At 40.4% G+C, this 222,726-nt stretch overlaps 23 protein-coding genes and 1 long non-coding RNA gene across 46 annotated transcripts; 14 read left to right on the top strand and 10 right to left on the bottom strand.

The window, feature by feature from the left end:
- The first annotated feature begins 11,629 nt into the window (after positions 1-11,629).
- On the top strand, positions 11,630-16,194 carry LOC115737687 (putative SWI/SNF-related matrix-associated actin-dependent regulator of chromatin subfamily A member 3-like 1). Of its 2 annotated transcripts, XM_030669961.2 has the most exons (4): positions 11,630-12,559; positions 12,590-13,266; positions 13,888-14,179; positions 15,172-16,194. In XM_030669961.2, the coding sequence occupies exons 1-4, from the start codon at positions 11,686-11,688 to the stop codon at positions 15,975-15,977; spliced, it is 2,649 nt and encodes an 882-aa protein (XP_030525821.1). In that variant the 5' UTR covers positions 11,630-11,685; the 3' UTR covers positions 15,978-16,194. The 2 variants fall into 2 exon arrangements, with proteins under 2 accessions (XP_030525821.1, XP_030525820.1); XM_030669960.2 differs by having other exon boundaries at positions 11,630-13,266.
- Positions 16,195-16,831: 637 nt separating this feature from the next.
- LOC115737689 (glutathione transferase GST 23-like) lies at positions 16,832-17,989 on the bottom strand. Its single transcript, XM_030669963.2, has 2 exons — positions 17,469-17,989; positions 16,832-17,351 (listed from the first exon to the last, which is right to left on the bottom strand). The coding sequence occupies exons 1-2, from the start codon at positions 17,826-17,828 to the stop codon at positions 16,983-16,985; spliced, it is 729 nt and encodes a 242-aa protein (XP_030525823.1). The 5' UTR covers positions 17,829-17,989; the 3' UTR covers positions 16,832-16,982.
- A 4,019-nt stretch (positions 17,990-22,008) lies between these two features.
- Positions 22,009-23,169, bottom strand: LOC125312521 (glutathione transferase GST 23-like). Its single transcript, XM_048282191.1, has 2 exons — positions 22,735-23,169; positions 22,009-22,580 (listed from the first exon to the last, which is right to left on the bottom strand). The coding sequence occupies exons 1-2, from the start codon at positions 23,053-23,055 to the stop codon at positions 22,212-22,214; spliced, it is 690 nt and encodes a 229-aa protein (XP_048138148.1). The 5' UTR covers positions 23,056-23,169; the 3' UTR covers positions 22,009-22,211.
- A 1,780-nt stretch (positions 23,170-24,949) lies between these two features.
- On the bottom strand, positions 24,950-25,995 carry LOC115737690 (glutathione transferase GST 23-like). The gene is made up of 2 exons (XM_030669967.2): positions 25,554-25,995; positions 24,950-25,396 (listed from the first exon to the last, which is right to left on the bottom strand). The coding sequence occupies exons 1-2, from the start codon at positions 25,872-25,874 to the stop codon at positions 25,028-25,030; spliced, it is 690 nt and encodes a 229-aa protein (XP_030525827.1). The 5' UTR covers positions 25,875-25,995; the 3' UTR covers positions 24,950-25,027.
- Positions 25,996-31,752: 5,757 nt separating this feature from the next.
- Positions 31,753-143,703, top strand: LOC115737776 (probable mediator of RNA polymerase II transcription subunit 26b). Of its 3 annotated transcripts, none has more exons than XM_048281704.1 (8): positions 31,753-31,811; positions 31,911-32,333; positions 32,531-32,599; positions 32,688-32,773; positions 32,891-32,943; positions 142,810-143,093; positions 143,171-143,261; positions 143,349-143,703. In XM_048281704.1, the coding sequence occupies exons 2-8, from the start codon at positions 31,968-31,970 to the stop codon at positions 143,543-143,545; spliced, it is 1,146 nt and encodes a 381-aa protein (XP_048137661.1). In that variant the 5' UTR covers positions 31,753-31,811; positions 31,911-31,967; the 3' UTR covers positions 143,546-143,703. The 3 variants fall into 3 exon arrangements, with proteins under 3 accessions (XP_048137661.1, XP_048137662.1, XP_048137663.1); XM_048281705.1 differs by lacking the exons at positions 31,753-31,811; positions 31,911-32,333; positions 32,531-32,599; positions 32,688-32,773; positions 32,891-32,943 and adding exons at positions 141,479-141,548; positions 141,659-142,077; positions 142,278-142,346; positions 142,436-142,521; positions 142,663-142,715; XM_048281706.1 differs by lacking the exons at positions 31,753-31,811; positions 31,911-32,333; positions 32,531-32,599; positions 32,688-32,773; positions 32,891-32,943 and adding exons at positions 141,621-142,077; positions 142,278-142,346; positions 142,436-142,521; positions 142,663-142,715 and having other exon boundaries at positions 143,174-143,261.
- Positions 34,115-37,645, bottom strand: LOC115737677 (tubulin beta-1 chain). Its single transcript, XM_030669943.2, has 4 exons — positions 37,483-37,645; positions 36,329-36,727; positions 35,503-35,772; positions 34,115-35,044 (listed from the first exon to the last, which is right to left on the bottom strand). Exons 2-4 carry the CDS (start codon positions 36,720-36,722, stop codon positions 34,362-34,364), a joined length of 1,347 nt encoding a protein of 448 aa, XP_030525803.1. The 5' UTR covers positions 36,723-36,727; positions 37,483-37,645; the 3' UTR covers positions 34,115-34,361.
- Positions 50,937-62,012, top strand: LOC115737675 (stomatal closure-related actin-binding protein 3-like). Of its 2 annotated transcripts, none has more exons than XM_048281702.1 (13): positions 50,937-51,070; positions 52,253-52,552; positions 52,843-52,971; positions 53,925-54,017; positions 54,304-54,444; positions 55,272-55,340; positions 55,926-56,009; positions 58,937-59,117; positions 60,372-60,488; positions 60,691-60,743; positions 60,920-61,054; positions 61,344-61,490; positions 61,676-62,012. In XM_048281702.1, the coding sequence occupies exons 2-13, from the start codon at positions 52,271-52,273 to the stop codon at positions 61,706-61,708; spliced, it is 1,464 nt and encodes a 487-aa protein (XP_048137659.1). In that variant the 5' UTR covers positions 50,937-51,070; positions 52,253-52,270; the 3' UTR covers positions 61,709-62,012. The 2 variants fall into 2 exon arrangements, with proteins under 2 accessions (XP_048137659.1, XP_030525799.1); XM_030669939.2 differs by having other exon boundaries at positions 60,685-60,743.
- On the top strand, positions 69,186-69,853 carry LOC115737680. Its single transcript, XM_030669948.1, has 3 exons — positions 69,186-69,302; positions 69,390-69,581; positions 69,668-69,853. Exons 1-3 carry the CDS (start codon positions 69,197-69,199, stop codon positions 69,805-69,807), a joined length of 438 nt encoding a protein of 145 aa, XP_030525808.1. The 5' UTR covers positions 69,186-69,196; the 3' UTR covers positions 69,808-69,853.
- On the top strand, positions 71,875-74,620 carry LOC115737676 (G2/mitotic-specific cyclin S13-7-like). Of its 3 annotated transcripts, none has more exons than XM_030669942.2 (8): positions 71,875-72,059; positions 72,571-72,725; positions 72,828-72,885; positions 72,959-73,228; positions 73,320-73,445; positions 73,551-73,958; positions 74,065-74,243; positions 74,363-74,620. In XM_030669942.2, the coding sequence occupies exons 1-8, from the start codon at positions 72,024-72,026 to the stop codon at positions 74,541-74,543; spliced, it is 1,413 nt and encodes a 470-aa protein (XP_030525802.1). In that variant the 5' UTR covers positions 71,875-72,023; the 3' UTR covers positions 74,544-74,620. The 3 variants fall into 3 exon arrangements, with proteins under 3 accessions (XP_030525802.1, XP_048137660.1, XP_030525801.1); XM_048281703.1 differs by having other exon boundaries at positions 72,825-72,885; XM_030669941.2 differs by having other exon boundaries at positions 71,875-72,060; positions 72,575-72,725; positions 72,825-72,885.
- LOC115737671 (calmodulin-interacting protein 111) lies at positions 76,795-86,648 on the top strand. 5 transcript variants are annotated; one of them, XM_030669930.2, is made up of 11 exons: positions 76,795-77,280; positions 78,301-78,459; positions 79,543-80,414; positions 80,782-80,986; positions 81,332-81,539; positions 82,800-83,290; positions 84,219-84,645; positions 84,896-84,976; positions 85,108-85,298; positions 85,384-85,531; positions 86,535-86,648. In XM_030669930.2, exons 1-10 carry the CDS (start codon positions 76,819-76,821, stop codon positions 85,516-85,518), a joined length of 3,231 nt encoding a protein of 1,076 aa, XP_030525790.1. In that variant the 5' UTR covers positions 76,795-76,818; the 3' UTR covers positions 85,519-85,531; positions 86,535-86,648. The 5 variants fall into 5 exon arrangements, with proteins under 5 accessions (XP_030525790.1, XP_048137655.1, XP_030525794.1 ...); XM_048281698.1 differs by lacking the exon at positions 86,535-86,648 and having other exon boundaries at positions 79,543-79,795; positions 79,910-80,414; positions 85,384-85,948; XM_030669934.2 differs by lacking the exon at positions 86,535-86,648 and having other exon boundaries at positions 76,795-77,212; positions 85,384-85,948.
- LOC115737678 (transcription factor MYBC1-like) lies at positions 95,076-97,334 on the top strand. 2 transcript variants are annotated; one of them, XM_030669945.2, is made up of 2 exons: positions 95,076-95,321; positions 95,494-97,334. In XM_030669945.2, the coding sequence occupies exon 2, from the start codon at positions 95,579-95,581 to the stop codon at positions 96,482-96,484; it is 906 nt and encodes a 301-aa protein (XP_030525805.1). In that variant the 5' UTR covers positions 95,076-95,321; positions 95,494-95,578; the 3' UTR covers positions 96,485-97,334. The 2 variants fall into 2 exon arrangements, with proteins under 2 accessions (XP_030525805.1, XP_030525804.1); XM_030669944.2 differs by having other exon boundaries at positions 95,488-97,334.
- Positions 98,789-101,193, bottom strand: LOC115737679 (psbP domain-containing protein 6, chloroplastic). 2 transcript variants are annotated; one of them, XM_030669946.1, is made up of 4 exons: positions 100,763-101,193; positions 99,967-100,283; positions 99,088-99,283; positions 98,789-99,057 (listed from the first exon to the last, which is right to left on the bottom strand). In XM_030669946.1, exons 1-3 carry the CDS (start codon positions 101,082-101,084, stop codon positions 99,113-99,115), a joined length of 810 nt encoding a protein of 269 aa, XP_030525806.1. In that variant the 5' UTR covers positions 101,085-101,193; the 3' UTR covers positions 98,789-99,057; positions 99,088-99,112. The 2 variants fall into 2 exon arrangements, with proteins under 2 accessions (XP_030525806.1, XP_030525807.1); XM_030669947.1 differs by having other exon boundaries at positions 98,789-99,068; positions 99,099-99,283.
- Positions 101,911-105,591, top strand: LOC115737674 (70 kDa peptidyl-prolyl isomerase-like). 2 transcript variants are annotated; one of them, XM_048281700.1, is made up of 12 exons: positions 101,911-102,158; positions 102,248-102,334; positions 102,764-103,024; positions 103,298-103,375; positions 103,478-103,576; positions 103,684-103,878; positions 103,975-104,061; positions 104,151-104,311; positions 104,394-104,516; positions 104,603-104,749; positions 105,015-105,142; positions 105,280-105,591. In XM_048281700.1, exons 1-12 carry the CDS (start codon positions 102,005-102,007, stop codon positions 105,377-105,379), a joined length of 1,620 nt encoding a protein of 539 aa, XP_048137657.1. In that variant the 5' UTR covers positions 101,911-102,004; the 3' UTR covers positions 105,380-105,591. The 2 variants fall into 2 exon arrangements, with proteins under 2 accessions (XP_048137657.1, XP_048137658.1); XM_048281701.1 differs by lacking the exon at positions 101,911-102,158 and having other exon boundaries at positions 102,275-102,334; positions 102,470-103,024; positions 103,298-103,378.
- LOC115737673 (protein kinase and PP2C-like domain-containing protein) lies at positions 106,944-113,268 on the top strand. The gene is made up of 12 exons (XM_030669937.2): positions 106,944-107,246; positions 107,366-107,483; positions 107,669-107,835; positions 108,518-108,585; positions 108,735-108,958; positions 110,434-110,485; positions 110,569-111,100; positions 111,785-111,854; positions 111,942-112,161; positions 112,249-112,353; positions 112,594-112,689; positions 112,828-113,268. Exons 1-12 carry the CDS (start codon positions 107,132-107,134, stop codon positions 113,020-113,022), a joined length of 1,962 nt encoding a protein of 653 aa, XP_030525797.1. The 5' UTR covers positions 106,944-107,131; the 3' UTR covers positions 113,023-113,268.
- A 222-nt stretch (positions 143,704-143,925) lies between the features above and the next one.
- LOC115737839 (Werner Syndrome-like exonuclease) lies at positions 143,926-146,296 on the bottom strand. 4 transcript variants are annotated; one of them, XM_048281707.1, is made up of 3 exons: positions 145,567-146,296; positions 145,196-145,361; positions 145,056-145,159 (listed from the first exon to the last, which is right to left on the bottom strand). In XM_048281707.1, the coding sequence occupies exons 1-3, from the start codon at positions 146,211-146,213 to the stop codon at positions 145,133-145,135; spliced, it is 840 nt and encodes a 279-aa protein (XP_048137664.1). In that variant the 5' UTR covers positions 146,214-146,296; the 3' UTR covers positions 145,056-145,132. The 4 variants fall into 4 exon arrangements, with proteins under 4 accessions (XP_048137665.1, XP_048137664.1, XP_030526059.1 ...); XM_048281708.1 differs by lacking the exons at positions 145,056-145,159; positions 145,196-145,361 and adding an exon at positions 143,926-143,983 and having other exon boundaries at positions 145,567-146,294; XM_030670199.2 differs by having other exon boundaries at positions 145,056-145,361.
- A 1,146-nt stretch (positions 146,297-147,442) lies between these two features.
- On the bottom strand, positions 147,443-151,339 carry LOC115737826 (phosphatidylinositol 4-kinase gamma 8-like). 3 transcript variants are annotated; one of them, XM_030670178.2, is made up of 4 exons: positions 150,869-151,339; positions 150,324-150,580; positions 150,060-150,172; positions 147,443-149,488 (listed from the first exon to the last, which is right to left on the bottom strand). In XM_030670178.2, the coding sequence occupies exon 4, from the start codon at positions 149,394-149,396 to the stop codon at positions 147,726-147,728; it is 1,671 nt and encodes a 556-aa protein (XP_030526038.1). In that variant the 5' UTR covers positions 149,397-149,488; positions 150,060-150,172; positions 150,324-150,580; positions 150,869-151,339; the 3' UTR covers positions 147,443-147,725. The 3 variants fall into 3 exon arrangements, with proteins under 3 accessions (XP_030526038.1, XP_048137656.1, XP_030526037.1); XM_048281699.1 differs by having other exon boundaries at positions 150,266-150,367; XM_030670177.2 differs by having other exon boundaries at positions 150,324-150,367.
- A 1,098-nt stretch (positions 151,340-152,437) lies between these two features.
- On the bottom strand, positions 152,438-162,418 carry LOC115737716 (4-alpha-glucanotransferase DPE2). 3 transcript variants are annotated; one of them, XM_030670007.2, is made up of 22 exons: positions 161,528-162,418; positions 160,551-160,668; positions 160,398-160,459; positions 160,185-160,312; positions 159,942-160,068; positions 159,661-159,857; positions 158,929-159,007; positions 158,762-158,800; positions 157,511-157,630; positions 157,274-157,375; positions 157,065-157,148; positions 156,693-156,935; positions 156,454-156,579; positions 156,260-156,334; positions 156,047-156,118; positions 154,829-154,945; positions 154,606-154,703; positions 153,985-154,144; positions 153,817-153,915; positions 153,317-153,514; positions 153,040-153,133; positions 152,438-152,880 (listed from the first exon to the last, which is right to left on the bottom strand). In XM_030670007.2, the coding sequence occupies exons 1-22, from the start codon at positions 161,879-161,881 to the stop codon at positions 152,654-152,656; spliced, it is 2,919 nt and encodes a 972-aa protein (XP_030525867.1). In that variant the 5' UTR covers positions 161,882-162,418; the 3' UTR covers positions 152,438-152,653. The 3 variants fall into 3 exon arrangements, with proteins under 3 accessions (XP_030525867.1, XP_030525868.1, XP_030525866.1); XM_030670008.2 differs by having other exon boundaries at positions 160,398-160,453; XM_030670006.2 differs by having other exon boundaries at positions 153,817-154,144; positions 160,398-160,453.
- Positions 155,524-156,093, top strand: LOC125315819. Its single transcript, XR_007199100.1, has 2 exons — positions 155,524-155,655; positions 155,984-156,093. It is a non-coding gene; the product is annotated as an uncharacterized LOC125315819 (long non-coding RNA).
- Positions 162,419-164,145: 1,727 nt separating the features above from the next.
- On the bottom strand, positions 164,146-169,295 carry LOC115737752 (E3 ubiquitin-protein ligase arkadia). The gene is made up of 5 exons (XM_030670076.2): positions 168,489-169,295; positions 166,549-166,661; positions 166,102-166,473; positions 164,977-165,745; positions 164,146-164,640 (listed from the first exon to the last, which is right to left on the bottom strand). Exons 1-5 carry the CDS (start codon positions 168,724-168,726, stop codon positions 164,570-164,572), a joined length of 1,563 nt encoding a protein of 520 aa, XP_030525936.1. The 5' UTR covers positions 168,727-169,295; the 3' UTR covers positions 164,146-164,569.
- A 7,552-nt stretch (positions 169,296-176,847) lies between these two features.
- On the top strand, positions 176,848-187,935 carry LOC115737622 (transcription elongation factor SPT6 homolog). Its single transcript, XM_030669821.2, has 17 exons — positions 176,848-177,005; positions 177,173-177,268; positions 178,321-178,456; positions 178,715-178,796; positions 178,889-179,042; positions 179,126-179,258; positions 179,337-179,583; positions 179,674-179,862; positions 179,938-180,060; positions 180,170-180,562; positions 180,651-180,758; positions 180,870-181,649; positions 182,236-182,377; positions 182,451-183,625; positions 184,625-184,834; positions 186,104-186,629; positions 187,307-187,935. Exons 1-16 carry the CDS (start codon positions 176,975-176,977, stop codon positions 186,620-186,622), a joined length of 4,518 nt encoding a protein of 1,505 aa, XP_030525681.1. The 5' UTR covers positions 176,848-176,974; the 3' UTR covers positions 186,623-186,629; positions 187,307-187,935.
- LOC125316040 lies at positions 187,316-187,935 on the top strand. The gene is made up of 2 exons (XM_048282882.1): positions 187,316-187,570; positions 187,661-187,935. The coding sequence occupies exons 1-2, from the start codon at positions 187,316-187,318 to the stop codon at positions 187,880-187,882; spliced, it is 477 nt and encodes a 158-aa protein (XP_048138839.1). The 3' UTR covers positions 187,883-187,935.
- Positions 187,936-188,601: 666 nt separating this feature from the next.
- LOC115737623 (probable E3 ubiquitin-protein ligase RHC1A) lies at positions 188,602-193,908 on the bottom strand. 3 transcript variants are annotated; one of them, XM_048282880.1, is made up of 3 exons: positions 193,751-193,843; positions 192,389-192,451; positions 188,602-189,794 (listed from the first exon to the last, which is right to left on the bottom strand). In XM_048282880.1, exon 3 carries the CDS (start codon positions 189,772-189,774, stop codon positions 188,851-188,853), a length of 924 nt encoding a protein of 307 aa, XP_048138837.1. In that variant the 5' UTR covers positions 189,775-189,794; positions 192,389-192,451; positions 193,751-193,843; the 3' UTR covers positions 188,602-188,850. The 3 variants fall into 3 exon arrangements, with proteins under 3 accessions (XP_048138837.1, XP_030525683.1, XP_048138838.1); XM_030669823.2 differs by lacking the exon at positions 192,389-192,451 and having other exon boundaries at positions 193,751-193,908; XM_048282881.1 differs by lacking the exon at positions 192,389-192,451 and having other exon boundaries at positions 188,602-189,786; positions 193,751-193,883.
- A 5,674-nt stretch (positions 193,909-199,582) lies between these two features.
- LOC115737796 (mitochondrial import inner membrane translocase subunit Tim9) lies at positions 199,583-202,154 on the top strand. The gene is made up of 2 exons (XM_030670150.2): positions 199,583-199,893; positions 201,782-202,154. The coding sequence occupies exons 1-2, from the start codon at positions 199,799-199,801 to the stop codon at positions 201,966-201,968; spliced, it is 282 nt and encodes a 93-aa protein (XP_030526010.1). The 5' UTR covers positions 199,583-199,798; the 3' UTR covers positions 201,969-202,154.
- A 14,175-nt stretch (positions 202,155-216,329) lies between these two features.
- LOC115737695 (calmodulin-binding protein 25-like) lies at positions 216,330-217,422 on the top strand. Its single transcript, XM_030669979.2, has one exon. The coding sequence runs from the start codon at positions 216,567-216,569 to the stop codon at positions 217,335-217,337; it is 771 nt and encodes a 256-aa protein (XP_030525839.1). The 5' UTR covers positions 216,330-216,566; the 3' UTR covers positions 217,338-217,422.
- The last annotated feature ends 5,304 nt before the right edge of the window (positions 217,423-222,726 follow it).

The following is a 222,726-nucleotide window of genomic DNA, read 5'->3' as shown; positions in this document are numbered from 1 at the left end:
TTCCTCACACCTAGAGCATTGAATAATTTTTTTTTTTTGGGTAAAGTAAAAGACTAGTGATTAAAATAAAGTTCATCAGTGCAATAATGCAAGTCAACGCAAACATTTGGGATTCGTGCCTCACAATTGTCATCTAATCCCCTATGCCCACCCACTGGGATTGTCTAATCTTCTATGGCCATCCACTAAGAGATCGCTAAAAGAGAGCTCAAATTCAAATGACGGTATTCTGTCTAAATAGTAAATACATGTAATAAATAAGAGAATACTAAATATTCGAGCAAGTGACACAAGGTACTTATTCGATCGAATAGAATTATTTTGTTTTATGCATACTAATGATGAAAATAAAAAAAGAATACTTGCCTAAAATATATGGTCCTTTTTCGGGGAAAGGTCAATATTTTTTTTTCTTTTTCACGTCAATTCTCCGACGCGGAACTTAACACAATTCACACATATATCCTAACGGGTAGGTGGTGAAGTGACCCAACATGATTCTAAATATCCCTTGCAATGTTTGTTGACGTTCGGATATAACGTGGATTCAAATAAATATTATCCACAATTCCAAATACATTTTTGTTTTGCATGATTAAAATTAAGAATAAACCTTGAAAATAACTCAAACCCTCTTTACCATGACTTTGAGGACGCCCTCGGGGACACCGTCTGTCTCCTTCCGGAAAGCAGTAGAGCAGTTGACAAAATCGCAAGTCTAAGAAAACTAGGCTCTTTAAAAGAATGTAGCTAATGAAGATGACTTAGTAGTTGTACTAGTTTAACCTACTTAAGTTATGTACTGCCTTCATATGTTTCCATCCTCCCCTGTCATCAGTAATTTTGGTTCTGCATGGGCTTTTTTGTTTCTTGTTTTTTGGTAATACAATGCGGCCAAAGCATGAACATATAGGAGCTCAACAAAACCTAGGAAAGCAAACTAACTAGCAACAGACACAGTTCTAGGAATCCATTCTCCTTTTTCCATGAGACAAAATAAGCTTCCCAACAACATCATCAGGAGTGCCTGTAAGTACTTACAAGACTTCCTTTATGTGGCTTCCCAATTTCAGCAAGTGCATTAGCGCATCTGTCGGCCTCCCAGGAATATCTGCGTGATTCGAAACTGCTGCAGCTGTCCCAAAAATTGCGTGCAAACATCGAAAACTTGTTTTTGTAAAGGATTTTCCACAATCAGGTTCAAAAAGCTTATGCAAGATGTGCATCTTCAATCTTGTTATATTTTGACTTTCAAATTAGTGATAAGGTTATTTTGGACCATGCACTTTGTTTTAGGATTTTTTAGAGGGGCTATAAAAAGAATATGTTGCATATTATATTTCGATGCTTGCTTTTGCTTCTATCCTAGCTTCTATCCTAAAGCCTTTTACTTCTGCCCCGAAACCCTTTGTCTTTCACTTTCTTCTTGTCAGATCTTTAGATCTTTGATTATATGCTTGTACTCATTATTGAAGATAATGAAATCCCTCTCTCTCCCCATGGTTTTTCCCGTTTTGGGTTTTTCACGGATATCGCGTCTAGTGTTTTTATTTTACTTTCATCCTCGCTATTTCGCACTTGAATTTGTGCATCTCTTAGCTTTTTTCGCAACAAATTGGTATCAGAGAGAAGGAATTTCGATCTTTTGTTCGAGATGGCGTCTATCAAATTCGAAGTGGCACCCTTCGATGGCCAAAACAATTTCAGGCTGTGGAGGATCAAGATGAAGGTTTTGTTGCGTCGGGAAGGTTCGGTTAGAGCCTTGGATGGGAATTATCCCAACGAAAAGACTACAACAGACATCGAGGAGATGGAGGAGAATGTGCATAGCACCATCCAATTGTCGTTGTCCGACAAGGTGCTTCGTGAAATTGCTGATGAAGAAACGGCTTCGGGATTATGGCAAAAGCTTGAGAGAAATCTCTTACGACGAGATTATTCTTGAAGCAATGTCTTTGTACGTTAAAGATGCAAGAAGGTGCTCCTATCCAAGAACATCTAGATGAATTTAATAAAATCGTTATGGATACGAAAAGGCTAGATTTGAAGTTAGATGATGAAGATCAAGCCCTAGTTTTATTATGCTCACTACCGAGCTCATATGAGAATTTTGTGAATTCTATTTTTTATGGAAGAGAATCAATAACTCTTGAGGATATGAAGACCTCATTGAATTCCGCGGAGATGCGTACAAAGTTAAATGCAAATAGTAGTGCAGATAAAGCCGATGGCTTAGTTGTTAGGAGAATGTCGAATCATCGGGATAGACGCAGTAATAGTAAAGGGCGTTCGAAGTTTAGGTCGGGCCAGGACAAGAAAAAAGTTGAGTGTTACTATTGTCACAAGTTCGGACACTATAAAAAGGAGTGTCCTTTGCTCAAGGCTAAAGAGAAAAAGTCAATGGAGAGTTCCGATTCGCTTGGTCCGGTGAAGGATAATGAGTCCGCTAATGCAGATAATGTTCTTACTGTTTTGTCTTCGGATTATCGTGTAGACGATGAATGAATTTTGGATTCGGCTTGTTCATATTATATGTGCCCAAATAGATATTGGTCCCATACATATGAGAAAGTAACTGGTGGTTCAGTTTTGATGGGTAACAATGCGGTTTGCGGGATTGTAGGTATTGGTACGGTGTGGATCAAATGTTAAGACAATATAGTAAGAACTTTGACAGATGTTAGGCACATCCCGCATTTGAAGAAGAACCTTATTTCTTTGAGCAGTTTGGATTCCACTAGATGCATGTATACCGGTGGAGGTGGAGTTTTGAAAATTTCAAAGGGCTCCTTGATTGTGATGAGAGGTAACAAGAAGAACGGTTTTTACATTCCTCGTGGAAGTATCGTTGTTAGTTCTTTAAATATATCATCCTCTTCAGATTCCGACAAATCAAGGTTGTGGCATATGCGGTTGGGCCACATTAACAAAAGAGGAATGACAATCTTAAGTAAGCGTGGTTTACTCATGGGGGAGCTTACGGTCTCAATTGACTTTTATGAGCATTATGTTTGCGGAAAACATTGCAGAGTTAGTTTCAATACTGGGATGCACTCGACGAAGGGCACAGTTGACTACATTCACTCCAATTTGTGGGGACCCGCACAAGTTACATCTAAAGGTGGTGGAGTTTATCTTCCGATATTTATTGAAAACTTTTCTAGGAAAGTTTGGGTTTATTTCTTGAAACGTAAAAGTGACGTTTTTGATACGTTCAAGAAGTGGAAGACGTTAATTGAAAATCAAACCGGCAAGAAGATAAAGCGTTTCGTAACAAACAATGGTCTTGAGTTTTGTGGAGGTGATTTTAACAAGTATCGTGAAGATTCGGGGATTGTTCGCCATCAAACAATCGAGAATACATCTCAACAAAATGGGGTGGCGAAGCGCATGAACCGAACACTTTTAGAGAGAGAACTAGATGTATGCTTTCTAATGTTGGACTTGATAAAGATTTACGGGCTGAAGCCGTGAACACGGCATGTTATTTGATAAATCGTTCTCCTTCCACCGCAATTGAATGTAAAACTCCAAATGAGGTATGGTCCGGTAAACCTTCCGATTATTCTGTCATGAAAGTATTTGGATGTCCCGCTTATTATCATGTAAAAGATGGTAAGCTTGAACCTAGAGCCAAGAAAGGTATTTTCATTGGTTATGCATATGGTGTTAAGGGATATAGATTGTGATGTGCTGACCCTCAATCACCAAAGTTTATAATCAATAGGGATGTTACTTTTGATGAAAATTCTATGCTTGATCAAAGAAAAGTTGTTGAGTCTGCAGATATTCAAGAAGAGAATATAGCGAAAGAGGTGGAGTTTAGTGTATAGCATCCACGGAGAACCTCTAAAGTGTTCCTATTCAGTAAGAAAGTGACGGTGAGCAACAAGACTCATATTCGATTAAAGAAGAAGTAGAAGAAGTTGAACAACCTCGGACTTTGGCTGCAGGGAGAGTTAAAAGGCAAATTAAGCCTCTTCGTAGGTATGGTTTCGCTGATTTAGTAGCATATGCTCTTACAGTTTCTAAAGAGCTTTGTATTGAAGAACCTTCTACATTCCATGAAGCTACTATTTGTTCTAAATCCGAGAAGTGGCTTTTTACGATGAATGAAAAGATGAAGTCTCTTCATAAGAACCAAACTTGGGATCTTGTGAAATTACCTAAGGGCAAAAGAGCTGTTGGATGCAAGTGGATCTTTAAAAGAAAGGAGGGAATTTCAGGGGTTGAAGATGAAAGATTCAAAGTACGTTTGGTAGCGAAGGGATTTAGTCAAAAGGAGGGGATAGACTTCAATGAAGTGTTCTTTCTAGTTGTGAAACATAGTTCCATTCATGTGTTGCTCGCATTGGTGGCCCTTTATGATCTAGAACTTGAGCAAGTTGATGTCAAGATCGCTTTTACGTATGGCGAGCTTGAGGAAACAATCTATATGTATCAACCTAAGGGATTCATTGTTAAGGGTAAGGAAGATCACATTTGCAAGTTGAAACGCTCCTTGTATGGTCTCCAGCAATCTCCACGACAATAGTACTAGAGGTTTGATAGCTTTATGTTATGTCATGGCTACTCATGAAGTACGCATGATAGTTGTGCGTACTATAAGAGATTGCGTGATGATTCTTTTGTTTATTTGCTATTGTATGTAGATGACATGCTTATTGCAGCGAAGGACATGTCGGAAATACAGTTGTTAAAGAAGCTACTTTGCGAGGAATTTGAGATGAAGGATCTTAGAGCTGCCAAGAAAATTCTAGGTATAGAGATTCTCAGAGGTAGATAGGTTGGGAAGTTATACCCTTCGTAGAAGGGATACATTGAGAAAGTGCTTGAACGTTTCGGCATGAAGAATGCTAAACCGGTAAGTACTCTTTTAGCATCGTACTTTAGACTTTCTACTTCTTTATCACCTAAAACCATAGAAGAGGAAGATGAGATGTCTCGAGTTTCATATTCTAGTGCTGTGGGTAATCTTATGTATGCTATGGTATGCACTCATCCAAATATTTCCCGGGCAGTTAGTGTTGTGAGCAGATATATAGCAAATCCAGGTAAAGCTTACCGGCAAGCAGTGAAGTGGATTCTTTGGTAAATCTAGGGTACCTCGGATATTGTTTGGTCTTTGATGGAGGTTGTGATATATGGCATTCAGTTGTTGGCTTCATTGATTCTCACTTTGCAGGTGATCTCGATAAAAAGGAGATCTTTGACAGGTTTTTTATTTATGCTTGGTGGTTCTGTAGTTAGTTGGAGAGCAGCTTTGCGGAACACGGTTGCTGTCTCTACCACCGAAGCAGAGTACACGGCAGCAACGGAAGCAACAAAAGAAGCTCCTTGGTTGAAGCGTTTGGTTACGTAACTTGGAGTGATGCAGGAGGAAGCCTTCGTTATCTTTTGCAATAACCAAAGTACGATCCAGTTGACCAAGAACGCAATATATCACGAGAGAACGAAACATATCGACATTCGTTATCACTTTGTACGTGATGAGGTTGCTAAGAGTACAATAACAGTAAAGAAAGTACCTACAGCATATAATCCAGCGGATATGTTAACCAAATCAATTCTTTTGACCAAGTTCAAGCATTGTTTGGACTTGGTTGGCGTTTTTTGTTTTCGGTACCAAAATGACACACAAGACCAATTTTCTGATGGCTGTGATTAATCTCAGATCAGGCCTCCTCCTCCTCCAGCACATCCGTAGGCTTCATCCACCACAACATCGGTGATTTACTTCCACCAGTCAACCGACAGCGGAAGCCACCTGAAATGCATTGTAGTATTGTGTTTCTACTTAATTCTACTACCATTGACAGTAAGAAATTAGCCGCTTTTGACAGATGTATCATTACAGGTTTCATTGATGATCTATCTTTGCCAAAAGCATGATTTTTTCTCTTGCAATTCATAGAGACCACGGTCCCATTGGGAATAGAATATGCCATAGGATAGCAGGATTTTCACACAATTGCTTTGATCAGACATCTGATTTAATCCAATCTTTGATAGGCAGCTCAAATGAGCAAGATATGCCTCTAGGACACCAAGCTCATTCTAGAATCTTTTAGCAACCACACAATTTCTCATAATATGCCTCTTGGACACCAAGTTCCGACAAACCTAATGTTCTTGATTTTCCCTGCAGCAAATAGGAACACCAATAACAAGTTTCTTCAGGTAATCAGTAACATCAAAGGCAATTCTTGTAAAATACCTAGCCCCTACTCAACCCTTGACTCATAACTCCTCCTCTTCCCTGGCAAGAGGACCTTCAATAAGGCTGCGAAGCACATCAAGACCACTCCAATTCGGATACCACAGACTGATATTAGACTCAGAGTCACTTAAAAATATGATGCCTTCTTGGAAAACTAGATCCCCCACAGCCAATGCTTTCCTACAACATATGAGATTTTGATGACACCGAACAATACGCACCCATATAAGGCGACCAACCCTGATGGACTGCTTGCAAGATTTTTTGTGAGAAGCTGGGAGATCGTAGGAGACCTATTATAAGCATGGTTCAAAGTTTCTACAGTACTAAGTGAGTTCCTGTCGAGAGAAATGAATCGAGCCAATTTCACCATTGTCCCAAAGCTCTGCTTGTACTGAAGAATGAACACCAATCTCCGTCGTTATGGAATAAGATCGCCTGCGGGCGCCATTCCTGGATTGCCTTTAGCAGCTACAATTCATGCTAAGTCTAAACCATCTCACTAGGCGGGCAAGGTTCCCAAAAGAGTGATGCAGTAGCATCAACAAAATCAACTTTGTGAAAATCATTAAAAGATGGCATGATATCTCTCGCCGGACTACTCAGAAAAGTAAAGCCATCTTGAAAGAAGCTCTTATTAGTTATTACGCTCCTGCAATAGCAGCCATACAGTGCCTTTTTCAGCAAAATATATTTCTTTTGCAAATTAACTATGAAAAGAAATTATACTGTAGTGAGATAAAATTACAATTTTGAGGGAATATTGAAGTCATTGGAATCCATACTGCAAAACCAAACAAAAGAATCTTCGTGCCATTCCGTTCGCACGATTTTTCCTTCCTTCAATCGAACAGAGTGATCGTAATTCTCACTCCATTCCACTTCATTTCATTCGTTTCCCATTCCATTCCTCTTATTGTGTTCCGTTCCGCTGGAAATGGTCGGCGACAAAAGTCACCGAAGGTTCTTGTATTCGGCTTTTAGAATGATTCGGGTTTTGTGGCGATTCGCTAAAATATGAACTAAACAAATAATGGAAATAAAGAACGATAGACGGGAATAAAGAACTGATAGAATAAATTGCAGGAAAAACTTACAAGTGTTATTGATTGCAGATCATTTACAAAGCCTTTTCTCCAATTGTTGCCACTTACAGAGAATAATCGTTAGTAGTGGTTACTTTCTAGGATGTTAGTCTATACATGAATTCTTGGATGTACTTTAGCAACCTTTCCTCTCATCCATCGAGAGGTCGGCTCGCTCATTAGCGACGACCTACTCTTTAGACACTGATGTTCTCCAACCGCAGTGGGCTTTCAAGTTAACATCGTCCTCGGGGCCTTTCTGCTTGTCACAGCCCGAGTTAATATTGCGTGTCAGTGTATGCCCCTTTTAAATGAATTAAGATTATGAATTCTTTTAAAGAGAGAAAACACCACCAAACGAGTTCTGATCCTTCTGGTTTATTTTCTTTCGGGCTCGGTAACTAAGACTTTATACAGATCCTTGTGTTTATCCTGATGTAGGCCGTCTGCGTTCCACGAACCCAATCAGCGCTAGGATCAATGCAAGGAAGGTTCTAGCCAACCGGAGTGAAAAGGACTGGTTCTAACCTCCTCGCACCGTCGGCCAACCAAACCCGGTCACCGTTAGAACACCTCCCCCCTGGTCGAGCTATCCGAGGATTCGATTCGAGTCAAAACCTTTTTGAACGATCAACCAAGACCCCTCACAAGATCAATCCATAAAAAAAGTACCATAAATTGTAATTAGATTTTGAAAAAAGTAATTTTTTTAGGTATAGTAAAGCATTCTATGTCTAAATTTGTCTTGTGTCCAGCCACCTGCTAGAAAGGAAAGGCGCGTGATATAAAAATATTTACGAGATTCCTCATCTAATGCCATCTTTATCACCACCGATTCCACCATATATATGGACAAACCAACACTGCAACTTTCTTATACATTGATTTTCATGGGACACTTGTAGACAGGACCACAGGCCGGTTTGAACCCGGACCCGGCCCATCGATCGGGATCGGCGGTTCCGAACCAGAACCGGCCCCCCCTTATGGCCGTTGCAATTATGAAAACTCCCCCCCCCACACTTTTTTTTTTTTTGCTTCTAAAATTTCTATAAATACCATTCCCTCTCCTTTCATTTTTTCTCACAATTTCTCTCAAATTTTCTCAATTCTCTCAAATTCTCTCAATCAGCTAAATCCCGGCTCAATTCTGTCAATTTTCTAAATCGCCTTTCCACTCAATTTTCTGAAAAAAAAAAAAATGGCAAGTGGAAGTGGAGCTTGTGACAGGGGAGAGAGCCCGATGCCGATGGGGATGGGGGAATCCGATTATCCTTAACCTCATGATCAATATGATCCTCGTGAGTTTACATGTTGGGTAGACAATGATGATAATATCAACTATGTTCCCAACGTCAAGCACGTCACAACGCAAGAAAGTCTTTATCCTCCTACCAGTGTCAAAGAAACGTCGACAGCAAAGGAGCCGAAACGGCAAGCCCGGGAGAGTACTTCCAACTTATGGCAACACTTTGACAAGGTACATGTAAGCGGAGACAAGTACAAGATAAATTGTAAATATTATACGAAATCATACAATTTTAATAAATGAGACGACTATGGAACATGCCGTCAGCATATGACGCAAAAACAGTCAACGCAAGTGGGGATCGACACCAGGCAACAACAAATTTCCGAGTACGCCAATTTTAACATTTCTCCTTTATTTCGTTATAGTGATGAACTTTATAAAGAAACATTAGCTCAATATGTTGCCATTTAACATTTATCTTTTACTACTGGTGAAAATTTTGGTTTGAATTTTTTTATCAACACTGCATGTACTCCGCAAGCAAAACCTGTTCCGAGAACTACTCTTAAACGCGAACTTTTTAGGGTGTATAAAAAATAAAAAAAGGCTTTGCAAAACTTTTTTACGGATTTCAATGGACGTGTGCATATAGGTAGCGATATTTAGAGTGATCCTGGCAAATTCATTCTTATATGGGTATCACATGTCATTGGATAGGTGACGATTGGAATATTCAAAAAAGAATACTTGCATTTCGAGTGTTTGATGAAAGGCATACCGCCAATAATATTTATAGAATAATTAGGCAAGTTTTAGAAGAATATAATTTGATTAATAAAGTTTTTCGGTTGGTTTTGATAATGCCGCGTCAAATGCCGCTTCCATTCCCGATTTAGAAAATATTTATAAACCCTCTTTTGGCAGATAATTTTTTCACATTAGATATGCTTGCCATGTTTTAAATTTATGTGTATAAGATGGTTTACGAACTCTTGAGGCTTTTCTCACCCCAATAAAGAGAGCAATTAAATTTTTATGGAGTCGTCCCCAAGTTATGAAAGAATGGGGCAGATTTTGTAAATCACATGGACAAAAATCAAAAATATTTCCAAAGGATATTCCGACTCGTTGAAATTCTACCTACGAGTTGCTTTATCAATCTTTTGCTTATAAAGATTTATTATATACGTTTATTTCAAACAATGTTTCCGAAATTACTTTACTCCCTCAAGATTGGGTTGTTTGCAAAAAAAAAAAATTAGATTTTTTGAAAGTTTTTAATGATGCAACTTATACTTTATCTTGTGTTTATTATCCTACTACGCATTTATTTTTAATAAAGTGTGTTAATATTGCTGATATTTTTTGTGAATATGAGCAAGATGTTCAATTAGCTCCGATTATTATAGCAATGAAAGCAAAATTGCTGCAATATTATGCCCACATTCCTCTTATTTATTTGGCTGCTATTGTTTTCGATCCACGTACCAAATTTGATGATTTGTATGATTATTCGAATGATTATTATTATGATTGTTTATATTTGAATGAAACAATAGATATTAAAACTATACAAATAGAGGTTAAAAACGCTACAGTAGCATTATATAATGAATTTTGTAGTAGATATGGTTTAGATGATAGTGGATCTTCTCAATCTAGTGGCTCACAAAGGGAGAAGAGTGGTAGACTTAGTAGAGGGTACAATTTGCTAATTAATAGACAAAAAGACAAAAAGGGAGCAACAAGTAATATTTCCGAATTAGAAAATTATTTAACCATTGCTTTTGAGTTCCGTGATTCCGAACACAAGTCTGATTTCAAAATTCTGGAGTGATGGAAGACTCATTCAACTCAATTCCCGATCCTCACTCTCATCATAAGACGGATGTTAGCAATCCCTTCTTCAACAATTGCGATTGAACAAGCATTTATCATTGGAGGATTAATTTTGGATGACCACCGTTCAAGATTAAATCCGGATCCGGTGGAGGCTCAAGCTTGTGTCCATGATTTGACAAAGGCTAAATTTCTACAACAATAGCTGGATCGAGACGACGAATTCTTCAATGATGATAGTGGAGATATCACCGCCATGAGTACCACAACGGGTAGTGACGATTGACGATGAGGTAAGTTGAGGTTATTAAAGGTAAAAAAACTACATGGGCTTTGATTCTTCTATCCCCAAAAAGATATGTAAGTGTTTAATGATAATTCATTAAGTTCAAGCCCATTTCATTTCCCTTGTTTTCCCCCCATATTTGATTACAATGTACAATTTGACTATAATTTATAATTGATAATTTTTTATTTTTTAATTTCATAATTTATTATTTAAAATTAAATTTTAAATTCGAAACCCAAACCGATTGTTCCGAACCGGAACTGCCCCTTCAAGGGCCGATTGCAATTCCATTGTGGCCACGAACCGGAGTTGCCGGCTCACGAACCGAAATCGTCGGTTCACGGCCCATGGCCATGCCTAGATACTTGCCCAAACCCACCGTTTTGAAATTTTATTTATCTGTGGAAAGATGTCAATATTTACTTGCAAATGAAATGCCACTTCATTATAGCTCAAAACCCAATGTTCTACGGAGCAAGTCCATACGGTTTCACTTCAAACCATAATAAAGGCCTAACAATACCATTTTGGCTCATGAAAACGAGAAATCTCTCGATAATTAAGTTGTTATTTGTATTTGAAAATCTTGCAAAGAGTTAGCCTAATTATATAATGTTCGGTACAAATGATATATCTGAAATGTTTCATCGTATGTCGTGATCATTAAAAATGATTGATTCGATAACAACAGGGTTATCGCTTCCGCAAGATTGCGAGTTTAATTTATGTTGTGAGCGAATTTTTGAACAATCCGTGTTAGATGATCTAGCCATGACATGCATAGTCTTTCTACCTGTTAATATTTTAATAGCGCTGTAGTGACGGGCTCTCGGGCTAATCTCTCTCTCGAGGGTCGACCCGCCCGTTCGTTTGCATTCAAACAACATCTCAGACCGGAGTGACGGGTGCACACCATCAACCGACACACTCTTTCTCTCTCTGAAACCTTTAATTTCAAAACAGAGAAACCTTCGAGGCGCCTCTCTTTCTCTCTCTAGCCATGGAGGACCTCGTCGGCAACGCCCTCCAGGCCCTTTACTGGCAATTCTGTGAACCGGACGACGAACCCATCGCTTCGCAAGTCTCCCAGTCTTCTTCTTCTTCCTCTCAAGCGTCCACCTCCGACACTTACCTCCTTGGCTTCATCATCGCCAACATAGTCGGACTCCGCCACTATTCCGGCACCATCAGCGGCCGCGAGATGGTGGGCCTCGTCCGCGAACCTCTGAATCCCTACGACGAGAACGCCATCCGGGTCCTCAACACCAGGACCATCCAGGTCGGCCACATCGAGCGCGACGTCGCCGCCGTCCTTGCTCCTTTGATTGACTCCAATTTGATCTCTGTGGAGGGCATTGTGCCCAACACTCGCAGCGGCGGGAGCAAGTTCAGAATCGCCTGCCAAGTTCACATCTTTGCGAGGGTCGAGGCCTTCGACCTCGTGAAGTCGGCTATTTCGCGAGGAGGGTTGGTGCTCATTTCGGACGCGGGTGCTTCTTTTGCCTTGTCGGAGGCGGTCGTGGTGAAGGAGAAGAAGGGTGGGAAGGAGGTGAGGAGTGTGGATGAGATTTTTAAGCTGGTCGACAAGAATGTCGGGAAGAATGCGATGATGGAAGCGCTGGAGCCACCGAGGGAGGTGATAAAGTCTGCGCTCTTCGATCATCAGAAGAAGGGGTTGGGTTGGTTGGTTCATCGGGAGAATTCCGGGGATTTGCCGCCGTTTTGGGAGCTGAGAGATGGTCAGTACGTGAACGTGTTGACGAACTATCACACAGATAAGCGGCCGGAGCCTCTGCGAGGCGGTATTTTTGCAGATGATATGGGGTTGGGTAAGACTCTTACTTTGCTTTCTTTGATTGCTTTTGACAAATTTGGTAGTTCTATACTATCTGGATTTCGGTATGGTAGTCTTGGTGTAAACAGTGGTAGTGAACAATGTGGGGATGACGAGGTTAGATCTGATTCGGCTAACAGAAAGGGTAAGAGGGGTAGGACGAGTAAAGGGGTTTCTCAGTCTCAAAAGAAGCGTAAAACTCGAAACACTGGTTCGACTAGCAATTGGAAGGCAACGTCTTGGAGTGTAGATGATGAGATGTCTGATGCGCCAAGTACCAAATCGACATTAGTTGTGTGCCCTCCATCTGTGTTTTCCACTTGGATTACACAGCTAAGTGAGCATACTATACCTGGGAAGATGAAAGTGTATATGTATTATGGAGACAGGACGAGAGATGCCGAGGAGCTTAGGAAATATGATATTGTGCTGACGACATATACCATATTGGCTACTGAGGGACCTTGGGAAGAATCTCCTGTGAAAAAGATAGAGTGGTGGAGAGTCATTTTGGATGAGGCTCATCTGATTAAGAATGTGAATGCCCAACAGAGCCAAGCGGTCACTAACTTGAAGGCTAAGAGGAGGTGGGTGGTAACTGGCACACCTATTCAGAATGGTTCGTTTGACTTGTTCTCGTTGATGGCATTTTTGCGGTTTGAGCCTTTTTCTATAAAGAGTTACTGGCAAAGCTTGATCCAGCGTCCTCTCAGCCAAGGGAATCAGACAGGCCTTTCACGTCTCCAGGTAATTTTTTGGTGTCGTTGTTTTCCTAACAATTTATGCATTGAAGAGAAAGGTATATATGTCCAGTTTTGAAGATTAATATTGCAGGATGTCCATTTATGAGGTTATGTTAAAATGGAATTTTCTAGGCATATTATTCGATTCAATAACATGTCATCTGTGCCTCTTAGTTTTTGTCTTATCTTACTTAAGAAATCTTAAAATGCTGCTTGAGATTATTAATACATGATACACTGCAGTTAATCAAATGTGAGGGACAGAGAGAAGTGTATAGTTTCTCCTTCTTCCATGTGATTCATTGACTAGTATGAGCATTATACACTTTGACTTATAAAATCAGGATAAATGTCTTTGATGATGAAATTGCCTCGTAAGTTCATATACAGCTTTTATGCTTATGTGCCTAATAGTTGTGACTGTTAATTTCATTGACTAGTATGAGCATTATAACAATCGCTTTGACTTATAAAATCAGGATAAATGTCTTTGATGATGAAATCGCCATGTAAGTTCATATACAGCTTTTATTCTCATGTGCCTAATAGTTGTGACTGTTAATTTCTGTTCTTGTGTGAGACATGCCCTGAACGTGGTATTATAATGTACTTTGCTTCATTTCAGGTTCTGATGGCCACCATTTCTCTACGAAGGACAAAGGACAAGGGTTTGATTGGATTACCCCAAAAAACAATAGAGACTTGTTATGTCGAACTTTCTCGTGAAGAACGTGAATTGTATGACCAGATGGAAAGAGAGGCCAAGAGTGCTGTCCAGGAATGTATCAATGCTGGTAGTTTGATGCGAAATTACACTACTGTGCTTGGTATAATCCTAAGACTTAGACAGATATGCATTAGCATGGCTTTGTGCCCTCCAGATCTGAAGTCGCTTCTCCCATCTAACAATATTGAAGGTATTTCCGAGTCCTAACAGCCTGACATTGTGTGTCACTTTATACTCGATATATTATTCCACCGTCGAGAGGACAAGTTTGTGAAAATTGTTTGAGGTAGTTTTGGTGGTTGAGTTAGTATCGTGCAATTGTTGTCACAGCTGTTTTTTGTGGTTTTACGTCTGTAAACATTTGTCATGCAGAACTAGGTTTCAGTTGTTTAAGCATTTCTGGTTCTTGACTTTCCCCTAGTTTCCCACTTGGCCAAAATTGGGAAGAAAGAAAGAGTTGCTGTCATAATGGTTCCTCTAGTTCACTTAACAATCTGTTCATGGATCAGCATGTGTATTTGGACGTTCTCTTGATTTACGCTCGAAGGAAATTTTGCCTATTTTGGGACATTGATTAGGGCAAGGTCTTTTTTCATTAGTAATCAAATTTGGAGTAAGACTCTCTATCGAGGATGGGAGTTGGACATGTTTTACTCTTCTGAACAGTGTGTATAGCTTGCTTGTGAAGAAGTCAGCCTGGATCTAAAACTCTGGTCGGCTCAAATATGAAGTCAGTTTACTTAAACAGTATTAATGTGGATATTTGATACGTGCCAGTCAACCCACGGCAGCATCGCATGATAAAACTAATTCTGCAATCTGCCTGCCACTGAGCTATCTAAAATTGCCTTGGGAGTTATGATTAGGATCTGAAGAAGTGTGTTGTTACATTGAGTTTGAAGAACACACTTTTAAGACTTTATAGTAACTTAAATTTTGGTTAATGATTGATATCCTTAAATTTGTACTTTGGGCTCATTATGCAATTGAATTTTCTATTTTTAAGTTACCAGGCCTAGATAGTGTCATATATTGAGATTGCATTTCTATTATTAGCCCTTGGGAGACCAACTACGGTTGTGGAGGTCCTTTGTGCTTTTCTTAGATGTGCAATGTACAAAAGATTACTGCAATGTCAAATGTGGCGGATATATCTAATAACCCAGATCGCTAATGTGGCAGATGTATCTAATAACCCAGAGTTGCTGACGAAGTTGGTTGCAGTGCTACAAGATGGTGAAGATTTTGATTGCCCAATATGCATTTCTCCATCTACTGATCTCATAATTACTTGCTGTGCTCACATCTATTGCCGAGCCTGCATTCTCAAGACTCTACAGAACTCAAAAAGGAACTGTCCCCTTTGTCGCGGTCCTTTGACCGAGTCTGATTTGTTCTCTGCTCCATCGGAATCATCTGAAAGTGGCAAAGTGGAAAATTGTTCGGAATCTGTTTCTTCTGCCAAAGTTACTACTCTTTTGAAACTCCTCCTAGCAGCGAAGGACCGAAATTCGACTTCAAAATCAGTTGTGTATTCTCAATTTAGAAGAATGCTATTACTTTTGGAAGAGCCGCTTAGAGCAGCCGGTTTCAAGATCTTGCGCTTAGACGGTTCGATGAATGCAAAAAAGAGGGCACAAGTGATCGAAGAGTTTGGAGCACAGGAGGAAAGTACAACCACCGTGTTGCTCGCCAGCCTCAAGGCTTCTGGGGCCGGTATAAATCTGACGGCTGCATCAACGGTTTATCTGCTAGAACCGTGGTGGAACCCTGCGATCGAGGAGCAGGCCATGGATCGAGTTCATAGGATCGGGCAAAAGGAGGATGTGAAGATCGTGAGATTGATAGCACGTAACAGTATTGAAGAGAGGATATTGGAGTTGCAGGAGAGGAAGAAGAAATTGGCAAGGGAAGCTTTTGGGAGGAGGGCTTCGAAAGATCGGAAGGAGATTGGGTTGGACGATCTCCGCACGCTCATGTCCTTGTGAATGGTGGAGAAGTAGTTGTGCATAGTTTTTCTCACAAGAAAATTTTTGTTTGCCTACTTTTGGCTGTTTTCAATATTGATCGGGCGAATTTCAGACAGAATGCTGTAACCGGCTTCGACTGTTCTGAAAATTTTTGTCTAAAACCTAGACCCGACATATGTACTTAAGCACAGTTTGCCATAAACATGAATTGCTTTCTACAACCGAGGTTCTTTTCTCTCCTGACCCCTCACTTTCTTTTCTTTCTATATTATATGTCAACCAATCTGATGTTGTGATCAATCAACTATTGCAATGTCCGAGTGTGTAATACAGGGCAGAATTGGACCATAATGGAATTTCTTCTTTGGGGGACTAACGGCCCTTATCATTCCGGGGCGCCCAGATGTGACTGCTCTTGTTGAAAATGTTGCCACCAAGTCCATGGATTTGCTGGGATCTTGGGTCATGGACCTCATCAAGCAGGTAACAGCCATTCAATCTTCGTTATTTAGATTGCAGTTTCAGTTTCATCATCACATCGGCAATCTGTAACTCATAGCAGATTCAATGACACCACATGAGAACTGATTCAATCGTTTTCTTTGTTCGAGTACTAATTCAACCTTCGAGTCACACCTGCACTTTTGATACTGATACATCTGCACAGAAAGAACTTACCAATCTCACAAAAACCAAGTCGAAGCCATGGCTTCAACATTAAGACTGTCGGAAGCAGGGGAAGATACTGAATCACGTTCCCGAGGTAATGCTTCTTGCTTGATTAACTACTGATCCAGAGTTAGATGTCATTGCTTAGAGGTCTGTACACCTTTTAATTAAACCGTTCAACCACTGGAAGCTTACACAAGGAATGGTGATCCCAGGAATAATATCGAAATCACTTATAATCTCCCAAGAGAAAGCTGATTATAAGTATGTTATTGCGCCGTATCACATGGTTATAAGTATAAGAGAGGAAAACAGGGCAGAACAAAAAGAGCAACACATTGGTCAGGGCGTATTTTATGGCTTGTTCGGTGTCGAGGAACGCAGGTAGCTCAGGAGAACAGTCGAATAGTTAACCAGCATGTCTCTAGGTGGATAGCATTCCTTAATCAGCGGAATATCGATGAAGTTTTGTGCCCATTCATGAAGGGATGGGAACCTCTCAGGATCGAGTATCTTAATGCCTCCAGTTTCTTCCATGACGCCGAGCCAATGCGGGATCCAACCGGCCACGAGATCCAAATAGCCTATCTTGTCTCCCGCGAAGAACTTCTTCCCCTCAATCTGCTTCTCCAGATAAGTGAAAGACTCTAATGCGGTCTCCACTGCTTTCTCCTTTTCCAGGGCATCATCGGCACAGCAGGCTCCCCAAGTGCCGAAGACACACTGTTCTCAGAACAAGCAAGCTTGTCATCAAGAAGAATTATTCGACTCGATGGGAAATTAATTCTGCTGTAGCCACAACCCACAAACATGCATGATACAAAAAGAGTCAGAAGAGACCTTGTCATCAGCAAACTGAGCCCAGAAACGAGCTTGAGCTCTCTCGCAAGGGTCTTGAGGCAACAACGGATAAAGATCGCCTCCCTTCCACTTCTCATCAATGTACTCCAGAATCACTTTCGACTCTGCGATCACGATCCCATCGTCCAAGAGCACCGGGACCTTCTTGTGTGCCGGGTTCGACTTCAAAAGCAATTCGCTCTTCCCCTTGCTCCAGTCTTCGAAAGTGAGCTCGTACTCGAGGCCCTTCAGCTTTAGAGCCCACTCAATCCTCGTGCAGAACAAGCTAGTCGCGGAGACTATGATCTTTAACTTAGCCATGTTCGTGTTTTCGTTGTTCGGAGCAGTGTAATCGAGCATGAGAGATCTCAAGTATATAAATAAACATGAGAAGTGTTCTTGAAAACGATCCCCACGCTAGTCTACTGCTGCCAAGGTTGAATCTTGGAGCAGAAGAAAGGTGCGGCCATTGACGAGGAACAGTGAAAGGCAAGGCCAAGAAGGAGAAACGAAATAGATTTGGTCGTTTAGCGTACACCATTAGAGTTCGTCGTCCAACATAAATTCATCTTGAAACAAGAACAAAGCTCAGTATACAGGTCTAAACTTAGTATCAACCACCATAAAACTAGCACAGAATGAACCGTCGGTCCATGGATCGATTTCGAATTTAATCTCACTAACCATAGGAGCAGAAAAGACTTATACGCGTGCATACATGTATTTTATGGCTACATTCATATGAAATTTTTAGAGCTAGTTCTGCAAATTGAATAGTTTTGTTTGGTAAATACTTCTGCAGTATTTCGACCCCCAAAAAAAAAATTACTTCTTCTGTAAATCATATCACATTCGAAGATTTTGTTTTCTCTCCGGTTCCCTTTCGAGTGTACTGATCAGGGGCGGCATCCATTCTGAAACCCAAGAACGGAATGACCATGGCCCAAGTTGGGAAGGACGCTCATGGAAAGACGAGTATACCCCTATCGAACCCCATAATTTGCGGCATTGACACTGACTCATGTTGTATCGAAGTTAGATAAATTAAAGGACAAAGAAAACCATAAAACGACCCGGAGGACGTCGCTCTACTCTCTCTGCTCACGCTTCGACACTCGCACTCTCTCGACGCCATGCATTTCAAACAAACGCACCCTAAAATCCATATTCGAAAGCGACTTCGGCCTCACTAGCCCCACCATCCCAACCTTCCTTCGTCTGTGTCCACCGGCCCAACTATATAGCACCGACACGACACGGGATACGCAAGATAACATCACACGAATTGCCGACACGTGATTTTACAAAAAAAAAAATATAGAAAATTTCGATACGTTGGGACACGTTGTATAATAAATATAAACTTTTATTTATACATGATAAATTTTATCATGTATATATAAAAATACCTACGATAAGTTTCTTTTTCTTCCGTTGGAGATTTACGATTATATTTTTTTGGGCTGACTAAATATATAACTTAAGTGTGTGTGTGTATATAATATATTTTTCAAATTTTTTTTAATTTGCTTCCTTCGTTTTCCTTTACTTTGGGTTTTTTTTTTTTTTTTTGCTGCGGTAGAGTCGCTCCAGCCACTGGGCGAGGCGTCGCGGCCCTCGGCAACAATTTGCAACCAAAATGTCCATCTTCTTCTTCCCTTTTTAGTACGCGGACGAATGAATTAATCATCTATATGTATTGTTATTGCTTAAGCATGATGATCTACGCGTGGTTAGAGACTTTTTCCACAAAATGTCGCGGGCCTTGTTATTATGAGTATTTTTTTCGTGGAAATGATGATTTGAGAGCTCGACTGCGTGATGAGATAATACTGGATGGTGTGTTGATGTATATTTCAAAGAAAGCCGCTAGTCCGATAGTTTGAGGATACTGTCATTATTTCCGACCCCAAGATATTTCAATTAATGAGTGCTTTATACAAAACACACGATGATGGTACGTGAATTTTTTGTCGGAAATAACCGACAGTCTTGTTAGACTATCATGGAAGCATTCTCCTATTTCAAACTAATGGTGGAGTGACCTACGACTTCGTGCTTTTTTATTAAACTCGTAGTTACAACTTCATAACATCTGTGATTTTATTATGAACCTAAAAAGAAATAGAGAACGACTACTTTTCTAAGGCAGCACCGTGTAAATTCTTCTGTCAATACTAATTTCCTTCTACTCCTTCTCCACAGACAAAAGGCGGCGGACAATGCAGGTATTGGATCCGTGCAATCTCCCAAAGATGACAGCAAGTCTTACGCTTCCGCGAGCAACAGCTGCAAAAGCTCGTCGGCGGAGGGGGAGTTCGTGGAGCCGGGTTTCATGCGTTTGAAGGCAATTAAGACCACCGCGAGTTAACCGTTAGAGTCGTATTCTAGGAGGCGATGTTGATGTATTCTTTGCCGGAAATTGTATCCGGCAACCTGTAATCAAAACCTCAATTTCTGAGATATGATGTGCTAGTTTGTCTTTACCTCCTATAACAAATTGCTTCTGTGGCCATAAGAAATGGATCACTGACGAATTAGATGTGCTTTGTGTCTCTAGAATTCAGCTCGTTACATTCGGTTATAACATGGGAGACTACCACTTTCTCTGGATGGAGTTAAATTTGTTTGGCCTGTCAGTTAAAAATGGTTTTATCAATGGAGGAGATAGGTAGCAAGCAACTGAAATTAACAAAAGAAAAAGAGCGTCTTCCTGAGCTGATTGCCCAAATACAAAGTCATCAAGCGTGAAGATCTGCCCATGGCCATAGGGACCAGTTCGAGCGCTATCCAGGGTGCCCGGCTCAAGATCCATCGGCACAGCTCGAGGAACAAATCTACCATAAGTTGTGTCATTGCAGTAGACATCGACGTGCTCAAGCTGCAGATCAGATGTCCCAATTTACCGATCAGTCGGATCCCACATTTGTCACGGATGACTTCCCAAAATTTGGATCCAATCTCTGGTTACCACATTGTCCACCTTGAACATGAAGGATCTCTCTCATCTTTCCTGGTATTCACTACAGACTAGAATCGGTATCAACGGCGTAGGATTATGACCAAATTTAACTACATATTGTTTCTTATACCTAACTTTATGGAACGCGATTTAGACGATAGCCACGGAAAGTCATCAGCTAGCAAGGTAGATCATGACTGTCTGGGCATTAGATCAAGTAACTCTCTTTCCCTGATGAAGAAAACGAAAGACAGCCATATGACCAACCCCATCTTGAAAGCAAGCCAGTTTACTCATGAAACAAAACAACCAAACTTCTTGCATCTCGCCCTGTCTAACAAATGAAAATGGACGCAAAATATGAAAGATTTTAGTATGACAAACATGAATCTGTGATTGAAACAGTTTCTGCAGCCAGATCGGGCTGTCCAAACGGATGCAGATCGAGAACTCATGGCTAGTCAACGAATCTACAACTCGTGCAAACATGAGCCGCAACTTTCACAGGGTACGGGCAAAAAATGAAGTGTTAATATCACGAAAAACCCCAAACTGGTACATATGTGATAAATTTACCTCATTTGATGCAACAATCTAGTTCAAGTCTGCGTGTGCGACCTTTCCCGCATCCAAAATATGTTTCCCTCGTTTGTCGACTTCAGAATTGTTCTATTTTTCTTTTTTTCTTTTTTTGGGTGAAGTAGGCATCTTAGGCACAAGTCAGTTTCTGAAAGGAAGGGATGGGCTACAATCTCTCTTTCCAGAATAGTTCGTCCGTCTAACCTGAGAACCATTACTTCACGAAACCCGCTTGCCTTTTCCCTTTCCTGGTTCTGTGAGGGGAACAATAAGTGAAGATGACTGGACGACTTTGCCGGTGTATTTCGCGTCTCCTGAAGAAGTAAGAGGATCTTCTGAAGAGAAGAGTGGTTGCTTTTGCACAGAGAAAATTGTGGAGCTGCCTATAAACAATCCTGCAAGAGCCAAAGAGTTTAAACTTCTCATTGGAGAGCCGTTAGTAAGGGACTCCAGAAGGCGCAATTCAGGAGCGAGATATGAGATGATCTTTGTTTCTCGCATACTCGAAAGCGGGAAGAGTCATCCATTTTCGATTCTGTGAAAGGCTGCATCATGTTTGTGTTGCTCCAGTGGACTTCTAGTTATGGAATCTGACAAGCAGATTGATTTAAGCAGGTGAACTTTGACATGATCAAAACCCTCAATTCAAGTGCTTTGTACGGTGCAAGTTTAACAAGCATCTGGGTTTGAACTTTGGAGCTGCATATTCTGTTTCATCACATCGACAATCTGCAACTCACAGTGGATTCAATGACACCACGCGGGAACTCATTCAATCTTTTTCTTCTTTTTTTTCGTTAGAGAACTAATTCGAACTACGCATCGCACCTTCACTTTTGATTGCAATACATCTGAAAAAAAAAAAAAAAATGATGTTACCGATGTCACAAAAACCAAGTCGAAACCATGGCTTCAACGTTAAGACTGTCAGAAGCAGGGTGAGGTAGTGAATCTCGCCTTACCTTTAATGATCCAGAGTTAGATGCCATTGCCTAGAGATCTATACACCTTTTAATTAACCCATTCAACCACTGGAAGCTTACACAAGGAACGGTGATTCCAGGAATAATATCGAATTCACTTATATTCTCCCAAGAGAAAGCTGATTACAGGGATGTTATTGCGCCATATGAGAAGGTTACAAGTACAAAAGAGGAGAACAGGGCAGAAAAACAAGAGCAGCACATTGCTTGGGTTGCATTTTATAGCTTGCTCGGTGCTGAGGAACGCAGGCGGCTCAGGAGAGCAGTCCAATAGTTAACCAGCATATCTCTAGGTGGAAGGCATTCCTTAATCGGCGGAATTTCGGCAAAGTTTTGTGCCCATTCATGAAGGGATGGGAACCTCTCGGCATCAAGTATCTTCAGGCCTCCTGCTTCTTCCAAGACGCCAAGCCAATGCGAGATCCAACCGGCCACGAGATCCAAATAGCCTATCTTGTCTCCCGCGAAGAACTTCTTCCCTTTGATCTGCTTCTCCAGAAATGTGAAAGACTCCAATGCAGCCTCCACTGCTTTCTCCTTTTCCTGCGCATCTTCGGCACGACAGGCTCCCCAAGTGCCGATGAAACACTGTTCTCAGAACAGGCAAGCATGTCATAAAAAAGAATCATTTGCCTCGACGGGAAATCAATTCTGCTGTAGCCACAAACATGGCATGATATAAAAGTCTTGTTTCTGAAAGACGAAAATCTGAAACACTTGCCAAAGAGTGAAAAAGGGTCACCTTGTCATCAGCAAACTGAGCCCAGAAACGAGCTTGAGCTCTCTCATAAGGGTCCTGAGGCAGCAACGGATAAAGATCACCTCCCTTCCACTTCTCATCAATGTACTCCAGAATCACTTTCGACTCCGCGATCACGACCCCATCGTCCAGAAGCACCGGCACCTTCTTGTGCGCCGGGTTCGACCTCAAAAGCAGTTCGCTCTTCCCCTTGCTCCAGTCTTCAAAAGTGAGCTCGTACTCGAGGCCCTTCAGCTTTAGAGCCCACTCGATCCTTGTGCAGAAGAAGCTCGTCGGAGAGACGATGATCTTCAACTTAGCCATGTTCGCGTTTCGTTGTTTCGAGCAGTGTACGCGAAACACGAGACTTGTTCTCTATAATGACCCCTATGTCTTAGTCTAGCTCTGCCAATTTGGAATCTTGGAACAGATGAATGGCGCCAATGGCGCCGCCATTGACGAGGAACAGTGAAAGGCAAGGCCAAGAAGGAGAAACGCAATAGATTTGATTGTTTAATGAACACCATTAGACTTCATCGTTCCACAACAAGAAAGCTCGCGCATTTCTGCTGAACTATGCGGAGATCCACACTTCATTGCTTAATACATGTATTGAATTCATGTCTCGAGTTTGAACTCGAGATGAAAAGTCTAAATTGAAAAAATAAATAAATATTTGTGAAAAGTCTAAGTTGTGTGATTGCAGTAGACATTGACATGCTCAAGCTGCAGATCAGATGTCCCAATTTACTGTTCAGTCGGATCCCACGTTTGTCACGGCTGACTTCCCAAAATTTGGATCCAATCTGGTTACCACATTGTCCATCTTGAACATGAAGGATCTCTCTCATCTTTCCTGGTATTCACCACAGACTAGAATCGGTATCAACGGCATAGGATTATGACCAAATTCAACTACATATTGTTTCTTATACCTAAATTTATGGAACACAATTTAGACGATAGCCACAAAAAGTCATCAGCTAGCAAGGTAGATCATGACTGTCTGGGCATTAGATCAAGTAACTCTCTTTCCCTGATGAAGAAAACGAAAGACAGCCATATGACCAACTCCATCTTGAAAACAAGCCAGTTTACTCATGAAACAAAACAACCTCCCTTCTTGCATCTCGCCTTGTCTAACAAATGAAAATGGACGCAAAATATGAAAGATTTTAGTATGACAACCATGAATCTGTGATTGAAACAGTTTCTGCAGCCAGATCGGATTGTCCAAACGGATGCAGATCGAGAAGTCGTGACTAGTCAACGGATCTACAACTCGAACACACATGAGCCGCAACTTCCACGGAGTATAGGCAAAAAACAAAGGGTTAATAACACAAAAAAACCCCAAACTAATACACATGTGATAAATTTACCGCATATGACACAAGAATCTAGTTCAAGTCTGCGTGTGCAACTTTTCCTGCATCCAAAATACGTTTCCCTCGTTTGTCGACTTCAGAATAGTCCTATTTTTTCTTCTTCTTTTTTTGTGAAGTAGGCATCTTAGGCTCAAGTCAGTTTTTGAAAGGAAGTGATGGGCTACAATCTTTCTTTCCAGAATAGTTCGTCCGTCTAACGTAAGAACCATTACTTCAAGAAATCCCCTGGCCTTAGCCCTTTCCTGGTTCTGTAAGGGGAACAATAAGTGAAGAAGCCTGGACGACTTTGCCAGTGTATTTCGCATCTCCTGAAGAAGTAGGAGGATCTTCAGAAGAGAAGAATGGTTGCTTTTGCACAGAGAAAATTGTGGAGCTGCCTATATACACCACAGAAGGAAATCCTGCAAGAGCCAAAGAGTTAAAACTTCTCATTGGAGAGCCGTTAGTCAGGGACTCCTGAAGGAGCAATTCGAGAGCGAGATATTAGATGATCTTTGTTACTCGCCGACTTGAAAGCAGGAAGAGTCATCCATTTTCGATTCTGTGAAAGGCCGCATCATGTTTGTGTTGCTCCAGTGGACTGCTAGTTATGGAATCTTACAAGCAGATTGATTTAAGCAGGTGAACTTTGACATGATCAAAACCCTCAATTCTGTTTCATCACATCGACAGTCTGCAACTCATAGTAGATGCCATTGCCCAGAGGTCTATACACGTTTTAATTAACCCATTCAACCACTGGAAGCTTACAAACGGAACGATGATTCCAGGAATAATATCGAATTCACTTATATTCTCCCAAGAGAAAGCTGATTACAGGGATATTATTGCGCCATATGAGAAGGTTACAAGTACAGAATAGGAGAACAGGGCAGAAAACAAGAGCAACACATTGCCCTCGTTGCATTTTATGGCTTGCTCGGTGCTGAGGAACGCAGGTCGCTCAGGCGAGCAGTCAAATGGTTAACCAGCCTATCTCTAGGTGGAAGGCATTCCTTAATCAGCGGAATTTCGACAAAGTTTTGTGCCCATTCGTGAAGGGATGGGAACCTCTCGGCATCGAGTATCTTCAGGCCTCCGACTTCTTCCATGACGCCGAGCCAATGCGGGATCCAACCAGCCACGAGATCCAAATAGCCTATCTTGTCTCCGGCGAAGAACTTCTTCCCTTCGATCTGCTTCTCGAGATATGCGAAAGACTCCAATGCAGCCTCCACTGCTTTCTCCTTTTCCTGCGCATCTTGGGCGCCACAGGCTCCCCAAGTGCCGAAGGCACACTGTTCTCAGAACAAGCAAGCATGTCATCAAGAAGAATCATTTGACTCGACGGGGAAATCAATTCTGCTGTGGCCACAAACATGGCATGATATAAAAGTCCAAGTGTTTCTGAAAGATGAAAATCTGAAACACTTGCCAGAGAGCGAAAAGAGTCACCTTGTCATCAGCAAACTCAGCCCAGAAACGAGCTTGAGCTCTCTCGTACGGGTCCTGAGGCAGCAACGGATAAAGATCACCTCCCTTCCACTTCTCGTCGATGTACTCCAGAATCACTTTCGACTCCGCGATCACGACCCCATCGTCCAGAAGCACCGGCACCTTCTTGTGCGCCGGGTTCGACCTCAAAAGCAGTTCGCTCTTCCCCTTTCTCCAGTCTTCGAAAGTGAGCTCGTACTCGAGGCCCTTCAGCTTTAGAGCCCACTCGACCCTTGTGCAGAAGAAGCTCGTCGGAGAGACTATGATCTTCAACTTAGCCATGTTCGTGTTTCGTTGTTTCGAGCAGTGTAAGCGAAACACGAGACTTGTTCTCTATAATGACCCCTATGCTTCAGTCTAGCGCCGCCAAGTTGGAATCTTGGAACAGATGAATGGCGCCAATGGCGCCGCCATTGACGAGGAACAGTGAAAGGCCAAGAAGGAGAAACGCAATAGATTTGGTTGTTTAATGTACACCATTAGACTTATCGTTTCACAATAACGAAGCTCGCGCATTTCTGCTGAACTATGCATAGATCCACACTTCATTGCTTAATACATGTGTTGAATTCATATCTCGAGTTTGAGCCGGAGATGAAAAATCTAAATTGCAAAAATAAATAAATATTTATGAACGGTATCCGTGGAAATTATATTTCCTGATAGACAAGAAGCCAAACTAAATATTTGGATTTTAAGTTGTTTGTTTGATTCGTCCAGATTTTGTAGATTGCGGAAATCTATTTCCGGGTAGTTGTCAGCTTTATAAAAAAAAAAAAAGGAAAGAAGATAAAACAAAAAGAAGGAAGCTTGGATTTCACTGACGGGTGGACGAATTACATCGAGATGCGTGCTGGACGTGGACTCCTATTCATGATGGCGTTGATCAAGATGAGGGAGTCTTGAAGCGCGGTTCGAGCGCTTGCTCCTTGTTTTTTTTTTTTTTTTGAAATTACTTCAATAATTCAAGTATTGAAACAGATTAAATTTTATCGTGGGATTTGCGTTAAATTCTTTCATGAGATTGAAAAATTATTTCTTAAGGAATTGGAAGCTAAATATTGTGCATGTTATTGAATGTAATTGGGACTGCAAAATATTGAGAGTGTTTAAATAATTCGAGTGTTGTTTTGTAATGTCAATTAATCGCTTAATTTATAGTGGAATTCGTTTGCGATCAACAAGGTCTATTTGATGCGACCTTTTTTTAATTTAAAGATGAGAGAAGGCGCTTCGATTGCTAATCGTACCAATGAATTAAATGTGATCGTTAGTTAATTGAGTTTAGTTGATATCAACTTTGAAGATAAGGTATGTGTAGCAATTATACCTGGCAATAATTCAGATAATGTTGATTTTGTCTTGTCCGTCACTGAGAATTCGTTATTTGGCGGATGGATTATGGATTCTAGTTGTTCTTTTTATGATACATCAAACAGGAACTGGTTTACTACTTATCAGTGCACGAATAATACTAAAGTACATTTGGGAAACAACACTCAATGCAATGTTTTAGGTGTTAGCAATGTTAAAATCAGAATGCATGATAATATTGTAAAGACATTGACTGGAGTGATGCATATTCCAAAGTTAAACAAAAAAATGTTTCCTTGAGTGCTTTGGATTTAGCTGGGTGTCGATATTCATCAGAATGTAAAATTCTGAAAATAGTATGAGGTACTTTGGTGATAATGAAAGGAATAAAGCATAATGGCATGTATGAGCTCCAAGGTGAGAAGTGACGAAATTCCCCGCGAAGACTTCATATGCATCTATTTGAGGGTCTGAACTATGGCATATGCATTTGGGACACATTAACGAGAGAAACTTGAAGGTTCTAAGTGAAAGAAATTTATTGTGTGGTTATATTGCTAACAAACCGAATGCATGCATGTGCTGTGATTTAGATCAACGGCGAAAAATACGGTTTGGTGCAACCTGCCGAGAAACCACAGAAATTGCATAATTAATTTACTTTGATGTTCACGAGTTGTCACGGTTTCCTTCAAGGAAGAGTACGAGATTTATACTAACAGTTGTAGATGACTACTCGAGAAGGACTCGGGCATTTGTCTTGAGACACAAATTTGATGACGTTGTTAGAATCAAGCGGTTGAGAGCTTTGATCGAAAAGGAGACTAGCAAAATGATCAAGCATGTGTACATTGACAAAAGCATGGAGTTTTGCTCGGAACTGTTAAATGAATTATACATAAATGAAGACATTGTGAGACATCGCACTAGTGCCAATGAACCAAAACATGTTGCAAAGCCGATGAGCAGAACATTACTAGATACGAGACATAAAATACTCTCTATACTAATATGGTTAGGAGATTTCCAGTGGATGCGCTTAGTACAACGAGCTACCTAATGAATAGATCTCATTAGATATCGAACTCTTGAAAAAGTGTGGTCACATAACGTTGCTAATTATTATGTTATTAGAATATTTGGTTGCCCATATTATTCGATTTAGTGAAAGTAAGTTCGATGGGAGGGCAAGAAAGTGCATATTCCTAGTTCATACGCAAGGTGAGCGGGGTTATCGATTGTGGTACCCGAAATTAAATTCACAAGTTATCGGTAGAGAAGTTACATTTAACGAGTCTCTAATACTTCTGGCTAATAGTGATTATAACAGTGCTCACACGGATCCGAATGGTGTTCAGCTTAAGGTGGAGTTACAACCAGAAACTCCCGAGGTAACGGGTACTAGCAAAATAATCGACATAGATAGTGCTTGTGATGAGGTGAGGCATGCAAAGCCAACAGTTGTTGTAAATGCTTATATTGATAAGGCAAGTATTCGGTCTCCTGACAGATATGGATGCAACAGTGATTTTGTTTTTTCCGTGGTCGAGAAGGTTATATCGAAAAGTTCTTATGGAGCAGTTAAAGGTGTATGTACAGTTGGTGTTCGGATGATAACAAAATTTAAGCGCGGCTTGGACTTGAAAGACGTCTGCGGCAATTGAGTCTATTGGGGCTGTGGGTAGACATGGCCAAATGGAACCGGCCCGTTGACTGGCTCGAATCTGGAACCGGCCCTCAAGTGCCGGTTTCGGTTCCGATCCGTTTTTTTATAAAAAAAAAAAAAAGGGATGGGGAGAAAGAACTGTTGGGCCCGGGAACCGGCTGTTCCACCTTTTCTGGGAACCGGCGGTTCGAACGAATCGGCCACGTCTAGCTGTGGGAGAGTAGTAACGAAGTTCGTATTTTTAGCGAAGCGATTGTGATTAAAATCGAAATTACGAAAATAAACAAATATTTGTGGACGATATCCGTGGTAATTATATTTCCTTTTCGACAAGAAACCAAACTAAATATTTGGATTTTAAGTTGCCTGTTTGGTTAGTCCAGATTTTGTCGATTACCGAAATCTAATTCCATGTAGTTGTCAGCTTAATAAAAAAAAATAAAAAGGAAAGAAAATAAGACAAAAAGAAGGAAGCTTGGAACGGTTGGACAAATTACATTAAGATGCGTGCTGGACGTGGACTCCTCTTCATGGTAGCGAATGATTTATGTGTGTGTGTGAGCGCGCCCATGTGAAGGGATGGAAATCAACAAAGAGGGAGTCTTGAAGCGTCGTTCGAGTCGTTGTCCCTTTTGTTTTTTTTTTTTCATGGAATTACATCAATAATTCAAATATTGAAGCAGGCCAAATCTTATAGTAAGATTTGCGTTTAATTCATTCGTGAGATTGAGAGATTATTTTGTAAGGAATTGAATGCTAAACACCGTATGCTTTATTGAATGCAATTGAGACTAGGGAATACCGAGAGTATTTGAATAACTCAAGTGTGATTTTGTAATCTCCGTTGATCGCTTGATCTATAGTAAAAAATCCGTTGCTGCTCTCTCCGTGAACGTAGATCTTCACGATCGAACCACGAACATCGGGTATCCGATTTATTTTCTTGTTCTGTCTATTTTATTGTTCGATCACTTGTTCCGCCCAACAACAGATTTATAAACCTGCTTGGGTAGCTTTTTTTTTTACTTGGCATCAACCACCATAAATTTGGACACAGAATGAAGCGTCGGTCCATGGATCGAGTCGAATTCGAGTCGCATATAAATCTCCTCAACATGGAGCACCTAGTGACCAGAGGGGAGGGAAGGTCCTCGTCAGCCCCGCATGTTGGGTAAATTTCCGGTGAAATACGAGTGTATACATGCATTCGCTACATTTGAGTTTTTAGTGCTACTTCTGCAAATTGAATAACCTAGTTTAGTAAATCATATCACATTCGAAGATCCTTTTTGTTCTCTCCTTGACTCCCTTTCTAATGTATTTATCAGAGTCGGCATCCATTTTGAAAATCCCAATCTGGAATGACGAGGCCCATGTTGAAAAGGATGCTTATTCACCATGTACGAGGATCCTCGCTAAGCATCCATGACTAAATGGTTAAAGCGCTCTACCACCGAGCTAATACCCCGTCGTGCAGGCCTCCCACCGGGGCTCACTATGTCAAAAGCGAGAGAAACCCCCTTCTCATCAATGTGCTCCGGACGTATACGAAGGACTGGAAAGACGAGTATATCCCTATCGAACGCCACGATCTGCGACATTGACATTGGCTCATGTTGAATCAAAGTTATATTCCAGTTCTAAGACAGCAGCATGTAGATTCTTGTCTCGAGGCGAACTTCCTTTTTTTTTTTTTTATCATATTTCTTAGAAAGAAGTAGCATTTATTATTAAATCTTTAATTCAGCTATCTATCCTAAAAGAAGTTACCATGGATTGACAAGTCAATCCGTGTAGTAGGGCACTACATTGACTATAGTCAAACATTTAATGAACTAATATTCCAGTTCTAAAGTATTTTATTGGACTTGTGAATAGACATAGCATTCAAGTTGCAACATATAACTTCGAGTGTCTTATAAATTACAATGCAAGAAAAATCTCCAATCATTCATTTTTGCAATTTTACACATTGTCATTTCATTTCTTTTCTTTTTCTTTTTTTTAATATTCAGTCATTCATTTCCACTGCTCGGAAGCAAATTCGGAGAACGCCTTGGTTTTACTAAATCAATCTTTATAGCTTACGACAAAGATATCTCAGCTTTTCAACCACATAATAGTTTATTAAATTGGGATACGAAATGTCAATTGGAACCTTAAATTGATAAATCGTGAATTTAGATCAATCGAATAAGTAAAATCTAATATGAATAATTTAGTATGATTCAGAGCTTGCAGTAAATATATCTTAGTTTTCAACACATGTTACGGATGCTATGTGTAAGTAAATATTTTCACTCGCGGCTTTTTAAACCAAGAGATTACGTCGGAAGATAAATATATATATAATGCAGTAATACTCATGATAAAGTACGACAAAAGGCGCATCATTTAATGCTAGGCGCATCGAATGCGAGCATCGAATGCAAGATATTCACGAGTAAATTGGTTGGATTTTCTTTTGTAATCAGTCATTTATAAACTCGCTTAATATTAGATACATGGTTTAGATCAGAATCAGATGTGAAAAATAGATCAAAAGAATCAACCAAACAAAATAATTTCATTAAAGAGGGGAGATATATAATAGACTACATTTGTACTTGGGGCTCCTTACGTTTGTCTTTGGTCGCGTCTTTCGTAGGATGTTGTTCTGGAGAAATATAAATCAAGAACTCGTGGTGATTTTTACGAAATGAAATTCAAACCCTTGGATTGAAGTCAATTCTCAGTAAGCGTGTCTTCTCCTTGAAAGGCAGAAAGCTAGAGGACAACAGATTCTACTTCTGGTTTTAACAAATAAGTTTTGGACGAATTATACAAAATAAGAAGCATAATTTTCGCGATTTATTCTAACCGTGGATTAAAGCAAATTAGTTCTAATCCCATTCCGAAATTTAACGATTTGAATCAGATCAAAGTAGATGTTCAGAAAATTTGATGAAAGTTAGTTACTTGACAAACCAGGAGAACGGTACCAAAATGACAAAAAGTAAATTTTCAAATTTCAGATTCTAGCAACTCTTCATGGAATTCAAATTTTACAAACTCATCGAAAATATGAACGACCCGGATTATAATCTTTGAAATCCAACGGTGGAGATGGCTTCGCCGCCTTTTGATCTTAGATAGGAAAGTCATTCATTAAATTCTCTCGTCTTGGCACGGAGACGAGTCTTACGGACGCTCAAACGCTGCTCTGTTCCAACATTGCAGAGCTGAGGATCTCTCTCAAGGTTAGTAACGATTTCATTACTGATTCCCTCGTTGTTGTTCCGATGTTACGTTACGATCGATTCGGTTGATTAAAAAAGAAAAAAAGGATTATCTTGCAGTTCGTCGGCCGTTGCTTGCGCGCCAAGCAATTAATTTTCTCTTCCGCTGTTTCCACAATGGGGGAGTCGATCGATGTCTGGAGAGAATTCTTCAGAACCACCGCAGACACCGACGTCTTCGAGTTCATTGACAAGGCAATCGCCATCGCCGCGCTTGATCGCCCCAAAGATTTTCTGCTGCGAAGAGATCGTATCGCGAAGCGGCTGTTCTCGGGCGAGACCGCTGGGGCCAGAGGAGATTGCGCACCCGCGAGTAAAGAAAGCAAGGCGAATGGCAACGAGGGTAATGTCGCGCATGATGTGCTGAACGTCAAGGACAGTCAGGGAGAAGCTGAGACATTCAGCGATGATATGGAAGAAACCTCTCAAGTTGTTGGGGAAGTTTTAAGGATCAAGCGGGTTTTGGACAATAGCCGACATGAGGTCTGTGACCCTAACTCTGAATTTGGTCCATCGCTGGCGAGTTTCTGTTTCTTTACCGGTTGATGTTGACGTAATTTTTTTTTTTCGGAGCTAACTATGTCTACAGACCCTTAAAATTGACGTTTCGAGTCTTATCCATTCTTTAGATCTTCTGTAGAGCACGCTATCTAACTTGGCTCTGTTTCTTGGTACGGCAGTCTGATCCCGCGCTGCATGAATCACTGAGAAGACTCGAGTCGATGAGCATCACTGTGGATATATTGCAGGTTTGATTGAAGTTCCATATGGAGTGATACGTTCTTTCTACAACAATTGTTCGTATCTTAGTCATTTAATTTGTATGATTTCTCGCAGAAAACTAAAATCGGAGTAAGCGTCAACAGTCTCCGAAGGAACTGCGTATCGAAGAAGAATGCTCAGCTTGCCCACCACATTACTATGTATGGAGTGGTCCATTTTATTTTATTCTTTTTGCATAGGATAAGATTGTTTCATTGAATTTATTTGTCTAATTGGGTCCTACAAGAGCACGAATGTACGATTCTTTTCTTTTGCAGGGGATGGAAGGCTATGGTTGAAGAGATAGGCCGCGGCAAAGAGGACGTTGCTGGTATTAATTTACTGCACGAACATTCTTGTTCTTTAGCTGGAGGCCCCCACATGCTGAGTTTTCTTTACTTGTTGGTGCTTGTAATCTTTCTGTAGATCCTCGCAGCGTTAAAGAAAGAAAAACATCTTTCATCGGAGAACCGCAGCAGGAGAAAAACGACTTCAACAAGGCCGGTTCACATGCTAAAAGGAACCGGGGACTGATTGTAAACCAGCACAAGGGCATTGTGGAGCCCCATGTGTCCTCAAACGCTAACTCGAGGACAACCCCAGCTAGCGAGGTCGAGTCGCGGAAGTTTGAGAAGGAGAGAATGCTTCGGTCGCAAAACTCAAGCGGATCAGTCACAGGGTGCAGACGGCCGCTTGCCAATCAACAGGACGACGTAAGTAGGAAAAGCCAATTTAATTCGCGAGTATCCTTCCAGTTGAAAGAACTGACTTGTTCATTTGGTTCAATCAGAAGATCAAGGGCTGGAACGAAGTTGAGGGCGACGTGAAGTTTCAAGCCGCCAAGAGGAAGTTGCAAGGACTTGACCAAAAGGCCAAAACGGGTTAGTTATTTGATTTCGCAGCTGTTTCGGGGACCTAATTTAATATTCAGCGGCGCATAATTCTATTATTCCTATCTCGACAGACAAGAGGCGGCGTACGGTGCAGGTATTGAATCCGCGCGATCTCCCAAAGGAGGAGGCAAGTCATAAGACTCCGGGCGCCACAACCGCAAAAGCTGCCCGGTCGAGGGCGATTGCGCGGAGCCACAACTGCAAAAGCTTGCTTGAACGTTTGAGATCAAGCGAGAGTCGCATCGTTCATAGTCGTCCTCTTAGCTGAAGTACGATACAACACAGCTGGGTGTTGATCATTAAGCTCGTACTCTAGGAGGTGATGTTGGATGATTTCTTAGCCGGATATTGTATTTTTGCAACCCGTCATCAATCAAGACCTTAATTTTTGAGCCATTCATCCTCGGATTCACTTACCTCAAACCATGTAAGTATAAAATTCTTAGATACACTTTCCCATGGAACAGTTTGAGCGTCTCAGACCCTCCTCCTACTTAGTTAGAAGTCGTTTGGCTTAAAAAACGGAAGAAAAGAAACTAAAATGCGTGGAAAGTGGTTTTATGACCGAAGGAGATCTAGGTGACAAGAACAGAAAATAAGAGAAAGATATCACGAAGAACGTTTTAGAGTCACATAAAACGTTGTTGTCTGTAGCACAAGACAAAAGGACAACACATCTGGAACCAACAATGAGGTAAAAAGACATTGCCAACACCACCCTAACTCGTACCTTCCAAAACGATATTAGCAAGTACTTTCCACTACCTGTCCGATCATCATTCCCTGATACCCCTGCAGACATGTAATAACGCAATAACGAACACTCATGCATCCATTACACTTCCGCTGCTAATTCTCACATGTCATCCGGTATTTCCTCCTCCTCCTCATCTTCATAATCACCATCTTCGTCGGCAGTCGCATCTTGATATTGCTGATACTCCGACACAAGATCGTTCATGTTGCTCTCCGCCTCGGTGAATTCCATTTCATCCATTCCTTCGCCGGTGTACCAGTGCAAGAAAGCCTTTCTCCTGAACATGGCAGTGAACTGCTCGCTCACCCTCCTAAACATTTCCTGGATGGAAGTCGAATTCCCGATAAATGTGGAAGCCATGGAAAGCCCCCTAGGAGGAATGTCGCACACGCTTGATTTCACATTGTTCGGAATCCACTCCACAAAGTAGGAAGAGTTCTTGTTCTGCACATTTATCATTTGCTCATCGACCTCCTTGGTACTCATCTTGCCCCTGAACATGGCCGATGCAGTAAGGTAGCGACCATGCCTTGGGTCAGCAGCGCACATCATGTTCTTGGAATCCCACATCTGTTGTGTGAGTTCTGGCACTGTCAATGCGCGATACTGCTGGGAACCGCGAGAGGTCAGAGGGGCAAAACCAACCATAAAGAAGTGCAGGCGAGGGAAGGGGATCAGGTTAACAGCAAGTTTCCTCAGGTCAGAGTTCAGTTGACCAGGGAAACGGAGGCAACAGGTAACTCCACTCATGGTTGCAGAGATCAGGTGGTTCAGATCGCCAACTACAAATGCGTCAAAAAAAAGCAAGCCAAGATTTCAGGCAATCATCAATAGTCAAAATGCAATACACGAAAGGAAGGACAACAAAAGCATCAGACAGTAGTCTAAAGTATAAGTACCCAATAATACAACGCTATTGCATGGCCCAACAAGATGGAAATAAAGTACGTACTTATTAAACTATTCTTATTTCATTAGTTTAAATTGAACAGACCAGGCTAAAGAACTAGCGATATGCTTATTGAATTGTAAGAAGGCTATAATTCAATAAGATAATAGAAAACAGTAAAACACTAGATTCTAGACAATCTGCAATGGTCCCAGCATGTCTGAATCTCTATTGTTTGGGCCACTTTTCTCTGTCAAATGCACCTCAGCATGCCCGATGTAAAACGATTATATCAAATAAAGTTGACCACGAAGAAACTACAGCTAAGGCCATGAATTCTTGTCTACTTACAGCTAGGGGTTGTCAGCTTGAGTGTCCGGAAACATATATCATACAAAGCTTCGTTGTCCAGAACCATGCATTCATCTGCATTCTCGACAAGTTGATGGACAGAAAGGGTGGCATTGTAAGGCTCGACCACTGTATCAGAAACCTTAGGAGAAGGGAACACGGAGAATGTCAGCATCATCCTATCAGGGTATTCCTCCCTGATTTTTGAGATGAGCAAAGTGCCCATTCCAGAGCCAGTTCCTCCACCAAGTGAATGGCATACTTGGAAACCTGTATAAATAGCACCCAAGGTTATGGCATCTTCATCCAGTAGATAAAATATACTTTTGAAGTTATTCCTATAACTTGAAGTACCCTATCTGCATCCTCAAGCACCAACAAAAAAAAGGAAATCAAAACATTAATTAGAGCGTGAAATTAATCACCCATAGCTCATAAACTGGTCATATTTTCCCCAAGAAACAAGGTGCATGCAAATGTAGGATGAAGTGATCCACAAGGAGTAGCGACAGACCACCCACCTGGGTGGCGCAGCTGGCTTGCGCACTCTTCCTCTCGCAAAAGGTCGAGTGTTCAAATCCCAGTGGCGTCGCAGGGTGACTTACCCGGTGGCACGTGTGTGGTGGCTAGCACATGTTGCCCCCGGGGTTTACCCCCTGGCTGCCGGCCGTGCGGGGGTTCCCCGGGTCATCAAAAAAAAAAAAAAAAAGAGTAGCGACAGTATCTCTTAAATGTTTATTGGATACAGATGTAAGTTTATCAACTTATAATTACTGAAGTCTACCTACCAGAACAAATGATTAAGTACAACACAATAAATCTTTACCTTGAAGACAATCGCAGTTCTCAGCCTCCTTTCTCACAACATCAAGAACTGAATCAATAAGCTCAGCACCTTCAGTATAGTGCCCCTTCGCCCAGTTATTCCCAGCACCAGATTGCCCAAACACAAAGTTATCAGGCCTAAAGATCTGTCCATAGGGACCAGTTCGAACGCTATCCATGGTGCCCGGTTCAAGATCCATCAGCACAGCTCGAGGAACAAATCTACCGCAAGATGCCTCATTGTAGTAGACATTGACACGCTCAAGCTGCAGATCAGATGTCCCCGTGTACCGTCCAGTCGGATCTATCCCATGTTCGTCACAGACGACTTCCCAAAATTTGGATCCAATCTGGTTCCCACATTGTCCGCCTTGAACATGAAGGATCTCTCTCATCTTTCCTGTATTCATTACGATAAAATCAGTATCGACGGCATAGGATAACGACCAAATCCAAGTTCTATTGTTTATAATGCGTAAATCAATAGAATGCTATTTAGACAATAGCCACGTAAGTCATACGATTTACCCAAGCACAACAGACCATAGATATGACAAACAGAGCAACTGAGCTAGCAAGGTAGATCATGAGTGTCCAGGCATTAGATTCTTTGATCCGGGAAAATAAATACCAGCTTACGCCTGAAACAAGACAACCTCAAATCTCCAGTTGCGTCACTAATTCTCGAAGATATTAGACAAGAAAATGGACGCCAAAATATAAAGCGGCATAAGAAACACGAATCTGTGATTTAAGCAGTTTCTGTAGCCAGATCGTATTGTCTAATCAAATGCAGACCCAAAAAATCACAACTAGTCAACGGATCTACAACTCAAGAGAACATATGAGCCGCAACTTACACTGATCATGTGCAAAAACGAAATATCAAGCGAAGCTCTGGCTGATTGCTCGGGAAAAAGATCGCAATCCGCAACGGTTCCAACCAGCCGAGACACACACACCGTGTCAACATGGATTTCGCAGCAGAAGCACACAGATCGAAATCATTTCCAGGGACAGCATTTGAATCAAGCATACTAACACCACCTCATCAATGGCGACCGATTAACTACCAGATCTACTCAATTCTCTAAAAATGTGAGAGAAAACGAAGCACGATGAAGCATCGTTCAAAGAGTCCACGACGAAACTCACCAGAAATGCAGGCGAAATCCGGAGGATCGGAAGGATTTGGAGACGGAGAGCAAGCGACCGATGGAGTGAGGAAGATAGCTGAAGCGAGACTGAGAGTGGAATTGTGAAGGTAAGAAGCTGCGACTGAGGATTCTTATATATGCGACCGAAGAGGGAAGCGCAGCGTCAAGTGTTGTACCGTTCGCTCGATCCGACGGCCAGCATCGTCTCCCTCCTCCTTGATGATGAGGGCCGCCCCGGATGCCGTCCGATGGAGACCGCGGACGGCTTGGATGCGTTTTTACTGTTTTTCGAAAACAAATGCTCGACGAAATTTAATGTAGTCCGACGAGTGGGCCCTCCTCCGAGGTTGTCACTACGGGCTTTGGATGTCCCGGATCCACTCGATTACTTGCTCCATATACGCATCCGTACATCATCCAATAACCCCTGTTCTTGGGGAATCTCATGTGATCGGACGGCTACGGTGCATTGGATTTGCATGCACTCAATTACATTTTAGTGGCGACTCCTAGGCGTAAGGGGCGATCATCTTCGAAAAGTTTTATCGAGTGCTCGGAAATCATATCTTTCGGCACATCTTGGCCATTTAATATATGAGATACCACGAATGACACATCAAAATGACTTATCCTCCAAATCATGCTGGGAGCAATGCGGTGAGTCCATCAATGGCGACCTCATAAGCCATTAAAGCGATGCGGGTCTCGAGAAAGTTATGATTCCTAAATATATCTTAAATATGAAAGCTAAATGGAGTCTAATTGAGTTGATGCGATACGTCGGTTCAATAGAGATGGTTAGACCGTCAACTAAGAAAAATCGGGTGTAAACCGGCCCGAGGGCCTTGATTGCCCTTTGATTGCATTTCTCCGCAGAGATTTAAGATTACATAGAATTAATTGGAAGGTTGAGAAAATAATTACATTACGTTTCAGTAAATATAAAATTTTTCGGAGTGATTATTTGTGTTTGAGATACTCGTTCGTTTTCAAAGCAGGGACGACCACATGATCCCTTGAAAGTTCGATCCATCGGTCACAATAAATCGTAATTTCGTACATTTTATCTTAGTTTTTATATTTAAGCGCCCTGCGACATAAAAACTATTTTTTTTTTCCTTGAAGTACCCAAAAAAAGTGGATATTTTCTCGGGCAGCACTCGGGAGTGAAAAGGGTGGTCCGAGAATGCGCAGCAGCCCACATGAGCAGGACGAAATTGACAGGTGACCTGCCAAGTTGTGCCACCCAAGATGTCGGACTCCATCCTCTTAACCATGGTTAGGATTTAACCGGACACCCAGTTAATAGGGAGCACCCAATCATAGATGGAATCCGTGCTTGCTTGGTTTAGGGTGTAAGCATCCTTTGACTGCTGATCTTTATTAAATTTGGGGGAACTAACTTCAATCACAAGATCAACTGTGCTTGATCTGATTATTATCTCCAAAATATATTTTTAATCGGAGGATGTGGGACGACAGGTGTCATTAAGGGGGAACCCTAGAGAGAGTATCCGTAATATATTGAGTTGCAATTATACTTGCTTTGTCAATGTGTTTAATTCAGTATGCCGCAACGGATGACCCGTCACTTCTCATTAGAAATATTAAAATAGGTTGCTTATGATGCGTTTTGAAATTTATGGAGCACAGTTGATGATGTCCATTTATTTTTATTGTTGATGCCCATAAGAATAATTCTATATGATGTCCCGCAAATAATTGCGATTGATCTAACTTCTTTTCATGATGAGATACCTTATTTTGGGTAGGTGAACTTTAAACCCCTGATGGACTAGGTAAGACGCGAGCATGGGCCCAACCCCAAATGGGTGACGATAAAGAATTGTTTACACTTGATGATGCGATGAATTAAATTTGTGCCACACGCGTAAATAGTAAGTATATTCAGCTTTAACCCCTAAGTCAACCCATGATTGATCATCTAGCATAGAAGCACATTGAAGACTTAAATGTTGGAGTGGCACGGTCTTGATCTTCACACTTCTAGTGATTTATGGAGTCGATTCTACGGATCAAATTAAGGGTGTCTTTGTTTGAGTGAAGAAATTCTCTGTGAATTAGTTTTCTAAACTTTCACGCATTCGTTTTACCGAAAAATGATAAGTCAATGGAAAATCATTTACGGTCAAGGAAAATATCCACACTTAAAAATTAGAAAAAAAAAGAACTCCCTAATATGGAAAGGGACAAACATTTTCTTTCAAAATTATTTTTATGGAAAGTACTTTCCTTTATAAAACAAAATTTCCTCTGAACAAACACATCATGAAGTTCTAATGTTTCGCAGAAATGAATGAACCGGAGTATATTTTTTTAAAATGATTAGTTAATGGAAATAATTAGTTAATGAAATAATTACTTAATGGAAAACATTTTCACCATCTACAATAACATATGCCTAAACATTTTCGTGGATTATAAGAATTTTTTTCGTCCATTCATTTTTTTTAGGCAATAGAAGTCATCGTTTTTAGAAAAATTTATTTGGATTTCATTCATTTTTCTGAAAAGCAAGAGATTTTTCGATTCAATGCGAGACAATCCATTCTCATCTTGACAGGGAATTCATTTCAAACCCTAGTTTTGCTTTCCGCCCCCCAAGCGCATTGCACAACCTCGGCCCCTTTTTACCAGAAACTCAATTGGACCCTAATGAGATTGGGCTTGAAAAGAGCCTGTGCTTCCGTTCATGTCAATGTCAATCCATCTTTCCATGCTCTAATTCCCCAAATCTTATGGGCCATAACAGCTCTAATTACTACTAATTTTGCCCAAAGGAAGGGGGGAACAGAAAAAGCTATCCTTCATGAACTGAATTTAGACTTCCTCCACTTTCCACTGGTCTCTCCTAGGTCTCTGATCTCGTGCTTCTCTTTCGCTCTTTTCCTATGAGCCGAAGCCCGTGAAGGCACGTAAGTGCGAACCCACGAAACACTTCGTCGATCCGATAGGACCCGATAAGATCAAGCTCGACCGTTTACATTCGGGCGTCACATGTAGAGTTGGCAAAATGGGTTTAGAACCCGTATTTGAGACCTATTTCATAGTGGTGGATCATCAATGGATCAACTAAGAAAACAATAAAAAAATAATTAGCTATATATAATATACAAATTTATAAGAAATATTTTTTTAAATTGAATTTTAATATTAAAATATTTTAACAATATAAACAGGATCGGGTATGGGCTGGGTTGGATTGGTTATGTGTTACCAGATTAGTATATAACGAAAATGGGTCAAAAAGATTTAAATGGGTCAATATAGGTCGGACTATATTCAACCTGATCCAAATCCGATCCCACTCACCTGTTTGACACCTCCGGTCATATGGGAGATTAGCCTAAACTCCATTAGCTCCTCAAGCTTTGTCGTGCGTCACGGGAAGGAATGTTCCACGTACAATTTGGACCTCATGTGCATCCACAGAGCACTGAACGTGGAGCCCTCCAACTTTGGACTCTGCCTAAATATATCTACATCTTATTATATGCCATCTAGATTCCAAACCGCAGCACGCCTTCGGTTGATCGATGCCAAACGAGCAGTCGTTTTCAGCCGCTCGTGAATCCATCCTCGTGCATGCACGTTCTGCCCCCCTTAATTGACTTCCACCCTTCTCTTTCACAACCCGGGGCGGTACTTCGCGGTCGGCCTTCGCGTCAAAATGCGAAAGTCGGGTCGGTAGACCACCATATCGAGACCGAGAGATCACGCTCTCCTATGGCACGGACCGACAAGATCCGGAACATGGCTCGGGGCTTCGTCGAGCTCCCCGACAGCGTCGTCTAGCGGCGAGTATCGAACCCGAGACCTCATATGCGCTTAGAAGCATGTGGGGGTGGCGGCTTCGGGCCATAAGAGGAGGAAGGGGCCAGACAAAGATTGCACGAATCCGGAGCAGCACAATGCGGACGAATCGGAGAGATGGGTCCTACCCATGTGAAGGTGTTGAGGATTTGCAATCAAAGCGTGTAATTATGGCTTCGTTTTTTTTTTTTTACCATAATCAAAGGAGAGAGGATCGGGAGGCTTCTCTGCCAAGTAGGAAGAATGGACGCATCAATCCACTGACTTCTTCGATCCCGTTTTGGATTTATCATTAGTTAATTGCCTTCGTAAAGAAGACGGAACGCCGGACAACCCGGGTTGAATTCGGGGGGCCCGGCGTTGGACCCGGTTCGTTTGGTGCTTGGAAGGGAAGCCTTTGCCTTCGTCATTCGGTGAGTTATAGGCGTGCTGGTTTGTGTTGGTTGAGCGATGGCATGTCGTGGCAGTTTGCTTTCTTTTTGTTTATGGTGGAAGGCATCGCGAAGGGCATTTGAAACTTTAAGCCTAAAAAATTTTCATTGCCTAAACATTTCGAGCCAAGTAAAGAAGATTTTTGAAAAAAAAAAATTTCTTAATTGCTCATTTTTCACATAACAAACAGAGCTTGGTAAGTAGAAGTTTTGCGATTTTCGCAGTTTAGCTCTTTGATCTTTTGAAATAGAGCCCCCAAACTTTTAATGTACTATGCCGTATTTGGGGGTGAATAGCTCCAGGGGTCAGTCAAAGTTTCACATAAACTTATCCATCGGAATTGGTTCTTCAATTTTTGGAACCCGGACCTACCTTGCATACCCTAAAATTCGGAACCTACCATGTCACAGATTTCACGGTTGGTTCCAAGCTAAGTTCTAGGATCTTCCCAGTTGCCATCTGTACTCATAGTTGAATGACTACAGTGAATCATTACTTTTAATGACTACTATTTGCTTTACGATCACCCGATCACAACCCATTTTTAAACCCACGAAAGATAGGAAATATTAACAGAGGAAAATTCTCGGTTATGGATATTGCCGAAAGTGGAAACTTAAATTAGTTGTTTCAAATTACATACATGATCGGACGCCGTGGAATACTACAGGATAGCGCGATGACATAAAAAACGAAAAAATACAAAGATTTATTCCAAGTTCCAGTACATTAGAACCGCTTCCTCGATTTTTAATACTCTAGAACTTGGAACCGCACCGGTTCTAACCTATTTAATTCCTGATTCTACTATGAAGCCATACTCACCTCTATGCCTTATGGTTTGTACCCGAACAAGTTATTGAGATTATGTAGTGCCGGTGAGAGTTAATCATTACGATCATACAAAATTGAAACTCATGGGCTTAAAACCCTTGATTTTTTTAATAATAACTTTAGTTTTCTGCTCAAGCATTTGAATAATTTAGAATAGACCTGATCAATGTGTTGGCAGGTTGGACCCTAGTACATGGCCCAAAAAAAGAAAATCCTTTTCTAGACCTACCGTCGGTAAATAAACAATCTTTATCTACAAAATCGATTGATTCACGGCAAGCTTGGCCGGTAAGACGTGACCTAAGAAGAGAATTTGCTTGCCTATGCGTGCCCCTTTTATCGGGCAGATTATCGGACTCGTTGATCACCTCTAGCCGGGATAGCGGTTTACGCTTCGAAATTCTTTTGTTATGACTCAAACTCGTCGAGTTCTGTCGTTATCGTCGGATGTGTAGTTCGGAGGATTTGCCGGTATCAAGACTCATAAATTATTGGGTCAAATTCACGTATACTCAAAGAATTTACAGATTAATTAAGTACTCTTAAAGACTACGGAATGGAACGAGGTACAATGTCTGCTTTCAAATTACATTAGGAAACCCAACAATAATTTAGGCTTCTAAAAGAAGAGAAAAGAGACAGAAAAATAAGAGAGAGGCTTCAGAGAAAAATTGCTAATCCTCGCAATTAACGTACCACGTGCATATAACACGTGTGTTAATCTAGTCGATAAGATATTTAGAACACACGACGTCGTCAAACATCGTATATCAGGAGGTGCATCAACCTTAAAAGACATAATTTAATAGAACGTACTTGGAGAAATGTTAGAAAGTTTGGTTGGACTGCCCATGACCACACCAGACACTCAAAACCCTCGATACATAGGGATTAAAACAGCCATATACTGATAAAATCAGTTTATTTCGAGAAAAATAAATCCATGTCCGAAATCGAATATACAACATGACCCGTTTTAAATATTTCATTTACAGAAAATCCCTTTTCACGAAAAACGTTTTTCTTAGATCGATTTGTTTTTCCAATCGTCGATGTACATAAAAAGTCGGAAAACAATTCCTCGAAAAGCAGTTCCCTTTCAAATAAACAGCCTCGAAAAAGTACGGAGATAACGGTATCAATATATGGAGCGTCATAACAAATCCATGTCCGAAATCGAATATACAGCATGACCCGTTTTAAATATTGGATTTACAGTCGGCCGCATCACTTAATTTATCGGTTCCGTGTGTCGATACGACTCACAATTTTTTAATGTACAAAAAGCGTGGGTGGCTTAGATAAGATAAACTCCCATAAGATTCCAAGGCGAGGGCGGGGACCACCTCATCGGCCTCATAATCACCGGGCACTATTGAATGGTGATGATTGCTGATTAAGGACGGGGGGGACAATTGAGTTGCTTCCGGTGCTTTACCTAACCGGTGCTCCCCCTACCCCGCAATTAATTTAAAGGCTTTTTTATCTTAAAGTTCGAAGCACCTCCCGAACCTTCTTCCGTCGCTCGTTACTTTCGCCGTGTAAATCATCCGAAAGTCCAACATGCCGCTCCGCCACCCCCAACGGGACGCGCCGTCAGCTCCGCCGCCGACCACGGGCGCTTCACGCGCCGGCTAGAAGTGGTGGAAAGAAAACTTTGCATCTGCTAGACTAAACGAGTATTTTAAGCAAATACTTCAAAAATTTAGATTTTATTATACGTATCGCTTTGGATTAAGCTTGCTTGTGAAGAACTCTTTTGACATGGATGGTGTGCAATATAATAGTCGAAAATGTCGATGGCGAACTCGATCTTCTTAGTAAGATATGGTACCTTTTTTTGAAGTGGCCGCAGCTTCCGATTATAACATTTCGATTTTACCGATAACTTTACGAGTTGCGACTTTTGATTTTGGAAACTGTTAGATGAAATGTGATGGGTTTTACTGTTTAAGCACTCTACCCACTCTTCCTCGCGCATCGCCGGACTTTGGCCTAAAAACCGAAGCGTGGAAAATATATTGTTCGGGAGGCGATAGCTAATAAGAGGTCGGGTTTGATAACATCCGAAAGATCAAATTGTCGGACGAACGCGTAACGCGATATTTGAATATTCTAACACGCCACTATGTGTGTGATGAAAAGGTCCTTTGCATTACAAAACTGTCAATCCAGATGTGCATTTGATTTGATTTTATTTGATACCATTCCACACATTCGGCTAAAAAATATCCAGCATTCCAGCATATAAAACTAGAAGAGTCTGCTCGGATTTGGCTTAGGGATTGCTTCTTTGCCTGGTTCTGGAAATCAAACAGCTTCTTGTACCAAACCGAAAACAAGTTGTTGAATAGCCTCCAATCGAGGGAAGCTAGCTCGTGCAAAGTCGCATCAATTGCAGTTCATCCTGCCCATATGAGGAGTCGCCTTCGCACCAAACAACGTACTTGTTCAAGTGGTACTACGTTAATTGCGAAAGATACGTTGGTTTTGCAACCACTTTTGCGGACACGTGAAGTATAGGAGATCCATTACCCAACTGCTTTGGTCTTGTTAATTATTGGCCAAGCATCCACGTCTTTAAGAAAGTGCCTATATCCACCGCTCGAAATCTCATGCACAGATATTGTCCTACGTTGCTTGACAGCAGTTCTTATATGTACCAAGACTTTCTAACACGATATCGAAACGAGTGCTATTACTTTCCTATATGTGCGCCCATTTCTCACTAGTCAAATTCCATGTTATGTAGTCCTAATCCTGCTTACAAGTGAGAGGAGGTGTTTAAATATTGTTCCACATCGCTCGACAACGAGTCCTCTATGATTTGATACTCGACTTTTTGTCATGATATCAAAGCTTGCGTTCTCCCTTCCATGTATATGCGCCTAGCCCCATCAGTCAAATTCCACAAGCGTGGTTTTAATCTGACTTTGACGTTGGATGAATTGTTCAAAAATTATCTAACATCGCTTGACAACGAACATCGCTTGACAACGAAACCTATATGCTTTGATGCTAGATTTTTCAACATGGTATCGGAGCCGGTGTTATTCCTTTCGCGTATGTGCATCCACTGCCCATGAGTCAAACTCCACGTGCTACCATCACTGTCCGACATGCACTTGAGACGGGATATTTTAATATTGACATAAATCGCTTGATAATGGGTTTTATATGCTCTCTTTTTCTATATGGTCTACTTACCCTTATAATCTTAAATTTTTAAATTTGACTTTCTATCATCTCCTAACGACAATCAATCGTTACAAGAGTCCTCCCTGTTAAGAAGCTTATGAAAGCCTCTCCAAACCCATGAATTGGCCACGTCCAGACTTTTTGTCCCATGCAAGAGGCTCGTACTTGACGGGGTTTAAACAGCTGTCCTCCAGTTTCTACAGGAAACTCCTTGACGCACCAACCAACTATACCAACTAAAATTGCCATATAAGATCACAGATTCACCTTTTAAAAGTGAAAATTTGGATTGATAGCAACAAAAATTGAATATAAAGCTTTGAAGTATTTTAAAAACATGTCACATCAGGGTTTTTCGATCGATCCAATTTGACGGATAACGGAAGTACCTTTTTCCTTTTGGTTTGAGGATAACTGCAACTTCTAGACGAATTTTAAGATTCGATTGCGGTGTTAAAGTTTCTTTGAAGACTGAATTGTACTTTTACCCCAAGTTTTGGAGTTTTGAGTGTCTTAAAACCGAAAATCTAACTATGCAACTCGAATGGTCTCTTGATTCTCGAACGTCGGTTGATCCCATTGGGTGCCTAAATAAGCATGGTACATATTGTTTCTCCTCTTTGGGCCAGTCGATTGTATCCTACTCGCCAGGTCAAAACAAGGGAAATCATCTGGATTTTTTTATTTGCGTTTGTTAAGGAGAAAGCCATCATGTTCCTTCAATTGGAAAAGACACTTACAACTTCCATATTATATTAAGAGAGTTGGAAAAGGTCTTCTTCGTGAACACTATAACAACCATAATGCTGAATGGTACTTAATTGAAGTGCTACCTACTGGAAGACAAGGGCAAAAAAAAAATCCTGCCATCTTCCTTTAATTGGAAAAGACAGCTATAGTTTCAATATCATCTGGAGGCAGTTGGAATCAACACTAAGATAGTGACATTAGTAAATGGTAGTTAATCGATATTACGATCAACTCAATGTTTATTAAAATTAGGGGGCCAAACCGAATCACCTACGTGTGAGTCGGTTAGGATCAACTTGATGTTTATTAAAAACCGACTTGCTTGATTTCGAGCGGAGCTGGAACTCAAGATATCGTGTATTCCGTTGAGTCGAGTTTAGCTCGCCAATATTCAACTCGAGAGGTTCACGAGCTTGATCGAGATTTTTATCGCTTTATGAGAAGATATTGAATAACTATATTTACGTCAATGTTTATAGTTTCATTATAATGCGATTGTAATCAGGACGAGTTGAGTCAAGTTCGAATGTCTTGATAATCTAATAGAAATGACTTGGAGCATTATTTTCGATGTGTTCTAGAGCTAGAGCTGAGTTTTCAGAATTGTCTATATTAGTCAGAGCTTAAGCTTAGCCCTATATCACCTCTATATAGATAAAATTTAAAGAAATCGCAAAATGTCAAAAGGACAAAAATGGAATTTATTAAAGAAAAACGAACTTTACTGAGGAATAATTTCAAAAGAGCTTATTTTCATGAAGGACTTAAAGTCTGGCCGCCTAGGATCAGAGCACCATCGCTAGGGTCCGAGTCCAAACGCTATGATCCAATCATGTTTTGAAAAATAATTTCTAATCTTTAAAAGAAGGAGATATTTCCTTGAATTTTAGCATATATTTTTCGTTGATTATGACATGATTTTCCGTTAAGTCATCTGTCTAAAAAAATTCAAATTCTAGAAAATGAGAAAGTATTTTTCCACCGTAAAAGTTCTCTCGAAAATGGGTCAATGTCCAAAAAAACTCCAACTTTAGCATTTGTCTCAATTATATCCAAAACTTCGTTTGTCTAAAAAAAAAAACCCTTAACTTTTACTTTTACCTCAATTCTATCACCAATTAGCCTTCCGTCCATAATTACCATTAGTTAATTATATGTGACATCTTCATGTCGTTAATGAATTACATCTCAGCAAATTTGATATGAAAAAATCCACCAACTTCTTTTCTATTGTCTGCTTTCCTACGCATTGCCGGGAGATATAGATGCGGCGCGTTTCGAATTCTCTCCCGCACTTAACAGTCCAAAGAAAGGATAAATGCGGAGGTCTGATTATTTAGATGAACAATCTCAAATCTCGTCGTCCATGAAACTTGTTGTTTCCTAATTTTGACGATTCATAGGTAAGTTCGGCGAGAAAATCTACGTCATGCAGGATTAAGGAACATTTATTATGGATGAAAGGCTAATGATGGCAGAATTGGGACAAAAGGATTTGTTATGAGACAAAAAGAAATTTTGAATATAATTGAGACAGATGGTAAAGTTAGGAATTATTTCAATATTAGGCAGATAAAATTGGGAAAAAAGAGTAAAAGTTTAGAATTTTTTATGAAATAAAAAAAATTAATATAGACTTTTTTTTTTTTTTTGGTATTAGGCCTCTCGAAAAGCCACCCTATACTTCTTGTATATTGATGCTTCGTGCATGCATAATGGAAAATAAAAAGAAAAAAAGGGAACGAAACTATCCTTTTCCCCCCTCTCTTGTACGTCCGGAGGTCCCTTTCACCTCCCCATGAACTCTCTTTAAATAGAATTGAAAACGACAGGACAAGGGCGATTTTTATAATTGCTATTCCAATGCTTCCACCACATTGCAATAAGTTGACCAACCCAATTATTCATTTGAACTACATATTATTATTATTGTCATTATCCTAAGTGTTTTGCTTAATAGTCACCGCCGATCTCGCTCTCTTGCTTTTTGACGGATTTGATCTCAATTTGAAATGGGCAGGATTGTACACTGAACATTTCTGTTCGGGAATGAAATCTCGTGGAAACCGTGAAAAATGAAAAAAAAAAAATCGCATAGAAGATGCAAAACATATATTGAATTCTTTTCAATTCAAACAATATTTGATCAAGGCATGTGCACACATAAAAAAGAACCCTATCCATCTACTTCAATGTATTGGGACCTCAACCACGGGGAGATTATAAAATCAAAATATTTAATACAAGCTGCCAACTAGAACTCAACTTTTTTTCCTTTTATGTCTTTCTTGGGGGTGCCGAAATTGAATATATTTAATGGAAAAGTAGGCTTTCCCAAAAAAAAAAAACAAAGAAGGAATTAATAAAAATGATAGTTCCATGACCCCATAACACAACAAACCCTAAATCCCATATAATAACTTCTTTTTTTCCATATTTTATCACGTGCGTGTCAATTTGGACTCGTCCCCCACGTTTGATAGATAGGTTAGGTAATGTAATCTATTTCTATGGAAATAAAAATTCGAGAAAATGCCATAAGGAAATTTCAAACATATGCTTGCCATGACGTTAATATCTCGAATTTTTTTTTTCGTGTCACCACAACCCCAAACATTATATTAGCGTGTCACAAAAATGCCATCTATATACCACAAAAAAATCCTAGGTCAATACACAAACTTTTGTTTTCAAGTTACGAGTATCCCATCTTTGTATCCGTACGATAAAAATTCAAGATATCTTTACTTTTACAAGGATGAAAATGTGAGGGCTTGGCAACAAAAGGAAGTTCGGAGTACTAAATAGTAAATATTACGGTTTGCGTAGCTAAGGCTTTTGGGCAGCATAAAAAAAGTTTGGATTAATGGTTATAATGGGCATAGTATAGCGTTTTTTATGGTATTAACTCTAAAAATTATAATTAGACCAAAAAAAAAACTCTAAAAATTATAAAGATTGTAATTCAGGTTATGGAATTGATGGACACTTGGACAAATGTACTTATTAAAATACGATGTCATCGCCGTAATTTGTGACGCAATCAAGGTTGTTCCCATAATAACCACCATGGGAATAGTCACTAACGAACTGACCGGCGGGACAGTTCGGTCCCCGTGATGTGCTGTTTCCCCACGCGCCGTCAGCCACGCGCTTTCCCGCAATTTTGCAGAAGAGAGAAAAAGAAAAGAAAGAAGGCGATTTACTATGTGACCGGGACCCACGTGGAGACAAAGCGGTCCGAGCGCGTGGGGTGGGAGGGATCAGGCCTCGCCTTTACATTTTCCACTATTCTTTTTTTACCAGAAATTTCTTTTGCTCTTTTGGGAAAAAAGAAAAAAAAAAGAAAATGATTATGCGTGAGAGGATTTTCTTACAAAACCAACCCCAAAAAAGAAAAAAAAAATCTACGCAAGTAAAAAAAATAATCTTGTAATAATTATGCTCACATAATTTATATGTTATTTATATGCATATTATCTATTCCGACTTACTAATTTGAGTTATCGGACATTCTATCACGATGTTAGAGCCAGGTTCAATTTTCCATGTCATTTCCTACTCTGCTTGTAAGTGAAATGGGCTCCATTTATCGTTTTAGAATGTATCTGTTTTTTTTTTTATAGGACTTTGCTAGCATAACATCTTTTGGATGACTGTGAGAATCGTAGTATGTTGTAAGTCGCAAATTCTTAAAAAAGTGAATCCTGATTTTATCAATTCATTTTCTTGTGATTCAAAACAAACCGTTAATCTTATATTCACCTAAATACTGTTATGCTAGTAAAATTCTACAGTGATCCAAAGACTGTTCTTCATATACGTGTATTGTCTCTCCACTTTATAATATTATTCTCTTTTAGAGTCTCCATTAGGAATTAATTTTTCACGCAAGCACCATCCATCTCACGTTAACTCGGGTTGCCGTTGCCGTGGCCGTGACTTAAGCTTTATTATTATGTCAATATCGTCCTAGCTGTAAAACAAGTCAATTCAGCTTTTCGCAATTTTCTCACTTTTTTTTTATTTCTATTTTTTTTTTTTTTTTTGGCCTGGTTGAGCAGAGGGAGGGGAGGATCATGATGGTGTGTGAAAAGAAAAAGAGGAACCGGAACATCTGTGCTCTGCCCCCCCCCTCTCTCTCTCTCTCTCTCTCTCTCACTCATGTTGTTGCAAGAAGGAGAAGAGAGGCAGACATTGGAAGTCAGAGAGACTGAGCAGAGAAGAGAGATAGAGATAGAGATAGAGAGAGAGAGAGAGTGGCCCTGCTTTTCTTTTTCTCTCTCTTCTTTTGTTTTTTGGGCCATTTTAAAAGGGGAAAAGCTGAAGCAACATTCCTCAGATTCCTCTCTTCGCCATCATCACCGTTTCTCCCTCCCTCCCTCCCTCTCTCTCTCTCTCTCTCTCTCTCTCTCTCCTTCTCCTTTCATATGCTGTCTGAGCTTTTGGGAAGAGACGGGCGGAGTTTTTGCTCGTAGCAGCATTTGCCTGAGGCTCGGCTCGGAGCTTCCGCTCCTTCGTCAGGCATTGCTGCGGTGGTGAGTTTTGCAAGTTCTGTGATTTCGACGTTCTATGTGTAGTAGCCGCATTGCGTTTTCTTCATTTCTAACTATCTGCTTTCCTTTTCTGGCTCATTTGTCGGTGGGGGCTTGTAATCCGAAGCTTTTCTGCTATCAAATTGCTCTCTCTCTCTTTTTTTTTTTTTGGCCCCTCTCGTTTGCAGTTACGTGACATGGTCACATGCTACTGCTTCATTTGCGAATTTTGTCCGTGATTTACGTTTCGCACTGAGAGCTCTTGCTTTCGTATTTCGTTGAACATGGTTGTAAATTACTCTAGTTGGGACGTATCCCTGCTTTATAATTTGTGTGAGAGCTTTTTACTGGTTCGTTTTCTGGCTCTGGAATTGCTTAATGTACAAGAGAGAACTCGACCAGATTGTTTAGGACAGTCTATTCATGGGAAAACAAACCACTTCTTTTGAATTACTTTTGGGAATTTTCTTGGGATGTATCTTCGACGGCGGAGATGATCATGTTCTGTTTTTTTTTTTTTTTTTTTTGGGTCCTTTTTTTAATTTATGAGTATTTTTGTCATTTGGTTCTTCCTCTTCTTTCTAAACAATGCATGCGACTGGGCGCATCAATCTCCGGAAAATCCGGTAGATTTGGAAGCCTATTTGGTGCTTTAATGTTGATATATGTTCATAAATGAGGAGATTCAGCTTTTCGGTGAAAGTTACTATTGTGGGCGGAATTTAGTCTGTTCTCTTCTGGTATTGCCATACTTGAAAAGTGAGATCTTATCTTAAAATTACTGATCTGGTGCTACTGGTTCCTGTTAAATCTGATATTCTAACAGCTAGCCCCAGCTAATTGATACCCATTTCTCCTGTATGAACTCTCTTTCGTTTCTTTTCTTTTTTCATTTTTAATGTCCCCGGCTGCTTCATTCTTTACCTCTCTTCATGGTGATTTCAAGATTCTTTTGTGATCTCGATTCACTGGAGCTTTACACAACCAGCTTGATAATCCTTCAACTGGAGTGTCTAGCATGGCCAGCTTGATTATCCTTGGTTTTGGCAATAGTATCTAGATATTCCTGGATTAGGAACTTCACTCACTATATTCTTTTCCTCAAATTTTTGGTTCTCTGTTCAATCCGATTTTACCCAGTTTTGTTCTCTTGCTCTTTGATCTAAAAATCTTGCTCTCTTTGAGCAGAGAATTGTCTGAAGGATGACGAAAGTGAGCCCTGACCTTGGTAGCATGGGGTCTCAAGAAGTTCTGGCAGTGTCAGCGGATGTTAGCTTTGCTTCTGATTGCTTTCCTAAGTACAAGTTAGGTCCAGATAATCAGGTTTTGGAAGAGCCAAAGGATGATAATAAAGGTCCACCCTTGAAGGAAGTCGTGGAACGAGAAACTGCCCAGTTGTCAGAGCAACATAAGCGCCTCTCAGTTCGTGACCTTGCCAGTAAATTTGATAAAAACTTGGCTGCTGCAGCTAAATTGTCTAATGAGGTATCTAATTCTACCATTTTTCTGAACTTTGTACTCAATACATATAAAAGTTGTCCAAATTCAATCATATTAATCAATGTGATACAGTAAATAGACCTTTGATTAACCATGCCCCAAATTTATCCTAGTAGTCGTATTAGCCATATTCTGTTGGAGTTCACCATGTAAAGAAACTCGAATTGGTTTGTTTTGCTTGGTTTTCTGCGAAGTCTCCTCTTTTTTTTATCCCGTCTTGGAAATTGATCAATTTTTCAGAGAGTTAATGTCAATAAACTTTTGCTGTATATCAGGCGAAACTGAGAGAAGTTGCTTCTTTGGAGGGTCACGTGCTCCTAAAGAAGCTTAGAGATGCATTGGAATCATTAAGGGGCCGGTTAACTGGGCAAAACAAGGAGGATGTAGAGAAAGCCATCTCAATGGTTAGTTCTTATGCCGACTGTCCATGTGTTGCTTGAACTCCCTTATTCCATGACCTGATGGACTAGCTCTGTTCCTGGTTCCTCTGGTTGAGCCAATGCAATTTGGATTGTAATTGTATATGACTGTTCAGTGCACTGAAGGATAGCCATATTTACTTAAGTATGAAAAACCATGGTATTGCAGCAACGTTGACGTAGAGCAAAGGCCATGTTCTTGTCCTTCTTCCTCTCTTTTTTTGTTTTTGTTTTTTCAATTTTTAAATCAGTAAACCTTCATTGAACTGACTCTTTTTGTCGAACAAGTATCAATTACCTGTTCGATTTTTTTTTTCTTTAACCGGATGCTTTAAAAGGGCAGGTATTCATGATACGCCTAAGCAGTCTGGCTTTGGACATTTGGAATCACAACAGAGAACCAGTATTCTATTCTCTGTTCTTTCTTCTGTCTCTACTTTATAACTTGATCTGTTAATGTAATTCATCCCGTACACAAAAAGTAGCTGGACCTCTATTTTGCTGTTAGCTTTATCAGATGAATCTGAACAGGCATGCATGTGACCAGGTTTACCTGCCTTGCAAGTTGAAATACATTGAATCACAAGAATTACCAGTTAGTTTCTGAGGGTCTTTTATGCACTCTGTTCAGTATCATCTCTAGTTCCACATCTCTCCTTTTGCCATGTTCTTTAGGTGAGGAATATTTTTCTTCACTATTGAGTGCTTAGCTGTCTCTTTAGTGAGATTAGCCATTTTTGCTGTCTTGTCACATATGTTGAGCCGGGAATTCATCATCATCATTCTATGACGAAGGAATGCTTCTCATGTGTCTCGACTTCTTCTCTATGAACTAGATACTTTATGTAATGGGTATGAATGTCCTATAATGGCTATCTTCCTGAGAACATATGTTTCAGCATAATTACTGAGTTTTTTGGACTCTGATTGCCTCACAGGTGGAAGCTTTAGCAGTCAAGTTGACTCAAAAAGAAGGAGAGCTAATCCAAGAAAAGTTCGAAGTGAAGAAGCTTGTAAACTTCCTCAAACAGGTAAGCTAATGCTAGAGAAACTCGAGGACAGTCTTATGGCAAAAGATGGTGCCAATGATAGATTGAAGATATATTCTTGAAACACTATCCAAGCTAGCTTTCATTGTAGTGAGATAAATTAGAAACTTAGCCTCGTTCACCATTCTTTTTTGTACTTATATGTGACCGTAGACGTTGTTCCTGGAATTTCAGTATGGTATCTGCACTTGCAAAGTGTCTCAAGTGAAGTTTCTGTAATCTCTTTAGTAGGAATGTCCTTTTTCTCATTTGTGCTCTTCATATGCAGGCTTCTGAAGATGCTAAGAAGCTTGTTAGCCAAGAAAATTCCTTTGCTTGTGCTGAAATTGAGAGTGCTAGAGCAGTTGTACAGCGATTTGGGGAGGCCCTTGAAGAGGAAGAAAGAAACTCCCAAACATCCAAAAAACAGGTACCGAGTTTGATGCTTTATTGTTATTAAGCAATAACAGCCCATCAAGCTTATATTGTTATGACAAAACATAGGTTTATTGGCATATGTAAAAATTTTGCATTATCTGGATCGACTCGTAATAAAAATGGAAATGAGGAGTTTTTCTCACCCTCTTTCAACTTTACTTCCTTCTATTTTACTTCATGGTGGGCAATGGTTTCCCCCACCTGAGTGGCACAGTGGTGGTGAGCCTGAGACAGAAAATAGAGTTAAACTCCCTCATCCTGGAAGCTTTTCGAATTTGCTGTGGCAAACTGACAAAATTTCTCCAACCATCTCCAAACCACATGAACAAACTCTGCATTACTTGATAAATATTCTCTCTCTCTCTCTCTCTCTCTCTCTCTCTCTCCAGTCGTCACATACTATCTTATTGTTAGTTTAAACATGATCTAATCATGTCTTCAAGTTTGGCTATTAGAGGCAAATGACAATAGACCAATTTAGTCAACCTTTATCTATAATTTCTGACCCAAACTTTCTTTTTTCCTTCTATTAACTTCCTGGCTTTAATAACTGCTCCTATAAAGTACATGTCTTGCTTATGGTAATCTCTCTCAGTGAAAGGGCTATATAATACCTGATGAATTGCATTTCTGTTGGACTCTAGCTTACACTTCAAGGGTGCTTGGTGATCCTAATGCATCACTGAAAATTCCCAATTTGCATCTTTGGTGACTCATGGTTTAAAATGCAACAAAAACATGCTCAGCCGTGTTTGTTTATCTGGTGATGTGGTAAAACCTAACACTCATAGTAATGCTTGTGTTCTTTGGTTGTTATAGGACGTGGAAGAATTGCTGCGGGAGGTTCAAGAGGCCAGAAGAATCAAATTGCTGCACCAGCCGAGCAAGGTGCGTTATCATTGTCTCCTACGTTTCCAGTAGCAAACATAATTTCCTTAACGTGCATTATTAGAGTTACTTTGTAGCACATCCTTGGAAATTATTATTGATTATGGAAAAGTGAGGGCAATTCCAAGATTTAATTGTTTTGAAAAGATAATCCATCAAAGAATCTTTTCGTTTGCAAGAGGTTCTGTTGCCTGTCATTATTCGCAGGTAAGTTAACCCAATTACTTATTAGTTCTCACTAAGGGTATACGCATGAATTATCATAAAGAAAGGCCATCCTTACAACCTCAGAATGCGACCTTCTAGTAGCGTGCTTGCCTATGCCATGAATGTTGTTGGCTGATAAATCGGCCCCAAATCAATGGTGCTCCTTTTGCATACGTTTAACTCATCGGAATGAAACCAAACGAGTAAGTAAATTCATCCGTGATGAGTTCAAATGACATAGTACCCTTGATTTGCCTAAATGAGTGAAGTCGCTTCTCTCTACAGCAGACGAATTGAATTACAACTTGCACTTGGCGCATACTGTAGAGTTCTTGTCATAGAGACTTTGCTTCAGGAGGAACATATGCTTTTGTGCAGGTGATGGATATGGAACACGAGCTTCGTGCACTCCGACTTCAGATTCGAGAGAAATCCATATTTTCCTTTAAGCTTCAAAAAGAGGTTCGTCAATTATCAGTACGTTACATAAGGGCAGATGTTTTTCAAATCCAGCATATTAGAAGTGATATGGATTCACTAGTTTTTCGCTTCTGATATTATACTTGTCTTTCTATTGTTATGAAGTAAATTCATGACTAGAGAGCAAAATGAACAGATAAAATAAGTGGTAATAGTCATGCCCCCGGAGAATTGGCTATAAAAGCGATTTTGGTTATTTCGACACATTATCCATGAAAAGCTAATGTTTTTGAAAGCAAAGTTAGGCTACCAGGAAAGGATTAATGATTCATGTAGATGACCCCACACAAGTCTCCGAGTCTCCATGTCGTCAAAATCTTTTTGAAGTTGTGTGTTGACAGGACCAAAATCAACCCTTTGATTCGATGTATGAACACTAGTTGAGAGACCAAAACTATAGTGATGCCTGTGTTTAGTGACTCGGACTGGTTGGAAATTTTTACAAAGCAGAAGTTTTTTAACCTTCTCTTCACTTTGTATTGCAACAGAAGGGCCTGCCCATTGCAGCGGAGAAAATTAAATTTTCTTTGGAATTCTTCTTTTAGCAAAAAGATTATTCTTATCTTTCTTTAATATTGAATGAGTTTGTCGATATTTATCATGATTAAAGATAAAAAAATGCGGCACATTTTACTTAATTTCTTTTTAAGATAAATATGCCTCTCATGCTATGTGATCTTATTAGATTGTGTCAATATAGCACATTACATTTTAGCTTTTCCTCTTACAAAATAAAAATAAACTTTTTCGAGACATTTGATAACTTATGCAAGTATTTCTATAGAAAAATAGCTATTTCTTTCCATATTGTGTTAGATTCGATTAAAAAAGCGATGAACCTATAACTTTATACTCTTACAATAAAAGATGAATGCATACATAACACAAGTCAACTCAAGAAGATGTAGGGATACGTGTACTAAAAGTCCAAAAACTTGTGTGAAAGTACAATTGAGTTCTAAAAATTGTCAAATTGGTGCGATTAAGTCCTTTTGTCAGCACTTAAAATTTGACTAACAGAAAATGCTAACGTGGCATCCTTTATGCAAATCATATTTAAATCAGATTAAAAATCTAAAAAGAAAAGCTAATTTAAAAAAAAAAAAAATCCAAAAAAAGGAAGAGAATGAAAGGCTTGTTGTTGGGGCGCCGCTGCTGCCAGCCATCGCCAGAGGGGCCAGCAACCTCCACCGGCCCCGGGTGAGGGTGATTGGCCCTCGCCAAGCTCGAGGCCTCACCAGCCTAGGTGCCCCCGGCCCTTACCCGGGGTGAGGCCTCGTCGAAGGCGGCCATGGTCGCCAGCCCTAAGTGAGGGCCGACGTCTCCCTTGCTCGAGCCTGGTGAGGGTTGCTCGCTTGTCCCCTTCGGTGATGGGTGGTGGCGGCAGCGGCGGCTCCCCACCTATGAGTCTACTACTGTCTTTTTTGTTTTTTTCAGTTTTTTTTTAATACAAGGTTTTGCTTTTCTCTTAATCTAATTTAAATAAGACTTGAATGACAAATAATAATTAATGCCACGTCGGAGAGTGAAATAAAAATGTCACGTCAGCATTTTCCGTTAGTCAAATTGACATGTTAACGAAAGGATTTGATTGCACAAATTTGATAAGTATTAGGACTTAATTGCACTTTTTGAAAGTTTAAATACTCAATTGCACTTTTGCGACAAGTTTTAGGACTTCTGCATTTATCCCAAATAATTATACTTTTACAGAAAGACATTTATATGATTCAATGAGAAAAACTAAAGTGAACTGATTTGGTGAAGGGAACTAAATTTTATTGGCGAATTCATTCATTGTTTTGCTGATATTTGTTGATTAGCCTAAATTTTTTTCTTTAGTTTGGTACAATCAACTAATTTAATCAGAGAAAATCAATTATAGTAATTTAAAATAATTTCTACAAAAAATACAAGCTTTATCTTCATATTCAGATAAAATGATAAACTAATAAATATACACTTAATTGTTAGCTGTGTTAAGAGAGATAAAAAAATTGACAGGTGGCACACCTCTTCTGTACACACCCCTTAGTGGAATACATATTCATTGGGATAGAGGTTATTGTGGCAACAATATTGAATTATTCTTTTTTCATGATACTAAATTTGATTTGTCATGTAAGAAATGCATTCAAGAAATTTGAAGTTTTTGTCATATTTGGATTCAATTGCAAGATATTTTAAAAAAATTGAAAACCATAAAAGATACATGAGTGAATTGATTTGGAAATGTATAATAAACTAATTACAATCCTACACTCAAAGAAAAGTTGGGAAACAAAGAAAAAAAAAGATTAATATATCTTTGATTAGATTAAGAAAAATAAAGAGGAAACTAAAAATGAGGAAAAAATTGTAGGAAATATTATGTTTGTTGAAACAAAAAGAAAATAAAAAAAAAACAATTTTACAAAGAAATAGTAAAGAAGAAAAGAACGAAATTATAAAAATAAAGAGGTCCAGCTCGAACCTTGAGGCGTATAATCTGCCACTCCCAAATTAGAAAAGTGGTCCAGCTCCAACCAGGCCACCTCACGCTTAACTACTTTTTTTCGCAAGCTATTTATATATAAGCAATCATAGGACCGGACTGTCCAACCACAAAATGACACGTGACACATTAGGGTTGGACACTCGAGAGCTTTCATCTTGATACGCCACTTTAGTGTTCTTAAAGATTTCTTCTGGGTGACTGTTCACATTGTATGAGTTAGGCTCTGGCACAAATTTGCAGCCACTGGCATTGTGGTTTTTGGCACTTGGGTATCTTCCATAGTGGATGCTGTACTCTTGTTGGTGATTTACATGACTAATCCATTAGTATGCATCTTTTTAATTAGTCTAGTCTTTTGCTCTTCCTGTTGATTAGGTGTTCTCTTGAGCTAATCTCAGCCGTTCTCTTACAGCTGACCATGAGCAAGAGAGCTGAAGAGAACAGATCTCGTCTATATATATTAGATGGTTGTGAGGCTCTCGGGTCAACTCTACGGGTCCGTCCTTGTGCAGATAATGCTCCAGCACTTTGCAAGTGTTCCATTCAGTGGTTTCGCACATCTTTTGATGGAAGCCAAAGAGATGCCATTTCAGGTAACCTTTTTAATATATAATTCACTTCAAGTCTTACTACGCATAACCTTTCTCTAGTTCGCTGGCACTCTTGGTTTTGTTCGTGTAATGCTACATGGTTTCCAAGTATAATAATGGCTGGAGGACGGAAGGCTCTGTCCTGCAATCCATGAAGTCTACCATATGCATTCTGATCATGTGTGTTGAGGGTGTGTGGGACCTGATAGATTGTCTCTTTAATATTGTGTGTTTACATTTGCATTATTATTTCCATGCGGATATTTTGTTGACCCTGCAAACGTGATGGAGCAGAAACCGTTCTGTCTAGTGTTGGAATTCATGAATTATTTTCTGATTAACTATGATGTTTTGTAAGGAAATTTTGAATTGCGATGATGTCGAAGTTTGGTCCCTGTATTTGCATGAAGGAATAATTTCAAGTAGAATATCAACGATGTTGTGGTTGATGAACTATTGTGTGTTTATTTAGACATAAAAGCCAGAACCTCCTATGAAAAATTAAAACTTTACAAGATAATCTGTAGCAGTTGCAGTATGCGAAAGGTTCGATCTCTGAGAATTGGATGCCAAGGTTTATCACATCTCTGGTGAAGGAAATTATCCACTTTTATCATTTGATGCTTTTCAAGTCCCCAAAGCCTCGAGTGCAGAGATAGACTGGTGTATAGTTGCAAACTGAAAATAATAACTTCCAGCTGATGATTGCTAAATGCTTGCATCATGTAGATTTATTATTGACAAAAGCAATTAACAAAGAAAGTGTTGCTGTCACAAAGCAAACTGGTTTACAGTAAGGAAAAAGAAGAAACGTGCTTCTTCTATGGATGTTATCGATCAGAAACAAAAATTTCTTCACCGTAGACTTTGCCTTTGCAAGTTCAATGGTCAGTCTCGTTAAGCACACTTCTTCAGGGAGAAAACAATTGAAAGGGGCTGTTTGGCATGTGCGAAAACACAAATTATGCGAGCTTGCCTTCTTGAAAGCTTCTGATAATTGTATATTTCCAATCTGTCCCATCAACGATCTTTGTGAAGATTAATGGGCCTGCACTAGCCGGACACTGAGTTCTCTTACTCACTCATGCATGCTTCATCTATCTGATGATTTTATGCTTTTCTGACCTACAATCAAATTTGATCAAGGCTTCAAAATTCCGCACCTTATCGAGTTTAGCTTCTGCAATGAATTTAGTAACTTGCTCTACCCAGAAAATTAAAAAAACATTAAGTAGTTTCTGCAATTATTCCCCTCAGGTGCCAACTCACCAAGCTATGCTCCTGAACCCTTGGATGTCGGACGAATCTTAGAAGCTGAAATAATATTAAATGGTAACAAAGATTACGTGGCAACCATCGGTCCCATCGATCCTGGTAGGTTTACACTCACCATACTCGAATAAAGTGCTTTATTATGATTTATTCTTCTACAAGCTTTGACATGGTTCTCTACTTCTCATGCTGCTCTATCTTTCTTGGTATTTTTGAAAAGATTGAAAAGCTTAACAGTTAATGCTGTGGCTGGCTGCTCAATAATGATTGTCCTCTGAAGCCGATTGAATTTCTAAAGTTGCAGGATTGGAAAGCCATATAGAGACATTGATGCGGAAATCCAATGCTGATTTTACTGTATGTTATCTCACTCCTTATCCAGAGTGTATGATGATATCAATGTTGGTTCTACTTTTACATATAAGTAAACATTTTTCCATCTCAAGCAGTATGATTGTTGGAAGATACTACTCCCTTTACATTTCCTGTCTTCTTGAGAAGGTGAGTCGGTTAATTTTCACTCTGTCATGCAGGTAACTATTTCTCAGATGAATGGTCAAGATCATCAATCGCATTCATCTCATACGTTTCATGTGGGGAGAACAAGGATAAAGCTTTTCAGGGGATGGATGACAAAGGCCAGAGACATATACTCGACATCAATGCAGGTACATGCATGGATGGGTCAATAGCATGCAATTGAAATCTACAAGAAGAATAATGTTCTGTTTTCTCTAGTTAAGAATTTCCTGGATAGGCATCAATTGGGTGCAATAATAACGAGAATCGAGTTACTCTTTAACAAGAGAGACGATCTATAAGTTCCATGAGGTTTATCCACTGAACCAGCTAAAAACTCCAACTAAGAGTGCAGTAATCTCAATACCTATCTCCATTGTATGTGAAGCAGTTTCAACTCAATATGCATATCTCATTCTTCATCTTTTTCAAATCCAGTTATGTGGAGTCAGAAGCGATAGCAGTGTGGCAGCCAAGGGATTATTTTGGCAACCAAGAGAAAAGTCGTTTGTATTAACCTTCGAATCGGAGTGGGACAGAAACGCAGCTATAATGCTCGCAAGAAAATATGCCCTAGATGGCAATGTATGTACTCTGCCCTGGTTGCACTTGATACATAACTTTCCCTTTTCCATTTCACTGCAAGTATCTTTCCTGCAAAAGCCTCTTCTTTCACTGCTGCTTTAATCACTTAATGCCAGGTTTAACCATATCCAGTCTTCATTTCGAGGTGTTTGTATTTCAACTTAGAATTTCTTCCTGATCAACAGGTTATGCTTGGTGGACCAGATGATCATCTCTGAAGCTCCGCCTCACTGACTGAAATTCTTTTTAAAGTGTGAGTATGATCAGTTTTTTTAAGTAGGTTTAGTAGCGTGCATGGGTCTGATTATCATGGAAAAGACCAAATGTGTTCGCGATTCCCCTTTTTTCTTTTCCTTTTCTATTTCCCTGAGCAACCATGGGTGTTTGCTGCAAAGGGTTGTGCTTCGCTAATCGTCTCGTGTGGTTTTAGGCGTCGTTTTTTCCTCCCGCCTAATCATCTGATGTAACATGGTTTTGGGTGTATAGTGATTGATTTGTATCGGCAAAATGCTTGTTTGAGTTTATATGCGCTTGAAGAAACATTCTTGCTGCGAAACGATAATCCTCCCCCAATCCGTCTGATCTTAAAGCTGAGAGCCGACTATATAATCATATGAATATGATGTATGTGGAGAACCGATGCACTAGTTCTGTCTGGTGAGTTCCTAATCGCTAACGAAGCGATTAGGATTTCTTACTACCTCGCACTATGCTATCTATTACTCATCTCTCTTCTCTTTTTCAACTCAGTATTTCTCCATTTAAGATGTAACTCCTTTACTGGAAAATTATCCAAAATGTCTTAAATTTATTGCACAACAACCAGTTTAGTTTTAAATCTTTCAATGTGTCCACTTAGTTTTAAACCTTTTTACAATTTGTCAATTCAGTTCTAGAGTCTTAAACCTTTTGAGGATTTATCAAATTAGTCATAAATTTTTTAACAATAATTTAGTCATCCGGCACTGTCGATTGAAAATTGCTGATGTTGCTATCTAGTTAGCGTTGATTGTCGTGAAAATATTTTTATTTCTTAATAGTGTTTTTGAATTTTTTGGAATTTTTCTTTTCTTTTGTTCTTTCCTTTTTCTTTTGGCCGGTTGCAGGCCATTAATTGCCAGCGAGCCTTTCTTGGCCAAGGTTGGTGAGGTTGACCTTGCTGACCCTCGCCTCTAGCTAATCGTTTATCGCCGAGGCCTGCAATCGGCTAGAGGAAGAAGGCCAGAGAAAAAAAGAAAGAAAAAAATTCAAAAAGTTTATCATAAAATAAAAAAATGTAAAAAATTCTTCACATCAGCACTCGACCATACTATGTAGGATGGTTGATGCTGACTAGATCGCCACATCAACGATTTCCTACTAAAATCGTTCAAAAAGATTAAATTGACAAATCGTTAAAAAGTTTGTAATTGAATTGGCAAATTATTAAAATGTTTAGAATTAAATTGGCACAATTGAAAGGTTTATGAATAAATTGGTGTAAGATTTTCAGACAATTCCCCCTATATATGTTGAGAAATCTTCTTTTATCTTTACTTCCACAACACTATAGCATAAATTTATTGGTTAAAAGCCAGGGTTAATGTCAACTATATAATGATTATACTATAAATATTGATGACATAGTCTTGTGCCAATTTTTTTTGGGGTCCAAAGGCCCATGAAATTTGACTTAGTGGTATAGGAGGGGCTTATGTGCAAGAATAGAAAAAGGGTTAATACTATGAAAAATCTTAAATTGGTATGCTAGATCAATTTTTTCTTATCACAAGAAACTCCAAATTGGTACACGTACGACAAATTTATCCCAAATTATTTTTTTGACCACTGAAAATCCTAGATTGGTACACTTGTGATAAATTTATCCCAAACTAGTACACTTGTGACAAATTACCCTGTTTTTATTTTTCGTTAAATTTTACTATTAAATTATTGATTTGGATGACATGTGTCAATTGATAGGTATACCAGTTCGGGGTTTTGTCCTTTGGTTGTCACAGATGCATCAATTTGATATTTTTCGTGGTATTAACTCAATTTGATGGAAACTAACAAAAGATAAATTTATCATATGCGCATCAGTTTGAAATTTTTGGAGGTCAAAAAATTTATTTTTGAATGAATTTATCGCAGATGTACTCGTTTGAATTTTTTTGGTCAAAAAGATAGTTTTGGATAAATTTATCACATGTGTACCAGTTTGGGGCTTATTGTAATAAAAAATATGGTTTGAAGTAAATTTGTCATAAGTGTACCAATTTAAAGTTTTTCGTGATATTAACTCTAGAAAAAAAATAGAAGTTTGTTTGGGGCCAAAGAATGCAATAAGGAGAATTCATATGAATGGAAATTCTCTATGCATGTCGATATAAATTAGATTAAAATGCCCTATCGATCTAGTTTGATTTCTATATAAATCCATTTCACTTCATTTCTTTGAGAGATAGGGTTGCTTTGAACAATATGATATTTGTCGCGACCTAAAAATTTAGAAAATTTCCAGGCTAATGGATTATCAGGTTAATTATTAAACTAACCTAACTCGGACTCTCCCAAGTCCATACCAAATCGCAACTTAAGGTTCAATTGATTAACATGCAATATATTTTAATTTTGGAGCCGCCACTAATCATTTATGGTAGGTCGATTAGAAACCTAAATAAAATAGCGGGAGAACTATTTTATTCTTACGAACCAGAGATTAAGAATTCGGGGACTTGATTACGCTAGATTACTCTAACGCCCTTTCGGTACCATTTTATTTCATGAAAAATCATTTGAGAAGGCAACATTAATTGATTTTAACCTAAGTCGCTAACAAAGGTTATCATGAGAATGCGCAATCAATTAATGAACATCCAGAAGTTAATATAATCAAGGGAGCATGCGCCACACAAAATTATTTTTTTATTTTCGATTTTTATATGAATGCATGAAAGACTATACTACATATGATGCAATGTCGTGATGCAAATGCAAGACTAAGTTAAATGACGTGCAAAAGATGACATGCAAATGAAAATTGACGTATGAATTAATTAAAATTTTAAATATGCAATTTTAAACTAATGCAACAAGATATGCTTATAGTTTAATTAAATTGATTACGTGATGTTGGAATCAATTAAATTAACCTAAGCATTCAATTCTACGTGCAATGCAAACTAACATGCAACCTATATGACATGGTGTGAGATGACATAGCAAAGATGAATGACGTGGCATGGATGACGTGGCAAAGATGAATTTTTTTATTTTCGGATGAATTTATTTCCTAAAATAGAACTATGCCAAAACAATTTTTATCTTGTATATTTTAGAGTTTACATTAAACTAAACCCTAATATATTAAAGACAAATTATTTTAAACATGAGATTCTATCTAAACATGCAATTTCTACCCTAAAATGCAATCTAACCTAATTATTTACAAGAAAAAGATTAGTTATGCAATGATCTACATGATGCTATTTTTGAAAAGATATGTAATTTTCAAATATGGAAAGTGAATGAATACAATTTTTAGAATTTTCGAGATTGGATCACGCGACGGATATATTCTAAAAATATGACAATCAAACAATTCAAATCAAATTAGGAAAGTGAATATGCCAATCAATGTCAATCAAGAAAGTGGATACATCAATCAAGTTTTGAAATATTTCGCGGATATTTGAGTCAATCTTTAATTCGTAATCCTACGATTAACGATCTTGCCTAATCGAGTATTCCATCAATAATCTTAAAGATGGACATTCTCGATTATGTGACAAGTTGCGGATTAGGAAAGAAAATTTTCCTAATCAATCTGTATTTTGAAAAAATATCCACCTCGATGCAATATTCAAGATATGCAAGTAAATCACAAAATAAGCAAGTGGATATATTGAAGTTCAAGATAGGAAATTTACCTTGTCTTGCAAAATTTGCACTTTCCACAAATTGCACACCAAGCTTCAAGCGATCGACCGAATGGCTAGGGAAATTCGTATGCACGATTAGGATTAGCAAAGCGAAATCATAGCAGCTATTTAGCATCTTAAACAGCACCGAACAGTGGAGATATTGTGCCAAAAAAAAAAAGTGATAATCGCTCTCAAAGCACTAGCAAAATCTGCACTGAAGCATTAGCAATAACACCCAAAAAACTGCACTATTTTTGAACCTAACAGTGGCTAAATTGAGCACCAAACAGTGATGAAATCAGACTCAAACGACAAAGTATCTAGCACCAATGCACAAGGACTTCAAATGCTAAAATCTAGCTCGAACGGACACCGGACAGTAGCGAAAAAAGGCTTGGACAGCAGTGGAAACCAGTGTGGAAAGCAGCAATTTTGGACCCTGAATAGCAATCAGAAGCACCGAACAGCAGCAAGAGATCTTCGGTTGATAAGTAGAGGCGTTGAATAGCAATAAAAGACCTACGAAACAGCGAGCAAAGATGCCGAACAGCAGCAAAAATCGGCCTCGGGGGGAAACCTTCAACCTTTCTCACCGTTTTCCTCTTCACGCCAATCTCACATGAATTTGATGTACGTGCAGAAAATTTTTTGCTCCACCCTCTTTTGTGAACGTCCATGACATATGTATATATAGGCATGAGATTAGGGTTTCTTGCCCATATCTCTTTCCTATTTTCATTCAAAGGACATATTCTGATATCTCTACGATATTATTGAAACAATTGGCTCATTTATCCTTTAAGATTTGAAATATTATTGCCCCCAAACCAATATTACGAATTTTAATGAATTAATTGCTTCCGTCACCGGTCCTATAAAATGCAAATGTAATGCATGAATGCTAAAATTAATGATAAAAATGATTTAATTATTTTTTTTGTGAGAGCTAAAACTAATCCTCTTTTTTTTTTATACAAGATAAATGATTTAAGAAAAATCAAAATTTAGGTGTCAACAATATTTCACACGAAGTAAATCCTTAACCCTTCCTCTTCTTACTAAGACTTTTATCCCTCGTTTTTTTCCTTTCCATTCAATTTAGAGAATGATATAATAACTAGTTCTAGTTCTCTCTCTCCACAAAGTGCGTGAATACTCCTTTTCTTTCGTATCTACAAATGCCTACTTCTTTCTTCATCGGTAGAAGTTTTTAGATAGGGAAAATTGTCAAAAAAGTCCTAAACCTATTGTACTTTTACCAACTTAGTCCTAAATTTTTAAATTTTACCAATTCAGTCCTAAACTTTTTCACTTTTTTCCAATTGAGTCCTATTAGCCGGAAATTATCTACATGACATGGTCTGCGTTGAGGGGACAATTTGTAATAATATTTTAACATTTTTTTTATTTCTTTCTTTCTTTGTTTTTCTTTTTTTTTTCCCCCTCTGTTTTCATCTAGGCAGCTAGTGAGAGTCGCCGGGGCCTTGTCGGGTGTAAGCGACGGTCGTGATGCCCTCACCGGCCGCAGGACCCTCGCCCAAACATCACGGCTGCAAGCAAGGTCGCGATTGTCGCTCATGGGTGGGGAGGCCTTGCGACCCTTGCCGGTGGTTGGCGAGAGCCCGATGACCCTCGTCGGCCGTTCGGAATAAAAAAAGACAAAGAAATAATGAAAAAGAAGTAAAAAACATAACGTAATTAATAAAATACTAAAATATTATCAATATCATCCACGTCAACACTTGTGCCACGTAAGGCAGTTAGGATCCAATTAATCGATTTCCGGCCAATGTGACTTAATTAGAAAAAAGTGAAAAGGTTTAGGACCGAATTGTTAAAAAGTGAAAGCATTTAGGACTGAATTGACGAAATTAAAAAGGTATAGGGCTGAATTGGCAAAAGTGCAATAGGTTTAGGAATTTTTTTTGGCAATTTCCCTTTTTTAGATAGGGCAAAGCATTAAGATGTTCATAATTAATAAATGTTATTTCTTTGGATAAATATGTATCAAATTTACCGCTCAAAACACACCGATGTGTATTCTTATCTTCAAGTAGTACATACGGGTGCATCTAGACCAGCTTTTTGCCTAACTTTTTATTTACGGTTATTAGATTTCGCGGCTCGAGCAGATTTAGACTCTTTTTAAAAAAAAAAAAAAAACTCAAATCACATAAAATTTGTACAATATATAAGTATCAACAAAAAATTGTTCGATATTTTAAGAGATTTGAATTGTAAAAAAAAAATTGTTTGATTTTTAATGAGATTTGGTATCCTTTTAATTCTGGAGCAAGGGAAAAAAGAAGAAGAACAAACATCTGCTCGCGTTGAAAGCAAACCAGATGAGATCAAGAAAATTGAGCAAGCGTAAGAACGCAGTCATAAATTTCAAAAGTGCACAAAGAAAGACAACCTGGCAGTTTTCCCTCTTAAACAAACGTTTGTATCACGTACAAACATGAGACCGAGACGAGCCCCAGTGACGCCAAGACAACTCTGTTCCGCCATCGCTTGAAGTGAGAACTTCTCAGGTTCGTCTGAATTTTCTCATCGACTCCTCGGTTGCTCCGCTCGTATTTTGCGATTGAGTTTCCAAAACGGGTTGGTCTTGTGGGTTGAGCCAATCCGTTTCCGAAAACCCGAAGGGTTCGTTGCAGCTTCTCGATAGTTTCTTGCGAACCAAGCGCTGTGATTCGAAGTCATTGTTCGCAATGGGGGAATCGCTGGATGATTGGAGAGAATTCTTTAGAACGACCGACACGGATTTATTCGAATTCATCGACACCGCCATCACGCTGGCCGCGCTGGATCGCCCGAGAGATTTTCGGCTAAAAAGAGACCGTATTGTGGAGCAGCTGTTCTCGACCACGACGACTCGGAGCCGGTCCCCACGGTGCGATGATCCGCTCGCGTCGCGCGGTGGTGGAGATGATTCTGTACTCGCGGGTAAAGAAAGCAAAAGGATTAGAGACAACAGTAGGGGCAACGTCGAGCGCCATGGGGTGGACACGAACCCGGAAAGCTACCGTGATTATGGAGGCGCTCGGACATTCAGTGATGAGATTGATGAACAGTCTCAAGTTGTCGGTGAAGTTCTGAGGATCAAGCAAGTTTTGGACAACGGTCAACACGAGGTGAATATCCTAAGTTCCTAACTGTGACTTTCCATTGATCGAATTTCTATGGTTTTGGAGATAAATGTGATGTTTTTTGCTCTGCTCCTTGTCCAAATATAACCGGCTCTTTTTTTTTTTTTGTGGGGTACAGCAGTCTGATTCGGCACTGTATGAATCATTGAGAAAACTCCAGTTGTTGAATATCTCTAAGGATATATTGGAGGTTTGATTCATCCGGACTTTATTTAAGTTCTTGAAAGCCAATGCCAATAGGCTACTTCAATTCATCTAATCTCGCCGAATTCTTGCAGAAAACTAAGATTGGCATAAGTGTCAACAATCTTCGGAGGCGAGGTGGATCGACGCAGATTGCTCGGCTTGCGCACGACATCACTATGTATGGAGTCATATATTTCAGTTCTATCATTCTCATTCATTTCACAGTTGCTAAAAAGATAGGACACATTCACATAATGTGTTTGTGTTGGAGCATCAATCAATCAAACGAGTTTTTCTTAGCAACTACTTATGCCGACTAACAAGCACCTCAAACTTGGTTAGATCCATCCAACTTCATAGAACACTTGGATCTTCGGAAATAAATTGTAGAGATACTTCAACCTGTAATTGCCAGCTTCTTCTATAATCCAAGCAATGACATCTGCCAAGCGTAGAGATTTTCATGAATATTTCGAGTGCAATTACTCATAAATCGGATTGTTTTTCTCAATGCAGGGGATGGAAGGCTTTGGTCGAAGAGATTGGCCACAACACAAAGGATGTTGCTGGTAATTATTGCGTTCCTATTAATATGTTCTTGCAGGTTGCTTGTTCTTAATCTGGGTTCTCATTCTCGTGTGTTTAAAACTTGTCAGATTCTTATGTGGATCTCCGCAAAGTCGGAATCATAGATCGTGCCAGTGGACCGACATCGCCGGTGAAGAACCGGAGTATCCCTCAGCACCAGGCCCCTGTGAAGATCAACAGCTCGGGTGAAGTTGCAGCGGGAAAGAAATTTGGAGCCTGCAAGAGGATATTACGAGAGCATTGTCAACAAGCAGAAACAGGTTAAGTTGCTTTCCCAGGAAGTTCGGTTATTTCTTTAGGCCTAGTACATAGCAAAACAATCACTATGTTCATTCCTTTCGAACAGCCAAGAGGCAGCGAATAGTGCTGGCTTTACCTGCCTTCCCAAAGCAGGCAGCAAGTCATAACGGTCCGGGTCGGCGCGGAAGAATCGAGAAAACTCTGAGCCGGATGGCGAAGTCACGGAGCCGGATCTCATCGCTTTGAAGTTGATCGATTCGTCATTCGCGAAAATCGGTGTTTGTCACCTGTGGACATGTTGCGTAATATTAGCCATGACTGTTTGATAGGACTTTTTTTTGTTCATGAAGCTGGTGCTTAGCTCGTATAGCTCATGATGGATATGCTACAAAAGGGCTTGTAGTGGGTATTTAGTCCTCCCACGTTCAAAGTTTTCTTCAGTGAATAACAACATAAATTTGCTCATCAAAAGATGCTTCGCATTGCAGTCTAAATTGTCGACCCAAAAAAAAAGAAAAATGTAGTCTAAATTGTAACAAAGAAGAGCAGTTCTAATGGGAAGAAAGATGTGCAGCGGAAATAATCCAATCTCGTCGCCTCTTTTATTCACGACGAATGATCTTATACACATGACGATTGTACGATGAATATGGTCATGAATTTGACCCCATGAAGTGGCGGAATCGTGTAGGCGGTCAGACGTGCAACAACGCAAGTGCCAAAAATTTCGTGGTCAGCTCGGTCACTTGGATTTCGGCTCACGTCTTGACCGATTTATCAGATTATTGGGGTATTTCATGGGCTCGAGCTTTTTCCATATAGAGTGGACTTTCTCATGATATATAAAAAAGAAATTATTCATATCAAGTAGCCTCACGAGTTTTCAAAATCTTCAGGTAATCACTTCGATCTTTCCTTCCTTAAATTCCTTGGTCTTAAAATGTTTAGCTATATCAAATATGTTGACAACATTTGAAAAGACAAACAAATCGATGTATCTGCATGCAGCCGCCACTAATTACTATAGATTTCTTTCCCTCTTCCCCTTGCCCTTTGCTTCTCGACATCTACGCCCTCGACTAGGATCATACATCTATGCATTATATATATATAAACACGCGCGCGCGATCTTAAACCTTTCAATTAGGCCAACTTACCTGTAAACATTTGATATCAATTTAATTCATCTGGTCAATTTCAGTCGGAAAATCGCAAACATTGATATTGACGATCCTACGTGACATGACTTGCGCTGTCATTAACACTTTTTCTATGAAATTTTGAAATAATTTTTTTGGATTCTTTTCTTTTTTCCCTATCATTTTATTTTCTTTATCTTTTGGTGGGTGGCTGGCCACAGGCCATCACTACGAGGGTTGGCCTCGCCAAGTCACACTAGGGAGGCACCCCTTGCTAGATCTCGCGAGTCCGACCCTTGCCAAGGTTACAACAACCTCGCCTGGGGAGCCCCGTCTTAGCGAACCGCCCGCTCACTCTCGGGGCCATAACCTCGTGGCCGGTTGTCGGCCACTGGCATAAAGATAAGGGAAAGAAAAAAAAATTATAAATAAATGCTCACATCAACGCCACCTGTATCACGTAGAATGATTGTTTTCCGATCTAAATTGGACACATGTACTGTATTGGTACCAGTGTAAAAAAATGATAAATTAATCCAATTGAAAGATTTATGACTAAATTGGTATAAATGCATGAGGTTTAAGATTTTTTCTGGGTTTTTTTGCCCATTAAGTTGACATATCTTAGCGTACTTAACATACGAATTACACTCGAAATTACGGACAAATGACTCTTAGAGAGAACGATTCACAAATAACTTCACGATATGGTCATAAATGGCCTTAATCTAGTCCTCTTTTCTTTTCTTTTTTGTTTATAATAACCACGAACCGAAGAAAAGCAAGCTTTGATAATCCCCTTTGTCTTCAAAGTCCTTCAATAATACCGTAGTTTGTGATCTATGGGAGGGAACATTTCATCTTCCCTAGTTCGTTTTTCTCGTTCCCCGTCGCCACGTGGAGAGTTCTTAGAGGGGGTTGCACGGACCCTCCCTGACCCCGGCGGTCAATATATTTAACCCCTTTTTTTTCTTTTCCTTTTTTTCTATGTTAGCGAGAACGGTAACTTTGAGCGCGCCCCCTTTTCTTCCAACGGCTATATCCCTGCAGGCCCATCCGCGGCCGTCGGATTAAGAAGTAGATCCAGCGGTCAGAAATTGAAGGGGAAAAGACCGTTGTATGCGAAGCGCCGCTTGGTCAGCTTCATAAAGGAGAGAGGATAGAGTTCTCGTATTCGTTTCTTATTCCACATGATCTCGCTGTGAGAGAGAGAGAGAGAGAGAGAGAGAGAGAGAGAGAGAGAGAGAGAGAGAGAATTCTCGTTCTCGTGTGAAGGGTTTCGCCTCGCCAATCAGATTCGGAGGAGTTTGTTCTTGGATTGAAATGGCTTCGAGACCCATTGTTCCCGTGCAAGCGAGAGGTAATCAGATTTCAGGGGGCTTTTGCCGAATAGCAATTCGATCTCTTTCTGTGACGATTTCTGGGGTGATCTGAATTGAACCCGACCCTGTGCGATTTACAGTTATCTATTGGCTGTCGTGATGCTCTGTTCTTGGTGGTTCTGTTCCATAGTCTTGGAAAGTAGTATCCCTGTGTCCCATCTTCTTAGGAATGATCTTGTGATTGGTCGAAAGTCTCGTGCCTTGTTGAAAATGAATTCTTATTTGAATGAGAGTTTAGCGTCAAACTGGGGTCTGTGTGTGATGGCTAGGCTTCTTTCATACTCACTTACCCAGATCTTGACGAGCGTATAGGTCATAAGAAAATTGGGTCTTTCCCCCTTCAATTCATGTTTGGTTGTTCAGAAAATTCTGAGGAGCCAACTGAATGCCAAAAGAATGTTTGGGCCAATGAAGTCCTTTTTCTTTCGTTGATGTATTTCATCCAATGGATTTTTAATGTGCATTGTGATTCCATGCTTATGTGTTATATAGGCGAGGCAGTGATAGCAGGAGGAGGAGCTAAGCAGCAGAAGAAGAATGGCGCAGCCGAAGGAAGAAACCGGAAAGCCCTCGGCGACATTGGCAATCTTGTTACTCTTCGAGGCATCGAAGGCAAGGTTCAGCCTCATCGCCCTGTTACAAGGTCTCTCTCTCTCTCTCTCTCTCTCTCTCTCTCTCTCTCAAATTGTTAGATCCAGTATGCTCGTGTTCTTATTGGCATTGACGTGATTCTTAATCTCAGAAGCTTCTGCGCACAACTACTGGCAAATGCACAAGCTGCTGCGGCTGCTGAAAACAACAAGGTCACCACTTGAAACCTGAATCTTCTTGTTTCTTCACAGTTTTACATTATGGCTGACCAAGACAATTCTGCAGAAACAAGCAGTAGTTAACGTGAATGGAGCTCCATCCATTCTTGATGGACCTGGAGCGGGCAAAAGGGTGGAGCCAGCGGCGGCGAAAGCTGCTCAAAAGAAAGTCGTTAAGCCCAAACAAAAGGTTGAAGTCATCGATTTAACATCGGATTCAGAAGAAGTGATCGAGGCCAAGAAGAAGCAACATCATGAGCCTACGAAGAAGGAAGGACAGAGATCATCGAGAAGGAATATGCCCACCCTCACTTCGGTCCTCACCGCTCGTAGCAAGGTGTTTGCATATTTACACACTTTTCAGGCTAAAGTGTTCATCAATAAAATAAGTGCAAAAATTTACAGATTAAATTCGATTCTCTACGCAGGCAGCTTGTGGGTTGACCAACAAACCCAAAGAGCAGATCGTGGATATCGACGCGGGCGACGCCAACAATGAGTTGGCTGAGGTGGAGTATATTGAAGACATCTACAGTTTCTACAAGGAGGCTGAGGTACACTTTAGTGTATTAACTATCAAAGAACTTGAAGAATGTCCGACTACCAAGAGTTTCTTTTTGGCTAATGATTTTTGTCCCTACCCCTTTTTGGAATGCCAGAACGAGAGCCTGCCCCGCGACTACATGCCGTCCCAGCCGGAGATAAACGAGAAGATGAGGGCGATCCTGGTGGACTGGCTGATCGAGATCCACAACAAGTTTGAGCTGATGCCCGAGACCCTCTACCTCACCATCAACATTATCGACCGCTTTCTCTCTGTGAAGTCGGTCCCGAGGCGTGAGCTGCAGCTGCTGGGCATGGGTGCTCTCTTCACTGCCTCCAAGTACGAAGAGATATGGGCTCCTGAGGTGAATGATTTCGTGTGCATCGCGGACAGAGCCTACAGCCATGAGCAAGTGCTGGCGATGGAGAAGACGATACTGGGGAAGCTGGAGTGGACGCTCACCGTGCCCACCCACTACGTTTTCCTGGTTCGGTTCATCAAGGCGTCGCTTGGGGATCGCAAAGTCCGTTCCTTTATTCCTTTCTTTTCCATTGCCAATATATCGAAACTTGTATGTCGCCAAAAATGCTTAACATTTTTCCTTGTCTTCGTGGCATTTGGTCGAGCAGTTGGAGAATATGGTGTACTTCCTTGCCGAGCTGGGTGTGATGAACTACGCGACGCTCACGTACTGCCCCTCCATGGTGGCGGCGTCGGCAGTGTACGCGGCGCGGTGCACTCTCGGCCTAACCCCTCTGTGGAACGACACTCTCAAGCTTCACACGGGTTTCACCGAATCCCAGCTCATGTAAGCATTCGGATTAAAAAGGGTACCCCTTAATATAGACAACATTATCCATCCTTTCTCGATAGTAAAAATTAACTGGTGTGCGTTTGTCTTTTTTTCCGTGGCATTTCGACGAACAGGGACTGTGCGAAGCTGTTGGTGGGGTACCATGCGAAAGCCAAAGACAGCAAACTGCAGGTGGTGTTCAAGAAGTACTCGCATTCTCAGAGAGAAGCTGTCGCCGAGATCCCACCGGCCAAAGCTCTACTTTGCGAAGGTGGTGGTCCGTCTTCTTCGTCGTCGTCGTCGTCTTCTTCTTGAAGGAGGAACGAGAAAAGGCAGGGCTCCCGAAGAAAAACGAGTTCAACACAGCTTTTGAGTTTGTTCTCGGCCAGAGCGGAAGAATGAGAGAGAGATATATGAATATGAATCCTCCCCCTTGGTTTTTGCGGTCACAGATTTTGTGACTTTTGTTGATTAGAATCTTTATTTTTATTTTTTATTTTTTTTTAAACTTCTTTGAAGGATTCGTTTAATTCATTGACCGGAAAAACGATGGAGTGACATTGGCTGCTGTATAATTGGGAACCAAAAATATATGGAGTTTTTCATTTCAATAATTGTGCACTATGTTTTAGCAAAATGAAGATATTTTTTTGCTCAATCATAGCGTCTCTTAAATTGGTTCAATTGGTCACTAGCTTTTTTTACTTTTGCAAAAAAAAAAAAAAGAGTTAATCAACAACATTGGGCAAATTGGGCTCAACGTTGGGCATTTTAAATTGTAATATATGTAGCCACCTGCCTTCTCGTGGATATATATTGATTGAAAAAAAATGAAGCAACCCCCATTAAATTCGTGATCGAAATCGCCCTTAAAAATGATTTTTTGATTATCTATATGTATCTGAACGTCTTATAAATTACTTAGGAAGCAACCCCCATTAAATTCGTGATCGAAATCGCCCTTAAAAATGATTTTTTGATTATCTATATGTATCTGAACCTCTTATAAATTACTTAGGAAAATCTGCCATTTTTATAAAAAAAAGTACTTCAAAAATAAAATCCTTCCTCTCTATCTTTTGCTGGTGACAAATGTGATCTTGATTATGAGGATAAAAGTCGAACGGTTCAAAATAGTTTTTTTTTTTTTTGGTCGAAAGAATTCAACGCATAATTATTGGATGATGCAGAATTCGAATCCGAACGAGACCCATTCATTATTCGGATTCTCCTGCCCTATGTAGCACGGACTCGCCTTTGGGCGCATTTTTTGCGTGTCGGACACGTGTAGGTGTCCGACACGCGCCAGACACGTCCGGACACGGCCGGATACGCTCGGACACGCCGTCAACGCGTGTCTGAGCTCCGACTCGCAGTCAACGGAACGGACACGCGAGGGACTCGCGTGTCCTGAGATAAGGTAGGAAAGTTTTGATCTTTTAAGTACAAAAACTGAAGTCAAAATAAGAAACAGGACCTCTTCTTTCTGTCTTTAACCACCTCTCCTCTGTCTCTCTCGCATCGTCTCTCGCTGCTCTCGGCTCTGTCGCTCCCCTCAAGGCCTGGCGGCGAAAATGATGGTGGTGAAAGCAAGATTACAGGAGCAAAGGAGCAAATAACAAGGTCTTACAGAGATTCTCATGTCCAGCATAACGTCGACGAAGATAGCGAGGAAGAGATCGGCGCGAAGTCAGAAATGAAGAAAGAATGTGAGCGAAAGTGGGTTCGATGGACGGCAAGCAGAGAGAAGAGAGAGAGAGAGAGACTGTGGAGGGTCTGTTTGGTTTATGTATATGACGAAATGAAGCAACAGAGGAAAAAAGCAGTGGCCAATGAAGGAGAGAGAGAGAGAGAGAGAGAGAGAGAGTGGAGGAGTCCGCGTTTCACGTCACAAAAAGACGATGGTGAGGGCGACTTTACCTTCGCCTCTGCCATTTCTTCCACCACTGCTCCCGAACTGAGCTCTCTCTCTCTTCTGTGCAGGTGTCAGTGATGTGTTGAATCCACCCTCTCTCTCAACTCCTTTTGATTTCCTTTTACCCTGTCCGCCCGTCAAGATAGTCGCACACAGTTACTTGTGCTGCCATTTCCCACTTTGGTTGCGTTTTTATCTTCCATGAGAATGCCGTAAGCTTGTCGCACACAGTTACTTGTGCCCCTATATTTTCATTGATGAGTCTGATACAAAAGGAGCGGATACAAAGACATTATCAATGAGTTGTTATTATATTTGATGGTGAATGTAATTGAATTTTTCAATTCAAAATGTTGATATTAATAAATAGTGAATCCTTATTTTTAGCGTAAATTTATTCTAGAACTCTTTTTTTATTATTTACTTTTATGTGAATCATAAAATTCATAAATTTTCATGTATACATAAAAAAATATATATATTTAATATACAACGTGTCCCAACATGTCGAAATTCTCTATTTTTTGAAAAATCAGGTGTCGGCGTGTCGTGTCGTATCGTGTCCCGTGTCCCGTGTCGTGTCAGTGCTACATAGCTCCTGCCCCGAACCGGTCCAGCATCCCATAGGTCGGATCCGGTTTGCTTCGTCTTCGCGCCAGTGTCCAAAACCCTCCGATGCCATGCCGAGGGTTTAGTCTCTCTCTCTCTCTCCCTCTCTCCCCATACAGACACAGAGGCACAAACTTCGTTCCTCGATTCTCCCAGAAACTTTGCGAATCCCATTTCGCAACTTTGAAGCCGTTGAAGAAAAGGTCTCGTCTTTGGATTCGTCCCCCAACGATGCCTTCGAGCAAAAAGAAGCACTCGAGGGCTCAGTCGAGGCTCCCGGCCTCGGACCCTTGCGCGTCTCCTCGGACACCGTCTCCGGCCTCTTCTTTCGCAGACTCGGAAGTCGCCGAAGACGATGATATCCCCGCCGCCCTCCAAGCGGCTTCCGCCAGATTCCCGTGCCTGATCGGCAAATCTGCTGTCGTCGGCCGTGTTTCGGACGTGGACGCGGAGGCCAAAGGTTGTAAGATTTGGCTTTCGGAGCCTTCCATGGTTGCTTCGGCCATTGCGCCTGGTTCAATCGTGTCGGTAAATGACCACTGTTGAGTTATTAGTGTCGATTGCCTCGGTAGATTTGATTATGCCATGTACTTGAATTTTGTGGAATGATTAATCAGATATGCGTTTTTGTTCCCATACTCGGCTATTTCAGCATTTCGGTGGAATCATATTCTGCTGAAGCGGATTGTCAGGAATGTTGTTCTTGGTCTTGAAGTCTGCCAGCATAAAACGTCCAACAGTGGAAATTTGCTTATGCCATGTTTCGTAATTTGTCCAATGTCAGATATGAAAATTGTATCCCCATAACCGGCTATTTCGGGATTTATGTGCAATCCTTTTCTGGTGAATAGTGTTAGCTCGGGTCTTGAACTCAACCCACCCCAAAGCATTTAATAGAGAATGAGATGACTACAAAGACTACAGAAGTGGGCTTACTGACTGCTAATGATGTTTGTTGTAGTTTTTTGGGATTCAGAAGTGAAATTTGTCCTCCTGTACATGGAGAACAGCCCTATTTACTTCATGTCAAGCACATTCTGCCCCGATTTTTTCGCAGTTTGAATATGAATGTAGGCAAACAAATTTGTGTCATTTCCGTAAATCGATAAGAAAATGGTTTTGTGGCTAGCACATGGTAATGACGTACACGAAAGGTAATGAGATTTGCTATTTATGTGGAAATAGTCGCGAGGCCTTCAGTTAGCTTATCTTATGATCCCTTTGACTCTGTTTAGGAGAGCGGGGGAGGAAAATAAGAAGGTTAGAAAAAATTTTAAATTCCCTCCAAATTAAGGATGGTTTGGAAAATGTAGGAGGGTTAGCTTATCCATGCTCGCTTCTCACTTTCTCCCCCTCCCTTCAAACTATACAAGCTTCTTCCAAAGCATACGGCTCTCGCGAACAAAGCCTTTATGTGATTTCCTTCCTTGATTGCTCTGCTCCGGTTTATAACATCATGTATGTTTTTCGTTTTTGTTTTTCTCTTTATCAGAGTTTTAGTGTCCCAAAATCTTTTGTTGCTGATGTCTCCATATATTTACATAACAGGTGAGCCTTGCTTCTTCAAGCAGTGAAATTTCACTTGGTATCCCCTTATGCTCATTCTCTGATGAATGTGCTAAACATACTGGGATGAACCCTGTGGATAAAATGACAAATGAAGCTGGGGATTTCTTTGCTCTTGCCACTGTGTTTCCTTCTATTAAGGTTCGAGTGCAACTTATATCACAATATTCTTTATTCTCCTAGAAAATCTTATCTAAGGATTGAAATACGTCTTGATACATAAGGGGAAGGCAGAGGAAAAGTAAGAGGCGATGCATTCATGGTGAAACACTGCAAAACATGTCTAATCTAAGCCCCTTTATAACATCTGTGTAATTTTGGGTCATTGAAAAAGGGCATGAAAGCATTTTTATTAGGCTGAGGAAAGAATTTTCTGCATTAATGGTTGTTCAACCGCTCAAAAGCATGGATAACTTTGACGTGATAAGTATGGGCTTAATTTTCTTTTTTAATTGAGACTACATTTTCTCTCATCTCTGTTTTTTTCTTTTTTTCTGGTGTTTTATTTCGATGACTTCTACCATGATCCAAGAAATAGGAATATTATCTTTATCAATTTGAACTTGATGTGAAATTCATGCCCCATGCTAAAGTCAGGAAAGACGGAAACTGGCAAGCATCTACTGAGATTGAAAGATGTTACCCTTGATGGCAAAACGCACCTTGAATGTGTCAGCAATGCCCTTCTGAAGCCTTTTGGTTACTTACGGCATGTCCTCTCCCACATCTTTTGAAGTCTTCCTTCAACTACAGCGTTCAGCTTGAATCAAGTTGGTCCTCATAAACTCACGTTATCACTATCATCTTGAAACAGTGCAAAAGACTTATGTAGAGTTTTTTAGGAGCATGCCAAATTGACATGTGGAATGGAATTGCCATCAATTAAGCTTGATAAAGAACCTCGTCCTTTTAAATTCCTCTTCATTAGTCCGGTGAATATGGAGAAGATATCCCCGAAATATTGAGTTATTGAATCTTTTGGATTTAAAGAGAACATTTTTTTTGGCACAAAAATTAGCATTTTCACTCATGGAATATGAAATTTGTCTTTCGGTTATTCAGTGGTAGGTCCAGTTATTTTCTTTTATTTATTTTTTTGTTTATTTATTTATTTATTTTTGGTGGCGTAGGAAGATTCAATTCTTAATAGCTGCCTTGTTGTCCATACAGAGGTCGGATATCGGTCAACTACATATTGTTTGACTCCTCCATTATTCCCATCAGGTTCTAAGGAATGGAGTGCGGCTGTCGTTAAATCTTTCGTATACAATGGGGTGTCCCACTTCAGGTAGAGTTCTGTTTGTCTTTCCAGTACAGAGTTGGATCTCTGGTGGTCTGGTCAATGGGATTGACAAATTGCAGCGCAACAGTCTTGGCTCATTCGTAATGCAGACCTGTGAGGAATTGTGCTTGGAGCTGGCTTCTAGAAACGAGTTCACAACAAATAAAAGGGCACTGTCTCTAGTGAAAACTCCTGGTGAGATACCTCTTGATAAAAATGTAGCTTTTGGATCTCCTAGGATGCCGGCATGCCAGTCAAAGATGAGCTCTCCTGCAAATGATCAACTTCGTTCACCATTATCACTATCAAGTTCAGGCAATCAGATGTGTCCAGTGGTTAATTCATATGATATTGTCCAGCTTTTGGAAGATGAAAGCACCAAGAACCTTTTGCAGGCTTGCACCAAATCATGGCTGTGTTCTCGTTTTCTGCTTCAAGGCAACCTGGTGGTTGTCCCGATACTTTCTAAGCTTTGGCTTTTCCAAGTGATTGGTGCTCAACATGCGTCTGATGGAAAGAATCAAACCATTATAGATCAAAATACTGAAGGTTCATCTCCCAACATTTCCCAATCACCAGACTATGCGATTCATGCTTTCACTGTGACAGGCAGAACAAACATACGTCTGTCTTCTCCCATGAACACAACATCAGTAACTCCAGCAGTGACAGGATCACTTGTTGGGAACCTTGAGCATATAGATTGTAAAGCTAACATCAGAGGTGATGACATTAAATTGGGTGGACTATATAAAGAATATACTGCTTTGAAGGATATAATTATTTCCTCTACCTTGAAGGACACTATGTCAAGGTATTGTACTTTTTAACTCCGACACATGGTGGAGCTGCAGCTGTATATCTCTGCTGCAGCCTTTTACCTCTGCAGTTGTCTTTTTGGTCAAGCATTTAGAGAATGCCACTGCTCTTATTTTTCTAAAGTTCAGCGATATAATGAGCAGTATATTATGTTGTTTTAGTTTGTGTAGCAATTGAGCATTATTTGTCAGCTAATGCATATGTGGAAGAGCTCTATTGTTATATCCACCAATCGGTAACATGTATTAGAAAGACCTGAAACATTTTGAACGAAACATATTGTTATGCCGACATATTTGAATTTCGGCTTAATTTAGAGAAGAAATTCTATCTGACTCACCATCGTGTTGTTTTCTTATAAGGTTTGGTCTCCGAACTACGAAAGGAGTGCTTCTTCATGGTCCGCCAGGTACAGGAAAGACATCTTTGGCTCGATTATGTGCCCATGATGCTGGCGTTAATTTATTCTCAGTGAATGGACCTGAAATTGTGAGACAGTATTATGGTGAAAGTGAGCAAGCCTTGCGAGAAGTTTTTGATTCTGCTTCCCATGCTGCCCCTGCTGTGGTGCGTACTATTGGTGTTTGAATTGTAATCAACTGTTGAACTTAATTGAGCATGCCAACTGCTGAAATGATTTTAGCAATCAGCATTTCGTGCATTACATGTGCTTTTAAATATTCCTGATCTTGGTGTAAATATCCTATGGATTTCCTTGTATCTTCAAGGAAGCTTAAAGACAAAGTGAATAAATGCCTTTTTGGAAACAGTGAGGCACTATGTAGCTCTGTTAACTTCTCAACGAAAATCGATCTTCCAATTCTTGATTTTATGATTTGATTACATCAGTTATATTTATATTTTTGGTTTCGATTGAGTTTTGGCTTTCTCTGCAAATGGTGTCTTATACAGGTTTTCATGGATGAGTTGGATGCTATTGCACCTGCTCGAAAAGATGGAGGGGAAGAACTTTCTCATAGAATGGTTGGTACATTGTTGAGTTTAATGGATGGGATTAATAGAACTGATGGACTCCTTGTAATTGCTGCAACAAACAGACCAGAAAGTATTGAGCCTGCCTTAAGGCGTCCTGGTCGGTTTGACAGGGAAATTGAAATAGGTACTACATTCCCGTAACTTAAAGATTCTATTGACTTTTGTTCACCCAAGTATCTGTTTTTATGCATACAACACCAACCTATATATTTAGAACAACTGGAGTGAAATCAACATGTCTTTTGCTTTTCTCTTTGGCTACTCGGGGTTGGGGACTGGGTTATTTGGAGGCACATAGTTTATGATGTGTTGCATAAATCTTGGCTGAAGAAGCCCTGAGCCAGTAAAGTGGGACTGGAAGAGCCACCTACGCTGTTCCCTTATGTTCATTCTCTCAACTATTCCTTAGGTTCAGCAACGTGGAATTGGAACTGAACACGTTTCCATGACCTTTATTTGTTTTGTTGGGGCCATATGACCTTTGTTTTTATATTTTCTATTTTCTGGCTCTGGTTGTCAAGAAGGGGAATGGGAAGTTGTGCTTCAGCTCCAAGTAATTATAAGTTGGTTTTAGAAATCAGCTTAGCTCTGTTGACCTATTTTTGGGATTAATAAACACTTGACCAGACTGAAATCTTGATTGGTCGTACATTACTGCAGATAATAAATAACATAGACCCCTTTTTTAATTGGTCAAAAAGGTTTCGTCAATACAGCATGAGGGCACTAATCTATACGAACAATTATCTACAAGAACAGGGATACTAATGGCTCTAAAATTTCTAGAAGGGTCAAAGAAGTGTGAGCCTAAACCCCAAGTGCAAGGTGAAAAACCAAAAGTCCCTGCTTTAACAAAAAATCTTTGCTTTTCATAAAAAAAATCCTCTTATTTGTTCCCTCCGAATTTTGAACAAAAATTATCAGAGGAATGGTTAAAATAAGTTTTCTCATTCTTTACAAGATTCCATTTAATATTTCTGTAACCATACATGTCGTAACTGTTCTATGATGTGCTGTTAGCTGCATATAATCAGTGAGTTTGGTAACACGATAGATGAAGCTGCAGCATCTTGAAGTAGCAGCAGCAAGTGGAGCAGTTTCCTTGAAAATAGTCATTAGACACTACAGCTCTGAAATATTGATCAAACACATTTTTTAGGTTAAAGCACCCATTTTGAAAGTTGCAGCTGCTGTGCCACAGCTATTTCAAGCACGATCTTATAGAAAGTCTGAGTCCAGTATATTCCCAATTCCCCAAATGACCAGCTTCATCAATAACACCAAGAGAGTCGTACATGAACAATGCAAGAATGGATTATTCACTTAATCAAAAAGTAAATGGATTCCACTAAAACATTTTTTTTTCTGTGATTCCTGCATGCAGGTGTCCCATCTTCCAAGCAAAGATTTGAAATACTATTCACACTTCTCGGTCTAATGGAACATTCACTCTCAGAATCGCAAATTCAACAACTGGCGATGTCCACACATGGTTTTGTGGGTGGTGATCTGGCAGCCCTTTGCAATGAAGCAGCTTTGGTATGCCTCAGGCGCTATAATTGTTTTAAGAAGTCACAGGGAGAGTCTTGTTCCAAATCACACATGGATTTTGAGTTTTGCGCTAATGTCGCAACAGAAGAATCTAGTTCTTTGGGAGATAAAAGAGATGCTCAGCAGGATTATTTACATTCTTTGTCCACATTACATGTTTCCTCAGATATATTACCATCTTCCTTGTCCAAGCAAAAACTAATAGAAAATGAAGATGGGATGCAGTGCTCTGGAGGTTTAGCGAACAGAAATTGTATGCTGACCGTAACATTTGAGGACTTTGAGAAGGCCAGAATGAAAGTGAGGCCTAGTGCCATGAGAGAGGTATGATTGTTGCATCTTTGGCATTGAGTCTTGTTTTGATTGAGAAGCATTTGGTTATGACTCCGGTGTTCTATATGAATAAATCAGTTTGTTGAATGTTATGGTTCGATGTTGTTAATGTGACTGTACCAAGACAGTATGTAGACTGCCTACACGATTTGGATTTTGTTGACTACATTTTGAATGAGCTCGATCCTTTCTTAATTAATTTGAATTTACGGCATGCCAAGCAAAAAAATTAAAAATAAATAAATAAAAATCTGTATTTTACAGTGCTTCATGTCTTTTAGTTCAAACATAGATATGGGAAATCCTAGTTGGGGACTCATCATATCTTCTGTGGATGAATTAATTGGACAAAAAATGTTATGGAGATCTAGGCACTATATGTAGGATTGGTATCAATGGATGCTCCATTGAAGAATAGTTGTCTTTTTTCTCTTGTTGTTTAGCTTCTTTTTTGGCTATCAAGGATCGAAATCCTCACCAGATATGAGTCGAGATAATCTTCGGTATGTGAACCTTAGTGCAGGAGTTGTTTGAAAATAATGGAGCCAATTTAACAAGGGCGTCCTTTTAAGTTTGCATTTGAAATTGCTCCCATTTTTTAACCGATTGGTTTCTTCCATACAATCATATCAAATAGATGATTAACCTTCTACATAAGGTGATTTTTAATTTCATCCAGTGCGGATTGGTACTATGAACTGATAGGGCTAGATTGTTTGTGAGTAATTCAAAGTATTCCATATGAAGACTGCAGGTCTACTGGAACAAGATAATTTCCTTGTATTATGTATATTTTTGTTCAGAATATATGACTTGATTTTGAGAAGTCTGTCGTAAGGCCTTCTTGTTGGTTAATCAGAATAGATAGACACAGGACAACATACTTATCTATGTTCTCCATCTCCATTTTAACCTTCAGGTGATACTCGAGGTACCAAAGGTCAAATGGGAAGATATTGGTGGGCAAAGAGAAGTTAAAACTCAACTAATGGAAGCAGTGGAGTGGCCTCAAAGACATCATGATGCATTAAGCCGCATAGGGACCCGCCCTCCAAGAGGTGTATTATTGTTTGGTCCTCCCGGTTGCAGCAAAACCCTCATGGCTCGTGCAGTTGCCTCAGAAGCTGGGCTCAATTTCATTGCAGTAAAGGGCCCGGAACTCTTCAATAAGTGGGTTGGGGAATCTGAGAAGGCCGTAAGATCTGTCTTTGCAAAAGCAAGGGCTAATGCTCCATCAATCATATTTTTCGACGAGATTGATGGACTTGCAAATATTCGTGGAAAGGAAAGTGATGGTGTTTCAGTTTCGGATAGAGTTATAAGTCAGCTTCTTATTGAACTAGATGGTAAGGAGTTGACTCCCTTCTGTTGACACAATAAGCTATTTTTTCAAAAAAAAAAAAAAATTGGCCTTTCTTATGACAAGATAGATTTGGAGAGACAAATTTACAAATGTTCGTCAATGAGTTTCTTACTGCTGTGGCCCTAATTGCTTCAAATTGGTCTAAGTCTATCACCATTTGAAAAGTTTTTTATTTAGTATTTACTCTGTTCTAGTTTGTCTAGTAATGGCGTAATGTCTTTCTTGGAACATAGGACTGCATCAGAGAGTTGATGTCACTGTTATTGCTGCAACCAATAGGCCAGATAATATTGATCCAGCCCTCTTAAGACCAGGTTCTCTCTCTCTCTCTCTCTCTCTCTCTCTCTCTGTGCAAAGCTCGCTTTCTTGCGTTTAAGTTCCAGGGGTTTATGACCTTATTTGTCACCATCAAAGTTGGATATTAACATATAATGTAATTCAACAGGCCGCTTTGATAGGCTGCTATATGTCGGACCTCCAAATGAAGCAGATAGGCAAGAAATATTCTGCATCCATCTACGTAAAGTCCCATGCGGTTCCAATGTGGACATAAAGGAGTTAGCTTGTCTCACCGAAGGCTGTACGGGGGCTGACATATCACTAATCTGCCGGGAGGCTGCAATTGAAGCTATGGAGGTCTGTAGTTTCTTTGCTTTATATATATTCCAGCTGGGAAGTTATATTGAATGATTTGGTTTACTATGAATTTTGATGCTATTAGGAGGACCTTGACGCTTCAGAAGTAGCAATGAAGCATTTTAGAAATGCAATAAATCAAGTGCATCCATCGGTGGTCGAGTCTTACGAAGAGCTTTCAACTCAATTTCAAAGGCTCGTTTTATCCAGAGATAAATGAGATCCCAATCGAGGTAATTATTTATCAAAGTGGTCTCATATCCGGCAAATGCATCTTATTCTCTGTGTTGGTTTTCTCATCCTTGGGGTCTTCGGCTGAAAATCGATATTTGTACGCATCGAATCGCCTTCATCATGTCCTGAGTTACTGCTGTAAATAGACCTCTGTTCACTGTCTGGAAAATGGGAATCTTGGTTGACCGAAAGGCGATGCTTTCGGATGCTTGATGCTTGTTTCCCACTCTACCGAATGTAAGGTTTTGTTTGATTTTGATTTTCCATTTGCAAACTGACGAGTCTGTTGCAAACGATAGTTCAACCGCCCCCATCATTTCGAATTAGTCGTGTCGATCTCCTTTCTATATAATTGAGATGAAACACTAATTCATAAGTTACATGAAAATTGCTAAAACTGATTTCACTTTCCTGTATGCAACGTGTACGTCCTTGACATCAATAAACTGTAATCATATGAAAAATACAGCGCATGACAGACAGTAATGTAATATACGCAACAGCTTGATATTTATACTACTCATTGTGATCTGCCCTCATTACTTTAAGCAAATGCTTGTAAAGGGTCAACTTTCAGCACACATGCAACGATGTATTTCTTACTTATTTTTTGACATTTAACCGGAAGTCAATTCCTTTTTATTTAAAAACAGGAAGATCCCATTATTTAAGGGACCATCGGCTTCTATTTAATTAGTTATTGAAGCTCGATATTTTCAAGTTGACGCGCGGCTCTATTCGATGCTCAGAGTTACGGAGTGGCATTCTGGTAATCGATGAGTAGGTGCGACTTGTTTATACCTCTCAACGATCGTGATCATAGTCCTAAGCTGGAAATACGATATTATCGGCCCCTGAAAAAGTGGTAATTCTGTATATACCTCTCCGTGTAAATCAATGTGTATTTTCCATAATCCACGGATTATCCATCTCCTCCCTTCATTTGGGAAAAAAAAAATTTATGATGGGACGCTCTGATGTTCTGGCAATCTGTCTGTCCAGAAGTTCTGGAATTAGGTTGTTGGAGAAGACGAGGTTGGATGAAGGTGGGGCCCACGATGCAGAGTTGGAGGACGTGGCTACAAATGTGACCACAGACAAGTGGACGGGAGGGACTGGGTCGGGTCGGGTTTTGATAGGCCGTGTTTTCTTTTTTCAAATTATTGTTTTCCGTTTCGGACATATATTAATCATAATTCCTAAGTTGGTTTTACTCACATTTTACTTTTTGGCAGATGGCTTTTCGTGCTTTTAGTTGCTTATAAAGAAAGAGCTGATTGTCTGGTAGCTTAAAATCGTTTTTCCGAAGATTGTCTAGATAACTTTCTACGTCGTTGTGCTAAGATTGCTTTATTTGTTCTTCCAAAATGATCCTTGTTCAAATCATAGATAGATATACGCAAATTATACTTACGAAATAATTGTACTAATTTGACGACGTCAACTAATGCAGTAAATCACCGAAGTGTAGGTTTTATAGACATTATTTTTAGAAAAGAGAATTATATACACAATCATAAAGTCAACCGATGAGTGGTTTAGTTTTGCTCGACCTTGGAATGTGCTTTTAAGAATTGTTTTTTTCACACGTAAGTTGATAATTGATAATAAAAACGCGATTATCAAGTTACTGCACATTTTTTTTTTTGTTGCCAAGATTGTTTAAATAATTCTTCATATTAAAGGGACTTAGAAAATGATTCTACTAATTTGACAATGTTAAATGACACAATCTCATAAAGGGGACAAATCGAGGCTTTAAATGCACTGAATTAAAAAAGAACATTATAACCATCAGTAGCAATGAAGTTGACGAATGATTTCTACGCATTAAGTCTATATCCATAGCTAAATTTAGAATTTACTTTTAACAGATGTTTTTCACACACTTGAATTGTTTATTGAACGAGTCAATTATCAACTAACTCTGATTGTACATTGTTGTGCTAAGATTGTTTTAAACTATTTTTGGCATTATTTTGCTAAGGTTGCTTTTATCGGTTCTCCCAAATCATTTTGTCAAATAATAAATAGACATATGCAAACAGACATAGAAAATAATCATATTCTGCCAATTTCGCAGTGTTAACTAATGATATCGGGGAAAGAATGTATGTCTTAAATACATCAAATTCACAAATATCATTACGACTATCATTAACAGTCAAGTTAATTGATGATTCTTGCGTATTGAGTTTATTTTAATAGCAACACTTAGAACTTAAATTTCACAATTTTTTCATATTTAAGTTAAGTTGATTATAGAAAGAAGCGATTATTAAATCGAAATGTCTTTTATGCTAAGATTGATTGTTCGCATCATTTTGCTTAGATTTTATATTTGTTCCTCCAATTTAATAATAGTAGAGATATGGACAAACTAATAGCAAATATATACTACACAATGTAAAGTTTAAAGGAATCCATCCACGTACTAAAGAATACGTACTTTAATAACGAAACTTCGTAATTTGAAGGGTTAATACTACGAAAACCCATAAACTAGTACACCTAAAATAGATTTCTTCCAAATTATTTTTTTGATTACAAAAATCTTAAACTGGTACACTTGTGATAAATTTACCTCAAATTATTTTTTTTTACTATGAAAAACCTCAAACTGGTAAACTTGTGACAAATTTACCCTATACTATTTTTTGACCACCAAAAATCCTAAATTTGTACACTTATGACAAATTTACCCCAAACTAAATTTTTTAACCACTAAAAACTCTAAAGTAGTACATATGGGATAAATTTACTCTTTATTGATTTTTGTTAAATGTGGTTAATACTATGAAAAACTCCAAATCGATATGTATATGACAAACAAGGGTAAAACTCCAAATTGGTAGATCCGTCAACCGCCATGTGTCATCCAATTTAATAATTTGAAGGTAAAATTTAGGGCCGATACCACGAAAAATCCCAAACTGGTATACCTGTAACAAATTTAACCCAAACTGGTACACTTGTGACAAGTTCACTCTCCGTTAATTTTTTGCTAAATTTACAATTAAATTGTTAAGTTGGATGATACATGACAGTTGATGAGTGTACCAATTTAAGATTTTTTTCCCCTTTGTTTATCATATATATATATATATATTAATTTAGGATTTTTCGTAGTATTAACTCAATTTAACGAGAATAACGGAGAGTAAATTCGTCACATGTGTACCGGATTGAAATTTTTTACGGTCAGAAATTTTAGTTTTGGGTAAATTTATCACATGTGTACCATTTTGAGATTTTTTGTGGTTAAAAAAAATAGTTTGGAGTAAATTTGTCATATGTATACCAGTTTAAGGTTTTTCGCGGTCAAAAAAATAATTTGAGATAAATGTATTATAAGTATACTAATTTAGGATTTTCCGCGATAATAACCCTAATTTTAATGCGTAAACGGGCCAAGGCATGGCTATTAAACCCCTGCCCCCACCTCCACCTCCACCTCCACCTCCACCCCGCCATTTCTCTCACCTCCCTTTTTGGTGGGTAAAAACCGTCCCATTCAGGTCGGTGCCCCGCGCCCATCCATGGTTGGCTAAAAGACACGGCTTCTACGGATCGAAAATCGGCCCACTCAATCTTTGGAACCACACATCCGATTGGACCAACCGGTCTTGTTTGGTTTCAAGATTATTTGGGAACCGGTTTTTTTTTTTTTTTTTCGATTTCTTATATTCTCTACAAGTGAAAAGACGGGAAAAAAAATGAATTTATTAATTAGGGTTCATTTCAGTGTAAAAAATCAAAAAAATTCAAAAAAATCTCTATCGGTCATTCGTTCCTATCCCACTTCCCGGATTGGAACCGAGAACCGCACCAGTACCTTCGAGAATCACCCAGAGTCAGTCGGTTCGATCTGTTCCGATTTCTGAATGGGAACGGGACGAATGCACACCCCTAGTGGGAAACGAAACATTAAAAAAAAGAAAAAAAAACAAACAGTTGTTATAAACGGCGGCACAAACATAATAATGTGTTCTACTTCTGCATTAGGAAAAGGGGGAGTGGGGTTTTTTCCATCAGGGAATCTGATTTGTCGTCTTGTCAGATCATGGCATGGGCGGATGTGATAATTTATATCTGGATTAAGGCCCCCACGTTAACGTCACTAAACAAGAAAGTAAGGAAAAACAAAACGAGAAGATTAGGAAACCCCCCCATCTTTTCTTTAGGGCTTGGGGAGTCAAATCTCCACTATCCTCCCATGTTTATCTTCACCCAAAATTGTCAAATCAAGAAAGACAAGAAGGTAATATTAGGACAGGTTTGCCTGCTCAAGATATTCTTCCTAGGGCAGGCCGGTTACGGTCCATCATCCACAAAAATTAATTGAAAAAATTAAGAATAGATTAAGAATAATGTTATCCCCCATACCTAACGCCAAGCTCAGCTGATTCCCACAAGCCCATTTGTATAATATAATTTCATGGAATTATTAGAATTTTTCTTTTGCTTTATTTTCTTGGCTGTAATCCCAAAATTTAGTGCAAAATTTTCAATTATATCTTTTTCTTTTATCACTGACTAATTGTATCTCTTAATCTCGATTAGTCGGGTCTCGTTCTTCCTGGCAAGGCAGAAAAGTAAAAATCTGAGCTTTGAGAGTTTGACAGACATCAGTAGCATCAAGTTTTGGGAGGATTTGTTAACTTTGGCCCCCAAGAACCGATTCTCTGAAAAATCAAGAATCATGGGTGATGGTTCGCAATCGGAATAAAGAAGTGGTTCCTGCTTCGATGCTCTTTGTTGTCGGAACCGAGCCGTCGCTCCGGGGCTTACCGCATTTCCAAATTAGTTACGACTCATTGGAAATCGGCTATGACATTCCAGGTTCTTTAATCTCGAACGTCGTATTGTATCGTTAGCCGTTGCTTTCTCTCAATTCGGGTTCCAATTTTCTATATGACAACTTTTTATCTTGCTAGGTAAAGTATTTTGTCAAATTCTCACCTTGTTGATCTGCCCTTCTTATTTCACTTGGAAAGAATACAGCAGGCCAGCTCTCGAAAATGTAGACTTTATGCATCATACTAATGTCGACTATCATGTCCTTTTAATAAAAAAAAATTCAACTTGGTTGCATAAATATGTTAGAACATATTTCATGTCACTCGTATCATGTCATGACTTGAATTCGAATTTTTTTTTAAAGTGAACCCAAATTTTTTTTTTTGTTGTTCCGAGTCCGTGTCCCGATCAAGGCCATTAACAAAACATGAGCATACTAATCATGCGGAAGCAATCGCTTTCGAAATTCTAGATTTAGGTCGATTTAAGGTGCCTGGATATTTTAATCACGAGTCCTTAAATGAGATAAATTAGTACCTCGTATGGAAATCACGCTTGACTTCTCAGAAGCAATCCGCTAGCTTGTACAGAGAAGAAGACCAGAACGACTTCGTTCGAACAGGGTTAAGAAGAAAACTTTTAATCCATGAAAAGGGGATGGCTTACGTTGGAAAAAGAGAGTGAAAAGCTCAAGAGATTTCCAACTTCAGCAGAAAAAAATTTCATATGAGTCAATCATTAGGAAGAAATTCTAGCATTTACCTCTCGAAAGTTGCTAGCCTAACAGCCAAGTCATCAGTAAATTATTTTTGGCCACACGATCTCCTCAATCAATAAGTGTTTTATGCAAAACACACGGTGATGATGTTGACATTGTACGGTTTCTGACAGTGATGTCGAGGAAGCATCTCCCTTTATCTCCGCTTATAAACAATGCATAATCATACTTTGAACTCTATCCACGGTTAGGTCCACCACATTAGATGATTAATTGACTTGGCCTGCAATGATGCGGGCAAGTAAATCTCCAATAATTGATTAGTGGACGCTAATACTCAGCTTTGGATGGAGTGATTCGGAAGGGAAAAGAAGAGATTTAACTGAATACGAGGAAAAGGAAGAGAGATGATTTCAAGGGATCGGGCAACAATGTTGTACGGACGCTAAGGAGGGTAAAGAAAAGCAAAAAAAAAAAAATAAAGGTGCATTTGAACATAAATATATTTTTATTTGACCAAAAAAAACATAAATATATTTTGGGGAAAATTCCACAAAAATTTCAATCATAATCCTTTTTTTTTGTAAGTATCATAATCATTTTTTTTTATTATCAATTGAGTCATAAATCTTTTATATTTATATCAATATGATCCATTCAATAGACGAGCACCGACGTGAATAATTTTCAATAATATTTTTCTATACTTTATTTATTTTTTCGTTTTCTTTTTTCTATTTTTTTTTTTTCGTTTTATCCCCCTTCCCCCTATGACCAACGAGGGTCACAAGGGCTCGCCAGCCACTAAGCAAGCATAGCCTTGCCGGTCGTAGGCGAAGGCGGCCTTGCCTGCAATTGGTAAGGCCATCGTCTCCTTTTCTCCGTGGTCGAGGGCATCGCCACCTTTGATAGCGGTCGATGAGGCTACCCTTGCCTAGATCTAGGCGACGCCGCTCGTCCAAAGGGCCGATGAGCTTTCGGCGATCCTCGCCGGTCATAAGGAAAAAAGACAAAGAAGAAAAGAAAAGAAAAAATAAATAATATTTCGATGTTAGTAAAAATTATCTACGTCGGCACCGGTTGGCCAAATAAACTGAATTGACACAAATAAAAAAGGTTTGAGACTCAATTGGCAAAAAAAGAAATATTTAAGAATGAATTATCACAATTATAATAGATTTAAGACTTTTTGTGGGTAATTTTCCTTTTTTATGTACTTATCAATAGATGTATGATAAGGATATAGTGGCAAAGAGGGATAAATGGTTCAGTAATACACAAATCCCTCCACATTTAGAGAAGGTTGTAAAATGTACAAAAAATTGATTGGACCAGCCCCTCTTAATCTCTCCTAATTCTCTCCGTTTGTTTTTTCTCCAATCCAAGTACCATCGTATTTTCACAACCCTTTTGTTTTCCCTCCCGAGGCCCGGAAAAACATTGTGCAAGAGGTTAAAGGTTTTTTAACATGCTTTGTTTTTGTGATCAAGATGTTCAAACAATCGTTCTTTCTTTTGGCGATTACTTGGTGGGACGTCGGCGATCCTCGAACGTTCTTCACTTTCAATGTCAGCTTAATCAACCCGCCGTTCGTTTCGCACCGCTGCCCATGGAGGCGAAAGGGCCCACGACCTCCATCTAAAGTCGTGGGCCACCGTGGGGTGGCCTTGGTCTAAGGTCGCCCATGCCCTAGTAGCAGCAATGGCGCGATCTCAATCGAGGCCGAGAGAGAGAGAGAGAGAGAGAGAAGGTCTCGTAGTAGGCAGATCTCGGCAAGCGATTGCTCCAAGTCTCGTGGTGGAAGATAGGCAAGCAAGGTAGGAGGTACTAGTGGCTGTGGTGGAAGCCGCGGCCATGCTCCGGTTTGGATGGATAGGTGTGGGGAATTCATGACTTATGGCGGTGAATTTGCCATCCGCAATCTGCCTTATTTACTAAAGGTTATCGGTTCCAGGATAGGTGGTTTCTAGAGGTGGCAAAATGGGTCTAGAACCCATATTCAACCCATATTTGATGGTGGTGGGTCAAAAATGGGTTAGCTTAAGTGCTTAAATGGGTCATAAGTGGGTTATTTAGGAATCTAATTGGCTCTAAATGGGTCATAAATGGGTTAGGTAAAACAACTATCTTAAGAAAGTCATAAATAAAATTTATGATTATTTAAAAAAAAATTCGAACTTTTAATATTTTATTATAATATTTTCTTTTTTTCTTTTTTTCTTTCTCCCGCCTTGGCCGCCACCGGCTTGCGACGACCACCGACGAGCCTAGGGTGAGCTTGACTAGCCAAGATCTAGCGGGCCTCGAGGCTCGGCCGAGGGCCAGCAACGGCCATCGGCGAGCCTAGGGCGAGCTTGGCCGGCCGAGATCTAACAACCCTCGAGGTTCGGCCGAGCGCCGGTGACCTCTAGTCGCCAGCCGAGATCCGATCTAGGTGAGCTCCTACGAGCCTAGGCGAGATATGGCCTCGAGTTGCCAATTGGAATCGAGTGAGCCTCAAGTTCACCGACATTGGGCGAGCTCGAGGCTCGTTGGGATCTAGCCTCGAGTCGCCACCCTAAATCGAGTGAACCTCACCGGGAAGCGGTCGATTGTCGAGCTTCCCGCCGTCACTAAAGCCCTAAATATCGGCCGACGAAGGAGGGAGGTTGCGAGCGAAGTTGCAAATGAAGATTGCAGACGAAGGAGGGAGGAGAAAAAACACAAAAAAGAAAAAGAAGAAAAAGAAAAGATAAAATAAAATAAAAATTAAAAACATTTTTTTGTCACGAAATTAAAAACATTTTATAAAATTACAAATTTTAAAAAATATTTATAATAAAAAAAACTTTCACAAAATTTGCATTGTATGATTTAGTTAAACATCATTTTTTTATCTGGTATGATTTAGTTTAATATAGAATTGTTCAAGAAATACGGGTTGAGTATAGATTGAGTTGGGTATGAGTCATTGAATTTGCATTGGATAAATATGGGTCAAAACGGGTTAAATGGGTTAATATGGGTCGGACCATATCCGACCCAACCCAAACCCAACTCGACCTACCCATTTGACACATTTAGTGGTTTCCATCCTAAAATTGAGAACCCCGCTAAGGACCGGTTCTCGCAAAATGGAAATCATGAATCATCCGCTCATTCCATAGATCCACTCGAGAACCGAACCACCGATCCGGTTCGGTTTCCTAATAAATCGATGGAACCGGTCGCTTCAAATGAAATTCCATTGATTCTTGACTCTGTTCTAACTTTCCTGTGACAATATCGGAAAATTAATACTTTCAAGCCACTGAACCATGCCTTGACTTCGTCTTTATCATTGCAAATCTTATTGCAAAAATGACATAAAGGGGCTCTTTTATATATTCAAAAACAAAGGAATGCATTCATGGAGTAGTCCGCACAGGAGGTAACTTAAATTAAAAAATATATGTATCTAAATTATATAAATAGGTCTGATTCCCACATAAAATCGAGAATTGAATCGATACCTGCCGATTTCAGCAAATTAGAATCGAAAATTGGACCGGTACTCTGCGAGAATGACCCAAAACCAATCGATTGGGTACGGTTTTATCCTGTTCAGGCGCATCCCGATTTTTTTCTCACCCCGAATTTGCCCAGCAAATAAGAGAACAAGGCGAAGGCAAAGCATGCGTGTAGAGGCGAGGGAAGGACCACGTCGCAGCGTGTACATATCTGATACGACATCGTACAGCTCCCTTACATGGCAACCCATCCTCTTTTATTCTAACATAATTCTCAGATGTCCCGCACGCGCCACCAGCGGCCGTGAACTGATGTTTCTCTTTTTTTGTTTCTGCCACCAAGTGAAACTGATGGCTGTGGTTGGATCGGGGCTGATGTTGTAATAAAAAAGATCCTGCAACACTCGCTCTCAAGACAAGGGCATTGCGATGCGACCCCGAAATCCCGGAAAAAACATTAAAATAATCAATACGATGATATATACGAATCGAATCATTGAATGCGTCGAGCTGAAAAGAAAAGGAGAAAACAATAATCCGCGAGGAAATCAGAATCAGGAAAAAACCGGAAAGCAGCATCATCAGCTACAGTTCCCCACTCATCCCTTGGAATAAAAGCTGATCATAAGAATACAAGATCCACCTCGATTCTCTCTCCGCCCTCCTCCTCCTCCTCCTCCTCCTCAGCCGCCGCTGCCACCACAGCCACCGTCTCTCTCTCTTCCTCATCCAATCTTGAGAGAGATAGAGATAAGTGTGGGGGAGACGGGGATTCTTGGAAAAGTACAGTCTTTGTTTGCTCGTTTTCTTGTTAACTCGTGTGTTCCTTTTTCTTGTTTTTCGTTCCTTTTTCCCCTGTTCAGTCTTGTGAGCTTGCCCTTTTTTCTTGTCAACCCAAATTTCCTGTCTTTCTTGTCCAACATCTTCGCTAAATCTTCTCCTTGCGTAGAGTTAGGCAGATTTTCTGGATCAGGAACACGATTTGTGAAGTGGGTGTCTCAAATTTCGTGGAAAAAGGAAGGGAGAGAAACGACCCAAGAATGAGGGAAGACGACTCGAATTGGTTCTCCAAATGGGAAGAAGAGCTGCCACCACCTGAAGAGCTCATGCCCCTCTCTCAAACCCTAATCACTCCCGATCTCGCTCTCGCCTTTGACATCAGAACGCCTCCTCCCCACAACCTCCCCTCCACCACCAGCCCTCAGTGCCACCCACCCACCACCCCGCCAAACCCCTCCAGCCACCTCGCTCCGCCGGGCTCCGCCACCAAGCCCTGCTCCGCCGAGTTCGCCGACTCCAGCGAGCTTGGCCCCGGCTCGGGTGGGGACGAGCCGGCCCGCACCCTCAAGCGGCCGCGCCTTGTCTGGACACCGCAGCTCCACAAGCGGTTCGTCGATGCGGTGGCCCACCTGGGGATCAAGAACGCCGTGCCCAAGACCATCATGCAGTTGATGAGTGTGGATGGGTTGACCCGGGAGAATGTGGCCAGCCACTTGCAAAAGTACCGCCTTTACCTGAAGCGCATGCAGGGATTATCCGTGGGCGGCGGCGGGGGTGGGGGCGGCGGCCTGTCCGCCTCGTCGGATCCTGCCACCGATCATCTGTTTGCGAGCTCGCCTGTGCCGCCACATTTCTTGCATCAGGTCCGACCCAGCTCGGACCATTTCTTGCCGTTTGTGCCGGTCGCTGCGCTGCAACACCACCAGATGGCAGCCGCGGCTGGCCACCCGCAGCTGCAACCGCAGTATCACAGGCAGGTGGGGCATTTCGGGGCGCCGCAGAATGGGCAATTCGAGCATCCTTTCTTGTCGAGGCAACCGCCACCGATTCATAGGATGGGAGCACCGATGCACAATCCAGTTCAGCCTTATGTGGAGGACTTGGAATCTGATAATGCAAACGGTGGCAGGAAAGTTCTCACTCTCTTCCCAACTGGGGATGATTGAACTTGGGGAGTAGTTGCAGTTTTTTCTTTGATTTTGCTGTTTTCTTACTCTTGATGATCCTATCTCTGTGTCTTGTGCAATGTGGTGTCTGTAATTTGTGGGTAACAACTGTTTAGAGTATGGTGTAGGCGTTAGTTGCTCTATGTTGTCCTAGTTGCTTTTAGTAAGTGATGGTGAAAGCTTTGAGTGGAGCAATTGGATATGGACTTCCACTAGAGCTTAAATTGGCTTCGCCGAGAGCTCTCTGTCGCGTAATTGACTGCACACCTACATTGGATGAGTGTGACCGGTGGGTATTGTCGACTCGTGTCGTCCTTCATGTGGGCTCCTACATGTTTTGAGTAAACTGTTGGTACCAGTCTGTATGTTCAATAGATCCTTTTTCTCTTCGAGACGTTGATCATCATGTGATGGTCGCTCTTGGCAAACATCGACCACCAATCCTGAAGTGTTGTGGAAGGTGGAATTCGTCGGTCTATCATAGTTTTCATTAGACTGCAGCTTGGAGATGAGATGAGTTCTTGTGCAAATCAGAGCTTTTCCTCGGAGGAGGTATTCTCGCTGGGGGGCAAACCGCCAGATCTTGAAGCTTGCTGGTGACAACAATAATGCTGGCTATCTCTGATTTCTTGAAATTCGAGGACATTGAGCGGAATCTTTTATGCTTAAGTTTCCTCTACTTAGTCATTGTTTAGAGTTGGAACTCTACTTTCTGTACATTAACTCCAGGGAAGACTTTAAAAGCCCCACTTTGAGGGGAACTGTAACTGTTCAGAGAAGGGATATTATTTATATGGATGCAGAGTGTTGTATGCCCAATCAACTATGGGACTAAATGATTTAGTCTGAATCGGTGTTTATAAGTTTTCTGCAGTCTTGTCTCAGAAAGAGAGGGAGAGAGAGCTGATATCCTGTATGCGGAGTGGCTACAAACAGGTGGTCGTGATCCGAATGACTAGTTCTGTTAGGGAATTCTACTTCTGATTGATAGATGGAACCAATGATGCGAACTACGCGTTCTTATTATGTTCGAAAGATTGTAAGAGCTAGCAATGACACTTCTCCCTGCTGTAATGCTTCTGGTGAGTATTCTTCTCAGGCTACCATCGGAAGGGTTAGTCCAGAAGCTTATGCCTAGCGGTTCGCTTTGCGCTTTCACCTCTGGTTCTGGCGTATTAGCTCCCCTCCCCCAACTTGAATTGCAACTCTGCTGTAACTTATTAGATGCTAAGTCATGTTTGGATTGCTTGTGAATGTACCAGGTAAAGTCAGAGTCCTCCTTTGGCTTCCTCTACTGAGTTTCTGGATATCCTAGTGAAGTTCTTGATCGGCACACCTTATGGCTATGTTGGTAGAAAAACAAGTCCTTGTGTGAATATCCATACGATCTTCTCTATCTAGTTTCTCAATAGCACACCTTGAATTCACCTGAAGAAATCTTGTTCGCTCTTCTTCGATTCTGGGCACGTCTGTCTTTCAGTGGCAAACGTGTTCCGTGGTTTCAGTGTAACCTAGAAGCAATATTCCATTCCATTCGTTTTTGATCTTTCCTTAGAAGGTTCATTTGTATAAAGATCATGTGATTTTGTGTCGTTGTTTCTTGTTTTGTTTCTAGCTTTGATGCCGATAGGGGTGAGATTATAGGGTCCAAGATGGGGTCATTTTGCCAAAGTTCTCGAGCCTTGATGAGGTAAGGTAAGTGGTGATGGAAGTTGGCTCTGGTAAAAATAGACAATGCATGTGCACAAGGCATTCATTTGACTCCCATTTTGCAGCGGTTACTGTAGTTGCAAAGGTGGTCTGTCAAATTTAAAGGTGAACAATCTTGTGTCCCCTAACACTGACTTAGAAGCAATAATTTTCTCAAACCCTTAGTTATCATCCACTTTTTAGATCTTCCTAGGGATCAGCATCGATGATTTGGCACATAAACAAGACTAGATTGATTGTTAAATGGGCCTCTTGAAGATCTCATCCAGGATAAATAATTCCCTTTTCCACTTCAATGGGGTTGGATAAGGAGGGTACTCGGATCTCATCACAGACAGCTCGGATTCAACCGAGCCAATTAATTCAATAAGCATTCAATCAAGTCGTCGTCGCTAGCAATTATTAGTCTCTCAATATTGCTCGCTTATCTTGAGATTTCGCTTTCCAAGGTCAACGCAGACTTTAAAAAAAAAAAATCTTTGCCTCCTCCTTGTCGCTTAAAGCATAAGCCAATTCATCGATGATTATGCACGATGGATCATCAGGCAATTCCATCAAGATTTCATTTCTGACGAAGCAAAAGATCAGCTCACCTGTAAAGATCAGCTCTTCTTTTTATTTTATCACTAAATGCAGTGGAGTTTTTACATTTAGGCATCATGTTCGAAAGTGATTGACATGATATGGGAGATGGGTACAATTTAGATCTACATCAAGAAGCTCCAAAATCTCAACTAGATGATATACGATCAGCAAAAAGAATAATAATTGGCTATAGGCCATGTACGATACAGTATCATCCTGTTTCCGGACTCCTGCTGACAGCATTTATTCTTCTCCTTCGAAAGACAGGTTTTAGCAGCATCCAGCTTCCCTTTTTTTTTTTGGTCCAAATCCAGCTTCCCTTACCTTCGACAACTAAACATGAAAAGAATCCAGCATTGCTCTCAGAGTATTTTCAGATGCTTGCCACTGTTTCTCGTTCGCGCTGGCAACAAATAAAACGACGGTGTTCCCTTTCGCCGTCGCCTTGGCAAGATTGTGCGAGCCCGTCAGGGCATATGGAGTCTCCAGCACGTACTTGTAATACTGCATCCGCCATGTAAATAGCAACCAAGTATCAAATCAACAGGTTAAGTATCAAAGTATGAAGGCCCATATAAAGGTCCATCAAATTTTTGCCCTCCTCAAGACAATCTTCTTTTAGTCTGCATCTGTTCAACCTGAACTTTGAGGAGGGATGAGATAGAATGGTAAGGATGGACCTCTGTCATTTATTATGTTTAACCTGAACGACTGGAGGAAAATGAAATTGAAGTGGAGAAAACACCCAACTTAAGACCCAAAAAGGTAAAAAGAAATAAGAAGGGAAGAAGGAAAGCAAGAAAATTGCCTTAAGCTCTTGAATGTGTCGGCCAGCTAGAACTCCCAGACTCATTTCATGGAAAGCCAATGAATTGATGATTAGCCAAGATCTCATGTGTGAACTTCCATTTATACTCTCTTGAACTTCCTAAGACGCATTTTCATTCAGTGGCTTGTCCAGCTAGCTAAATGCTAAGTTGGACGAAGAGCCTGGATTTCTTAAGCTAACATGTAAGCATATAAAACTAGTATCTATCAGGGAACAGAAAGTTCCCACTGGGGATGCAATTTCCAGAACACGAGTCCAAACATACTTGGGTATACTGGAACTCGTCAACACTGAAAACAGAAGCCTACTCAAAGTGCCTATCGTGCGATGACAGAATGAGCAAATAGAATGTGTATACCGTCTGATCACCGAGCTTTTCAACTGATGCTTCCAAGAGCTCATCCGGATCGTACGTGCTCCCCGTTACAAAAGGGCCTAGAGAGGCGATCAACTTCTCTGGGCTCCCGATCTCCTCGATGGACGCGTTGGGCTTATTCGTGAGGCGTACGAGAGGGGAAGCCACCACCTGAACCTTCCCCTGCTTGTCGTCCTCGAACTTCACCTCTACCCACGGCTCCGCACACTTTGGTTGGCAGTAATTGCCTGACAATATGTTGGCCACTCGCATCTGTTTCCAAGTCGGGGGGAGGATGAATTGGTAGGGTTCAACATTCCCTGCAAATCACTAAATTTCAAGTATCATTTGAATCTGACAACACCAACAGCCATAGAAACCTAGAGTTAAAACCATTACTAGTTTGTCATCGCACGATGAAATCATTTTGAAACAGATTGAGTTGAGGTTCAACGCAGATATAATTAACACTTACACTCCATCATATTGGGAACAAAAGCACTCTGCAATCGACAGTATATCCGATGCACATGATTAGATTCGAAATTGAAAATGACAGATAATGAAAACCGTGTCATTTGCACTTGATTTGAGACCTGAGTAGCCAACAATGTCTACAACGGGGGGGTATTGAGTGCAGAAATGATCGAATTCACCACTCACAACATCAAAACCCCACCACAGGCGATTCAATCTAACACTCCATAATCTTCCCAACACGCAGAGTCAATCATTTGAACGTCGAAAGAGAACATCGAGCAACAGAGGGAACTGAAGACGGGGAAAGACAGCGGATTACCTGCGCGAAGCGCGGGGGTGTCTTTAGGAGAAGCCTTGAAGAGGACGAAGGAAGGATCGGAGGGCGACGGCGGGAGGTACGAGCCGACCTCCACCTCCCTCGCTACCGCCGGCGACGGCAGGCCCAGCGGCGTGCTCCCCAGGAGAGTGGCCAGAGCCGCTCTCTTCAACAGCTCCCTCCTCTCTAGCCGAACACCGCCCTCGACTTCGTGGTGGAATGCGGCTCGGATGGAGGTTGTGCGCGGAGGTTTCGGAGTGGAGAGGAAGGTGAACGGCAATGGAGGCGCACGAGCGGCGATCATCGTTGCAGGCGCCGGCGACATGAGCGAGCGAGCGAGCGAGGGAGACACAGGGGGTGCGCGTTAAAGGAGGAAAGATTTTTGGCCTCCCGCCCTTATCCGTTTGAGACTGGGACGCGACGTGGAGAGGCAGAGGATTGGCTCTCCTAATTACTTTGAATTTCAAATATGCGGCCGGTTCACCGTTTATATTTTTATATATACGTAATAATTTATTATATATATACATATAAATATATGTTTAATATACAACGTGCCTTAATATATCGAAATTTTAACATGTCAATATCGTGTTGTGTCATGTGTCGATGCTACTTAGAATTATACATCAAACACCGTCCTCACGCTCGGAAGTGTGTCCACTTTAGCGTAAAATTCTATTGTGACCTTGATTTTTATGATTCTGAATGGAATCCTCTTTGCCGCGCGAGTGCTCTGCCTATTATAAATGTGACTATTTTTAATCCACTGTGTTATGAGCTACAAAAAAATAAAATAATAATAATAAGAAATTATTGTGAGGTTCATTTCTTCAAGAATTTGTATCTCATGTTGCTCTCACAGTCACCCACTAGCAAAAATTATTAATTTTCACAAAATCAAACTAATTAATTAAGTTTCGACAAAAAAAACAATTAATTAAGTGAGAGTCTGTCGAGTCAAAAATTCAAAACCTCGAATTAAAAAAGAAAAAGAAAAAGCCATTGTTTTGATCCTCAGTCCACACAAAGCCCATCAATAGGCCCAACGAATGGCCCAAAACTGAGCCCAAAGTTGAAGGAGGAAATAACAGAAAAATCTTAACAGAAGGATCGCAGGAAAGGAGGGAAACCGATCACAGGCTTATCTTCTTTCAACCGAAAACTCTCCCTCTAAACTCATCTCTCTCTCTCTCTCTCTCCCCCTCAGACACATACTCAAATACACTCCCACTCTCTTATCTGATGGCAGCTTCTTGCTCGAAAGCTCAAAGTGATGGAGTCGATCGTTCGGGACTCTCGGAGAAGGAAATTCGAATCGGGAAAGGCGGGCTCAGGAAGCAGATTCTCAGGAAGGGAACTTCGTGGCGGACTCCTTGTCCCGGCGACCAAGTACACGGTACTCAGACACGACCGTTCGGTGCTTTCCATGCGTTAAATGAGCGAATCATGGACAGGGTTCTTGTTCACTCGTGTTTGGTAATGCAGTTTGCTACAGCGGACGGATTGAGGGGGGCGCCCGGCTCGATTCGAGCAATGAAAGGAGTGCTGCATTGGAGTTCAAGTTAGGCCAATGTGAGCAGCCAAAAATCCGTACATGTTGCACTCCGTTGTTAAAGCAGACTGCTTGTCCTTCTGGAGCTTGGTTTCGAAGCTTGATCATGAGAACGCAACTGCTTTTTTGTTTCTTCGTGCCCGAAATTGCACTAGACTTTGGGTTTCTCGAGACGAAAGTAGCTGTGTATGAATCCAATATTTGCATAGAGGCTATCTGGAAATTATTAGACAGCTAGAAGCAATGCATTTCGAGCCCCGTCTTTGTGATGGTCTAGCATTGGAATTTCACCCCCATGAAGATTACTTGGACGGAAGATTGGCTGCTAAATTCTTGTACAATCGTGACATGTGTCATATCACTCGCTGCAAATTTTTGTGAGCTTTCTTTTATGATTCCTGAGAGTTTAGGTTGTCTCCTTGCTGATGAGACAGTCTATTGAATTTAAGGTGAGGTGATAAAAGGATGGGACGAAGGTGTCGCCACGATGAAGAGGGGGGAGAGAGCGATCTTCATGATACCTTCGGACTTGGCTTATGGCGAAGCGGGGTCTCCTCCTCTCGTCCCTCCAAACGCCACTCTCATTTTCGACATCGAGATGGTGTCATGGACCAGCGTCAGGGATTTGACGGGAGATGGAGGAGTCCTGAAGAAGATTATCACAGAGGGAGAGGGCTGGGCTACTCCTCGGGACGCTGATGAAGTTTTAGGTAATCATCATTTGGTTGTTGTCCTAAACATTCGGCGAATCGCCCTTGTCTGGAAACAGGAAAACTTGTTCGATGTCTTTTTGACTGCATTGTCACACTCAACCACGAGTTCGAGTACAGAGTTTCATGATTGTGAAGTTGATTTTTCATGCTAGTGAGGTATTAATGACAAATCCTCCAGGACCAGATTCCAGGGGAAAAAAAAACAACTTTCGACATCTTTCTGTATGTCAAGAATTAAAGGGTATTAACAAAAAATTGCTCTTATTGCAGTAAAATACGAGGCGATGCTTGAGGACGGAACTGTCATCTCGAAGTCCAATGGAGATGTGGAGTTTCAAATCGGGCATGGTGGGTTGAACTCAGACTTGCCTCCTTGTATTATATTTAATTCCTTCACATGTCCTGGTAGAGAAGAGAAAGGCCTTCCGAAATTTCCTGGTCATTCTTCAGATTCTAGTTCCGAAAAAGTGCATCTGTGTCCAGCGATGAGCATAGCGGCGAAAACAATGAGAAAGGGTGAGAGAGCGGAGCTAGCTGTGAAGTTTTCTTGTAAGTTGCCGGTATTATTTATTCCCTCCAAGGGTTAACATCTAAGCAGATGTCGCAATTTTCTCAGAGAGACACAAATGAATCTTGATTACCTATGCTTTCTTCAGACGGCTTCAGGTGGAGCAGAAGTGTACCTGAAAGCATGGAACTTGATGCTTCAGCTGATTCCAATTTAGTCATCCAGCTCAAGTTAATTGCGTGGAAAAGTGTGGTTGATGTTACTGGAGATACGCAAGTGCTCAAGAAGATCGTAAGAGCCGGTGAAGGCTTTGACCATCCTGATGAAGGATCAGTTGTCAAAGGTGATTTACTGTAAGCATAGTGGAAGATCTCTTTAAATGTAAACGTGGATCTAGAGTTCTCCTGTCTAGTCTGTGCTAATGAGTTCTTTCTTTCAGTGGCATATACTGGTAAATTTGAAGATGGAAGCATTTTCGAGAAGAAGGGATCGACTGAGGAGCCTTTTGAGTATGTAGCTCTTGAAGGTACTGTGCATTCATTGGCACTCCCAGACAGCGATTTCCAACTTCATTGAACGAGCAGGAGCTGATCACGAGTGTTTATGCCTGCTCAGAACAAGTCAATGAGGGCCTAGACAGGGCAATCCTGAGCATGAGGAAAGGAGAACAAGCCCTTGTGACCGTGAGAACCAACTCAGTTATCGGTCTAGATGATTCGGTGGTCTCGGCAAATTCAGTGTTGAGTTATGAAGTTGAATTGATCGACTTTACCAAGGTCATTTTCCATGTTCTTTGTTAATTGATCTGGTACTGCAGAGAATGTCGCTATGCGTAGAATCAAGTTCTGATCTTTACAGGACAAACCATTTTGGAAGATGAACACTTGCGAAAAGTTAGAAGCATGCGAAAGCACAAAGAATGACGGAAATTGTCTGTTCAAGAAAGGGAAGTTCTGTCGTGCGTTGAAGAAATACGAGAAGGTGACCAATGGAAAATGCCATCACAAAAAATTTTGTGGTTGGGGTGACATATTTCACCACTTCTATTGATTACAATCTGCTTGCAGGCTGAGAAATACATACAGTTTGACCACTGTTTTACTGATGAAGAGAAGAGATCAGCGAATGCCTTGCGTCTTTCATGCTATTTGAACAATGCTGCTTGTAAACTTAGATTGGGGGACTATAGTGGAGCCACAAAATTCTGTACAAAGGTCTCTCTCTCTCTCACGCGCGCGCGCATGCACGATAACTTAGGTTGAACAAACAGAGTCACTGTCTTGTTAGGATGAGTGATGAAGTTTATCCGACACGGGTTTTGACTCTCTCTAACATAATAATCATAGAATGAACATACATTGAATGGAATCTTATTATTATTGTTGTTTATTAACAATCATGAACAATCTGTCAATTTGTTCCTTCCTTACTGAAATCAAGTGCATTAAGTCTCGATAATTCACACTCTCTGTGTGACAGGCCCTGGATCTTGATCCTTGCAATATCAAGGCTCTGTACAGGAGATCACAAGCATACCTGAAAAGTTCCGACTTCGACGAGGCCGAGGGTGATATTAACAAAGCATTAATTCTCCAACCAGATAATAGGTATGCGAATCCTCCATGCGACTCTTCATGATCAGTAAGGCAACTAGATTGGCCTTTTCTATTTTTTCTTCATTCTGTTTTAACAGAAAATCATGTTTTGCTTGATCGAATTCCTCTGTCGGTCGATGAATTTGCAGAGATGTGAAACTTGTGTTCAAGGAGCTAAAAGACAAGCAGAAGGAATACAGGGTATATCAGGCCGAGATATCTCGGACAATGCTCTCGAGGATGGCCTAAAACAGAGCAAAAGCAGTTATGAGCATCGAACTGCATATCTTCCCATTGAAATTGTTCTTCTTTGTACAATGTTGTCTACATCATATGGCCTGTAAAGTGCAATCTAGAGCATCGTGATCACGTGCTTATTGTCTGTCATTGTAGCATGAAAGAGCTGATGGACAATGAACAGATTATATGTTTCTTCCTAGCTGTTTGCTTACTTTCCTGAATCAGTAGCACAGTTCTGTGACTTCATGATGCTGAATCTTTCAGTTTGACAGACAGGCTTCCTCTTCAGAAGTCAAAATGGTTCTTCCCAAGTGAAGCAAAGATGGGGAGAGTCGGATGGTCTGATGTAGCAACAAGAAGCATGTGAATGTTGTTGGATCTTTCAACTCTTTGCCGATTGGCTAGTACAAGATTTAAGGAAACGGGTTTAGCTCTCTCGAGATTTAAAAGCTGTCACATGTCTCAGAAATTAAGGTCTTGATGACTCGTTGCAAGATACAGTCTTCTGCAATGTTTAATTTAGCACCAAGTTTTGTTCAGAAGTGATGAAGAGCCCAGCTACATGCAGCTCTAATCACAATTTTAGAGACATGAATCTCTTATGGATCAAAAGTATAAGTCATCGATATTCGGTCAAAATTGACTAAATAGACTCAATTAGCAAAAAAATTGAAAAGATTTAAGACTCCATTAGTACAATTGAAAGTTTTATGACTATATTAAAAAAGTACAATAAATTTAGGACTTTTTAGATAATTTTCCCAATTATTGCATTCGAGGGATGGACTTAGTTGCACACCATAAAACAGAGGAAGCCCCCTGGGCTTGGCTTCAGGAAGAGCTTTCAATATGCTAGGAAGCACGGACACCCTTTGGATGCCTCTGTGTCTTGTTGAACGCGTGGCAGACACCAACACGTGGTCAACAGATGTCGGGACATCCGACAAGTGGTCGGTACTTCGGATACACCAGCGATACGCAAGTCTAGTATCTAGACAAACCATTCCGACACGCACGAGGTCAATTTTACACGTGTTGAATAAAATTATGGATCAAAATATAATACACAGCCATCTCAAAATTAATATACCCAATTAAACAAAAAAAAAAAAAGCTAATCGTGAATTCCTAACGAAAAAAGAAAAAGAAACTCACGGCTGATATTTTTATATATACATTTATTATATAACGTGTTCCGATGCGTCAGAATTCTCTAGTTTTTGAGAAATGACGTGTAGGCAAGACGTGTCATATCGAGTGTCGGTATTGGTGCTACTTAACCGATACATAAGTTATCTTCACTCGGCCTTTCAAGACGTGCCGGAATAGGCGTTTTGGGCCGCCTCGCTAGAACGGGCCATCACCCCGATCCCAAAACACTTGGATTTACGACGTATTGATTGTGGATAACACGAAAAAGAATAGCATTTTGATCTCAATTTATTTTATTTTATTTTATTTGGGCGTTGAATTATTACCTCGATGAAGTTTTTAATGAAACCCCTTTTTTTTTCTTTGTAATAACGGGACCCATTAACTAACCCAATCGGAGTCGTCGTCGGAGGAGGTCAGGTTTTGGAATCTCTTTCCGGTACAAGGTGGCGAGGAGGTCACCTTGTTTTCGTCGTTTTCTGGCCGCGAAGCTTCTCTCTGCCCCGACACAAAGCTCAAAACGCAAAGCTCGGAACTTGCACTGCCTCCCATTCTCTCCTCCTCCTCCTCCTCCTCCTTCCTTACAGAGAGAGAGAGAGAGAGAGAGAGATGGGTATGGAGATAGTGGAGCCCAACACGTGCATCAGAGGTTGCTGCTCCAGCCAGTCCATCCCTCTCCACCTCCCTCCTTCTGCCTACTCTCTCCTCTCGCCCATCGCTCGAGGTCGCCGTCCCTACCCATTTCCCTGCCCTTTGAAATCATCGACGGAGTTGATGATTTCTGCTTCTTCACCCAACGTTTCGTTATGCGCGAGATGGGCTAATTGTGTTGCGACCCTGCAGGGGCCGAGAGCGTCGTGTACGAGGCGGTCCTGGATGGCAAGAGGGTCGCCGTCAAGAAACCCATCTTGGCAACTTCCGATGACATCGACAAGTTCCACAAGGAGCTCCAACTGCTCTGGTCTCTCCCTCTCTCTCTATGATTGTCAGTGATTTCTTGATTTGTGTGCTTTTCTGTGCTTGTCGAAGAATTTGCTCGGTGATTGAATAAAGAAAAATTGTGGCGTGTGGCAATTACTATGTGGGGCTCCAATTCCCATGCTTATATGGTGCAATGTTGTGTTGGTTTGTAATTTGTTGCTGAAGCAAGCTGGATCATCCCTGCATTGCCACCCTCGTCGCTGCCCATGCGAAGCCGCCCAACTACATGTTCTTCTTCAAATTCTATGAATCCCGGAACCTCGCTGATAAGCTACATGTCGAGGAGTGGGTCCCCGATCTCGATCACGCGCTAATGATTGCCATGCAGCTAGGTATATTTCTTAGGCTAGCATGTTGTGCTTTTCTAAGGTGTTCTTGCTTTTACTCTCAGCTGAATTTGTTAGTTGAGAAATTCAACTTGGTGGGCATATTTGTCACCTGAAGTTTTGTTTTTGCGAAGAAATCAGTTCGCACATATTCATTAGCTCATGTCATGATTTGAACTGATGCTCTTTGTTGATATCTTCAGTATTTCATTTGATAAGTCTTCTCTGGCCTTCTGTGTACTTCAACTAAATACATTAAATTCCATTCTTGCATGGCAATACATATGTTCGAGATAGACTTTTAGCCTGCATCAATTAAAACACCCTGCATTTGCACAGAGATATTGTGCATATGATTATGAACATCCAAAGGTAATCGTGGAAGTCATTTGCCAACGCTCGTAAAAAAAAACGTACTTGGATTTCTCTTACTCAATCAATGATCACGATTTTCTTTCTTCAAATGGGAGACGTAGTTTCCCATCAATGCAAGTAGCTAAGGGAGGGTGTTTCTCATAATTTCTGTATATGCACACTGGAAGTTCTTTTCACCTTTTTGATGTGCTTATCTCAGACTGATCTTCATTAGGATTTTCCCTTTTGTATTTTTGTTCATACTTGTTTAGTTTGTTTTTCCTTTCTTTGACTGATTTTCTCAATACTTCTTGTTCGTTTTTTTTGTTCCCAGCAAAGGCTTTGCAGTATCTTCAGAACCGGGGGATTGTCCATAGGGATGTGAAACCTGCAAATATTCTTGTAATTGTCTCCTTTTAGGATCCTCATTCTAAATTTCCTTCCATTGAATTCATCCCACACAGAAATATCCTTGTTCTTTTTCTCATTTCATTAGTCATCATGTGACGACCTCAAGTAGTTATTATGATGGAGCTATGGCTGTTTTGCAGCTTGACAAAGAGTCCTCTCCACATCTAGCTGATTTTGGTTTGGCAGCATACAGGGAACATCTTAAAGAAGTTTCTATTGAAACCTGGAAGTCTTCTGGCAAGCCAACTGGTGGCTTCCACAAGAAAAATATGGTTGGCACCCTTATCTACATGGCACCTGAAATATTAAGGAAAGAGATACATACTGAAAAATCTGATGTCTACAGTTTTGGAGTATCTATAAAGTAAGTTCTTTTAATATCTCTGTGTTTTTTCGAGGATACGTATAATTTTATGGTTTAGTTCTGCCGGCATTTGGCGTCTTCTGTGGCCCTTTAACTGAATATTTAATCGAAATAGTTTTTAGCATGTAACCTGTTCCATATCCGGCTAGATATATTGTGTGCCTATGATATGGCTTCATAACCCTCTGCTTCTAGTTATTTTTCTGAATCCTGCCTTTGGAAAGTTTTTCTCCCCTTTTATGGAGGATGTAATGCACTGAGCTTTGTTGTAGCCCTATATGACTCGCTAGTGCTATCTCGTGCAAGATTTTGACTTTCTCATCAAGTTTCTAATGATCTATTTCCAATTTGCTAGATGTAACGGGCTGAAGGTTGAAGTAAGTTATCTTGTGTTGCATTTGATTTGAGTACATAGTAAGAGCTTCTGACCAAAAAAAGAAAAACATACATACTTGGAGCTGCCTTGAAAACATAGCGATCGGAACTGTCTCTGCAAACAAATTAATAAAAATCACTTAGTAAGAAGCTATGGGGAAGTGAAAAGTTGATTTTCTCGAGATAATTTTCTTTTAGCTGCTTGTTTTTTTCAATGATCAGTCCTTCTAAGCTTTCACACAGAGGTCGATTTGGGCTTCTTACACGTAGAAACATATTTGATTAAGCACACAGCATATAAGAATTGTTGACTAGTCAGACATGTTCTTTGTAATGCATTAGTCGTTGTTCTTTTATTTGTTAGCATGTCCAATTGGGACATGGAAATTGTCTACAGAAAGATTCCATTCCATAAAGGCCGGCTTATGTAAAATTAAAAAGCTGGGAAGAACATGGAAGCATTGATGCAGTCACACAATAGAATATATGCCAGTAGTGATGCATATAGAGCAACGTCCTTGATCAGAGTGCTGCATCGCTAGAAGAAGATCTATGCTTTTCTTCTCCCTGCCAATGATGACTAACCGTTGTTTCTCATAAACTTAACCTTGATGCATCATTTATGGGTCATATTCTACCTTAAATTCTCTGTTTGATCAAACTTGCGTGTACTCTTTTCACATGTACATTAGTAACAACAACAACGAATGTTGTGTTTAGTTCTGTATCTGTGTTTCAAAGACATTACATAGAACTGTACTACGGACTTTCTATGTTTTGAGATTTGAAAATATCATGTGATTGATCATAATTGAGTACATGATGTAGCCTGTCAACTGTACATGTGCACAGTGAAAGGGTGAAAAGATGGCAATACTCATCACACTATTCACATATAGCCTCATAGTTAGACTGAAAGTCATAGGGTTGAGGCTGGTTAAGCTTAAGACTTTAATCTCTGTTAATCGTTGGTTTTGATTTTGAAATTGGACATATAACCGAGTCCTGAGTTAGTTTTGTCTACTTTTAAGAGCTTATACTGCTGGTTTTTGTAAATTTTCATCTGTCATGAGCATAAAATTGTGATCTTGTCTGTGCAGTGAACTTCTCACTGGTGTTGTCCCTTATACTGATCTCCGTGCAGAAGCACAGGTTGGCCTCTGATTATTGACTCTACGAGTTTGTGGTCCCTCAATTGGTATTTATTCAAGGTTTCATGCTTGTTTTGCTGGCAGGCCCATACAGTACTTGAGATGAACTATACTGAGCAGCAACTTACTGCGGCAGTTGTCTCCGATGGGCTCCGACCAGTTCTTGCTGGTCCGGAGTTGGGGGTGCCGGAGAGTCTGTCGTCATTAATACAGAGGTGTTGGGATGGGAATCCTTCTCATAGGCCTTCTTTTGATGACATAGTGGCGGAGCTTCAGGCGATATTGCAAAGCAGAAAAATGATGAAGAAAGAGCAAATGGTTCATAGTAACAGCACCTCCTTTACTGATGAGACCAGTGTTCGAACTTATCGAGAAATGGTGAACTGGTCCCTTCAGGGAGAACATTTGTCCAAGAGAGCTTCTCTTGCAGCTGATTCTGCTGTAAGGTTTTCGCTTGATTGTTCCAGTGATCCTTCGGGATATTGCCCTACTCTTTCTTCAGGTTCCTTTGCGACATGTGGGAGAAGGGAGACCATGGAGGATATGCATTTCCTTTTACCTAACATTGGGAATCAGAAGGATATACATATCTTTGGCATCTTCGATGGTCATAGAGGTGCTTAAGTGTGGTAAACTTTTTTTCTTTAGGATGGAGACAGCTATACTAAGAGAAACGGAGCCATGCTCCTAGAAACTTTTGAAATTTGAAAAGTAAATGACTTGTAGGTTGATAATATCCTTTGAAGACTTTTCACTTGATTTTTCTGTTAGATCAGGAAAAAAAAACTCAATGGGTATTGGTATATATATCAGCCTGGCGCTGCTTTCTTACTTTTCCTTCTTGTGTCCTCTTCATGCTTGACTCTGATTAGTTGTTCAAATTACATAGACAATTTTTGAATTGTCAATGTATATTTAACCAGCTGTCATTCAAAGTGCTCAGTATTATGAAACCTTTTGGATGTGGTTTATAGATTGTATGCACTGGTATTTCTGTCATCGTCGTCGTCATTATTGTCATTATTCTTATTATTGTTATTCGTACTATTTAAAAAGTCACACTGTTTCCTTACCCAAAAAAAAAAAATAAGTCACACTGCCTTTCCAACTTGTCTTCCTTGTCCTGACTCTTTCCAGATAACTGTGAGAAACTAGTAGTCACAAACATATAGAAGAAAGGTTTCTGTTTGGTTCCTCTGCTCCCTTCTAAATTACCCAATTTCAGATTTACATTGGTTGTTTTCTGAGCGCTTGGGATGTTACTCTTGACTGTATATTGACTTCTCTCCTCCATGTTTAGGTGCAGCAGCTGCTGAGTTCTCAGCTCAAGCTTTGCCTGGATTTTTGCAGAGTTTTGGTCCTGCGACAAGGTTTTCTTTTTGTTAAGAAAAAGAAACATTTTATTGTTACATTGTATTTGTATTGTGCAAGCAGTAACTTATAGCAAGTGAATGCAGTCCTCCAGATGCATTGCTGGAAGCATTCATCAAGACGGATATTGCGTTTAGAAATGAATTGGATACCTATCGGAAATCCAAGGGTGTAATCCAGAAAGACTGGCATCCTGGTTGCACTGCGATAGTTGCCCTCATAGTCAAAAACAAGCTTTATGTTGCTAATGCTGGTGATTGCAAAACAATCTTATGTCGAGCTGGTAGATCTATTGCTCTTAGTAAGGTAAGTTTTGTCTGTTGACTACCTCCATGTTAATTATCATTAGTAGCTTTGTTGCTGCTTCTGAGCCACTTGGTCTCAACATGTCAGGATCATGTTGCAAGCTGCCCCGAAGAGAGAAAGCGCATTGTTAATGCAGGTGGGCAAGTTAAATGGCAAATTGATACATGGCGAGTCGGTGCTGCTGCACTCCAGGTTGCTTTCTTTAACTGTTAATATTTATATTGGAGGGTGCCACTTTGAAAATGTAGTAGTTGTAGGACTCATCTAGTCTAAAAGCTGGAGTATTAACCACCCTCATGCTTTTACCAAGCATCAAACAAGTATCTTCTTTTAGTTGGAGTGTTTGAAGCTCTTAATCTAGTTACACTTTTTTCACATTTTGTTTTTGCTTTTCTTTTAACTTGTACTTGACTATTATTCTGTCATGTATAGGTTACTCGCTCCATCGGAGATGATGATCTGAAGCCTGCTGTAACTGCTGAACCTGAGATTACTGAAACTGTTCTCTCTGTGGAGGACGAGTATCTGGTAAAGAGTATTGTCTTACGGCTGTTGAACTGAGGCTTTTCTACAAGACATGATTTGCTAATCCCAATTCTGGTTTGAACATCGAATGGCGTGACATGAGAACAGCACACTGACACCTACTATAATGGTGAATGCCAGGTGATGGCTAGTGATGGGCTATGGGATATCTTGACCTGCGAAGAGGTCATAAGCATCATCAAAGACACGGTTAAGGAGCCGGGCATGTGTTCCAAGAGATTGGCAACCGAAGCTGCCGAACGGGGTAGCAAAGATAACATCACTGTCATCGTCGTCTTTCTGCATCCTGTCTCCACTGCTGAGAGAATATATTAGGCGCGAAGCCTATTCTTTGTGGAACTCCAGGTGGTATGAAGAAACAGAGATAGATCGAGAAGCAATTGTTTGACTACTAGAATAAGGAGAAGATTCTTGTTATCCTTCGTTAAGGATTGATAGTGCCTGTGGCATCGATGTGTGTGATTGCTTTCATTAGTTCCTCTCTTCTTGATCGATGCATTTGTTGAGCCAAGATTATACCTTAAAGGAAGAGAAGCATTGCCTATGATGCTGATTTGATGACAACACTCGCAAAAATGCAAGATGCAGCAGGAGGTAGTGATTAGCATGATGAGATGATTCTTGAACTCAATAGATGATTAGCAATTGCATACTACAGTTGATCCGGACTTAGAGACTTTTTTTTATGGGATAAGTGTATTGGAAGTCCTAAGACTTGTCACAAAAGTGCAATTAAGTTCAAAATCTTTCAAAAAGTGCAATTCAATCTTATAACTTATAACGAAAATGCAATTGAATTTTACAACTTTCAAAAGTGTAATCGGGTCTTAAAGCTTGTCAAGTTGATGCAATCTAAACCATGTTATTAACTTCGTCCAACTTGACAAATGAAAAGCGATAATAAATTTTAGGACTTGTACACCAATTGGATAAGTTCTAATATTTGATTGCATTAACTTAATAAGTTTCATGATTTGATTGCATTTTTTGAAAGTTTTAATAACTCAATTATATTTTCATGATAAGTTTTGAGACTTTCGATGCACTTATTCATTTTTTATTTATTTATTGCTGGACCGTTCAATAGGACTTTTTTGACACTCATTAACAAGAAACTCATAAGGTTCATTTAATGCACGTTAGTTTTTTTTTATTTTTATGAGCAGACTAAAATATGAAATGGAGTAAGCGTTTTAAAATCAAATCAATTTGCTCGATTGAATTAATTAGTTGAATGGCATTGTGCAATTAGCTCGAAATGAAGCACTCTCATCTCATGATTTCACCTACCAAAGATCATAGTTAACTCCTTTTCCAAGCTGTGCTTTTTCTTCTTCTTTTTCTGTCGGATCCAAGCTGTTGATTTCTCAAATATTTCAAATGCCATGAATTATTTGATATCAAATATATAATGTACACAATGGTCAACACGTCTAAATAATAAGTTGTGCACTTAATTTGGTTAGAATATAACGTTAAGATGATAAAAGTCGTGATAGTAGGTGCAATAGGAGGGCCGTAAATATGTTGAGGTTCAGGATAAAAATCCGATCCCTGCGCCGTAGAGGCGGCAAACGAACAAATCGGACTAATGCGATTTGCTTGAGCTTGTTGCATTTGATCTACAACATACATAACAACTAAAGGACTCCTCAACACTTCATCATGAACTTTCGATAATTGGTATATTCTTCAATTATTACATTGATCTCATAGCCATACTGACTTCTAGGTGCTCTATTTATGACTGATCCATGCTTATCTTGCACCTTTTGACATAAATGGAAAGCACTTCAAAGCTGCGTGAATTAACACTCTAATTACAAGATTACCATCATAGTGGATGTCATGATTAAAACAAGTTAGATATCCTTCCATGCATGGCAACATCTTCACACTACAAATACTCCGTTCTTGGTTCTCATTCCAGCACGCGAGACTACGATAACTTTGCCATGGAACAAGCACAGCCAATCTCAAAAGGGAAAGCCCCGGTGACTCTTCTCTCGGGAGAAGCAGGAGGGAAGGCGGCGCGATTATCGGGTCTTTCAGTACTTGAAGCGAAGCTCTCAAATGGTGATCACCGTGGGTCCGTACCCCTGATCGATCCGTTGAATTCTCTCGAAAAAGCTCCTCGAGAGAAATCGCTGAAAAGAAATTTCGAGAGCACCCTTGCAACTAGGGATTATGGTTGCAAGTACTGTGAGGCGAAGTTCGGCACCTTGCAGTCGTTGGGGGGCCACCAAAATGCCCACAAGCGTGAGCGTGCCGCAAGAAAGCGGGCGCGAGTGATGATTCGGATTGCTAATACCTTCTCTAGGGTGAATCTTAAGTCTAACCCAAATCGCGTCCCAGGGTACTCCATTGCCTACGGGCCTCGTACTCGGCCCTCGCCTTCAGAAGTTGTCGGACCTGCCCACAAGAGGACGCCGAAGCCGGTAACAAAAACAAACCCTCAAGCATCGGCATCGTACCGACCCGCCATTGTGAATCAGCTAAACGGAATAGTATATCAACCTATGGACAATGGTGATCCTAACTTTGGCACTAGGGTTTCTTCTCAGACCACAGGATCAAGACCACCACTTACCAATGTTCTTGCCAATGGAAACTCCTTCAGCGCTCAGGAAATTGAAAATGATGGGTTGGACTTGACCCTTAGGCTCTGACCAGGACCATGGAACTGTTTCTCATATGTGCTTTGGTGACATCTATGCAGGATGCTTCCATTGAAGCGCATGCTTGACTAATAAGCTAAAGTGTCTAGGACGTGACGAAAATATAATGCTTCGTATTTTCTAAAGTAGTATTTGTGGATTAATTATATGCGGTGGATATCCTAATTGATCTTGGCATCTCGCCTCCTAAAATGACACAAGTGCCGGTAATCATACCAATCTAATGCATGCTCGACTATAACTCACAAAACAACGCCAATGATGGCTTTCCATAATCTTGATGATCAAATCATTAGAAGAAGTGAGTTTCCCGTCTTCCATCCTTTCTATACCTCGAAATTTCTATCTTTCATATGATTTTTGCAATTTCATTGATCTCTAAAGTTAGATTTCTATGTAACCAAGAATGGAGCCTGTCTAACCTTAAAGCCGCTCGCGAGATCCAACTTTCGTCGGTCACTGGCGGCACTGGAAGCTGACCTGCTGCCAATAGGACCATCCTCGTCTCAAAACTATGAAATTCGTCGAGACATGCATACTTCGCCGGCTCAAACGACAGAACTTCGTTGTTCAGGATCTCAGCAAAACCCTCGGCGGCTTGCTCCTTGCCCACGGAGGTTGAATGTCGCTGATGCGGAGTCCATGATAGGCGAAAAGCTTGTCACAGTTGGAGAGGATTCCAACTCCCGCGTCCCTGCTGTCGGCATCGGTCAAGTACTCTCTGCCTCGAGTCGGGGATTGAAGCTGGGTGCTGGATTTGGAAGATGACGCAGGCACTGCCCGTCGCACAGTTGCAGTGCAGTGTCCCGATGGGATCCCATGGGTGCCTGAAAGGTCAGTGGTATTCGATTAGCGAAGCTTATGTCGAGCGTGTTCAGGCCGATGACAAGCAGCGTCGCTCCACTGTGGATACGGCGGACATCGAAGATCCAACTGGTGGTCGTGGCCGTGTCAGCCGTGGCGGTGGTGACAATGAAGCCGTTCTCAGTGGTGGTGGTCAAGATCTGAGTGGCCATGGCATTTGAGTTTGTATGGCGGGAAGTCGGAGAAATGGAAAGAGGTGGTTTCTCTGTTGTTAGAGTACTTGATGAGCATTATTCAAGTTAAGCTTACCATAGCACTATGTAAGCGGGCATGAACAAGACTTGTTGAGAAAGTAATTTGCTAATGTGTATCATATACTGACACAATCTTGGTCCGAATAAAGTCCGGAAAACTTGACGTTAATTTACACAATCTCAAGATGTGTGTTTGTTTGAGTGAAAATGTTTTTCGGAAATTCATTTCTTGAACTTTCACCCGTTTGGTTCGCCCAAAATGACAACTCAACCGAAAATACTTTTCGGTCAATGAAAATATTCATGCATAAAATCAGGAAAGTGTATTCTCCAATCTGAAGTGGTGAAAACACTTTCCGGAATTAGTCCTTTCGAATCTTTTAATAATTTATTGTAATATTATGTTATGTTCTATTTTCCTTTTTCTTTTTTTATTTTTTATTTCCATCAGAAGGTTGCCGGGGATTCGGACCTTGACCACGGTCGGTGACCGGCCACAAGACCTAGTCGGCCCGCGCCCGTGGCGAGGCGAGCGAGGCCAAGCCTCGCCATGGCTCGGCAACCGGCGAGGTAGAAGCAAAAAAGAAAAAGAACAAAGTTCTTACGACTTCATTTTGGAATTATAGTGATTGGATATATTCTCCAATTGGCACATTAATGTCGACGTCTAGGTGCTATATTCATGGACTTTGTTAGCATAATAGTGCTTAGGTGACTGTAAAAATAATGATATATTGTGGGCCACAAATTTTTAAAGTGATGAATCCCACAACGATTTCAAATTGTTTATTTTTTTTTTTTTGTGGTCTAGAACAGATCGTTGATCTCACGATGAATTAAGGATAGCACAATCATTTCTTATTTATGACTAGATCTTCCATGGATATCTCACCCCTTTTGATCTATATGGGAAAGTACTTTTATAAGCTTTTGATTCTCTCTTCCATTCTGATAATTAAGTTGGACTCACAAGAATTTAGTTGCCCATACTGATGTCAAAGCCGCGTCCTATTAAAATTCCAATTATACGATTACCAACTTAGTTTCTGAAATATATAAAACAAGTTAGATATCCTTCCATGTGTAGCAACATCTTTGCACTACATATATGCCATTATTTGTTCTCGTGCAAGCACACGAGACATTAAATTTTTTTCCCTGGAACAAGTGCAACCACTCTCAACAGAGAAATTCCCAGTGAATCTTCTCTCTGGAGATGCAGAGGGCAAGGCGGTGTGAATATCGGATCCTTTATTACTTGTATTGAGAAAAACTCCTAATTGATTTTAAAGTTGACGAAACAATCCATGTTCTCTTATATCTGAATTATTGCAATGAAATACTTATTTTGTAGATTGTCCAAAGGTGTAAGTTACACAGGATTGAATTTAACAGAAAAGGCTTAGACGATATTCTAAGGGGCTCGGACGTTGTATGGAACTCGGACGTTGAGTGGGGAGCTGAGATGTTGGATTGAAACTCAAGCTCTGAAAGAGTATTTTATGTGCAACGATCAGAATATCAAGAGTTATCATTGAGATGATTTAATTTTTATATTACATTATCACAACGGCTAGCAAATCAAGCTACATCGTTCTTGGAGATCCTCAAACTTGAAAATCAATCAAGGACGTGGATTAAAGGGAAACGAGGATGACTCACCTAATGCAGAACTCTATCCATGAAAACCCAGGATCACGATTGTATGGGCTATTTGATCCATGGGGGGATTCTTTCCTTTGTCGACCTCAACTACTACGAGATTTTTTTAATACAGTCTCATCCAAATGGGGAAGTTTAGAGAGTGATCCTTGGAGGCTTTGCAATGGATAGTTGGAGGTGGAGGAGTATAAAAAGACATCTCAAAGTTGAATAGAAAGGAGGCACGCAAGAGAATAGAATTCTAAATCCCAAGATCAAGAGAGCTTCACATTCTTTATATAGCATTGATCCAAATACTGTAATACTTAGAGGAGAACATTCGAGTGTGTGAGTGTTAGGCGAGAAGTCTTTCGACTCAAAAGCTATCATTGAGTTGTAACCTCTGAGTTATTTACTAGTGGAATCCAATCGATTGACTGTCGGCGTGAAGAAGTGTATGTAAGCTCGAATAAAGCCGAACCACTATAAATTCTTTCTGCAAATTCTCTATCCCTTAAACTCTTTATCATTCTATGATAGTAATATTGTGCACATCGCCACATCTAAGGACACCTCAGATCTTGTAACGAAGCTCCATGCCTATCCGTTTGAATTTCCGCATTGATTTCTAAAATCTTTTGAAATCACCTATTTACCCCATCTAGGTGATAACGCTAGCACTAACAACTTGAAGCTAAACTCTCTAATTATGATCATTGTGAATGTGCACCCACAACCAATCCGTTGAATTCTTTTGGAAAAAACTTCTTGAAAGAAACACGAAAAGCCGAAATGAAATTTTGACAATACACTCACGATACAAGCTTCTAGTTGCAAGTAGTGTGATGCGAATTTTAACAACTTACAGGCGTTGGGGGGCTACCAAAAAGCCCACAGGGAGCATGCTTGAGAAAGTCGGGCGCAAGTGATGAATTGGATGGCTAATGACTTTTTTCAGATGAACCCCAATGTTAACCCAGATTATTTTGGTATATAGGCAATTCCTGTCTTAAGGCACCATGTTGCCTATGGGCCTCTTACTTGGTCTGCACCTGCTGATGTCGTCCGACCTGCCTGTGAGGGGATGCTGAAGTCGATAACAATAACGAACTTGTAAGCCATGGCGTGGCACCGACTTGCCATGGCAAATCAGCTAAAAGGAATATTATATCAACGGCATAAGGAATAGTATATCAATGGTATAAGGACACTCCAAGTGTCAATATTTGTGTACAATACTCACTTTGGTGCTAATATTTTTTTGGGATCACTTAAATGCCAAATTGGAGAAAAAAACAATCACTTTAGTGCCAAGGACAAGAAATTCCGACAACCTTACCGGAGTTGGCACTTAAATAATTATTTTTTAAAAAAAATTGACACTTAAGTGATCCAAAAAATAATATTGGCACCAAAATAAGTGATGTATACAAATATTGACAATTGAGGTGTCCTTTTACCGTATATCAACCTATGGACAATGGCGACCCTAACTTTGGCAATAAGGTTTCTCCTCAATGCACAGGACTGAGACCTCCACTTGCCAAGGTTCTTGCCAATGTTAGTTCCTTGAGCACTTAGGGACTCGAAAATGAGGGGTTGGACTTGTCACTTGAGCAAAAAAAATGTAGGATATTCCATTCAAGTTCATGTTATACCAATGTTGCGAAAAATCTGTTTGGCATTGTCTAAGTAATTTTTGTGGATGAAATAAATGTGGTGGATACCATAATTGATCTGGGCATCTCGTCTACTAAAATGACACAAGTGCACTTAACCATACAAATCTAATGCATACTAAACTATAACTAACAAAATAACACCAAAAACGGCTTTTCCAAAATCTCGATGATCATATATCTATTAGATTTTCACCTAGAAAAATATCAACATTTCTGCCTACAAAGGCCTACATGCTGTGCAAAGAGCAAAAAATTTAGTGCTTTTCATCGCGAAAATGCGGTGAATTTCCTAAATAATATTGGCATCTAGCCTACTAGAATGACACAAGTGCAGTTAATCATGCTAATCTTATGAATACTTGACTATAACTTATAAAATAACTGCAATAACAGTTTTTCCATATTCTCGATGATCAAACCGATTAGTAATTTACATGGAAAGAGGTCTACAATTCTGTATTCAACATCAACCATGTTGCATAGATAATGTAAAGTTTATTGCTTCTCATTGCGGAGATATTAGAATGAGCCGGTGAATCAAATCCGTTTTGTCAATCAATTGTATTAACGATAAAGAAGCATTTTATGCATTTATGGTAATGGCTTCTTCCTAAAATACCGGTCATTAAGTATAGTAAAAGTTTTGGACCCAAAAAAAAAAAGTATAGTAAAAGTATGTGATGCACTTGGACAATATAAACTTAAAGAAATACAAAGATTTGCATATTTGGAGTGTGTTTGTTTCATAGAAAATGAATTATTTGAAAATTATTTTCCTACAATTGATTTCTTGTATATATCACAAACATGAATGAACAGAAAAGAAGAACGGAGTTCAAATGTCCTCGCCCAGTCGCCCGATGCAAAGTCCATGATAGACAAAAAGCTTGTTGCAGTCAGGGATGACTCCTGAACATGTTGTCGAGATCGTGCAAGAACTCTCACAGGGAGGCCGGGATGGAAGGTGCGTGCTGGATTTGGAAGATGAGGCAAGTGTTGCCGTCACATAGTTGCATAGTCCCGACCGGTTCTTTTAGGTGCTCGAAAGGTCGGTCGTGTTCTGTTGCAAAGCCGACGATGAGCGGGCTCGCTCCACCATGGACGTGGTGGACATCAAATCCACATAGAGGTAATCTACGCATTGGTCAATGGGGCTAAATAAATAAGCCTTCACGCCACCTATTGCCTAGAAAACTAGAATCACAAAGACCATATGTCAAGCATTTACCTTTATTTAGACTCTAAGACTAAGATGATAAACATTGTTATAGGGCGGACGGACATCAGAAGTGCCAAAGTTTGTGTGCGACGCTCACTTTGGTGCCAAAATTTTTCGCCTGCTCACTTAGGGCCTGCATGGAAACTATTCTAGTTCTCTGATTCTCTTTCTTGAAACAAAAAAAGATGATAATCATGTTTGGTAATGTAAATGATTTTGATTCTAATTCTATTCCCGGGAGTAGTTTTAAACAAGAAAAAAAAAATTGGTTCCGGAAAAAAGAACCACTTTTCAAAAACACAAAACATTATCTCTCGTTACTTTCCCTTTCTCTCTCGTCATTTCCCTTGACCTAAAACAACGAGACTCCCCCGTCGGCGGCTCTCGGTTCACTCCCTCGTCTGCGCCTCCTATGACCAGCTAGCTCCACTGCTACCATCAGCCATCCTTGTCGCACGACTCCGGTGAGTATCGCATGATTCAATTCTATCCCTCATTTCCTCGTCAAGCCCGATTAGGGCGGCCCTCACCTAGATCGACGAGGCTAAGCCCGAGTATGGCAGCCCTCGCCCAAACCCTAGCACATTTGATGTTGCCAACACCTGCAAAGTCTTACAAGAGATGATGAAATCTAAGGCAAGTCAACAGAGTGACTTTGCCGCCACCTAACAAGTCTCATCACCACCTATAGACCCCTTCGTTGTATATGCTGTGATTAATGTCCTACTTAGCATGCTAAGGTGGGTTTGGATCTTTACCACAAAGCACAAGAATGGGCAATGGATAGTGCCACTTGTAGGGAGGCTTTCATCCAAACTCCAATTGAGATGAGAAATGGACTTTTCCAACGTCTTTAGTAGACATTAGAAAATGTATTGGGGATTGCTTGGAATTTTTATATTTGGTTTCATTTTACTCTATGACTTATGTTACGATGTTATTTGATTTTTAAAGATATTCATGCTAAGACTCTTTATGTGTGTCGTGGCATGTGTACGATGGATTGCATGGGATTTTTATATTTAGTTCACTTACACTCTACGACTTATATTATTGGTTGTTATTTGATTTTTTTTTTCCAGATATTTGTATTAATATTCTTGTATTTGTGTGATGGCATAGGTACTATGGGAGGGGCACAAAATAGTGAGTCTAATGGCTAGGTATCATTAGTTAATCATTACTTGGATGAGTTTGATATTGACATAGTAATAACATGGTTGTGCATTGTTATGATGGATATGTCCGTGCATATGAAAGGACCTATTAGGGACAATCAATTGTCGGGACCCAAATGGATAAGGGAGATTCTTTGTGGACATTCAGATAGAGTATATGAAGCCCTTAGGTTGGAAAGACATGTTTTTCTGAACTTATATGATTTAATGAGGACAAGAGGTTGGTTGAAAGATAGTAAGTATATGAAGCCCTTAGGGTAGATGAACAAGTTGGGATCTTCTTATCTTTAGTTAGTCATGGTAACTGTAGTAAAGTTTTATGTGAGAGAATCCAACTTTCAGGACAAACAATCAATAAGTACTTCACTATTATGTTCAAAGCATTTCCTAAACTATCAAAAGAGATTATCGGACCACCTTCCTTTGATGATGTCCGAGAGGAGGTTCTTATGGATCGTAACCATAAACGTTTCTTCAAGGTATGATTTTCATAACGTTGTTACACTATGAAATACATGCAGTTGATAATCTTGTATAACTCTAGACTTTCATGAAATGATAGGGTTGCATAGGTGCTATTGACGGCACCCACATTAACGCTTTTGTTCCCATGCCAAAGCAAATCCCATATAGAGGCAAGGAAGGGACTATCACCCGAAATGTACGGTGCGTTTGTTCATTTGATATGAAATTTACTTTCTTGTATGCTGGGTGGGAAGGAACTGCCCATGATTGTCGAGTCCTCTCGGCAACACCGGAGACTCCTCGACTGTAATTTCCTCGACCACCACTAAGTATTTGCTTTGTCCATAAGGAGTAATTTTCTTTATGATTGTATTGCAGGTGCATATCATAGCAAATGTATGTATACCTTGTTATAGGCAAATACTACATGGTAGATTCTGGTTATGCAGCATTTTTGGGATTTTTAGCTCCATTTAAGAGTGAACGATATCATCTAAAGGATTATAGGGGTAGAGGCAGACAACCTGAACAGCAAGAGAAATGTATAACCATAGGCACTCCTCACTAAGGAATGTCATTGAGAGGTCATTTAAGGCATTAAAAAACCCCTTCTCCATTTTAAGACACATGTCTCCATTTACAGTTTGAAAGCAAGCATTTATTGTAATTGCATGCTATACTCTCCATAAATACATTCGTGATCAAGACAGGATGGATAAAAACTTTTCCCAATATGGAGATCCAGAGTACCCACATGTGGACCTAAACAAGAAGAAGGTACATATGATATATCGCATGTGGAGGCTGCTGAGATAAACATGCTCAGGAAAAATGTTGTAGATAAAATGGCAAGAGATAATAATATGCCTGAAATTTCATGACTTTGCGTATTCGACTTTTGTAATCTTATTTTTTAGGTACTTTACAAGATTTAAGTTTATGGTAGCAAGCAAAACATTTATTATGATGTATTTAAGGTACAATCTGGTGATGGTACAAGAATCTCCTTTGGCCTTCGAGAGATTGATTCTGGGATGGATTCTGATGATGGCTCGTATCAGGTCTCATCCACTCCATAGGTGCTCGTGTTGTTGCCCTCGTGCTTTTATTTTCTTTGCAAGTGATGTGTTCTTACCGTCGCCCTCGTGCTCGTGTTTGTCTTGCTGTTCGCCCTCAAGATCGTGTTTGTCTTGCTGTTCTGCCCTCGTGGTCGTATTTCGTTTACAATGATGTGTTTGGCTGCTCGGATTTCTTTATGCGATTAAGGGAAAACGCAGATCGTTGTTTGTCCAAACGCGTTGTTTGTCCAAACCGAATGATTTCCCTCAAGCACGCCACCACATTATCAAGATATGCTCCTCTATGATGGGGTGTAATGATTATGATATCGAGATTCTTGAACCTGATTTGGATGAAAAATCCTTCGCAGTGAAAGCCTTGCTAGCGATGTAAAAATGTGTTTTGAGGACTTGACCATCAGGTGGGGAAAATCGTTGTTTCATTCTCACGTCTATACCTCTTGGTTGTACTGAGCGATTTCGATTTTGGTGGTGGTGCAGCGATGTTATGGCTAGGGACGATACCATGACAGCGTCGCCTCTGACTTTCGTCCGAGGAGATTCTCGGTTGCCCCCTCCTCTAGCTGCTGCATCTTAATTTGGCCCTTCCCTCTCCATGTTCTTTTCTTTTCATCGTGTAAGAAGAGCCCTTAGATATCCAATTTTGACCTCTGTTAATATCCTTGTATGACCTAATTAACTCGGGCCCTTTTGCCTCCTCAGATCTATTGTAAAGAAGAAGATTGTTAGAGAGAAAATAATCAATGGAATGAGTTTTTCCTGGTGCTTAGTTTCCATGTGCTGCTCTAGTTCATTCGATTGCTCTTCTGATTTTGCCCCTCTGGTTCTATTATCATGTGTTAGATTCATATTAGTAGAGCAAGTTTCCTTAGACTCTCTTACCCAACAAGGTCTATGCCTTTTTAAACTTAAAATGACTCGTTATGACGGGAAAATTAGACAGAATAGCACGAAAAAATGTTGTCTGCAATATGCAATATGTTATGTAGGAGAATCAATATGTATTAATCTTCAATTTATTCAAAATGTAGAATGAAATTTCACAAAGTAACTACATAACTACATAACTTAAATGACAAAAATTGGGAAGAGAAATTGTTCCCGGGAACAGAAATTTTGTGTTACCAAACGTTTATGTTCTAAGAACGGAAATTTCGTGCGATTACCAAACGCGTTCCGATTCTCTAAAACCCATCCGGGGAACAGAATCAGAAAAATCAATTCTAATCATAATCACTTTTCGGATCAGAATCGTTGCCATGTAAGCCCTTAAGTGCCAAATCGAAAAAAAAAAAAAAACGATTACCTAAATGCCAACAACAAGAGATTCCGGCCAACTTATTGCATGTCATTGATTATTAACTCTTTAATGTTATGTGGAAATCTTTTTAAAAGAAAATCAGTCCACGCAGATTTATACTTAAAATAAGCCATTTTTTAAAATAAAAATTAAATTAAATAGAAAAAAAAAGCTAAAAAAAACTTTGGGTTGGTTTGAAGCGGCAAGGGCTTGTATAGCCCTCACTGCCACAACCCCACCATCGTCGACAAGGGTGAGGGATTGCCGGCGGGGTTCGTCGAGCCTCAACCAGTGACCAGCGAACTCCGTTGACTGTAGGCAAGTGCCAACAAGTGGTGGGGGCCGTCGGTTATTGGTCAAAGCTTGACGACCCCGTCGCCCATCCCCCACCTTGGTCAGCCATTGCCGGCAAAGGTGGAGCGGCGACGGCGAGACCGCTGTAACCTTTACTTTCCTTTGTTTTAGCTTTTTTTTTCAATGTTTTCAGCTTATTTTATATTTTTCAATTTCGTTTTATTTTTTATTACTGATTAGGATCCTTCGGCGAGCCATGTAAGATTAGCTTATTAATAAATAAAAATGCCGCGTAAGATTTTCGCCAAAACTTACTAGAGTTGGTATTCAAATAATCGTTTTTCAAATAAATTGACACTTAAGTAATCCAAAAAAAAAAATTGACATCAAAGTGAGCGCCATACATAAAGTTTGACACTTCTAGTGTCATTCCGCCATTGTTATAGTATGTGAAATAGGAGGATCGTACATATGTACGAGTTCTGAAAACCTTCTTTCCAATGTAATCTTCGATATAGAACAATCCGATATGCGTGCATAGAGGTGGTGGCCGGCAATTTGGATTAATGCAATCACTCGAGCTTGTTGCCATTGATTTACAACATACATAACAATTCTAGAGGACTCCTTGCGACTTGATCATTATGAACTTTCAGTGATTGGATATATTCTCCAACCTGCATATTAATGTCATAGCCATTCTGACGTTAAGGTGCTCTATTTATGACTAGATCTTCCATGGGTATCCCATCCCTTTTGATCTATATGGAAAGAACTTTTATAAGCTTTCGATTCTCACTTCCTTTTTGACAAATTAAGTTGGATTCGCAAGATTTTAGTTGCCCATACTGATGTCAAAGAACTTTTATAAGCTTTCGATTCTCACTTCCTATTAAAACTCCAATGATAAGATTGCCAACTTAGTGTGTGTAATATAAAAAAGAAGTTAGATATCCTTCCATGTGTAGCAACATCTTCACACTACATATATGCCATTCCTGTTCTTATGCAAGCACCTGAGACTTTTATAATTTTCCCATGGAACAGGAGCAACCACTCTCAAAAGAGAAATCCCCAGTGACTCCTCTCTCTGGAGATGCGAAGGGCAAGGCGGCGCGAATCTCGAGTCCTTTAGTACTTAAAGTGAAGCTCTCTAAGGATGATCATCGTGAATCAGCACCCGCACTCAATCCGTTGAATTCTTTCGAAAAAGCTCCTCAAAAGAAACCCGAAAAGCCGAAACGAAATTTCAACAATACCCTCCCGACCCGAGCTTACGGTTGCAAGTATTGCGATGCAATGTTTGACACCTCGCAAGCATTGGGGGGCCACCAAAAAGCCCACAGGCATCAGCATGCTGCAGAAAAGCAGGCGCAGGCGATGAATCGGATGGCTAATGCCTTCTCTCAGGTGAACCCTAATTTTAACTCGGATTATTTTGGCACGCAGGCAATCCCTATCTCAGGGCAATCCGTTGCCTATGGGCCTCTTACTTGGCCTGCACCTGCTGTTGTTATGGGACCTGCCTGCGGGGCGATGTTGAAATTGACAACGATGACGAACCCGCAAACCTTGGCATGGCACCGACCTACCATGGTGAATCAGCTGAATGGAATGGTATATCAACCTATGAACTATAATGGTGACGCCGACCCTAACTTTGGCAGTAGGGTTTCTCCTCAGAGCACAGGACCGAGACCACCACTGGCCAACGTTGTTGCCAATGGTAGTTCCCCGAGCACTCAGGGACTCGAAAATGGCGGGTTGGACTTGTCACTTCGGCTCTGATCATGACCAGAGAACTGCTTTTCATATAGATTTAGTGGTCATCAACGTAGGATGCTCCATTCGAGTTCATGTTATACTAGCGTTGCAAAGTATCTATTTGGCATTGTGTAAGTAATTTTTGTTGATGAAATAAATGTGGTGGATGCCGTAATTAATCTGAGCATCTCGTCTACTAAAATGACACAAGTGAACCACACAAATCTAATGCATACTCGACTGTAACTAACAAAATAACGCCAATAACGACTTTCTCCGAATCTTGATGATCAAATCTATTAGATTTTCACAAGAAAAATGTCAATATTTCTGCCTACAAAAGGCCTACATGTTGCGCAAATAGCGTGAAATTTAGTGCTTTTCATCACCAAGATGCGGTGAATTTCCTAATTAATATTGGCATCTGGTATACCATAATGATTCAAGTGCAGTTAAGCGTGCTAATCTAGTGTATATTCGATTATAACTAACAAAATAATGGCAATAACAGTTTTTCATATTCTCGATGATCAAACCGTTTGGAAATTTACATGGAAGGAGATCTACATTCCTGTATTCAACATCAAACATGTTGCACAGATAATGTAAAGTTTCGTCCTTCTTATTGCGGCGATATTAGAATGAACCGGTGAGTCGAATTCATTTTGTCAATCAATTTTATTAACGATAAAAAAGCATTTTCTACATATATGGTAACAGCTTCTTCCTAAAATACCGATCATTAAGTATAGTAAAAGTATGTGATACACTTGGACAACTACGTAAAATTAAAGAAGTAGAAAGATTCGCAAATTTGAAGTGGATTTGGAAGATGAGGCAGGTGTTGCCGTCACACAGTTGCATAGTCCCAACGGATTCTTTTCGGTGCTTGAAAGGTCGGTCGTGTTCGATTGCAAAGCCGACAACGAGCGGGCTCGCTCCATTGTGGACGCCGCGAACGTCGGAGATCAAAGATGTAATCTATGCATTGGTCAATGCGGCTAAATAATCAGCCTTCACGACACATAGCCCAGAAAACTAGAATCACAAAGACCATATGTCGTGCATTTACCTTTAGTTGGACTCCAAGGCTAAGATGATAAACATTGTTACGGTATGTGAAATAGGAGGGTCGTCCATATGTTCAAGTTCTAGAAACCTTCTTTCCAGAGCAATCTTCGATATAGAACAGTCGGACATGAGGCGTAGAGGTGGCGACCGACAATTTGGATAAATGCAATTCGCTCGACCTTGTTGCCTTTGATTTACAACATACATAACAGTTTTAGAGGTCTCCTTGAGACTTGATCATTATGGATTTTCAGTGTTTGGATATATTCTCCAATCGGCACATTAATGTCATAGCCATTCCGATGGCAAGGTGCTCTTTTTATGACTAGATCTTCCATAGATATCCCCATCCCTTTTGGTCTACAAGGAAAGCACTTTTATAAGCTTTTGATTCTCACTTCCTTTCTGATAATTAAATTGGACTCACAAGATTTTAGCTGCCCATACTAATGTCAAAGCCGCATCCTATAAGAACTCCAATTGTAATATTACCAACTTAGTTTATGTTCCAATCAAAGAAACGAAAGACCTGTGCTTCATCTTCTAGTTTTTGGTCTTCTCCTTCAGTTTCAGTAGGGAAAGCCCTTTCCTCAACCATTTCTGCCCCCATTCTCCGAGCGGGAGGACATGACGCCCTTTGCATCTCTTGATGGCGAATCGTGATTGACTCGGACTAAGAACCAATTCGGAGAAACAAGAAGCATGAGATGATATAGGCGGGGAAATAATTTCCAATAGCGAATTACTTGACTCGATGAATGGTATGCCCCGTGGTGGGGCTTTATGGGGAAGGGCCCAGCCCAATAGGGACAACACACCCCCCACTTCGGACATCTCGATTTTTCCCTCGAGTAATCTTTCGAATTACCACTGCTTAGCTTTGAATTCACCTTTGACCATCAAATAAAATGTGAATAACCTGTTCCATGTATAGCAACATATTTGCAATGTTTGACACCTCGTCGTAATCGGCTCCGATTGGGGCCTTGCCGATCATCTTGATATATCACCGGATTCACCACCCATGTTCTGCGTCCCTTTTCCCCCAAAAGAAACACCAAGCTTCTATTTTTCCTTTTCTGTTGCATTTGAGATTTTGAGCCCACGACAGCGAGGTCGAGCCTCGCCAAATCAGGGCCGGCGAGGCTTGGCCTAGTAGTCCCTTTGGCCGATCGCCGGACCTCAACGACCGGCGTCCCTCCGAAGACCGGCGACTGTCATCCTCCGAAGAAGGAAGGTGCAGGGAAAAAGAAAAAATAAAATAATTTAGAAATAATATTAAAATATTCTATCGTCGGCAGGTCGACATCCACGTCGACACCGGTAGGTCAAATTTTGCTAGAAGGACTGAATTAGGACTGAATTTTGCAAAAGGTTTAAGACTAAATCGGCAAAAAAAAAAAAGGTTTAGAACTGAATTAGCATAATTACAATAAGTTTAGGACTTTTTTGGTAATTTTCTCTATTTTGGGATGCACGCCATTCCTGTCCTCAGGCAACCCCTTGCCTATGGGCCTCTTACTTGGTTAGCACCTGCTAATGGTATGGGACCTGCCTAAGGTGGGACGCTGAAGCTGATAATAATAGTGAACCCGCAAACCTTGGCGTGGCCCCACCATGCCATGGTGAATTAACCTATGAACAATAATGGGGACCCTGACCCTAAGTTTGGCACAAGGATTTCCCCTCATAGCCCAGGACCAAGACCACCACTTGCCAATGGTAGTTCCTTGAGCGCTCAGGGACTCGAAAATGAGGGGTTGGACTTGTCACTTCATCTCTGATCGTGACTAGAGAACCGCTTTTCATATATAGATTTGGTGTCATCAATTTTGGATGCTCCATTGAAGTTCATGTTATACTAATGTTGCCAAATATCTGTTTGGCATTGTCTAAGTAATTTTAGTGGATGAAATAAATGTGGTGGATATCGTGATTAATCTTGGCATCTCGTCTACTAAAATGACACAAGTGCAATTAACCATACAAATCTAATGCATACTCAACTATAACTAACAAAACAACGGCAATGGTGGCTTTTCTAGAATCTCGATGATCAAATCAATTAGATTTTTACCTGGAAAGAGATTAACGTTTCTGTCTTCAAAGGCCTACATGTTGCACAAATAGCACAAAATTTAGTGCTTTTCATCGCGAAGATGCGGTGAATGTCCTAATTAATATTGGCATTTGGCCTACTAGAATGACACAAGTTGCACTTAACCATGTTAATCTAATGCATACTCAACTATAACTAACAAAATAACGACAATAATGGCTATTCAATAATCTTGATGCTCAAACCGATTATAAATTTAAATGGAAAGAGATCAACATTTCTGTTTTGAACATCAAACGTGTTGCACAGATAACGTAAGGTTTAGTATTTTTCATTACAGAGATATTAGAGTGAGCCTGGGAGCCAAATTCGTTCGATTTCCTTAATGATAAAGAAGCATTTCATGCGTTTATGGTAATTGCTTTTTCCCAAAATATCCATCATTAATTATTGTAAAACTATGTGATGCACGCGGACAATTACCTAAACTTAAAGAATTATGAATACTTGCAAACTTAGGGTGCCTTGATTTCGTAGAAAATGAATGATTTAGAAAAAAAAAATCCTAAAAATGATTTCTTGTATCTCTTAAAAAAATGAATGAACAAAAAATATCTTCATTGTCCTCTAAAATATTTAGGATAAATTGTTGTCAATTATGAAAATAATTTTTATTAATTGATTATTTCAAGTGATACAAAAGAATATTTTTAAGAAAATATTTTTTAAATTATTCATTTTTTGCAAAACAAATGGAACCTCGATATTAATCTACTATTCCCATGACACCCATCCTTTCTACGTCTCAAAATTCTATCTAACCAAGACTTGATCCTATCAAACCTTAAAACTTCTCATCGGATTCAGCTGGGAGCCAGCCCGCTACCTATAGGACCGTCCCCTTCTCAAAACATTAAAATAGTTCACCTGCTCAAATGATAGCACTTCGTTGTCCTACGAGCTCAGCAAACTCTCAACGGCGCATACTTCTTGCCGAGAATCTCCTTAACCAATCTTTGGTGCCTCCAAAACCAAGGCTTAAGTTCACCTTCTCTCCTTGCCATAAAAGCAGAATGGAGATCGAATGTCCTCACCCATTCCCCCGATGCAGAGTCCGTGATAGGCGAAAAGCTTGCTGCATTCGGGGAGGATTCCCGAACATGTTGCTGGGATCGTTCAAGAACTCTCACAGGGAGTCCAGGATGGAAGCTACGTGCTGGATTTGGAAGATGAGGCAGGTGTTGCCATCACACAGTTGCATAGTCCTGACGAGTTCTTTTAGGTGCTCGAAAGGTTGGTTGTGTTCGATTGCAAAGCCGAAAATGAGCGGGCGAGCTCCATTGTGGATGATGCGGACGTCGGAGATCAATGATGTAATCTACGCATTGGTCATTGCGGCTAAATAATCAGCCTTCACGACACCTAGAGCCCAGAAAACTAGAATCACAAAGACCATATGTCATGCATTTACCTTTAGTTTGACTCTACGACTAAGATGATAAACACAAAGGGCATTTACCACAAAGGGCAGACAGACATTGCCGACAATGGTGGAGCGGCAACAGCGAGGCCGCTGCAACCTTTCCTTTCCTTTATTTTAGTTTTTTTTTTTTATAGTGTTTTCAGCTTATTTTATAATTTTTACTTTTTATTGCTGACTGGGATCCTCCAACGAGCCATGTAAAATTAGCTTATCAATAAAAAAAAATGTCATGTAAGATTTTCGGCAAAACTTATCGAAGTTGGCCCCCGAAACGGGGGTCCCGCTACTCGGTCACCTGGCAGGGTTCCGCTCGTTTGTTGTGGAATCAAAGGGGTTTGGATAGGTTTAGGTTTTGGACCCATTTTTTAGGTCATCTATATTGTGCTCGTATGAAATATCATTGTAACGAGTTGTGTGGCTGTAAACCTAAATCATAGTAAAATCTCTTTGCAAGACGTTGCCCTATTATGAGGTGAACCTGGGTAAACCGTGCTTCATTTATTTTTCTATTATCTGTATGATTGTTCTAATTCATATTAGGATACAACCCATCAATTCCGACGTTAAGGTGCTCTATTTATGACTAGATCTTCCATGGATATCCCGTCCCTTTTGATCTATACGGAAAGCACTTTCATAAACTTTTAATTCTCACTTCCTTTCTAATAATTAAGTTGGACTCACAAGATTTTAATTGCCCATACTGATGTCAAAGACCGTAACCTATTAAGACCCCAATTATAAGATTGCCAACATGGTGTGTGTAATATAAAAAACAAGTCACATATCCTTCCATGTGTAGCAACATCTTCGCACTACATATACGCCATTCTTGTTCTCATGCAAGCACCCGAGGCTTTTACAATTTTCCCATGCAACAAGAGCAAGCACTCTCAAAAGAGAGATCCCTAGTAACTCTTCTCTCTGGAGATGCGAAGTGCAAGGCGGCTCGAATCTCGAGTCCTTTAGTACTTGAAGCGAAGCTCTCTAATGATGATCATGTGGAATCTGCACCCGCAATCAATCTGTTGAATTCTTTCGAAAAAGCTCCACAAAAGAAACCCGAAAAGCCGAAACGAAATTTCAACAATACCCTCCCGACCCGAGCTTACTGTTGCAAGTATTGCAATGCGATGTTTGACACCTCGCAGGCGTTGGGGGGCCACCAAAAAGCCCACAGGCATCAGCATGCTGTAGAAAGGCTGGCGCAGGCGATGAATCAGATGGCTAATGCCTTTTCTCAGGTGAACCCTAATTTTAACTCAGATTATTTTGGCATGGGGACAATTCCTATCTCGGGGCAACCCGTTGCCTACGGGCCTCTTACTTGGCATGCACCTGCTGTTGTTGTGGGACTTGCCTGCGAGGGGATGTTAAAGTTGACAACGATGACAAACCCGTAAACCTTGGCGTGGCACCGATCTGCCATGGTGAATCAGTTGAACGGAATGGTATATCAACCTATGAACTACAATGGTGACGTTGACCCTAACTTTGGCAGTAGGGTTTCTCCGCAGAGCACAGGACTGAGACCACCACTTGCCAACGTTGTTGCCAATGGTAGTTCCTCGAGCACTCAAGGACTCGAAAATGAGGGGTTCGACTTGTCACTTCAGCTTTGATCATGACCAGACAACTGCTTTTCATATAGATTTCGTGGTCATCAATGTTAGATGCTCCATTCAAGTTCATGTTATACTAGCGTTGCAAAGTATCTCTTTGCCATTGTGTAAGTAATTTTTGTTGATGAAATAAATGTGGTGGGTATCATAATTAATCTGAGCATCTCATCTACTAAAATGACACAAGTGTAGTTAACCATACAAATCTAATGCATACTCTGCTATAACTATTGATTGTATCACAACTTTATATATCTTTTATTATAGGAATAGATCAATTAGTGGAGAAAATCTCTCCATCAATTAGGAGATTAATTAGCTTTAGTGGATTGATTAGATGTATTAGTGGAGAAAATCTCTCCATCAATTAGGAGAAAATCTCTATAGCTCTTGTATATATATACCTATTCTGGAGTTTAATAACAATCATCAAATTACAATTCTTCACATGGTATCAGAGCATAAATTTTAAATCTCCATTTTTTTTCTCATCTCCATTAATTTTTTTTTTAACATGAGTTCTACCTCTCCTGCTCTTACACCCAATTCTTCAAGCTCTATCGTCTCTACCGACATCCTTGCCAACCCCTTTTCCTACATCCCTCGGATAATCCAGGGACAAATCTTGCTAGTCATCCCCTTATCGGTGACAATTACACCACTTGGAGCTGCACCATGATCATGGTTCTTTCCGCCAAAAACAAAATGGGATTTGTTGATGGCATCATTTCTAGACCGGCCACCACCGAATCGAGTTATGAAGCTTGGAACCGCATTAACAACATAGTTCTATCATAGCTCCTCAACTCCATTCATCGTGATCTCACCGCTTCTGTTCTCTATGTTGATTCAGTTGCTGCCATTTGGAAGGACCTTTATGACCGTTTCTCTCCTTCAAACGGCCCACGCATTTTTTGCACTCGAACATGCCATGGCCGTTTTACAACAAAATAATAATTTAGTTGCCAAATATTTCAATGCCTTGAAGGTTTATTGGGATAAACTAGATACCTTGGTGCCCATACCCTCTTGTACCTGTGGCGCTTATAACACATTTTCTACTCATTACCAAAATCGCCAACTAATGCAATTCTTAATAGGTTTGAATGATGTCTATGCACCAATATGAAGTTAGATCCTGCTTCAAGATCCTCTTCCCTCTTTGGGTTGTGCCTATTCTCTCATCCTTCAAAATGAATCACAGCGCCTTCTTCAATCACCCAATGCCATGGTTGAAGGATCCGCTTTGCTCACCATGCCCACCTTGGGTGATGTTTACGCTAGATCTATTAATGCGGTCACCGGACCACGGTCCACTGAGCAGCGTCAATGTTCTAAAGAACGGTGCACTTATTGCCATATTATTGGTCACGATCAAGATGTCTGTTGTAAACTCAATGGCTATCCTCCTCATTATCGAGTTGTTCGACGTTCTCAACCACATCAGGCCACCGTGGCCACGCCTATACTGTCATCCACCACCTCCTCGGCCACTCCCGTAGTGAACTTATTCACCGCCGAACAATATTAGCAACTTCTTCGCTTGATCAATGAGGTAACTATATAGCCAGCGACTAACCTCACAGGTATTTCTCTCTGCCTTTCCTCCGTAATACATGATTCCTCTATTTGGATCCTTGACATGGGAACAACCGATCATGTCACTTATCCCCCTCATTTGCTTACCCATGTTCATGCCCCGTCTTATACATCCATTAGCGTGCCGGATGGTCGCACGGTTCCCATCACCATGGCGGGTTCTGTCCTTCTTTATCCTTGTCTTACCCTCACTAATGTCTTATGTGCCCCATCTTTTAAGCATAATTTGCTTTCGGTTCAACAACTTGCCTGTGAACTAAATGTGACTGTAACATTTTATTCTTCTTATTGTATCCTCCAGGACCGCTCAACGGGTACAAAGATTGGACGAGGCCATGCTAGTGGTGGTCTTTACTATCTACAAACAACATCCCATCTCTAGTCTTTTGCATCGTCATCTTCCACTTGTGAGTTATGGCACAAACGGCTTGGCCACCCATCCTATACCACTATCACGGCTTTACGGGATACGTTGTCTTTCTCGTCCTATACCCCCGCCCCGCTTTGTGAGATTTGCCCACTTGCTAAACATCATCGGTTATCTTTTCCACGTAGTTCTATTACTAGCATTGAACCTTTTGAATTAATTCATTGCAATATTTGGGGACCTTATACTCTTACTTTATCCGGTGCTCGTTATTTTCTCACAATCGTTGATGATTTTTCTTGTCGCACCTGCACATTTCTTATGAAATTCAAAAGTGAGACATATAACATTATTTGTTTTTTCTGGGTATATGTTGCTACTCAATACACTCGTTCCATTAAAAATTTACGCACCGATAATGGTTTTGAATTTTTTTCACGACCCATGCAATCTTTTTTGGCTACTAATTGTGTTGTTCACCATCATAGCATGGTTGCGACCCCCTAACAAAATCGCATCGTTGAACGCAAACATGGCCATCTTCTTACTGTGGCTCGTGTTTTGCATTTTCAAGCTTCGCTTCCTCTTCATTTTGGGGCGATTGTATTCTCATAGCCACTTATTTAATTAACAAATTACCCACCGCTTTATTGGACGGTACCACCCCTTTTCAAAGGCTATTGAACACCCCACCAACATATGATAATATTAGAGTTTTTGGTTGCCTTTGTTATGCTTCTTGTGGTAATTTACATCATCACAAGTTTGGTGCTCGCATCATCCCTTGTATTTTTCTTGGCTATCCAAGAGGACAAAAGAGTTATCGCCTTTTTGATCTCGACAATCGTAAATATTTTACGAGTCATGATGTCATTTTTCACGAAATTGTGAGATCCCACAAGGGATCGGCGTCTACCACTTAAATTGTGAGATTACTACTGCGAGCATGTCTTTCGTCCAACTCCCGAGCTACGCATGTGTGTTTCTCTAGGTTCGCCTTACCCTTTAGCTCTTCTATTTCATATTCTCGTTTTAGCCTTGCCCATCGTATTTTTTTATCTGTTCTAACCCATGATCAAGAGCCTACCACTTTCACAATGGCAAAAAAGGATCCCAAATGGAAATAAGCAATAGCTGCTAAGATAAAGGCTTTAGAATTCAATAAAACCTAGTCCATTACTGATCTTCCTCTTGGGAAGGTACCCACTGGCTGCAAATGGGTTTATAAGATCAAGCGCAGGTCTGATGGTTCAATTGAATGGTACAAAACTCTCCTCGTCGCCAAATGTTACATCCAAACTGGAGGCATTGACTACAATGAAACATTTGCTCTTGTGGCCAAACCGGTAATCGTACGATGCCTTCTTGCTATTGATGTTGTACATGGGTGGCCCTTACATCAAATGGATGTTAACAATGCTTTTCTTCATGGGGATTTGGCCGAAGAGGTTTACATGAAAATTTCACCCAAATTTGCTAAACAGGGGGAGCATCGGGTTTGTCGTCTTCGCAAATCATTTTATGGGTTGAAACAGGCTTCACGCAATTGCTTTTCTAAGCTATCCACTTCTATCATAGCTGCTGGTTTCTCCTAGTCTAAAGCTGATTACTCCTTATTTACATCTCGTTGGCCATCATCTTTCACGGCCGTACTTGTATATATCGACGACATTGTCATCATCGGAGACGACCCAACCGCTATTTATCTTTTAAAGCGGTACCTTAACTTACAATTTCATATGAAGGATTTGGGATGCTTAAAATACTTCTTTGGCATCGAAGTGGCTCGTGCCAAAGAAGGTATCTACCTTTCTCAACAAAAATATATATTGGACATCATCAAAGATGTGGGTCTCTTGGGTAGTCGTCCCATTGACTTTCCCATGGAAACCAATGTCAAACTTGTTATAGACAGTGGTAAACCCCTCTCGGATCCAACGATCTATCGTCGCTTAGTTGGGCCTTTATTATATCTCACCATCAATGACCCGACCTTACTTTTTCCGTTAACATCTTGAGTCAACACATGAGCTCTCCCTACGAGCCTCATTGGCAGGCTGCTTTACAGGTCGTTCGCTACATCAAGAAGGCACCATGACCTGGAATTTTTTTATCCTCCTCTAGTGTATTACAACTAAGGGCTTATTGTGATGCCGATTGGGGCGCTTGCCCCACCACTCGACGTTCCACTACCAGTTATATTACGTTTCTTGGCGACAGTCCCCTCTTTTGGAAAACTAAGAAACAACACGGGGTTTCTCACTCTTTGGTCGAAGCTGAATACCGTGTCATGTCGTCCGCCACTTGTGAAGTAACTTGGTTACAAGCATTACTAAAAGATCTTAGAGTACCCGCACATCCGGCCACTCTTTATCGTGATTATCGGGCGGCACTTCACATTGCCTCCGATCTAGTATTTCACAAACGTACCAAGCATATAGAAATTGATTGTCATCTCATCCGGGACAAAATTCAAATGGGTACATTGAAGACAGCTTACATTCCCTCTAAGCTCCAATGGGCTGATGTTCTGACAAAGGCCTTGGGTAAAGAAAATTTTCATCATTTGATTTGCAAGCTCGTCCGTGATCTCCACGCTCCATCTTGAGGGGGAGTATTAATTGTATCACTGCTTTATATATCTTTTGTTATAGGAATAAATCAATTAGTAGAGAAAATCTCTCCATCAATTAGGAGATCAATTAGCCTTAGTGGATTAATTAGATGTATCAGTGGAGAAAATCTCTCCATCAATTAGAAGAAAATCTCTATAGCTCTTGTATATAGATACCCATTCTGGAGTTTAATAACAATCATCAGATTACACTTCTTCACAATAACTAACAAATTAACACCGATAACGACTTTCCTAGAATCTTGATGATCAAATCTATTAGATTTTCACCCGCAAGTTTTCAAATATCAACATTTCAGCCTACAAAAGGCTTACATGTTGTGCAAATAGAGAAAAATTTAGTGCTTTTCATGGCAAAGATGCGATGAATTTCCTAATTATATTGGCATCTGGCCTACCAGAATGATACAAGTGCGATTAACCATGCTAATCTAGTGTATATTCAACTGTAACAAACAAAATAGGCAAACATGTTGAACAGATAACTTAAAGTTTATTGCTTCTCATTGTGGAGATATTAGAATGAACCAGTGAGTCAAATTCGTTTTGTCAATCAAAACGATAAAGAAGCATTTTCTACATTTATGGTAACGGCTTCTTCCTAAAACACCGTCATTAAGTATAGTAAAAGTATGTGATGTACTTGGACAACTACGTAAACTTAAAGTAGTACAAAGATTTACATATTTGGAGTCCGTTTGTCTCATAGAAAATAAATTATTTGGAAAATATTTTCCTAAAAATGATTTCTTGTTTATCTCACAAAAATGAATAAAAAGAAAATATTTTTATCATCCACCATGTTATTTAGACAGAAATTGTTGTTAGTTATGAAAACGATTTTCATTAGCTTATTATTTCAAGCCAATCCAAAGCATTTTTTATCATCCACCAAAGCTTTTCATATAGATTTGGTGTCATCAATGCAGGATGCTCCATTCAAGTTCATGTTAGACTAAGTAATTTTTGTTGATGAAATAAATGTGATGGATATTGTAATTAATCTGGGCATCTTGTCTACTAAAACGACACAAGTGCAATTAACTGTACAAATCTAATGCACACCCGTCGAGTATTGCTCGACTATAACTAACAGAATAACGCCAATAATGGCTTTCCGATAATCTTGATGATCAAATCGATTAGATTTTTTCCCGGAAAAAGATCAACATTTCCACCTTCAAAGGCTTACATGTCTAGCAAATAGCGTAAAATTTAGTGCTTCTCATCGGAAAGATATTAGTGAGCCAGTGAGGCATATTCCCCAAATGCCCGTCATTAAGTATAGTGAAAATATGTGATGCATGTGAGAATGACGTAATCTTAAAGAAGTACAAATATCTTGCACCTTTTAATTTATATGGGAAGCACTTTTATAAGCTTACCATCCTCCCTTTTATTCGCATTTTCTAGACCGGGAACCGGTCCACCTGAAAACCGATCACCCCTATCAACACCCACAAAGGTTGAAGTCACGTAGGAAGGTGAGCAGAGAGCCGAGCAATGTGTGGGCTCAGAGGAGTGGTCAGACGAGGCAGTTGCGGCCAATGCAGAGCTGGAGGGTCGCGACAGGGTCACTGCCGGAGCAACAGTTGCCGGTGAGGCTGGCAATGAGCTCGGGAAGCCTCATGCAGTGGAGGGAGGTGACGTGGTGGATCATGGTTTAAAGAATTAGGAGAAATGTAGATTATACTATGTTAGTTCCAAATAGATTCAAATGATTCATACAGAATAATAATCTGAATAATCTTTTTTCAAATTACTTTTTCTCATACTAATAACAAATGTTTCATGCTGAACCTTAGTAACTTCGTGTCGCCGTTTTAGTAAAATTCTCAAGGCCAAAAATTAGTCCACCATGGAAAAATTACCAAAAAAATCCTACACATGTTGTAATTGTGTCAATGTAATCCTAAATTTTTTTTTTTCAATTGAGTCCTAAATATTTTTCAATTACGCCAATTTGGTCCATTTGGCCGGCCGACGCCGATGCGAACTATTTATAATAATATTTTTTAATTTTTTAATTAATTTTTAGTAATTTTTTTCCTTTTCTCTTTTTGGTAAGGGCCAGCAGGATGCCGCCGACCACTAGATGAGGGCGGCGACCCTCTCTACGGCTAGTGAGGACTGCGACCTCTATCGGCCCTAACAAAAAAAATGAAAATTAAAGATTAAAAAATAACTAGAATTCGAAAAATATTACAATATTATTAAAAATGGTTCACATCAATGTCAACCGGCCAAATGGACTGAATTGGTATAATTGCAAAAGGTTTAAGACTCAATTGGCCCAAAATAAAAAAACGTTAAGAAGTGAATGGCACAATTACAATAGGTTTTGAACTTTTTGATACTTTTCTCGTCCACCATGAGTTAATAACTTTCAAACATGGTTTCTCATTCCGTGCATAATAAAGTAAAGATATTCCTCTTATCTTAGTAATTGGTAATTTGGTCATATCTACAATATATATATAGAGAGAGAGATTAAAGTAACTTACATGTTATTATTGATTCTTCAATTTTTAGATCTTGATTTATAAACCTAGTTAGTAACCACGTAAAAAATGTCTCAGTAAAAATAAATTAATGAAAAAATTCTAAATAAGGTCCCAAAATATCATCATTTTCTCAAATAAGGGCTCGAAGTGGAACTTGTTTCAAATAAAGGCCTAAAGTGCCCTCGTTATTTCAAATAAGGGTTTCAAGTGGTTATTATTTCAAATAAGGACTCGAAGTGGCCATATCATCTCAAAAAATAGCCTCTCACAAGTTGGTTAGGACATTTTTACCATTTACTTTTTAAAAAAAAATTTCTGTATTTTTTTCCTTTTTATGTTTTCTAAAAATTAAAAAAAGTAAAAAAAAAAATTGTAAACACAGGTGGGAGGGCTGCCTATGGACGCCGCCCCGTTATCGATGGACCGCGACCCTTGCCACCGGTCGGCGGGATCACCGGCCCTCGTCGAGGCACCGGTCGCACGGCAACCGCCACGGCCCCACCGTCGATGGGGCAGCCCGCCCGTGGTTTCCATTTTTTAATTTAATTTAACTGAAAATTAAATGAAAATTGTATTTTGCCAAAAATACCCTTGATCAACTAGAATTTTTGAGTTAGGCCCTTATTTGAAAGAACGAGGGCACTTCAGGTATTTATTTGAAGCAAGTACTATTTTAGGCCCTTACTTGAAAAAATTAGGGCACTTCGGACCATTAGTTGAAATTTTCCCTAAATTAATTAGTTATAAGTATTCTATGGATATGGTAAACCCCAAAAACAACGAAAAGTAATTTCCACAAATCTGATTCTAGCGACATTTCATTTTAACTCAAATTTACGAACTTATCGAAAATAATTACTCCAAATCCATACCCATTTTCTTGATGATTAACTTATTAAACAGATAATTACTCCATTAATCCATCTTCTTCCCTGTTCGGATCTCAGATGAGCCGGTAATATTTCCTTTCACGATCTTTGAAATCCAACGGTGGAGATGCTTTCATGCGTTGATCTCAGATAAGAAAGTCGTTTAAATTTCCTTGCCTCTCTTGCGTCAAACACAATCTACACACGAGTCCTACGGACACTCAAAACGCTACTCTGTCCCAAGATCGCAAAGCTGAAGGATTTCTCTCTCAAGGTTAGTCTCAATGTTCTTACCGATTCCTCCGTTGTTTTCTCCGACGATACTTCTTGGGTTATCTCATTACGATCGATCGGTCGATGAAACAACAACACATGTTTTCTCAGTTTCTTGACCGTTGCTTGCGCCGCAAGCGATTTTGCTTTTCCATATCGAATCCACGATGGGGGAGTCGCTCGATGAATGGAGACAGTTCTTTAGAACCACAGACACCGATGTTTTCGAGTTCATCGAAAAGGCGATCACGATCGCCGCGCTCGATTGCCCGAAAGATTTCCTGTCGCGAAGGGGTCGTATCGCGGAGCGGCTGTTCTCGTGCGAGACGATTGGGCCCGGAGGTGATTACGCACTCGCGAGTAAAGAAAGCAAGGCAAAGGGTGACAGGGGTAATGCTGTGCATGATGTGGTCAGCATGAACAACAGTCATGGAGAAGCTGAAGCACTTAGCGATGATATGGAAGAGACCGCTCCAATTGTTGGCACAGTTCTAAAGATCAAGCGGGTTTTAGACAACAGTCAACACGAGGTCTGTGCCCTAACTCTGAATTCGGTCCATTGAGTTTCCGTTTCTTTATCCGTTGATGTTAATTTAAAAAAAAAAAAAATTTCGCTTTCGGAGATTATTATGTCCATATACCTTTTAAAAAGCCGTTTCGAGTCTTGTCCATTCTGTCGATCTTCTATAGTGCATGCTATCTAAGTTAGCTTTATTTCTTGGTATGGCAGCCTGATTCCGCGCTGCATGAATCATTGAGAAGACTCCAGTCGATGAACATCACTGTGGATGTATTGGAGGTGTGATTGAAGTTCTATCTAGGAATTGTACATTCTTTTTGCATCAACAGTTTGTTTCTTAATCATTTAATTTCTGCGATGTTTCGCAGAAAACTAAGATCGGGGTAAGCGTCAACAGTGTCGGAAGGAACTGCAGATCGAAGCAGATTGCTCAGCTTGCGCGCAACATTACTATGTATGGAGTGATCCATTGTTTTTGCTTAGTGTCAGGATTATAGCATAGGATTAGATTGTTTCATGGAATTTTATCTGTCAAATTGGATCCTGCAAGAGCACGATTGGTTCATACTAACTGCTCAGATTCTTTTCATTGCAGGGGATGGAAGGCTCTGGTCGAAGACATTTGCCTCAGAACAAACGATGTCGCTGGTATGAATTTACTGCACGAACATTCTTCTTCTTTATCTGGAGTCCCCACATGCTGAGTTTTCTTGACTGGTGAGTGCTTGTAATCTTTCTGTAGATCCTGGCGATGTCGGAGATGGAAAAACATCTTCCATCAAGGAACCGCGACAGGAGAAATACGACATCAACAAGGCCAGTTCACTTGCTAACTGGAACCTGAGGCTGAATGTGGATCAGCACAAGGGCACTTTGAACCCCAATATGTCCTCAAACACTAACTTGAGGACAGTCCCAGCTAGCGAGGTCGCATCGCGGAAGTCTGAGAAGGAGAGAATGCTTCAGTTGCAAAACTCGAATGGATCAGGCACGGGATGCAGACAACCACCCGCCAATCGACAGGACGTAAGTGGAAAAGTCAATTTAATTCGCTGAGAATCCTTCCAATTAAAGGAACTGACTTGTTCATTTGGTTCGATCAGAAGATCACGGGCTGGAAGGAAGTTGCGGCGGACGGGAAGGCTCAAGCCGCCAAGAGGAACATGCAAGGGCTTTATCAAAAAGCAGAAACGGGTTAGTCAATTGATTTCCTAGTATAGGCATTGGTTCGTGGACCTAATACACAGCAGCAGGCCATAATTCCATCATTCCTTTCGACAGACAAGAGGCAGCGTACGGTGCAGGTATTGGACCCTCGTGATCTCCCAAAGATGGCGGCAAGTCATAAGGCTCCAGGCGCCACAACTGCAAAAGCTGGCCGGCCGAGGGCGATTTCGCGGAGCCACAACGGCAAAAGCTTGCTTGAACGTTTGAGATCAAGCGAGAGTCGCATTGTTCACAGTCGTCCTCGTAGCTGAAGAACAATATAGGACAGCCGGGTGCTGATGATTAGGGTCGTAATCTAGGAGTTGATGTTGGATGAATTCTTAGCCGGATATTTGTATATTGCAACCCGTCGTCAATCAAGACCTTAACTTTTTTAGCCATGTGATGCGATTACAGTTTCTTCCTCGTATTTCACTTACTTTAAACCATGTAAGGAGACACGTACGTGAATTGGGATTGTACAGAATCCTAGTAAACGTGTATAAGCATCGACAACAACTTCATGTGCATCGAAACCCCCGGGTCAGTGCGTGCACAACCAGAAGATATGGATGGCGCATTTGTTTCGTAATGCAGCGAACGTCCGAATACAATTGGTGCGAAAAATGTGAATTGATGCATCAAATCTGTCGAATCTCCGGCACCTTCAAATGTGGAACAGGAATGAGCATAGCCACAACTTGGTATTCCTGCAACGCACTCCTCTCTAAAAAATCAAATCCATGTCCACCCTCCGTTACGTCCATTTACAGGAAACTGCTACTTAGTTTGGAAACCATGCACAAGATCCATCACACATGCTCACATATGCTTGATCAGTCCCCGAGCTGCCAGCGAACTTTCACAATATACATGGCTCAGACACATTCCTCCATCCTCATCTTCCTTTCAATTCTCTCAATCACATTAAAGATTTTGTTATCGTAGACACGCGCGTGCGCAGTTTTTGGGGAAATATAGAAGCTTACGTCGAAGACGAGAGCGGTGATTGGCAAAAGGAAAGTCCCGCTAGTGAGTATTATGCCATCAGGTCCTCTTCTTTTTCTTTCGCCAAAGTACAGCTACACTAATCACCAGAGGCAACTGCTGACAAACTTAATTCTAGTAAGCAAAGAAGTTTTCATACATGTGGATTGCGATGAAGAAACCTGGATAGGAATGAAACTCATATACCGACAGGAGAGAAGATGCATACCAAAACCAAAACATGGCAGACCTGCTTTGAAACCAACTAATCTGTCATGAATCACCATTATGATACTCACATTAAAGCAGAAAGATGCTAGGTCTAGGTCAAGTCTATCCATTCCTTGTCATTGCCATCCATGCTTATGCACGAAAAGTATAAGGAAAGAGAAATACTGCACATTAATCACCAGCTAAATCTCATTCCTAAGTCGCCGTGGCTCCGCAACTGATGGCAGTAGTTTAAATAATGAAATCCAGATTTTCCCAATCCAGGCCACCAGAAGATGGATACTATATGAGCTCCACTGTCCTGATAACAAGCACCAGTCTCATGTTTCCCTTGCACGGTCGACATAAGACGAGGAGCCGAGATTTTTAACCACAGGGATAGAACTCAACGCGCTTCCGGACCTTCAATTATGCAGGGTTTCTACAGTCCTAAAAGACCACGGCTGCAACTTCAGAAATCCCACCAGATGTAACACGCCAATCCCAGATTCGAGGGAAATGCCGAAAATGGGAGATATCTAAATCTTGGAGCAAACATAAATCCTAACTAAGCAAAGAGAAATCTTTCTAAAGCGGACAAGGGCATCGCATCCACGATTTCCGACATATACAGAGAGCGCCATTGGCAAAGACGGTTACCTCTATGACATGAATAACCTTCTATACAGTTACTCTTCTTGCATATTTCTGTTCAGTTCACATAAAGAATTAGAATCAAATGCCCCTACTGCACCACCAGAGCCGTGTTTATACATCGTATTCGAAACGCAGATCAGGGACAACACTATGATAAGCAGACACCATCTTAACACCATATCCGTATCTAATGGAATTAGGACAAGCAGAGCAGATAAACAACATCCCAACCTGCTGTTCAAGAAGGTGCAATGCAACCATCAAACTATGTCGAACCATCACTCGGCATCACAACACAGAGAAAATTAAAATTCTCCACAAATTGCAGTCAATCCCCTTATACAATCAGGCTTTTCAGGATTCAAATCCCTGCACAAGAAGCAACTATAAAATCCGAAAAAAACTAGCAAGACCCTCAATTCAAATCCCTGAATTTTACCTCCCTCCGTCCCCGGGGCCTCCCGGCCGAGCACCTCCGGCATTCAGGGCCTCCCCGATCTGAAGCGACACGAAGGCATCGAGGCACGCGTACTGGACCTGCACGCTCGTCAGCCACGGGTTGTCCCACCGGCTCGTCGTGACCCGCTTCGGCTTATCGATCTCCCTCCCCAGGACCTCCTTCGCCAGCGTCTTCAGCCCGGCCCTCCTCAGCTCCTCCCGGCCCAGCTCCCTCGCGGCCAGGTCCCTCAGGTCCACCGCGTTGGCGACCCCGAGGCCGTGGTCGCAGAGCAGCTTCTCGACGTCTTCGTCGATGCCGATCCCGACGAAGACGTGGCTGGGGTCGCGGAGGAAGTCGGCGAGGGGCGGGGGGATCTCGGGGGCCTGGAGGAGCTGGAAGATGAGGCAGTGGAGGCCCACGGAGAGCTGGAGGATGGCGACGCGGTTGTCGACGTTTCGGCTGAAGTTGGGCCGCCACTCGATGTCGAAACCGACGAGGAGGGGTTGAGAGCCGCGGGACGAGAGCCAAGAGGAGGCGATGGGAGGGGAGTAGGTGAGGAGGGTGCGGACGCTGAGGCCGTAGAAGATGACGTCGTAGAGGTTGTGGGTGTCGTCGGGGAGCTCGTGATCGACGATGCTGATCGTCATCTTCTTGGTGGGTGTTGCAGAGATTTCAGACAGGGTGCGGAGAAGGAGAAGAAGAAGAGAAGAAAAAGTTTTGACTTTTGACCGTCACTGGCGAGAGTAATGAGACGCCAGAAACGGGACCCACCACATCCACAAAATAGTGTGCTGAGACCGGATGACTGACTCATCCGGTTTCAGAAATTTTAAAATATAAAATTAATTTTGATGGCCGATGCTTTGTGTAGAATGAAATAAAGTAGAGTTTTCGCACTAATTTCTTCACGTTCTTTTTTACTTAATTCAATTTCTTTCATTTATTTTTTTCCGGACAATGTGGCTCCTGAATTATGTATTTTTCTTTTCAAGCTAGACCTTATATTGAAAATGCACATAAAATGTCGATATGGACAAATATTGCTGTGTCGGATAAGCGCCGGCTAGGTAATACTATCGAAAACATGAAAAAGAAAAATCTCAAACCCTAATAGAGGGAGAAAGAGGGAAATACGAGGAGGAAAAAGGGCGGCGGCTTCGCTCAGGCACCATTAAGGGCCGTCGAGTCCTTACAAGCCTCTGGCCGACCACGGCATGAGCATTGTGCCTCCAATAGAAGCACACTTGTAGAGAGAGAGAGAGAAGTGATGGTTTGTTTCCACTACCCGAAGCTGGAATAAGATCAAGGGACCTCGAGTCAACCGTTGCTGCGGTCGCGCAACCCCTGGTGAGCTTTGGCTCGCCTTGGGTTTTTGCTACCTCGGCCAATCTTCGCCCTGGTTGCACGACCCTAGCCACCGTTGACAATGGTCACTGGTCTTGCAAGTGGCCTCGGCTCTTGCTAAAGTCAACGTGCCTCTTTTTTCCCTAAGTTTTTGTGTTTTAATGATATTTGTCATGTTTCGTGTTTTTCGTACACAGAGATTAGCTTTGCTGTTATCCTTTTTCATTTTTAAACTTTGGCTTCCATTGTTGAAGTAAATGAGATTTGTTTATCTTACAATACTTATATCTAAGTTCCTTCACAAGTTCATCAATTGGTAAAATGACCACAACATTCGATGTTCCTCGGCTATTGTCTTGTTTACCGTTCTCAAGTCAACACAGGACCAGAGATGCACCAGCACCGATTGACAGGAGGACTGCGGAGTAGTTTCCCTCTCATGTTCCAGAAAACCAGACACTCAATTTTGATTTTGCAGATCAGAGTGAACAAACACATTGATGGATATAATTGCAATGGGGCAATGAGCTTATACACAATACATACACACTGATATAATTGCATGGTGGTAGTACAGGAGGAGGATAAAAACACAGCGAGACTGTAGAGAAAGGAAAGGACGGCCAACTTGCCGATCGCTTTTCCTCTCGCGCCGGCCGGATGGTTATTATCTACAATCTACACTAGCAAGTCATATGGGAAACATAATAGGAAAATCACTCCACGGTGATCATGTCCAGTTTCTTTTTTTTTTTCTTTGTTTTTTTTAATCTTTTTGCTGATCTTTAATCTGTCTTTTGCTTTGGAGAGAATCCTCAGAAGTCGCAAGAAGTTCCCAACCTCTGCTTCGAGCCGTTGCATCTAGCATTCTCCATGACCTCAGGCAAGAGCTTCTTGAAGATTTCGAGGAAAAGAACCCATTCATCTTCGCTCATGTCTCCGAAAGAGAACCCCTCCCCCTCAATGCCGTGCTGTTGCACGGCGAAACTCATGCTCCGGTTGAAAACCCCCATGTTGTGACTATTGATGGTGGCATCATGATTTTCAACCTCATCGTCTTCTGTCGCATATGACTCGTATTCACAAATCAGGGGATCGTTTTCCTCCCCTTTTGGAGATAAAAACGCGTCGGGCAGCCCGGACATTGACTTGACAGATAAAAACCTGGGAACTTTATGTGGCCTAGCCGTCTCAGGGAGATCCAAACCCTCCTCCATGTCATCTTCATTTTCCATATCAAACTGAGTAACTTCAAGGTCATTTTCTTTGTATGTTTGGTCAACAGGCATACCGTCGCCCGAAGTAATCAGCATGCCGGCCTTGGATTGAATGCATAGCTCCTCTAATAAACTGAGATTCTCCTGCCCGCTAGAAAACTGGCGAGTCATCATCTCACCTATATCTGCAAGACAGAAGCCAGCAGCCGCAGTGTGTTTTAGAAAGATGGTGCATAGGATGAGAACCCGGACAGAGGACTCCTTCAGAGAAGGAACCTCGGTCCTCAAAAGCTCAGCATCCTTAAAGGGGTCTAAGTTGGATATGTATTCGCCTTCTATATCAGAAAAAGGAACAGAGGCTTGAGGCCAGTGCAGCCATTCGAAATAAGGATCCTCAAGGAACTCGGGTAGGCAAAGGCCATGATCTATTGGCACAAGTTCCAGTGACCCAGTGGTAGAAATTTCGTTCAGATGTTTCTTAACCAGAATGTTTCCTGCGTGCCTGTCAAGATTTAGCATTCTCAAGTCCAGTATCCCGATCCTATGAACCGATGCTACCGAGAAGCTAGAGGGACCCAATTCTCCGGCATCAAAGTCATGATCCACAAAGCGTTGCAGCGATGCGATCTTGTAAGGTGCTAATGATGTTGGTAACACATCGCTTTCATTAAAAACATGAGAGATCTTCACCAAAGCAGTCGGAGGAACACCGGAAAATCCGCCATGATCGAGAATGTATGCAGCCAGTTCTCGAAAGCCGCTTTCACCGACACATACGGACCGTTTCATGCCAGGTTGGCCTAGCATCAGACCCCTGAAGCCCTTAGGGTTGTTGAAAGCTAAAGGTTCTTCGTCAATAGGCTTTGCCACGGCAATGTCATGCCCATCTCGGCCACGCATGAAGTATGCTCCGCCGAGTCCCCTCGACACCGGCACAGGATTGACACCGGAAGCCATTGCTATGGCAACCTCTACAACTAGAGCGCGAGCTCTGAAGGCCCTGCAGCCACCAAGAATCTCGATTCGCGGATTCCTATCAAAGTCGTCTTCCACTTGGGTGGTCAAGGACAGGCAAGGGGTGGAGAAGCATCGGTGGAAATTAACAATATCAAATGCTTGGTCTGAGGAATGGGCCAGATGGGTTTGGCCGAGATCAATTACGGTGAAGTCGAGATGAGTGAAGGATTGAAGTTTGCATCTCTGAGGTCGGCTCAGTGGCCTAAATCCATGATGCTGATCGACTGCTACCGCCATACTGCAAAATTTCATTCAAGAGAACAAATGGCAGTAGGGCAGGGCAAGGGTAACCCTCAGAGGAATCCTAGAGAACAAGTCTTCCTTAATGGATTGGCCATCAGAAACTGCATCCCAGAATAGACAGCTTCAAGTCAGTACTAATGGCACATCGACTGAGATGAACATTTGACAACTAAAATAAGTCGCATAAGTTATTACATGGAAAGAACAACCTCTAACACGCAAGCATATCTTTGGATTAACATAATTGCATCATTTTCGTCATTCCTGGGCAAAAGTTTGTTTTAATATCTCTAGACAGTGAAAAATTCAACAAAAAATTTGTTCATTTCTCGCTCTCTTCAAACCCCCGATTTTCACATCCACCCTAACATGATCAACAGTGACAATGTGCACATTTGTCATAGTGCTAGTCACAAGCATTCTCCGTGTGACGCTGTGAAACTGACGAGAGTGGAATATGTTGTGTGGCTTGACTGGATGGAACTCCCACATGCTTGAACCTAAGAAATCTTCCTAATTTGACTTCCTACTCCATCGAGTAATGCACGTGAAATAGACGCTGAAGCTAATCCAGTTGGATCTCTGCTTCGTTCCCAACAGAATAACTACTAACATATCTTGAAATGCTAGCAAAACCATATCCTAGAAAAAATAAAGTAAATGTTGCCACACCAAAATAATGCAGGTTCCTATGTACAGTGCCACACTTGCTTCAGTAATGTCGGCTTGCTGATGACAATCACATAGTAGGTTCAACTCATACCCACTGATGACAATATCATAACCTGCATATATCCCAATGGAGAAGGACAAGGATTTAAAAACAGCACGGAACAAACCAAAACCAAAAACAAAAACAAAAAGAAAAGCTCATCAACCATCCCATAATGAAAAGAAAGAAAGTCTTGAGTCGGATCCAATATGGAATGCACCAACCTACAAAATCCCTCGCTCCTCCGCACAAAAATCGCCACAATTTTCTGAAAACATGAGATAAAATGTCATAAACACGGAGTAATTTCATCCAACACGCATTAAGGCGAAAAATTAAAACAACGGGCTCTTCTATTTTCCTCTCTTTTTTGCTGGTTTATGTTTCCTGGGCACTGGAACAAGTACAACCAGAGGAAAGCATGCTTCGAATTGTTACAAAATGATTTCAGGCATCACATTTCTATTTCTTCTTCTTCTTTCTGTTACAAATGCATCAGAATTCGACAATGCCGGAACAAAATGCACAGGAAAATGAAATGATCAACCGTGAAGAACCAAACACAAAACGATAAAACGAAAAAGAGCATGATCATATGCAATTACGAATCACACGAGCCAACAAAATGAACAAGACAGCCAAAAATTTTCTCCTGCAATACACGAAGCAATGACAGAAACCAAACACATAATTACAATAGAAGGGCCAAAGAAAACATGGTCAGAAAGAATTGACAGAGAGAGAGAGAGATAGAGACAGGGAAACAGACCCTGAACACTGGTTAAGGCATTCAGGGGAGACGAAGAGCAACGGGAGCGCGAGAGGATCAATCCGTCACTACTTTATTGAAGAAAACAACTATTTTTATATAATTTTTTCCAAGAGGATTCCACAGATCCCCCCCCTTTCAAACCGACAACCCCTTTTGATAATATCAGTCAGCCAAAACGGTAAAAATCAATCCTTTCTTTGCTCCCGATAAAACCCAACTCGTCCCCTGATTTCGCTGCGTCTTCCGAGGTAACTGCTTCCTATTTCTGGACAACCCTCCTAATTCCTCAATACGACAAAGGGAAAAAGGAAATTTGAAAGAGAGGCGGATCCTCAAACAATGTCGTTTCGGGAGTTCCGTTCTTGGCGTGGTAATCGCTTCGATTTGGTGCCGAATTTAGTTGAATCCGAGTTGGTCCGATTCTTATTTTGGAGGGGCTTAGCAATCACACGACGGTGGAGATTGAAAGGACTTCATGTTAATGGCAACTTGAGAATTTTAGGCCGACGCAAAATTCAATGTTACCTGAAGTCTTTTTCTTAGATTTTTGAAGGGATACCTCGGATATGATGTCACCGCCGATCTCATGTCGTACTCGACGAGTCGTACTAGGATTTTCGTAGTAAGAACTTAGAAGACGGGTGCATCCGTGACTGTGGGTCCTTTTTTTTTTTCCTTTTTTTCTCTGAGGTAATTTTTTTTCTCGTGAAGGGTAGGAACGTAAATTACGAATATCTTGAGATGAACTTCATCATACAAATTGTCGAAAGGTTTAGAACTATATTTGTCAAATTAAAAAGTTTAAGATTGAATTGATGCAAATATAATAAGTCAAGAATTTTTTGGGGTAATTTTCTCTTGTCAAGCGTAACGATGGGAATAAATCGAATACCCAATCGAACTATTGACTCAACACCATTTAAGACGATAACGGCATGGTATGATGATACGGAAGAAGAGATCGGTAGCGCTAGTTCGCGCTCCTTTCTTGAACAGACATTGCGTGTGATCGGATGAGTATTTTGGACCGTGTGCGAGTTTGCATATGAATGCTTTGGCGACGCATGGAAGTCACAATTCCTTTATGCAATTTTCGAGTCGTTACATAGCAAGGATCCCGCACTAGCATCTTCTTTGGTGAAAGACTACGAAAATCTTGCATGATCAAACATCAAGGACCTGGAACCGCGTGGATGTCAATTCAAGGTCCGACCACATACCATTCTGGAAATCTTCGAGCAATAAAACACGCACACAAGCCCGGTTCTTCCAAACACAGGATGCTTTATCAGTACTGCTGTAACTAAAGAACAGTGTAATGTGTAATGACTGAAGAATACCCGATAATGATGGAAATAAGGCAAAGTGCGGATGCTATACTATCCATTTTCATGATCTTAATGAAACTCTTTCATACCGGTGACGTTCCGCATGACATAACCGCAAGAAAGGAGAAGAACATCCATCTTCCCTAAAAAAAAAAAAAACTTATAATTAGGCCACCACAATCTGCTGCCTCAAGATGCAATGGGTAGTAGTTTCCGTGCAGCAAGTGCTCGAGCCATATGAGAATGAATCAGTACGACCATACGCTTCAATATCTCGTGTGACAAGTGCATATATACTGAGGTATCTAAGTCATAACGCATCGTATAATACAGTATTATCCCTCAGTTGTGTGAGAGGAAAGGTTATTCTACGCTTATTAGGAAAAAGAAAGTAATAAGGACCTCCTCCTCCTGATTTTCCAATACAATGTCTAGCTTACAAGCGCCGGCTGGACTATGAAACCACAAGGCTCTCCCTCTGTGGAGCTCCAGTTAACTGTGTGGTTAAGGATTCTCCACTGACTAGCTTCTTTTCTGTAGTACTATTTCCCGTTTCTCGACTGCCACTCGTATTAGCTTCAAGAAGAAGAGGATGTGATCTTCCGCTCCCACGTACAAGATTCTTAACCGTGGTTGTGAGATCTCCGTCCTTCATCAAGGCCTCCAACGTCACGTGTACACCTGAGTTCAAGATGCACTCGTCTCAGAACTCGGTGCAGTCTTTGTATCTTATCAACTTAATTTAAGGGTCAAATACTTAAAGCAAGCTATAGAGAACTGCAGAATCATCTCTCATGTTCTAATCTCAAAACCTCAAAACAACGGAAGGATTAAGCTTACGGTATCTCCAGTAGTGCTTTGGATTGGTCGGGTCATTGATTGTTTCCTCGGTTGCTGGACGAGTCATGTATTCTTCTTTCAACACCAGCAAGTCCTGACATCAACACAAACGTGACTTAAGCACGGCCCAAGTCACAGGATATCCAAACAAAAGAGAACAGTAAATGATGAAATTGAGCATAGGAACCATCAAGGGTATGAGAATGGATCTGCCACACCTAACAACCAATTAGATGCAAATGGAATTTCAGCTGAAGAACTGTCTCGGGCAAAATACCTGAAGAGGGAAGATTGCCCACATGGATGGAGCTTCGACATGTTGGCGTAAAATAAAATATGCAACATCAGGAACACATTTACTTGGGGGCAACTTGTCAGAACCGATCACATTTTTGGAGAAACGACGCCTTCTTTCTTCATCTTCTTCCCACCAAGCACGTAACGTAGAACAGTCGTGGCAAGAAGGAGCACACACCTAAGCAACAGGAGAAGTTTCACCATCAACTTATAGAACATATCCAGTTTTGGAAAGTTTCTTTTCTTTGGTACTTCATGCGCACAGACACGCATACATAAGGGAAGGGAAGAAGTTCTCTTATGAATGCACGGAAAGCAGACTTGATGAGCAATGAAAAGACAGAACTGCAAATTTTAACTTTCTATGATTACTCCAGAAACAGAAACACATAGATATCTGAAATTAGCTTAAAGCACAACTCGGTTAACAAGATTGGTGAAGTATTCGAACAAGCTACGTGGAATCCTGTAGGATCATACCGTCATGTAGCTGTACTGAGAAGGAATACCAAACTCAAGATCCGGTTCACTAGGCATTCGCTGGATGCGCAAACCTACTAGTCCAAGTTCTTGCATAACCTGTGAGATAATGTCACAGTTACAACAGCTCCTTATTAGAAAGTATTCGTATGAAATTGGGAGACATACTGGATGTACACACGACGGGATGAGGCCTAAATCTTCTCCACAAGCCAACATATCTGAAGAGTTCAGGAGGACAGGCAATGTCTTTAAAGCATTCTGTCTCCACAGGTTATCTTGCCGGTGAAAATAGTAATCATAGTACAATCGCTTCAAAACATTCTTGCTGCGTAAAAAAAAAAACTCGTTAAATGTCATAAAGAGGAGTTATCCATCTTCTAGTAAAGCCCCCTTGCTCCCAATAAGAAACCCAAACGCAACACAAGGTCAAATAATTTTGACCGAAGAGATCAAAAGGACACCATGTTTTCCAGTAGGACATAATAACCAACAATTAAACCATTAACGAAAATGGAGCCAACATTAGTCAAGCTTAGGTATGTTTCACGGAAAATGAATGATTTGGATAACATTTTTCTAAAAACGTCGCTTGTATCACTTACAAATACACAAAAACGAAAGAATTTTCATCATCCACGAAAATGTTTGGATATAAAATTGTTGTTCAGTAACCAATTATTTTAAGCGATAAAAGCCATCATTTTTAGGTAAATGTCTTCCAAATCATTACTTTTTCGCGAAGCAAACGAAGCCTCAGTGACTCAATGAGAACCAAAAGACTGATACCTGTGATCATCCAAGTCCTTAAAACTTGCTGTATCTTCCAGATTGAAACGAGGATAAAATTTCTTCGCATCCTCGGGATCCCTGATAAGAACTATATTCTGCAAGATGGAACAGTGCTAGGATTGCAAACGCAAATAGATTCTAACAAGTAAAGGTGGAAAGCAGGGGGAAAAAAAACAAGTGCACCAAATTATAGGAGAAACGGAAGATTGACTCTTATTACCTGTAGAAGATCAAAGAGATTACGACGTATCTTATTTTCATCTTCCAACAGGGACCTTTGAGCAAATGACTTCAGCTTTGCAGCAATTTTCTTCTCTGTGTTGCAGTCTTCCTTGAACTACAAAATCAACCAATCTCATGTGAATCAGTGGATCAGTGGACAGAAAGAACTATCTGAAGTTGAAGCTAGGCCAAGATGCTTTCATAACACATCTACAAGGCAACAAAATTCCGAAAGCAAATAAAACAACAAGGCGAAATGCCGGAGGCAAATAAGTTCTACTTCATTTGAACTTGCCCTTGTTAGACACGTGTGAAACCACTAAGAGCGCGGCACCATCAAATTCCATCCAGGGCCTAAGAGCAAGTAATTCTTTTTCCCATTTCCTCGCTGCCATTACCAGGAAGTTTTGCAAGGAGAAGATGCCATTACTACCAAATCAGGCCTCTAATCACACCAACAGGGTACAAAGAGGATCTATATTATAAGCTTTAACAGGACGTATAACTGCTTCAATTATCCATTTTCCTTCATTTATTCTTCAGTTCAATTTTGTACCTCCCATGTCCCTTGATAGCACTTTTTGCCCTTTAAAAAGGAAGAGAGACTTCCAAATCACAATTTAAAACAAGAATTTCATGGCACCCGTATCTCCATAGAAGTAAGTACGTCTAAATAACTTGACATATAACAGACGCATGAAACTCCATCACTGTTAGTTTAAGTTCAAACCAATATAACTTTCAACTGGATTAAGCAGGCACGGCCAACTATACTTGAGACAACTAAGTCCCTCAAAAGAGACATCAGTCAACCTGAATTTACAGGTGAATAACTGCTTCAATTGTCCATTTTCCTTCATTTATTCTTCAGTTCGATTTTGTACCTCCCATGTCCCTTGATAGCACTTTTTGCCATTTAAAATTGAAGAGAGACTTCTGAATCACAATTTAAAACAAGAATTTCGTGGCACACGAATCTCCACAGAAGTAAGTACGTCTAAATATCTTGACATAGAACAGACACATGAAACTCCATCACTGTTGGTTTAAGTTCAAACCAATATAACTTTCAACTGGATTAAGCAGCCACGGCCAGCTATACTTGAGAAAACTAAGTCCCTCAAAAGAGACATCAGTCAACCTGAATTTGCAGGTGAAAAATCATAAGAGGGAGAACAATATAAAGCTTCATGGTGCTCTAACTCCTCATCGTTACCTCATAAAGGTGCTTCTCATATTGATTGAAGAAATTAGAAGCAATAAGAGGCCATGGTTCTCCAAATTTTTCCTGCAAGAGGAGAAGATTGTTCCTATGAAGTATAAAACCTTTGAACCAAAAAACCTCATCAATTGGGACCAATTGACAAACAGAATCATTTGAATGTACAGACACTAATCACAACATGTCAAAGAAGTAAAAGTTAGCAACCTGTAATAATTCCTGCCGGACATAAGGATTGCTCAAACGATTAAAGTCCCATATTCCCTCTCGTTCAAGTTCTTCCTACAATTAGATATCAATTTTACTAAAAAAGCTTTAAACAGAGGAAGAGGAATCATTTATAACAAGAAATAATTTCTGTGAACTTCATTTTCAGTATGAATCAAGAGGATTAGTAGTACCTGACTTAGAGGAATTGATGGTCTAAATTTACCAACAAGGCCTGTCATGGCATGCTCTGGAAGTTCCCAGATTCTAAAGAAACCAAGTATGTGGTCAATTCGGTAAGCCGTGAAGTACTTTGCCATCTGGTGAGAAAAATTCATAGTCATGCTTATTAAGTTCAAAATGACCATTGTGCAAACCAAGAGCTCAAAAGTTGTTGACACATGGTACTGTGCTATTATATGCCAACAAGAACCTGTGTTAAACGGGCACACCACCAAGCATAATTGTCCTTCGACATTTCCTCCCAGTTATAAGTAGGAAACCCCCAGTTCTGCCCATTCTTATCAAAATAATCAGGAGGCGCTCCAGTTGCCGTGTTCATCCGAAACAAATTTGGATAGACCCAGGTATCAACACTATTTCTATCAACACCAATAGGCAGATCTCCTTTTAACACCACTCCTCTCTCTCTAGCATACCCAGCTGCTTCTGACAACTGCCAATTCATAATGTTTCAACCAATAAAAATGTTTTGGACCAAAAATAAATAAATAAATAAATATGTCAGGATGGCTAGTGAACAATTTCCAGAATACATCAAAATGAGAAAACGCAATACACTTACTTGCAAGTCTAAATGGAATTGAATGTAGTAGTGAAAGCATATAATGTCATAGTGCAAGCTCTCTTTTGAGACAAGTTTATCAAGCTGCAAGGAAAGAAGGACGATCTTATCAGATCTTCAATTAGAGCGTCTAAAAATCTAGTAAGTTCATCAATAAAAACTGAATAAACAGATAAACCAAATTGACTAAAAAACGAAGCAAAAATCACCTTTTCCTTTGAAAATTGGGAAAAGCGACCCCATTGGCTGTGATCAGAAGTTTCAAAGAAGTCACGTAGGAAACAAAAGGCTGCATAAGGTTTCAACCATTCCTACAAATAATTGAAGCAGGAGTCAGAGTGAAAACTGCAACTTCAAAGGACACAGCTTATGAGTTGCTACGATGCATCCTATCTCAAAAGAACATCATAAATTAATTAGAACAGGACAAAAAGAATTTTTATGACCTCATTCTCTGAAAAGAACTTTTGGAAGATGCTTGAATTAAGGACTGAATTCTTCTCAAGAGAGAAAAGTTTCTTGGCAATTGAAAGCTTTGCGGCCATTGTCGCTTCATAATCAACATCCTAGACATCCAAACTCAATTAAGGCAATTTGCGTGTCAGGATATACAGAAAAACTGGCCTCTGCAGTAACATAATTGGCCATTTAGTAATTAGCAACACCAAAGATGTCAATTATGCTTAACATGTCCCATACAGAAAATTACTGATGCAAGCCTTTCTTCAACTAGAAACACAACAAGCAGCCTCACATTTTGTCGCCAACTCGTCTTCATAGAAAATATCACCAATCTCATTGATAGAAGCAAACTTAGTTGAACAGATAATGTATCTAGACTTCACGAGGCACAGACGATTGCTCCACTCTATCAGGAAGAAAGCCGTCAAAACCAATGACTAACCCAATAGAGCAGGTTGGTTCCAGCATTGTTTATCAAAACAAGAGGGCATTAGGATAGAACTACGTGCGTGAGGAGCCATTTCAAGGAAATTTGGCCAGCATTGGAGTAGAAATATAAGTATCCCGCCTTGAAAAATAAATTTAATAAATAAAGAAATAAAGAGTTTCCTACAAATTCCCAAAGGATTACCAAAAGCAGTAAACTAGATACCTACTACAGGCCAAGCAGCTAGGAAGAAGTGTAAAGAACGAGACTCAAGATAATCTACTTAGGCAAGATAAAAATAGAGAAATAAGGTATATGCGATCTACGGGAATTTGCTAGCATGAGAAATAATTACTAGTTGGTAACCAAAACCTCCAAGTCACAGTTCAACATCTAATGCTAAAAATGCATAGATAAAGGCATTTTATTTGATTAAGGGAGAGGATTACTGAGAAATAATTACTAGTTGGTAATCCAAACCTCCAAAACTCAGTTTAATATCTAATGCTAAAAATTCATAGATAAAGGCATTTTATTTTATTAAGGGACGGGATTATTGTCCTACTGGAACGAGTGAAATCACAAGCATAAAATAGAACCACAAAAGAAAACAAGAAGAGAGCGGAGAATCTGGACATCAGCCTCTGTCTAATCATTTCTTGCCATGAACGAGGCTCTCATGCTTTTCAGAAATTTTCCCTCCCAATGAAGCCACGTGGCCCAATTCTAGCTTGTTTGCAGTTAGAATTACCAAACATACATAGGAAAAAGTTCCTTAGGTAGCAAAAAAATTAATAAACCATGTTACCTTCTTATCCAGCTCCTCCTTGGCCTTCAAAATATCATGCTGGAAGACAAGAAGAATACAGATCAATTCTGTAACAAAAGACATGCTTGAGAGTTCAAAGCTTGACAATAAAGAAGCTGCTCTCAGTACATCTATCGCAAGCAAAGGTGAAAAGTTACATATAACACCTTGATATCATTAGGTATGTTCTTCGAAAGAGCACCCAGTCTCAGGTAAAGTGGATGTAATGCAAATACTGAAAGTGAGCTGCATGAATACAAGGAGGGAAAAAAACCAAATAGGTAAGCAGATGAAAACATAAAAACTATCATAATAAACTTCAACCTTCTCTATGATGAACAACTGATAACTAGAGATGTATGAATTGATTTCGCCAAGGAATCATGCATCAGAAGCATTAAGCTCTTTTTTGCCTGTTCCTCTTAACTAAAAAAGCTGTAGCTTTTTAAACAGTATCGTCGACAAGATATTGGCTAGTGGTCAGTTTCTGTGCTTCTTCTCCCACTTCCGGGTGCTTCTCTATGATAGTGTCCTACTCCAGACAGAGGCATTCCTTAATACATTTCTGTGCCAGAACATATTCATCACTGTGAATTTTGCATACTTTTGCACCTCTTTATCCAGAACCTCAACTCTTGTCCAGATTTCTTGCTCCAAAACAAGAGGGATAAAGGTTAAATAAGACACCATGCTTGTGAGTTGATTAAAAAAAAAAATTAACCACATGTGGTAACTGGTATGTGAAGATCAGAAGGTGCAAAAAACAATATTCGTTATTAGATTTTTCTTTTTTCCAACTATAATGTAGAGGAAAGTAAGAGTCAGGTATGAATAGATGAAAGAAGACACTTATTCCCGTGATAATCGCAAGTATACAAACTTTTAAGGAGACAGCTTACCTGTAAGGATAAGAGTCCCACCACATTCCATGTACAGAAGTATCATTAATTGGTAAAAGTTGAATCAAGTGAAATCCACATTCAAAAGCCCAGTCAACAAGCAACTTCAAATCAAGAAACTCCCCAACTCCAACATCCTCTTCGGATCTGATGGAAAAGATGGGAATAGCAACACCAGCACCGCGCCATGGCATTGCCTAAGAAACAGATTGATGAAGAGAATGTCACCGAATGTCACAAATCATACCACTTAAAAGCTAATAAATAGTGAACTTGCTTACTCGAAACATGCCATCAGAGAGGAACATATATCTTGGTTGACTTTCGGAGGATTCGAGGGAAAGTTCCCGTTGAGAGCCGACTTCAAGAGAAATGTTCCCTGCCTTGCCATATGTACAATACTTGTATGTGTAAAAGATGGTTAAGGAGAGAGAGATAGGCCTGCAATAGCCAAACTAACAGCCAAGAAGATACTACTTGAAAGCAGTCAAATTCTTGAAGCCAAAAGAAACTCGAAAGGATATTTTATGGGAAAGTCGCCTCTTTGGACTACACAATCAGCATGCCAAACTGAATCACCAGCATGGCCAAGTTTAACTCCATTCTGAATCTTCCACTGCCCCAACTTCGAACAGCTCCCTATCACATACACCTGAAAGCCCAACAGGATAAGAAAAGGAACATAGAAATTGTTTAAAACAAACAAGTCAAAAGTTCAGTTGGAAAGGGGAGCTTACTGCAGTGTCCTCTTCTATACTGGGGCAGCATATTCGAAAATGAATGAGGACAGAATCTGCATTTGACCCAAGCACAAATAAGAAACAGTCAGCTAAAAGTTTCAAAGAAAATACATGCAAAGGTTTCATCAATAGTCTAAATGAACAAATTACCAATTTCATCCAAATTATTCTGAAGAACTACAAGGGGTCTCTCTATGCCCACACTTGAACTTCTACGAAAGATGACATCTTTGAACGCACTTCTGAATGGGAGAGTATCTGAACCAGTCTGCTGGGAAAAAGGTGTCAGCTACTACTCATCAAGATGTGCTTCAAGGAAGTTGAGTACCAGTTCTTGTCAAAAAACTTCCACAACATCAAACAACAATGTACGCTAAAAGAAAACATAATCATTGTGGCTAAATTACTCGATCTAATTGTATCCAGTATTCCAGGACCCCTCCGAAACACCTCATAATCTCAACTGCTCTAAGATGGATGATCCAAGCGGCACTTGCCAATGATTATCCTTTTCAGATTTACAACAGCTAAACACTGATGTTATAGTTAACAAAACAAACAAACATGTAGATGGAAGATGAGAAGTGCAAAGCAGCAATCCAACTTCAGAATAAAGTGAAGAATCGTCAAGTCACGGGACCCCAGATCGAAATAGGTTGTGACAGCAAAACACAATCTGAAAATATAAAAGGGACCAAGTTGAGGAAAGTGAGCACTGTCGCGGTTTTCAACTTCCGCATACTCTTCTATCTTATCTTATTGTAATGATCTTCCCTTTACAATCGCTCTTCAACCCCGATTCCCAGCTTGTTAACTTTGTATAACACTCCATTGTCAATAAACAATCTCACCATAGATCCATTTTATTCTGGAAAAAGAACAAAGGTAAGTTACAAGAATCTCGGAGTGCAACTGAACCACTCCACCCATCTTTCACTTTTTTCCCACAATAGGAATCTACCATTAGACAATAGTAGAGCAGCTTATTCGCAAGAATCGCTAGAGCAACTCCATCACCCCTTTCTAGTTGAATCAAATAAAAGCAAGAATCATAAACTTTTGTTTTGTTTCCACAATAAATTAAGAGACTAAAAGTTTAGCAGAAGAAGAATCGGAAAAAGGATAACCTGCCAAAGATCATAAAGCTCCACCACATCACCGCCCTTCACTCCCTCGGGCAACACCAACCTGCGCTTCTTCCCCATCTCCCATCTCAACAGGTTCCTGCCATCGTCCACCACGTAATAACTGTACTCGCTCGTGTAACCCCTCGGCAGAGTGACACTCCCACGCCATATGAGCTCGTCGCCGTGGTGAGACGGAGTCAACAATACGCCCTTCTTCACATCCCACGATCCGAGCACCGGCTCAGAGCCGCACACGAGCAGGCTCTGACCCCAGTGAGTGTAGTACGGTATTCTGAAGCTGACGGTCACAGATTCCGTGGACTTGGAGTCGGAAAATATTCCAAAATTCGCCATTCTTGAGGAGAAATCACTCAGGCCCAGAAGGGATTTCTCGATATCTAGCAAAACCGAAGAGAGAAATCACGGGAACGGAGTAGAATCCAATCGAGCGAACGTAATGCGAGGCAGCTGAAGTTATCAAGCTCCGACCTTTTCGTTACTTCTATAACACGTTGTTAGAGTTTTGAATGTTTTGCAAATAAACGCTGGGATTTTCAAGAGGAACGCTCGCCACCCGATTATAGAGATTGGCTGCTGGAGTGAAGACAACGAAAGAGAGAAAAAGGATCCCCGCTTTTGTGTCCAGATTTTTTTGGGGGAAAAGAGGTGGCCTTTCCTCCTCTGAGAACGTGAAGACGGTGAAGAAAATGGGTGAGCGCGAGAGAGGAGTTTTGTCCGATCGAAACGATATTTTCATGTACCTCTACACAAGAGTAAAGCGTCTTTTTCGTTCGCAAGGAAGGGCCACCCCATCGAATCTACGCTCCTCAGAAGGTTTGGTCCAGATACAGTCCAGACACCTCCGTTAGCCTCCGTCTGTTGGGTTTGATTCATGCTCCCGCAAATAGGAAAGCACGAGATTCTATCCAGTGAGCTGACGGGATCCCGAGGGAGCCGCCGCCCACTGTACACATGAGGGAGCCGCCCCGACAGGGTGGGCAGCACTTTTGAACTATGAATAATTACTATAACATATTGTTTTTTCCTCGTAATCAAGGATTGTAATAAAAAAAATGATATGCTAATTATAATGAAAACATCTATTGAATAATGAATATAGCCCTAATTTAAGAATAAATCATGATAAATTTTCTATTTTGATTTCTTTTTTTGAATTCTATGATGATTACGCGCCAAATCCTAACAACTACCATCAATAATGATCTTCTCTCATATCATGTGAGAAGAGTTAAAAACATAATTAAAATTTTTGCTTGTCGCTTAATGACCAGAATATGTGATGATAATAAAAGGTCACCATATTGCTTTGCATTGAAAAAAAATTTAGAGTAGTTTTATCTCGAGATGCTATCAAGTAACAAATATGCTACTTTTGTTAATTTCAACTAGTCGATAGTTAATGCTAGCTTTATAACTTGCGAGCAAAATGGACCATGCAGTATAAACCCCCAAAAGGAAAAAATTCAAAGTACCATCTAAACATGCTATATGCTGTTTGAAGAAAATGATATAACATAAGCATTTATTGTTTTAGCGTACCCAAACACATTGCTTTTGGTCCTTACCCAAAAAAAAAAACACATTGCTTTTGGTTATGAAATGGTTAAATAAACTCAAAACAAGTTAATTGAATTTATTGCCAATAAATGAAAACAGATAAAGGCATCTAAAATAATTTCTCTTTATTTCGCACAGATTGAATGAATTTAAAAATAATATATTTAAAACGATAAATTATTTTAGATGCCTTCTGGATATAAACGATCATTTTTCAAAAAATATATATTTAAAATTATTCATTTTTCACGAAACAAGAAAGAAAAAAGGCAATATATCCATCACTAAGAAGATTCATACATGTGCAAATGATGATTTTCTCCTTACTAGCCAAACAAACAAACAAAAAAATGGGTACAAAACCAATTCTTGGTCACTCAGACGAGAGCAAATTTTTTTTGATAGAAATTGCGAAAATCGTCAAATCCAATACTTCAAAAAGTCAGCATATTTCCCTAGTTTAAAAAAATACAAAACAAAATATTGCTTTTCCTTTTCTTTTCTTTTTTAATCAAAGACAAAATATTGCCTTCAAAAGCATATTCTAATTCAGGGTTCTCAGGTGGCACCGACGGAAACCTGCCAATATTCGAAAATTGCATTTGTATTTTTACGAAAATACCCCCCAAGCCATTGTCCAGATGCAGAGCTGCCCACCAACCCATCAATCACAAGCCTCACCAGACACCGACCCATCACTCAAGTCTCAACTCCTTTCCATTGTGCCACAAATGATGAATTAATTAACTAACTAATTAAAATTAATTAGAGGCGAAACGCACGGTACGTTGTTTACTGAACTTAAGAGCTGAAACAACGTCGGCCTCGATCGGCATGGCTGGAATTAGCTTGACTATGGAACAGGTCCAATGCCCAATGCCGGAGCCCCGGGCACCCATGAAGAGCACCTACTTGCTAATTGGTTCAACCCAGAAAACTTGGGTAATAAGCAATCCTCTGACCTATCTGATAAAACCGCAACAGACAGATATGATCTCAAGCCGGCATCGAATTCAGAGCTGAAGTGAGCACACCCGGGATCGAAAAATAGTACTCAACGTACTCGAAAATTAGATTGTAAACGAAAAACAGAAAGTTCTATGCAGTTCGTTTGTTCTGTCTTTTTTTTTTCCTTTTTCCTTACCGTTTACATTTGCCGCAGAAGAGAATACACAGCGGCGGAGATGCAATGTGAACCAATGGCCTGCCACCTCTGTGACTTTGACCTGATGGTGCATCTGCCAGCCGGGTTTCGATTAACATATATACACACATGTGCGCGCCCAAAACCTACATATATCCACCCATACAGGTGTGAGCAGGACCGCCCCTTTTTGCGGCCACTCTCACCTGTAAAGCTCCTCTGGTTCCTTCTACTCGGTATAGGTTGATCATTCAAGGCCTTCACAAGTTCCAGAGACTGTCGTTTCAACTGGTCAAAATACGATAGCTTCGTCCATGACCTCATAACTGTAATATGATTGCGAAGATCACCATGAATGCCCATCGTGCTGTGGGAAGAAGACCTGCAGAAGCTGCAAATGCAGACATGTACTATATTAGATTCAGCGATTATGTAACAATCCAAAAGATCAGAAGACCCAGTATGCCTTTAACTGAGAGGCAACTGTCATATTTCATGGAAAAGTTTCTGGTCTGGGACAAATGCCAAAGACTGAATCAGTAGGTTACACGATCAGTGTGAAACGTCCATTGAAAAGAATAATGGTGACTCTGCACAAAATAATCTCGTTGCCAATTATCTACCACGGCTATCACAAATGGGGATAGAAGAACTCATACAAGGACTTGAATGGGAGACACAGTTAATCAGATTTATGAAGCAATGAAGCAGGATGGATGTTACTTACATGAATTCAGTGATGGAGCAACTGGCGGCGTTTGCACAGGGTTATCTGTATGACTTTTGGTCGCCGATGGAGGTTGAACATGAGTATAGACGACATGTGGTAAGGGGCTAGACACAGGAACCACACGCGGATGAGAAGCCACTTGATGCGCTTGTGGGGATGGAGAAACCACAGAATGTCGAGGAGCCTGTGCTGGTGCAGGAACCGGAGCTATATGAGACTGCTTTCCAATGTTCCCTGAAGACTTCCCTTTATGGCCGAAACTACAGCCAGGAGGCCTTGCCTCATAACTTGGCTCAGGTGCAGATGACGGAGAGCTTTTGCTGTGGACAGGTGAGATTTTTCTGTGGGCAGGTGAAACGGCTCTTGGTGAATGCGCGCTACCATGAGTGGCAGGCGCTGGTGAAATCATAGGGGGCTGATGCTCATTATGGAAGTGATGGTGGTGAGAGTGGTGATGGTGGTGATGGTGATGGTGTGCATGGTGGGGCTCGGGAAGAGGAGCTGGAGAAGGTGGAAATGATGGTCCACCTCCGTCGCCACCATTGAGAGAGTGCTGCAATATCGATGAAAGCCGGACTTGCTTGACCTTGCCAAATATTGTATTGTTAAGGCCGAGATTTCTTGAGTGAGAACCCGTGATTGTCTGTGCCAGTTGCTTCAACCTCGGTATCGGCATGCTTCCAATTGCCAGCAAAACGGATGACTGAACTATCGTCGGAGGATCCACTGTTGAACCTCTCATATTCGATAAGCTAATGTACAAGTTCTACACAGAAAAAAAAACAGCCAAAACTAATAAGATTCTCCAGATTGTTTAGGATGCACACTCCATCAATAGACACTCGAATAAGTTTACTCCAATTGGGGGCAAGAAATTCCTTTCAGATAAATGATAACAACCAAACTTATTCTGATACCACCATAAAGATACCCACATAAACCTCAGAGGTCCCTAAATGCATGAGCGATAATGCTCATGATCTACAAAAAACAAATAAAAATTGGAGGACAGATACTATAAGGTTAAAGAAAATATTGCCTAGAGGAGAAGATAACTGAAAACGTGAATGTGCTAAGTTGGAACATTCTAAAAGAAACAAAGAAAGGGTGCTCCTCTCTAACCTCATAGGACGAGAGATGCAATCCTGATCTCAACTGGCTTCTGAGATCATCAAAATTCGCTTGTATTTGCTCTATAGAGTAGTTTAAGGTAAAGTTGAAGTAGATCTGCACTTTCTGCAGAAGAAATGCACTCTGAAGAGGGATGATGGTAATTCCTCCGGGGAACTTTAGCACCTCAAACGAGAATGGGTCGCCAAATAAGGATGCAGTCAAACGGAGAGATATTAGGCGTGTAACCAGAGATTCAAAGGACTCCCTTATCAAACTTTCTGTAGCAGTGGATATTTTTGAATTTTTGGCATCCGGATCAATAGCAAACACGACCTTTGCTGAATTTGTTCCAGCTAAAGGCTCCACCGATAAGATAACTACCTGTTCAGAGGACGGGGAAAATTAGCCTCGTAATCAATAAGATGGTTAAAAGAAAAGGCAATGGGAGGCACATACTCTGATAGTCGCAAGATTGATCTCTGCAAAAATGTCATCTTCGAGCTGCAAGACATTGTCTTGAAGTAGAAGAACCGGCTTCTCAACATTAAAGGTAGCTACTATATCATGACCTAGAACGATAAACAATGACTAACAGATTATTATTAAGCATAGGAGAGTGCTTTTCTTTTACTTTGGCCATAAGGATCACATTACTTGAACATTCCAACAAAACATTGAGAGAATAAATAAAGAGATAAATTTCAAAAGTGAAAAATACAAGGCTTAGACCCAAAGCGTGAAGGTGAACAAGATCCAGAAATAGTGAAAATGAATTCAAGAATTCCAATAGATCGAACAACTCATGGTTTTTTTTTTTTTCCATTTGACATCCTAATATTTTCATGCCAACAAATTACATTGGTACAGAGAAACTTCTATCACACTTGCAAAACCTGCATCAACCCAGAATGCGCCAGCATGTACATTTATAAGATATAACGAGAAACTGTCAGTAACTGCAAACATGGATCCGAAACTATGCGGGCTGCAATTACTTCCCATTTTAATGCATGGAAAATTGCATTGATTAAAATTTGGTGAAATTGATAATTTTCGGTGGATGAAGTGCGTAAAATTTAGACAGTCGGGCAGTTTTATCAAGAGTCGGCAGAACCAAAAACCCTTCCAGCATACAAAAATCGTGGATCTTTTACTCCGAGTGAAGCAACTAACAATAGCCTGAAACAAGCCTTTCTTTGCTAGTTGCTACAGGTACACTAGTGAAACGTTGGACAGAGAGATTAAAAACCCAGCATCATGAAAGCTGTGGATTGTAAAACTCCGAAGAGAAAATCAAGCACAGCTCTGTCATTTGAGTAGCAGCAACAATATGACCCTTCCAGTACATAAAGATGCACCATAAGACAACCGTAGGTTGGCAAGCAGTTTAAGGATGAATACATTTTTTACCAAAAAAAAGATGAATACACTAAATACCTTTAACAAGCAACAATAAAAGACTTTTGGAAGAGATGGAATCTCAGTGCATGAAAACTAAACGAAGATAAGGGAAGGTTCAAATTTCCATTGAAAGGGTCTGACTCGTTGTATTAACAGGTAAAAGCATATATGTCCACTTTGTTGCAAGCAAGAAAGTGTGCAGCAGAATTTGTAAAAGCTGCAAGATTTTCAGACCCTGAATAACCATGAAACCTTCTCAAACTGACGCTGCATGAATATCATCTGACAAACCCGGTGCCGAACATTATGAAAGCATAACATTCAAACTGCCTCACCCAGCAAGAGATAGATTGGGCATAATTGGACATACTAAAAGGGAGCATGAGCAAGCACGAATATGTACATGTTTCGAGAGGAAAGACAGATCCATCAGTCCAGTTTGGTAAAGATTTCAACTCTATAAGGCAGATCTCTAATTGACCATACAAAGGAAAAGCAAAATTAACAGCTAAAACTAAACCAAGTATTTACTCATTTGCCACCAAAACTGAATGGAAGCTCTCCACTTCTATTCAAATTGGAAGGATCATAGGACGCATTAATTCGAACTATTACTTGGTTCCACATGTAGCCAAAAGCCTCTCAGAGTCTTCCTATTAGAGTAAATTCCCTCATTTTCTACTTTTAGCAATTAAAGATGAATAGACCCCTCAAATCAAATGAAAACAGAGGAATTACGACTAATTTTCCGCAAATGCGCATACTGAAATTCCACCAGCAATTTTCATCGGATCTTCAACTGCAATTACTCCCCAAACATTCCAAACAACCCCAGAAGCAAGAACTAAACCATGTACCAAAAACAACTCAAGAACGGACGAACCCTCGAAACCACGTGTCATCTTCAGGCAATGTCGGCACACAAATTCAAGAAAACCAGGAAAAAGCGAGCACCCATCAAGACAAGATTTCAAGAATCCACCGTGAAGACCCACCTCTAAACCTCGGATCCAGATCCAGATCTCCCCGATCTGCGAACCGCAAGAACGGAGGCAACCAAAACACGGCCGACAAGAACACGGCCATGGAAAACACTAACACCGCCACGCATCTGACCCCGACGCGCTTCGAAATCCCACCGCATCCACAGCGCCATCGCTCCGCATTCCGCTCGGAAGTGATCGAGACCACCGTCGCGGCCACTTGCTGCTCTTCCTCGGCGCTCTTCCCCATTGTGGAGGCCGACAATGCAGGCTAGTTCCGGAAGCACCCGCGGCGGAGGCCACCGCAAAACCCATGTCCAGTTCGGTGAGCTGGGTCCGAATAAAATGCACCCATTTCCCTCGCTTTGCTCGCAGAGCGAGAAAGCAACAGAAAAAAAAATGGCGTCAACAGAGAGAAACCCGAGCTCTTCTCGCCGGTGTTCTTCTATGCATTCAAAGGGTTTGAGCGAGCAAGAGCAACTTCCTCTGCAAATGGATTATTACATGCGCTCTCCCTCTCTCTCTCTCTCTCCCTCTCGAGGTAGTCTTTCTCTCTCTAGTACTCCATCACAGTTGTTTAGTCATGGGATGGTGGTGGTTTATCTGTTCTTTGTGACCTTTTTGTTTGTTCTTATGCATTGTATTGTACATGTACACTACACCCGTCTTTCAAAAATACCCAACTAAAAAAAAAAACATTTTCCTCCATTTTCTTCTATCTTTTCAATGGTGGGTGCTTGGCCTCATTCAAAAGTGATAAACAGAGAGAGAGAGAGAGAGAGAGAGAGAGATAGAGAGAGATGGTGAAGCGCAGAGAGAGAGGCAGGTATTGAATAATAAAAACCTCCAGCACCTCCTGCGCACTTTGAGACAGCGAGTATCGTGGAAAAAGGGAGAGAGAGAGAGAGAGAGAGAGAGAGAAGCTGTGAAGTTTAACTTATTTTAATCGAGCTGATTAACTTAGTTAATCGATATTAACGACGGAAATTCTGCATTGGTGAGAGTGGTTTTGACTCGGGGGCAAAAAGTGTAGTAAAGGCGTGTGGCGTAAGCCGCGGTGCAGTGTAAGTTAACGATCAATTTGGTCAACCAAAGTTAAAACGAAAGCCTTCCCTCCCAATTTTGATTTTCTTTTTTCCCCGGAAGAGATTCTAGATTTTCGAATCGTAATTTGGTGGCATCTCAACGAGACTTGTTGCTTGTGTTCCAAAACAAATAAAAAAGGAGACTTGTTACTCAATACCTCACAATTTAATTAAAAAAAATCGAAGATCTCAGTTTTACTTCTAACTCTCATCTTTTTGACTTTTTGCCCTTCTCTTTTTAGAGAGCAAGAGTCGAACCCCGCCCTATGATATTAGCATCCTTACCCCACAATTTCTTTACCAATAGGGCTGCATACCTATTAACCGAAGACCATATCTTGAAATGTGTAAAATTAGAATGAAATAACAGCCATCCCTTTTTAACTTTAGTTTCGTGTCCCGAATTGTCAGCATTCAAAATAGTCCGCTAATCCCCACACGTGCAACGCACGAGAGAAGTCGATACACATGCTATGCATATGAGGAGCAAGCACCTCGACAAAATACAAAAAAACCATGGGCAGAATGCGTGAGGATTCCTATAGGTGTCAATCAATGAGAAACATTAAGCAAGCTGTTGATACCAATAGGGAACAATGCCACCTGTTTAAGTAGCAGGGGTAATACAATGTGTCTAAGCTAACGGAGCATATAAAGCAAGCTATGAACACGGTTGCCAACGAAAGTAATCTCGCCAAAAATCCAAACACTTTTCAAGAAGCGCCAAAGAAGACAAAAATCCTCCTTGAATTACTTGGCGTAAATATAATTATCGCCAGATAGTGACGAGATAACTCCCCGAAAATATGGCAAATGAGACTGTAAAGTACAATGGATGCAAACACAAGCTACATGAACGAAATAAGTTTTTCTAAAGGCTATCAACAATTACTGCGATTTTGACCCAGAGATCCTAAAGGGGAAGACGTGGACATGATTAGTCCAAGTAGGGGAGAAGCTTAAGCTGGGATATTGACATCTATTTGAAACAAAATAACTGTTTGAAGACTTGGTGAAAAGAGTTTGTGGGAGATGATAGACGTGGCAACTATTGGCGCAATAGAAGTCTCAACCGCTGAAGGGCGGCCACTTACTTCACCATCACAAATACCACGGAGCATTCACAAAATAGCCCCGAACAAATCAACAAATTTATCTTATCTTTATTTATCGCACTGCACTTTATTTTCCTTAGTTGTACTTTTCATATTCTCGTCGTTGAATCAAACTCCGACATTTATCTTTATCCCTTATACTGCAACATCAAATCAAATTATGGTATATTATCAAAGTGTATTCAAGGCTTTATCGTCGAGTCAAACTTCGGCTTAGTTTAAGGGGCTCGGTTCGCTATCTCCCGAGAGAAATTGTGCACACCAAGTCATTCCATCGAATCAAACTCTGATTTTGTCCGCGTTTGTGAATTTTCTTTCAAACTCATTTGTATCGATTTCTTTTGAGAGAAATTGTGCACACCAAGGCTTTATCGTCGAGTCAAACTTCGGCTTAGTTTAAGGGGCTCGGTTCGCTATCTCCCGAGAGAAATTGTGCACACCAAGTCATTCCATCGAATCAAACTCCGATTTTGTCCGCGTTTGTGAATTTTCTTTCAAACTCATTTGTATCGATTTCTTTTGAGTTGTACTTACGAAATCTCTTCATCGAATTAAACACTGGTTGAGATAACATTTGTGTAATTTTATCAGAGTGTTTGCAAATCTCACGTGTTGATTATCCGACTATCTATATTTCTTCCGTTCAAGATCTTCACTGGACCATTTATCGTGTTTAAAAGTCGAAGAACGAATTTCGATAAAAGATATTTTATCGCGGAGAAATTCCGCCATAACGTAAATATAATGCGAAATCTAGATACTCCTACAACGTTGAACGCGGCGGTGGACTTAACCCCGTGACCCACCACATCGCCTATCCATCTTCACATGGACAAAACAAAATAAAATAAAAACTAAATCGAATTAAAAAAAAAAAACATATAAAGAGACAAAAAAAAAAAAAAAAAAGAGGAGAAATTCAAATGTGTGAGTTAAAGCCGGGACCCCGAGACACACAGGATCATACGTACCCAGGATGGGGACGAAACGTGGGCTGTCCGAAAATCCATGCGCTTCCTTATATACACATCTAATCTAGCAAATTGCAAAATGACCCACATGTTTTTTTTTTGCTCAAAGTCTATTGAACCCCACAACGAGATCATTATTAGCAGATTCAATTTAATCACCGGGGTAATTCGAAGTACGAATTCCGGTGTGTACGAATATAGGTTATATGATATTTTGCGAGAGATCACGAGCCGACTTTCTCGATGTTTAAATAATGGGTTTATTCATTGTAATATTATATAGCACGTATTAAAAGAGTGCAGGCAAAATGACATGAGGGTGGCCGTCGTGCCTTTTATATTTATCCATTTTACCATTTTTTTCTCAATTAAGAGTGTGCAAAATTAAGCTTTTATTCGATCACGGGCTCGGTTTGTTTTCTCAAAAAATGAGCGATTTGATAACATGATTCTCTAAAATGATCGCGTATACCACTTATAAAAACAAAAAATTAAATGGACAAGTAATGTTTTTACCGTTCGCGAAAATGTTTAGATATAAATTGCCATCGATAATAAAAGTATTATTATTATTAGCTATTACACAAGCAAGGTTTATTTATAAAAAAAAGAAATATTTTTTTAGATTATTTATTTTTCGGCGAAAGAATGGAGACCTTGAGATTTTCGAGGTTTTCTTTTTCTTTTTTTTGAAAAAACATATGTGTGGATTTAATTAGACTGTGGATGATGGTGGCCCTGGCGGGTAGTGGCGGGGAAAGGGTTGGCTACAAATCTCAATCGCGGAGCGTGCTGTGAAATGGGGGAGGGGGGGGCGAGGGATGACGTGGATGTCGGGCATGCTTTTCTTATCAGAGAAAGCGAAGGTTCCACTCCCCCACTCTCCCTCTCTTCTCTAGAGCAGTGTGGCCCACGCGCCAGTCACGGGATAAATTGTGATTTCGTAGCACTTGTCCCTAAAAATAAAAAAAAAATTGTCAATTTTTTTTTCTCTAATTTTCCTAATTTATTTATTTATTTATTTATCGAAATTTTTGTTGCTCGGCCCCACCGCACATCCCCGTGATTATTTTCATTGTGCTTTCATGCTTTCCTTGCGTTTTGACTCACCAAACTCGAAGACCGTGAGGAGAAATCGATTCCCTTCCAACGGGTTTAGCCCGGTCAACCCGCCGTGACTGCATTTCCTTCGTTTCGCATTAGGGGTAAAAAGGGGAAAAAATTCAACCAACTCGGTCCGGGAATTATTGCACGGATTCTGATGTTGTCCTGAACTTTTCAATCGTTCCAAATGTTAGCCCGCGTGAAAGTTCCGATGCGGTTCTAAGCGGCGATGTTGAGACGATCTGGAATTGCTTGAATTTCTAAATCTTTTTCGGAGTTTTTCCTTCGCATTTCGCAGAAACGGCCAAAAAAGTCATAAACCCCATTGTGTATTTGTAGCAATTCAATCTTGAACCTTTCGATATGGCAATTTTAGTTCTAAATCTTTTGATCATTTGTCAATTTAAGTATAATTGATGATGTGGATGCTATTCGTTCTACATAGCATCGCTAACGCCGACGTGGCCAATTACTATGATTTTATTTTTTTAATTTCTTTAGTTTAGTTTTAAAATTTCGTTTTCTTTCTCTTTGCTTTTTTGCTGCGCCGGTGAGGGTCCCCGGTGACCCTCGCAGGCTGCGAATGCCCTTGCCCATGGGTAGCAAGGCCACAATGGCCTTGGCGAGGCCTTCGTAACCCCACCGGCCGCGAGTGAGGGCACGAAGGCTTTTACCAAATCTAGGCAAGGGCCACCTGCGACCCTTGCCGGCATAGAAAAAAAAATAAAGACAAAAATTAATTCAAAATTAAAAAAAACAAAACCATGATTGTTCATCGGGGTGCCAAGTGCGATGACCATGTTCATGTCAGCGATTTCAAATTAAACTCGATTGGATTGACTCAATTGACAAATCGTCAAAATATTTATGATTGAATTGATTAAATTAAAAGGTTTATAATCGAATTGGAATAAATTCAATAAATTTGTAACTTTTTTTTTTGTAATTTTTTCATCTTTTTTCTGTCCTCGTTCTCGTTCTCAAGAGGTCGAGTTTCTTGGTTCCGAATACAAATGGAATTGCCATCATCTCGAAATAGCTCGGCACCATGTCAGTCGATAACGTTACCGAGGCTTCGAAGAAATGCAGTAAGAAGGCTCTCTTACCTCCACGGAACATGGGCCTCCCAATGGTCGCACTCTGCCATGAAGTGTAGACATCGGCGGCTCCGAAGGGTCGACCAAGCTTGCCGACCTCGAGCTCCGCTGAGGCGCTGAGCTCGAACCCGAGATTTGGAGGACTCCACCTCTGTGGTGGCGTCAAGCTCGAGCCCCCCCCAAATATGGATGGCTCGAGCTTTGTCGCGACCTCGGGCTCGAGGCCCAGACCTAAGTTCAACTCGTGGTCGAGGGTTCCGATGGACGGGCTTCCGACGAAGGACTTGAATGCTGTCTTTAATCTCTTGACCAAGCACCGTCAGATGGAGTGGTGGAAATATTTGGTGAAGAGGGGATCCTGAAATCGACACTCAAAAGTAGAACCAGAGAATAGCAATGGTGTCTGGCTTGGAGATTAACTGTATAGGGAAAAGAAGATGAAGACGAAGATTAATTGTGACCATAGCAAAAGAAAAAAAGAAGAAAGAAAATTAAAAAAATTGAGCGAGTAAACTTGTTCACGTCTTTGACCAAAAAAAGAAAAAATATTCACGTCGGATTGGCGGCCGTGACACGTGAGATGTGTAGCGATGACTAGACCGCCACATCAGCAATTTCAAATGAGGATTGAAAATTTACCTGCAAATGTTTCGAAAATATGGCAATTGGCCGGCCTATATAGAATCTATGTCAATGTGTCCGGCAATCTCTCTTTAGGGTGCATTTGTTTGAGTGGAAACTTTTTTTCGCGAATTAGTTTTCTGGATTTTTCACGGGCTTGGTTTGCTGAAAAGGATTGGTAGACTGAAAAATCATTCACGATCAAAGTAACGCGCTTGCTTAAAGTTAGGAAAAAAAATTCTCCCTCGCCTAAAGAAGAAATTTTTTTTTTCTGAAAAATGATTTTTTGAACAACGTTTTTCTTTATCACGAATTTTTCTCCAAAACAACCACACCCTCAATTAGACAAATCACAGAACATTGAACCCTAATCGGGCACGACATAGTATATGATGTGTCGTTAGTAATCTGAAAAACCACGAACTTGATTTATATGCGGAAACTTTCGGACATAATGGAGCTCATATATCTTCTACCTTTTTTTTTTTTCCGCACGAGAACATTTAGAAAAAGGTTTGAAAATAACATGGGTTTCTTCAATTTTCTTTTCAATGTAAACATATATTCTCTGTTTCCTTTTTCTTTCGTTTTTCTTAACCCGAAACGGTTGTCGTGTGATATACTCAGAATCTTTGAATTGTAAGCGTAGTTGCAAAAAAGTAGAAGTCGATATCGCTCCTCAACTATTTCATCTAGTTTCACTTAACTGTGAATTTGATTGTATAATGGTAAATTCAGGGTGGAGACCAAAGTTCAAAAGTTTGCCTCATACATTCGATTGACAAATAAACAACACTTAGGCTCTGTTTGGCGGTGATTCTATTCTCAAAAAATGATTCCGATCAAAATCACTTTTTTTGATTCTGCTCCCGGATGATTTTTTGAGAATCAGAATGTGTTTGGTAACTGTTTAAAATTTTTGTTCCTAGAACAGAAACGCGTTTGGTAGCTACACAAAATTTCCGTTCCCAATTTGTCATTTAAATCAAATAATTATATAATCACATTTGATGGCAAAGAATAGGGAAAATAATCAAATAGTGATTATGGAGCAAAAAAAAAAAAGCAACAAAATTTCTGTTCCCAATTCGTTTGTCGATTTGTCATGAGTATGCGATCGTTTATATTGTTTGAAAAGTAATTCGTATTACATTTACAGAATTTGTCTAAATCATTTGTTTGTTATTCTTTCTTGTGACTTTTAGATTGCTTACAAAAAAAAAAAAGAAAGAAAAGCTCCTCATTGTGCAACCGCCTATAGTTTTGCACTATTGTAATTACACATCGTACAAGCTTACAAGACCCGCAACTCAACTACATTGATTTTTTTTTCACCCGACTCGACAAATTTTTTGTGCGGCTCGAAAAATGGAGAAAAAATTGGAGATTTAGTTCGTAACGTGGAGGGTTGGGTCCAATCTTTAAAAAAAAAAAAAGATAAAAGTTGAAAAAACATAATAGGAAATAAAAAATACAAACTTAATTAGAATAAAAAATAAAATAGATAAAAATTTGAAAAAAAAACATGCGTATTAGAGGTCTCTTAATATAAAAAAAATAAATTAGATTTAAAATTTTTCTAAAAACTAATTTTTAAATATAAAATTAAATATAAATTGAATTTAAATATAGGCTTAAAATTTTACAAAAAAAAACTAATTTTTTAAAAAAAAAAAGGGGGGGAGGGGAAGAATCTGGTGATGAGAAATTTTTTTCAAAATTTTAGCTTTTTTCAATCTTAATTTTTTTGATTATTAAATTAAAAATATAAATATTTTTTTTATGTCCCCCATTTCTTAAATTTTTAATTTTTTTATTATTAAATTTACCTTAAATAAAAATTTTAATTTAAGAAAATTAGTTTTTAGTAATTTTTAAAATTGAATTTTAATCTATTTTAATTTATGTAAAGTTGAAAATCTACGTGTTGGACTTTTTTTAAAATAATACCATTTTATATTAAAATTTTAATTATAAATATGAAGGATAAGTCATAAGTATATTGTGCAAAAAAGTGATCCCAAAAGTGTTCCAAAATACCAGAATCATCTTTTTTTTGCTTCCGAAAAGTGGTCTAAAAGTGTTCTCAGGACCAGAATCAAAATCATTTTTTTTTCCATTACCAAACATGTTTATGATCCTTTTTTGTTTCTGGGAACAGAAATAAAGGATCAGAATCACCGCCAAACAGAGCCTTACAAGTTCTCACGTATTGGAAGATTCGGTCTAGCCCCGATTGGGCCGGACCGGCTCTCTGCAAGAACAATTTCAGGAAAAGCCCGGCCCGTATACACAGCTCTCTCGGACCCAAAGCCCCAGAAAAGGGGGCAGTTTCGTAATTACAAGCCGGTCTCCGTCTCTCTCTCTCCAGGTCCCAAGCACCTTTGTTCCTGCAATCTCAGTATAATCTCTCTCTGCGCAAGCTCTCTCCTCTCTCAGACACGCACATACGCGCTCACTCTCTGGTTTAAGTCTCTATCAAACCCTAATTCTTCCTCTGCGGCCATGGGGAAAGCAGTCGTCTCGGACGACGAAGGTGAGCCCTCGAGAATACCGGCACGTTTTTTTTTTTTTTTCCCTGTTTCCTCCGATGCGTTTCTCCTTCTGGCCGGAACGAATCCTCTGGCCTTGGATGCTCTTCGATTCCTTTTCTCCTCCCCCCCACATTGCGGTGTAATTTTTGTCTCCGGTGCTTCATGGCAGACGAGCTCGAGGTGGGAGACGATAGGGAACCCCTCGAGGACGAGGACGAAGCCAGGGGACGCGGCGTCGACGACGAGGACGAGGACGAAGAAGATGGTACTCTTTTGCTTCAATATCCTCCGCTGAAATGCTTTTTGGGGGTCGTAGCTGTTCTTTCGAGTTTCGAACGTCGTGGTTTTGGAACTTCGTGTTGTGCTTTAGACGAGGCTTCGTGATGGATTGGGCTAGGGCTTGTTTGCTCGAGAGGTGGTATGAGGTTTTGGTCTCGGGCAATTTTTTTGATCCGACGATGGGTTCGCGTGAATACATTTGGGATGTTGCATGTTTGGTCTTGTCCGAGTTGATTGTAGGATAGTGTGTGGGTGGGGGCTTCTTATGGATCGGATTGGGGTATCTTTATTACAGTGAATGGAGAATATTTTTTTTCCCTTTGGGTGAAAAGCAGTGGATTAGAGAGATTTAGAGGTCAGGATGGTTGTGGTTAAATGTAAATTCGTTTAACTGTGAGAACTACTGGATCACTTGAACGTCATTATGGAGAATTTCAACGATCTCTCAGAGGGTTTTCAACTGTGGAGAGAGGCTTTTGACATTATAGATCTTCCTTGCAGACTGACCTTGCTTATTGATGGAAGTGTAGAATTCTGGAAACAGGATAGTAAAGAATCCTTTGAAACTGTAAATTTCAGGGTTTGGGCAAAGAAATATTTCTTGTAATCTTGCTAAAAAAGAAATGAAGAGGATCACATGCATTCACTTGGAGAAAGTCATAGTTTTGTGCTCTCTCTTGGAGCAATTGGTGTCTGGCAGTATTGTTGGAAGTAGAGTTATATCTACTTTGGCATTTCTGTTATAATTTTGATTTTCTTCATATGTTGTGGGCTCTATATTGGCTCGGTTATCCGACTACGAGTGGATGAGTGTGTTTCCAATGCTGAACTGAGCTCTTGACCTGTAGCTTGCCCATAGCAATGGGTTTTGAAAAAGGTTATAATCATTCTACTGAAGTTTTTAGTATTCTTCGTTCGACCAATAATCTCGTACATACTTCATTGGCTGTTAAGTTTCGGTCTGTCCTTTTAGTTGTTGATTTCTTACGGGGATGTCTGCTTGAGTATATAGTCATATCCGTCGGTTTTGTTTTGCAGAAGAGGGACAGGATGAGTACGAGAAAGATGGATTTATTGTAGATGATGTTGATGAAGAAGAAGAAGAGCAGGACGAAGAGGAGGATAGGCCGGACAGTGATGAGGAGAGGCAGAAGAAGAAGAAGAGAAAGAAGAAGTATTATCTCTGTTCTCTTTTTTGGAATAAGTACTGCTTTCTTTGTTGATTTGTTTCCCATAATAAGAAAATCATCTAAAGAAATAGAGGATCTTTGCTTATTTATAAGTTTTAAACTGTGAATATGACTTTGATGTGGCTCTTCACATATCCTAGATTTTTTTTTTATAAAAGCATTTCCCAGTCTGAAAAGGGCGTGAAATCTCTAATTCTTTTCTTTCTTCATTCATCCTTCTTCTTGGTGATTGGGAATTGAAGTGTTAAGGAGTTTCAACTTGATGAGGACGATTACGATCTCCTTGAAGACAACAATATCACTGGTTTTCACCGCCCATCGAAGGTATTCTAGTAGTTTTTTTTTCCCTTTCTACTACTCTATCGTCCCATTCTTTGTAAATAACATATTTAATTTAAACGTTGGAATCTCTTCAGGAGAGCAAAAAGTTTAAACGGCTGAAGAAAGCACGGAGGAATGCTGATGAGGAGAGCTCTGCGTTTTCTGATGAGGAGGAGGTTGTTGGAAGTGGTAAAGGCGGACGAACTGCGGAGGAGAAACTCAAGCGCAGTCTTTTTGGGGATGACGAGGGTTTGTGTCTCTTTATTGCACTGTAAAATTTACGGACTAGGGTCTTAACCTATTTGTGATGGTTGGTCTTCATAACAATATAGGACCACCGCTCGAGGATATTGCTGAAGACGAAGAACCAATGGAGGAGGAAGATGTAGAGATAGGTGATGATGATGACATGGCCGATTTTATTGTGGATGAGGAAGAAGTTGATGAGAATGGTGCTCCTGTCAGGTACTTCTGAAACTCCATTGATTATTACAATGTTTATGTAACTGAGTTATCACACTGGTGTTTCTTTCTTTTCTTAAGGAGGAGGAAGTTTAAGAGAAAGAAGTCTAGACAGGCTCCTGGAGTGTCATCATCTGCGCTCCAAGAAGCCCATGAGATTTTTGGCGATGTTGATGACCTCTTGCAGTTGCGGAAACAAAGCCTAGAATCTACTGAATTGAGGGAAAGGAGACTTGAAGATGAATTTGAACCTGTTATTCTTTCAGAGAAGTACATGACAGAAAAAGATGACGTCATTCGAGAGAGAGATGTTCCGGAGAGGAAGCAGGTTTATACTACATTAACACAATTTTTGTATTTGCTTCTGGGTATGTGTTTGCTGATTGATCCTTTTATGGTCATACTCTTGTTTTGATAGATATCCGACGGAGGTGTTAATCTGCGGACAGATGAAATTGCTTCTCAAGATGAGACTAACTGGATATACAATCAGCTCACAAGTGTATTAGCATTTCTTTTCCGCAAGAAAGATGGAGGGCATGATGTATCTATAAAGAAGGATGAAATACCAAGATTTTTGAATCATTTGCACGGTCAGAAGTTGGATGTTAGTATCGCCGTCTTTGTTTCTTGAGTAGCTTTTTAATGTTCAGAAAATTTATTTTTCTTTGTTGGCTCTCAGATACCTTTCATTGCGATGTATCGTAAAGAGGAGTGCTTGAGCCTCTTGGGGGATCCTGAAGGAAATGAAAGTCTTGAGAATGATGAAAGTTTTGAGCGAGCACCTGCATTGAAGTGGCACAAGGTTGATGCACCAACCATCGAAGCTGTGATTCGATTTGAGTTGGGCTCTGTTTTGACTGATCTAATATGGGGAACAAATGCTAACTAACTCTAGCAATGTCTGAATGCAGGTACTTTGGGCTATTCATGATCTCGATAGGAAATGGCTCTTGCTTCAGAAACGAAAGGCTGCTCTGCAGTTATATTATTATAAGCGATTTGAGGAAGAGTCTAGACGAGTGTATGATGAAACAAGGCTCAGTCTGAATCAACGGCTTTTTGACTCGATTTGCAAGTCACTCAATGCTGCAGAAACAGAAAGAGAGGTTGATGATGTTGACTCGAAATTCAATTTGCATTTTCCTGCCGGCGAAGTTGGAGTGGATGAAGGCCTATATAAGAGGCCCAAGAGGAAGTCGCAATATAGTGTTTGTAGTAAGGCGGGCCTATGGGAGGTTGCGAGCAAGTTTGGATACAGCTCAGAACAATTTGGGTTATTGATATCATTAGAAAATCTGGAGAATGTAAGATTGTTTTCTTTCTGCTTTTGTGTGAGATTGATATTGATAGGAAATAATCAACGGTCTTGCTTTGTGTTTTATTGCGATGTAGACGGATGAATTGGAAGATGCGAAGGAAACTCCGGAGGAGATGGCCTCTAACTTCACATGTGCTATGTTTGAGACTCCACAAGCTGTTCTTAAAGGGGCACGGCACATGGTATACATCAGCGTTATTATTTAATTGTTTGCTTTATGGTGTATGATTCTTTTCCAATGGTGTAACAGATTGTGTTATTGCTAATTGCGGATCCTTTTTTAAAATATTCAGGCAGCAGTTGAGATTAGTTGTGAGCCCCGGGTTCGAAAATATGTCCGAAGTGTGTTCATGGATAATGCTGTGGTGTCAACAAGTCCTACACCTGATGGAAACTTGACTATCGATTCTTTTCATCAGTTTGCTGGTGTTAAGTGGCTGCGTGAAAAGCCACTGAGTGCATTTGAGGATGCGCAGTGGCTTTTAATCCAGAAAGCAGAAGAGGAGAAGTTGCTTCAAGTTTCAATCAAGTTACCTGAGGCAGCACTGAAAAAGTTGGTACGTGACTGCACAGTTTATTATCTGAGTGACGGGGTAAGTAAATCTGCTCAGCTGTGGAATGAGCAGAGGAACTTAATCTTGGTGGATGCACTTCATGGTTTTCTTCTTCCCTCAATGGAGAAAGAAGCGAGAGCATTGTTGACCAGTAGATCCAAGAACTGGTTGGTAACTGAATATGGTGAGGCTCTGTGGAGAAAAGTTTCCATTGGACCTTATCAAAGGAAGGAAAGTGAGTTTAGCTCGGATGATGAAGCAGCACCAAGAGTTATGGCTTGCTGCTGGGGTCCTGGAAAACCTGCGACAACCTTTGTAATGCTGGATTCATCTGGGGAGGTCCTAGATGTGCTTTATACAGGATCCCTTACCTTGCGGTCTCAAAATATAAATGACCAGCAACGCAAGAAGAATGACCAACAAAGGGTTTTGAAGTTCATGACAGATCACCAACCACATGTTGTAGTTCTGGGAGCTGTCAATCTGTCTTGCACACGGTTGAAGGATGACATATATGAGGTGATGTCTCTAATTGAGTTGTATTAATTTCCTTTCCATTTGTTGCTTGGCATAACGATTATTAATTTGTCTTGAAAATGTTACAACTTAGAGTTCGTTCCTGCTTTTTGGTTAATTACTTGTTTCAGAGGAACCTCAATTTTGCAAGATTGCCGATGTTGGGTTACGAAGTGAATAATCCATCTTTATGCTTATTTGGTATTTATTCAGGTCTCCTGCGATTGTGTGTAGCGAGTCTCTTATCACTCTAGTGTTTTGAGAGTGATGAAGTGGGATTTGTTACTCACGAGTTCTGTTTCTCTTTGTAGTCATGGAGTTGAGTAGTAGACACGTAAACTTGCATTCTTAATCTTCCATTTTTTGTGGAAAATATAATAAAAGGGACTGACTTGTCTTCTAGTTCTTATCTTGGAAATGGTGATTATAATTTGAAAATAAGTCTTTTTTTGGGCCTCCTTGTACATTGCCAAGGATAGGATATGGATTCTTATTGAGATTTTACTGAGTTGGATGTTCTCATTGAAAGCTATTTTTGTTGCCTTGTCTGCTATGCTGATGCATGAGTGCCCTGTTTTGTTTTCTGCAGATTATTTTCAAAATGGTGGAGGAAAATCCTAGGGATGTGGGCCATGAGATGGATGGCTTAAGCATTGTATATGGGGATGAATCTCTACCTCGTCTATATGAAAATTCTCGGATTTCATCTGATCAACTGCCTTCTCAACAAGGTAAAAAAATGTCGCACTTTGTATATATTGGAGACTAAAATTGTGATCCTCTTTCCTTGTCAATCTTTTTCAGGCATTGTGAGGCGAGCTGTGGCTCTTGGGCGCTATCTACAAAATCCCTTGGCAATGGTTGCAACTCTTTGTGGTCCTGGAAAGGAGATATTATCTTGGAAACTCAATCCTCTGGAGGATTTTCTCACTTCCGATGAGAAGTACAGCATGGTTGAACAGGTCATGGTAGATGTTACAAATCAAGTAGGGCTAGATGTTAATTTAGCTATTAGCCACGAGTGGTTGTTTGCACCTTTACAATTCATATCCGGGCTTGGACCTAGAAAGGCAGCATCTTTGCAGAGGTCATTGGTGAGGGCTGGAGCAATTTACACTCGAAAAGACTTTGTAACTGTCCATGGACTTGGTAAGAAGGTGTTTGTGAATGCTGTTGGTTTCTTGCGTGTCAGACGAAGTGGCTTGGCCGCTAGCAGCAGCCAGTTCATTGACTTGTTGGATGATACACGAATCCATCCAGAATCTTATAACCTAGCCCAGGAGTTGGCAAAAGATGTTTTTGATAAATATGGCGACGGTGATGGGAACTTTGATGATGAGGCATTGGAAATGGCTATAGAATATGTCAGGGACCATCCGAAGTTTTTAAAATCGCTTGATCTTCCTAGATATGCTAAAGACAAGCAGCGTCAGAATAAAATACAGACGCTCCATATGATTGTGAGGGAATTGATCCAGGGTTTTCAGGATTGGCGAAAACAATATGAAGAACTTAGTCAGGATGAGGAGTTTTATATGCTTTCAGGTGAGACCGAGGAAACTTTGGCTGAAGGAAGAATTGTGCAAGCCACAGTACGCAGGGTGCAGCCTCTAAAAGCAATTTGTGCTCTTGAATCTGGTTTAACTGGCGTCCTTATGAGGGAGGACTACTCGGATGATTGGAGAGACATATCTGAGCTGTCTGATAGGTTGCATGAAGGTGACATCCTTACATGCAAAATAAAGTCGATTCAGAAGAATAGGCATCAGGTTTTCCTAGTTTGTCGCGAGAGCGAGATGAGAAATAACAGATCTCAGAATGTCCAGAATGTTGATCCTTACTACCATGAAGATAGGAGCAGCTTGCAGAGTGAGCAAGAGAAAGCTCGGAAAGAGAAGGAGCTTGCTAAGAGGCATTTCAAACCAAGAATGATTGTTCACCCTCGCTTCCAGAATATTACAGCTGATGAAGCAATAGAGGTTTGTGGCCTAAAATAAAGATCATTCGTAAAGTTTAAGCGCATAGATTTTGTTTGCAGCATTTTCATGTGGCTATATCTTATGCATGTCCCTAAGAAATTGCTGATTGATTTTGATCTGCTAAAGTAGGCAGTCCTGTTCATTTCTAAACATAAAACAAACAGATGACTGGTTAGGCAGCAAGTTGTTAGTTTAGTTAATTTGCATCATTGTCGAGTTGTTTGAGGGTGGTTCAGAAGGAAGAGAAGGAAAGAGGGTGAGAGAAGTTGTTCGGAAGCCGTGGTGGTATTAGTTGGGTGGCAGGTGGTTCAGTTGTTCTTGAATTTGGGGCCTGAAAGGATTCTGATCTGGTACTGCTGGGGAGATTCTTTAAATTGTTGGTTCCCCCTTCCATCTTTGGGCACTTTAGAGTGATAAACACTAGGTTCTCCATGATATAGCTTGAAGTTGTGAAAGATGAGGTTACTCCATCCTTTTGAGTCATGTGGACACAAAAAATATGTTGTGATGCGCAATGTTCTTAAGACTCTTTTTCTTCTACTTATATTTGGATTGGATTTGGTTCAAGCATCCGTAATTTTATGTATGACAAGTTTTTTGACAAGACCTCTTTGAATCGAGTGGGCGTATAAGGATTTATATTGCTGAGCCCACTTATTAGGACAAGGCTTTGTTTGTACTTGTTCTAAACAAAACATTATCCATAATTTTCATTTACTTGATCTATCTTGGTAGCTCAGCAGTTTGTTTGGGTTTAATAAACTGAAATTTGATTATTTTTATATATGTTTGTCAATGTAATCTTTATTGTAGCAGCATTCCTCGGATATACGAATCTCATGAAAAATTTTGGGGCTTGGGGCCGCGGAAGTTGGATGTCTGTTGAGTGTTGATAGAAATTGGTTTGAATTAGGGTCATGTGTTCTTTTGTACTTCAGTTACTTCTAAGAAAATTCATTTATTGAGCAAAGTACTTGAAGAGTGGTTCTTTTGTGGCAGTTCTTGTCGGACAAAGATCCTGGTGAAAGTGTCATTCGTCCCAGTTCTCGAGGGCCCTCTTATTTGACCTTGACTCTTAAAGTTTATGATGGCGTTTATGCACATAAGGATATAGTTGAAGGTGGCAAGGAGCACAAAGACATCACAAGTCTGCTTCGCATTGGTAAGACATTGAAAATTGGGGAGGACATCTTCGAGGATTTGGATGAGGTCAGTAATTTTTCGTGTCAATCAAGTCACCACTTGATGCATTTCAGACAATTTTGCATGTTGCATGATCATTTGAAATGTACAATGGTGTGCGTCGCATCACTTGGCTGTTTTCTAGCTAGACTGCTGTTCCTTTTTTAAATTGGATTTTTTAGATTCTGAGTTACATTGCTTTATTTTTGTGGTAGGAAGCCTCCTTAGAATTACTGAGTGAGTAATTGAGCTGATGGGTATCAGGAACTTGTTCTTGCTTCTTAAATGTAGTTGAGAAAATTGGTTAACGGTGATTTTCTTTAAATAGGCTCGAGATGGCAGACTGGGTCCATTTATTCAATATCTTCCTCCCTACTAGTTTCTGCACGCCCACCGCAAATGAATTGCCTGAGCTGCCTGTGAATAAATTGAACAGTTACAAAACATCATAATGTAACTCTTCCTACTTCTTTTTTGGGTCAGATTTTTTGCAATAACAGCCACTTCCTTTACTTAGTGAACTTGTGGTTTTTTCTTATTCGAGCAGATGATGTCCTGGAAAAGGAACTCGGGGTTATTCTTGTTTGATTTTGCCTGGTAGTGCTTGTTGCTTGTTGTGACAAACCATACTTTAGTATACTATGACCAATGCATTGTCTTTGCTTTCTTTTGGTAATTCCGGGAGAGATGTTTGCAGTTTTCTGCAACTTAAAATCGATTTTTTGGGTGTATGCACTTGCTAATGCTTGTGCTTGGTAGTTTTTTAGGCTGGCTAGGTTTTGGGGCTGGAGGTACTTAGTTGAACCATTGAGATTTTCTGTGCGGCAGTTTTTCTTGCTAAGCACTGGATTAATATGTAGCTATTATTAAGGACCAAAATCTAGTAAAATTCTCTGTTTAGGAATATATCCAGAAATTGAAATTTGGAATTTACCTTTAAGAAGCAAACTTACAAAATTTTCCTGTTTGTTAGCTTGCATCGAGGATTATGTCTTATTAAGGCAATTTATACTGAAAATGGCCATTTTGGTGTTTCCAGAACTGACTTATTTCCAATAGTTTTTTAAGAAAGGGAGATCTTGAAAGCAACGCAAGAAGTAACATTTTAATCTTAACTCTGGAAAACATTTGTAGTGCCGTATTGTTTGGAAAATGCTTATATTGGCAGAGGCTGATGCTAGGGTACTCGTTTTAAAATTATGTGAGGCTGATGCTAGGATAATTTTTTAAATTTATGTGACATCCGCGGGCAAAGGGGATCTGATATACTTCTAAACTAAGTTGCTTATATTGTAGGTTATGGATCGGTATGTGGATCCCTTGGTGGGGCATTTAAAGGCAATGCTGAACTATCGAAAGTTTAGGAAGGGCACTAAAGCAGAAGTCGATGAGCTTCTGAGGATTGAGAAAGCAGAGTGTCCTATGAGGATAGTTTATTGCTTTGGCATTTCCCATGAACATCCAGGCACCTTCATCCTTTCTTATATAAGGAGCACAAATCCCCACCATGAGTACATAGGTCTTTACCCTAAAGGATTTAAGTTCCGGAAAAGGATGTTTGAGGACATTGATCGGCTTGTGGCATATTTTCAGAAGCATATCAACGACCCTCAACATGACTCGACGCCATCAATTAGGTCAGTCGCTGCCATGGTGCCTATGCGAAGCCCTGCAACTGGAGGTTCTTCAGGAACATCTGTTGGCAGTGGTTGGGGTGGTTCCTCCAATGAAGGCGGCTGGAGGGGCCAGTCTTTCGACAGAGATAGATCTTCAACGCCAGGGTCAAGAACAGGTACTGTCCGTCTAGATACCTGATATATAGGCTTGCATGGATGCTTTATGTTTCTCCCGTTGGAATTTCTGCAGAAGGTACTCTTGAATTTTCCAGTGCTAACTATTTTCAGGTTATGAAGAGATGGCCTGAGTTCATTGCTTAGCATAGAATGCACCAGTCGAGACTTGGTTTTGTTTTTGTTCTAAAATACTAGAGGGTCCGGTTAACAAGTGCCTGGGTGCACTTGTGAATATACTAGAGTAAAAAATAATACAGTTTTCAAAGCATTTATTACGCATAATATGGGGACTATCAATGCATAGGAAACTTTTAGTATCCCCAGGACACGCGCTGCTAGAATCCATTGTAGACAGTATAAATATCCAGTAATGGGGAGTCTCTTCTGGTTTGGTTGAATAAGATTCTTGAGAGAAGCTCATGGTGTTCACCACCTATAACTGAGATTTGGTCTGGCTGTTACAGTTTTATTTGAGGGGTGGTTCGGGCTTGATGTGCTCTGTTTACATCATGTACTTAATATCACTTTGGCCATATGCATTTCACTATCATGGGCTATTTCCCTTCTGTCTTGCTTTTCCCCTGGCAAGTGCTGAGTGTTCTATGTTTTTCATTTATCTTTGCGTTATCAGATAGTGGGGAAGTGCTTCCGTGTTTTTAATGCATTCAGATGGCCAACTAGTTTTCTCTGTTTGAAATTTTAACAGGTCGTCGTGATGGGCATCCTAGTGGGGTTCCTAGACCATATGGTGGGCGTGGACGTGGTCGGGGCTCATACAATAATAATAGGGGGAGTAACACCCCCAGTAATGACCGACAGGATTCAGGTTACGACGCCCCTCAATGGGATTCAGGTAGCAAGGATGGAGGTGACGGGTGGGGCAGCTTTCCAGGTGCTAAAATTCAGAATTCGCCGGGCAGGGAAGCATTTCCTGGTGGATGGGGTGCCGGAGGCAGTGGAAGCGGCGGAGGCGACCGTGGTGGTTGGGGAAGCGGCGGCAGTGCAAGCAGCGGAGGCGACCATGGTGGTTGGGGAAGCAGCGGCAATGCAAGCGGCGGAGGTGATCGTGGTGGTTGGGGAAGTGGGACGGGAAGTTGGGGCGGCGCCGGTGCTACCGACGGTGGGACTGAGAACGGTGGCGGTTGGGGGGGTAGTAGCTCCAAGAAAGCTGCTGACGATGGATGGTCTGGCGGGGGTTGGTGATTGTCATGGACGAAAGCTTGGTAGTGTTTTTCCTTCTGTCCGAGGCTTTCCACGGTCTCTTTCCCCAAATGAGCCGTGAATTAAAAAATGCTGACGTAGGTCGTGCTATAATATAATTTAGTTATTTGTCTTTTGTTTTTTGAATTCCTGCACGCAGAAAAAATGCCCACTAGTTTCTCATAGAAAGGAGAAAAGGCTGGAGGCGCGTCCATGATGAGTTTTGGACATTCAAGGCTAAAGATGATAAATATCTGTGCCGATGTTTGTCAAATCGAAACAGAAACTTGTATTTTCACCCCCATGCGTTAGATTGGCATCTGCTCCGTTCGCTCAGACTGTACGATCAGCTTTAAACAGATATTATGGGCTACATGTAGCCTTACGCATCAGAAGTCATGGGAAAAACAGGCTTAGTAAAATCCCCTCAAAATTTTCTTACTTAAAAGCTTAAATTTATTAATAGAGGGAGATTATATGAATATAAAGAGCATTTATAATGTTTTGCCAAACAATGTAGGACATACTTTTAACACCTTTACTCACGTGCAAGTCGGATTACGAGTAGGTGGAGTTTTTGAGAAATTTTTATCATGAACATTTGTGAAAGGGAAAACATTAGCTCTAATACTATGTTAGAAAGCCCAATCCAAAAGCTTAAGTTTATAGATGAAAGGAAGCTACGTGAATATAAAAGTATTTAGAACCTTTTGTCAAACAATGTGACACATACTTCAATATATATATATTCTTTTTTTTTTCCGTTTGGGGCAACAATCCCATAGAAGGTTCAGACACAGAGACGTCGAAAATTTGGCACACAGACTTTCCCACAAGCTTTAAGAGCAAAATTACAGTGTACAATACAGTTGAAAACACGTCGTACAGGATTTTACCGAAGGAGTCATTTACAGAAATGACAGAAGAGAAAAAGGCTATCGTACTTTTAAACAACACACAATCTCTAAAAGCCAATTCCATCACAAGCAGTTCTCTTACCATGAATCGTTATCAGGATCACAAAGCAAGTGGCATTGAAGGCGCATCGACTTAGTCAAAGGGCCATCCAGAGTACCCCATCTGGTGGTGGTTGTTTTCGCGCACGGTTGGGGAGTTACTCGGGCTGTTTCCGCTGTTGCGAGAGCTGGAATTCGATGAACGGAATGGCCACAAGTACGAGAGGGGGTTCCTCCTTCCTTGACTCTCCCTCCCGCTGGTGTTGCCATTACTGCTGCTCCCCCGATTTGCAGCAGTTGGACGGCTGTTGCTCGATCCTTGGGGCGGCAATTCTTGGCGGCAAACAGGGCATGAGTTGTGCTGGACTAGCCATGGGACAATGCAATCCGAGTGATAAATATGGTTGCATGGCATTTGCCTTGCTTCTGAACCGAGTTCAAATTGTTCTTTACAAACAGGGCAGTGTGAATCAGAACGAAGATGCCTCTGTGAGATCTTAACAGTGGGCATGGAATCGATGGAAGACCTTGCTGCAGGAGGAGGGCCCCGACGTTCATTAGCAGAAAGCTGTTCAAACAGTTCTTCTAATCCAGGCCCTATAAAATAGTCGCCTCCGTTACCCCTTGTCAATCCAATTCCAGGAACCCCATTAAAAAGGGCCTCGAATCCATTATTTCGAGACAACCTGACAGGAATCTGGCCGCCAAATATCAGTAAAGGACCGACTCCAGAGTTATGCTCAGAAAATAGATCGGATCTGCCCCTGATGTCATGGCTATGGCTTCTATCTGCCAATCGCTGCCCCATCAATGCTGAGAATGCTTCCATCATCCGATACCGTGGGTCACGACCTTCATCGTTGTCAAGTCCAAAGAAATCGAGCGGGTTAATGTGCACCATGTCATCAAGTTCTTGAATAAATCCTCCATTACAATTGGGGCAGACTGCATCTCGCCCTTGTAATCTTATTGGCCGCCTACATCTGTAACACCAATGGGTGTTTCTGCTACTTGACATAGTCTCCTCTCCCTGTCCCTCTAGAAATCAGCAAAATTTGATCAGAACTCACCAAGGGAACTCATAAAACTGCTGTTCAAGCATAATGCTAAAAGGTTTCTATTGCGAGAACTCCAAATGTCGCACAATCCCAACCGAATACCACAAAGTAACACGGATACATGCATGATCACTATATATATAGACAATTTTTCCCACTATTGTAGTAGAATAAATTATGCCATCCCAACTCAAACTACTGAATCATTTCCCCCATATAGAAATGTCTCATTTGAAAGGTGCTCTCACTTATCACGTACCACAGGACTAAAACAAGGGGTAAAGCACTAATCACTCAACATAATTCAAGGAACTCTTCAACACAGTATATGTAGCACCAGTCAACAGAACTGACTAGGGAAACTTTCTCTAAGTTCTGACCTATTAAAACAAATGGGTTATAGCACTAGAGAAAAGTCCATCCCAAAAAGGGGAATAGGAAAAGTATTTTGCTAATTTTTACCAAATAAAAAATGAGTCCATAAACTGTACTTTGACAGAGAAACCATGATATTTCTCAATTCAAATAAATACGTCAACTAGTCAGAAGTACCCTGTGCAGCTTCACAAGTTTTCACTCTAAATACATAAGACTTTAGTGCTTTGCATTATGGCAGCCCAACTAGCAGTTCAATAAAGACGCTCTCTCCTTTCTCCATGTCTATTATAGCAGAGGTAGAGATGGAAATCAATTATAGTCCAAGAAGAAGAACTGTTTGATTTTGGAAGTGCTTCTAATAAGTTCCAGATGAGTTACTGATTCACTCACAATTTCGCTAATCTTTGATTTGTTCTAATCTAAGAGCTTGGGCAGAAAAATCTGAAAAACAAGATAGTCCCAGAGTTGTATTTGTAAGACCAAAAAAAATTTGCTTAGTTGCATTTGAAATTTAAGCAATGACAAAACTGAGTTGTTTCATCACCATCAGAATCTTGACACACGTAAAATGACTGCTTCATACCATTCTATCAGACTATTTAATAAGGACATTCTTGGTCTTACTTACTGCCCAAAAAATCCAATTTTGAAAGGACGTGTCAACATTTTGACCAAAAACAAAAAGGAAAAAGAAGTGTCAGCATGCACAATACTGGTTTATTTTTATTATTATTATTTTTTTACCATCAGATCTTGACACACGTAAATGATTGCTTCATACCATCATATCCGATTATGTAATAAGGACAATCTTAGTCGTAATTACTGCTGCAGAAAAACCCATTATAAAAAGAAGTGGGCAACACGCACAATATTGGTCGACTGTTAATATCTTCGCGCACGTTAAATCAAGCTTGACATGGAGCCTTTTAACAATTAATTCATGCAAAGTATGCATTTACAATTTGGTTTGTTTCTACACAACTTCAGGAAATTGCATACTCATTATCATTTTAGTTTCAAAGGACCAAGTTAAAGACAAGCAAGCACTGGGACTCTTTGGGCTCCACGGGGAGAAAAATTAATTCCAGCAAATAAAAGCACAGACAATCACAAAAGTGACTCACTCAACTGCAATCCTTACCACTGAATAGAAAGTGAAAAACCTTTTAGAAATGATTTGAGGATTTCCTACGGGACACAGATCATTAAGAAGACTTCTCACATGGTTGAAGCCATTTCTAATTCAATGAACACTCTCTCTCTCTCTCTCTCACACGCACGCACGCCTGCACGCATGCTGCGCGCACGCTCGCACGCGCCCCCGCATCCGCCCCTGCACCTGCGCACGCACGCACGAACGCACACAGAGAGCGCAGGCACGCTCCCCCACTCCAATTAGTTTAGGACGTTGTAGTATGCTACTTGCAAGAGGAATAAACTAGTGATCTCTCTCTCTCTCTCTCTCTCTCTCTCCACACACACACACACACACACACACACACACACAGAGTGCAGGGCATGCTCCCCCACTCCAATTAGGTTAGGACCTTTCAGTATGCTACGTGCAAAAGGAATGATAATTGCGCATACAAATATTACGAGCGGATGTTGCAATGGCATCGTTTCCTTACAGGAGAGCAGGTTCTCCTTAGACCAATGTGCAGCATGCAAGAGGGGAAAGTTTTACGCCAAAGAGAAGACAAGGCAGATAATGTGAAAATCAAAGTTGGATAGATCCTGAAAATACTAAGAAATGTTGGCAAACAAATGTCCACGTATAAACAGAGAACAGATTATTGCTGGTCATGTGCAGGGTCCTACATTAAGTAGGTTCCTTACTACCGAGAGCAAGTTTTAGATGAATGTAAAAAATGTGAGGCGACAATGACATTACCATCATTAATGAAACGGAGGGACTCTTAAGTGCGGAAAATGTTCAACGTCAGCATTGAAAAGAGTTATCGAACAGACCCTAACTCGCCCAACTTTAACTATTGCTTCAATCTAATTCTCCCTGCAATCCTAAGAAGATCAAACAGAAGCCCATGTTTGCAAAATGCAAACCATTGATGAGTGACAATTTAATTAAATCAATCTAAAGCTCCGAATGGAAGTTACATGATATATTCTCATAATGTTCAAATAAATTAGTAACTTGAGCATCCGCTTAAGGTCAAAATAGAGCACACTAACCCAACAATCAAGTGCAGGGTTGACTACAAAATTCCTCACTCCATGTTGTAAAAAGCATCAAAGCTGGTGCAATGACATCCAACAAACCAACTTGTAAGTGGTTTCCAGCTATAGGTGAAACTATTTTATCAACAACGTTTAAAATCCACAAACTAGAATGTAGGAAAATCCAAAAAGCCATTCCCACTAAAAATTTTCATAACTCTTCTCATACTTCACCAGCAAACAGATAGAAAACCTAGGATGAGGACTTCAACCAAAGAAGTGTTTTGCAAAGGCAAGGTTCCAACATTTTTCATCATTACCTTCTCAATAGCAATCTACTGTCAACCCATTTAGGTACCAAATGATACAGATGAGAAACAGCTCTTTTTCCCACATCCTTCTCTCCCACCAATCAACTATTCAGTACGTTCAGTCATTGTCATCAATATCATGTCGAAACAGCTTGCAAGAAGTAAAGACATGCGCTGTATTACCCTTTCAACCAAAGACTTCACTAGCAACCAAAGGATGGAGTGTAGCCCCTTCATGAACTAGAACGTTCGAAATGAATCTTATCTTTATATTACGTGAAAGCCCATTGAACACCTCACGCATCGATATAAACAGAGCCCTGGTCACCCAACATTGCTAAACTTATTTCTTAATCTAGCAATACCCATAATGAGTGAAAATGGACCCATTTTTTCTTTGGACACCAACCAATATCCAGGATGGCTTCCAGTGCAAAGTATCCTACAAAGAGCATTCTTATATGTACCACGTCCTCGGTGAATTATCCGTGGCCATTAACAACAAGAGAGCTTCATTGAAAGTCAATAACCGCAATTATCAACATCAAAATCACCTTTATCCCAAACTAGTTGGGATCGGCAGTCGATGAACCCAAAAATAAATAAAATAAAATATCAATAACCGCAATTATGTATATAAAAAAAGAAAAAAGGGGAGAGAATCTCATTCCCATCTCGATTAAAAAAAAATGCTAATAATGCACAGTTGTGAGCGGGGAAATCAAGCCAGAGATCTAATTCAGCAGGAAGGATCAAACATTTCAAGCCGTACAACACAAACACACAGCAAAAGCCGTTCGCCGGAATCCCCAATCATTCAAAAAAGCATATTCCAATCTCAACCTCCATTCCCGAGCAAAAAAAAGCATCACTGCTCTCGCTTACAACTTAAGAAATCTCAAGGGCGACGATTTCAGACCGCCGCAATTAGTATAAAAAGAGGAACTCAGATGCAAATCGCGGGGGGAGCACGAAATTTGCGAAAACGCAGAATCCAAAAAAAAAAAAAAACCAATTGAAAGACCTAATTGTGGGGAGATTCAGATGCAGACGATGGCGGAAGTACCTGCGGATGCGAACGTCGACTCCCGATCGTGACAAAGGAAAGGGAGAGTTGAAGACCGGAAAAGGAAAAATTTTGCCCTAATTGAGGAGCTCACTTGCGAATTTTTTTAACAGATAAAGGACTTCGGCGAAGAAGATGATGATGCCTTTCGTCTTCATCTGCGTATGACACGTGGCGAAAACAGTGATTATTAACGAGAGTCAGGGTATTTTAGTAACTTTACTGGAGACGGTGAGATTCACGTGCTCTCGTGGGCTCCACAGATTGGCCGTCGTCCATCGGTCTTTCTTGAGGACATATTAGGAATTTCGCATGTCTCCCCCCACCTCTGACCGGTCAACCGATTCCTGAACTTCGATGCAATATATTATATTATCTTTGAAACTTTTTAATTTGCTTAATATGAAGTTGCCAACTTTGACTTAATGTATAATATCGTTCTTGAACTCTTATCCAACATTTAATATACTATTAATTTTTAATATTTGCTAATAATTTAGAAACCACATTAAATAAATTAAAAGCGTAAATTCAATAATGCACATTGGACTGAATTCGGGGATTATACTGCACAAATTAAAAGTTCAAAATCGACATTACATAATAAAATAAAATTCATAGATCATGTGTGCTATCATCTCTAGCACCTAAGTGATGGATTACTCCCAACGTAAATAATTTGACTATAAACTATAATTTGTGGAATTCAACTCGTGAAATAAGCATATGTTTATTTTTATAGTTTTGAAAATAAAAGAGTGAGGGGGAGGAGCAATCTTAGGGCCCACATGAAAACACTTCAGAAATTTCATTTCTCTGCCCGGAGCCCATCCGACAGAGAAATGTGTTTGATAAAACCCTGATTGAAGTCGAAATCCGTTTGATAAAGAAATTGACTTATAATAGGATTTTTCACTTATAGTAAGATTTTTTACTTTTGATAGAATTTTTGACCAATTTTGAGAAGTAAAAAATTTTAACTTCTCCGCTCTAAAATCACTTTTTGGACCACACTTGCCTCTGCCGACCACCGTTGCTATTTCTCGACTGCCGGCTGCCGACCACAGCCGTTGCGGCCGTCGGCCACCGACCACCACCCACCCGCCGCCGTCGGCCGCCGACCATCGCCGCAGCCGCCGACCACCACCGCCGCCTTCAACCATCGTTGCCGAATATTTTGTTAATAATGTTTCAAAAGTAGAAATTTTCAACCGTTAACAAACGAATTTTTCTTATCAGAAGTCAATCTTGATCAAAAGCAAAAAAATCAACTTCTACATTTTAGGAGAAGTAGAGAAATCAACTTCTAATTAGAAGTTGATTTTTCGGAGAGAAGTGTTATCATGCGCGCCCTTAGCAATCTTTATATGACTACCACTGAGGTCGTACACTTCTTTCAGGAACTTTATTATATCATCCGACAAAATCCAGATTGAGTATAGTAGCACCATCCAACTACATAATTTAGTCAATGAGATATCTATTGATAAAGATTCACGACACATTGACAGTTAAGAGCATTCCTTTCCTATAGTCAAGATGGTCTCTTTCTTCCTCCCCTTGTTCCCGTTGTGGTTTTATAATCAATAAAATGTTAGCAAATTCATAGACAACGTCTTTGTAATTTTAGGTTCCGTTCATTTCGCAAAAAGAACTTTCAAAAAAATATTTTTTGGCATTCGTTTCATGAGAATATATGAACCAAAGATGACAATTTTCACTCGTGGAAAATGTACCTTGAAAAGTGGGGAAAATGATTTATTCCGAAGAAATCATTTTCCTTCATCTTTCCTCTCTCCATTTATGCACTTTCATTTCCTTTTTAAATATTCTAAAAAGAAATATAATTTTTAAATATTTTTATTTTTTATTGTTTTCCTTTTATTTTTAATTAATTTTTATTTTTATTTTCCTCGGCCGAGCGTTAATCGTCACCATGAGCCGGTACGAGCCTCGAGCTCAAGCTCGCCGACCTATGGTGAGGCTTGAGCTCGCTCGCGGCTAGGCGTCGACCATGGTGCCAACCGACACCACAGGTCAACGTGAGCTTAGAGCTCGCTACATTGCTTGTGGCCGATCGCCGATCGTCACCGTGGCCGGGTGTAACAATACAGCCTTACTAATCGCGATTTCATTATTTAGTGCAAGAGGAAGAAAAAACTCAAATTAAACATAAAGTCTTCATTCATTAAAGTTAAATAACATAAGATAAGTTCACACTATGCCATCACAGCCAAACACATTACAAGCAAACAACCGCCACCTAATCCCCCACCACTTCTTCAGAGTCGCTCTCTTCTTCTGGCCCGCCTTTGTCGTCCTCAACATCCTCCTTCGCCACTCACTGCCACCATTACTGTTGTCATCATGTAGGAAAGGAATCGGGCCAACTAAACATCCTTATATCCATGTCAATCCAAAGAGTGGACATAACCCTCACATACTCTATATCAGGAAAAGTAGGGTCGGTAAAGTGGTACACAGATGCCTCAAAATTCACAAAAGTGTCATAACGAGCTATCAGAGTAGCGGAAGTAGCTACCATATTACTAAGGCTTTGAAAATGACAACAAGGGTGAGCTATAGCCCAACAAATAAAACTTCTAAATATTGCATACTATGATTCCATGTTGTCCGATGCCAATTTATTCAAACATACTTTCTTATTATTTAATAACCGGCAGAAAATTTTATATCCTTTGAATCGCCAATCAAAAGGGTCACATCAATCACACAAGCAATCGCGGCAAGAAAGAAATTCACATAGATGAATATGCCATGCACTCACAAATATGCACTTATGCATTTATTTCATCTTTAATTCATACTTCTGCTCACAATTTGCAGAATATCTTGCACAAGCAATCGCGGCAAGAAAGAAATTCACATAGATGAATATGCCATGCACTCACAAATATGCACTTATGCATTTATTTCATCTTTAATTCATACTTCTGCTCACAATTTGCGGAATATCTTGCCAAGGCCCACAAACTCCTCCCCGACATCCGCACATGGCACTACCAAGCTTTCTGGGCTTGGGCATCTCCAATTCCGGAGGCATTCTTAATCACATAGTAGGGGCAACCTAAATCACACGGCAGGAGCTTCCCAAACTCTAGGGGCTCTATCGATACAATGTCCGATAGGGATAACTTTGCAAATTTTTACTCCATGTTAATGCGCACATGTATTTATATGATATGTTACATGATCATGCCATATGCAATTCACTTAATTTATCACCATTCGTCATTTATAATGACATTATCTCATATAACAGTTTTCTTTATTCCAAAGCCGAAAACAGGGCAAATTTAGACCCGACTAATCGCCGTGATTAATACACTAATTAAAATCATGAAGTTCCCAAATTTCACAAAATAGTAGTTCATTTAGTAAGGATTAACTTTCGTTCAAAGCTCTTGAGCATCCAGTTCACATATCAAAGGGTTTTACCCAATTTTCGTGACTAACACCTCCGAGGACAGTTTTACACTCTGAATGAATTTTGCACTTTTACCTCAGTAAATCAACTCCAAAAGTCACCAAATTTTAGTATGCTATAGTTAAGGCCCATATCTACAACTTTCATGGTCAGTACCTGAATTAGATCTTTCTATATTTTTTACAAAAATTCTTGGAAGTGACACCAAATTTCGGACCCTAAAATAGAACTGCTCCAAAAATTCCTAATTTAATATATGTTTAGATTAAGATGTTAGCTCCGACTTTCATGCTTTGTGCCAGAGCCGCACGTATCCACAAAAAGAGGTATAAAAATCACGAGCATCAAAGGTCAGATCGGGTTCAGAACGGGACATGCGGACTCCTAGAAGTAGAAAATAGTAAGGTTAATCAAACAAGGTCCAAAAATTCTTAATTTAATATATATAGTAGTTTAGGATGTTGGAAGTGACTTTCATGTTTTGACTCAAGAATTTAAATTTCACAAAAAACAGCACAAAAATGGCAAAACCAGAAGGTCAGAGTGGTCTCGGTTCCCGCACAAACTAATATCATGGACAAGTAAGGGCTTTTGACCGACTATATGAACTCCAAAAATTCTCAAATTAATATATATTATAGTTTAAGATGTTCGCTTCATCTTTTGTGTTTTGGCCCAAAATATTTTAAGTCCACACAAATTGATACGAAAATAACAAAAATAGTAGTTCAGGGTAGTCTAAAACAGGACAGCTTGCAAGATTCACTCTTTTAGTCACTTTCCTCCCACATATGCAAGAAACCTACCATACATACACACATTGACATCTTACACTTTACATAAATCAAGCTTAGCAATATTAAATCATAAAAATGTAATAAAGAGATCTTCAAGAAGACCCCAAGAACAACCATTTCTCCTTGCAACTTCTTGATAGTGTTTTTATGTGAGATTGTAATTGAAATTTTTGAGAGAAAAGTGAGAGAGATAGAGTGATTTTTGGCCAAGAGGGGTAAATGAGAGAGAAAATGAATAATGATTGAGTAAAAGCTTCGATTTTGTCATAAAATCGCATTGGCTTAAGTGGGTGACATGAATAGTGTTCATGAATGGTATTATAAGATGAATAATGTTCATGAATAGTAAAAATTTGGGCACAATTTTCCTAGGTTCGCCGACCATGATTTTGGGGGGTGAAATGTCCATTTCACCCCCATAAGCTTAATTATGTACATTATGTACATTAAACCTTATTTTAGACTATAGTTTGCTTTATAATTACTTAGCATTTCGATTAGCATAATATTATTAATTTTATTATCATATAATTAGTCACGTGACACGTTCTAATTATTAGAATACTCAGTTAATTCTAATATCATATATTATGCTTTTGATAATTTTCTTAAGGGTTAATGTATACCACGGTCCTTTTAATTTATTTCTCAATATAATTGACTTAGTAAAATCAGAAATAATCCAATTTATATCATAGCCATACTCAATTGGCAATGTCACATTTTTAGTGTGTCCCCTTCGTATGATCGTTACCCACAATTTCTCGTGTGAGAAATTGAGCTTGTATTGCCAATTCTAAAAAATTACATGACATTAGTCAATTCTAAGTCATATAATTTAATTCTAATAGGTTTATCACCTTTAGTTAATTAGGCAAAAAATCGGGATGTCACACCGACGACTGGTTGAAGAAGAAGAAGAAGAGAAAAGAAAAAAATAAAAATAAAAATAAAAATAAAAAAGAAACGATAACAATAAAAAATTAATCCTCACCTTCATTTTCTTTTTAATTTTCTTTTAAAAATGATTTTTTAGCAATTTTTATTAAATCAATTTTTTGTTTTTCGTCAATTGACCGCCGGCTAGCCTCGAAATCGCCGGCCGTCACCGTGGGTGGCGATTGGATGAAGAAGAAAGGCAAAAAAAGAAAGAAAGAAAGAAAAAAACATTCATAAAAAAAAAAAAATTGAATTCTAAAAAAATAAAAAAGAAAATATAAGAGGAACAATAAAAATAAAAATAAATTTACTAGAAAGAGTGCCAAGAGGAAATCCGATTTTCCATATCGTAAAGAATAATTTTTATTTCATTTTCAGATATCAGTCGAACAATAGAAAATATTATTATTTTCTTTAAAAATGACAAAACATTTTATTTTTCACGAAATAAACGGGTGTTTAAGGTTTGTCAATAAAAGAACTTCTTTTGTGGAACTTTAATACAATCAAGAACATTTGCTGAAAAAACCTAAGTCTACTTAATATAATATTAGAGTCTTTATAATTTTGAAATTATACCCAAGTATTCACAATATAACATAGACTATACAAATACGAAATAATAAGATGGTCGTGTACTAACATCTAGAGTGAGAAAGCGAAACCAGAAAGAAACCCTACCTCTCTTCTCAGGCCTCAGCCTCCCTCCGTGCCTCTCCGTCTATCTTCTCTCCTCTCGCTAGCCGCGGCAACCCACGCCGCCGCCGTCGTACCTCTCTCGTTCTCCGGCCTCGGCCCGCGCCCCGCGCAACCCAGCTCCGCGGCGGTTCAAAGAGCGGGTTTGGGAAACCTCAGCTTTGCGAGATGGACAAGAGCATGATGGGAGACCTGGACAATCTTCCGGAGGAAGACAAGCTTAGAATGGCCGCCATGATCGACCAGCTCCAGATCCGCGACAGGTTCTCCCCCTTCCGTCTATTTCCCTTGCTTAGTGTCACTATGTTAATGGCGAAAGTGGCTCGGTTTTTGTTGCTCACTCGTAATTCGCCTTTCTTCGCTGGACCGATAGTTATGCCCAAAGGAATTAGCGATACGTGATTCGAGTGATTTAGTTCGGGTTCCAAACAATTATCTCAGGTCTTCCGTATCAGCTTAGTGCTGTTTGCCAATTGTATCTGCTAATGTGGATTGGAGCGTTTGGCGGGTCTCTTAAAGATTTCTTTTTTTCCCTGCCGATTTCATACTCTAAGGAGTCGAGGATGAAAAGTTTGCATTTCACTTTGTTTTTCTTGAAAGAGTGATGGGCGCTTGACATTTCACTGGATGAAGCTTATTAGCTTCTTTCATTTCCTGTAATGTGAATTTCTTCATTTGCTTCTTGTATGGCCGAGGTCGCGCCAAGCAGATTCTGTTCGGACCCATAAAAGTGATGGTTTTCTATCAACATCTGTGCGCTATGCATTTGGCTTCACATTTGCCTATGTTTTTTTACCAAGAAAGGGTTGCATCTGGATTTTCTTTTGCTACTCTATGTTCTTGTGAAGCTATAAGAAATGTTCTCCTTTAAAACCAGTGTAGCGTGCATGCTGCTGCTGGACGTTTAGGGAACGACATTCACATTTTGTTTCTTCTCCTGGATTTGTTGTTAAGTTTGTTAGTATTAGCGGGCATCATAGTTCGTATCCAAAAGAGTTTTTTTTATCATCGTGTTAGTTTGTTCTTCATTTTAACAATGAATTGGCTACATGAAAGTCGTTGATAATTGTGTTGTTGCTTAAGAACTTTCGTTGGCTTCATTCATCTTGTGTTTCATATGAATGTTCTGGCTTGTATGAAGGTATAAAGATATGCTATGCAATATTAGGCTGACATTGCATACCATTACCTACTTGGATTCTGAATCGAAATAGCACATTGCACAAGTTGGTCTTGGTTGAGCTCCCAAAAGCCGAGGGAAGGATGGATGTATTAGTTTAGTGCCTGACAGGTTTGCAGGAGCTGGAAATGGGCTGGCCCAAAGCATACTACAGTCGTCGTAACTCTCATGTTCGTCTGCAGAAACAACTTTTCATCTTTTATTCTATTTCTTTGCCTGGGCTAAGGGAGAGGATGAAACCACCGAGTTGAGTGACTGATCCATTCGAGGAGAAATTTACTAACCCTGTATATGGATAACTGGCTTCTGGCTTCTCTCTACCGTTGTATTAAAGTTTACTTGAAAAATGTAGCGACATAATCCCATTATAAATCTAGTTAAGCAGTGGATTGTGAGTTCTGCGACGTAAGGACCATTCGACATTATGTCTCTGTTCCTTCATATGTAGATGCATTTGACAAGCCGGCAGACAGCTGCTTTATGGGAAATTAAGTCCTATCATGGGTCTTGTTAACAGAGTGTCCCAAATTGTTGAATATACTTAATATAAGGAAATGTCTTGATTTTCGATGCATTATCCATGTAACATGAGAGAGTTTGTGCATTTTATGTTACTGAATATTTTAAACAGGTCTTTTAACAAGTTCTCTGGGGGGCGGTCAAAATCCTTCATATTAACAGTTGATCAACTTTCAAGACTTGTATGGCACCTTGTCTCTAAAATTGTGTGCTCTGTTTGCTGCTGCTACTGACCTTATTATTCCCATTAGCTGTTGCAAAGTCCTCAGCAGAGTAGCTGTCAGCTAGTAGCATGTTTGTCTGCAGCTTGTGGCTATGCAAGTAATTGAAGTTCTAGAACCCATTCGCGAGGCATGCTTTTTGTTATCGTTTGTAGAATTTTACTCATCCTAGTTAGATTGATTTTTATTTTTGAAAGCATAATCATGCATATTCCTTGTCCCAACTTGCAGTTTGAGAATGTACAACTCCCTCGTCGAGAGATGCTTTAACGATTGCGTGGACTCCTTCAAGCACAAGAACTTGCAAAAGCAAGAGGAGACCTGCGTCAATCGTTGTGCCGAGAAGTTCCTAAAGCATTCGATGAGGGTCGGCATGCGGTTCGCCGAGCTGAACCAAGGAGCGGCGACCCAAGATTGAAATCCTTGTTGTCCTTTTGTTTTCTGAACATATGATCACAATGACCGCCTGACCCGGGGGGGTTTTCTTCTGCACTCATGCAGGAACTCGATTATCGATTCAATCGTGTCCTTTTACATTTTTGGGTATCTAGAGAGCACAATGTCTTATTTGTTACTTGAGATGAGATAAAATGCATTCTGCCAATAATTTGGGGTAAGATGGCACACACTTGGTCTGGGAAATGAATGGTTCATGTCTCCTTTGGGCGTCATAAAGGTGGCTCGCCGGGTCCCAAGCTGGAGTTTGGCCTGAACCTATAGAATCTGTTTTGGCTTGGGCTGCTTCCGAGTGGAAAGCAGAGGAGATGATGCCAACTCACTCTTTTGCCTGTAAATGATGAGTTCATTCTCGTCATGCTTTAATCCGGTGCAGCCTTACTGATAGATTGCTTTGCCTGAATGTGGACCAGACTCTCTGGCCCAGCACTTGGCCACAAACCATTCCAAATCTGCTGTAACAGATGCTACCTGCATCATCAATTACTCTCCATTTTTACCAAGAAAGTGGCAAATGAGGGTGCCAAGAATCATGCCAAACAGGTGTTAAAGTGTTACCATTTATTTTTTTCCGATGAGGGTTTGAAAGAATTTCATCACTCCAGTGTTCTGTATCGAAGGAAAGATTTCATTTACTCGTTTTGAAACTTTTTGGTATTAAATTAAGGTAGTTGTAGAAAGAACACCATCCTACATTTAAACTTCCAAAGGATTCAGCTTAACCATAATGATGGTCCCGCATTATCTATTAATCGAGAATCGAAGGGGATTTACCAATGATTCATGAGATTATATGGTTAATTTTTTAATTTATCCATTTAAATTTTTCAAAACTAATTTGCAGGATCATACTTCTTTTCACTTTGTACTAATTGTAATGAAAAAATGCAGCTGATTTTGTCCGGTCAATTCTTGAAATAAACAACTCTCACCTACTCCGATTCCCAAAAGAGAAAAATCAAATAGCAAGCGCCATACTTAGATATATTGAATTTGTCGCTAAATTATCGTTATTAAATCCGAAGCTCTCTTCGACCCCCAAAAAAAAAAAAAATCTGAAGCTCTCAACCGATAGCCAGTGACCCAAGGAGATTAAAAATAAAAAATCGAATAGAGTTCTTTTTTTTTTTTATGGGGGTATCACTTCATGTATTATCTGTGTATTCATGATTACTCTTTAGAGTACTTGAAATATTTGTGTATCTATATTTTTATATATTCAGAAGATAATCTTCTTGCCATGCTTTTAGCAAACTTTTTCCTCCAATTTTAAGTTGCTTTCCCAGAATAAGAGGATGAAGCCGTAGTGGGCAGAATCCAGACGCTCCTATCCCCGAGCTCACAAACATCAACATCCGGGCCGCCCAGATAGAACCTGCCTTAATGCAAGGGTCCCTCAGTCCCCTGATTGCTTTCTTTGGAAGAAGGAAATAGCTTGTGATGCTCTCGTCCGTTCGCACGACGCGATATGACATGACACGATATATAACCAAACGGATTTATTTTGGCGTGAATGATCCGTGCATGACCCGTTTAATTAGTTAACATGATTAAACATGTATTAACATGTATATTACTGGTACTTGAAATGTCACAGAAAAAAAGAAAGACTGAACTAAACCTTGACTAGTGCAACTCCTTCAATTCACTCAACAGAACACTCACTCCTTACCAGTGGCAGCCAATAATTTCTCCTCTCTTCTTCACCTCACCGACCACAATATTCTTCACCACCCCGACTCGCCTCTGCTCGTTCTCGCCTAGCTCAGATCCTGCTATCCGTGCTCGAATTCCGCTCTCTGGTTCTGGTCTCTCAGCGCCCGGGTCGCGAAAAATGTGTATATTATCTAAATACGGGGTCAGCTCGTGTGTTGTCGTGTCGACAAATGATACGCTGACACGCTCGATAATGGCGTTAGTCACTGTCGCGTTGTGTGAACTATCCTATGAACACGGCGAGCTGCCCGTTGAGATAGTTTTGAGGTATTTATGAATCAGGGTCGTATTCGGGCCGGCCATTACTGGGTAACATCCTTGTCTCGACACGATACGAATCGCCAGTCAAAACGACAGGTAAAAAAGACAGATCCTTTGACGTCCAACTGGTGATTCTCCGCAAGATTCTATCCTTCAATGCCTGCCACTCATCTCTATCGCCTTTCCTGGCTCCAAGCTTCAAAATCAGAGATTCTCAACACATTGGCAGCATATTCCTTAGTCATGCCACCATCACAGATTCCTCTCTTCATAGGACTAAGTCCAAAGCCTGACATGGCATAAAATTCCTCAAAACAGCATCAACATTTCTCTTAACACCTTCAGGCTCACCAATCCATAAACACAACAAGATCGTCACCCGATACACAGGTCTGTCAACTTCAATCTGTTTTTCACCCCAAAGGACCATTCTTTCTTTATTCCTCGTCCAACTGCAGGCTCTGTCTAGCAGACGTGAAAAGGCCTCGAACGGGGCCCATGCACTAAGGATTTTAAACAGGGGAAAACAGGGGATCCTATTTCTAGAAACATTTCATCGAAAGAGACGAAAGGGAAGGCTTCCTGGGTGGTCGTGTTCCTTTTTAGCCTACTTTCGATTTTCCCCATATCTTAATCTGGATTCCTTCCTTGAGTTAAACGCATAAAAAGCAAAAATCAGGCATCATTTTCACTGCCCTTTTTTCGAGCTTCCCAAGGATTGCCCTGCCCTTTTCCTCATCCCCACCGATCGATCTCGAAGCTTTTTCCCTCTGCGTTCGTTCCTTTACGAAAATGCTTGTGGCCCGTTGTGTGTCGATCTCGACATTGCCGTGATATCCAAACATGGTGGCCCCCCTTACCCCCTGCTTTTAATCTCATATCCGAAAAGAGAGAGGGTGAAGATAAAAAGATTGGATTGCACGGACTTGGAAATGAATAGGAAGTCTGCTTGATAGCAGCGACATTTTATAAAGTGTGAAGGGAAAAAGAAGGAAAAACCCAAAAAAGAAAGAAAAAAAGAAAGCCTGAATAGGAAGAAGGAAGATTCGCACATGATCGCGGAGGACCAAACCCCGAACACCGTCAAATATTCAATATGATCATGCAAAAACCTAATGCTCATAACTTTTCTCTAGACTTAGCTGCCGTCAAAACTAGTCAAGCCCTCGAGCGAAGTGGCTTCCCCAAGTAAGAAATAGGGAAATTTTCGAAAAAAAAGATTCAAAGTGCCTTCATTTTCTCAAATAAAGATTTGAAATTGTTAGCTTGACAGTTGACAATACGATTAGTTATTTATGATCACATGATTTCTCAATTAATGAGTACTTTATACAAAACACGCCGTGATGGGGTGTGAATCTATAGTTGAAATTGTACCGTGCTCGATAATATTATCGGGAAACATTTTCCTTATTCTAAATGAGCGGCTGAAGTGGTTTTTCATCATTTTTTAAAAAAATTTCTTTCTCTAAGGGTCTAAAACTTAAAAAACACACACACACACACAAAAAAGGAGAAAAAATCCAGACAATATTGTTGGGTCCTCCACCGGTGGGGCGTCGACGATAGCCAACGGGGTTGCGAGAGGGCTGCTAGCCTCGCCAAAACTAAGAGAATTTTTTTATAGAAAAATCTCATTTATGCATACCAACATAATATTATATACGAAAGAAAACCATTTTATTATTATGCACGTTAAAAATGCGAAAAAAAAGGGGGGTGCTCGGCGAGAATATTGCGAAGATTATGGGGGATTAGTACAACAAAATCAGATCGACCCCCCTTTTACATCAAAAAGAAAAGGAAAGGGAAAAAAAAGGAAAGAAAGGGAAAAGAGAAAGATGCGAGCGATAGCGACGGGTCTCAAATAGTGAAAAAAATAGAATAGTTTTTATTTTTATTTTTATTTTTTCCTATTTTTCAAAATTGAAACAAGAAAAGAGATAAAAAGGAAAAAAAGAGGGGGGAGAAATTGGGAGGCCAATGTTGAAAAGAAGACTAAACAAAAATAGGCCCACTCCATATTTAAGTGTTGGGACGTGGGAGTGGTATCAACGTCTCGAATTTAAAAAGGCATTTTATGGACGAGAGCTGCCCCTTTTTTGTTTGCACGCATTCTATCATATGTTTTTTTTTTTTTTCGGGCAAAATCCCAAGCGATGGCCGCGTGAGGTCGCGCGACCCGGTCTCCGGCTATAGATCGGAGTTTTGTGTGCATATATCTCATTTTGCTAATCTAACTATAATAACCAAGTATATTCATAAAACGATAAGAATCTACGTAAGATTGCGTTTCGAATTCATTTCTTAACAGATATGATCGCTCATTCTCACGCCGACCAAGGGTGATTGGCTTTCGGGACGGGTAAGTCCTAGACCAAGAAGCTGAACCCTACCCTGCTAGAATCGGTACCCGATTTCTAGACTCGGAATTCGGTGGTGGGGCTACAAAGTGGACCTGGCTTTGAGTAATACGACTTTTATTTTCAAGAAAACATACCGTGTTGAAAATCTCCAGCACGATGGTTTGAGATTAAAAAAAAGAAACCGAAATGCCGGTTCTCGAATAGAATCGACCATACGAGTATAAATTCAGGAACCGAAACGGTTGAGATCGCTTCTCCGATTTTTTACTCGGGGAACCTAAAAAGGCTCCCGATCGGCTTGGAACCGGTTGAGTAATGCCGGTTCGATCCTATTCCCGGATCGAACCGACCTAGTTACTCACCCTTGATCACCAACCTTTTGAAGTGTCCACCCCTCATAAAGTCCGCGGTAGTTATTACCTTCCTTATGCCGTTGATATCATAAAAATCAATGTTGTTATTTCCATTTACAAAGAAAATTCCCCTTTGACCTTTATTGCAATGAAGAGCCAATTCTGTTGCCGACCAGAGTTAAAACGGACCGGGCATTAATTGAGGTTGTTGGTGGTCTTGACTGACCAAAGCCAGAGCTTAGGCAGGTGTCAGTAGTACGTGGCGTTGCACCGGTGAGCGAGTCATCCTTATTTTTGCTTGTAAACTTTTTTTTTTTTTGGGGGGGCCTCATTTCGAGGAAATTAAAAATAAAATAAAATTGTGGCTTTGGTTGTGCGTTCTCACCGTTGACTTTTGGGGGGCAGTATTGGATTTGACTGGCCAAGTCAAAGCGTGCCCCACGCAGGATCTTGTTTTCTAGTCGGGGAGGGAGTAAATTGAAAGCCCCGTTTTGGAGATTTTTTAGATTTATGTTAATTGCCATGGCCTAAATTACAAAATAATAATAATAATAAGAGATGCTATAATACTTGGACCCAAAAAAAAAAAAAAAAAAAGAGATGCTATAATAGTTTTGATTGGGGTCCTCGAATTCTAAGTACCAACTATTATATTCTTTAAAAGGGCGGGAAAAAAATTTAGTGAAATAATTATCGTGTTTGGATTTCGAGTTGTCGACGAGACAAGACAAATTTCTAAATCATTCCAAAATTTATAAAAATTTGTAATTTGAGTAACCCGTTCTTCAACTCTAAAGCGCGCGACCTTTTTAAGTTCTACTGAAGTTTGAAACGGGTCGGGTGCCACATTAAGACTCGACTTGTTTCCGCAGCTATTTCCAAGAGGTCACTTATCCAGGCAATACTCTCACACGAGCGCGCTTAGCATTGCGGCATCGACACGAGACTCTACTACTCCACCAAAAGGTGACATTTGCAAAGTTAGTTTCGATTTCGAATGTATAACTCGAGAACACTTTCTCCTTGCTCGACGCACGATTCGTGCCATTCCAACCTCCTTCACCAAAGTAGAAGCCTATTAGGAATTTCGCATTGCTCGGAACCTTCTCGCCCCCGACTATCATCGTCTATCCCCCATTGCAACGAGCCGTTTCCGCAAATCGCACTTTGTAAGTTTTCAGCACGACATTTTCAGTTATAAAGCCTCTGAGAAAAATAGTCTCGTTTATGCCATCCTTGAATTGAAATTCCGTACAATGCCGTTATCTATTTTAATTGCTTCGACTTGGGTCCTTGAACTTATTTAATTTGGTCGGTATCTTTCCCCGGTTAACTAATTTGTTGGAATCAAAGTCAGCATGAAGGGGCCTAGAAATTTATAAACGTGAATTCCGTAGTTATAGTCGTTCATTTAAGATGATGAAAGAGGAGTGGATAAGGGATGGAGATTAAAAAAAAACAGATCTTTAAAATTAGAATTAATATGTCTAAGCATTTTCGTTAATGACCAAAAAATATTTCCGTCAACTCATTAATGCCATGTTGATGTAACGATTACCAAAAAAAAAAAAATTCCAGACACCATCGATTTTGGGACCCAATTGAAGTCGAAGGGTCGCACTAACCGTTCGAGTTCAAACCGCAAACGATGAACCTCGGTTAGCTCAGCCGACGAAGAGCGTGTGGGACAAGGAAGCGAGCCGAGCCGAGCGGAGCCGCTGAGTTCTGTGGGCCCCACCAAATTCTGATATTTTATGGGCTTTCCTTGTATTATTTATTTATTTATTTTTATCTTGTTTTTGGGTGCTTGCATGCATGTGAGGAGGAGGGAATGAGCCTCGAGCTTTCGGTGTTGCGCCATTCCGCCCAATCACACTCGACACGTCAACTCGTGCGATGGGCCCCACATCCCCTTATCTTATCAAAAAAATTTTTTTTTTTTTAGGTCCCAATTATCTTATCAATTTTCACCGGACCTTTTATTTCTCTGATGGCGTCAGCACCGCGTCACGCCACGTCACGATCCCACGTCACTGCTGGCGCAATTTACCGCTCTTTCTCCGTTTTTTTCTTTTTAAATGAGCGCGTAAATAAATTGCTTCTAGACACTCCCAAAAGGCGAAAGGGACGCCTACGCCCCAAATCCCAATCTTCCTCCGACGAGGACAGACGCGCGCGCGCGCGCGTGCGGGCGGTTCTCTCTCGCCCGATCTCTCCTCCTCTTTTAATTTTTTTTTTTCCTGTCTTACTTCGATTTCAATGTTTTTATCCTTATTATGATTTCTAAGATTAACCCAAAATCAAGGTCTCAAATTTAAGCCCGTCGTGCTCCTCTCACCCGTTACTCTTTCTTAAATTCGAATTGTGACGTCTCGTTTTGTATACGTATCGCGTTTCCTCGACTATTGCATTTAAGACATTTAAATTCAAAATCTTATTCTATTACGGATTATGAACAAACATTTAAATTAAGCTTATCGTATATTATATCTTAGCCGAGGACATTTCATATGAAGACTTAGACAACAGTTTATTTATTAAACAAGTCTTGATTTTCCGAAGAAAATAATTACTTCTATCGAGTGAGCTTCGGAAGATAATTTCGATTTTCGATTTTCATCTATGGAAAGTTGGTGGTAGATTGACGTACTGCATCCTTTCGACCCTAACACCAAATATTGCCTCGATTGTGCTTAATCCTCTTTCTTGATTATGGACAATTTTCTTGGACGGATAAAAACCCTTCAAATATAGAAACATTTGATTGAATTAGAAACCCTAACTTCTAATCAGAGACATGGCACGCACAAACCGATCATTAGTAACTGCTAAGTTAACTTCTTGCAATTGCCACAAACCCCATCATTAGTAACTGCTAAGTTAACTTTTTGCAATTGTCAATGTGGTTCGCCAATCGACAATTACGGAGACAAAGTTAATTGCCACGAAGCGAGCACTAAAGGGACACATTCTCTCGGTTTCACCTTTTTTTTTATATGTAATATGTAGATTGGTATGGTTATTGGTAGAAACAATCGGTTCTAAACTTATTGTAAAGATGTCAATTTAGTTCTAAACTTTTTAATTAAGCAAATTTAGTCTTGGACTTTTGTGCGAAATTTCAATGTAACCCTTCTGACTAATGTTCTCTAGAATCCACTAACGTGGCGGTTTATCACGTAAGATCGTGATAATTGATCGGCCATGTCATCAATTTTCGATGAAAATTGACTGAAAATGCTATATTAAAATCCCACACAAAAGTTTATAACTAAATTGGCCAAATATAAAAAGTTAGAACTGAATTGACATCCATATAATAAGTTTAAAATTGATTAAGTAATTTTGGTAGTTCCAAATTCTATAGGCCAATCAGAAGAAGGGGCATCTCCTTTCGTGATCACATGACATGACCTATCACATCCAACCTAATGAAAATTATCTAACTTCAATTCAACCCATGTATTGTGCCTTCAATCACTGCCTGCCTATTGCCTAAGTTCATTATTTTCTTACATTAGTAAACAAAATGGAGTCAACCTTTGGCACATCACACAGCTCCACTTAGGTAAGATTTCAAAACAAACGGCATCTTTTTTTTTTTCAATCAAGCACTCGATTTACCATGATCCGATTGGTTAGTTGAAATTTCGATGACGAAACCAAATCCAAATCAGTAAAAAAAAAAAGAAGCCGAAAATCAAATTATGATAATCACGCTATAGGAAAAGGCGTTTTTCTATGTTATCCCCAATTCCGACGTCGTTTCAAGAAATGGGTCACGCACAAATTAAAATTTTCCCTTTCGCAAATCCGAGATGACCCTTTTTCGTTCGCGTGTGAATGGAGCTTTCATGCGAATTATTTACCAAGTTCAAATCTTCGATAGTAATGATTCCTAATCTTTGGTACCCACGAAGTGCTTCGTGACGTGGGGACGTGCTCAAAAGGTCTAAATTGTCTAAGGTGAAGAAAAATGAAAAACGTGAACTAGGAAGAAGGTCCAATAAATCGAGACGATGGCGTGGACCAATCGATGTACCAATCAAAGCACGAAGTCGTACCAAATATATTCTCTACAACAATTTAAATATTTAAGGTAACTTATATCATCGATGACGTAGCAAGAGCTGGGGGTCACAATCAGTGGTACGATTTGTGTTTTTTCTTTTTTTCTTTTTTGGCCCCACCTTGGATGAAATGAAATGTGATTTTTGACTTCTTTTTACACGTGAATTTGCCGCCCTGCATAGTGAAAAAGATGTTACGTACTTGATAAACGTTTCGATTTGGGGAGGCAACATATGCCGATTTATCGTGAAACATCCTACAAGAAATTCTCCCCTCAAAAAAAAAAAACAAAAACAAAAATTAAGACAAGGAAAAAAGAGAGATTCTTTCAAGCTCCAAAAGTTTTACGTTTTAATTTTCGCCAAAAAAATTACTCGACATTACTCATAACGAGAATAAATTCACCGCGTAATTTTAATAATTTTAGGCTCTGTTCGTTTCCCTATAAATTACTAAAATTCACCCCTAAAACACATGATTTGTGATAATCTAGCTGTCTTACATTTAAAAAAAAAAAAAAAAACCTTTCACCAACCGATAATGATCACACTTTTGAAGTAGCAAGAGAACCGTAGACTTTTTTCTCTTTCTAATTTTGCCTAAAAAAAATGCGCGAATTTTCCAAATCCAACTAATAGAGTAAAGACATTATAACTTAGCAAATTTGAAAAATTTATCGGTAGAAGTAAATTGACATTCACGCGGTAGGTTTTTGAAGCTGATTATGTGATTTTCCCTGCATCATGCTCGAAAACGATCACTCATAATTCTCCTCATGTTCTTTTAAATTTGCTATTAGAGGCCGTTCAATGGAGATCAAAATGGGGCGATTACCTGCCATTGTTTTGGCCACCTTTTCTTAGCTACCGGTCCTAGTCGAAGATGACTCTTGTGTGTCTATATGTATTATCTGCCATTGTACCAAACCCTAATTTGCCTTTCGCCTAGTGCCCCTAGACTAGCTCCCCAACTCTAGACCACACTTTGCCACGAGCTTATTAAAACGTCCAAGGTGCAACCATACACCGTTTGTTCATCATTCAACGATTGTAGCATCCGTTTATAAGTGCCATCCGGTGATCGATCATTGGCGATGTTATGATGTCGCGATCCATAGAAGTATCCCAAGATTTGATCGCTCGAAGCGATCCATCGAAAACGCAAAAAGCGATAGATATAATTATATTATCAGCTGATGTCATATGTAGTAGGTGAATATCGCGGTGACTAGATCGTGCTGAAGTCCCTATAATAATAAAAAAATCCGACATGTCCTAGTGAATCGGATGTGTGTTTTTCTATCACTAATACATATTTTCACAATACCGTTCAATTTCGGATCTCTCTCTACTGTATAAAACATACATATTGGAGATTTTAACCTCGAATTTTCAACGATCAATTCCATGAAAATCCCATCTATTCAGTTGTTATAACATGCGAAAATGACACAAATGGTCCATAAACTTTATCCCATTGTATAATGTAGCTCTTGAACTTACAATTTGTGCAATTCGATCAATGAATTGTAGCCCAATGTGCAACATGGTACATGTACATTTTAATTTGTTCATTATAGTCTATGGTTTTTCCGTACATGTTCAATTTAGTCCCTCAACAATAAGAAAAGTATTCAATATTGTCTTTGAACTTGAATTAATAGAAGGGCGTCATTGAACATCTTAATTTAGTTGAAGATTCAGGCTAAACACGTTCCAAAAATTCAAGGATCACATTGCACATCGAGTTAAGGTTCGAAAATCACACCGAACAAATTAAAAGTTTATGGATCACATCACATGTTTGGTCAAACATTGAAGATCATTTCAATCATTATTATCTCTTGAAATATCGTAATATGCGTGTATCTATATATATGTATGTATGTATATAGGCCTTGTGATTATCAATAACAGAGCTAATATCTACTCACGGATAGCACCTCTAAATGGCTGCCCAGCTCTCAAGCCTCTCCTACATGTGACGATTCATTCTTGAATGCTGGGATCCCGGGACCACCATCTCTTTTCTTTGCTCTAAGCAGGTGCATAAGCTCGGCCCTAGGAGAGGCTTAAGCTCATGTCCGTGCATGGCTTCTTCGTGAGAGTTTCGTTCTAAGGCTCCGGTATAGGTAGGGCAATGTTATGAAGCATTGAGTTCTTTTAGCCGACCCCCGCTCGTGTGCCACGTCGGACGGACGTCGTCCGCGCTAATGTGAAGAGCGGGTATCTTCTTCGAGGACCATGTCTTTCATTTTCTCTCGAATTGCCACGAAATATACGTATCTATAATTAGGGATGAGCATGATCCGGATTGATCCGGTTCCCTCGAGATTAGTGAACCGGACCGGTGGTACCGGTTATCAATTTCAGGAATAGTGAATCGACCGGACCGTTCTCGGGCGGTCCAATCGGTCTGGTCCGATTCGGACCGTTGTCGGTTCGGACAGTCTACTATGCTGATCCCTGTCTTTAGTAGTTGTGAATTTCGCAAACTGAGGGCTCCAAAAGGCGCTTAGCGCGTCAAGAAAACTTCGAACGTCCATTTCAAGATGACGGCTTCTCTTCTCCCCCCTCCCTCTTCCCCCCCTCCCTCTTGTCTACTTCGACGCTGTTCAGCGATGGAGATTCGGAATGACGATGATGGGGATTTATTATATATTGAAAAAGCGTAAAAAAGGAAAAAAAAAAAAAAAAAAGGAAACGATATAAAAACTGAGATTCTTCGAGATTAATGGTGGGGAGGGGGAGGGGGACCCACGCGCTTTCAGCTCTTTTGGGCCCCACCATCGTTATGCCTTTTACGAGAAAGACAGAGGCTTTGCATGGATTGTCGTTTAGTATTTTGGGCGAATTCAAAAAGTGCCACAAGTTACAAGATGTCTCTATCCCTCGTACCCCACCGTCGATCTGCTCTCCCCCCCATAACAATCACAATAATAATAACGATAATCACAATAATAATATAATTTGAACCGCGGTGTTTGACCGAAAATATTCGTCAATCGCTCCGATCTTAACGTCCTAATTTTAATTTTTCGAAATCCGCCTCTGTCCGTACCGCTTGATTGCCATGTTCATTAGTGAATCGTCGGCAGCCGTTGAATCCCGACTTTGGCTTCCGCTCGTTTGGCGAAAAGATTCGGACAACGTGCTTTTGAAAATAACCGCTTAAAAAATTTACGTAAATGAAAAAGGACAATTTTTCTTTTGTCCGTAAAAGTATTCGGGCAGAAATTATTATCGGTAATAAAAATACTATTTATTAGCTTTATAAGAGATTGATTTTTGCAAAAATAAGCGAAGCCTTCGACATTCGTCAGGTTCTATAGAGCTGCAACCCTTCTCGGACATAAAACTTTGGGTTTTGAGTCTCATCTGATCTCCCTTTTCTACGACCTATATTTAAGGTGTCGCCAGATTTACGGCAAATGCGATTTCTTCATTTTTATTGGCGAGCGTCGCAGGGAAAAAAAAGAGGATTACATGGGATAATATCGTACCGAAGAAAATAGAAAAATAGTGTATGCGGATCGATACATTAAATTTTTTCTCCTACTACTCACGAGGTATGCAGGCGCATTGATACACTTTGTTCGATGGCTCTGGCTGCTCGATTCGATTGCTAAAGAAGAGTTAGCAAAAAAACTAATTAATGTGCAGGATTTCGCTGAAAATATTTACCCTCAATCTATTTTTTCTATGACATAAAAATTTTCGAACATAGACATGCGTGATGCATTTATCCATTCCGTTAATAATCACCATTAAAATATATTTATTCGGACGCCGAAAAGCAAACATTATCCGTGTTATGCTCACGTGACTTAACTTGAAGTAAAAATGACATTTTTTGGGTTGAAAACTCATTTGACGAAACATTGATAGATGGTGAATATGTCACGTAAATATAAGTTTGGGATTTTTAATATCATAAGAAAAAGTTTGAAGTAAATATGTCACAATGAGCATAATTTGAAATTTGTGATGTAACCAAAAAAAAAAAAAATTCAAAGTAGAAAGGGCACAATTTAAGTTTTTGGTGAATTTTTTCCTTTTCCAATTTTTAATTTTATCGTTTGTCTTCTCAGCCTATGTTGTTGTGATTTTGCAAAAGGCACTATTCCGAATCTAACTATACCCGACAAACCCATTGATATGATAGGAATTGAGAGGCTTAAGGGTTAGCCTCGATCCGACATTAAAGAAATCTAGAGGCGACTTCTTCCTAGCCTTATGGCTACGGAGTAGTCTAGTGATCATTGTAACTCGGGGATAGTTCCACCTGTCTCCAAACGGAACCGGCTGCGGATCCTTAAAATTTCAGCTTTCCATTAAGTCTTTTAAGGACATTGCTCCAGATTCAAAATCAACTATACTCGACAAGCCACGTAAGATAGCGGTTAATAATTAATATGATTCATATGCTTATTAGTAATTGCATTAATACTCGGAGCCGAAATTTTGGAAATACGAAATAACATAATCCGACGCCGCTTTTGATGTTGAATTTAAGCTCTTTTCAATTTAGTTTTAAAGATTTTCTTTCTTTCTTCCTTTCTTTCTTTCTTGCGGCAGTTCCACTGAGCTGTACGTGCGGGTTTGACGGAAATGTCTTCTACGGCTCGAAAATTAAGGCAAAAAAAAGAAGAAAAAGATAAAAAAAAAGTGGCTCGGAATAAAAATATGAAATTAGAAAACAAAAAAAAAAAAAATCAGAGCGAAAAAGCATGGGGAGGCGAGATTACGCGTTAAAGCCGAGCGCCGACGACGCGGCTTCGGCGCCTGTCAGAGCTCCACTCGCGCTGGCTCGCTCGGCTCCTTCTTGCTCCCCCGGAGGAGTACTTGGAGATTCCTAATTAGGGTTAACAAAATTCCCAATTAAATTGGAGATTCATCTGAAAATTAACAAGTTTCCCCACCCAATGTTAATTTTGAAAAAAAAAAAGGGAAAAAAGAAAAACGAATAAGATAGGCAAATTCATCTTCAACATGGCTAATCTGTGTAAATATTCACGTGGATCGTGATATCTCGCACATTAATTTTGCACGACGGCCTTTCTAACAGTCATCGATCTTGTCTCTCGGTGCATATATCATGCACGTCTTAGGAAAATGTCTTTTTTTCTCTAGTTGATAGAAGCATGTATCGGAGAATTTCAAAGCGATACGAATCAAGATGAATTTCTTTCTTTTTTTTTATTGGGAAAAATTTTCGATAATTCAATCATAATTATGCGAATTTTATCATGTGAATTTTGGAAACGAGAATAAACCATGGTTAGAGACTTAGGAGGTGGGGTGGGGTGGCGTGGGGTCGCCATTGGTTTTGATTTCCGTACAGGAAGCTGACGCGTGTCCCTTCCGAACAACGCGGTTTCTCTCTCTCTCTCTCTATAGACGACTGACTGACTGAGACACCGCCCTATAAAATCTCACCCAGCACTCCTCCTTCCTCCCCATTTCATCCTCCTCCATCTCTCTCTGTTTTCCTTTGATTTCACCATTTTCTTCTTCTGCTTCTTCTTCTTCTTCTTCTTCTTCTTCACGGCGACGGACACCATACTTGAGTGTCCTATGCTTCAGCTGACCGCTTGACTCTCTCTCTCTCTCCCTTCGGTCTTACCAGCTGCAGCAGACCATTTCCCTCTCTCTATCGCAACCACCCCAGGATCTTAATCTTCTAAAATCCAGCTGACCCAGTTCGATAAAGCTCTTCCGGTGATCTTCCATCGATACAGAGAGCGCGAGAGCGAGGGAGATAGAGCGCGAAGTTCGAGGGGTAATCAATCAAATGGCGTCGTCCGACCACATGGCGAGCGTTGACCCCTGGATCTTTTCTCGTCCCACCTTCATCGACCCCTGGTTCACCGAAGCCTACTCTCGCGACACCGAGTCCCTCACCAAAGCCCTCCAGAAATCCATCTCCTCCGCCGCCGCTACTACCACCACCACCTCCAACAACTCCAACAACTCATCCGACACCCTCACCCCCGACGTCGTCTCCCCCTTCCTCAAACACCACCCCGACCCCGCGCCTTCTACCCCTGCCTCCGCTCTCTTGGGGTCCGACCAGGAGGCCACGGCTTCGAAGCGGCAGCGGGTCTCCGTCCCCGGCGCGTCGGGGAAGGTCTCGAAGCGGAAGTCGCGCGCCTCCAAGCGGTCGCAGACCACCTACATAACCGCCGACCCGGCCAACTTCCGCCAGATGGTGCAGCAGGTGACCGGTGCTAGGTTCGTCGGGGCGGGGCTCCAGGTGTCGGCCCCGATCCTCAAGCCGGAGCCGCAGAGGCCCTGCGGCGGCCGTTTGGTCGCCGCCTCCGTGGCGAGCGGGTGCTTGCCGACGCTCGACACGTCGGCGTTTCTGCTGGACCACCCCGCCGTGAGCCACCACAATCAGCAGCAGCAGCAGCAGGAGATGGCCGACGTGGGTGGCGCGGCGCAGGGACAGATGTCATTTTTTGAGGCGGCGGATGTGGTCGGCGGTGGCGGCCCAGGTGGCTACGATTTCGGGTCGTTCGCGGGGTTTCCCACTCTAGAGTCGTGGAGTGCTACTGCCATGTGACGGATTAATTTTAGCCCTTTTTTTATTTATTTTTTATCAGCCTTTTTTCTTTCTGTTTTTCCAAATCGCCTCTGTTTTGTCGGTACGATGCTGCATATGGATGATTCTTGTAATTTGTTGCAGTGAGGAGGGGAGGGGAGGGATGGAGGGAGGGGGGGACATGGGGGCATGATCGGATTGGGTCGGGTCGGGTCGGATCTGTTAATAGTTATGGTATATTATAGTACTCTTCATTCCTTCAAATTCGCCGCTTTATTTACTCGTTCGCCTCATTTACTTGTTCTGGACACGAAATTCTGAAATTTCACACGAGAGAACTTCAACACTCGGGATCTTACCCTACCCTTGCCTTTCGATTTAGTAACCGGTGCCTTTCCCCAGCGGCACGTCGGACCGAACTCGGCCCGAGCTGAAACCCGGCTCGGGGCGGGCGAAGAACCCGCGAAGCTCCCTGTGACCTGGCTCAATCTGGGATTTTTACTAGGTCATCGGAGGATTAGGTTTCTCTGCTGGTTGTAAAGTGGTTGTCTTCGCAATGAGATTTGTCAAAGTTTGGGGAGGGGGAGGATGCAAGCGGATGTTGGCTTTGCATAGGAAGGAATAAAAACGTGGACAGGGGAGGATCTAGAAGTCGTACAGTTAGGTGCGTAGGCGTCGGCGTGGGCGTGGGAACAATCGGAGTCGCAGTTCGTACGAAGAGACCCGACCCGACCCGACTCGTAAGCTCGTAGGTGACCCCATGAAACAACTTCGAATGCTAGGCATGACTTCAGTTCGTCGCGTGGCACAAAACTTCTTTTATGAAAGTTCTCTTCTCGTCTTTGATTGAATTCCCTTTGTTATGTGGATCAGGGGTTCGATCCTCAAAAGCCGGCGGTTTAATATCACACATGGGTCATTAAACGCGCGCACAATTAAAGAGAGAAGAAGAAGAAGAAGAAGATTGGCAAATGCTACGAGGGGATCCCCCATTAAATAACCTCGCGTGCTGTCTCTCTTGAATTCGTATAGCCGATAGAGAAAATCCGAATATCACAACCATGTCCAACCATTCCTTAAAACTCGAGGAAGCCTTGCTTCCCATGCTTGTACACTATTTGCTTATAAAATGAGCGAGACTAATTCGTCCGGACATCAAAATTGATGATCGCCCCGAGCGACGAATCTAAGAAACTTGATGCGATAGGCTCCTTGGCGAAATGACTGGACAAAGGGCGAAATGACTGGATAGATGGTGACAAGAAGTGTCCCGATTTGTGAGGCTTCTTGCCATATTCTCCCATCGTATGAAATAAGGTTTAAGGCACATGCATCATTAGATTAAAAAAGGCAATCCCAATCTTTGTACAATAATATTCGTGGAACTTGGAATTTAGTGTTTTAGACTATCGATTACGCAGCAGTGGGATTTTTTTTGTCATACTTGGAAATAGCTTGGCCTCTTAGATAACTCGATCACATGCAAGCACGGACGTACCCATCAACCCTCGCGACGGATTGGACAGGTTTTTGAAAAAAAAAAAAAGCTGAAAAAATCACGTTTAATTAGAGATTGATGCGTCTTAAATTGTCATTAAGCGAACGCTCGTTTGGTGAAGATGATAATTATCTTTTTTCACCCTTTTTTTTAACCCTTGCATATTGATATTTAGGTGAATCGGTCGAGAGAAACCTAAGAGTTTAGAGCAAGAACCTCGGGTCGGGTTGCGGATGCGAGAACGGTTTGAATTCGTTATTTCTTTCGGATCATCTCAAGATCGATCCTAAAGGTTTGTTCTTAAATTAATTAAGCACCGCAAGATTTAAACAACTAAATCATCAGCGAAATTATAGAAAAAAAGGTCTTAAACTCATCGCACCTATATTAATTCAATACTAAACCTTTGAATTTTGCCAATTTAATCTTAAACCTTTTAACGATTTTTCAATTTAGTTCTAAGCTTTTCAATTGTGTTAATTTGGTCATCCCGACCAATTTTGATCCGAAAATGCTAATGTGACGGTTTAGCCAGCACCGATCGTCATACATGATATGATTGGTGTTGTAATACTAGTTTTTCCTTTTTTTTCTCTCTTATTTTGTTTTTTTATTCTACTTTTCTTTTTTCTTTTCCTCTTTTTCTTCCAACTGGTTTGGGAAAAGTTGCTGGCCCTTGCCCGGACCAGCTTATTATTGGCGAGGATCAGCCAATGACCTCGCTGGCCAACCGTTGGAAAAGAAAAAAAGAAAAAAAGAAAAGAAAATATTAAAAAAAATTGACCGAGTCGGCAGCAATCATGCAACATATGATGGTCAGGGCCAACTCGACTGTCACATTAGCGTTTTCTAGCTAAAATTGGTTAGAAAGAATAAACTTATAAATCTTCGAAATGTTTAGGACTAAATTGGCAAATTGTCAAAATGTTTATGTCTAAATTAGCACAATTAAAAAGTTGGGACTAAAGTAGTAAATCGTCGAAAATGTTTACAACAAAATTGGATAATTTGAAAGATTTATGACCGAATTGGTATAAGTGCAACAAATTTAGGACTTTTCCGATATTTCTCTCTAAATCATCTCATAGAACTTCATTAATCTAATTTACTCAAGTCAAAAAGTTGCACGAGATAATAATATTCCGTGCGCAAATTGCGTTAGGTGGGCGATTAGCTTAGGCTAAGATATAATTGACTTAGGTCTTGATAATATATCTTAATTACCTTTTTTATTTTAAAATTGATAATCAGAGGAGGATCGGGATAATGGGTCCAATTGAAAATCAGTAGGAGAGCACGTAAAGACCATGGTTACAACTAAGTTAATTTGTATCATATTCTTTACTTTAAGGAATAAATACCAAGGTGGGTCGATCAATTTAGCTATATGACGCATCGCACGAGTTGACAAGACTTTTGTTGAATCAATCACACAAACGCCTTGCGACATTGGCGCGAGGTGGTGGCGTCGCAATCGAGCGCGACCTTTCTTTAATTAATGACAATTATGCTAATTCAGCTTTGCAAGAAACTCCCTCTCCCTCTCCCTCCATGCTTGTAATTAATTGAAAAAAGAAGAAGAATTTTCCCTTGCGCGGCCGAATTGATCGTTCTAATTGTGTGTCTATAACTTCATTTAAGTAGACCGAAAGAAAGGTGACATTAGTTTATGACGGTAACGACGCTTACGCGGTTATCGTTAGTTCGATATTGATCGGTGAAAGATATGTTTATTTATTTATTTTTTTACGCGAGGAGTGAGTTTTATGTTAACGTTGATGAAATTATATATGTTATATCAGAAATGACAACTGTCAAAGTTAAATATTTCGTAACTGAGGTGGGGTTGAATTTTTGCAATTAGTTAAGTAATTAATTTGGTGGCTGAACCCAGCCTTGTGGAACAAGGCAAAGGATTGCGTGGGAGAATCAGGACAGACGAGGTCGCCGTTTCGGACAATCACATTGCATGGCTGTCCAAATCGCACCGTTCCGGAAAAAAGAACAAATTTTTCGTTTACGGGAGAGATTTGTTTTGGACAAAGATGACTGGTGCTATGACGTCAGCAACGAAAGCTACGTCCATATATATATATATATATATATATATATATGTATATGTATGGGAAAATGTTTGTTGCTAGCTTTGAATTGAATGGTTGGTGGGAGCCGGAGGGAAAGGCATTTCATTCGACGGCTAGCATATTGAGGGTGCAAATGAAAAGATTGAAAATCTGAAAACCCGGTTCGGATCGTATCGGACCGGCCGGGACACCTCTTATGGTTATCTTGCGGGCGAACTTTGAATTTCGCGGTTCACACCGGAAAGGCTAGGCTCGAAATGTGTTACAGTGTACTTATTCTTAATGTTTGGATAGAACAAATGCGGAAAAAATGATTGATTTTGTGATATAATGATAATGTTTTTCCAGGCGTGGGACTCCCTAGTCAGCCCCACCCCGGTTGTAGAAGTGGACCAACTAGAAATTTTCTGCTCATTGATGCAAGAGTTAGTTGTTAGGAACTTTGGCAAAAGAAGGAGGAGGAGGAGGAATCAAGATAAGTATATAAAAGAAAATTTTGTAGTCAGGAACAATATCTAGCGATGCACATTTGTTGGGAAAACATTCTAAAATGATTATTCGCCGCGCATCTTTGAGTGGGCCAAATCGAAAATGACATTGGTAAATTGTCGCGTGCAACTTGGACTTATGTGTGGATTAATTTTCCCAATTGGCAATAGAAAGAAAAATCGGAGCACCCGGTCGCGATGATATGAGGATTTTTAACTTTACAAGAGCGGACTTGCTGGGGATATCAACCGTTCACTCTCTCACCGACCATTGAGAGGTAGATCGGCATTTTGAAATTTGGCGAGAAATTTACATGATTGTTGGTGTCAAGTTAGGAACGTATATGGCCATCTTCTCCCCGGTAATTGGATTGATCACTTGATTATACGGAAAGATGGCATTTTTAAGACTCTGTTAATACTAAAATTGATGCATATGCCGTTGCTATCAACTCAATTTAACAAACTTAATGAGTTCAAGCGAAATCATTAGAAAAAAAAAGGGGTCATTCCGGCGAATGTGAAACGGGTTTGGATATGGTTGGAAATCTTCTTGAATAGGATAACATCGATTAAATAGGTCGACACAGTCCACCCCAGCCATGGTCCGCCTGATTTCGACTCGACCTGGGTCCATCCACCCTGGATAAACACCGCGTTCGAGTTCTCGATCCGGACGCTTCCGAATTTTTGCGAGCCCCGATAAGAAGCAGACAAATGTATCCTCGTGCATCATCTGCTTGCCACTGATTCCCATTCGGACACAATTCAACGTCGAGAGCAAAAGTTAGCGACGATTCAGAGGACCACAACTGAGGAAAAAAGGAAAAAAAGGTCAAAGACGATGGGCAAAGGAGGAGGAGGAGGAGGAGGCATTACTTCTGATCGTACCAGTCAGTCTTTGTCCTTTTCCTCCTCTTTGACTTGCGCGCTCCTCCTCCCCCGCATGATTCCCGCCTCTTGACTCCCTCCTCCGCCGTCGGATCGTCGCCCCACCGCCCCCACCCGCGAGATCCCACGGCCCGGATCCGACAGCGGCTGACCGGGAGGGCTTGGGTCCCACGCTGGGGTCCGGGTGACGTCACCGATTACGTGGGATTCTTTTTGGTGGGGAGTTGTGAAGTGATAATGAGGGGGAGGGGGGTGGTAACTGGTAGCGGGGGAGAGAGGTTGTTGACCTAGACTAGATACGCGACAAGAGAATAGTTGGGGTCAAAGTCGTCGGGTGACGACGTGGCGTTTGACCTTTTGGGCCCGTCCACGTCGGACTGGGCATTTAAAGAGGGGAGGCTCCCTCCCTCTTGTCCTTTTAAATGTTGCCACCCACCGCGTCGTTTCGT

The sequence above is a fragment of the Rhodamnia argentea genome, chromosome 7, assembly GCF_020921035.1.
Source record: "Rhodamnia argentea isolate NSW1041297 chromosome 7, ASM2092103v1, whole genome shotgun sequence".
Taxonomy (NCBI): domain Eukaryota; kingdom Viridiplantae; phylum Streptophyta; class Magnoliopsida; order Myrtales; family Myrtaceae; genus Rhodamnia; species Rhodamnia argentea.
Note: the sequence above shows the minus strand (reverse complement) of the source record. Positions and strands in the feature narration are given on the sequence as shown.

What these genes read in the sequence shown, in the direction of transcription:
- LOC115737687 (XM_030669960.2), top strand. Translation starts at nt 11,686, where the DNA reads ATGGAGGACCTCGTCGGCAACGCCCTCCAGGCCCTTTACTGGCAATTC. An exon ending in CAGGCCTTTCACGTCTCCAG is followed by an intron (nt 13,267 to 13,887) that starts GTAATTTTTTGG and finishes GCTTCATTTCAG; the next exon opens with GTTCTGATGGCCACCATTTC. An exon ending in CCCATCTAACAATATTGAAG is followed by an intron (nt 14,180 to 15,171) that starts GTATTTCCGAGT and finishes CTAATGTGGCAG; the next exon opens with ATGTATCTAATAACCCAGAG.
- LOC115737689 (XM_030669963.2), bottom strand. Translation starts at nt 17,828, where the DNA reads ATGCTCGATTACACTGCTCCGAACAACGAAAACACGAACATGGCTAAG. An exon ending in CTCAGTTTGCTGATGACAAG is followed by an intron (nt 17,352 to 17,468) that starts GTCTCTTCTGAC and finishes TTCTGAGAACAG; the next exon opens with TGTGTCTTCGGCACTTGGGG.
- LOC125312521 (XM_048282191.1), bottom strand. Translation starts at nt 23,055, where the DNA reads ATGGCTAAGTTGAAGATCATCGTCTCTCCGACGAGCTTCTTCTGCACA. An exon ending in CTCAGTTTGCTGATGACAAG is followed by an intron (nt 22,581 to 22,734) that starts GTGACCCTTTTT and finishes TTCTGAGAACAG; the next exon opens with TGTTTCATCGGCACTTGGGG.
- LOC115737690 (XM_030669967.2), bottom strand. Translation starts at nt 25,874, where the DNA reads ATGGCTAAGTTGAAGATCATAGTCTCTCCGACGAGCTTCTTCTGCACA. An exon ending in CTGAGTTTGCTGATGACAAG is followed by an intron (nt 25,397 to 25,553) that starts GTGACTCTTTTC and finishes TTCTGAGAACAG; the next exon opens with TGTGCCTTCGGCACTTGGGG.
- LOC115737776 (XM_048281704.1), top strand. Translation starts at nt 31,968, where the DNA reads ATGGGGGAGTCGATCGATGTCTGGAGAGAATTCTTCAGAACCACCGCA. An exon ending in CACCCGCCAATCGACAGGAC is followed by an intron (nt 143,094 to 143,170) that starts GTAAGTGGAAAA and finishes TGGTTCGATCAG; the next exon opens with AAGATCACGGGCTGGAAGGA. An exon ending in TTATCAAAAAGCAGAAACGG is followed by an intron (nt 143,262 to 143,348) that starts GTTAGTCAATTG and finishes TCCTTTCGACAG; the next exon opens with ACAAGAGGCAGCGTACGGTG.
- LOC115737677 (XM_030669943.2), bottom strand. Translation starts at nt 36,722, where the DNA reads ATGAGAGAGATCCTTCATGTTCAAGGCGGACAATGTGGGAACCAGATT. An exon ending in GAACTGCGATTGTCTTCAAG is followed by an intron (nt 35,773 to 36,328) that starts GTAAAGATTTAT and finishes CTATTTATACAG; the next exon opens with GTTTCCAAGTATGCCATTCA. An exon ending in CAAGCTGACAACCCCTAGCT is followed by an intron (nt 35,045 to 35,502) that starts GTAAGTAGACAA and finishes ACGCATTTGTAG; the next exon opens with TTGGCGATCTGAACCACCTG.
- LOC115737675 (XM_030669939.2), top strand. Translation starts at nt 52,271, where the DNA reads ATGACGAAAGTGAGCCCTGACCTTGGTAGCATGGGGTCTCAAGAAGTT. An exon ending in CAGCTAAATTGTCTAATGAG is followed by an intron (nt 52,553 to 52,842) that starts GTATCTAATTCT and finishes GCTGTATATCAG; the next exon opens with GCGAAACTGAGAGAAGTTGC. An exon ending in CCAAAGAGATGCCATTTCAG is followed by an intron (nt 59,118 to 60,371) that starts GTAACCTTTTTA and finishes TATTCCCCTCAG; the next exon opens with GTGCCAACTCACCAAGCTAT.
- LOC115737680 (XM_030669948.1), top strand. Translation starts at nt 69,197, where the DNA reads ATGAATATTTCGAGTGCAATTACTCATAAATCGGATTGTTTTTCTCAA. An exon ending in CAACACAAAGGATGTTGCTG is followed by an intron (nt 69,303 to 69,389) that starts GTAATTATTGCG and finishes AAAACTTGTCAG; the next exon opens with ATTCTTATGTGGATCTCCGC. An exon ending in TTGTCAACAAGCAGAAACAG is followed by an intron (nt 69,582 to 69,667) that starts GTTAAGTTGCTT and finishes CCTTTCGAACAG; the next exon opens with CCAAGAGGCAGCGAATAGTG.
- LOC115737676 (XM_048281703.1), top strand. Translation starts at nt 72,024, where the DNA reads ATGGCTTCGAGACCCATTGTTCCCGTGCAAGCGAGA. An exon ending in CCTCATCGCCCTGTTACAAG is followed by an intron (nt 72,726 to 72,824) that starts GTCTCTCTCTCT and finishes TCTTAATCTCAG; the next exon opens with AAGCTTCTGCGCACAACTAC. An exon ending in TCCTCACCGCTCGTAGCAAG is followed by an intron (nt 73,229 to 73,319) that starts GTGTTTGCATAT and finishes TTCTCTACGCAG; the next exon opens with GCAGCTTGTGGGTTGACCAA.
- LOC115737671 (XM_030669930.2), top strand. Translation starts at nt 76,819, where the DNA reads ATGCCATGCCGAGGGTTTAGTCTCTCTCTCTCTCTCCCTCTCTCCCCA. An exon ending in GGCCTAGTGCCATGAGAGAG is followed by an intron (nt 83,291 to 84,218) that starts GTATGATTGTTG and finishes TTTAACCTTCAG; the next exon opens with GTGATACTCGAGGTACCAAA. An exon ending in GCTTCTTATTGAACTAGATG is followed by an intron (nt 84,646 to 84,895) that starts GTAAGGAGTTGA and finishes CTTGGAACATAG; the next exon opens with GACTGCATCAGAGAGTTGAT.
- LOC115737678 (XM_030669945.2), top strand. Translation starts at nt 95,579, where the DNA reads ATGAGGGAAGACGACTCGAATTGGTTCTCCAAATGGGAAGAAGAGCTG.
- LOC115737679 (XM_030669946.1), bottom strand. Translation starts at nt 101,084, where the DNA reads ATGTCGCCGGCGCCTGCAACGATGATCGCCGCTCGTGCGCCTCCATTG. An exon ending in CACCCCCGCGCTTCGCGCAG is followed by an intron (nt 100,284 to 100,762) that starts GTAATCCGCTGT and finishes AGTGATTTGCAG; the next exon opens with GGAATGTTGAACCCTACCAA. An exon ending in AAAAGCTCGGTGATCAGACG is followed by an intron (nt 99,284 to 99,966) that starts GTATACACATTC and finishes TGGCGGATGCAG; the next exon opens with TATTACAAGTACGTGCTGGA.
- LOC115737674 (XM_048281700.1), top strand. Translation starts at nt 102,005, where the DNA reads ATGGCAGCTTCTTGCTCGAAAGCTCAAAGTGATGGAGTCGATCGTTCG. An exon ending in TCCCGGCGACCAAGTACACG is followed by an intron (nt 102,159 to 102,247) that starts GTACTCAGACAC and finishes TTGGTAATGCAG; the next exon opens with TTTGCTACAGCGGACGGATT. An exon ending in TGAGTATGTAGCTCTTGAAG is followed by an intron (nt 104,062 to 104,150) that starts GTACTGTGCATT and finishes ATGCCTGCTCAG; the next exon opens with AACAAGTCAATGAGGGCCTA.
- LOC115737673 (XM_030669937.2), top strand. Translation starts at nt 107,132, where the DNA reads ATGGGTATGGAGATAGTGGAGCCCAACACGTGCATCAGAGGTTGCTGC. An exon ending in AAGGAGCTCCAACTGCTCTG is followed by an intron (nt 107,484 to 107,668) that starts GTCTCTCCCTCT and finishes TTGTTGCTGAAG; the next exon opens with CAAGCTGGATCATCCCTGCA. An exon ending in AGTTTTGGTCCTGCGACAAG is followed by an intron (nt 111,855 to 111,941) that starts GTTTTCTTTTTG and finishes AAGTGAATGCAG; the next exon opens with TCCTCCAGATGCATTGCTGG.
- LOC115737839 (XM_030670199.2), bottom strand. Translation starts at nt 146,213, where the DNA reads ATGACGATCAGCATCGTCGATCACGAGCTCCCCGACGACACCCACAAC. An exon ending in GGCCCCGGGGACGGAGGGAG is followed by an intron (nt 145,362 to 145,566) that starts GTAAAATTCAGG and finishes CTTCTTGAACAG; the next exon opens with CAGGTTGGGATGTTGTTTAT.
- LOC115737826 (XM_030670178.2), bottom strand. Translation starts at nt 149,396, where the DNA reads ATGAAATTTTGCAGTATGGCGGTAGCAGTCGATCAGCATCATGGATTT.
- LOC115737716 (XM_030670006.2), bottom strand. Translation starts at nt 161,881, where the DNA reads ATGGCGAATTTTGGAATATTTTCCGACTCCAAGTCCACGGAATCTGTG. An exon ending in GTATAGAAGAGGACACTGCA is followed by an intron (nt 160,313 to 160,397) that starts GTAAGCTCCCCT and finishes TTGGGCTTTCAG; the next exon opens with GTGTATGTGATAGGGAGCTG. An exon ending in ATCTCTTTGATCTTCTACAG is followed by an intron (nt 154,704 to 154,828) that starts GTAATAAGAGTC and finishes TCCATCTTGCAG; the next exon opens with AATATAGTTCTTATCAGGGA.
- LOC115737752 (XM_030670076.2), bottom strand. Translation starts at nt 168,726, where the DNA reads ATGGGGAAGAGCGCCGAGGAAGAGCAGCAAGTGGCCGCGACGGTGGTC. An exon ending in TCTGGATCCGAGGTTTAGAG is followed by an intron (nt 166,662 to 168,488) that starts GTGGGTCTTCAC and finishes TTATCGTTCTAG; the next exon opens with GTCATGATATAGTAGCTACC. An exon ending in TCAATCTTGCGACTATCAGA is followed by an intron (nt 166,474 to 166,548) that starts GTATGTGCCTCC and finishes TCCTCTGAACAG; the next exon opens with GTAGTTATCTTATCGGTGGA.
- LOC115737622 (XM_030669821.2), top strand. Translation starts at nt 176,975, where the DNA reads ATGGGGAAAGCAGTCGTCTCGGACGACGAAG. An exon ending in TGAAGGATGACATATATGAG is followed by an intron (nt 181,650 to 182,235) that starts GTGATGTCTCTA and finishes TGTTTTCTGCAG; the next exon opens with ATTATTTTCAAAATGGTGGA. An exon ending in CAGCTGATGAAGCAATAGAG is followed by an intron (nt 183,626 to 184,624) that starts GTTTGTGGCCTA and finishes CTTTTGTGGCAG; the next exon opens with TTCTTGTCGGACAAAGATCC.
- LOC125316040 (XM_048282882.1), top strand. Translation starts at nt 187,316, where the DNA reads ATGGGCATCCTAGTGGGGTTCCTAGACCATATGGTGGGCGTGGACGTG. An exon ending in AGGCAGTGGAAGCGGCGGAG is followed by an intron (nt 187,571 to 187,660) that starts GCGACCGTGGTG and finishes CAAGCGGCGGAG; the next exon opens with GTGATCGTGGTGGTTGGGGA.
- LOC115737623 (XM_030669823.2), bottom strand. Translation starts at nt 189,774, where the DNA reads ATGTCAAGTAGCAGAAACACCCATTGGTGTTACAGATGTAGGCGGCCA.
- LOC115737796 (XM_030670150.2), top strand. Translation starts at nt 199,799, where the DNA reads ATGGACAAGAGCATGATGGGAGACCTGGACAATCTTCCGGAGGAAGAC. An exon ending in CAGCTCCAGATCCGCGACAG is followed by an intron (nt 199,894 to 201,781) that starts GTTCTCCCCCTT and finishes CCCAACTTGCAG; the next exon opens with TTTGAGAATGTACAACTCCC.
- LOC115737695 (XM_030669979.2), top strand. Translation starts at nt 216,567, where the DNA reads ATGGCGTCGTCCGACCACATGGCGAGCGTTGACCCCTGGATCTTTTCT.